At 38.9% G+C, this 288,358-nt stretch overlaps 4 protein-coding genes and 1 pseudogene across 4 annotated transcripts in view; 3 read left to right on the top strand and 2 right to left on the bottom strand.

The window, feature by feature from the left end:
* LOC139732567 (adhesion G protein-coupled receptor L3-like) overlaps positions 1 to 23,495 on the top strand; it is a gene marked incomplete at its 5' end in the record, with an annotated part of 23,631 nt that extends 136 nt beyond the window's left edge. Inside the window, 22 exons of the mRNA XM_071643420.1 lie at positions 1 to 36; positions 3,462 to 3,505; positions 4,047 to 4,250; positions 5,070 to 5,132; positions 6,808 to 6,907; positions 7,803 to 7,940; positions 8,493 to 8,550; positions 9,322 to 9,442; positions 10,211 to 10,284; positions 11,304 to 11,430; positions 12,341 to 12,444; positions 13,541 to 13,643; positions 14,313 to 14,469; positions 15,234 to 15,300; positions 16,096 to 16,162; positions 17,016 to 17,101; positions 17,744 to 17,870; positions 19,880 to 19,921; positions 20,500 to 20,598; positions 21,335 to 21,479; positions 22,521 to 22,636; positions 23,226 to 23,495. The exon at positions 1 to 36 is cut by the window's left edge and continues 136 nt beyond it. Of these exons, the coding sequence (XP_071499521.1) occupies positions 1 to 36; positions 3,462 to 3,505; positions 4,047 to 4,250; positions 5,070 to 5,132; positions 6,808 to 6,907; positions 7,803 to 7,940; positions 8,493 to 8,550; positions 9,322 to 9,442; positions 10,211 to 10,284; positions 11,304 to 11,430; positions 12,341 to 12,444; positions 13,541 to 13,643; positions 14,313 to 14,469; positions 15,234 to 15,300; positions 16,096 to 16,162; positions 17,016 to 17,101; positions 17,744 to 17,870; positions 19,880 to 19,921; positions 20,500 to 20,598; positions 21,335 to 21,479; positions 22,521 to 22,636; positions 23,226 to 23,294 (2,147 nt within the window). The remainder of the gene's footprint in view (positions 37 to 3,461; positions 3,506 to 4,046; positions 4,251 to 5,069; positions 5,133 to 6,807; positions 6,908 to 7,802; positions 7,941 to 8,492; positions 8,551 to 9,321; positions 9,443 to 10,210; positions 10,285 to 11,303; positions 11,431 to 12,340; positions 12,445 to 13,540; positions 13,644 to 14,312; positions 14,470 to 15,233; positions 15,301 to 16,095; positions 16,163 to 17,015; positions 17,102 to 17,743; positions 17,871 to 19,879; positions 19,922 to 20,499; positions 20,599 to 21,334; positions 21,480 to 22,520; positions 22,637 to 23,225) is intronic.
* Positions 23,496 to 43,135: 19,640 nt separating this feature from the next.
* LOC139732566 (putative nuclease HARBI1) lies at positions 43,136 to 47,277 on the top strand (annotated as a pseudogene).
* Positions 47,278 to 51,325: 4,048 nt separating this feature from the next.
* Positions 51,326 to 56,111, bottom strand: LOC139732562 (uncharacterized). The gene is made up of 4 exons (XM_071643416.1): positions 55,997 to 56,111; positions 54,891 to 55,038; positions 52,299 to 52,414; positions 51,326 to 51,880 (listed from the first exon to the last, which is right to left on the bottom strand). Exons 1-4 carry the CDS (start codon positions 56,066 to 56,068, stop codon positions 51,497 to 51,499), a joined length of 720 nt encoding a protein of 239 aa, XP_071499517.1. The 5' UTR covers positions 56,069 to 56,111; the 3' UTR covers positions 51,326 to 51,496.
* Positions 56,112 to 60,395: 4,284 nt separating this feature from the next.
* LOC139732565 (nucleolar protein 4-like) lies at positions 60,396 to 198,538 on the bottom strand. Its single transcript, XM_071643418.1, has 10 exons — positions 198,185 to 198,538; positions 158,195 to 158,335; positions 157,408 to 157,668; positions 84,681 to 84,857; positions 78,397 to 78,683; positions 69,899 to 70,157; positions 68,386 to 68,565; positions 64,951 to 65,183; positions 62,212 to 62,329; positions 60,396 to 60,674 (listed from the first exon to the last, which is right to left on the bottom strand). The coding sequence occupies exons 1-10, from the start codon at positions 198,536 to 198,538 to the stop codon at positions 60,396 to 60,398; spliced, it is 2,289 nt and encodes a 762-aa protein (XP_071499519.1).
* A 13,194-nt stretch (positions 198,539 to 211,732) lies between these two features.
* LOC139732564 (uncharacterized) lies at positions 211,733 to 226,248 on the top strand. The gene is made up of 9 exons (XM_071643417.1): positions 211,733 to 211,802; positions 218,482 to 218,697; positions 219,550 to 219,624; positions 220,055 to 220,209; positions 221,256 to 221,400; positions 221,821 to 222,021; positions 222,682 to 223,164; positions 225,358 to 225,475; positions 226,059 to 226,248. Exons 1-9 carry the CDS (start codon positions 211,733 to 211,735, stop codon positions 226,246 to 226,248), a joined length of 1,653 nt encoding a protein of 550 aa, XP_071499518.1.
* Positions 226,249 to 288,358: the final 62,110 nt, after the last annotated feature.

The following is a 288,358-nucleotide window of genomic DNA, read 5'->3' as shown; positions in this document are numbered from 1 at the left end:
ACACGTCTCCGCCAACGCAGGCGCCTTCTAGTAAAAGTACTTTTCTCTTCAATCACTTTCGCGGTCACACTCTTGCATGTGTCGGCAGCAGCACAAAAAGGCACACTTTTACTCAATCGACCACCAACATTTTCACGCACGCACCCTCTGCGCTTATTTTCATGCAGTTTTCTCACTTGATATTAATTTTTTTAATGAGTTCCTAATGTACGATTCCGTGTATATATACCAGCGTGTATTTACATTATTTTGTTTTGCATGGTTATTTATGAAGACATACATATACGTGGGGCAAATATAAATGTATGTATGTATGTATGTACATATATATATATTATATATAAATAAATATATATATATACATATATATATATAAGATTACATATTAATCATATATTCATAATTTATGTATATGAATATAATCTGATATATTTACACATTAATATACATATATGATTAATTTCACCATTAAGTGAGGAGGAAAAATAATACAATGTATATAAGAGTAACAAGATAAAAATGCGCCTATAAAGGTGCATTTATAAACCAAACACAGTCAGATTCATATTACACTGCACTTTCCAGTAGTTTCCATTTTTACTCTGTGAAAAAAAAAATCTATCGGCACTCGGCCACCGAAGCTCATTTTCTTAATCCATCGTCACTAATTGTTCATACTTCATCATCATCTTCCTCTGCTTCTTCTTCCACTGGAAATTCCACGATGAATAAGTCATCTCTATGTCAATGTTGGAGCGTCAAAAAAAAATAAAAATAAAAATAAAAGGATTTTTTTTCTTTTACAATCACGATTCCTTTCATTAACTCAACGAGCCCTGGTCATCACAAAACGACCCTATCATCATCATACCTGACGATTCATGAAGTTTGACGATCTCAAAATTCCCATGGATCTGCATGACAATTAACAACAACCAGCTGATAGAGCTCATTCATGAAAAAAAAAGACTCAAAATATATTCCCTCGTTTAAGAAGGAGAGTATAGTTTTGCTGAAGATGGGACTTCAGGTGTGCAATTTTTTTGTGTGAGATAATGACAAAATTCTTAAGAAATATGAAAGGGCATATAATTCTCAGGGGAATTCAAAGTTTATTCGATGAAAATATGGTTTTGAGATGGCTGAGGTATCCAAAGCAAAGTCACTCCTTTTATTCAGATCGCTGTGTTTTCCTTTGTATTTGGATGTTGTGGTAATTTCAAAACCTATTTTCATCAGCAAACAAAAAACAAAAAAAAAACACAAAAAAACAAACTTTGAATTCTTCTTAAATATAGGATGTTAAAAGCTGAATCCTCATCCAAACCGATACTACTCCATACCTTTAATGTATTTGGATTCTTTTACCATGCTGTTATTTTTGTCGTTGTCGTTGTTATATTTCATGGGTTTGATTGGAGAGTAACTTCCAGGAAAAGTTCGAATCTGATCCAGAGGCACCCAATATCATATCAGCATATAAGAATATTAAATAAAACAACTATAACAAAACTAATTTGCATTCTTCAAGAAGAAATTCGCAGGCGGAGGGCATTAAGGAAACGTCCACGTCGGAAGGCAACGTACGATTACCATGGTCGACCCCATGGCGATGTCGGCGGAGATACACATTCCCGAGAGACATGTGAGCAAGCCCACTCGACTATCGGTGTCACGACGAATTCCCGCGGGGTGTCGACAGCTGCTGGAACCACGCGGACATCGACTCCCGCCTCCCTGGCAGGACTAAATCTGGGTGGGACCACTGAGCCCACCACGGAGCGCATCACTTCGCGTGAGTGCCTGGTCACCATGGAGACGTTTGCTGAAGGCCTTTTACTTCCCGATGGTTTCATCAGGGCTCACCATGATGGACAGAATTCCATTTGCCACTGTCATTTTTTTTTCTTCGTCTACCACATTTTTATCAATTTTGGAGGGGATTATTTTTCTGTTATCATTAGTCGATCACGTCGACTGGTATAGTTTGGTTGGAAGCTGCGTGGTGGATTTGCGTGATTGCTGATATTGAGCGATCCTTTGTGGCAATCCGGATTCGGTGGATAACCATCCCATTTCTCCTGGATATGGCATTTCGTTTCAAAAAAGAATCACAAGATCATGTGCTCATTAATAGAAACAGTGACGCATCACGTTAGCCTATACATCTATACATACGCATACTCTCTAATTTCTATAATATCATTTTTTTCCTCTCTCTCTCTTTCTCTCTAATCAAACGTTGTTGTTCTGTTCTGCATGGAAAAATCGCTTGTGCATGTTCTAGATGTTCGCTTGTGTTTTGCTTGCATGTGTTTTTCATTCATTATTGTCGCATATTGATACAACGTTTTACGTCTCATCGCCCGATTGCGTTAAAAAGTACATTTATTTAGATTAGTATAGTTACGTCAGTGGAATCGATATCACTCTAAATACCCACAGAATACAGTCTTGTTTCAAAATCGCAGTCGCAAAAATTCACTCTTCCATAATATTATGTTGCACTCACCCGCAACTTTGCCCCGCCTGTCGACCATACAATCATATCCACCGCCACATCATCACATTGTGTAATACACTGCCCCACCTTTTTTGACACTTTCTTGATATCAATATTATCCCTCAACAATTATTTAGCCTATGTCATATTTCTTTTTATTTAGTATCTCTTGCAATCATATTACTCGATAAAAGAAAAAAATCAAGCATGACATTAACATTATATGATTTTGTTGTTGTTGCATTCATGTTTCGCCCTTTCGTTTTGGTGTGATTGACCGCATTCTTTTGCAATTATCACATGCGTGCATTTTGTCAATTCTACTCTCAGCATGCAACGATGTGGAATCGTGATAAATGCTGACTGTTATCTGTTATCTGTTATCCATTGTTTTCCATGTGCATTATGTCGCGACAGGAGCATTTGAATTATGAGCACGTTTTGATAGCCATACACTTCCATTAAGGTACAGTATTCTATCTATTAAAAAGCACCACACACACCAAAAAAGAAAAAAAAAGAAAAGGTAACTTTGTCATTGGAGCGTTATTTGGTTATTGAAAACATAATGCTCTGTGAAGAAATATTTTATTGACTACAATCAAACGGCTCTTTAATCGGGATTTATACTTCATAATCTAAGTCGTGCGTTTTTGAACGCTTTCTGTCTACAATGGAATATGTGTAATGTTAGATATATAATACCTGTATGTGGGCCTGTGTTATGTTATAATCATGTTATGTGTCTAAGATTTATTGAATATGAAATGATCCAAATTGTCCTTCTTGTAACCTCAATCAATCATGTATGATACAAACAAGGTGTAGTTGTATCACATTAATGCAAAGGTTTGTCTTTACATTCATTTGGTAACACGCAGTGATGTTCTACCCTAACCTCTAAAGACTTAGGGGGGCCTACCTCTAACTTTCCTTGTTTCACGTTTTGTTTGTACAGCTACCACCCCGTCTGGTTGCCTGGTTGATTGTCCTAAAAATGAGGTATGAATCGAAAAAAAGAATAGACTTCGTTGGGTTTTCGATATCATTTCTATTCATGTTTAATACACGCGCATTGAAGTTTTTGCTCCAGAAAATGAATTATATATGTAAATGTATATATGCATTTCTAGAAATTTTTAAAATTTTTGACGTAAAACTTAAATACTCTGCTTGATTTTCTTGGTTTCTATTTTTTTATTTGCTTTGAGAAGTTTGAGATTTCACTTTGAGGGAAAGAAATGGTGGCAAAAACCAATCGGCCAAGGAAATGCATGCTTTAAAAAAAATGTTTTATTGAAAGGAATCTGGATTCGCGATATGCTTTTTTGCATCATCCCGATAGTATTATAGAAAATTACGTCGAATGTTTTATATTTTTATCTCTTTTAGGAGATTTGGGACTTTCGTTCCTTTTGTGTTTGTGTTTGTGTGGTTTGGGGTTTTTTTTTATTGTTTGCTTGGTTGTTGGGTTTTTTTTTTTTTTTTGCATTCTTATCTATTTTTATGTACCTATCATTTTTTTTTTTTTTTTTTTTTGCAGACCACCACTCGTCTCTCACCGTCAGCGGCTGTTCCCGATCCCGATCCCGAACTTTCCGAGAACGTCACTCAAGTCCTGCAAGCCACCCAGAACAGCTCTCGTTTCGCCTCGCCGGACTTCGTGTCCAAGGTCGAGACCTGGTTGGTAGAGCACAACGAAATCCCCGACGACTTTGATGATGACGAGCGATTCGACTACGCAAAGGTATATATAGCCTTAAAGGCATTATCAATTTACCATTTGCAAATGGAACAAAAGATCCAGATTTAGTGCTTCAAATTAATTCTTAAATGTGAGTTAGGGATAGAAACAACCAGCGTAAAAAAGTTAATCGATATAATCATGTTAAGTAGGCCCTACAAAATGTGAACAGTAGTTATGATAAAATTGTTTCTAGACTAAACTGTCTACAGTCACGACAGTTATGGTTTAGTGGGAAAATAACGATATCTCCTTATATTTCAGGCTTTATTGCAAATCTTTTACATGGTAGGCTGTTTTGTGATACAATTGACCTATACATTATGCATCAAGCGTGATAACTCGAACATTCTTAAATCACTGCTCCCAATGGTAAACAGTACCTTTAAGTGATATTCTGAAAGATGAAAATACATCAACATAGGTTCCATGATGCTGTTGTGCACTGTCATCATTGTTGGTCAAATTTTTATTAAATTTTTATTAATATTAGAGGCGCTATCACGGATTGTTATTCCAAGAAATAGAAGAAGCTGTCAAACCTAACTTGTAACTTGCCATATTGGTCATATCAACTACACCTGTTCCAGGTGTATTTGCATTTCTTGTCCTATTAAAATTCCTTCTTTTTCATTTGTTCTGTCTTCTACATTACTTATTTTTGTATTTTTGTTTGTCTTTTCATGAAACATGACACATACAGCGGGATGTCAGATTATACTTACATTTTTATTCATGTCACTTCGGCATAAAAACTGTTGGAGAAAGATCAGTTTTATCAAAGTGAAAATTATTCTCCCTTTCACATTTTGACCCGCACAGGATTTCCTTGGAGTCTGCAGCAACGTATTTAACGTCGACCTGATAAGGCTGAATCGAACCGAAGTAAGTTTGAATCGTTAGTGTCAGAGCAATCTAAGCACCTTGGGAATGATAATTTCCACCATCATCGTCATGAGCAGTCAATATTTGTATATTGTGCATTGTACATACATATTGGTTTTGCTGACCCATTATCAAAATTGATTTTATAATCATTGCGGGGATGACTATATTTGTGAAGCAGTTACTGTGTATTATTTGTGTATAGCAGAATAATCAGAAATTGACGCAATGACAGTCCTAAGAATTACTTTGTAACATTTTGTAATATGTTTGAAATGTCACGCAGCTAGCAAGAATTGAATGTTCAATTGTAATCAAGGATGGATGATGGAATCGAAATAAAATACTGTTTGAAACAAAAATATTGCTTTTAGAACGTACAGCCACATCGTAGGTTCTAGGTTACAGGATAAAAAATAAAGAATTTCTTTATTTGAATATATAAATGCTCTGTAATTCTAAACAGTACTTGTGATTATTGCATATACTTTGTTTTGTGTTATGTTTGTTTTTCATTAACATTTCTATGTACATTCAACTGCATTGTATAATACGCAGCTCTTCCTTCAAAAGCAGAATTTCTCAAGTCTTGTAATTTCAATTCAATTCATATGAATTTATTGGAAATTTTCTGCATTGAAGATATATGAAAAAATAGAATACAGCTATTTCTTTTTATTTTCAAGACAGTAAAACATACAGTGTGTACATCCGAACAAAACTGAGATATAAATGTACAGATAAAAGAAAAGAATTATAGGAGAAGGGAACCACTCGGGATTAAGTGAATCAAATGATCTGATTGAATTATGGCGCATGTATTTGGAGTGTGAATGCAGAAGACTATCGTCGACTAAGTATTTGGCTTGAAAATACGAAAACCTTGAAAGAGAAGAAAATGGGCAAAACGTATATCATGTTTATTTATCGAAAACAAAAGAAAAGAAAAAAAGACAAAGTCATTCTGGCATCTCATTACGAAAACAAAAATTGTATAGACACAATAATTATGTACAGAGAATGAGGTGAGTGAGGTGAGTGCTGGTGCAAGTGAATCATGTTCTTGATTTTAGAATGTAAATTGGGCTAAACATAAAACGCCAAGACCTCCAATAGAACCCACTATCATTATTACTGCTATTGTCAATACTATTATTACTATTATTATTATCATCACCATCGTTGCTATTATCATAAATACTATCATTATCATCATTATTGGAATCTTCAATATTACTATCAGCATTATCATGATCAGTACAGTGATGGTAGTAGCAACAGTAGTTGGGGGGGGGGGGGGGTCATCCCACTAGACCGACACCACGAGTTCGACATTGAAAACATGCCCATGAGTCATACAACCCATGAGTTCGACACTAGGCAAATAAAGCCCATTCGTTCATTACTAGGCAAAAACAGCCCACGAGTTCGACAGATACAACACGGCGCTTAATGTGTCGGTCTCGTGGGCCTTCTAGCTTAGTGTGGAACTAATGGGCTGTGCGACTCGTGAGCTGTATAACTCATGGGCTGTATAACTCGTGAGCTGTATGACTCGTGGGCTGTATGACTCGTGGGTATCGGGCTCGTGACGTGCACCCAGTAGGGGTAGTATTAGTAAGTATATTGCCAAATAACACGGTTTCGTTACCTTGGCGTTGCCTCTTCAAACCAGGCTGCCTCGAAAGTCGCCGATTCCTGCAGTAGTGTGGCTGAGTCCTTGACCTCTGACCTCGACGCTGGAGAATCTCTCGACATATCCAGATCCAACATTGGTGAGAGAGAACATAGTAGCACTTTAATTGTAGAATTATCAACCCAATCAGCATTGACTCATCCCTTTAATTCATCATGCGTAAATTACAACAATTATCTCACCGGCGTGACAGAAATCAGTTTAATAGAAATATTGATCAAAGAATTCATAAAAAGGAAACTTGTGCATTCAGTCTCGGTACCTGGAAAAGTTCACAAATAAGGAGAAAATTAATAATAGAAATGATTGAAAATGTATGAATGATATAAAATATACAGTATATAAAGATATGTAATTATTTCAAATGCTCTCAGTCCTTAACGCTCATCATGTAGAGCCTCTCTGACGACGATAATAATAATAATAATAATAATAAAAATAATAATGATAATAACAATAACAATGATAATAATAATAATAATGATAATTATAATAAAAATGAATGATCATAATACATTTATTATAATGATAAATATGAATGAGATATATAAACGGTGATAAGTTATCATTATCTGGGCGCCTTCGAATGTTTCTCAGATAAATGGCGCTATATAAATGTTGTTTCATCATCAGCATCATATGCTTTAGATACGAATATGATTACAGTTGTATTACAATGTTATTTCATCATTATGTTTATTATATATCATCATCTTTATCATCATAATCAAAATAATTATCGTTATCATCATTGTGCTCGTTGTTGCTATTCTCATTGCCGTTCTTTAGACTACGATTGCCACCGACATGTATTATATGACTTTATAAAATGGTAGCTCAGTAGTGGCCTAGTTCTGATTTGAGGTCTTCGAAAACTGTCCAGGTGATTCCTGAGAACAGTATGAAATATATGTGCTAGAGATAATACACATCAGATAGTGCGTAGAAACATTTGGGGACATTTGCGTTCACAGACGTGCATGCAGAGGTGGAGACCACGCTCAACTTTACGGGCTTCTTGTACAGCTTCGAAGGCGAGGACGAGAACGATGCCGACGACGATCAGGTCGTCAGTATCTCCCAGAATATTGTGGACGATCTCGGTTTGACTGGTGCGTATGAAATTATTAATCAAACTTCATTTCAAGACTGTGTATGTTTGATCCAAGCAAAAGTTCAAACATACGGAAATATCTTCTTTGTTTTGTTTTTTTAATTAGGATCAAATGCATTCGCTTGTATACATTAGTGTTTGTCCATCTATAAGGATATGAAAATAAATGCAAAGAAATGGAAAAAGAAATGAGGAAATAGAATATCACCTTTTATAAACGAAGAACCCAAGATATGTCAGGGATTCAAATTCAAAAACCATGATGGTCTTTAAAGTGTTCAAAATTATTATCATACATAGTTATTTCATTACTGCCATGATCATCGCTATTTTTATCTAAGTTATTATAATATCTATATTTTCATTATTTTCATCATGTATAGTGTACTACTATAGTTTTATTATTACTACCATAAAGAATAATACTAATAGTGTATAGTATATGTACCACTCTAATCATCATAAAAAATCACAAATAAAATGATTATTGATAATTATGGTAACTTTTGTCGATTTTTTATTTTTTTTATTTTTTTTTATTATTATTCAGGAGACGATACGATTGGTATCACTGTAGTATTGTACAAGAATGGCCACTACATATCGGGGTAAGTTGACTCGGTTTAGTTTGTATGAAATGTATTTATCAGATCAATGAATGTTGACAGATGATCTGACCGAACTGTGAAGTTGCTACTCGTATTTTTACAAACTATACCCTCATTTTTTTTAATGTATATATTCAATTGAATATAGAGACGTTTATGGTCAGCAACCCGAGTGTTTCTATAATGTAGACGCACTCAGCATTATGTTATTGAAATCATAGAATTTACGAAAAGGTTTGAGTGTTTTCATTAGATTGTGGTTTTTTTTTTTCATTTTGGGAACGTTCGAATTGACTGTGTAACATAAAGTAGTTCCTATATGTGACCCTGCATCACAAAACCAACAAAAAGTCGCCAGACCCAGATTTTTTAATTAAGGGCAGATTATGAAAGAGCAGACTCTAAGCTTTAAAATGATGTATAGCTCAACACTGAAATTGACTCTTCTAACCTATCTAAATATTGGAAAGAAAACACACACTTTGGAAAAGTGTGAACCGAGAAAAGAGGCTCTGAAGTACAGGGTCTATTCAGCTATTAATCTTCACCAAACCGTGTTGGCTGTTGGATGAATAGGACAAAAAACAGATGACAAAGTTAATGATATCACCTTGATATTAAACTGTGTAAGTTCCGCACTTCGGGGGACACTCCGACCTATTTCTGGTCTATTTAGCGTAGGTAGTTACTTTAAATTACTTTTTAAGTATAAACGGATTCTAACTTGAGCTGTAGAAATCTCTTCACATGTACCAATTTGTCTCTATACAGTCATGACAACGATACTATCGAGACCAACGATCGTCCAGCCGGTCCCGTAGTCTCCATATCAGTTGCTGTCAACAAGAATCTCACATCCGTTCCTGTAGCGTTCAAACTACCGAACTATTTGGTGAGTAGATTTTTGTTATGATGATGATGATGATAATGATGATGATCTAAAAAAAAACCAACGCTATTCGGAAGCTATACATTGCTTTCAAGAGGGGATTGATACATTAGGGCCTATATTTCATTGCAAAGTTATTGCATTTCCCTTTAATAGGCCAGTATTCCTTCAGTGATGTGGAGGTCGTATGTCTTGTTTGTCAGGGAAAAATATCATAGCGGAAATGTTATAGACAGAAGAGGAAGGGTGGATCAGAGTCTACGGCCTCATAATGTGATGAGCCCCTGCATTTTGGTGTGTTTGTTTTTTTGTCAGTAAAAGTGGTGCCACTTAACGGGCTTTGTCTATCAAAAGAGAAACAGTATAACGGGCGAGAAATTTTGATAGCAATGCATAGATATGTTTCACCTTCGCTTCGTGCAATGGCTTATGCTTATACGAGACTTTGAAAGGCTGTTGTAAATTGTAGCGCACATGATCCCTAGTAGAATACATGTGACTAACAATTAGTACTCACTCGAAAAGTTGTCCTGAAGTATTAAACCTTTATTGATTCGGTGTACAACCTGCGAGTTGCTTAGTTCCGTGTTCAGATGTGTTTTTTAAGCCGAATACCAGAATACCGCTTACCATACGTTGTCATACACATGTTACTGTTGCACATGTAGTAATCAATTGAATTCTTCATAATATTATCAAAAGAATGAGCCAGGTTTGAAGTCCACTGGCTATATCACTTTTCTAATTTTTTTTTATTTTTTCTCCTTAAAGGCCCATCTTGATATCAAGAATGATGCCGAGCTAGGCGTTGACGACTTCAAGTGCGTGTTCTTTGATAAGAAAAGGTAAGCCAACATGATAATTGTGGTATTTATAAAATATTGGGGCGCTGTGACATAGTAGGTACGACTCCCAACTCCCGATTGGAGGACCCAAGTTTGATTCCCGCCCAGTGCTTACGTCCTTGGACAAGATTTTTTTACGCACCATGTCCCTCTCGACCCAGGTGTATAAATGGGTACCTGGCAACGCTAGGGTAATAACAATGGCAGTGCCCTCTGGTAGAACTGTGGCAACACTGAAGAGGCTACCCTGGTTTTAAAAGACCAGTATTTCTATTATATACTATCATAAATCATGGAAATAGAAAATTTTAAATTTGCAACAAATCTTTACCATAACAAAGGTATGATAGGTAAATGGTAAATCTGATTATTAACCTCAAGGCAATGATGGTGTAACTGCATCTTTATGTGCCAAAAATGGTCTTACTATAATGTTTGTTACCATACATAATTAAATCTGACAAATTAACCTTTTTGAGATAAACTTAAATTAAAAAAAAAAGTGGATTAGGGTAACCAAGCAGTACATGTCGCCTACAAATTATTAACAAGCACTTTCACAGCTCTTTCTGCGTGATGTTTGTGAGCTGAAGTGGAGAGGAATTGTCTCTCCTTGACTGCAGAACACTGATAGATTTGGGTTGTTGCCTTTTGTTTTTTACATCTATTATCGCTCCATCCATTTTGGGACTCGCTCTAGCCTGTCGAAAAGACAGGTGTTGATCTGCAATATCATTGTGTACAATACAAAGATCAATTCAGGCTACATTTCACTGTTAGGAAGATGTTATTTGATTGGACCGTTGTTCGCTTGATTGTTTTTTTAACGTTCATACGTACATGTTCGAAATCAAATTCAACGATGCTAATAACGCATGTAATCATTTTCAATGGCGCCAAACTCACACGTATTTTAATGAGCGTATTCAAGGAAGATGCGTCCAGATTTATACATGGATGGCAACAATATAATCATATAATCGACTATGAAATAAGCGACTTTTCTGATTGACCCTCAGTGACGGAAGGGGCGAGTGGAGTGATTTCGGTTGTCAAGTTCAGAACGCCAACAGGAATTTTACCGTCTGCTCCTGCAACCACACCACGCATTTCGGCGTGCTTCTGCAAGTGAACGAGGCCCCACCGGTAAACACACACACACAAAGTATCGCTTCGGATGTGACTCATTACAATACAATCCCGCTGTCTTTTAAAGATCTATTCATTGGACCGAATAATATCATTTTGGCGATAACAATGTGCTGGAAATGCGGCGGATGAAAAAAAAATCGAAATCAACATCAATAAGAAGTAATAGGTTATTATCATTATTGAATTTTTATATTGCATTGAATCAATCATAGGGAAATGTGGTGTATTTGTTATTGCTAAAATGTTTATATAATGTCTGTTGTTTGATGTAATTCATACGTTTTTCATGTGGTGCGTTATGTAATAGCCTTCGGGCTACTACTTTGCATGTTTGTTCCACTAAACCATTATCAATCAATCAATAGGTGGTAAAAATATGAGTTTAGTTCGTTTCTGACAAAGAGTTAGTTTGAAAATGGTTTTACGTCTTTTCTTAATTTGGTTTTGACTATTTTTGCCACATTCAATCCGTATTCAACAGTAGTGCTATCACCACCTATATCAACAGTCATGGCATTTTAATAATTATGATAATGATATTGGAAATAATTACGATATTGTATTGATCATAGTAACACATTCATAATTGTGATTATAATTATCCTCATAATGATACCAGTGATAACAATCAAAAAGAAAGTAGGCCTAAGTGTTATTTCCATCTTAGTGTATAAGTCCGCCGCACACCATGATACGACTTTTGGTCGCACGGCTAAGCGACTTTGGATCGGAAATAAACAAGCGTTTATTATTATACTGAGACTATTGTTATTCATTTCGGATCCAAAGTCGTATAGTGTGCGCTGGGCTTTACTGCTACCGATGCTACTATTGGTACCACTAGCATTGCGTACAGTCATCAGCATTATCGTCATCATTATCATCATCATTAACATGATTTCAGCTCCGACCTGCCGATGAGCTTGCCCTGAGCCTCATCACGTACATTGTGGGCGGAATCTCGCTGGCCTGTCTGCTTGTCACCATCTTCATCCTCAACTACCTCTCGTAAGTCCGATGGAGATTTTGAAAAAAAAATAATTTGATTTGATTGCTTTGTTTTGATTTGATTTGATTTGATTTGAATTTAATTGGTTTATTATACCTGACCGTCAAGCTATATATGATTATGATTATGATGTGATACATGATATGACGTGACGTGACGTGACGTGACGTGATGTAATGTGATGTGACGTGATGTGACGTGATGTGACGTGATGTGATGTGATGTGGTGTGATGTGATGTAACGTGATGTGATGTGATGTGACGTGATGTAACGTGATGTGACGTGATGTGACGTGATGTGACGTGATGTGATGTGATGTGGTGTGATGTGATGTGATGTGACGTGATGTGATGTGATGTGATGTGACGTGATGTAATGTGATGTGATGTGATGTGATGTGTTGTGCTGTGATGTGACGTGATGTAACGTGATGTGACGTGATGTGACGTGATGTGATGTGATGTGACGTGATGTAATGTGATGTGATGTGATGTGATGTGATGTGATGTGATGTGATGTGAAGTGATGTGATGTGATGTGATGTGATGTGATGTGATGTGATGTGATGTGATGTGATGTGATGTGATGTGACGTGATGCGATGCGATGTGACGTGACGTGACGTGACGTGATGTGATGTGATGTGACGTGACGTGACTGACGTGACGTGATGTGATGTGATGTGATGCGATGCCATGCGATGCGATGCCATGCGATGTGGTGTGATGCGATGCGATGTGGTGTGATGTGATGTGACGTGACGTGATGTGATGTGATGTGATGTGATGTGATGTGATGTGATGTGACGTGATGTGATGTGACGTGATGTGATATGATATGTTTGATATGAAATGATATGATATGATATGATATGATATGATATGATATGATAATACATGTGTGAATATAATCGGTTTAACTTAGTGACCGCTGAGGGCAGCAATTAAAGCTTGCAAGCGACGACTGGGAGATAAGGGAAAAAGCATGTCTTCCCAAGGGGCACGGCCTTTGAAGAGAAATCGAAAATTTGCAAAAATAAACATATGTTTGATTAGTTTTCCTTCATCTTCTTCGATATTTATTTTATTGGCACAGGTCACTCAACTCCGATCGGGTCAGGATCCACAAGAATTTGGTTAGCGCCCTCACCGTTGCCCAGGCCCTCTTCATGTGTGTGTCCCTCGCCGGCAGACACAACGTAAGATTCTCACTTGACTATTAAAGATGCATGATGTCATTCTACCTGTTAGCAACGTCCCGTGTAACGAACGACAATGCTGACGAACAGCAAATTCAAATGCTAAAATTGGAATTAATCCTTGGCATGATTTTAAGTGCTGACTGACACACACACACACACACACAAAAACGAATGGCATTGTAACACAGTGTCAGAAATCTCTGGCACATAGAGTGGGTTAAATTGCTATTTGAAGAGAGGTAAGCTTGGGTGTATTTACTGTCTTAGAAAAATAATCTGCATTTTGGTCTAATTTGTCATGACAATGGATATCACTGGATTGAATAAAAGAGACAAAACAGACATACTTTGTAGTCTAATTTGTATGTGAGAAAGGAAACAAATAGAATGTTTAAGTCTTTGCTATTTCTTTGGCAAATTCTATGAGGAACATATTTGGAACAACTAGACGAAAGGTGTGAATGGTGTATTGCTGGAAATGACTGTCATAAATTATCATATGACCATAATAATCCAAATACAAGGGCACAATATGGCACGCTGTGAAAATTAACAACCGACCATTTTATTAATGCATTCATTCATTCTATCATTCATCTTTTCATTCATTCATTCATTCATTCATTTGTTCGTTCATTCATTCATAAATTCGATGCTCTTCCACAGATAAGCTGTCGTCTCGTCACCCTGTTCTTGCATTACTTCTACCTGGCCGTTTTCTCCTGGAGTCTGCTAGAGGGCGTCAACCTATACGTGCAGATCGTCAAAGTTTTCTCGACGGGCAAGAGCGCCAAGTACTGGCACTATCTCCTATTCGGATGGGGTAAACGCACTTATCTGCTGCATTCGTTCATTTTTTTTTTCTTTCTGGGGTTGTCAGACGCTGTTTATGCCCCTTGGAAACACCAAAGCAGTTGTTTCAATCAAAGTGATAAAAACCGAGCTTATTTAGAATCATATTTCACGTCCTCTATTCCATGGTCATCTATAAAATAAAGTCCCATAAACATGATAAAGATATCTGACCAAAATTTTGCTGTTGTTGCTATTACTGCTGCTGCTGCTGTTGCTGCTGTATTTAGATTTCATTTATTGACGAAGAAAACTTTTGGGCAATAGTCATGTGCAATCTTTTCCACCATTAATTGCCCATTCCGTAAAGTCATAATAATTATGTTCTTGTCGATGTGTAATATGTATTGTAGCTATACTGCGTCAATCTCTCGGAAAATGAAGCATTGGTTATTCATCATTGTTTTGTAAACATTGATAGAACACAAAAGCCAGCTTTCTTAGCTAAAGTTTCTTCAGCTTTAAATTTATAGGCGTCAATTGAGACACCAAGAGAGACGAAACATGCTCGACAGGACGACCAAGAATGTCTCAGTTAAATGCAATAATTGATTCTTGACGCAAAAATTTGAAAAACAGATCAGAAATCAACAAGAAAGAAAGAGATTATTATGAAACATTAGCAGCGACAGTTTTCGTAACATTTGCGGTTCGATTTTTTTTTTCAACATAATATTATATTTATGAAAATAATTCTGATCGATATTGTTCTCTTTTTCTCTTTGTCATTTTTAGGAATTCCGCTGCCGATAGTTGTCACGTCTGCCGCAGTGAGGTGGAAAATTTACGGAGCAAATGGCATGTACGTTTAGCACCGTACAATTGTCTTCTTCACTAGGCAAATGAAGGGTTTGTTTGCAGAAACGGATAAGTCCATTTTTGAAGATTTTGAAGTACGATCTCTGTCATAAAGTACAAAATAAAACCTTTCCAATGATATATTGGTCACTACAAATAAAGGTATAATTCTTAAGTTATGGTCAAAAGAAGCACAAATTTTCTTATTATTCTCTTTATTTTTCTTTACCTTTAATCGCAAATATCTCCATTTAGCAAATATGGACTTATCGGTTTTTGCAAACAAACTCTTCAAATAGATTGTAGTGTCCACTATTTTATAACTGACCATGGTATTACTCCATCACATTTGTCCATGGTCTGTGCAGTGTATATGAGAGCACAATAACATGTACAAGATAAAAGTGATGTTTGCGCTGGATTGGGGGTCAATTTAGTGCTTCTTCACGAATTAAGAATACAGTGGTCAATGAGGAATCTATATATCTTACTGTTCATCTATCTGAAGAACTTTGCAACTGATCATCAATTTGAATATCTGAAGAATAGTCTCCAAATACGATACGCTCTGTCGTGGCATATGCTCTATACGCCCTTTCGTGACATATCACGCTCTCTACGCTCTTTCATTCGTGACAAAACAAAGAAACAAAAACAAAAACATAAGTTAACTTACAGCCTGATTACAAAATAATAATTATCGGATAGAAAAGAAGAGAGTTGATTTTTTTAAAACGAATTTATCATCACAGCTGCCGTTAGTGATGAATCATGTCTTCTCAATTCTAATATTCATCAGATGTTGGCCGACTTTTGAGAAGGGACTAAGTTGGTCTTTTGCTGGACCTGTTGCTGTCGTCATATTGGTGAGTTTCTGTGAGGTTTGCAATGTTTTAAATTTAAAAATAAAAGTAATGTGTCTCAAACCTTTCAACACAAACTCTTTATAAATGAAGTCACTTCATGGTGTCGGGTTTACTACTTTTTGGAGGATGTATCCTTCTTGATGTCCGTGATGGTTGAATAAGGAAAGTGGCAGGTCGTGGTTAATCTGTCAAAAATTTCGTTCGTTAACTTCCGCAAAACAATATGTTAGTTGCATGCGTTGGGGCGATCCACTTTTCATATTGTGAGCGTGCAACAAAATTAAAGGGATTGTACAGTTTTGGTTGAGACCTAATTTAAAGTTTCTAACATTTTTGGGTGAGATGATGTGAAACCTCTTATGAAATATGAAAGAGCATGTAATCCTGTGAGGAATTCAACGTTTATTTGATGAAAATTGGTTTTGAAATGGCTGAGATATCCAAAAAAGAGCAATTCCAATAAGTGTGGGACCCACACTTTATTACGATCGCTTTGTTTTACTTTGTTTTTGGATGTTTCATTCATTCCAAACCCGATTTTCATCAAATAAACTTTGAATTCCTCTTAAAATGGTATGCTCTGTACTATATCATAAGTGTTTTCTTGGTATCTCGAAAAAATTTAAGAGCCCAATTTTCATCTCCACCAATACTGTACTATCCCTTTAAGAGGTGATGCGCTGATTTTTTGAAAGTAATGAATTTGTTTCTACATTGACAACACTGCGTCGTGTAGTTAGCGTAACGCTTTCTCTTCGACTTATTTGGATTGCATACATACTGTTTTCTTCTTCTTCTTCTCCTTACCTCCTCCTCCTTCTTCTTCTTCTTTCACGTTCTTCTCCACTCGCAGATGAATTTCATTATCCTCTTCATGGTGGTTCGCATTATAGTGGCGTCAGCTGCAGCCGTGAAGACAGACAACTTTGAACACATCAAGTGAGTACAATTTTTGCATTTACTAGTAGTCCACGCCAGCCAGTATTAACTGACCCCCTTCATTTATTGTAGTTACGAAGTAATATTGTCTGAAGAAAACTAAATCAACGCAAATTGTACAATTGGCTGCGCTCGCCACCTCAAAAAAGTCTATAATTGTTCGGCGAAAGTGCAAAAAAATAATGACGGCCTTGGATAGTGTCAGACTATAGTATCCAACTGCAAAGATTTTTTTTTTCTTCAAAGTAGATACGTGACAATATAGACATATGTATTGATTAGGAGGGGTTGGACACCAGAATATATCGCCTGATCCAAGATCATCTGGCATAACTCCAAGCCGAAGGCACTAATGGGTTTCACGACGAACACCCTTGTACAAATTGTACAAAGTACATGTGAATCATAAAAGTGGTTGGTATGGCACGGCCCACGCATCAAATTTTCAAGTGGATAAAATCGGTGGTAAGCGGGCAATTATACGCGTTCCTTATTGAGATTGTATTTCCCCACATAGGCGCCTATTGTAGATCACAGTGAGAATGTTGATGAGTAACATTATTATGCATATACTGCATTTCTATGCTAGCGGGGATGAACGTAACGTTGTTGCTTTTCGTTTGACTCCTTACGTGAACGAAGAGCTGGAGTGAAGGGGGCTCTCCTCCTCGTGCCGATCCTCGGTCTCAGCTGGGTCTTCGGCTTCCTGTCGCTGGGCGGGACCAATATCGTCTTCACCTACGTCTTCGTCATCGCCGTCGGGCTACAGGTATTATAAACTTAAATGGACTGCATCATTGGCGCGGAGTCGACCCTGCCTCCTCCGCCATTGTCCCCGCCTCCCCCGCCATTGTCCCCGCCTCCCCCGCCATTGTCCCCGCCTCCTCCGCCATTGTCCCCGCCTCCCCCGCCATTGTCCCCGCCTCCTCCGCCATTGTCCCCGCCTCGCCCGCCATTGTCCCCGCCTCCCCCGCCATTGTCCCCGCCTCCTCCGCCATTGTCCCCGCCATTGTCCCCGCCTCCCCCGCCATTGTCCGCACACAATCTTCTTTGCCCACCCCTTGCTGCCTGCCGATATTTGAATTAGGACACCCCATAATACGAATTGATTCATCAAATCAACCAGAAATTATTTGCTGGCATTTAAAAGATATAAGAATTTCTCATTTTGGGGGTAAGTATTGACGTTATTTGGAATGCTTATGGTAACTTTAGAGAGCTTCTGATAATTACATCGATATCGTTTCTGTAGGTTTTTTTTTTTTTCAAAGTCTTTGCTATGAAAGCGTATACGACCAACTGTAATGCCATAATCTTAGGGGACAACCTGAACCATAAACCCGACAAAAAAAGGTCATTATTTCAATGAGGTAATTATTTTAATTTATTTTAAAAGATAATTATTATCAGTGACCGAGGTACTTCTCCATCCTAATCATTAGCATAAATACTCATGACATAATAATCTGGAGTATACCAGGCAGTGCATACAATTGAGTATATGAATATAAAAACGACCCAAGTCCAATTTTTTGCCAAATTCTGTTTGACATGGGAAATTGTAGCTTATGCATGGACTCATCTTGTGTATAAATGATAAATCCTAATTACCCCCGGAAGTGCCTGAAATAAATGAGTTAAATCTTATACGAATGTAAGAATGAAGGACTTGGGTCATTCTGACATTCATATTATTGCGCCCTCTCTCGTCCTTCTCTCATCTCTATAGCAGAATATCATGTATATGGATCAAAGAACGACCCAAGTCCATATGAATCAAAGAACGACCAAAGTCCATCACACAAAATGGCCTCTCCACAATTAATGCTAATGTTAATTGTCATAATAATATATGTTCTAATTTGTATATACAATGTTGCCTTCCCATCTCAGTTAAATAGAATATCATTGGACAAACAAAAAAGATATGAAGTTTTTTTTAGTTTACTCGAAATGGTCTTCCATGGACTTGGGTCGTTCTTATATTCATATACTCAATTGCGATATGACGACAATCTGCGAAATTTCGTGACAAAACCCATTCAAGTCTGTTATAGTTTGACCAGCTCTCTAAAGCACATCCTCAATCACCCCTGTTTCATTTCCCTTGTTCAACTTGTAGGCATTTTTTCCCTTTTTTTCCTTCCATTCTTTCCATCTATTTTGTCAAATCTTGTCATGTTGTTTTGTTTCGTCTTGTCGTGAATTGTTTTTTTTTTTTGTATTTCTGGATTTTATTGATCAGATCGAAAAACATCGTGCTTTTTCACAGGTCATATGACAAATACATTTTTGACATCACAAAACAAAAGTTTGATAGCATTCAATGATAGTAAAACTACCAGGCGTCTGATCATTTTTTGGACTATAGTCTCTAATACACGTTAACACCAATAATTCTAGAATCGTATACGTAAATTACGTAAATTGTTTTTGTGATAAGTATTTGTAAATGATATGTGATAAGTATTTGTAAATGAGTAATTCTTAAGTTTTTTTGAGAGGTTCAAAAGATACAATTGAGCTTGCTTTATAGTGGACCTCTCAATTCTTTTTTTCTCAACCGAAGCATAGCTTTGTATTTTTTGCCAGTATGCATTTTTATGTTTATCTGTATCGTTTATCTCTTCCAAATTCGAATGTTTATGTTTTTGATGTAATTATTGATTTATTCTGTGTTATGTTCTGTTGGAAAAAGAATGAAAATAATTGAATTGAATTGAATTGAATTGAATTGGTCTTTCAACCTTCGTCGTTTTACCTTCTCCTGTTTTGCAGGGCATCCTCATCTTCCTGCTTTACTGCGTGTTTAATTCAGAGGTAAGTCAAATTCAATGATGAATATCAGGACTTTATCGTTTCTATCTCATTATGTCTGTTTGTAAAGAAGGAACTTTTGCTTTGACTGATTTTGTTTTGAAAATGGCTCAAAAGGATTATGTTAAGACCTAGCAAGTAAAAGTAGTAGTGTGATGAAAGATAGTTCTCACTTTTGAACAACCATGCATGCAGACAAACATCACCAATCTTGTCTCTCTTGATTCAAATTTAATAAAGTGCATAAACTTGAAATATTGTGAATAAATGAATACATGATCATAAATAGTTAATTGATTATTTTAATCATCTATGCATATTTATCGAATAAACTCTTTGATAGAAAACACAGTATTATGATAACGCAAATGTTGTTGAAAGAGATGTGATTTTTCCAGCTTTGTACGGTGACAAGCAGCAGCAGCAGCAGCAGCAAATTCCACATTTGGCCAAAATCTATGTATGAATCAAAGTATCCAAGAAGTATTTATTGCGTCACCAAAGATTTGACCAATCACCAAGTAGATGAAAACAATCTCTTTTTCTCTCCCTTTCCAAACTCTGTGTGTGATAAAAATCAGGTGAGGGCTGCAATGAAGCGGAAGCGCGAGAAGCGAAAATTGAGACGGGGTGACGGGATAAGCACGGGGCCCACTCCTTCGACGACACGCTCCAAGGAGGTGAGAATAGAATGAAAGACATAGCTAAGCAATGACATGACAAGAAAGTTATACTTACAATATAAAATCTATTTTTGTTATTGTATATAACCATATTCAAATCTTTATTTTCTAGTTTACTTTCAGAAGATGAGGTGTTAAAACAAAGTAACGAAGGATGACACATGAGAGCAAGAGAAAGGTGGACATACAGATATTGACAAAGGAAGAAGACAGTAGACATACTTCCCAGTCTTTAATCTTAAGTCTTCTTTTGACTGTTGTCTTTGTGTTATATAAAAAAAAATCCTTCATAGATGATGAACGGATGATGAATAAGACATATCAAAAAGAGAAAGTAATTACAACATGATTTACACATTACCAATTACTTGTTGGTTTTTTGTTCTTTTTGAAGGTAAGCTGACAGCCATTTCTATACTATGATCGAGGCACACGCTTTATATATTTTTTCTTTTTAGTAGTATGGCATTTTGCAATTAAGAAAGTAGAGACGTTAAATTCAAAATAAAAAACAATCTTTCAACTCTTGTTAAAGATTTAACTGTATTAAGCGCTTTCATCCATCTGTGATCAAAATAATGCGGACCTGTAGTATGAATGATTTTAAGTGGCAAACATACATGACATAGCCAATGCATTGCCGAGGTTCTCGTTTGCGAACGAAACCGAAGACAAAGTGAAATTTTATCACCTTTCATTTTCCTCACCTTTCATTTTCCTCACCTTGGTGCAGACAAATGAGACGTCGAGCACGTTTACCAGTCGGTTGTTGGAGAGGATGAAGCGACGGAAGTCGTCGGTGACGGGCAGGCGTTCGACGTCGCCCGTGGACACCATCCATCTCGTGGATCGGAGCGCCTACGCACACAGTACGAAAGGTTATTATATACCGCATTTCAACCACATGTTCATGGCAAACTTCACTTTCAATAAGTTTATACTCATCATGTTCATTCTTTTAAACTTATAAATACATAGGGAGACAAATGAAAAAATACAGGGAGCTTATCTACCTTTATCATACGCACACATATAGATACTCAAATCCAGAGATTGATGACAAAAAGCGAGTTCGAATTTCATTTGCTTCTGACTCAACTAGTATCAAAGTCTTATCAACGTCTTTGAATCTTACATAATCATCGTAAAATTATGTGCATTCAAACTTTCTGAATTAATTGCTTTGATTGATTTGAATGTATTTCCACTTTGTGTTCACAGAAACAACAGACAAAGTAACTGAGTTACAATTATTACTATACTGTAACACTTTTTTTACTTTCAAAAATAATCGAAACAAATATTCTAATAACAGATCATTTGCAACAAATAGTAAATAAGTAAGTATATGAATAAATAAATGAATAAGTAATAGTCATAAGAATCCCCTCCATTTCCAACAATTTATTTTCAGTATACAGTCATAAAAGTCACAATGGTATATCTCCGTTCACATTATTTGAAGAGTTTGTTCGCAAAAAAAAAAAAAAAAAAAAAGGTAAGTCCATATTTGCCAAATGAAGATATTTGCGATTAAGGGTCAAGAAAAATAAAGAGAATAATAAAAAAATGTTTGCTTCTTTTGACCATAATTTCAAAAATGTACCTCTATATGTTTTTGCGAACAAACTCTTCGTTTCCTTTATCAGAAATTTTGTATCGATTCTTTATGATTATGTACATAGGCCTAAATGTAATTGTTGTTTTTTTGTTGGAAATGTGAAATGACATGAAAACATCTATATATATATATATATATATATATATATATATATATATATTCAATGTCTTGCTATATTGATTATCTATATAGGCCCTATATATAGGCCTACACAAAATATGTATTCTGCTTAAAACACTCCAATTAGGATAATCTATAGTATATGTAATATAACGTTTTCTTTACATCACCTGTCTAGACATTCAACTTCTACACAAGCCGCGAGGGAGTACAGACTCGGGATCCAGTCAGAATCCAATTCACACCCCGAGGACACTGCCCTCTGACAGTATGGCCTCCATTCGAACTGAATCGGTGAGTCGAAAAATCGCAAGAAAAAGTCTGGATATAAAGGTTATGGCTTATCATTTTTAACCGTGCCTTCAGCGAAAGAAAGTGATTTTGCCAAAAATATCGAATACGTAGACATCTAAATTTGATCATGTTCTCTAGTTTGTATTTATTTTGATGTATCACAATTTCTAACACACACATTTACGAGTCATCAGATAATGTTAATAGGTAGGCATCGTCATGTATTCATGTAGGCCTAACCAATACATCAGGGCATAGTCGTTTGTAAATTCCTCAAAGCCAAAACAAGATGGTACTTTCTATGCGCAACATCAGACTTACACTGACCCTCTCCGTAATTACCAATTATCTACACCAAGAATAAGTGGAGATTCGTATGTGATTACAGAAGTAGACATCTGACAGAATGACATAAAAAAACTTGTCGTCGTAGGAGACGCGAGAAGATATTAGATTGCGTAGGTAAACTGTAAAATTAAGGGAATTCGGAATACCATATCAACCATTATTATTAATCAGTGATGTCATCTAATATCTGTGTGATAAGAGTATAATAGGTCTGATCCTTTTTCTTGAATCCCTCCAACAGCTACTGGCCGATGAATACATACCTCCACATACACCTACGTATGAGAACGAGACCCACGGCGTTCCATAGCTCACCCCACGACTGACAATCTTTGCGACAATCGACCAGGGTTTTCACCACCGTCTCACTGATGGTGGCTTCGTTTGCCAATTATATTCCAAAGCCAACCAATGCCTTCGACAATCCGACCAATTTTGGAATAGAAGAAGAAGAAGAAAAAGAAGAAACACTTATGCCAACATTGTTCGCCTTTGTATCGGTATTTTGTAAGTGTTTGTATAAAGTTGTATTCTAATTTATATGTTCACGAGATATTGTCACTTGAATTAACGATGCAAACGCATTGTGGTAATATCTCGAGGTTGCTTTAATGAGGTATGGGTGACATAGTGATGAACGATGAATCGAGTAAAAACTGATTGGCCAAATCGTTGGATAATCTTGTAGTGTTCGACGTCACTATTGCACACCTCGTACCATGTGACTCGAGAGATAAATCATCTGTCATTGATTGACAGGGGGTATCCCCCTGTCAATCAATGACATCAATGACATTGATTGATGCAGACAAGATGACGCTTAAATTTGTATATTGTGATGATCTTATCACTTTGTTTAATTTGCATTAATTGTAATTGTTACCGATAATCAGTCTTGTAACTTTATGTCAAGTTAAAACTTCGGTGACTTTCATTGTCTAACTTCGATGTAACTTATCACTGGTGTAACTTATCGCTGTTCTGTTTGAGTGGCTTGTTTAAGTTTATGTGTGTGGGGTGTGTTTTTTTTTAATCCAACTCGAACGGAACGCGAGTCGCGTTGCCATTGTGTGTCTCACTCGTACAATGAAATTGTGCTTTCCAGAAGAGCACGTTAATAATCACGGCAAAGTATAAATGTTAATATTGTTAGTAGATGAAATATGTATGTAATATTCTCAAAATTTGACCGCCATTCTTTCGTCAACAAACACACACCTAAACGGAACAGTTGAAAGAAGAAAGCGGATAGTCTTGTAGGCGTGGACACCACAGCTCCTGCTGTGTATAAATCTTTTAGGCAGAGCCGATTTAAGATAATGGATCGATGGCAGGACCGATCATTATTTTGATTTGATATATATGTTATCTTTATTATATGCTGCGAGCTAACTAACCGTTAGTGGGACCGATGCAAAACAATCATTTTTATTACCCTCCTCACTGTGTAAAATATATTATGATAAATAATGCTGCAACTTGAATGGTGTAAGAATATTATTCGTTATGTCTTCTTATTATTTTACTCCGGTCTAATTGTTGCGGACATCTTGGAATATTGTCCACACTTTATCATCATTGCTGGGATGCTCTCGTCACAAATGTTTTTGTTTGTTGTTGTTCCTTTGTTGTTGTTTTGTTCCTTCATTCGTCATTTTCGTCATGCAGTATAGGCCTACACGGTTACCCTGCCCGGTCTATAGTTCAACACCTAATTCTGGCACTCGCCTGTAAATTGTGTCGCAGCATAATGTCGATTAAAGTTGCAGCACCACGTCACAGGTAGCCGTAGTCTACTTATTGTTTTCTTCAAGATGACGGGTATAATAAGAATGATACGGGAAGAAGTGTCTTTGTCAGGCTAAGTATCGCAACGTATCAGATTTTACAAACATGCTGCGTTTCCTGATTTTTTTTGAAAGAAGTTTGGTTGCTCTCCTTAACTTAATGATATACATGTATACAATATCAACAGAACTATAGGTGTGGTCTTACGGCACAGCATAGAGAAACAAGGCAGCAGGCCAGTAAGGCAATGCGAGCTTCATATAGAGTGCCCTTTCAATGAGACAATGGTATACTATTCACTGTTGGATAGCAGCATGCTATCTCATAGAATAAATGGCAGAAAGATGTCTGATCTTTTGAATATGGTTTTCCTTTTGTTAACTTTGGAAAATTCAGAGGATGAAGTATTACATTGTGCTCCCTTCAAGATTGCACACACACACACACACACACACACGCACGCACTCACATATAAACATAAAAGAAAGAAAAACCGTCCGAGGCGATTCTTGGGCACGTACAAAAAAAAAAAAAAAAAAATAGGCCAAATAAATGAAAGTAAGTAAAATCCACCGTATATAGGCACGATGATGGTGGTGGTACTGATGCTACTGTTGCCGTAGGCCCTATAGTTTTGGTTTGTGGTGGTGATGACTATGATGATCAACATTATTCCAAAGAAGATGATGACGAAAAAGATGAATACGAACAGAGAAGAAAGCCAAAGACCAAGAAGGAGATGGAGCTGAAAAAAAGATCAAAAATGTTATGATGAAGTATACAAACGTGAGTTTTGTCGGTGATGCTATTGAAAATTCATTTGGTGTTTAATGAGTCTTGACACTGATAGCATTGGTTGATAATGTAATCATTGATTAGTGACTTGAAATCATTACGACAAATGCTATTTATATTTCCATTTCCTGTCTGCCTATCGGATCGCTGTTTCGATCCTTGTACGCTGCATTCAACGTTGGGCTGAGCGTCATCGAGAATACTGTCTTACATGTATGATGATGATATTTTGTATGTCACCGAATATCGGGTATTATGCCTCTTAAACCATTGATTACGGGAATCGTCTGCTTATGTGCTGTGTATTATATTTGTATGTATATTGGTGTAAAGGGTGTAAGGATTAACGTCGAATCTCGTCCGAAAAGTCGACTTAAAAATTAATTAAGTATATAGCAGTCAGTTTCACGAAGCAGAATGAAGTAACAGTATGTATTATTCGTTAAACTCATTGTTTTAACCAATGCGATAAGAGGAAGATGTTATGTCGTCATGAATGCACTGTCGTCATAATTATCCAGAGTGTGATGAATACGGGAATAAGATTTCACATGAGGTATGTCCCTATATCACGTAATTGAATTAAAAAAAAACTAAAATATCTCAAAATATATCCACCCTACCCATTCACACACCAGCATGATAATTTTATGATGTTCAATAGTTTGAACATTCACATCGATTAAATCCTTTGTCGCGAAAACCAATATCATTTTCTAAATTCGCATATTGACAGCATAAGAATTAAAAAAAAAAATCATGCTCCTGATCTACGAGTAGATGTAGCAAAGATATCAAACGAAACTTTCTAAACCCCTTTTAATATCAATCCCAGATTTATTCAGTTTGTATACAACTATGAACTCCACAAACTCCACGAAGCACAATTACGATGCTTATCAGTCAAAAAGCTAAAAACACTTTTATTTTTTATACAGTTGAGAAAAGTCAACAAGCTCTCATACATTGTAGATTTCGTAGTAATTTTTTTCCCATTTTTTATTCAGTTTGAATGGACTTCATGGCCTCACCCTGCCAAACCAATGTCATTAATACTAAGTATTTTAAAGTCAGAAGGAAATACAGTGCTGTAGTGTCTCAATGTTGGAATTATCTTGTTTAACAAAGAAAGAAAGATACTGTTTGATGCTTGAGCTTCAATAACATTATAAAGAGCTGGGAATGAGATGTGCGCTTACTTGTGCCAAAGCAAGATATGTCTTATGTTGGTATACGGAAATTATGGATTGACTGCAAATTACAGAAGTAATTTCTTTAACCTCATCTTTCTGGATATGTGAGTACCCTTGTCCATGCATGTTTGTGTTCAAAATTGTAAAGTAATTTATTGAATGATTTCGTAGTTATTTATTGTGTGACGTTAAGACGGAAACAATAACCTGATCACAAAAATAAAGAAGTATTTGTTATTTGCAGACAGGTCGTGTATACTGTTTGTTTGTTTGTTTGTTTGTTTGTTTGTTTGTTTGTTTGTTTGTTTGTTTATTTAATCACGGGATAAAATGCCCTCGATCAGCCAGGCAAGGCTGTTTTTCAGAGAGGTTGTGAATGTAGTGTTACGCAATGTCACACTGTGTCATTATTCTTTTGTGTGTGGGGGCGGTATGTGAGAGTGAGTGTGTGCATGTGTGTGTATGTTTCATGGCATTAGCGCCGTCCTGTTGAGAGGTGTTTCAAAATCAAATTTTCAAAAATCAAAATTATGTTTGATTATGTGGTTGTTTATTTCAAGTGCAATATACAGCTCGCCATCCATCATTCTATATTGATGTTGTCATTTTCACCAAACTACCACGAGTTTGATTGCAAAACGAGTCAACTCTATTTTTGTTAATTTTAAATTGAATTATTGAATTTAATTACTGAGACTATACTGGTCTCATATACACTCGAGACACAGCGAACAGTTCCAGCACGTTTATTTTCATATTTCACTTCATATCTATACATAATACTAAGCAAAAAAATAAAAATAAATAAATCAAAAAATCAAAAAATACAAGCAAGCAAGATACAAACAATGCTAAAGTGGGTTATGACAAGAAAATGTGTCAGCATAAAAAAAAGAAAAAAAAATACCGATGTAAAATTCGTTTTGCAATGGAGATTATAGGACACTTAGTACTAATGACGAAACTATATGAAAGCTGAAATAGCGAGGTACAAAAGGTATATAAAGTACACTTTGAAACATTTGCGATCAAAGCTATAAAAAAGAAAGTGACAAGCAAATGATATGATAATTTCAGTTATTTGTCAATCAGTTGCAAAAAAAAAAATTCAGTTATAACTTCAAGAATACTTCTTGCTATTAAACAGGTGAGGTATCACTGGAAAGGTTATATTTTGTCCTGTCTGATAGTTGACTTACTTTAAAATGTTTAAAAATGGCGCTCAACGGATGGTAATTTGTAACTGGTGGCTTCAAGTATGCCTAACAAAAAATTATTGATACTGGCATTAGCAACGCACATTGCTCATTGAATTACTAATTGAAAGTGCTTTTGTTCTTGTTTGACCCCCCCCCCCCCCTCAACTTAATGGCCAGCATATAAGTTACAGTCAGTGTTCTGAGGTCGGATTCATCTTAAGATCATTGCCAAAATTTAATCATCTGTTCCTTGTATCATCATCGGCCTTTCGTGAAAATTTCACTGAAAGAACAACCCTTTCATAACTTTCTACGGTCATTTTACAAACAAATTGACACGCTGACAAACCAGCCAACGCTGGCAAAGACAACCACCTTGGGAGGGTAGTTAAAGGACAAGTTCACCTTCATAAACATAAGGATTGAGAGAATGTAGCAATATTAGTAGAACACATCATTGAAAGTTTGAGGAAAATCAGACAATCCGTTCAAAAGTTATGAATTTTTGAAGTTTTTTTGCAGTACCCGCTGGATGAGAAGACTACTGCAGTGTATGAATAACTTAGATGTCACATGCGTACAACAATATAAGGAAAATATAAAGAGAATTTCACAAAATTCAATCTTTTGAAAAAAGTACACATTCCCCTGACTCGTTACCGATAAATGTTATGGGTAATATTATTCCCCCTGCCTTTAGAAAGAGGCAAGTCAATTGCTCTTTTATTATGCGAAAAAACATGAAAATATGTTGAATTTTCTTTTATATTTTCTTTATACTGTTGTACGCATATGACTCACAAGCTGTAGTAGTCTCCTCATCCAGCGGTTCCAACACAAAAAATTAAAAAAATCATAACTTTTGCATCGATTGTCCAATTTTCCTCAAACTTTCACTGATGTGTTCTACTAATATTGTTGCATTTTCTCAATCCTTATGTTTATGAAGGTGAACTTGTCCTTTAAAGACCTACTACTGGTTATCGGGGGAAAACTATCATAGATATTATTTTCATGGAAACCAGCAGACGATGACGTCATTAATAATATCTAATGTGATTACTAAGAATGTAAGATGTCAGGACTGCAACTATATACAACCACCAAAATAGAAAACAAATAAATCAAATTGAAGACCTGAATATAACAACGATCCAAGTCCAATTTTTGACCAAATTCAGTTTAACATGGGAAATCGTATCTTATGCATGGACTCATCTTGTGTATGAAATGATAAATCCTAATTACACCCGGAAGTGCCTGAAATGAATGAGTGAAATCTTATATGAATGTAAGAATGACCCAAGTCCAGGACTTGAGTCATTTTTACATTCATATTATAGCGCCCTCTCTCATCGCTTCTCTCATCTCGTATTAGCAGCCTATCCTGTATTGTAATATTATGATTCAAAGAACGACCCAAGCCCATCACACAAAATGGCCTCTCCACAATTAATGTAAATGTTAATTGTCATGATAATATATGTTCTAATTTGTATATACAATGTTGCCTTTCCATCACAGTTATCTAGAATATTATTGGACAAATAAAAAAGATATGGAGTTTTTTTTAAGTTTACTCGAAATGGCCTTCCATGGACTTCGGTCGTTCTTATATTCAGATACTCAATTAGATCTAATCAAATCAAATCACGTCAAATCAAAGCTACTCTTTTTCTCTCCTTACGACCAATGCAGGGGCGGATCCAGAAATTCCGTAAAGGGGAGGGGGTGTAATTTAAAGCAGTTTAGGTCTATATTTCTGGTGCCACTTCATTTACTCAACTGACAAGTAAAAAAAAAACCCACAAACATACATTTCTTAAAGGACAAGTTCACCTTCATAAACATAAGGATTGAGAGAATGTAGCAATATTAGTAGAACACATCAGTGAAAGTTTGAAGAAATTCAGACAATCCGTTCAAAAGTTATGAATTTTTGAAGTTTTTGTGCAGTAACCGCTGGATGAGAAGACTACTGCAGTGTATGTATAACTTAGATGTCACATGCGTACAACAATATAAGGAAAATATAAAGAGAATTTCACAAAATTCCATCTTTTGAAAGAAGTACACATACCCCTGACTCGTTACCGACAAATGTTATGGGTAATGTTATTCCCCCCGCCTTTAGAAAGAGGCAAGTCAAGTGCCTTTTTATTATGCGAAAAAAGTGAAAATATGTTACATTTTCTTTTACATTTTCTTTATACTGTTGTACGCATATGACTCACAAGCTGTAGTAGTCTCCTCATCCAGCGGTTCCAACACAAAAATTTTAAAAATTCATAACTTTTGCATCGATTGTCCAATTTTCCTCAAACTTTCACTGATGTGTTCTACTATTATTGTTGCATTCTCTCAATCCTTATGTTTATGAAGGTGAACTTGTCCTTTAAGTTTTGTTTAAGAGAAAAAGAATACGAAATTAAAGGGGCGCGTACCCGACCACTCCCCCTCGATCGGCCACTATATGAGATCCAAGTTTCAATATATTCTCCATATATCAGTATAATAATGTTTGTGTCCCTCATTGAATAGTGAACCTTGAATGGGTAATCCCTGCAGTAGCTTGTAGAAAGCTAAACTGGGATGAACTGTGCGATGACGACATTGGCCGACGGTGCTTGAAAGTGCTCTACTATAGCTATTTACAATAAAAATGGAACGTGTGTGCAGATTAAAGAAAAAAAAAATCAGACTGTTGGGCTTACAGCATTTTGGACCCTTCAGGAGGCTGCAACCTTCTGGGCCCTGTTTCATAAAGCTGTTCGTAAAGTTACGAACAACTTACGAGCGACTGGTGATCAGTTCTGATGTGCTATACTTATCAGAATTTCCACTGAATTCAGCACAAGAACTGATCACCAGTCGCTCGTAAGTTGTTCGTAACTTTACGAACAGCTTTATGAAATACCCCCATGATGATTGGTAGCTAGGCAACCGTCTTCTGGAAGGTAACAGTGGCTGATCCAGGGGGAGCGCACCGGGCGCCCCCTTTATTATTATTATTTTCAACAAAAGAATAAAACTGGGGGTGCGTGAGCCCTCTTTTTAATTTTGTAAAGGCGCCCCTCTTTACGGAATTCCTCGATCCGCCCCTGATGCAACAGTAGGTGCAGTACAGTGAGCATTGCTTGGTATGGTAGGCACGGGTTCCAGATCCAGACATACAGTACGTGGATAGAAGGAATATTTTTGTATGGGTCAGTTGGTATTTGAGCTTAAAAAGTGGTCATTTCTGCCTATTAAGGGGCTGTCCAGAGATGGAGGGCGGAAGTGAGATGGATACCGTGACGTTCTCGAAAATACATGAATTTAGCAGAGTGATCAATTACAGTACGATATAGGCCTTCTGTAGGTTTGTTCACAATTTAACGGGGATTTTTTTTTCTTTAGCCCCAAACCCATTCCGAACATATACTCTCTCATTTATCATACCATGGGGCCTTCGTCTTTTGCTTTGATTCTTTCTTTCTTTCTTTCTCTAGATGCCAGAATCTAATTTTCATATTCCTTCTTACTTGTCAATCTGCTAATATTCGTCTTTTTTTTTTCATTCTTTCTTTCCTTCATTCTTTCTTTTCTCTCGTGCTTTCCTTCTTTATCTATCTGATCTTTATTTCGTGTTTTTGTGTTTGTTCGTTTGCAACCCCCCCCCCCCCCCCCCCCCCCGCAACATTTTGAATGAACTTGTATGTTATTTTTAAAATCTATACGGACACCACCATTTATACACGCCCTCAATTTGTTTACGTTTTTCTCGAGGGCTGTTATTTCGTGGTCCGGTCCATGAATCCAATCCGCGCCGCCGCCCGCGCCATGCACTATCAACGAGCGAGCGAGAAGGGACTTTTCCCACAGATTCCCTATCAATATTCCCGCAACGCAAATAATTGCGGAATTCGTTACATACAGCACACAGGGCAGGACGAGTGCGAGAAATTCGAGCAACTTTTCTTCTACGAAAAGCTGTGACTGCTTAACTACAGCTACCCTCTGTGTGGGACGATTCCGGTTTATTTCATCACAATCATTGTGAGTATACTGCTTTTAGATTCCATGACACTACGGTAGGATTCGAATTTGTAACCGTTAAACTGCCAGGAGGCGACATTGCTTTGTCATTGAAATTTTGCGTGTGAGTGCCCGATTGATTAATACGTAATCGACTTTATCGTAGTCCCACGTACTACTAACGGTGTTACTGCTCTCGTACCTGTGAGCATAAATGTAAAATCGCGAAATAGGTCCCCACTCCATTCACCGCCATTCATTTCGTCATAGCCGGGGACTTCTTTCAACCTCCAGAGACTTTGCACATAGTAGAGACGCACACGCAGAACGAGGAGAGGGATCGATGTCACGATTTGGCCCTTTTTCCACGTAAAATTCACGTGCCTGCATGCAGCTGCATGCTACTGCTAGATAAATTGATGTTATCTGGCTCTGATCTGCTCTGGGATACTCGCTCAAAAAGGCTCTCTCCCCGCAGTGCCAGTGCTCACGCTCATGAGGCCTCCTCTGCGCCCCTCAGAAAATGCGCATAGCTAATATAGTTTCAACCAGAGCTCAGGCCTGGCATATATTGTAGAACTTGGTTGGGTGTCCAATACATCGAATAGAAACTTAAAATATCTCATAATTTGCCTGCAATTTTACTCACATGCGCCATGTAAAGAAAATAGAATCTACAATTGTACTCTGAATTCACAAATGTGCATTAAAAATGCAATTTGTGGTACACGCTTGAAGATAGCTGCGTCAAACACACGGGGTGTTATTTTGACGCACTCAGCTGCGCTGCTTTTCTTTAAACTCAACACACACCCCTATTTACCCTAGAGCTATTGCCATGCCATACCAGTAATACATGTGAAGTGCACTAATATTAGTAATGCTTTTCCAACATGTATTTATGATCTATGGTATTGTTGTTTTGCTGTAGATCTTGTTTGTTATCAGATTTTTCAGTAATATTTGGACATTTTCAAATCCCCAGTGAAGAATAGAAAACCACTGCGCATAGTCTCAAGCGTGTATGCTCGTTCTTTATGCGCAATGTTATAATAGAGGGGTGTCGGTTTCAATGTACAGTGTCGATGTGTTGGACACCTACCATACTATAATGCCAAATACCGGCCGGAGTTACAGCTGGATGAGAATGTCAGTCTTGCAAAGCAGGCTTATACTTCTTTTACTAAAAGTTTTAGGGATTGACAGTCATTTTAATAGACATGAGAATGATGGTAGGGGATGTTGGTACTAATACTACTATTTCTACAGATCACTTTCCATTCATATTCTTGATTTAAAAATCAAATTTCAAATAGATAGCATATTTCCCTGAACACAATATTGGAAGATGCTGCACTGTATACACCAATTTCCATGTATTTAGCAAGTGTACTGAAATTTATGTAAAACCAGAAGCATACATTGCATGAAACTTTTGCAAATTTGAGCTGATAGATGGCCTTCTTCGTGGCATGAAACTTTTGCAAATTGCGAAGTAGCATTCAAGGCATTGTGTAAACAAAATGTATCGCATGCATTTTTACTTTTGTGAATCTTGCTTGGCTCCTCACGCAATTCGTGAAAGTTTCATGCATGTGAAAATTTGTGGTTTTATAGAGTGCCGATCAGGGCTTACCAGCCAATTTTGCAAAACGTTGCATTTTTTTAATCAATAATCCCAACAATATGAGTTGTAAATTGTCCTCTATATTGTCAGTTTTTAAGGGGAAATTCAGTAATTTTCCACTGTGGGGATAATGGTATGCATTCCATTTAGAACTGTTTTAAATTATATACTGTGAACCTGGTTTAGCAAGGTAATTTCACAGGTACCATTCCTTTTTCATCATTTTGTTTTTATCCCCATTATTAGGAGATACTCAATATAACGAGGTAATATCTGTATCCTGAGCAGCTCATTATAACAATGTTCCCCAGTATCACGCGATTATCAGAAGAGTACAAGGTAACTCTGGAGTAACAGTGAAAATGCTGATCCATACAATGTATACAGCATGCAGTCAAGTTAGAACCCCTTGTATCTCACAGCCAAACCTAACTTAGGTAAATTGAGCTGAGATTTGCTTCACTTGTGGAACTCATCGTGCATTCTCTCTATCTCATTTTCTTCTTTCAAATCTCTGTGCAGGTGCACTGCATCTGTAGTCTTCATCCCCCCTTCTCTCCCCTGCCATCATGGATGATGTTTCGTTCATGGACATCACATCAGATGACGATGATGACAGTTTCAGCATCCCGTTGTCCATAAGGGTGCAGAAGAGACTCGTGACCCCCGAGGATGGAGGCTCGTCTTCCCAGCGTGTCCCTTTCATCGCTGACAAGAGAGCAGTCTTCCCAGCATCCTCCGCAACCAGGAAACCGAGCAGCACTGCATGGAGTGGTCTGGCAGGCTTCAATGGTGGAGGGGCAGGCAGCACAGTTGTCAGGGAGCGCGGAGGGCCCTTGAAGGAAGTCACGAGCAACATTGCCGGACACCCCCTAGACATAACGTTCCAGTCCCCTGGCATGAAACTCAACTCATCTGTGGAAAGAAGGGAGCAAAGACACCAAAACAGCTTCAGCAAGAGACCCAAGGCTCATCATAGTGATACGGCCACTCATCAAGGCAGTAGTCTTTACAATGAACACTTACCATACTCACCTCATCGCGCTGATTTGCACCTGAAAAAATACAAATCAGCTAAAGCTGGAGGGTACTCTGAGAGTAGTTCTTGGTCAGGAGGTGGAAATTGCGATGAGCACGTTCACAGCAAAGTAGGAAGCCAAAGTGATATCGCCAGAGAAGCGGACACACACAGACAAGGATACGATGACCACAAGAGCGCATGCAAGCAATTAGAACCAGGCCTTGTATTTCAGGGGTCCCCAGCAGACTTTGCAAAATCTAGTGCTGATTTCTCACGCCCAGGACGAGAGGATGCAATGCTTGGCCAGAAAGCAAGCATCAGTGGGTATTCTCCGCATGGAACAGTGTCAAGCCCATTAGTTGGGGACATGCTGTCCCCTGTCTTTGGGCGGAAGTCTCCTCGTAAATCTTCATCTTTGTTAGATGTGTTGCTGTCGGATGACGCAGAGCTTCCACAAAGTGATAGACACCATGGCAACATGGGCAGCATCCAAGATGGGAATGTAACCAAAGATCAAAGTCCAGGAAAGAGAGGTGGTAACTCAAGGACTTTAACTTCACCTAGACATGTTAGTCCTAGACCTTCGAAAGAGCACAATAGGAGCACCATGCGATCAAAACTTTCACATGATTTGGAACAGAAAACTGTTGACAGAGGTCGTACCGACCCTGTGTGGGATTTTCTGGAAGAAGCCCCTGATTTCATGGGTGAAGCCAGTAGTGCAGTCACACAGAAGAGGTTCCATCAAAGTAACAACAGAAGAGATGAGCTCACACCGTCAAAGCACAACCAGTGGCCTTCCAGGCATGAGCAGTGGTCAGACTCTTGCAACATCAGTGGCACCAGCGTAAGTGACGAAGACTACCTCTCTCCGATCCAACTGGGACAAACGGGTCTACCACCAAACACTCCTGCCAAGGGGGAGGCACCTTCCGTTGCTCCGAGCGGGCGGCCGCGAATCACAACCACCCTGAAGTCTACCAACGGTTCATGGAAAGTTTTGGATGAGACTCCTTCCTCTTCCAGCGAGAGGCATTTGGGACGGGATGAAAGCATCGAGAGACAAGCTGCAAGTACAGCACAGCCAGCTGGAACCCGATGGGAGGGGGAGAGGGATGAGGATGATGAGGAAGACCTTCCCCTGATTAAGCTGAGCTCCAAGCAGCACGCCGAGAGGATGAGAAAGTTGTTTGGCTCATCAAGTGAGGAAGAAGATGATAGTGATATGCAAGACAGGTTCCAAAACATCATCAGTCGTCAAGGCAGTAGTGGGGAGGCTGCTTCGATGGAGTCAAGGAAGCCGATTGGCTCTGACATTGCTGATGAAGACAGACACAGCCATAGACATCGTACAAAAGCGAGACATTCCCGAAATGGGCATCTACGCTCACTCTCCAAAAGCAAGGATGGCAGCAAATATCCTCATAACTCAATAAACCACCTGAAGTCAGTAATCTTTCCGTCAAGTGAAGAAGGTGTTGGCACATCTGTGAGAGACTCAAGATACCAAACCTCCCAGGATGACAGCTGTGGAGAGTCTGCTCCAATTGACTTCCGGAAGCGGTTTTACAGTGACATTGCCAGCATGAGACACAATTCAAAGGCTAGACATTCCCAGAATGGGCATCTACACTCACTATCCCAAAGCAAGGATGGCAGCAAATATCATCATAACTCAGTAAAGCAGCTGAAGTCGATTATCTTTCCATCCAGTGAAGAAGAGATTGGTTCTTCAGCGAGAGACGCAAGAAACCAAACTTCCCAAAGTGGCAACTCGCAATACACTTCGGCCAGTTTCCAAAGGGCTCCGTCCTCACCCAAATTCAGTCCCAAAAAGGAACTAGCAGAACGCTATTACAAGAAGAAGAGGAAGAGTGACTCATTTGATTCCAAGTTTGAAAGAGACACGGATGGACATTACAAGAAGAGGAAAAAGCATGAAACCAACAGTCATGTGATACCAACTCAAGGTGACTACTCTGGAAAACCAAGGGCAAAAACTGCCCACCAAAGTCAGCCATCATCTTGTAGCTCTGTATCATCCTATCGAGCATCTAGTTGGCCATCAGACAGTGGAGTAAATTCTACCACACGGGCAGATGGCCATGAGGGACATGGTGTGGATAGGCATTATGACGGAAATAGATCTGGTTCCTCCGTCGCCGGAGAGTCATTGTTTCTGGACGTTGAGAGGAGACATGCACAAAGTCCCTTGAAGTTAAAAGGTAAGAGCAAAACAGATTGGTGGTCGTCTAGCGTGCCTAAACCTCAGGCGCATATATCGCCCATTTCAAGCTCCGTTGATGGAGAATCTCGGGTCAAACCAGCAACCTCCAGAGGAAGGGAGGATTCGCCTTCCCTACTCTCACCGAAGCCTGCCAGTGGGCACAGGCGATTACAATCAGTCGTGCAGGTACCACCAGTCAAGCAAGATGCCTCTGCAACCCCGTCCAGCTCTGCAGTGGACGAAGGCCCAGTGACTCTCGTCGAGGATGATCCTAATAATGATGATGACATTATAGTCCTTGATGACTTTTCCTATGCCGCTTCCCTGGTCAACAAGAACTCAAAAAAGAGGAGGAGTCACGTGCAAGGGGGTGCCAAAGGGGCATCCTCCAAGACCTCACCCGCGGGCGGGGCAACGGATCAGCCACCCGACAGAGATGCAGTTTCCCCGGCAACCCTGGAACGTTTCAAGCAGTTGGACGATGATGAGGCCATGGCGAGACAATTGCAGGTTAGCTTAAATTGCTTTGGTAGTTCGCTTTTCCCCGAGGGGGTGGATTCATGTGATGAAACAGTTTGAAAAGTCACAGTGCATAGGTGTGCTTACATACTCTATGACAAATTGTATGATACAGTGCACACCTGTTGAAACGAACACGGTTATAACAAAATTCTGGTTACAACAAAGTAAAAATTCAGGCCGCAATATTATCCATTCTATGTATTTTTATTGTTTTTTTGTTCGGTCGTAACGAAACTTTGATATAACAAAAAAAAACTGCCGGTCCCGAGGACTTCGTCATAACGAGAGCCCACTGTACCTCATTTTATACCCCCCTCCCCAATTGTGAGTTGTTTATTGATCCTCATGCCTCTGCACTGTTTGCAGTGCTAACATTCTTAAAATTGCATGTACAGAAGAATATGCTGGGAGAATGTAAATTTATTTCGAAAGTGTTTGAGTAGCGTGATAATATCCACAAGTGCATCTGCATGTCTTTCTGGAGCTGTGATCTTCATGGAGGGCTGAGAAGGCAGTTGTAAAATCGGGATTACATATTGAGAAGAACTGTGAGAATATCTGTATGTGTAGAATATGCACTTCTTTTAAATTATAGAAAGTAGCATTTCAAGAAAAAAAATCACTCAACTATCTTCAGAACACTGGTGTTGCCACACACAAAAAAAAACCAGGAATCACAGTCCATTTTACTGATTGATTGACTGATTTTGATAAGGAGATGGACCCGTTTCATAAAACTTGTCATCAGTGACAAGTTGTCATAGATGTGACAAGCTACTGAAATTCTTGCATCTGATTGGCTGAGAGCAAATTTGTCATAGAAATGTGGCAGTTGTCACTGATGACAAGTTTTATGAAACGGGTCCCAGAAAATGACATGTTATTTATTACCTAGCAGGACTTGGAAATGCCTTTATCAGGGGTACGTGTATAGTCCACTTGTGCTGACATGACGCATCAGTAGGAAATGGTGTTGCTGTCATTTTTATCAAGATTGATTCTGCATTCAATCTGTTTCTCTGTATGTGTATATATGAAATGGAAATATTTGCAGGAGCAATTTGATGCGGAGATGGCCCAGTCAGTCCACCAATCAGAAGAGAGAGCCGGACACCCACCTACCTGTCCCGTCCACTCAGGTAAGGTCACTGTCCCAATAGTCACAAACCCAAGCCAGGTTGAAGGCTTTTAGGATGTGATATGACTTTTATTTGATGAAGCAAAGGATTTAAAGGACAACTTCACCTGATATACCTGTGGATTTTGTTGTTGTTGTTTTTGTTATTCATGCATCACCTTTATTGATTCTTGCTTGCTTGATTAGTTTACTGCTCATTTAGCAATCTCTATGAATGTACACTCCATGTCTCTCTTCTCCTCAGTTGATGATAATGTGCTTCCAAAATGCAAACATAGAAATGACACCCATTATGTCTTTTTTTTCCCCCTGTTTGAGCTGTGAGTAGTTCGTTACTTTATTGTGCTGCTTTCTTGTCATTGCTCTGTGTAATATGAGATACCATTGTGGAAACTGAAATACTTCGTAACATCGTTATGCTACTGTTCATTTAAAAAAAAATGCTGCAGGGTTCAATGCTACGTACAGCAATCAGAGTATACACGCAGGGACCTTTCCCTCCGGCACTCCGTGCGGACAGAATTTGCCGCCTGGCCCCAACGTGCCTGGCCCCAATGTGCCTGGCCCCAATGCTCCCGGCTTCCAGGACAGGATCCCTGCCAGCTGGGACTTGAGCTTCCAGCCCGCATCATCGCTGGTAGACATGCATCGTCACCACGACGACGGGGGGAGACAGGGGAGAGGCGCGAGGACCCAGATAGGCGGTACTGGAGCAGCAGCAGCAGCAGGAGCAGGAGCAACAGCAGGAAGAGTAGGAGGAGGGGGAAGAAGTCAAGGAGGAGATGACTTTTGGCATCTAAGCTCTGTGCTAGCCTTTGGAGTGGATCCAAGTGGACAGGTATTAACTCATTCCATACTGAATTCTGAAACCCCCATAGACTTAATGCACAGGCCACCAGGATCCCATTCCCTAGGGGTTAAAGAGCCCTTTAACCCATTGAAGACGAGTCCCGAGTATACTTGAGCAGGTATCTATGGGAAATGAGTGTTGTAGCAAAATCAGCCCGTCCTCAACGGGTTAAAGCTAACACATAGTTCTCAGCAGGGCTCAAAATTCATCCTCCACCATTTTTAATTTGCTTGCAATACATCGAAAGGCTCTACCAAGAAGCTTGATAGGCTGATACAGTTTGCAGGGGTAAAGAGTTGTATCGTATTTGGAGATCAAAAGTGTGAATTAAGATCGGTCGGTGTACCCGACTTTTATTCCGGAAGTGCCTTCCCTATTCAGTAGTAGGTAGGTGGAAAGTTACTACAGTATTGTATAGTGTGATCATTGAATCGTGCCCTAGCAGTAGTATTGAATGGCAGGCAGCTAAGTAGCTGCATGCAATTCAATCTCGCGCAATGAAAACTACTGTGGTCTCAAATATTGTAATCAATGTAATCAAATAAATACAGTATTCATCGCATAATCGGGCATCTGATAATCGGGATCCTCGCTTAAATGATATACGCTTCCCAGAAACATTTCCAACGCACGTTATTTTCACTGGATAATCGGGCGGGGACCTCTGATAAACGGGACAATTTTTCTTCAAGCGATCTTTGATTTTGTTAATATTTTACACAAAAAATATACCAAAATACCACAACAATATTTCAAAGATTCCGTATCAGTTGTCGTTTACAACAAACTTACAAAGCAAGCTTCGGATTGGTGTGTTTTGACCTCCGTCCATCCAGTACATGTACATGCATAGCCACGAAAGCGCCGTGTATAAGTATCCATGCCATTGCAAAGCACATGCCTTCGCGAACATTCTTCTCCCCTACATAAGCAAAGCCATGTGCTCGCTTGCAATTCCTACTTGACTCACATCCAATAAAAAACATGCCTCGCTCATACAGCCCAGGCTGTGTGCGTTGTTTAATCTCACTGAGGGCAAAGTCCATTGTTATCGCGCGCCTTCGTATCTTGTTATCTACTGTCTTTGGTTTCAACTTTCAATACAGCTGTACACTGTGATCTGTGTGTACGTCACAATCTTCCTCAGTTGTGACTGGGCAAAAGTTACGTGATTGAAATGAGGGCTATAAACAGTTACGTATTCAGTGAAATGGGGGAGAGAGTGGGAGGGAGAGCGTGAAAGATGAGAAGGGTTCAATGTATGTGCGAATGCGTAACGTTTTATGAATCTAGACTATGAGCTGACATTGATTACGTGTACACGCGTGTTTGACAGAAGAATCGAACCCGGTTGCGATTACTCTACATCATTGCGAGAATGCAGGGAGAGCTGGAGGGTCGCGCCGAGGGGTAGCGTGTTGTGTATTCATGTACATGTACAGTACGTCAGTATGCATGTGTGTGTGTGTGTGTGTGTGTGTGCACTACATGTACATGTCGTATGCCGTTAGCGTATGGTGAGTACTCATCGCGAAATCGGGCACCTCGCTTAAAGGGGCCGTGTTTGCTACTCCCAACTTGTCCCGATTATGCGATGAATACTGTAACATCACATAGCAACAATGATCAAGGCCCTGTTTAATGAACAGTTAGAATTGATTATATAGTTGATTTCTGTGGTAAGTCTATGGCAACCTGTGTGTTTAGAAAATTTATAATTGATTATATTTTTTGATAGAACAGGGCCTAGATATGCTGTGAGACTGCAATTATATTTCCGGTGTACCATTTTGGTTAATATTTTGCATTTTCATCATTACCTTTGGGTAATATGATTATGGATTAAGATGATCTGGAATATTCTCAAGGAGATGCTGTTTTCCTTTGTCACGAAGGCACTGCTTGAAATAGGTCCTATTATGAAAATAGAACCGTGGAGAAATATTTCTTAAAATGTAATAATGTCACTCCATATTCAACTTAGTTTGTTAAAGGTGCCCCATCCTGAGTGACAGTTTAGAGGGCACTTCTCACACACACACTGCATGACTCTGGTGATACCACATGCTAAAGATTTGTCAAAAAACGCCATAGTTTCCTTCAAAACTCCAGCGTTTGCTCTTCCAGTCTTTTTGCTCAGCATGCAATGCCTGATGCATGACCAGTAATATGCAGACGAATGACAACACACACACACTAGAGTTATCTCTTTAATATGCAGGTTCATATGACTTTTTACATTTGTTTTTTTCTGTCAAAACAGTCAAACAGTCACTTGGCTGGAAATTTGATGTAGGAAACCATCGAGAGGATACAAAGCAGTCGGAAATAAGGCTCATCTTTCTTATACACCTTGAGTTTTCTTTTCTTCTCCCCCATCCTTGCAGCCCCCTGTCTACATGACACCACCGCGACCCCCACGCCGTCGCCGGGGACGACATAGAAGAGGGCACGTGGATCACAGCCAAGAAATTCCTTCTGGAGGGAATGACTATGAGGTACTACTTCTTCTTTCCCCTTTCGTATGACTTTTTGCTCAGATAGAGAGGAAAAATACAAACGAACAAAAAACAAAACAAAAACCAAAAACTAAAGATGCAAGTTGAGGTTGGCCAGCAAAGCAAGTGCATACCCAGTTGCAAGATAGGGAACATCTCGTGGTTCACCCTTCTATTCTGACTTAGGGGTTGTACGCCATCAGCTTCACTAGCACACAGGATCCGCCACTAGTGATTAAAAAGTTTACTAATGTCTCGTCTGTACTGTGACTCTTAGGAGCTGAAAACCACATGACCCCTGTGAGGGTCAACCCTTTTGTAAAATCAGGAAATCTATGAGAAATCTTCAAATAAATTTTGAAGGTATAACTGTATGCAAAAGGTGAGTACCTTAGTCGCCCTGCCAAGCAGTATGAAGTATCATGAGATGCAACATTTCAAATCAGGGGGTCTACGTAAATCTTCAAGTGCTTGGGGAAATTTTTCTGCAGACATCATCAAAATTGGCAACATCAAATTGGTGCCTCCAAGTTTCAATGCATAGTTATACATGTACATTAGTGAAAGGTTATAGGAAGTGGTTAAATTTATCAGGTCCACAAAGAGTCAAGAAAGAATTAAATGAAAGAGATTGCCAATTTGAAAAAAAGGACATTAGCACTAATATTCTGAAATGCATTGCCAATTTGAAGATCAGTGGTAGATTTGATGATTTAGAGGCTTTTTCTAATCCTGCAACTGAAATGAATCTTCAATATGAGACCAAAAAGAGCCGAGCCATAATGAAAGAGAAATTTTTATTATGCCTTATGAAATACTAGCAATGAATGATTATATTCATGATAAGAAGATAAATCATCAGACAGCATATTAGTGGTGTCTTGGAATTGATGGATTAATGAAACAAAATTGTAACGCATAGTATTCGTGCCTGTATTCAACTTCGTTCGCCAGTTGGTACATCCACTGGAGTGCATGCTTCACGAATTCGTATAGATGTCTGGACACTAATTGTCAATAAGTAAAGATTTTCTCATGTTTCTCTTGTGTCACCATGGCCTCCCTGTAAGATTGGAGTGTTGTAACACCTGCAGGCCCCGTTGCTAGAAACTTTGCGTTTAAACGCAACTCCAAAAATCAAACGCAAGTCCTGGAAATCCCACGCAACTTTGCGTTTAAACGCAAAGTTGCGTTTAAACGCAAGTCCCTTGCGATCAAACGCAACTTTGCGTTTGATGTAGATCAAATGCAAGCAATCAGTCACAGCACAATCAAAATGGCTGCCTATGTGGTAGAACTTGAGGAGGAGGAGGAGGCACTCCATCAAGCTCCTCGGCCTCATCGTACTTTCAAACAAAGGTTTTCTGCCTTGGACTCCCTCACTGACGAGGAACTCAGAAAGAAATATCGTTTCGGTAGGGATGGTATCATGCACATTGTCAACATGCTGGACAACCATCTACAGCGCGCTACAGCAAGGAGCCGTGCATGCCATCCCTACTGAACTTCAAGTTCTAATTGCCCTGAATTTCATGGCTACCGGCTCATTATTTGACTCTGTTGCGAGTATTCACGGTGTACACCGCAGCACAGTCTCCCGGTGCGTGCATGCTGTTGCCGAGGCCTTGTGCCAGCAGAAGAACAACGTTAGTACATTTATTTGCCTTTGTAAAATTTATTTTGTATTCTAGAACTAGATACCGACTTTCAATAAAGTCGCTATTGATATCACCACATTCATTTTAGCAATGTTCTGAACTAAACTTTATTATGAAGGCCACCGTGGCAGTCGCCACCATGAACAACCATGGCTGGGACTAAGAGTACCTGTACGAATGTTTACCGTAGTTACTACACAGTATAATAGTCATTACGCTGCAGCTGACACTCAGCTTGCTTGCCTTGCCTTGCCTTGACTACATTTTTCCCACGTTGTTTGAAGCGAACATTCAATTGTAACTCAGCAGTCCTAGCCTTGTCTAATGTCCAGTAGTGAACTAGTACACTTGCAGAATTTCCAGACAGTCAGTTTAGCTCAGTTCAGGAAGATGTAGAACACTAACTCAGTTTGATTATGATAATTTGTCAGCCTTCAAATCGAGCCTTTCTGAACTTCTGCTACAGTTCAGTGGTGGTGTACGCATCGAACAGTATCCGATCTCCTGTGATCATCGAATCGTCGTCTACGTTTACGTGGCCTGAGAGGGCAGCAATTAATCCAGCAACTTTTTATTATTATTATTATTATTACTGTATTTAGAATTTTAAAAAAAGTTTTTTCCCTGCAAACACTGTTTAGGGCAAAATGTTTGAATGTCATTATTAGCATCATATTCACACACTCATACACATCAGAATACAAGTGTAAACTTAAAGCACGCAGCTATACTTTTTTAATGTACAGTTAAAGCACACTTTTTAAAGTGCAATATGACATATCTTTTAAATGAAATATTTCAAAATCCTTAATAACTTTTTTAAATGAAAAATCTGCCTCCAATAACTCGCTAGAGACATCAATGTCTCTTAATAACTTTCATAATATGACCACGATCATTTACCTTATTACCCATTCTACAATGTATGTGAAATACCTCTAGACAATTGAAAACAATACCCTGTAATCTGTATTAATTATGAAGAGTTTGTTTGCAAAAACCGATAAGTCCATATTAGCCAAATTGAGATATTTACGATTAAAGGTCAAGAAAAATAAAGAGAATAATAAGGAAATGTTCGCTTCTTTTGACCATAAGTTCAAAAATGTACCTGTATGTGTAGTGACCAATATATCATTTAAAAAGGTATTATTTTGTACTTTATGACAGAGACAGTACTTCAAAATCTTCAAAAATGGACCTATTGGTTTTTGCGAACAAATTCGTCATATGTTCTACATGTATATATGTATGTATGTATATACACACATATATACATATAGAACACATAAGTCTACACACCAAACTGTAGCACCCGCCCCCATAAAGAAGAAATTAACAAAGCACCACACAAATACTTAACAGCACAACAAAACAAAAAACATTTCCACTCTCATACATTGATGTACAAGTCAATAACATGTGTCAAATGTGTACGCACTCCATTGAAAGCGTTACTACTTATAAGATGTGCAAAGTTAAAGCAGTGAATCATGATACACACACATATACTGAATGCACCACATACATCCCACACAAAGAAATGAAAAAATTCATTGCATGTACATACATAGAGAGAGATATAGATATAGATATAGATCTGTAAATATGTAACCACACAATTACACATAGTATACTGTACAAGAGAAAATGAAATAATATGAAGTTATTAGGTGTCAATGATGTGAAGAAATAATTTATTCAACATCATAATAACTTTTCATTTAACTTATCATTGTAATGAAAAAGAGAATATACACGGTATAGAAAAAAACTGACAACAATAATACAAACGTCACGTACGTAGATGTAAGTACCACATACTGTGAGTATTGTATTCTAGACCTTTTGCGATGTTATTTAAAATGTTCAATTACATGTAGAACAATTTGTCTTGTCAACAAATTTCAGGTCATCAAATTCCCCCATGCCCCAGAAGTTGTGGCCTCAACTGTGGAGCAGTTTCACAACATTGCGGGATTCCCAAGAGTCGTAAGCGTGATAGACTGCACGCATGTCAGTCTCCACGGATGCCACCTCGGGGAAGACGAATATGTTTACATAAATCGTAAGGGAAGGTGTACAGTAAATGTTCAGCTGGCATGCGATGCCAAGTTCAGGATAACCAACTGTGTTGCGCGATGGCCAGGCAGCACACATGATAGCCGCATATTTCAGGTAAGTTCTCTCGATAATGATAATACAATTTGAAAATGCACCATTTTTTTTTGCTTTAAATCTCACAAACTTGACCATATGTATCGAAAGAGTTGATACAGTTTCATGACAAATTACAATTTAAATGAGTTTGACACTAGCTGTTATGAAATAGCACCTTTCAGAATTTACATTGCTTTAAAAGTCTTGATGATGTTAAAACAAGAAATAGTACTGCAGCACAAGGCCATCAATGTATATTTCCTTAGGCAATGAGTCAATGATACTATGAAACAAAATAAGAAACTAAATGCAATAAAATTTGAAAAGTCAATGTGAGAAAATTGATATTACCTTCACTCAAAAAAAAAGAGAAAAACATGTCATAATTGAAGTCACACTTATATATAAAAATATAAATAATTGTTGGTTGACTGAATACAAAAAACCAAAAGCATTACTTTATATTCTTACAAGTTTGTATTGTATCACAAACTGTTATCACAGAACAGCAGACTCTTCCAGAAGTTTGAAAGTGGCCAACTTCAAGGCATACTGCTCGGAGATTCTGGGTATCCCTTGCTTCCATACCTCATGACCCCAATACTGAATCCTCAAACGAGAGCAGAACATGCATACAACCAGTAAGTAATCAAGTATGTCAAATTCTACAGTAAATATTATGGTACATGTTTTCAAAACATAACATGACATAGTGTTCATTGAATAACATCTTCCTTTTTTTTTAGAAAATGGTGAACACTGCAGTTATTTCACAGATATCTTATCTTTGTGTATTGCATTGCTATCATTTACTTTGTATTCTTTTACATCAACAAATGTATTCAATCTTTTCTTCTCTGAATGATTACACACTGTGGTACTACACCCTCAGACCAAACTAAAAATGAAGAAGGCTTACCGGTATATACAACCTTCACTGTACTGTAACTCTATCTAGGAAAAAAAAAAGATCTGTTCATTACAACACTAATATATATTGGTAGATATCTGTTTACAGTTGAATACAGTTACTCCAAAATTATTTATTTTGGCAAAATTCTGATAGACAGCTTCTTTCAAGCAATTCTGTGGCATTTGACACAATTACCTCTTATAACAGTGTTGTATAATACATCATTGTACAGGAGGTTATGCATATAAATGTAATGTACCCTTTCCCTGTGAAAATGCCTCACTTTATATTTTGATGTCTGGGCAAAAAATGTCTTCATTTTCAATTTGTAGGAGGGTAAGACAACATTAATGTTGACATTTTTTCTTTGTTTTTTTCTAATTTCATCTACAAATCTACAGTGCACATGTTCACACCAGGTCCATCATTGAGCAACTCAACGGCCAGATCAAAAACAAATTTCGTTGTTTAATCGGCCATGGACTGCAAATTTCCCCCCAGCGAGCCTGCAATATCATCACAGCAGCGTGTGTCCTGTTTAACATCTCAAAGGATCTGGGTGGACACGACATGGATGACGACTTCGCACCTGCCAACGAAGATGCTGCAATGGAGTTCGTCAACAGAAATGTGGACCCAGCAGCCGCAGCTGTGCGAGCAGAGATAGTCCGTGCATTTGATGCCTAGGTTTCCTTGGACCATAAGTACAGCATACATGTGCTTTTATGCCTCAGCCATGAAGTGTTACTTTTGGGGTTCGGGGGTTATCCGTATGTCAAGTTGTTCCAAAATCTATCTTGTGAAGAGTGTCAATTAGAAAAAAAAATAGTGAACAGAGCTGTGCCTATCAACTCCTGGTTGCACATGCTCAATAAGATTAAAGGTTAAAGTCAAATTCTTAAAAACATCACAATAACTCCTATATACATGCATTGCCTGGAAGTACTTCATTGCAACATATAGCGTACATACATGTACATGCATTTTCAGATAAATTCGCTGGGGAAAGTTTTGGGCCAAGATTTCAAAGGGCAATGGTCAAAGGGCCAGCTGAATTGCTAAAATGTCCACACTAGCAGCTATGCTCTCTTAATAACAAAATGAATAAGTAAAATCCATTGATCTTCAGTCCATTTCAGCTCGTTGGAACCATACCTCAGAATTTTTATTGGATAACTTCACCACCTCGAAAAAAATGGATTGAAATTAAACTTGTCAAATTGGACCAGGTATCTCTATGGGAGTGAAATTTTTCTTGAAATGAAAGTTGACACGACTGTCTTCTGAGAGTACTAGCTCACTATCCTTCGATGAATATGTACATGTATTAGCCGAGACCTGGGGCTATCCATTTTTCATCATATGTTGGGATCACATCAAAAAACTTATCTGAAAATGAATCTTTGCTTCGATGTATGGAGATATTTCTTCTTTCTGTGATTTTCTTAGCAATAGCAAATGAAGAAAATTCAATATCACCCCACTATTTTGCACTTGCTTAGTACATGTCATGTACATCACTTCATCATAAATGTTTAATACTGTGTATTCATGAATACATGTTGTATCTTTCCCATATTTTACAGACTTAAAGAGCATGATACAACAATCATTTCACAAAATAACAACTTCTTGCTTAGACCCAATCTTGTCCGTGCAAAGGAGGTTGAAGGTCAAATATACTTCATTCAGTAGCTTTGTGATTGTATGTGGTATCACCCCCGTACTTTGCACACATGGACCACGATACATTGATAAAATAACTCTTTGGTCATCTGCCATCATGGCTGTAATAACAAGTTCAAAAATTCTTTCTTCTGTATCTTGGTTATTATACAGTCCCTTACGGGGGCCAGATTGTGCACATACGTAGACCAAGTTATCATGATCATTTCATAGAATGTCGACTTTTTTAATCAGACGACATGTTGGCTGGAGCAAAGGAAGAGTCAAGACTAGAATTTGTACTGTACCTTTGTATACATGTCATATTACTCCCATATTGTGCACACATTTAGCCGAAGCCATATGGAAGGTTCATGAAATAACAACTTTCTAATTAGGAGCCATCTTGTCTATGTACATGTTAGGGACAAGGATCGAAAGCATCTTTTTCTTTATCGTAGCAGATACATAGCATATTGCCCCCATATTTTCCATAGACATGGCTGCGGAAATGAGGCATGAAGGTCAAAAGTTCTTTATATTGTATCTCGGTTAGAATAGGCCTTACAGAAGGGAGATTGTACACATATATCAAACAATGTTACCTGAATCATTTCATGAAATAATGACTTTATCCTCAGAAGCCATCGTGTCTGTGCAAGGGAGCGTCATAGGTCAAGAATACTTCCTCTTGTATATTGTATAATATGTGACGTAATGTCCACAAATTTGCAGATTTTCACCCAGATTTTAGTATGTTGTAGCTTATTAAATGCTCTCATCGATATTCTAGCAAAAATTTAATTGGAAGACGGCATCACCTCGTAAAAATGGATTGAAAGTAATCTTGTCAAATTTGACCAGTTTACGTGTTATCTCTACGGGAGTGCAGTTTCTCTGGAAATGAAAATTGACATGACTATCTTTATCGAGCACTAGCTCACTTATGCTTTGGTGAATTTCTCCCAGAATTTCATACGTTGTAGCTGTACCCTCCATTATTTCATACCACATCAAAAAACTTGGTTGAATTTAAAGCTTATCTTCGATGTATTGAGGTATTTCTTTCTTTCTGCAACTGTCCTTGCAATAACTCAAGAAAAACAGCCCCTATCAGCCCCATATTTTGCATATGTTTAGTTCATGTCACATACATATTTCATAAATGAGCAACTACTTGATCGGACACCATCTTGTGTAGGTAAATTAGGGTCAAAGGTCAGAAATGTTTCATCCTGTATCTTGGTGAATACATGTCCAAGCTTTCCCATATTTTGCACACGCAAAAGACCATGTTACAAGGATCATTTCACAAAATAACCACTTTTTGCTCAGATGCCATCTTGGCAGTGCAAAGTGGGGTCAAAGGTCAAATATACTTCATTCTGTATCTTAATTAGTGTATACGGAATTCGGTACCAAAGATGGCAAGTCTGACTCCCTTTTAAATGAGAATCCAAACATCACACGGCCAATGTCCCCTAAACACATATGAAACCTGTATGGTCATGCCTATTGGGATCAGGACTCAAATTATTGATTTCCAAATAGATCGGATCACCTAATTTGTCAGTGCTGACAAATTCCAACTCTAGTTTATATTTGTTTTTAATGCCCCATGAACTAATATGAAGATGCAGATTATGCATGTTGTGATGGATAAGCAGTTAACATTATTTGTAAAGAGATGGAATAGATTGAGGTGATTTGGGGTATGCAGATTGAAACTTTCTGTGAGATAATCACAAACCATTTGCAAAGATTGATAAAGATCATACTGCTTGAAGAGGTATTCATGACGCAAATCTCTCGTTTGAAGAGGCTACACCCCCGTAAATAATGTCAGTGTATATCTTGGCAATCAATGACTTAAAAACCAAAGATATAAAACACCTGTTTCTTGACCCTTGCCTAATCTAAGCATCAGTCATTGCCACAGCGCCACGGGGGGGGGGGGGCACCGCGATAGGAGGAGATTGTATTGGTTTTGGCATGGGCTATGTAGCTCCTTCTTATTCCTGTATTTTCGTTATTTACGGGTCAATTTTTTTCGTTCGAAATGTAAAATGGATGACCATAGAATTTCTCAATAGAATATAAAATTGAAAACTTTAGAAAGGATAGAGAAAATTGAGTTCACTTTGAATGGTCTGCCACAGGCAGATATCCTTATCATGCTCTTACGTAATACGACAGCTGCTGTAGTCATTAAACCCTGGCTTTATAATTGGCCTCCAGGTTTGTCACGCCTGAGCAGAAAGCTAATTTGCAATGGACAAATACTTCGACTACCAACAATCAAACGAAGAATCGTTAGGGGGGTATAGCACCCCATCAGCTTCGTTAAAGTGGGGTCTCGCCTCAAACGAGGGATTGACGGCATGTCAAAGTTAGAAATATAGAAGTCCAATTTTAAAGGACAAGTTCACCTTCATAAATGTGTGGATTGAGTGAATGCAGCAATATACAATAGAAGAATACATCAGCAAGAGTTTGATTGAAATCAGACAATCATTTTAAAAGTCATCAACTTTTGAAGTTTCTGCTTCTTCATTGTTAGTTGAGAAGACTAGTACAGCTTGTGATGCCATTTGTGTAGAACAATGTAAAGAAAATAAGAAGAAAAATCAAGATATTCACACTTTTCTCGCATAGTCAAAGAACACTTGACTTCCTTCTTTCAAAAGGGAAGGGGGAATAAAATTACCCTTAACTTATGACAATGATGAGTCGAGGAAATGTCAACTTTTTTTCAAAAAAAGTGAAATTCTTTTTATATTTTTTATATCGTTGTTTGCATGTGACATCACACACTGTAGTAGTCTTCTCATTCAGCAGTGATTGTGCAAAAACCTTAAAAATCTGTAAATTTTTAATGGATTGTCTGATTTTCCTAAAACTCTCACTGATATGATCTCCTTTTTATTCTTGCATTTACTAAATCCACATGTATGAATGAAAGTCAACTTGTCCAGTAAGTGGCACAGATATCCAAACAAATAATGAAGTAAATGGTCCTATTATGAGAATAAAACTGTCACTAGGATTTCTTTGTTTCTGGATATCTAAGCCTTTTCAAAACCAATTAACATCCAATAAAATGTAAATTCTTTTAAAATGTCATTTTTCGGTTGCATAATTCATAACAGGTTTGTCATCATCTCACAGAAAATATGGCAAACTGCAGTCCCATCTCAACACATGCAATTACATTCATGGTATAAAAAAGAACATTATAGAATTAACACAAGTTAGGTGTTGACATTGCAGCAGCAATAACATCAAGAGAGTTTGCTATTCTCTCAAGGTGGGAATTTTGCTGCCTCAAAATAATAAGACGCTCCCTTTCCAACGCAACGAGCTGCTGACTAGCAGGTGGATGGGTCGTGGGGGGATGTGGAGTAGGGAAAGGAATTTCAAAGGGGCATGTTGCAGAAGGAAGAGATGCTGTCGGGTGGGTTGCAGGGGAATCAGTTGCAGGGGGAAGGGAAGCTGGACGATCTGGAGTTATGGGAGTTGGTTGTTGAACTGGAGTGGAAATCGGGAGCACTGGGGAGGATGCCGTCCCTTCAAGCAGCTGCCTCAAAAGATTTGAGGCAGTGTCATTTTCGCTTTCGTTGGTGCTCTATTAAAGGGACAAACGGTAAACACAATCAAATTGGTAATAGCTAATGTTATGTATTGAAGATGACTATTCTTACACAATTATCAATTAAAAGATTATCTTTTGGGATTTACTTCATGCATCTTTCCTTATTAGCTATCAATTTTATGACATATAACTTGAAACAGAAATAAACCTTTGAACGAAATAGTGATGCATTAAAGTAATTCATTATTCAAGTCTTTTAATCAAAATGTAATTCCTTTTACAATGGTTTATTCCTACAATAAAAAAATGAACACAAAGGCCTACTTCTTGATTAGAAAATGACAGGAATTTGAATGTTTTGTTGGAAACTTCATTTTGGTGAAATTGAACAATAAACATTAAAAGGCCCATTAAAAAAACATGATAAATGGCCACAAAACACTTTACCAACCTGAGATGAACTGAACCCCGCTTCAGTCTCCTGTCCCTTTACACCTACAACAGCTTCCTTGGCCAACACTTCAAGCACCGCCTCCATCAAGGGTTTGATTTCAAGGCTTCCTCCACCTGCATGTAACATAACGTGTCAACAGTCGGTAACTTGTATGTTGATTTGTAACATTTGTAACATCAGTCAACATATTTGAACTGACATGCTATGCGTACATATCACACAGGGAACAATACACTTATAGTTGAGAGAGATAGACTTTAATAGATGACTATGTTTGGCCAGAACTTGGAATAAAATTCCAATACACTGTGACTGTCTGCTCATATACTGATACTACCTACAAAGGGAACACCTGCTTCTGTAACACATTGTGATCTCTGAGTGACGTGTGGTTGAACCCTCTGGTCGATAGAGCTTAGAGGCCATGTCTTGCCTCATTATGTAATATACTGCTTATTTCAGTTATCTGTAGCAATCACAATGGTAAAAGGATCCCTCCTTCCAATACATTTGCCAATTTGTGCATGTTTTCTGGTTGCCCTACATTCAATAGGAAAAGCAATTTGCTGTTTCCCTACAATCAATAATAAACTCAGTCAATGATCTGCATGTTAGAAGTTTTTTATAAGATGAGAGGTATCATATATGACACAAAACTAATTTGAATTATCAATCCATAAATGATCTAGTGAGGGATTTAAGTTTATCAAAATCACATACTATCAATGTGTTTGTTTCATTATAAATGCTGTTTGCTTCGATTCATCTGGGACTAATTGGTTGTTCATAGCAATCATTGTGATCACTGTTGACACTGGGTTAGGATATGACTGGAAAAAAATGCAGAGGCTGTACGTACAACTATCAATTGCACCAATACAATAATACAATATTATCTAAAAATCAAAGAGTTGTGTAAATTACAGCAGTTTGCTTCAATTCATCTGGGACTAATTGGTTGTTCATAGCAATCATTATGATCACTGTTGACACCGGGCTAGGATATGACTGGAAAAAATTGCAGAGGCTGTACATACAACTATCAATTGCACCAATACAACATCTGGAAATTGAAGAGTTGTGTAGATTACATGTATATGTATCTTTAGTGTGCTTGTTTTGGTGATTAATTCAACTCACCAAAGCTTAATTTTATTTAGAAAAAGCCATTACAATGACTAATGACACAGTACCAAGATATTAAAGAAATATGATTATTTTGACAGAGGCTGTTTGCCCAACTGTAATAAATGCAGTGATTCAACACTAAGCTGTGTGATTTTTTTTGTTACTTTTGTACGATGTTGATGTTTCGTGTCATTTGGGTTTAGATATTTGTTCACTGCAATCATTGTAACGAATTACACTGAAATCGGATACAGATTTGTACAAATATTATAAAAAACAGCAGAGGCTTCAAAAGAATAAATGGACTGAAGTTTGAGGCAAAACATAGTTATGGTGTGCCTGCAAATCTGTCAATTGAATTTTCGGTCCAAAATGTGCATGTATGCCTAAAAGAATGTAATGAATAATGCTTTAAGAACAAGATATTCGTTGGATAACGATGAAAAATGCAAAATATCAACAATAAATGTTTGCATATCTGAACTTATCTGATCGGGGTCAGGCTAACTCGGACTCAGGGACAACTCGGCCCACTTGGATGGCAGGGCTGAGTTGTCCCTCTGGACTGTAAAGCGTGTATGGGAGCGCATCATATTCTGGCTGGTCGCAGTTTTGGGCCGAGTTGATACAACACAAACATCAAAGAACCCCTTTGGCGAGTCTAAAAAATGAACATACGTGCCTATGTATGGCGATCACTAACTGCGTATAAATTGTCTGAAATAAAGTGGGCTGAGTTGTCCTTCATACCGAGTTAACCTATATCCTTTTGCACTAAAAGTTGGTATAAACCAACTTTTAGTCTTTATCTCAAAATAATATGAAACTCATCATCCCATCAAATTGTGTCATCGAAGTAAGTTTCTTGGTATGCTCTTTCAATATATTGCAAGCAAATACGAAATGGTGCCAGACAGGTTTATTTAACTTTTCACTTAAAATCAATGCAATATGTAGTCTGACGATAATTTCGGGTGCTGTTCGTTATTCCAAAGGTTCGCTATTCCGAAGGTTCGTTATTCCGAAGGGTCGTTAATACGCAAATTCCCTATTCCTAGAGGTTCGTTAATGCGAAAATGAAAAAGGGTTTGTTAATCTGAAAATTTGTGGCGTTATGCCGAAGGTTTGTTATTCCGAAGATTGGTTTATCCGAAAAGGAAATTCAAAACAATGAACCTTCGGAATAACGAGCTGTAACCAATAATTTCAGTGTAAATTGCAACATTGAATTCTTCAGCGTCAATAAAATATGATAAATGTCATATTGCTCTGTTAAGGCATGGATTGGTGTGTTTAGGTGTATGGGTGTTTACAGAATCATGACAATGCATTTCCCATTCAAATCATACTTCATTTCTTTTCAGTAATGTTTGCATGAAAAATGCTATAAATGCATGGTGAAACATTACAAGAATACGGCGACTGTGAACAGAAAAGACATGCATCGGTATGTAACGTTACCCGTTGCATTTCTTGCTGTCTTGTATTTCAGCGCCCTCTGCTTGAGGTCCTGCCACTTTCTTCTCACTTCCTCCTCCTCCCTGGAAAACCCCACTGCTTTCAAATGTATGGTTGCCTTCCTCCAATACCTCTTTTTCCGCTTTTCCACCTGAAAACATAAAAGAAAATGAAGAAAGTAATTATGACTACATACAATATGAGCAGAGACATGTATTATTGATTTATAATATTCTGGACTACACCTTCACATCTTTCACCACTATTTATCTCAATCATTTCCAGTTCTAGAGGAAATTTGTCAAGATTCCTTACAGGAATTGGGGGGGGGGGGGCACCCCTGCCCCCCCCCCCCCCCCCCCCCCCCCCCAGGTGGGGTATGTTGCCATTTTGATGTAATTGAGATTCTATTCCCCTAGGGATGCTTCCTGCCAAGTTTGGTGAAAATTAGTGATAGGGTTTTCAATAAAAAGATGAAAATTTACAATGTCCGTCCAAATTTAGCCCCCCTAGGCCCCCAGGTGGGGCATAGTGCCCATTTGATGGGAATGAGATTCTTTCCCCCTAGGGATGCTACCTGCCAACTTTGGTGAAAATTCTTAATGGCATTTTCAAGAAAAGATGAAAATGTACAATTTGGGCCCCATTAGGACCCCTCCCCACCCCCTCCCCTGGGTCCCAAGGGGGGGGGGGGGGCACCCCTGATTCTGCTATGAACAAACTTGAAAACTACAGTCATCAATGCACTAATTCATAGTATAAACTTAGGTCTATCACTACTGGTTCTACAGAAGAAGATTTTTTAAGATTCCTTAATTTTGGGGGATTTGGGGGTTTGGTGCCCACTTGAACAAATTGAGATCCTATCCCCCTTGGGATGCTACCTGCCAAGTTTGTTGAAAATCGGTCAAGGGGTCCTCAAGAAGAAGATGAAAATGTAAAAGTTTACGCACGACGTACGCCGGATGAAAAGCGATCGCAATAGCTCACTAAAATAGCTAAAAATACAGGCAGTATTGCACCAAAACAATCAGAATGAATAGTGAAGTTCTCATGAAGCAAGTGTTAATATAAGTTTGTGTAAAAGCTTTCAGTACAGGCTAACTTACCGGAACGCTGGCATGGCCTGCCTTGCCAAACAGGGCAGACTTATGTCTGCCCACAAATTGGCACAAAGCCATAGCCTCTCTGTCTGTCCAGTTTCTTCTTCTTCTTCTTGACAGATCTTCCTGAAATTTAAGAGGGAAAAATGCAGATTTCACTAAATGTATAGTTTAATGTCCATTTACATAATTTATTTTTCTTCAAGAAAACTATAAATTATGAATATATTGCTACCTCCAATAGCGATGTATGCTAACACTTTACTGAAAAACCTAATACAAAATGAAGTTTGGCAAAAACTGCTGATACTCTCATTTTCGGACATGGAAAATGCTTAGAAGTACAATTGCAACATCTTGAAGGATTTTATTATTTTTTTTTGGTGTGCAAGTGATACAAAAAAAGTAATGGAACTTGTCACTAACATAATTCTTAGGGTAATATCAGTCACCTTGCTTTCTGAAAAAGGTTAACTGAATGCTTTATTATTAATATGTAATGTGAAACATTCTAAATATTCTTCATAATTTCCTGATATTGATCAATACATCATATGGTGTACAGAGTTCCTATCCAGATATGATTCCACCAAAAAGTGAAAGATTTGCAACCTTTTATGACAAAGTTATGTCAAGCTTTAATGGATATGCATTAGTACTACTGCTGCTGTCACTCAGTCCACATTCATGTTGGGAATATAGTATCCTTTGTATTTTCATGCCCTGCTTATTTTGGATGGATATCTAAGAGTTGTTTGTTAGTTTGTGTTTGCTGTTGTTTTATTTTCTACAGAAAACATGAAATAACAGATCCAGCATTGGAAAATCAGTTATAATTTACTTTAAGTGAAGAATGCCAAATTACAGCCAGAATTGTTCATTCAAACTTCTCATTTGTATTGGCAACACAGACATGCAGAATATATTACACAATTATTAACTTCAATTTGGCAATGACAATAAAACACAGATTCTGAAAATGACTTACCATCTTGATGATATGAGCTAACAACCTGAAAAATAACAGAGAGAAAATGTGTGCTTAAGATAAATTTCAGAACCATTGCAACAGAAAAATTCAGTTAGTGATTAATTTCAAATCAGTTAACATCATTTAATAGTTAACATCAGTTAACATGACATTAGGACTATGACAGCTGACTTTGCAGACTTGTATAGTCACTATGAAAGCATCTGTATTGGTACTGAATTTTAGTCCACTTCATTGTGTGAGCAATCCATTATGAAATAATCTGGAAATAAAATACCATATCCACAGGTCAGTGCATAAATCACAGAATAACGTTACCCCACAAGATAACGGAGGTGTAACAATGTCATAAAAAAGTCCAGGCTGTTAATGGACAGTACAATCATCAACAAATTATTCTTCACTCATCAATTTGTCTATGTAACAATCAAACTAGGGGAGCAAAGGAGACTACCTGAAAGTATTCAAAGAAGGACTACTGAAATGATTCCAGGAATGAGACATTTGTCATACTCTTCTAGTCTGTGTCATCTATCCCTACCACCTCTCAGTAATATACAGGCAAAAAGAGGGGACAGGATAGATGTGTACAAATATTTGCATGGTCATTGTCACACTAAGTTTGACATGTTGAGTCCTAACAGTGTTGGAAGAACTCGTGGTCACTCAATGAAGCTTGGAAAATTGTATGTCATTAAATTGGATGTGAGCAAGTATTTTTTCTCTTCTTTTTTTTGCCAACATTGGTCCATATGTAGAATTCTCAGAAGATGTGGTCTCAGCATGCTCTGCTAATGCTTTTAATAAGCTGGACCAGCATAAGAAAAACTGTGCATTTGATTAGGAATAGGTTCTAAGTGCTATGTAGAGTAACATGCTCAAGTTTGGTACACTTCATGATTTTCATGCTATAGATGAAGTCCTGAGTGTATCTTTCGGAAGATTGTTTGTCAATATAATGACATTCTAAATGCATATTAGAGATATGAAAATTATATAAAAATTTTGCAAAAAACTAATGGAATTTATGATACCTTATCTTGTGCCATGCTAGGCACAAAGGTCCTTGATTCGTACACACACACACACACAAAAATGTCACAATTTCTATGCACTGTAATACAACTACATTAATTTGCACGCTTAAACATTATCACCAATAAAAATCATGTAGCTGTAACAATCATGGCACAGTGCTGTCTGGAGGCGAGGCTGACTAGCATTAAATGTAAATATCTCTGTGAGCTCACTAGTCATTTGTAATCTGGCTACTGTTTACCAAATATGACAACCAACTTCACTTGCACAAGACGACTATTCAATCACGATTCAGTGAGCAACAACTGGTGAACAGCGGTCCAAAACAAGAACCGCATCTAAACTCGCCTGCTAATTTCCAACTTGAAATCAAGTTTGGCAAGAGGTCATAAAGATCAAAAACTTTTTTGGGAAGCTTCAGGTCTTTGCTGCCCTGTTTACTATGAATTTTATGAGGTAGCAGCCTAGCAGGCTGTATCAAGATTTCAAACATGTAACAGTTATAGGTCTAACGTTACAAATGTAGATTTAGCTTGTAGCTACATGTACTAGTACTAGTAGTTCTATACAAGACTGCTTTGTGAATTATTTATTACTTGTATGATTTAAATCAGCTTCAGTGTTACAAAGAATGTCCTTTGAAACCTTGTCCGGTTGGTCCCAAATAAGGGGTGTTGGACAGTAAACAACCAGAAGAAAAAGAATATGTCTAGGCCTACACTACTACACCCTAGTAGGGCTAGGCTGTACCAATCATGGGCTTGTGTACGCTAAATGTCCTTGGTCTTAAGCAGTTCTCACCACTCCCTGCCATAAATGTCTGTCCCAAGGATTTTTTTTTTTTTAAACTCAGTAACATGTTTAATAAGATTGGCTCAGCCTCAGGCTATATTTCTCATCATAATAAAACAAGTTAAGACTATCATTAAACGTACGTTTAATACACATTAGTTCGCATTGCTAATGCTATACAAGTGCAACAACCAACCCAAAACTAAAGCAAATGAACAGGCAAACACTGAAACAAAACTAGCCCTGTAGGCTAGGGCTAACAGTTTTTCTAACGCTGTTAGGCCTGAAACAAGGGTTTCTGCAGTGTTGGCCCTATAATATTTTCTTCTAATAACATCTACCACAAACACAAGTAGCGTCAGACGATTTAGACCTTATGTGGAACGGAAATACAGCATACTTCACAGCGTTCAGCGGATATTCACGCATTCGAAACTACAGCCACTGAGCTGAGCCAGTTCTAATACTACACATCAGCATCTTCACCCGCACGACCGTACGATCGTGAGCACGTAACTACAGGAAACTATAGCCCGTGAAATGCTTATAGAACGAAAAGAACTTATCTATGCTTTCAATGTACGTTAATTAATTGAAGCTGTTAATAATTCACGCAAAATACCATCATTTTAACGGCCAAAACGTATTAGTCGACTTCATTTTTACCAATACTCACCGGTGGAGCAGCAACAGGCAGGGAGCAGACGACTGAGAGCTACGCTGACTAGACGCGCGTTCCGTTTTTTCGGGGAAATACCGGAAATTAGGCTCGTCCATGACAATTCGTTCCGATTGCGCGTTTATCAATCACACGCAAGTTGCAATCAAACGCAAGTCTTTTCTAGCAACGGCGCGCAAGTATCCTACGCAAGTTGCGTGAGATACTTGCGTAGGATGTGAGTTGCGTTTAAACGCAATTTGAGTTTCTTGCAACGGGGCCCGGAACACAGAAATATACACAAAACAAAGCATAAGCAGTACAAGGACAGTTACAATGAAGTATAAACACAGTAAAAACAGTAAGATGTGTGGGAATGACAAAAGGCCATTGGCCTGTCAAAGGTCAAACCCTTGATGGACTGCATCTTACAAGTTTGCATTTTAAAAATTGTGTTTAAATCACAGAACATAAACGGAGACAAAAAGAAAGACAGTAGAGAACATGGCAAGAATAAGATAGAGAGAAGCAATGACAAGATTTACATGTACTAAACTCAAAAGACAAATACAAACAAGCTAATGAGCTACAACAACAATCAATGACACTGATCGTTACTCGCTGTAGTCTCTTTCTGTAACAGAGGCATTGTGCCCAGCACGAGTTATATATCAAGACCGGAGAATTTGTATCTTTCGAGAACTTGACATCGTCTCATTTTCTCGACTAGGAGACGACTATGTACCACACAAGATATCAGAACAAATATATTTGAATCATAGGTATTCTGGAAAGCAAACTCGAATGTAATTTCTGTTAGGTCTCGTCTTAAACCAACGTTATTTAAATGATATTGCCACACAGACTAAATTGTCAAAACATTCTCGCTCTGTGCAGACACTCTGCCAAAGTTAAGACTTCGAGACTCAAGACGGGTACAGTACCACACGTGGTGGGCTGAGGGCCTTACCATTTGTGAGTTGAGCGTGCTGCTGCGTAGCCTGCAACACGTTGGCCGTGTGGTGCGGGGCGATGCTGGCGTAGTACGGATCGTGCGTGCCCACTCCGTTGGTGAAGTGGTAGTCGATGGTTCGCGGAGCGAGTTTCGCCGGCGGCTCCTCGTAACTCGTTCTCGGCGTGGGTGTGGGCGTGGTCTGAGGTTGGGTGGGCGTGTGCTGTTGAGTGTCCACGCGTACTGATTCGCTCTGTGGGAGTTCATTGGTTCACGCAAGAAATTCATGTTGAGGAGTGGCATCGTCATGACTCTTAAACCTAGTCTCGGTTTTCATGATCGATAATTTTATGAAAGATCTCGTGAAACCCTTATCCGAATAAAAGTTACTTAATGTTACACACTCCGTATACTGATTGATTCGTAGCCAAGTGACACGGCATGATTCATGAGGACAATGATGTTTAATGACTTTTGATATCAAACAGTTATCACTTTCTCTTTATTCTCACGAGATACAAAAGTAAAAACATTCATACATGAAGACGAAGGGACAGATACAGAGACGGTTTGAGGAATAGATTGTTACGTGAATAATTGATCGATGCAAAACCAGTAGGGGGCATTATGTTGTATAATATTGCATGCAGCAATGCAGCAAGGGGAGGCGGGGGGTGAACTGAGGAAGACGTTGCCAGATAAAAATGGGTCCGATTCAGACAAACACAAGCCATGCTAAACGCATACCAAAGGGTGACAAAGTGCATTTGCTGCGCGTTGTAGACGGGCGATTATTGAATCAATTGATCGAAGAATACATGAATTGATATCATTTACGAAAGTACACAGATGATGTAAAGACATGGGGAGGTATTCCTTGGCAAGGTGCCGCTATAAACGGCGGAAGCAAAGATTATCAAAATGCTAAATCGTTGGATCATGAATGGGAAATAAAGTTTCGATTGTGCAAGAGGTGCACGAATAGATGAATTTTTCATAAAGTGAATGGGCGGATATATGGATGGATGGATGGATGGATGGATGGATGGATGGATGGATGGATGGAAAGATGGATGGATGCAAGAACTAATAGATACTGCACAGGAAATCGTGTAGAAGACTTCTAACTTTAACGAATAGAATAATGATAAATCTTTGTAGTATCAACAAGACAGTGAGTTAGCGATTTAAGAAATGGACAGACTATCAAAGGAAGTAAAATCTATGGGAACTGACAGAAAAAATAATGTAAAAAGAAAAGGAGAAGGTGGATGGACGGTTGTTGGTTTGGATGAATGCACGTTAGATGTGGATGGGCAGTTAGACGGTAATATGAAAGCTAGAAGGATGCACTTTAGGCGTTGAAAAATGAGGCAAAATAAATACATTTCTCAGCGGGGGGAAATAAATAGACTCATGTGCTGATTCATAAATAGATGGGGAGCCAGAGGTCGGTAAAAAGTTGAATAGGCAAAAGAATGATTCACTAAAAGAGGGCACGAATTGACGCTCACATTTTTTTTCTCAGTATTTATATCTTCTCTCAATTTATTTTTATCATTTTTTTATGGGGGGGGGGTCGGGTGGGAGGGAGTCGGGACATAATAATATCCATTTCTATATCTTTGTACTCTGTCTGTCTGTCTGTCTGCCTGCCTGTTTGTCTGTCTGTCTGTCTGTCTGCCTGCCTGTCTGTCTGTCTGTCTGTCTTTCTGTCTGTCTGTCTGTCTGTCTGTCTGTCTGTCTGTCTGTCTGTCTGTCTGTCTGTCTTGCCCACTTACCGTAGTTACTGTATGGCCAGCCTGCATGAGTTCCATGCGTAATCTCTTGGCGTTCTCGCTCTCGCTCTCGCACGCCGCGGCGAGTATGTGCTCCGCCCGGGCAGACGTCAGGTGCGGCGGTGTCGGCCTCAGCGTCTGGGCGGGAGAGAAATACTATTATGAGAGCATTACTAGAACACAGTGCGGACGAATGGAAACAGAGCGATACTAACAGTTCTGATTATGCTACTCACGGTGTGCTAAACAGTGTTCCAGCAATTCTTTCTCTCTCTCACTAATCTCCCTACGATCATCCTTTCTTAAGTGAATATAATATTCATCCAACCCTCTTTCCATGAATATAGATATGTAGATATGTACATGTATAACTATGTATGTGTGTATATGCATGTGTGTATGTATGTTTATGTATGTATGTATGTATGTATTTATGTATTTATGCATGTATGTAGGTATGTATAAATTATGTATGTATGTATGTTTATGTATGTACGTATGTATTTATGTATGTACGTGTGTGTATGTACATCATACTAAATGGTGTAGGCCACCTATTGATGACAAGACTTGTGATTAGTCGATTAAGTACTAACAGGAAGGTGGGGAGGGAGTCCAATTCCCTGGTAACAAGTGGCGTCCATTGATTTCGTCATCGCGGTTGTGAACTATACTTTTTGATCCTTGCGCGGGGAATCCCGTGTTAAACAAATAACATTTTATAAAACATGTTACGAATACACTTTATTTCCTAATATTATAACATGCTCTATTTTTGATAGCCAATATCCAACACAAATATATATCGAGTCCTTGTGCAATTCTATTTTAGTTTCAATAAAAATACATTTTTTGCTTATTAATCATTCTTATATTATTTATGTAATATCTATAATTATAATCTTATATAGTGCATTCAAGATCATGTACTATTATGTCTGTTGTGTGAATTTCCTCAGAATGTAATGGGAATTTTTTTTTTTCAAAACCTTTCATATATGAGTTGGTGATTTAAAAAAAAAAGAACCATAATATGGCACTACTAGAAACATTCACGATGTACCACAGTATGAGTCAATGTTATTCCTGTGGAAGGTACGGCCACAAGAGTTCACATGATTGCGATATAAAAAGAAGGTAGACAGAGACATTAGCTTTGGCCGTGAGAAGAGCTCGCCTCATATCTATTTCCAGCTGCCAAGACAGTACACGAGTGCCAAAATGGAAAGCGAAAGGCATGCGAAACCCGGACTTTTATTTTTACTTGGCCTCGATCCTGCGGATTTTCGTCGCGCGTGACCGAGTGAGCCCTCAACGTTCACACAAGGAAACTGTCGACCCGTCATCAACAGACCACAGAACTCTTAGTTCTGTGCAACAGACTCGCAAAGGTGCCACCCCCCCCCCCCCCCATGATAATATTAGACAAAAAGGTCTTGCGGAGGTCAAAGAAGATCAACCGATTGATCAGACAACGATTATGTTCAAATTCCCTTAGAAAATGGTAATGACAATGATAAAGCTGGTCAATATTAGGAGTATCATTCATCGTGGATATGGCAAAGAGACAAAAGGGTAATAAAAATTGCAAAAGAAACCTCCACATAACAATACAGAACTATATGACAATGATACGGACGCAACATTTTGGACCCGTCTTAAGATATAGCCCACAAACTGATTCAGAGCCAACTGTTTTTGCTTGGGTTTGATAGAATGTGAATGCTATAGTGATGCCCTATCATTTACAACACTATCAACATTCACATTCTGCAAGAAACCTGAAGAAACATCCGGTTACATTTTGGCACTGGCAAGTTCAGAGAAGCTGCCAATGCAAAGTGCATACAATTACTTATCCCGAAACCCTTCTGTACCCCAACCACCAAACGCAATTTGTTTACAATTCGTTTTTATGCAACCTTGATAGATAGGTACTAGTTAGTTTCAACAAAACACAGAGAGAACGAGCGAGTAAATCATTTCATATAACTCCGGCCAGTGGTTGGCGGATTTCAGTCTTTTCCCCTACAAGGTCACAAACATGACAGCAGCTTATACGAGGTTAAGCAGTCGACGAGAAGAGTAGGCGTGCATTAAAGGCAAAAAGAACATTTTCCAACTCTTTGGCACTTCATAGACAACGGAACATGAGATAATGATAGTGGTTGAACAGATGTTCATCAATTTTACAGTATACACGCAAAATGTGATAGGATACAAAACAAACAAAGCCGAAATATCTGGCTACATTCTCAAAAAGAATACACGCGATCAGAAATCCCGTGAATAAAATCGAATAAAAACAAATACAGTCAAACCTGACTCGGTCGTATATAGGGGGACCGGGAGAAAATCATTCGACTTATGTGTCTTTCAACTTACGCGATGGCATTGATATAAGCTCCTATATGCACTTCGGGGTAGAATATCTCTTCGGTCTAGCCAAATTGTTGGCTTGTTCGAAGTCGACTATTAGTCGAAGTTGACTGTTAGCGAGATAAATTCTGGGGAAATATCAGTCGCTTTCACAGGACCACTGTCTACATAATGATTGCCAGTATACACTTTACACTTCGTACTAACACGAATTGTTCATCGTAGCTGAAATTAATGGTCTTTATGATAATATGACCCGATGGTATATCTGAACTTATGCCATATTGTGGGGTCTCATATGGTCTTATGATATATCTGGTCTTATAGCATAATCATGGTCTTATAATGGTCTCATGATATGATGGTCAAAACAGAGTTGAATGTTTAATCTGTGTATTTACCGAGTCGAGTCCATTTTGGTCCCTTTGGCGTTTCATTCGTCGGCAACTCTTGAGGTAGGTGCGAATTCTCTTTCGGGCGCGCTCGTGGAATTCCGGAAACTGTCGGTAGCAGGCCTCGATGATAGCCTGGATCTTCTCTTTGGGCTGCTTCGAGATCGGAACCATCCGGTCTAGGTTTTCGTCCACGAACAACCTGACGAACATCTATAGAAATGAAACGTTTTCTTTAGTAAAAACATAAAAGGGCGCCTGCAGAGTACAACTTATGATGCATGGGATAGATTTATTCCAATGCATTGTATAAAATGACAATCTCGCGTTCGCAATGCTTTGTAAGGTCCCTTACCTTACATACAGGATTGTTGAATGTTAGATAGTATGAATACATATCAGCCTGAAATATGAGTTTGATCGTTCTTTTGATTACGTTCTCTGCTGTGAATGACTTGAAAAAAAAAATGTTTTATCTGCTTTTTCTCATTATATTCCCAGTCTATTCCAATCAGGAACCCTAAGGGGGGGGGGGGGGGAAAACTTTCCTACACTGAATGTGTAGTAGGGGCCTACTTGCTATTACTTGCTGTGGTTAGAAAGTGTATCTTTCACAACACCTCTTCTTCCTTGAAAAAATTAAGTTTGCACGACCGCGGTAAGGGATAATATTTGCTATATAAATGTTTTCTTTCGTGCTTATGTAATACAAATATTCATCTCCCAAGCCCAACTTTACCAAAGAGTAATTCTTTATGATTTTGTTTTTACTGTCATCTAGATTTTATTCAGCAACAATAGCAACAAGTTCTTGGTTCACAGTTTATATATAAAATGGTTCCCTTTTCATTATCAAAATACATGCATGATTGAAAAATCAGTCTTTCCAGTTGTTTGAAGAAAATATAAGTTCTTTGTGAACTTTGTCTTTTTACTGTTATCTAAATTCAATTAGCAACAATAACAATGCTTTCCGGGCTTCACAATTCATATACAATATTTCTTTTGTAAATTACACACGATTAAAAAGTTAGCTTTACCAGTTTAAGTTGTTTGAAGTGATGATTATATAAGTTTTTTTGTGAATTTTATTTTACTGTCATCTAAATTCAATTAGCAACAAAAACAACATTTTCTTGGCTTCACAATCTATACACACCTGTAAAATATTCACTCTTTACCATCTATAGTATGGTTGAAAAGTCAGCTGTACCAGTTATGAAGAGATATATTGCACAATTAACTCCGCCCACCCCCACGGGAGATGTGTTTATGATATTCATCGAGTTCCCTCAACTTGATTCGTGCACTATTCAGCACTGCACACTTTTCTTGTCCTACCTACACAGACGAGCACACATTCAAAAACGCAGAAACACACACGAACACATACTCAAATACACAAACACAAGCACACATACATATTCATTACACACACAAACACACACATACAAATACATACACACACACACACACACACACACACACACACACACACACACATTCATAATATACACAAATGTAGAAGAGGTGCAGACATAGCACCCATACATTCTGCAGCCTACAGATAGACGATATCCTCCGCTTTCCTCTCATACTTCCTTGTTCATCGAAACACACGAGGAAGTATCTTGAAGAGGGGCTCAGACCTAGAGCTCATTTACCGGGAAAACCCTGTACTTCATCAAAGTTGTTTTCCCTCTCAGTCCCCCCCCCCCCCCCGTCCTTCCCCTTTCACTTCACTTTCTCTCCCTCTCTCCCCATCTTTCATAATCTCTTTCCCTCTATGTTTTTTCTCTCCCTTTTTTCTCTAGAGATTGGAAAAACGCAAAGTGCAAAAACGACATTATAACGTACCAGCCCTTGAAAGTACAGACACGCAATTATATACCCATGCTCTCCGACACCTCCTACCCCCCCCCCCCTCCCCGCTACTAATCATGTAACATCCAGAAATAATCGAGGAAGCAACACAAAAGTCCATCCTAGACTGCTCTTACAAAGTCATACAAGACTTGATGACATACGGCTCAAGTACGACTGTCCACAAAAGGAGATATTATGGACAGAAGTGGGGGGAAAGGATAAACGCGGTGAGAAGAAAATCAGGAAATGAGTACCTATATGCACTTAACAAAAGAGACACAGGTATAACAAGATAGGGTGGGAAAAGAAAGAGAGAGGGAGAGAACATGATTCTCTCTCGTATATAGTTATACAGAGTATGATCCTACTTATACGCGATGCTGTGGTGGAAAGAAAAAACCCATAGGGTGGGGGAAATTGAGACACTGGTTTCTAAGCGTGTCTGTTGCTGCACCCTTCGAACGATCCCCGGCGAGTCCGATTACGGGCATTCACTTCCTTGTTTCGCTTCGGAGGGGTCCTAAATTTATATTATCATACACCATGGCATACACACAGACACACACACACACACACCCATAGACACACATACACTGAACACACACACACACACACACACACAACCTCAAAGGGGAACATGCTCCGCACTCGTGTTCCTTTAAAGGGGGACATGACCATGTTATCTTTCTCTCCAGTGATTTGATTGACAACTCGGAGAAAAAAAGTTTTCTCCCAGCGATCAAAGGTGTACAAACGAACAATAATTATTTTGTACATGAAGTTGGTTGTCGAAATGACGCCACAGTGCATCTACGTTAGACGGATCTTATCTCAGAGAGTGATATTGTGCAAACTTCTATGTTGTACGAAAGTTGAGTTGACAAAATGCTGAACACTACAGTTCAGCTTCAGGGACTTGATTTGATGACGTGATGAAACCACTAAAATAAGACGCACTCAAAAAAGTCTTGTGTAATGTTTTTGCTCTTTTTTGACTGGCAAGCTCTGTGGAGCAAGCGTACACATCACACGTTGATCTTTACTTTCCCCCTCGTTGATAGAATGCCACTATATAAGTTAAAATATTAGTAACCGTCATATCTGAGACTGTGGTAACTCCCGCTTGGAGTTATCACATAGCACGTCGGCTTCTGGTAAAGAGGGGGTTTAATGGAATAGTTGATACGGTCATCGAATGCCATACCATGTCTGTACAATTGCAGGTAATCCATCGTCACAATACGCCTCATCGTTCACAGTCATCCGTAAAACATAATCATAATAAAGGACATTTATGCGGCGCAGCTACTATAATAATATACTCTACCGAGCATTTCATGTTATGGTTCTATTCACATTGCTGTCCTGCTTGTAAAATGCAACTCTTCTACCAGCTACTTACGTTTTTCAATAGCTGAATATGCCCCAAGTTTTCCAATAACCTGCAAGCAGGGGAACTATGGTGGTAAAAAATAAAAGAATAAAAAATGTATATGACGCGTAATCCTGCCCACTTACAAACACACGCTATCTCTACTTTGACACTCACGTTAAATGCTTTCAATCGCTCCGGATCGACTCCCGGCGCGTTGTCGGGCAGCTTGTCGCTGTCGTCGTCACCATCGTCATCGTCGTCCTCATCCTTGACCGTGAGATCTTCGGGCGTCTCCCGACTCGACTCGCCAGTGGCTGCGGCCAGGAGGCTGTACCCGTACCCGTTTGAAGACGCCTGCCGGGGAAAAAAAATGGATACGGATTAAATAAAGTGAAAGAACTGCACTTGTTGTTTTTGTTTGTTTGTTTGTTTGTTTGTTTACATGCTTGCTCGTTTGTTTTTAGCTCTAAGAGATGACATTCTATAGGCACGGAAGATTAGCAGATGGATATGGATTAAGTCGTGTCTACACATAGATGTTCTCATAATCATAATCATCACGTCGTCACAACAACGGATTGAAATAAAACGTGGTCTTGCAAGGAAGCACAATTGTAGGGCATTTGTCAGTTTCATTTGTAGGCAAACAACTCTGATACTTGGATACACAATGTTTTCTTCTCTTATTTATTATCTTTATTTTACCAAGATAGTGCATGGATAGTGGTATCCCCGTAGCTTCATTGCCATGCCTCCTAATTTGTTTTTCAAAAAAATATGCCAAAGGAGTGAAGGATTTCGTTGGAACACGGAAGCCAACGTGTTCGAGTTACAGCTGTCCAAGGGGGAAAATCTACGGGCCATCTGGTGAGAAGGCAGTGCAATAAACCTAAGGGTATGAGCACTGCCACAGATCATAAAAAGGGGTGGCGGAGTTGGAAATGATTCTACGTGTACCCGCCTACAAATCCGGTTCTTTGCTGTTGCAGTCAATATCATGTCATAACGTCATCAGCATTACGTTATGAACTACGGGGGATTTACCAAAATGTAGACAGAATTACCACTCCCGCGCTTGAAATTCGACTCCAGGAAAGGAAAAGCAAAATCCACCCCTTTCGATTCCGTGAAAAGCTCAAGAACAACAAAATAATGGCTTCGACAGAGGTGGATTTCAGTCGTTTTCACACATGAGATATTCTACTCTGAAAACCGTTGCACTGAACTACATACAACTACCACATCATTGACTACCATTGTACTACCACTTAAGCCACAAATTACTTCTTCTACTACTTCCACTACTTTTAATTCTTCTCCTTCTGCTACTATATACTAATACTACTTCTTCTTCTTCTTCTTCTTCTTCTTCTTCTTCTTCTTCTTCTTCTCCTTCCTCTTCTACCATTATCCCTTTGCCGATGCACTAAGCAAACCACGGATATTATTTTATTGTTAGTGCAGTGATGCAGAAGTTTGCCGACAACACACTCTGCCCCACATCCCCCTATACCAATTTCCAACTTATAATGGCAAGTAATTAATTATTTTTAGGACATTAACGAAGTCATTTTGCTCGACATTGATAGCAAGGCTCGCTGGAAATAATCACAATCAGTTGAGACCAAGAGGAAATTTCAATAAGATTCTAATAAAGAAAGAAGGGGGGAAAAGACTAAATGAATACCCCGAAAACTTGGCCGGGTGACGGCGCATCCGGGGGTGCCCGCATTATCGACGATTTGGGTGCGCCGTCGGTCTTGGCTTGTGTGTCTGGCTCCGCCGACGATCTCCCGTGCTCATCTGGTGTGTGTGTCCCCTGGTTACCGCTCTCTTTCATCGTTTCGCCTGGATACGCGCGGAAGAGGTCATATAAGAATAAGGGGTAGAATGGGAGAAAATCACGTGAGGTGCATGGGAAGAAAGTTTGCTGGAAATCAGGTTTCCTTGATCTCAATTGCATATATAAAATACCTAACTATGCCTACTCATATAGTCGTAACTTGTCCATAAAGATTACACTTTGCGTTGGGTTAACAGTAATACTGTCTTCAGTTGTTGTTTGTATTGTTTTGTTTTGTTTCAAATCTTTAGCGTCCTGATAATTTGTAATATTATCTTCAGGCTTCCCCCCGCCCCGAGCTAGAACCAGCCTGACCAGAGAGGTGGGATACAAACCAACATCAATAAGGAATGGGAAATATTTTAAATACACCATGCGTGTATTTAATGGCATAAAAACAAACAAACACGATCAGATGACACTTTGCTGAGGTGCTGAGGTATTTTGGGGCACTATATCACGTGATAATTAACGATGGCATTCAGCAGATACAGGGCTATTTGTTTTTGTGAAAAATGTGTATATCACCCTCTAGTAGCAAAGTAAGCGGCAATAACAAGTGAAGACGTATAGATAACGAATTGCATCGCCTGATATGCATGAACAATGTTGTCGTGAGATCTTATCATCTATTACTTACAGGATTGACAAGATTTGTAGAAGCACATTCTGCATAGCAGCGATAATTCTAACACAGTTATGCAGACAATACATGTACGTAGTAATTATATGCAGAAAATATTCAAAATATTCAAAATATTCAGGTATATTTATTGACATATTTTTTGGCATATGATTTAGATAATTGTCGAAAAAGACTCGGGAAGTTGTCACGTACGCATTAATACTCTCTCTCTCTGATTGTATCCAGCAATTACAGGACATTTCATAATTATATATAAATGACTATACGAGAAGTAGATAGTTTATTCATGAAGCTAATCTTGTAGCTGAACACACGGTCGCTTGCTGATGAATTACCCATCAAATCCTAAGGAAATTTGGTTGTTATTGTTCTTTTTTTCTGCAGGAACTGATAATCTTGTCGTCAGCAAATCTTAGTCTCATGCTGGAGAAAGATTAGGCTGACTGCAGTTACTAAATTTGCACGAGGTCAGAAAGGCGTTTGCAAAAAACAAAATCTTAATTTGAGGGAGAAAAAGAACTTTTATATTCTTTTAAAAGGTGTTGCCAATCTACGAATAAGTTAGGGATATTTTAACAAATAAAAACATTTAGGAAACGCTGGCAACAAAATAAAAAGCTACATACATTCAAAACTATAATGGTTAAAATGATATTTTACTTTGTCTATTTACATTATGACTTATTAGCAATGAATAGAAAAAAGAAAGAAAAACACGATAAAGTGACACACAACATAACCAAAGTTATGTAACTGATAGATTTTCGTTGTTCTTGTTTTTGGGGTGCACAAAAATAGAACTTGCAGTTCCTTCAAACAAGTGCAGTCCCGTCGCTAAGAAAGATACTGAGAAGCAGAATCAAACACATAAAAAAAGACATACAGATAACTAAGCAACTAACAAGAAGTATGATGTGTTTCCCTCTTTTTCGTTCTAAGCTTACTGTTCATTGATACATTATCAATATTTACATAATTATCGATATGATTTAAAAATATATATATTTTAAATCCGTTTGAAGGAACCAAGATCCGTGTTGGAGTAGGTGCATGTTTGAAGGTGTTCTAAAACACAGTGTCCTCATACTCATGAACGAGAATAAAAGTGTGAAAGGATGCGAAGAGGCGTGGCAAGTTTAGCAACGATAACGTTACAGTCACGTGACAATTATATCGGCTTTATACAGCTAGACCTTATGTGACGTCACACTATCGTCCACTGTGTTGTGTCTTCAGGATCTAATTAGTCACTACATCATTAGCATTGATACATTCATCTATGTGACCGTGCACCTCAAAACGAACATAAAGTCGCACACACTGATTTTGCGTGAGGACTGAAAATAATTGAAATGGGTCAACCTAGCCGAACTTGACTTTTTCATATTTTCTGAAAGAGCAGGTCTTCTTATACGTTATGCTGAAATTTGGTGTCATGAAACGGGCAGGAAAGTGTGTTTTTTTAGCAGTTTATCTCGAAATTTTTTGGTAGAATAGTGTGATTAGGTGTGTGTTTAAAATCCCTTTTTCATTTCTGAAAAACCTTGTCCACACTCTTCATTTTCAACTCTAATAACTTTTGAAAGAATAGTGCTACTGCTTTGAAAGTTGGCATTAACTATGGACAGAATGTGTTAATGAGGCATGCTTAATTTCAGTTTAATTTGATAATCCCTTCATTGTTGTTACTCTGGTGGTTTACTTCCTGTTTTTTGTCCCATTCATCGCACAGCCAGCACGGCTTGGTAAAGATTAAGCGCTTGAATAGACACTGTACTTCAGAGCCTCTTTTCTCAGTTCACACTTTTCCTGAGTTTGTGCTTTCTTTCCAATATTTAGATAGGTTAGAAGAGTCCATTTGATTTGAGTTATACATCATTTTAAAGCTTAAAGTCTGCTCTTTCAGAATATGGTCTTAACTAAAAATTCATGTCTGGCGACTTTTTGTTTGTTTTGAGGTGCAGGGTCACCTATGATCTTTATTTGCGGTTGTCTATTTATAATTTTGCATAGTTATGCAAATACAGTGATATGCACATACCGCATGGCTGTTACATTATTGTGTCGCGTTCTACTGTATAATTATGTCTGTCGTTATAGATTGTGGTGAAATGTGATGTGTGACAGTCTACACCTTTTCTGCATAATATGAGTATCCCTCTCCGTGATCTCTGTCAAACATTCACTCCTCTATCTCTTTAATCCCCTCCTCCTCCCTCTCCCTCTCTCCTTTTTTCTCTTTTTTTCTCTTTGTATGTACAAATGTATGCGTCCATCTATTTTGTTATATATTTATCGATCTGCCTATCTCTATATCTAAATATATCTATCTATATTATACACACTAAAAATAAAATGGTAGATCCACATTTCAAATGTTATCACACCTCCAATCTTTTGTAATATATTGAATTTCACAATCAAAATGTTAAATGTAGCATGCAATAATGTTGAAGTACCATTTTTAGATATGGTAAATTCAATATATTGAGTGTTATATCTAACATCGACGGAAAGTTCGGAAGAGTGAAAACATTTAAAATGTTGATTTACCATTTCACTTTTCAGAGTGTATCCATCCATCCATTATCTATCTATCCATCCATTATATCTATCTATCTATCTATCTATCTATCTATCTTTCTATCTATCTATCTATTTATCTATCTACATGTATGTATGTATGTATGTACGTATGTATGTATGTATGTATGTATGTATGTATGTATGTATCTATCTATCTATCTATCTATCTATCTATCTATCTATCTATCTATCTTTCTATCTATCTACGTGTATGATCTATCTATCTATCTACGTGTATGATCTATCTGACTTTTCCACTGACACGTGCATATGCATAGGGAACACTTCTTTAGGGCGGTTTCCTTTCTACGAAGGAGAAGACAGTGTTTAGGCGCCCTTTGCCCCCCGCACCGTTCGAGCTCGCCAATACGGTTGATGTAAGGCACGTGACATGTCGATGTCTGGACGACTTCCACCGGCAGATTCGCCGTTCCCCGTTGGAGTTGGGTTGTGGATTGTAGTATGACTATGAGACTAAATATATCCATGACGTCACCTGCAGCCAACATCAATGGTCTCTCTCCTTTTTATCATTTCTTCTTCCTTTTTTTTTTTTGTTTTGTTTTAATATCATCGAATTTCTTGGGCTGTCGATGGCCATCATGTGACGACCGCAAACACATTGATCTCAAGCCATTTCAGAGTTTAAAAAAAAAGAAAGAACTCTTTTGGAGGCCCACAACCTCCTCCCCAGCCCAATCACAGAAAAAAAAAATGGTTACATTAGTCTGATAAAATTTTACCCTTTCCCACTCAAACTACCTGGTAATTTCAACAGTTAAATCTTTCTTGTCTTACAGTCAATACAGATATAAGGCACTTCACCTCACCAAGGATCCCAATATAGGCAAAGGGTTAGGAGTGAAATCTATCCCTCGCACGTATTGACACATCTCTCTATCTTATACCAGGGAGGTGAGAGTCCCTGCTTATACGGCATATACCAGCTACCTTTAGCAAAGTTAGGACTAGTCTCCGTCACCAGGAATTTTCTGTCTTTTAACAGAGAACTGGAATACGTGGGTGTGGTATATGATACTTAAATAGCGCGATGGGTCTCCATTCAGGCTCTATAAGTAGCTGTAAATTAATTTTGTAATTAGTAGTAGAATTAATGTTACGGATTAAATTCTACAAACGAACTCATTTAGGGGTAGTAAGAAACAACAAAGAGCAACAACAGCACCAATTGTAAGAAAAGTTAAAGACGAGAAACAAACGAGAAACCATTTTTCATTCAAACCATCATCACAAAGGGGTGTAAATAGCCTCAAGATGGTTTCATGCGGAAATCAATTGGGTGACAGGAAAAGAACTCTTCCTAAGGTAACGGTCTTTTGAAGTGTCAGATGCTTGAAGAACCCTCCTCCCCCCCCCCCCCCCCCAAAAAAAAGGGAGATTGGGGGCTTCATAGAGAGCTATAGTGCAGGCAAAATGTCCTTATTTTTGATAGCCGTGACTCTAAAAGAGGAATAAAATGATGACAACGTCACTGGCCTGGACATCCCCGTTTCTTCTGGTTTCGTGATGTGATTGTGGGCTCGTCTCGGATTGAAATGGGGGCGTGATAATTTTGTGGTTGGGATAACAAGATACCACTCTTCCCTCTTACACAAGAATTTGCAGTGAACTACATCAATCAAGTCCATGACATCCCAACGGTATCGACAAATACGCGACATTGGCTCATCTCACCGAGACATTCATAGCTTATTCCAGTTCATCAAGCTATCACAAGGTATGCATTGACGAAAAACTTTCCATTGTGGTAAAAAAAAAAAAAAAAAAAAAACTGTAACTCGCTTGGAAGAAAATCAAATAAACATCCCAGTATTTCAACTGTATAGAGTCAAATTATAAAACTATGAAAGTGGGAGGGGTCGATCCGCCCTGAACATGCGGTACACCGTGTATACATGGATAATTCTGGCAGTTGGGATACAGTCATGTAATAACAGGAAACTCGTGAAATTATTTTCGATTTGCATTATTATGCCGTACGTTCACCTAGAGTCAGTGTAATCTGAATGATTCGTTTTTTCACCGATCAGCGCCAAAACTGATGCTCCGCTGATCACAGTATACGAGGAAATTTGGAGGAAGTACGGAGAATAGCAGTCATTTTTTACTGTCTACGTGCACTGCAGCAACAATCACCCATTTGTCTGAAGGGGGGGGGGGTAGGGACTCTTAACAGATTTAGCATATTTTAACATCAATATTTGACATGATGTTGATCTAACACAATAGAAAGCTGGAACATCGATAAACAGATCTGCAAAATCCGCAGAGGGAATCACAAGGTAAAGTACTTTGAATGTTATGCAATCACAGTTATTAATCTTTGTTCTAAAGATTTTGATTCTGATTTTGATCCAAATTTTGATCACTTGATCAAAACGTTCCCGACTTGACATTATGCTCTTTTGTTTGGTATACCAAAGACAAAAAAAAAAAATCTCACAAAGGAAATTGTATCAAATCAATGGTCGTTGTAATGAAAGATATTATGAAGAACAGGCTGAACTTCATGAATCTTGTTTAGATTAGTGTAGGAAAATTGTATGTTGTGTGAGGAAATGGAAAAACGGATTAATTTCATCCAAGAATTACAATAATAGCACATCAGTGACACTCTCATTACGAGTACTGGGTTGTTGCGGAAACTGTCATGGCTATGACCACACATTTCTGTAAGCATACAGAGCTGATAGCACTGGAACATGCGAGCTCAGCTGTTGTTCTTGTTTGTTTGTTTGTTTTTTCTAACACACTCACAAAATCGGTATCGCTTCCGGGACGCATTTCCCTTCAGAAATTTCGAAGAAGTACCTTGCGAAAACAGCGGCCTTTTTTCGCTATACTTTTCAGGAATTTATGAAAGAAAAGGAGGGAAGAAAGAAAAAAGGAGGAGGAGGAGGAGAAGAAGAAGAAGAAGAAGAAGAAGAAGAAGAAGAAGAAGAAGAAGAAGAAGAAAAGATAATGCGTCGATTGAAAACGCGAGAATAACATGCTTTATAAAAAAAAAAAAAAGTTCCGATCTAAAAGAGGGTTCTTTGATTCTTGGTATCTACATTTTGAACCAAATCGCCAGACTGCGTGGTTTTCCCAACTTTACTATTTGGGACTTATGACAGTATCATGGTGACGAGTGGCATATTTCTATCATTATGCTCTTATGACTGAAAATAAAAAGTGCCTCGGAACATGATACCAGTCAGTCTGTCTGAATTCACTGCACTTGTGAGAGTCAAATAATTGAACATGGCGAGGAATCGACGCTTAAAACACGTCATGCAGCTGAAGCCAAAACGTCTTCTACTCGATATATCCAATTAATGTTTTCCATTAACTCATTTTGAATAGATTTCTGCGAACACACTGACCTTTTATCACCATTGTAGAAGACGGAAATTTGGCGCGAAATTTGACACAGTCAATATTCCTTTATTGCCTGATTGACATCATTAATCCTTATCTCTCCCTGTGGCTACGTGATCGCCCCAGAAGGTGGCTATAGCCCACGTTTCCCTCCCTTATATTACTTCCGTGATATCGTTACTTCCTCGTTATTTCGTTGATACTGAGATTTTGAAATAAAGGAGCTTTCTGCTTTGTTTTTAATTACCCTGAAATACACAAAGAGAATCTTTGTGGTATTTATAACATCATGGTATGCACATGAGAATGTTGCCCGTATAGGTAATGTGAATAAATGGAACTGATTTCAAAGTAGAATAGCATTGTACAACTTTTGTTAGTCGATATAGGGGGAAATTTCATGATTATTATTCACAACATTCGATTGATTACACGTAAGCCTGAAGATATAAAAGAAATAATGGCAATGGTATATGTTCTTCCTCGTCGGAAATCTTGCGTTATCGGTGAAAGTTTTTGCTGATTTTGCTATAACCCATGTTTCCCACGCCTGCTCGAGTATACTCGGGACTAGTCTTCTACGGCTTAAAGGGAAAATCTGGAACAAATTAAAGTTAATGTAAAAAGGAAGAGTTCAATCTTACAAGCGCAACAATGTCAGTTTGATTAAAATCGGATGAAAATTAAGGAAATCCTGAAGTTTCGCTATTTTTCTGGCACAGTTGTTTAACAGACAATATTATGAATATACAAATAGTGAAATGATGACGTCATCCCCTCTAATGTGTTGTACAGTATGTACCATGGAATCATGAAATTTCCAGTTGTTTGATAAAACACAATTGTGCACAAGTCTCAAATTCTGATGTATCTGACTGATAATTATTTTGATGTTATTCAATGATAATAAGTTTAGTACTTTGACCCCAGAAAAATTGAATTTTCACCAGTTGTTGGTTACATCACGATCAATGGATGGTTGTGAGGTGATGACATCAGCTCACTCATTTACATATTCATATCAAATGTTCAAGAACTGTTGTGTAAAAATTAACGAATCTTTGAAATGTCCTATTTTTCTTGCTTTTGATCGAATTTTGATCAAATTTTCACAGTTGGGCTTGTCACATTTTCTCTTTATTGTTTTTGTTTTGCAGACCACTTTTAAGTGGTCTGGAATTTCCCTTTAAGTGCGGTGTGATCTCTGGACGTGACCGTTCATTGTGGTTTTAGCGTATAGTCGTTGAGGGAAACCAGGATGAAGCCAGTAATACACTAAAGTGTGCAGAATTTGTGATTCGTGTATAATCGCTTGAGCATGGATTAGCTCCGCGGGGCATGCCAATGACAATCACTTTGTTTAAAAACCCTCTTTCCACGCGACGTGAAATCAATTAAATTCAGAATTTGATAAGGGTATACTGCTTTAAGTGAAGAGGTGGCAGCAACTATCCGGAACGTATTGTCCTTATATCTGATTACAGCTTCCGGAATTATTTTGTTTCCTTGGCTAATAGTAAATCAAGAAATGAATAGATGAATTATGATAATATTAATGTGGGATCTGCGATATTCTACACTCCTGAAGACACTCTGAAATCTGTGAATTCAAAGCCTACATCCTTTGGTTCTCACTCATATTTTTTTGTTCTTCAATTGTGGAAGGCCATTCGTAATCTTCTCCGGCGACTTCATATACGCATTTGCACAACCCGTGGAAAGCAAGCACGTATTGCGGAGGTAGGGGCCTCCAATTCTGCCAATGAATGTTAAAGCAGATAAGCCTATAGCCACTACGGCTTCCCCCTTCTTTTCCACGCGCAGGGAGCCCTCCAATAAGGGTGGGGCCGACTCGGGGGTGGCGCAGAAGACATGTAGGGGCACATCTGGGTACACTGTGCCGGCTATGCCATTTTTTAACGTCGTCACGATCTGTGGGGTGGGCGAGTCGACAGGGGGAGAAGTGGATTCTTCCTCTATGCAAGGAGGTACCTCGTTGCTCTGTTTGTTCCATTCCTCATGAAGGGGCACCAAGGCCAGAAGAAAATAAAAACACTTTGAAAACAGAGAGGGAATATTCTGAACATAGTGGGGGTAAAATAAAAAAAAAGAAAAGCAAAAGAAGAATGAATATCTTGTGACGCAACGGACTGCAGAAGTTGGTGTGGACATTTTCTGCACTTCGATTCGATATTTGTTTCTGATGGTATAGGGAGATAACTGCACGGTTAAACTCGAGCAAAGAGAGGTAATAAACGCGTACATATAAATCAATTGGTATATGATTCACATCAAGGAGAGGGGAGATGGATGCATTGATAAATACATAAATAGCTCGAGAGAGGTCGAGTTGGGTAAGGAAATATACTAGCGGGGCACAGACAGATAAAGGATGAATACGGAGGGGAGATGGGTAGAGATAAGGAGAAGAAATATGGGGGCAATAGGGGCACATATAGTTTACCCCCCGTCATTCCTCGTTGACAACGTGTATAATATGTGTAATGCCAATGACATCTAGAGATGACGGGTGTGAGAGGGTTAAGAGAGGGAGAGAGGGATGCTGAACGGGGGAAGAGACGAAGAGTTAACGCGGGCATGCTGAACATTCTACCTGGGAGCCTCCACCACGATTGCTTCTACGGGAGGAAGCGACCGTCCGTCGGTGCCCCTATCGACTCGTCATTGTTAAGATGAAGGCCTCCGCATTAAAAGCAGGCTTAGGGAGTCCTCCGACAAGAATATCTAATGCGAAGGGGGTCACCAACGGTGGGAGCTCTAAGAGCACAGGATGAAGGGGCCGAGAGGGGAGAGAGACATTATCCGTGGAATCATTTCTGGTGTTGTCCAACCAACGCACGGATTCGAAACACACGCGGTCATCTCTGTGCGCCAAACCTGACGAGATTGGCATTTTTCTCTTGTTCTAATCATGGTTATCATCTTCATCATTGGCACAACCCGTCACTATTGACAACGGCATCATCATCATTAACGTACCTGTCCTCCTGGTCCTCATTTTTTTTTACCAGCATCCTTGTCGTTATACCAAATTCCGCTAAAGGCATTATTGATATCATCAACCGGCGTAGCCAGGATTTGATCTTAGGGGGGGCGGTTAGTGTGCGAGGGAGCGAAGCGACCGAGCCCGAGCGAGCGGAGCGAGCGAGGGGGGGAGGGTGTGGGAGGGGGGTTTCCCCCCTCCCACGGTAAGAACTTTTTGCATTTTGATGTTGTAAATGGTGCAATTTGATGCATGTTTTTGCGCGTTTTATCGACATGAAACAGTCCCACTTGTTTAAGCTTGCAGTATATTTTGATGTAGATTATCATTGAACAATTTGCCTATAATATGGTATAATTTAAATACACTTCTTGTATTACTTCTTTTCACTGAATATCATGAACGCGACTGAACCCGAGCGAGCGGAGCGAGCGAGGGGGGGGGGGGGGGGGGGGGGGGGAGGGGGAGGGTGTGGAAGGGGGGTGTCCCCCTCCCAAGGTAAGAACTTTTTGCATTTTGATGTTGTAAATGGTGCAATTTGATGCATGTTTTTGCGCGTTTTATCGACGTGAAACAGTCCCACTGAAAGCTTGCAGTATATTTTGATGTAGATTATCATTGAACAATTTGCCTATAATATGGTATAATTTAAATACACTTCTTGTATTACTTCTTTTCACTGAATATCATGAACGCGACTGAACCCGAGCGAGCGGAGCGAGCGAGGGGGGAGGGGGATTTGTCCCCCCTCCCACGGTAAGAACTTTTTGCATTTTGATGTTGTAAATGGTGCAATTTGATGCATGTTTTTGCGCGTTTTATCGACGTGAAACAGTCCCACTTGTTTAAGCTTGCAGTATATTTTGATGTAGATTATCATTGCACAATTTGCCTATAATAATATGGTATAATTTGAATACACTTCTTGTATTACTTCTTTTCACTGAATATCATGAACGCGACTGAACCCGAGCGAAGCGAGCGAGGGGTGGGGGGGGGGGGGGAGGGTGTGGGAGGGGGGTGTCCCCCCTCCCACGGTAAGAACTTTTTGCATTTTGATGTTGTAAATGGTGCAATTTGATGCATGTTTTTGCGCGTTTTATCGACGTGAAACAGTCCCACTTGTTTAAGCTTGCAGTTTATTTTGATGTAGATTATCATTGAACAATTTGCCTATAATATGGTATAATTTAAATACACTTCTTGTATTACTTCTTTTCACTGAATATCATGAACGCGACTGAACCCGAGCGAGCGGAGCGAGGGAGGGGGAAGGGGAGGGTGTGGGAGGGGGTGTCCCCCTCCCACGGTAAGAACTTTTTGCATTTTGATGTTGCAAATGGTGCAATTAGATGCATGTTTTTTTCACGTTTTATCGACGTGAAACAGTCCCACTTGTTTAAGGTAGCAGTATATTTTAGTGTAGATTATTATTGAACAATTTGCCTATGAAATGGTATAAGTTTGATACACTTCTTGTATAAATTCTTTTCACTGAATATCATGAACGCGGCTGAACCTGAGCGAGCGGAGCGAGTGAAGGGGGAGGGGAGGGTGTGGGAGGGGGTGTCCCCCCTCCCACGGTGAGAACTTTTTGCATTTTGATGTTGCAAATGGTGCAATTTGATGCATTTTTTGCGTGTTTTAACGAGTTGAAACAGTCCCACTTGTTTAAGGTAGCAGTATATTTTGATGTAGATTATCATTGAACAATTTGCCTATTTAATGGTATAATTTAAATACACTTCTTGTATTAATTCTTTTCACTGAATATCATGAACGCGACTGAACCCGAGCGAGCGGAGCGAGCGAGGGGGGAGGGGAGGGGGTGTCCCCCCTCCCACGATGAGAACTTTTTGCATTTTGATGTTGCAAATGGTGCAATTTGATGCATGTTTTTGCGCGTTTTATCGACGTGAAACAGTCCCACTTGGTTAAGGTAGCAGTATATTTTGATGTAGATTATCATTGAACAATTTGCCTATAAAATGCTATCATTTAAATACGCTTCTTGTATTAATCCTTTTCACTGAATATCATGAACGTGACTGAACCCGAGAGAGCGGAGAGAGCGAAGGGGGGAGGGGAGGGTGTGGGAGGGGGTGTCCCCCCTCCCACGGTGAGAACTTTTTGCATTTTGATGTTGCAAATGGTGCAATTTGATGCATGTTTTTGCGTGTTTTAACGAGTTGAAACAGTCCCACTTGTTTAAAGTTGCAGTATATTTTAGTGTAGATTATTATTGAACAATTTGCCTATAAAATGGTATCATTTAAATAATCTTCTTGTATTAATTCTTACACGGAAGATCATGAACACTGTCTGTTCAGCAGTCAAACAGAAAAAGCATGCACACGAGGGTGTAGATAGGGGAATATCCCCTCCCACACGAAGGTGATTTTGCATTTTCAGACCTGAAATTCAGCGATCTGTTGCAAATTTTTGGTGCAATACTTTTTCATCGAAGTGATAAAATCACGGAATTTAGCTCTTATTCTGAATGTGCACCATCTGTGTGTACACTGTATGTATAAAGTCTAGTGAGGTAGAGCTTAGGGGAAGGGGGATTCCTCCTCCCGCTCGCGGAGCTTTTGCGTTTTTAGAATTGAAATAAAGCGATCTGGGTATAGCCACAGTCTACTTCTATGCATGGCGGAAGGGTGGGGGAGGGGCGGGCGAGCAGGGAGAAGGCGTGGGCGAGTGTTATCCCCAACCTTCCCTTCCGATTGAGCTTTTGCCTTTTTAAGGTTGAAATTGAGATATCTCGTCTACGCACATTTGATGGAATCAACGTTTGGAAAATCACACACACACACACACACACACACAAAAAAAAAAAAAACTGATGGGGGAGGGGGGGGGGACTGAGGGAGGAAAGGGTCGATTAAAAGGGGAAATTCCCCTTATACATGAGGGAACCTTGAGTTTTCGGAATATAAGTGATAAGTCTTGTGCACTCAGAATTATTCATAATTTTTTGTAAATCTAAAAAGTGTACTAAGCTAGGGAAAGACGCACAGAGGGGGTTGGGTTGGGAGGGGGTATCCCCCTCCCAAGCACGAGAGATTTTGCATATTTTGATTTGAAATTCAACGATCTGGTGCACACTTTGAGTGAAATATTCAAAAGAATATCTTATTTGATGAAAGGTTGCAAAGGAGACCCGCTTCATGTGCATGCATACAGTATACACGCATTTTTTTTTTCCGCCTCCCAAATCTCCGGTCCAAATCTTAGGGGGGGCGATCGCCCCCATCGCCCCCCCCCCCTGGCTACGCCAGTGTCATCAACAGAGTAAACAGCCCAGACAAAATTGAGTCAACACCGATATCATCTTTCTCATGTAATCACAATACCATTATAATATCATCGTTATTGACATCATCAAAACCATCGTCATATATCCGTATTATCATACCTAACATGGTTAGGTTTATAGTTCAACTCAATATTATTTTGTTTTTTGGGTTATCGTCCTCGTCAAGGGCGAGGCAGGTGTCATTGTTTATCTGAAGTATAAATGGTCATTTCTTCCGACACTCCCATCCAAAGCTTCAATTACAATATCGCCATTTTCATCTTCTCCCTACCCTCGTCTCCCACTCTCTTTTTCCTTTCTCTCCCTCTCTTTCTCTCACCCCCCCCCTTGCCTCTATCTCCCCCTCCCACTCCACCCCCTCTCTACCTCCCGTCTCTCTTTCTATCTTTCCTCCTCTCCCCACATCCGTATTTCCTCCCTCCCTGCTTTTGACCCCCTCCTCCCCCCTGCCCTTTCTCTCCCATCTTCCCATCTCCGTGCTAATTATCTCTCGTTGTCTGTTGGTATATCGCGTCCCCTAGCGGCCCGGCAAGTCCGAGAGTGGCGCGTTAATGGTTTGGGTACCCTCTTCCCCCCTCTCCATCTCCATGTGATGCCTTCCTCTTTTTTTTTTTTACCCAATACGGGAGTCGGAGGCGATTATGATTTAGGGTGGTTCGTGATTAGCTGGCCCGCCTGCTCTCACGCACAAGGCCCCGATGCAGCTACATCGTGTTATTAGGTGCCATTTGGGTCCGAGGGCTCTAACTGGGCTGCTCTTTCTCAAGCCTATAACCTATTCAACTTCAGCGTTTTAGTGCAAGTAAGGAGGCATACCTCCTTAAATTGGTGCAAGGGGCTACAGGGGAAAGAGAGGTAGAATTGGATTCTACGTAGATGATACCCTTGCAATTTTAGAATATGGCAGCTATTTACTGGTGTTTACGATGAGGTCAGTGATAAGGATGATTTTCTCCAGGTATGTTTTATTCTTCATCAATGAAACAACATTTTTCAGATCAATGAACAATATTTTGATTATAGATTCTTACAATTTCATAAATCATTCCGCAGTGATGATAACATCGACAGGAAATAATGATTTTGATAGATGTCGTATAATACATGGAAAACAGAGAGTAATATCTTTATGAGCCTCTGTCTACTGTATGGTCATATTCCTGACATCTTGTACTAAATTATCACGGGAGAGGCACTGTCTCGTAAGGAAACAGATGTAGATTTATGACACGATTTAGATGGTCCCATTTAGATGTGCGTTGTCTCTATCTGGACGAAGAGTGACGCTCTATGACTAGTAAGTGATGAGAAAACCCAAGGAGTAGAGAGAGCAAAGTGCATTTCGGCATCCCCTTCTACATTTCGCTTTGAAATTTTCGGTACGTGTCATAGCGTTAGATTAAGGTACCGGCACAATGAATGATTTTAGGAGTGTGCGCATATGGGTGGTATAACCCATGCAGGGGGTACACAATGGGCGAACCTGTGCCCCGTTTCATAAAACTTGTTATCAATAACAAGTTACGATAGTTGTTATAAGCTGTTGAAATCCTTGCATCTCATCAAATTTGTCATAAAAAAGTTGCAGTTGTTACATACAACAAGTTGTTGTTTTTTTTAAACGGGACCCTGGTTCCTCCTAGATAACCATGTAGATCCATGATAAAGCTATACCAGCAGACTCCAGTACATCATGGGCGTGGTCCCCTGATGCCCTCTCACCTTTCTTGAGGTCCAGTGGTAGCGGGCTTAGCCTGTCTGGTTCCGCCGGCGTACTGACTCCTTCGACGGCCTGCGAGGCGCTGGTCTCCGAGAGAAGACTGGGGTCACTGATCTCTGTATCTGCGCTGGAAAGGGATGTTTCGTCCTGGAGAAGAGAGGGAGGGATAGAAAATAGATTTCGATCACTATAGTGCCCATATCAAATGCTGATTCTACTCTATACATAAACTGCAGGCAGAAAGATTCATTGTGAATTGTTGATACGAGAAATCGAGTCTCTCGTTTTGTTTTTCATCATCAGATTATTTTATATTCATGATTATAATGGTAATTGTAGCGATGAAGCTGATAATGATGATGATGATGATGATGATGATGATGATTATGATGATAATGGTAACGTCAGTAATAACAACATCGATAACAATGATTATCGCATCAATAACTATGATAATACTTTTATTAACGGTGGCTGTATAGGGTGAAAAAATACTTTTTAACTCTGTTTTGAAATGGGATTTTACTTTCCACCAGTGACAAGATGCCCCTTTTCTAAATTTCTCTACTGTTGAGAGATTAGGTGCAACAGCCTTGCTCGTGACTGCTTACGAGCAGACAGAAAAATATATATACATCGATCAAGAGTGGCACAGTTCTCACTTTACAACTGTATGATAGAAATGATTTGTTCACTTGAAAACATAACCCGACAAAATTCAGTCAACAAGGTGAGGAATCGTCTATATTCTACTTGTTGATAAAAACATGCCCGTTTGACAAAACCCAGCTATGTATGTATTATACTGCACAAACCAACTAACAGATAGACACACACATTCACACAATCAAACAATATCTATTAAAACTGAGAAAAAGATAGAGAAAAGTTCTCATGGATCTTTGTCACACAACAAGTTTGACAAAACTTTTGCAACTGCATATACCAGTTATATCTTCGTATATTCGTAGAATCCAGTGAAGAACATTGAACTTACTGGCTGTGTAAAACCTTCTTTAATCAAAGTATAGTTGTCAAACGTTGGATGTAGAGATTCAAATAGACAAACTCTGGTAAATGGTGCACCTGTGCCTCCTATAGTACTTTGCATACCTGCTTAATATCAATCGCATTCGAGCACAATGACGACCGCCTTTGACAAGAGACAGAGGAGTTATCAGTGAGCCTAAAGGGGGAAACAAACTGACTCTTTCTTCCTTACTTTCATTTTCGGCGTGGGTGAGGTAGTTCCTCCAGCCATGCCCTGGCCCCTTACCCCCTACCCCTTCAACCCCCATCACAGCCGCTAGCGACCTTATTTGGTAGCAAACGGCATGCGAGCAGCTGCCGCTCCGAGAGAGGCACGGGGGAGGCCCGAGCTAGGCGGAGGCCGCGGCCAACGAGCAAGGGAGGGCGACTCTGACGCACCGCTTAAAAGCCCTCCCTCTCGAAGAGAAGAGTTTTTAAAGGTTGAATCCACCTTTGGGGAGAACGTCTAACCTCCTTCGCCGTGGATATTTTGTAGACACATGAGGCATGGGAGATGTAATGTTTAAAAGTTAACGTTAAACCGCACCCGAGGTTGAAACGGATTTTAAGATGTTCCTTGGTTTTCCTCGTGCACCCTCTGAATCCTTATAGGGTATATTTTTACCCCGAAGCTATAAATCATATGATTTCCCCAGGCAAATTGTCATTGATTAGATAGCGATGGCTCTTATAGGCTGTGGCACATTAGTCTCATGAGTCACAAACTTAATTTAGCGTTTTTAAGTATGACAGATTGAATGCTATTCTAAACAATCAAGGTGCTCGCGATAGAAGAAGGTTGATACCTTTTACAACCTCTCCCCAAAATTAAAAGCTTCAAACTTGACTGCTGATACAGTATGTATCATCACGGTAACATAATTGTTCGGGCATCGAACAGTTTATCATTTGTGTTCCCGCGTCTCGTCCGTTATTTGCTAAGGCAAAAAATACTATTATCTCGCAATTTATTACACGCTCAGAAATACACCTTGCTTTGAGAAGAGGGTTGGGAGAGGGTATAATGACGACGACGATGGTGAAGATGATGGCATAATGATATTGATGACGGAGATGATTATGATGATAGAGATAGTGATGGTGATGATAATGATGATGATGGTGATGATGATGATGATGATGGAGATGGTGATGGTGATGGAGATGATGGTGGTGATGATGATGATGATGATGGTGATGAGGATGATGATGATGATGGTGATGGTGATGGAGATGATGATGGTGGTGATGATGGTGATGATGATGGTGACGATGATGATAATGATGATGATGATGATGTAGATGGTGATGGCGATGGAGATGATGGTGATGATAATGATGATGATAGAGATGGTATTGGTGATGATGATGAAGTAATAATGATAACAATCATTAGAACACCAATGGTTATGATAACAAAAATAATGATCATCATCATCATCACCAGAAAAGAGAAATAAAAGGAAAGTCATGGAAGAGTATTCGAGGTGAACCCCATTTTTAAAGATGTGAGAGGGCCCTCTCGTACCCACTGTGGAAGGACTCACGGTCATTCACCGATTCTGGCACCTGGGTCAGAAGGGGGGGCATACGGATGTTGAACCCAGGATTTCCTGTTTACGGCCCAGAGACTTGTTGTAAAGCTTTGAAGAGGTTGTTCGTACACAACATCCTTAAATAGTGTTCGATGTAATCATTCAGTGGTTTCGTGGAGAAGTATTTCTATCTTCAATCTACGTTATTTTCACACCTATGCATGATCAATGGACTCTTGTTGAGTGTCATGGCTGTTTCGCAAGTTAATCTTGCCTGAGGGTATGAACGCGTTAAGGTAAGTAGTTAAAGAGCTAATCTAAAGGGTAGCGTTGGGAAGGGGGGGGGGCAGGGGAGGGGTGAGTGTATCCGTGTGCGGATGTGTCCTCTCTTCGCGTGTTTAAACGTGAATATTGGACTTGGGAATGAAGCGGGAGAGGGTGGAATATATCAACCAATCGGTACGAACAAGAGGATGGCCGAGTTACACAGAGGGGCGACTCGCGAAGCACGCCAGTGGACCTTGAATCTTTCTGTATCGCAGCAGTGCGTTTAGCCTTCTGCCGTGAGGCCGCGTCGCGGGTGCACGCGATCTGATCGGAAAAGAAGATGTAGCGCGCGTGCAGATATTGATTGAGGCACTGCACGCTCCGCGTGAAACCGCGAGGACGCGCGCACGTCCACTTCTCGTCACCGAGTCAAACGGCACGGAACATATTGCTGAAAGACAATGGATAGGAGTCGAGCGCCGTAAAGACGGTGCATCTGATATCACCTCTTATTGCTGCATGTGGACGACTTGCCTCCTATAAAGAAGGGGAATCCACCATAGGCAAGATCTAATATCATTACGCATACAAAGGGTTTTACACCCTGAGCAAAGACGAAACGGAAGATGACAACGGAAAGTCACAATTGATGAGAAAGAGTAAAGAAGGAAAAGGTTCGAGATGAGATATTGACATGATAACGACAGAGTCTGAGAAAGGGAGTAACAGGAGAGTAATGAGACAAGACAGAGTGAGAGAGGAAGAGAGACCTAGAGAAGGAGAGGGGGTTGGGGAGACGACACTTCCGACATTGAGGATCTACTGTGGATGGGTGGCGGAGAAGGCATTAGGGGGATGTCAAAATGAATTCATAAGTGAGAAGGTAACTGAGCGAGAACAGCGCACTACAAAAGAAAAAGAAACAGTGTAACACTTGTGTATGTATGTATGCCTGTATTTATGTGTGTATGTATGTATGTATGTATGTATGTATGTAGATACGTATGTATGCATGTATGTACATACAGACATACATGGATATAATGCGTAGGCACATACAAGGTCCTACATACTTAATAATGTAGATCAATAGTTGAAGGATAGAGATCTAATATGACATGTGTGTGATTATTAAGCCGTGTATACAGCTATTCCACTGATTTGCCTTCATTGTCTAACAGCGCATAAATAACACCTACACATGACCAACGGAAGACTACAGAAAGAAATCAAGATTAATTGATTAATTTCATAATCAACCTAACACCACATACTATCATATTACATTATATTACTATTATATTATATTATATTATATTATATTATATTATATTATATTATATTATATTATATTATGTTATATTATATTATATTATATTATATTATATTATATTATATTACATCATATTATATTATATTACATCATATTATATTATATAAAATTATATTACATTATATGATATTGTATTATATTTCCACTTGAATGGTGACTCGATAATGATTCAACAACTGACTTCAAGAGCGTTCAGAATTTTATTCATCGGCTTGTGGGGAAAAATCAAGGGAAAAAGCTAGCTTTTATAGCAGAAGATAACGAAAAAAAAAAACAGTAGTAATCATGAAAGTCTTTGTACAAGATGTAGTCCCGTTTCCGCTGTCCAGCCGGCCTCCATTTCTGGAAAGCGCATCTAATTAGTATATGTTTGTCAGCTAGGCATCTCAGCCCTCCTCTTGTTGTTGTTGTTGTTGGGGGTTTTTTTTTTTCTTCTTCTTCGTTTTTTTTTTTTCATTCTCATCAGCAAGACTTTGTAAGGGAGGACAGAGACAAGCCATAGGGGAGTATTTGATGAGCACGGAGAGGGGGAGGCGAGTGGAGGATTAGTACCCAATTACGTAACTCTGCTAATGATGGAGGGACGATTTTTCTTTGTGCTCACTGGTAGTGAGATGGAGAGAGGGGTTCTTGTTTTGTGTATAGAGGAGAGTGTTCATTCATTTTCAAGCGGGGGTCAGGGAGCTGGTAATATCGAAGAATATTTTTCAGTGATATTCATGCTCATCTAATCTCTCTCTCTCTATCTCTCTCTCTCTCTCTCTCTCTCTCTCTCTCTCTCTCAAACTCCTCTGGATGGCCCTCCACTCCCCAGAAATAATTAGGAAAACTGAACTAAATCAAACACCGCTAAAATATTGCATTGGCTTCCCTATACACTTGATATTTGTTTTCTTTTATTAGTGGGGTGGATGCAATGGGGTACATGTTGTTGATGCTTGGTCATGATAATAAAAATGTTTGTGATATATACAGGCTAGTGCCAAAGTGCATGTGTATAAGGAGTAATGTGTCACGAAATTATGAAAGAGCACTTTCATTATAATAATATTATTTTTTTTTCATGAATAGTATTAGGCCTATGATCTATTTTCACGGATATTTAGATCATAATAATGTGTCACTGGAAACTAACAGAGAATATTAAAGTGAGTCTCAAAGCCTGCAAAAATAACGCCAGTTTATCCTTTATCAGACATTGTTAGAAACTATCGCAGAGAGCAAAACTCGTATTATTAAAAATTCTGCATTATGTTCACATATCGTACAGGATTATACACACACAAACTTTGCATGTAGTTACATAGGGTAATATCAATGTAAGTTTCGTATTTTTGTTCAAATGTATTTCGGTTCAAGGTATACAACAAGTTCATGCACCCCTACAAACACACATACAATGCACAGCAGCAAAAACAAAACAAACAAAAACAAAACAAAAACAAAACAAACGAATTCACAAATAATATTGTGTCCTATTTTATGATTACGAGGGAGTGGAAGATGGTGCACATTACAGTATGAGGCGGCAATGAACTCGGTGACGAGGAGGAATAAAGGGCGAGGTCGTAGAAGCCGCCGAAGACCTATACTATTCAAAACTCTATAATAAAGTTGTGGAGATCTTGTTTCCGTTGATTTTCCACCAATATCTGCAGGGTCTTTCTGCCGACGTGGTTAGGCGTTAAAGAACCGACCCAATTCGACGAGCTCATGATTGAGGTATATATGGCGAATGTTCTGACATATAGTCTGACTCTTTCGTGAGCGGTCACTCCAAATACACGTCGAATATATACTCAAATCTGATTCTATTCGAGCAATGGGTTTAGATAAAATTCAGACGATTAACCCTCATTGTGCGGGATTCTGGTGTGATGTGGTTTAAATCTGTGAAAAATACACACGTCTCGGAGGCAACCGCTTAATGCTATTAACATGAAGCTTCCACATCTCTACACATTTTCCTTTTCCGATCTCTCTATGGTTATCTTTTTGTTGTTGTTATTGTTGTTGTTGTTCTCCCAAATGTAGGTATACTTCCTAATCGACTTGTCAGTTGACTGCTGGATGAACGCGGCAATTATCCGAGGCATCTGGCTATCTTCTCCTCTAATGGGGATCACTTTCCTCTTGTTTCCGAATTTGGGGTCGCCCGTGCAGATATCGCTCGCAGATTAAGTTCATTATTTGCGGGAGATGTGCAGATAAATGGTATTAAAAGAAAAAAAAAAAAGCCTCAGAGAGGAGAATCAAGTATCGATACCAGTGGCTTTATTAGCTATGCGCCTTCAAGATCTATTCTTATATACGCATGCCGTCAGTCTATCTCGCGGTCAATAAATCTCTATCAATTTGGTTATTTTGGCATTGTTCGTGTACAAAGAATTTCTTGGGAACGATCATGCATCTCAACACTAATATCTATTTATGTATGTCAATCCTCTCTATTCATGTCTATATTCTATAACGATATATCATACAAAATTATATGCTTGCATGCATGTGTGCATATATCATTGCCATCGTCTTATCAGCTAATTGTTTCGGCAATGACTTTGCCTTGATATTAGCTGTTTTGTTCTTTTATTATTATGTTGATGTAAATGAGCACGGCGCGTTTATGCATATAACTGTTTGAAGAGTTCGTATGTCAAATTTATGTGATGGGAATAGCTATCTGAACCATGTCCACATTCTGAATATCACTGCATCTCTGTAAATATATAATACATGTTTGGGTTTTTTTTCTCTCTTCGTGTACACATAATGAAGGATCCAGCGCATAATAGTCCCGAAACGCGTAATAATCTTGTCTTTATACATCCCCATGAGTTGCCTGATTTTGCTCAGAATATAGGGGGGGGGGAACTTGTTCTACGCTCTCATAAGTTTTAATCATCCAGTTTTCTCTTCGAAGAGAATTCCCTTCAAATAGGCTCACGTTTTACAACTTCATGACGGGGTGTGTTGGAAGATTATCACTGTTTTCGCAGGGTTGCAAAAACAAAAAGAAGAAAAGAAAGGCTATCGAAACAGCTTCTCTCACTCAATTTTGAAGTGCTAAGTTCACACTCGAATCAGTCACTTTCGCGACGCTTTTCTGAGTGACCCTATAGCTAATCGTAAGAAGTCAGTGGAGATGACGATACGACACGGATTTTGTCGGTGGTGGGCAAATAGGATCCACAGAGGGAAACCCACACGTCACTCCACAGTTCTTTCGAACCGTATGTGGGGAGATTACCTGCGCGTGGCACTGGGGTTCAGCTCTGTTTGGACACAACGAGCTCGTTATTCCATTCCTTCCTTTCCTTTTTTTTTTTTGTGCAACTTTCATTTAAATTCGTATCGCATTCGATACTGTCCGGTAGCCCCCCAACCGACTCGCACCGTGCGATATCATCAAATATGCAAAGGTTCCCTTTTATGAAACGAATAGGCAGCGTAACGTCAACATCAGATGTGACTAAAGGCTTTCACTCCAGCCAAACAGCGGAAAGGAGACGTTGCGAACGAGGAGACAATTTGAGAGCTGGAGAGGGGAAAAGGGGGGAGAGAGCGCGCTAGCTGTGAGGGGCGCGGTGAAGTCCTTGGAGCGAAAAAAACACAGCACAAAAGGCGGGCGAGGGGGAGAGCGCCTAGTTCCAACGTCGGCTTAAAACGAGGACGCAGGTTGGGTGAAAAGGGAATTGATGTACATCGCTATTGATACAAGCGACCCTGGATGGTTGTTGGAAAGCCTCGCTGCCGTGGTGACGGGGGCGAGGGCATTGTGAAAAGGGAACTAATATAATATGAAAAGGGCATCTACTTTGCGCCGCTCCCATGCCCGCTTCCACGCACGCAGCCAACAGACGATCGGTGTCGACGGGCTGTTGCATGCATGCATAGGGGGGCACAGAAGTCACTGTCTGGGTTAGACTCGAACACAGGCGTTTCGACGATACCTAATCCGCATTGTCAGGAAAAACAGAACGAAATTCAAATATAATTGTTTAAACTATTAAAAAAAAAAGATATATCAGAACTTCAAGGTATTGATCTTAGATATTTATTGGTATCACCATGCTCTTATTAGCTGGGAATGTGTCCCTGTTATCGAATTTGCTCATTGTTTATCTTCAAGATTGATCAGTATCTGGCTAAGAGCGTATCATCTAATTCAATATCACCTGATGATCTCAAGTTAAAATCGTTCTCGTCAAAATTGATATGATCGTTATGTGTCAAAGTGAATTGTGGAAAAGAGTTCAACATCTACCGTAGATTAATGTGACACAAAATTTCGTACATAGAGTGATTAAACGATTCTCTCACGGATTAAGAGCTCACTTTTCCCCATCTTTTGATATATTTTGCCCAAGAAAATAAGACTGACCTAAAGCAGGTATAGTGAATATATAAAAGAAGAAGTGTTTATTCCGTAAAGAGGAGTTGTATCAAGACAGGCATTAGTCTATTTTCCTTCGCGCATTCTTTCTTGCTTTGTTTCGCGTTTTAAAAAGCCACACTTCTCAAGTAACCTGTAGCTCTTGTTCTCCCCATCCCCCCGAAAAAAGAGGTAATAAACGGGGTCCCCTCCCTTCCACCCCACCCCCCCCCCCCCCCACTAAAACACAGCTTCAAGGCGACGGGCGTAGAGGAGAGCCAAGATCACGAAGGAAACAATGGTTTGTTGATGACCTTACGCCCGCGACGGTCGGTGATCGTTCCTGCTTGCCAAGTGTATCGGGTTAACCCTTTGCGTGCGGCTGGAACCCGCAGGGTCACTGAGTCCAAAGATACATCAAACTCTATCTCACCCGACTTGTATATGCTTGACAAGCAATTTGTGCTACTCATTATTTCTTTCTCTCTCCTCCCTCCCCCTTCTCCCCCCCCCCCCCCCATCCCCTCCAGATATTCCTACGAAGCCACATGATCTTAACCGAAAGGACGAGAACCTAGCTTATGCGAAATGGCCGTAAATATTGATTACATACATAAAATATACAGCAGGCTGGTTCCCATTTGCGAGAGGTGACTCTTTACCTCTGAAGAGTGGGTGGTACTCTGCAATAACAAGTGCCCTTAGAATAAGAAAAGCAAAAACAAAAACAAAAACAAAATACAGAAGAGAAGAAGCTACTATAAACCACCGGCAAGGTATAATAGTCAGCATGGTGTGATAGTGCGAAAAGAATCCCTTGCATGCCTTTCGTCAGTCATATCAGTAGGATCTGACAAAATATTCATCCTCTGTCATCGCCGTGGTCAAGATAATTCCGATTCACGTATTGGTGCCACACTGAACATGCTGCATAAGCATCATCCCAACGAGTTCGTCAACGTTAGCGTTACCGATGGCAACTACATGAACGAAAGGTTCGCGGTTTCTCAGGCAGTGTCAGGCTATGGTACCGTATAGTCCAGCCGGAGATACAGCTATTACTATGTTACCAAAGTCGGCCATGTCATCGTGTCAAAGTTGTTTGAGTATGAAAACGCTTCAGCTATAATACGGCTAAGTGAATTAAGTAGGCCATGCAAGACACTTCTATTGATATTTGATAAAACGAAAGCATCCGTCATGCATGGCGCGGTCCAACGAAAATGGTGGTTTTTGAAGAGCGTCTGGGTTAGCGGGTAAGGGGAACGAAGGAGGTGGATGTAAGCCCTATTATACTCATCGGGGGTATTACACACTGTATACGGCATCGTTTGGAGTCGAGACTAGAAGCCTCTTTCTTTCCGCCACGAAGTGTTCATGAACACATCCCATAAGTAACGTCTCAAAAACAAAGTAATTTGAGAAGACAATACCTAATTACAAGTCTGAACATCCTAAGTGGAAAAGCCTCAGAAGGAGATCGCACAGACGGGGAGGCTGTGCTTTCAAGACTCAAAATTAAGCTAGGCTGTTTATCTGGGGGTGTTCTTCAAGCGTTTTCTCGGCACGCGCTGCTGGCGTATTGACGACGCAAAATTTAGGGTGAACGGCTATTAGACAAGAATTACCCGCAGTTCGCATTCAACTGACGTGAATATCATTACTAAGCAAATATTGCATTAACAGAATCAGTTTTTCATGCCTGATGATATATGCATCACCTCATAGATGATGACACTGTAGGCTATTGGCTTAAAGTCAGCAGACACACTCATTACCTTGGGCTATTCTAGAGCATCTTTTTTTAAGAAGTGGAAAAACATGACATTGAAATTTACCGATGTTGAAAAGTGTATCTAACCCCTTTGCGTGTACATTACTAAAGATTAAGTAGGGGGAGTCCCACCTTAGAATATTAATGATGACGATTAATATAGCACGAACATTTCTTTCGAACTACTATGCTGTTACGAATTTATGGAGTGAACTATTTCCTTGAATGTACCCTTCCTAAAAAAAAAAAATCTTAGGGCTATTATTACACGGGATTGTAGGGATTTGTTTCACAAGCCGGCTCCCTATCTACAAATACCTCTGAAAGACGCTGTCACAAACACGGCGCGTTCGTTGGCACGTTTACATTAATTTATTCCGATTCGTCCAATTCCATCACTTTTCCTATTTCACAGCTATCCTTCACTCACTTCAATCGAAGCACATATCCACACAAGGAAAGTAAGAAAACAAAAAAAAGGAAGCATTAAAAAAAGGAAATAATGGGAAGAAAGCCCAAATAATTTGCAAGCGAGTTCGTAGAACATTGCTCATTGCAGTTGAATAACGTCAATATGCTTGGGGTTATGGAGATAGATCGATCGATAGATAGATAGATAGATAGATAGATAGATAGATAGATAGATAGATAGATAGACAAATAGATAGATAGGATGATGGACGAAATGATCTAAAGAGACGACGAAAACTCTTGCACCATCTGCAAGGGGGAAAAATACAATGAGCTCCAAGAATGCAAACAGTTGATACCAGAAAATTTTTCCAGGTTGCAATCACAGCCGTATTACTTGCTAAACCTAGCCTGCAGGCGAAAACGTTGCGAAGTCTTTTCTCTGCTTCTTCGAGTATCATTTCGTCTTGCACATTTATCTTGCGAGAAGCATCAACCACCCCCTTATCCCCCCATCCCACTCCCTCCGCCCACAACGCACTTCTCCTGCGCGCCTCTCACGTGAACTACATTGGCACTGCACCATGCACGCACCGTGCAACGGTGGGGGTGTTCTGGAAGTCGTGAAATTGAAGGAGTGGTATACGTGAACCCACCCCTTCGTCATGGACCGCCATGCCCGCTGCAGGCTAATTAACGCAAACGCGGCTCTTCAGCATTCTGTGGGGCGCCTCAAATCATTCTTTGTAATTGCATGCATTGGTCGGGCGCTTCTGTAAGTACCCCCCCCCCCCCACAATATACCTGCATTTGTATAGCGCCCCACCACCTAATCTTCGCCACCATGAATATTGAAAGCAAGTGCTTAAGCTCGGAAACAACAATAAGAAACAAAAAACAAAACAAAACCCCTTTCGATACGTTTCAAGTCATCCGTTGACATGCACGAGAAAAACGCGTCATGAGGCTAAACGAAATGAGTCCCCTCTTCTATCCCCCTCCCTCTCTCTCTCTCTCTCCCTCTCTTTCTCTCTTCCACTTTTCCCCACTCTCGAGACTGATTGCGTGCAAAGCTCTCTATTTCTCTGTCTTAAAAATAGAAAAAAAAAAGAATTGATATTCTTGATATAAAAGTAAACATATTATTTACATCATTCGAATGTGTTTTCAGGTGTTCGTTGCAAAAAATTAGATTCGGCCATGTCGATTTTGAATGTGGCATTCTTTTAAATTTCTGCAAAGGATTTTCTGAATGAAACCGAAATCTAATAATGATGGTAGTTACAAGTTTGAAAAATCTTCGTAAATTCTTTAAAGAGAGAGAGAAAAAAATCCACTATCATGAGGTCAGCGATCTGTTCATTCGGCAACAGCTTGCTCGCAAGGTTGACAACGTATCGAAGAAATACGAAACAAAATCATAAGAAAACGCTGTCAGACTCTAACCAGACTTCTTTTAGAATGTTGGCACAGGTTCGACAGATTTAGAGTGACCATGAGTGGAACGTCACTTTTTAAGAGTTATCGAGAGCAAAACACTGGATTAATCACCGTACCGTAGATGCTGAAGAACGGGAATATTATGTCTTATCTTGCCAAAGATGCCCACAATCAATAGATTGATCAGTACGGCACTATCTATACATTGAAAGAAAATGATGTGTAACCGGCAAAAACGAAGAGTAATGCAATGACGCAATGTAGGTTCTGTTTACGTAGTCATGTTATAACGTCGTGTTTTAGCGAGACATATCTCACTAGTATACACCTTTTTTTTTTCTCTGAGGATTAAAAGTGATGTGCTGTTCGAATACTAGTAGTCTGGATTTCTGAGCGAACGTTGTATCTGCGTATTAAAAGTGATGTGCTGTTCGAATAGTCTGGATTTCTGAGCTAACGTCGTATCTGCGTATGACTGATTGGGTGATTCTCCCGATTACAATAATATATTGAGGAGAGAAGGAATAGGGTGGGAAATCGGGGGAGAGGGGGGCATTGAAGGAGAGGGAGAGAGGGAGAGCGATGTTGGTTGGTATATATTATATGGATATATGCATGGAGAAGAAAAGTGAAAGTAGGAGATGGAGAGAGAGGGGAAGAGATATAGCGATGGTATAGATTCATTATTATGTCACCCGATATTATACACTAGTGAATCCGCTCCTCTATCGTATGGGCATGACACCATACATCGAAACCAGATCACTCTTTGTTTGATCCCGCCCATTGTTATACTCCATGCGTGCTATTATCATACGGAGCTGTTGCATTCGCCGAAGACAAGAGCACCCTTTCACGGAAAAACAAAAACCTTCGATCTTGAAACAGGGCTAGTTTCTGAAGTCGGGTATTATACCACCACTAGTTCTGTGGGTATATATACCACACATGGTACACGACGCACGTGTTTCATTCAGGGTTTTTTTTTTTCTTTCAAGCACCTTTGTCTTACGAGTGTATACCCAACTCGGCCAGACTGAAAAATCACTCAATTACTGTTCTTAGCCCTATAGACAAAATGGGGGTACCGGAGACAAAGACAGGGGGCATATCTGCTCCCCTCCTCCTCCTGTAGCCCACGCCCTTCATGTCAGAGGGCGACCCAGCGGGGTGCGACCTAGTATTAGATGGGTAAAGGATCAGAAGTCCTAAAAATGTTATAGTTTCTCTGTTGTTATCTCCCCTTGACTCAAACACAACGAAATGACGAGGCATCAGCTGCGTCTCTGCCTCAGCTGTCCCATTATCGTCTGAAGATTCAGACTTATCCGCTGTGATCGATACAGGGCAACTTAATCGCTATCGACCTGACGAGCTCGACTGGTTTGCATCAACTCCCTGCCATTTCCATGGCAACCATAATGGAATGTGCCCGACAGTGCTACTTATACGTACTGTCCGGGCTTCTGGCTCAGTGATACGGCCCGAGGTTCATCGACATTCAGGACACAGCGTCAGTCAAGAGTGATGAAGTTTTCATTTCTTTATGTCACGTGGACAGCTTGGTACGAAAAATTCAACGACCGACACCGATCCTCAGGGGGTGAGACTGTTTTACCTGGGATGAGGGAAAGTCATATCATAATTTCAAATTTCACAATCTTACGTTCATTGATTTTTCTACATTTCGCATAAAATAATATGATACAGACTGAGCACGCGCGAATTTGGAACGTGACAATTTTTGTAATACAGATGTACATGGAATGGAGTATCCATCAAAAGGACAATTAATTTAGAAAGTTATGGTAGATTATCACGGCTGTCATAAAGCTAGAATAATGCATATAAGAATACAATAAATGAGTGTGTGATATGCTGTTCAATAAAAGTTATGAATATTCTTTTTCTTCATCTGTGGGAGAAACCTACTCAAAAGCTGCGATACCTTTAAGTTTCTTATACGTTCCTAATGAAATATAAAGTGAAGAGATAAACGACAAACATAGAACACAAAAGTACAGCATTTTTATCACTAAAATAATGCTTAGCTTAAGAACAGCATTCGACGCATGGCATCATCATAGAGTGACATTTCTATTTCCTGGTCTATTATAGCTTTTTCCTGTTGTTGTTGTTGTTGTTGTTGTTGTTGTTGTTAGTGGTGAAGGTGGTCTTTTTGACATTCCTCGAAGATGTTTTGATCGGGAAGGAGTGAAGTCGAGTTTGTCTTGCTGCCAAAGCTAGGTTTTCAATGACGATGAGAACCCAAACTTATTATCATCAATTAGTTGGTCGTCTGTGCCCTGGCTGCTAAGAGTGTGCTGCGCGTCATAGTGATTGATTCGAGCGCTTATGTTGATGCAGTATGTGACATGCATATTACGAATATTTGAACTTTATTTTGCACGGAAGAAAACCCAAAATATGTATAGCTGTTGACGAGGATTAGTGAACGCGTGAACCCTTGTGACTTAGATTCAGTTATGACCATAAGTATCATACATTTATTTACACTATCATGACATCTGCTGACGTCATACGTCAGTCGCTTATGTCTCTCTGTCTGTCTAGTTTGCAAAAGCAGCATCGATTCATGCATTCAAACGAGTATGGTGTGTCTTTTACTCCGGTGTGTTTTGTTTCCTTTTAGTCCCATCTCCGTCAGAGGGAACAGTTTGCGCATTTCGGATGCCTTTGATTATCTGGGCTTTTTTCGTCGAGGACCTCGTCTATATTCCTCCTTCATGCACATAATTTTGCCAGCATGTGCGATGTACTACAAACTGAAGAAAATCCCATAACAATCAAAACTGTTTGCGTAATTGGCTACGCAAGTGGGTGAGTTTGGGGAGGGGGGTGGGGACGTAACGCTCGCTGTTAGTTTTGACAAGGGCGTCAGGTCTATTATGTGACGTGCACGCTTTTGCCGTTTGAAAACCGCAAGTATATTTTCTTGTTCTTTTGTATTAAAGTTCACCATCGTTCGAAAACATTCTGCTCAGCATCAACAAGTTCCCTCCTTGGCTTCTGCGTTCGAAGATTCACGATGCCTTTTATTATGTGACAGTATTTCGGTACACTGCGGCGCAGATGTTTGTCGGATATGACGTAATAATCATCGAAAAAAAAATTTATACGTTCTATACACAGTCATGACGAAGAGAACAAAATATACTATCCATAGTCCTGTAACGATGACATCAGTACCCAGATGGGAAACGAACATACGCGCCTGGACAAAAAGACTAGTCCTGATGTTTTCAAAATTCGTTCGTCTTTCCCTTTCATTTGATAAACCTTTTCTGCGTCTTCTTCTTCTTCTTCTTTTTTTTCATCCTTTCCCAGGGCTGGAGTAGCTCTAACTTCGATGGTGTCTCCAAACGATCCCATATTCATAGAAATATTGCCCCCAGACAATGTGACGCACTGCCTTGCTCCAAAAGAGAGAGGGCGAAATTCACGATCAAGGCGACTCCACCCGATATTACGTGTTTATGGGCATAATAACAGCACGTCATCACTCGTTTAGTTGTATGTTTTGTCTGCTGTTCTTTAACCCCTGCACTGACTGGTCTTTTGTCGACCGCGTAGTGGAGGGTGCGCGTCAACACCACCGTACACGACTGTCCACGTGACTATAACTTTTCCTCGCATTGCTCCCCCATCTTTCTATCTCTCTCTCTCTCTATCTATCTATCTATTATGTGTATCTACCTATACATCCTTCTATCTATCTTTCCATCTATCCTACCAAGCCTTGCTTTCTATCTATCTATCTATCTATCTCTCCATCTCTCTCTATATATCTATCTATCTTTCTATCTATCTCTCTTGCCCGTTCTCTCTTCTTTTCATCGTTCATATCTTTCGAAATACTGCCCAGTGATTATACCATAATGGTGACAGTATGATTCGAGAGAAGTATATTATGCATATCCCCTTGTATGGTATATTCTGTTTTATTACTTGAGAAGCGGAAAAACTGTTTATTGACTAAAATAATGCCTACCGTTCATGATACATTTCGATACATTGCCTGGTGATTATAGCATCCAATATATGATACGAGATATATGCATATCCTCTTGTATTTTATATTCTGTTTTACTGCTTGAGAAAGCACAGGAACTTTTTGAAGGGCTAAAATAACGCCCACCGTTTTATTTTCGAAATCTGCGGATTGACGCTGGCTATTATTGTATTCTAATTCGTACAGAGATATCAATGCCGAGGTAGAAAAGAGCTCCTTCTAGGAAACATGAGATGCGCGGTGTTCCATGCCTTTAAAATGTATGAAAACACTTGTCCGTAATGACATTAAGGGTCACGTGAAAAAGATATCACGAGGTTTCCATGAACCCTCACTATTTCCCACTGGCCACATTCAAACAATCATAACTTATTCTATTCAACGTTTCATTCATTCATTGTTTAATCTATTGCTCTCCTTCAGATAAACCATGATAGATATAAGCAACTTTCCTATAGGAAAGAGAAAAAAAAACGAATCAAAATGACGGTATACCATCATACGCGATTTAGCTTGAAACCGCCTCATGCGTAAGTATTATACCAATGTGTAACTCCCCCTTTTTTTCCTAGTCAGGAGAGCTGAAAGGGAGATAGTGTCTGCCATATGCGGCTGCCAGCTATAACCTGCCAACTCCCTCTCTGTAAACCCCATTTATGATCAGAGGGACCTCGGTATTTTATTTCTGATAAATGAACTCGCTCCTGTTGGGGGGAAGAGAGAATGCATATAATCATATTCAGAGTTGGTGTACTATGCCCCGTCTGTATGTGGACCCCATATACCTGCATCTTCTCTTCTTCTTTCGCTCCCCCTCTATCCCTCTTCACTCTTTTTTTTTCTAACGTTCCCTCCGCGATACACACGATTCTGTGTCTTTACATCATGTGTGAGGTTATCGGTATTATATTCGATATTCAGGGTTGGGACTTTGTGCCCTCTTAAGTCTATATTGTTATCATCATTTTATTTTTCGCTTCGCTTTAAAGGGATAGTATAGTTTCGGTTGAGATGGGGCTTCAAGTTTTTGTTTTTTTTTTTAAAGATAATGAAGAGACCACTTACAAAATATGAAAGAGCATACCATTATAGAGAAATTCAAAGTTTATTCAATGAAAGTTGCTTTAGAAATGGCTGAGATATCCGAAATAAAAGTGGTCCTAATAAAAGGTGGGTTACAATCAGACATTTTCAAAACCGATTTTCATTGAACAAACTTTGAATTCCTCTATATACGCTCTTTCATATTTTACAAGTGGTTTATTTGATAAAAAATCGGTTTTGAAATGGCCGAGATATCCAAAAACAAAGTGGTTTTCATAAAAGTTGGGCCGCAGCTTTCGGCAGGACTACTTTGTTTTCGGATATCTCAGCCATTCAAACCGATTTTCATCAAATAGGCTTTGATTTCTTTGTAGAATTCGTATATGAAGAGCATGTTTCCAAAAACGCTAAATCCGTCATTTTTCAATGGATTCGGCGCCTTTTGGTTAAAAGCTCTTCATAATTATGCTCTCTCATATTTCATAAGTAGTTTCTCATTATCGCACAAAAAACAAAACAAACCTCTGAAGCCCCATCTCAACCAAAACTATACCATCCCTTTAGAGAAAAATCAGGACCAATGACACGATGTATTCCATCGGAGCAACATCTTCTCTCCCTCCATCTCCATTTCTTTTCCCCTCTCTTTCTCTATATATCTCGATTTCTCGAACTATTCTTCTCTCTCTTCTTTCTCCTCTGCTGCTACACCCGTCCTCTATATCTTTTTCTCCCTAGCTATCTCTCCTTGTCTACCTCCCTATCTATTTTCTGTTACTTTTTTTCTCCCTCATGTGAGTGTCTGCTTCTTATACCTCCCTTTCTTATATTCTTCCGCTATCTCTCTCCAATTCTCCCCCCCCCCTCTTTTTTTTTCCACAAAAGTCACCTTGGCACCATTTCATGCAGTCGAATTTCTATAGAATGTCAACTCAGAATCTTTCTTCCGCAACCATCCAACTCTTTTAATATCGCTTGAGTATAATACGTCGCCCCCCCCCCGCCCCCCCCAATAAAGACTTTATTCCATTCCACCCGCTTCCATGATGTCCACACTCACCAAGACACACAAATTGTGTCCTTTGGCATCTGGCTCGTGTCGTGTGTAAGTGTGTGTTTGTGTGTGTGTGTGGGGGGGGGGGGGGGGGGAGGGGGTTGTGCGTGTGCATCTATGTGGTCAAAGTTGAGTCAGCGCTCTAATTTACACACTTCACATCTAAATTAATCCTTCTTCCAACGACCCAGGCGAAGAAGCGAAAGCGAAAATCACGCGCCCGTTTTGTAGACTCATTGTGGAGTAGAAAAAAAAAAAATGTGTAGATGCTTCTATTCATATTACAGGATATCACTACGGATACCGCACCGTTCGCTTGCCCCGCATGGTTGGGGTTATAAGAGCTATACAGTTGAAACGTAAGTCTAAAAAAGGCAAAATCCCCTGCAGCCCATAACTGCAAACAAAACAACACGAATCAAATCGAGACAAAATGAGAATAAAATTACAATCCTGTGATCTTCACCAGCTCGTATTGTATCAAGTACAGCAAAAAGTTTCGAATCACTTCCCAACGCAAAAGTACCAGACAACCGTATATACACTAACGGGCAAGTAAAAAAAAAAATGATAAAAGGGCACCTGGTATACCATTGTCATTTAATTGAGTGGTATCGCATATAGTTTGAAACGCCACTCTTTCATGGTCTGGTGCTTTAATTCTAAAATTGAATGCATTTTATTTTATCCAAAAAATAAATAAAAGGACAAGTCAACATTCATATACATGTGGATTGAGTGAATGCAGCAGTAGAACACATCAGGGAAAGTTTGGGGGAAATGGGACAATCCGTTCAAAAGTTATGATTTTTTTTAAAGTATCTGCACAGTCACTGCTGGATGAGAAGACTACTACATGATGTCACATGCGTACAACGCTATAAAGAAAATATAAAGAGAATTTCAGAAAAAAAAAATACTTTTTTGAAAAAAGTGCACTTTTCCTCGACTCGTCACTGACGTATGTTAAGGGTAACATTATTCCCCTTGCCTTCTGAAAGAGAGAAGTCACGTGTTCTTTTATTATGCGAGAAAAATGAAAATATGTTGAAATTTCTTTATATTTTCTTTATATCGTTGTACACATGAGACATCACACGCTGTAGTACTCCTCACCCAGCATTGACTGAGCAGAAACTTCAAAAATTCATAACTTTTAAACGGACTGACCGATTTTCCTCAAGTTCGTGCTGATGTGTTCTATTAATATTGCTGCATTCATTCAATCCATCAAAAATTCATAACTCTTAAACGGACTGACCGATTTTCCTCAAATTCGTGCTGATGTGTTCTATTAATATTGCTGCATTCATTCAATCCACATGTCTATGAAGGTGAACTTGTCCTTTAAGCAATACAAGACAACCTTACTATTCCTGCTATTGAGGATATTAGCATTGCCAAACCTTTCAGAAAAGAACTTTCACTTAGCCCCCGCGTACATCCCCCCCCCCCCACACACACACACATACAAACGGCCTTAACAAAACAAAACACAAACAAACAACAAACAGAGAAAAGTCCACTCACGTCGTTGAGCATTCATTTGAGGAAGCAGGCAGGATTGCTAACTCTAAATATCTTACGAGACGAGGGAAAGCCACGCAAAAGTTGCACACATCTGAGCTACATTTGGAGCTTTATATAATAGTGGCCTTCCTATTTACGTCCGACTGACCGACATACAGTTGAAAAACATCCGCGTTTGTTACAGTACATTGACATTTATGAACATATCAAAATCAAAAGATATGAAATACACATATAATCATTTAGAGAGAAGGGGGCGTCCTTTTCAAAGACGGACATGGTAAGTATTTGCGGTACAATAATGTCCGTACTTTTAGGATGTCACATGTTTTTTGTTTTTGTTTTCTGACACTGTAGCCACTTACCCCATGCAAGTATTCACTAAATCGACTCAATTACAAGGTTAACTAGACTAGACAAACTAGACAAGACGAGGCAAACAGACTTAGTGTGAAAGTAAGGTAAAACTCTCACGACCCATGATTATATGTGATACTATATTATACCTATGATGGCTATGTGAGAGGCGCGCCTGGTCTATCCGATTTATTGGACAGCGCTATATGGCGGATAGAATATACTCGTATACCACACACTGCGCCACCGAAGGGCGTGTCACCAAACGGTCGCCTCTCGAGTGAAAACCGAAAGCACGCACTATTGCGACGAGTGGGACACGAAAAGCCCCCTCTGCAACACACGACTCCCAATACCTCGAACGAGGCGAGGATATAGTCTTCACTCAAGGCTTTTACAGTCTGTTCACGCGGTGAGCTCTCAGCCTTGAGAAAGTCAAGGAGAAAGTGTCTAGGGCTTACGTATACGCCGGTGAGAATAGTCAACGACTAAAGACACAACTGATTTAGTAACAGGTTAGTTCTTTGTACTTGACGACATTGCCATAGAGAAAAGACAAATCCAAAGGGTCTAGTGCAACACCAAAGCATTTTCGTGTTTATGAAACTTGAATACTGACAAAAATGCATTAGGTTCATTCGGATCTGCCATGTTAACACGCATTCGAATCTGTTGTACATGAAACTACACGCAGAGCCTAAACTTGACAAAATCAAAGGGTAAACTCAAAGATACAGAACAGGGGAAGATTGATCAAAATGAGAGATAGTAAAAGACAGTTAGCCAAGGTTAAAGTTTTCGACTTGACTCGATTTTTTGAGGACAAACTGGAACAACTCGTAAACTTTCCACTTGCACCGACTTTGCCGAACTCAGTGCGCGGAAAGGGAGCTCCGAGAATTAGCCACGTGAGTATAGGGAGGCACAAAGGCGGCTCAAAGGTGAACTAAATAGAGAACGGTGTGAAAGGCTACGCCGTATCAGTGGTTGATACAGGGTGATAGGCAAGATTGCGGAAGAAACAGTTGGGCGAAGCACTGTTGGACCAGAGAGACCCGCGTACACTTCCATGGTCTGGACACAACTAAATCGCTGTATGATGTACTGTATATAGCTCATATTTTTTCTTCACAACTGCTCATTTACCGTGTTTTGGAAAACCACAGAGTCCGGATAATCAGACAAAGCTATCGCGTTTAGGGATGATGTTTTACAGGGTGCAGAATTGCACGTATACACATACCCGCAGTACTTGAAGTTTTTCGTTCTTCTCTTTTTCGTTTCGTTGGGTAGCCTATAACTCAACAGAGCAATATGCCAGACTGCGAGGGTGTGACAGCACAAACAAGGCCTATAAGCTGGAATTACAGACGCTATCCGGTATTCAACGTCAGTATCATGATGTATAGATTTCGTATTTGTCTTTATACCCATCACGGTTACTATACGACACCGTTCGGGAATGGGGTTTGCAACCACGATGGAACTCTATGCATGACTATGTGACCAAATGGTGTAGCAAACAACTAGAGAGCTCTTCTGAGGCTTGCCCGACATGGCAACAACAAATCCATGTAAGCGCGATTCCAAGCTTTAATAGCTTTAGGGAATTTATTATCTTGGAGATAGAGGTGAACAGAACATCTCGATGCTGGGAACAAGGTAAAGGCAAAAAAGAAGAAGAAGAAGAAGAAGAAGGAGAAGAAGAAGAAGAAGGGAGAGGAGGAAAAGAAGAAGAAGAAGAAGAAGAAAATATGAAACAGACTATATACGAAGTTGAATACATAAGTCATCATATCATTCCTTTTTCTTTTCCTTCCTTTTGTCCCTTACTATACTCCTCCAGGACCTCCTCATCCTCTTCTTCTTCTTCTTCTTTCTTCTTCTTCTATCCTCCGTCCTCCTCCTCCCCCTCTTAAGAAACAAAAAAACAAACCAACAAACAAACGAACATAAAACTTTTGCGTTTTTGTCAGTGACGATCGTCAAATCTACCCCGGCAAAGACCCTGCGATATCACGACTCAGGTTCATGACAAAGACAAGTCCTTGCACATGGGTTTACCTTATGGTGTAATGCATGTTGAGAAGTTTTGGAGCTTCGTCCGTGTGCATTTATACTATTTAATATATACCTGCAACTTTTTCCCCTCGCATAACGTTTCTTAGTGCATTTCTTTCTCTCATTCATTCTCTCCTTCCAGTTCTTCCGTCCTTTCATCTGTTCGTGTGTATTATATTTCTCCTCATTTGTTTGTTTTTATTCCATCATTTTTCTGTTCCGTCCTTTTCCATCTTTCTTGTCGCACTGTCGTTCGCTTTGTTTCATCTCCTCTTGGGAACTACCTGTTTGTTACATAGCGATTTGATATCTGGAAGATTAAAAGCTATATTACAAGGCTTCGCAGAATTTCTATCGAAGCGCTGGCCACATAATATAAAATGCTCCCAAATAATAGAGGACCGGCACTGTTGGTATTATACATACTCCTCCATTTACAAGCACTGAGCGAGTCTCAAAATAGCACAGATGTGGATACAGGCACACATTAAGACAACGGAAAGTAACAATTATTAATATAATGAGTCGGAAGAGGGTATCGGAGTGTGCTCTCACTCATTGAAAAGTATCGAATCCTCACCATCTTATGCTGTATTTACTGGCCTATTTGATACCACGAGAGAGGAAAGAGTGGGAAGTTGTAGTTGAGTGTTCAGCCCCTCCGAGGTGGAGTAGGAATTTGTTTCGATGGGACAATACCACTCTGTACCACGATGTTCTGAAACCACTGATGCCCAAAATAGGTCATGACTATCCTCTCCCTTACATCCCCTTACAACAACCCTACTCCACCGTCCTCAGCCACGAGGCACACAGTTAGCGGACCTATATACGCCTCATTTCTGTTCGGCAAAATCTTTACCGTCATTTCGCACGTGCGGATAACATGAATGATTAATGTATTTGCTTCTTCTCACACTTTCTAGAAGTGGCGGCATCAAGTTAGGTTCTTAACACTAACATGTGTGTGTGTGTGTGTGTGTGTGTGCGTGTGTGTGTGTGTGTGTGTGTGTGTGTGTGTGTGTGTGCAAGCTTGTGTGTGTGTACGTGTGTTGAGTGAATGGAGAATGATGTATCTATAGTAACTGAACGCTTTATCGAAATTCAGGCTGAGGGCAAATCTAACAGATGTCGTCTCTTCATAACGTTTGTCGCTGTTGTTTGCTTATTTCTTATTTTTAAAATTCTACACACAAACACACACACACACACACTCACACACACACACTCTCTCTCTCTCTCTCTCTCTCTCTCTCTCTCTCCCTTTTAATTTCATGCCCACATCCGCAGGAGAAGCTCATCAAAACCCTCTTTACAATATCAAAGCGAGTTAAGAGGGAGAGAATTTTGCTGGTACGGACCTCTACATTTCATGTGTGTGTCCATTTTCCTCTTGATCTTCACCTATACGAACCTTGATTATAACAGAATCCCACATACTCGCACAATAAAAGAGCCCCGAGATAGAGAGATAGATAGATAGATAGACTAGATAGATAGATATTCAAATATTCTTTCTACATTTACGAATACATTAAATATCAATTAATAGGTAAACAGAAAATGCGGACTACCAGCGATCGGTATACCTCAGGTCATTTTGTTTTCTACCTCCTTGTGTTCATGCGGCAGCCTTCCGCGTTGGCTGATTGGGCATGATATCGGTATCGATCGGCCAGACAGCCGATCGATCAAAGGACTCGCGATCGAGTAAGGAAGGTGGCCAACGCGCACTTCGATATTTCTCATACGAGCGCCAAATTTTTAATGACTTTATTCATATCATCTAGGGCACAGAGACTCAAGTTCATGACGAAATCGTCCAACATCACTTTAAGATGTCATTTCCCGTGCTCCTAGAGGAAAGAAAGTAAAAGGATTAAAGATGAAAAATGAGGACTTTATGTACCTATTCGATGCCATGGTGATGAAAATACTTCAAGGCAAAGGATTCCATCCGGAAAAAAAGGGTTAAAACACCAAACGTCCAGTACCCAAGTAGACAAGGAAATGAGACAACATAATCTCATGAAATTATCAGACTGAGACAGCGTTAAGGTAAAATAAGGTTCTTCACAATGAGAGAGTGAAAAAAAAAAAGATTTGTCAGTACATCTTTATGGTATGTGAGAGAGCATACAATACAGTACAACATCTCTATACGACAGAGAGAGGGACGGAGTAAGTACACCATGATGGCAAATGATGTGGTATTACGGAGGGAGCGGCATGGCGTACAGAGGTACATTGTCTCCCCTGTGCTAGTATACCACGCCTGTAGCAGGTAGACCCTGGCCGACCGTCACTGGTTCACCTCACCGCCTTCGATGGGTGCAGCGGCTCGCTCCTCATTATGAGTGAAGAGGAGCGGGAGAGGGGGAGAGGAGAGGGAGTAGGGGATGATTGGAGGAGGAGGAGGGGGGCGAGGGGTGATGCGTGTTCTCTACCTTGACAAATGGGTGCTAGATGAAGAACCTGATAGAATCCGACCTCCAGCACACGGTTCTCCATATACTCACCATGACCACAATGATATCACTTCAGTATTTATGACGGTTTTCTACGACAACAAATGAAATGTTTTCTGAGGAAGCTTGACGCTCCAGGAGATAACGCATACCTATCTTCACCAGAATGTCATCTTGACTATGCGTTACCGTCTCAGTGCATGTAGGTCAAACACACACATACATAGTATACGTACACATAAACCACTTTTAAACAGGGTATAAAGTCTGTGGATTTGTGTCAACCGTTTCGATCAAAATTAACTCATCTTCTAAACATTATATTCGTAGAGGTAGGTGAGACTAGCCCATTAATGATATGGGGGGGGGGGTGTAATGCTCATTTGAAGTGTTGATCACCTTGATCAGTTTGCATCCTTTAGGTGACGGTAATTATTATGATGATGACACAGCTGATGTAAATGATAATAATGATAATGATGATGACGATGATGATGATGATGATGATGATAGTAAGACTGAAATAGTCATACGAGGTCACCTCGAAATGGTTATCTCGGAATCGCACGATATGTTGGTATGCAAGTCCATAGTTGTTGCATGGGAATCCATCGGTTGCCCTCCAAAAGGATATTTCCGTTTTCGTGGGAGGGGGGGGGGGGAGAGAGAAGGGGAGGGGTGTCGTATATTTCTCCGAAAAAAACAAAAAAACCGGAAATGTTGATACATGTATCATTATTACACATTATAGAACTGTTCTTATAATGCACAAGGGCAAATGCATGTGTATATCAACTTATGGTATAATGGTCGAGGGAAGGGGACAATGCAGATCTGCAGACCCGCCAGTGGTTTCGTCAGCTATATTAGGATGGTAATCATGAAGGCAAATTTCCAGATAAAATCGCCAAGCGATTTACATTCAGCGATAAAATGCACCGCCATCCTCGGGCCTTGCTCGACTTTATTATGCAATCACTTGCCCCCCGTGTGCATCCTGTAATCAGGGAGGTATGGCGGGTATACGTTCAACCTTCCTGATATGGTGGTGCTCGCGTGCGCTGGCTTGGATCATAAACAGTAAAGAGAGGAGGGAGGGAGGGAGGGGAGGAGAAATAACAGGGAGAGGCAGTACAAGATTTCCGGTAGTATGTTGCTGCGTTTGATTCCCGCAATCTCCTCCAAAGTCTTGTCGTTGCTGTTGTTGCTGCTACAACAGCAACCTCATCCCCCCCCCCCCGCACACACACACACAATTTTTTTAATCAAATCCTCTTTTCATCTTTAATAGTCCCTCCAAACCACCCCTCCTCGAATCTCGGGGCATAGTATCGATGACTGTCCATCCTACCAGTCCTCTTCCCATTGATTTTTTTTTTTTTGCTTTGTTTCGTATTGTTCTGATTTGCTGCTCGAGACAAGCTCGAAGGTAAGAAGCACATCTCATTGCATCCCTTGTCTGCCCTAAACACCCCTGTCCAAAACATACCAAGGAAATAAATGAATGAGGAAAACGACAAGCCAAAGTCCTGAATCAAAAACTCTTTTCACATCTTCTGAAGACGAAAATAATGATCCCTTCAGTTTGGGCCATCATTCTCAAGACATATGCTCATTTCATCTTCTTATGATGTTGTCGTTGTTAACATTACATTTTTGTCATCCTCTGGAGACTATAAATGCCTTCCTTTCTTGTGAAGACACACACTCACACATCTTCCTACACACAACGCACACAACGCGCGCACACACATGTACTTGTCAAGAGCACGCAAACCTCGTCACTCACCCCCTTTTTTTTCTTCCAATTTCTCCCTCGTTCTCTCTCTCTCCTTCTGTCTGTCGCTCGATCTCCTTCTCTCTATCTATCATCCATCCATCCATCTATCTACCTGTCAATCAATCAACTCATCTCCATATGTTCCCATCCATCTACTTTTCCACTCGCATTCGTCTATAAAAGATCTGACGTCTCAGACTCACACAGCACACGTTACGTCTGTATTCCGTCTGGAAGATACAGTGGCGCGCAGATGAGTGTGTCAAGACGCCAAAATTTTTGGCGCCATCAGACTAAGGCCGTGTCAGAAACCATCAAGGGGTGTGTATGTGGTGGTGTCTAAACCCCCACACACACCACTGTCAGGTTTCGGCTGAATGTCTGAAAGGAGCAGAGACATGCATCCCAAATTAAGATCGAATCATTCTTTGTTACACTGTAAAGTTATCTTTAATTATATGAGAAAGTATACATTGTATTCTTCACATAACATACTACATCTTGCTCTGAATTTTACTTGAAACGGCACGGCACGGAACATAAGATTGGAACTTTCTCCACCGCTTTTGGCTTAGGAGTCAAAGGTTTCATGGTCAATTTTGTATGTAAAGCATGTAGGAGGCTATGCTCCAATGTGAACGGAGAGAGGGGGATTGGTCATGTCTGCCATTTTCATCAAATAATGTGCCGTCACGATTTCAAAACAACTTGCGACTGAGGCACGCAACTCTGTGAAACAGGTAATCCTCAACGCACCCCCATCATGTCATATGTTTTCGAAAATCTCTCTTGAGCGTACGCACGCATTGTTTTGGTGATTACGATCATGTTTACATCCCCTAGCCAACCCGCCTGATGGCTGTACGCACATTATGATGTAAACACGTAAATGTGACTATTGCACCATGACAACTTATACGACCAAGGTGCAAAACCGTATGAAACGGACAATTATCTACGTACTCTCTCCAAACCTTATTGTTCTTTTTCTTCTGTCAGAAAGCCGAAAGTATCGTCTTTAAGTGATTGTGATTATGTTTCTGTTTTTCAATACCACTAACCCGCCGGGCTGTGTGTGCGCTATGATGTATATAACTCTACCAGAAACTCATTATAATATTCTCCTCTTTAGGGGTCTGAAGGTGCTCCCCACGAGCGATGGGTAGTGTACACACTGTCCCCTAGCTGCCTCTATGAAATAAAAAAGAGAGAGGCCGCCTCTTACCCGCATAAAATCCACCACCGCACACCCTGCCTTCATCTGTGGCCTCCGCGTAGTCTGCCTACCAGCCGTTTCTTACTATCGGTATCAGTTTGCCCACCAACAAACTTTTACTCCTTGCGGAATACATACTAGACATTGAGCAGGCATCGCTGTTCTTCGATTCGCTTAAAATTGAAAGACGTGCAACACGACTCTCATTGATAGTTTGTGGGTCAAACTTCATCACAGGCGATTCCTCAAATTGTCTGCTTGATAACCCGAGACTTTGGCTCCAGGTACCCTCATATAAAATAGTACATTGTGCCACTAAACCTGTCTAGTTTCTTTCTTGTTTTATGGGGGTTGAGTTGTCCTTTCTTTGCATTCTTTTTCTTCTCCTTATTTTTTTTTCTCTCTCCACACATCGACACAAGCTTACACACACACATAGGTGCATTGTATAGTTTATAAATGCATATTGTATGTAATATTACAAAAATGTAAAATAGTTTCAACAACTCTCATGAGCTCGGGCTTCATAGAGCTTCACCCGATTGGTAAAACGTGCTGTTTCATATAAAGCTTTACATGAAATCCCGTTTAGCGCACAAGTCAAAACGCTGATTGGGATTACGAAAGGTGCATGATTAAACAATCATAAATGTCTGATACTTTTGGAGTGTCTCGCGTAGACATGCTGGAATTGGGAAAACCAAGCGGTATAGACTCTGTCGACAATTTTGATGTATCATCCTAAACCCTGCATTGTACTAAAGAGATGCTATTTATTCTAAATCCAAGGTTTGTCATCGTGCTACAATTAAATCATCGCACTGAATCTACTGCAGCAGCCCTCTCAAAGAGGCCCGCCATGGTCTTTCCCTTCTAACGTTTTCCCAAAATGTAGCCATTTTGTGGAAGGGCCTGCTGGGATGGGGTGGGGTAGGGGGTGGGGGGGGGGGGGTTCGTGTGTATAACAATCATTGCCCAAAGGAGATTGTCATTGGGCATATTTTTGACAATATTATCATCATCAGGCAGCAATTTGCTAATTGCACGGCATATTCTCTGGATCTCTGTGTATAATATGTGCAAACAGTGATCGTCGCGTGAGTGTCGTGCGTTTGTTTATATATGGTGGTTATTACGGGGTTCTCCCGAAGATTAGGCACTAGATTTGACATTGTCATTATTATTACGCAACTGCTGTTACAATGAATAATTTGTAACACTCGCTGGGCACTGCAGGGATATAGTGCCATTTAAGCGCCTGAAACGGAGGTTATAGAGAGGCTATGAGGGGAGAAAGTGGCTGTTGATTTATACAATGTACTAAACAACATCGTTTTCGAGGAAATGAAGGCGCAAATGCACGACGAAATCAGATGACGACAGGGCCTAATAACTAATATATCATTCATTGGTATAGGACAAATCGGTAAACAAATTTAGGTCATCCACCCACTGACACATTTTTTTTTTCGTCGAAAAAAAACAAACATTTGCACTATTCCCATGATACTAACCTTGTCACATGTTTACGTTTACGTTTGTTTGTTAATTTGTTTGTTTATTTGTTTTCATCCGCCAGTTATTTATACATGCAAGTGTAAATTTGCATAATTGATGGCATGTGAGAAACTAAGAACTGCGGTTCAAATTTTCATTATTTTTTTTTTTTACAATGATTTCAGGCAATGCACTTTGATGGATTATTTCCTCTTCCCTATCTAAATAGATTATTTTCTGCACACGATGACACAACGTTAGTTAATGTGTATTTGTTGTTGCTGCTGCTGTTGCTGTTGTTGTTGTTGGTGGTGGTGGTGGTGGGGATGCTTTTGTTGGTACCATAAGATATCGCTGAGCTGATCTTCGGCGTAGAGTTATAGCATTGAAAGTAGAACCTGTCATTCGTCATACAACCCCCTTCAAATTCCAATATTTCATCTGTTGAATACAGTTTGCGTCAGAACTTTAAGGTGTCAAAGTGTCTGGATGGATAAACCTTTATCAACACATGCATTGGATGCAAACAGTAAGATATAAAAACAAATGTGGTAATATATCAACAAAGCGTAATATATGAGAAGACTACAGAATTAATGAGTACATGTTTCATCATCAAAATTGTGTACATTCGAGTGAGCATTATGTTGGCATTTTTTTTTTCATTTTTAATCAATATCTTGAGATTATCCCTCTGCTTTTATATTAAAGAACTTAATCATTGTAGTCGTTTTTGTTTTTGTTTTGTTTGTTTGTTTTTCTTGGGGGGGGGTCTGGAAAATTATCATGATTATGCATGACATGCTATATGAGATTCAATCGTGACGCTCATGCCCTCCCATTTCCGAAGTTTATAACGATCTGCATAGGGGGGGGGGGGGGATACTCTGATGATTGACTGTTATTGTCTTCATCAGGGCACTATTATTGTCACAATGCCCGAAGAATCACTGTGAAGGCTAAAAATGTATATGTCAAAGGTATAGGAGAGATCGTTGGGAATCTGCTCGGTGTGCTTTGCAAAGTGCAATATGTATATATATATATATATATATATATATATATATATATAATGGATTTTTTTATGATACAACTCCCAGTTTCACGCCACTCTACGTTATGAAGTTGACATTGAAGTAAAAAATTTCATTTTTAATCAATATCTTGAGATTATCCCTCTGCTTTTATATTAAAGAACTTAATCATTGTAGTCGTTTTTGTTTTTGTTTTCATTTGTTTGTTTTTCTTGGGGGGGTCTGGAAAATTATCATGATTATACATGACATGCTATATGAGATTCAATCGTGACGCTCATGCCCTCCCATTTCCGAAGTTTATAACGATCTGCATGAGAGGGGGGGGGGGGGGATACTCTGACGATTGACTGTTATTGTCTTCATCAGGGCACTATTATTGTCACAATGCCCGAAGAATCACTGTGAAGGCTAAAAATGTATATATCAAAGGTATAGGAGAGAACGTTGGGAATCTGCTCGGTGTGCTTTGCAAAGTGCAATATATATATATATATATATATATATATATATATATATATATATAATGGATTTTTTTTATGATACAACTCCCTGTTTCACGCCACTCTACGTTATGAAGTTGACATTGAAGTAAAAAATTTCATTTTTAATCAATATCTTGAGATTATCCCTCTGCTTTTATATTAAAGAACTTAATCATTGTAGTCGTTTTTGTTTTTGTTTTGTTTGTTTGTTATTCTTGGGGGGGGGGGGTCTGGAAAATTATCATGATTATGCATGACATGCTATATGAGATTCAATCGTGACGCTCATGCCCTCCCATTTCCGAAGTTTATAACGATCTGCATGAGAGGGGGGGGGGGGATACTCTGACGATTGACTGTTATTGTCTTCATCAGGGCACTATTATTGTCACAATGCCCGAAGAATCACTGTGAAGGCTAAAAATGTATATATCAAAGGTATAGGAGAGAACGTTGGGAATCTGCTCGGTGTGCTTTGCAAAGTGCAAAATATATATATATATATATATATATAATGGATTGTTTTATAATACAACTCCCTGTTTCACGCCACTCTACGTTATGAAGTTGACATTGAAGTAAAAAACAGAAAAAGGAAACAGGTAGGTTTGGTTGAAGTTTCATCAATATCCCACATGAAATGAGAAGGGAGCCTAACGTTTTCATGAAACTGTTGTATTTGTTGCAGTCAAAAGATCAATAAGCAAATAGGAACAGGTGGTGATTGACATCATCTAAGCCCTCTTATTGATATCTATGCAAAAAAAAAAAATATATATATACTTCTATATATTACAATTATGTTATTGGCTATGCTTTGGTAAGCGTTTGAATACGCATATTCCTCAGTAATACATCAAAAAGCTATTTGCACTCTCGAGAAGGTTAGATAACTGCATTCATTCAAAACAGCAATTTGGAGGGAATTTTCATTTCGAAATTGAGAACAGTCAAGAGACTGACTGTATTTTGATTTGCCAATGGGAAGTTCATGTACTCGTTTGAATTTTTTGTTTTCGCGGAAATGTGTAACATGAGAAACTTTTTTTATTACGCTTACGCGTATAAATGACGCTGTTGATTGAACACAGACAAGCACCATATTGCAACAGCATCGTATAACATGTATAACTTGCTGAATAACATTGGCGCTTAAGTTTTACACATGTTATATAGGCCTATATCACTATGAATATGAGTATTTTGCAAGTACGAAAATACGATTATTACTCTTTCTAAAAACAACACGTTATCTCTTTATTTTGCTCGTTTTCTGCTTGTTTTTTTTTTCTCTCTGTCCTACGGCAATTTCCTTGTCTAAACTCAGCTTGCACTTATATCACATGATCTCTTGTTTCATTGGCCTACAAGGAAACGAAATATTGCGGCATTTCCGGCCGGTCGTTTTCCAACGCTGTACTCAGAATTCAAGGCACCGATCATAATCATATATGTAAATCAACAACACTTTGAATATGACCTGCTGACAAAAAGAAACAAAAAAAGAAGGGCGAGTTTGATTTACTGCGGCAGCCAATCATCGATCTACTTTTCAAGTAGGCCTACGTATTCCTTACCCCTATACCCCACTCACCGTTACCATGCCCCCCCCCCCTTCATTTACCATCACATCCATACACCCCGGCCATACACACAGACACTCTGTATATAGCACATACATTGCCAAACAGACGCAAACGCATGCACAGACACACACCCCACACACACATACACACACATATATACTTTAAGAAAAAAAAAAAAACTGTCCCTCGCATCCCCTCTCAGTGATAATCATCAATCTTCCCTATAATGTAGCCTCAACTACACATCATACGGACGTATGTTATTTATGCATTATATACAAAGCCTATATTCAGAACTGCGCCTATATTACACGGCCTCATAAATCATTTCAACCCCAGACCCTCTACCTCTCCCCCACTCTCTCTCTCTCTCTCTCTCTCTTCCCCTCTCTCTTCTCTTCTCTTCTCTTCTCTTACTAACCACTGGCCCCCACACACATTTCAATTTATATCTTCCCCTTGAGTACCAGATGGTATCGGGAGCTGCGGCGAACCAAGCATATAAGCGGGTATAAGGTAGAAAAAGGGGGGGGGGGGGGAGAGGCGCACCCCTGCATTGCCTCTCTGGATTGCTGAGGCACCCTTTGCTTACAGGCAATCTCGAAAGTTCAATTTGGGGGTCTGTTTGACAGACTATTAACGGAGTTCTCATCACTGATCTCCCCCCCCCCCCCCCAATCTGAGCTAATGATAACTTGCATAATTTGCCATAAAACGCAATGCGTACGGTATTACTCGTATCTAACTCCTCCTTGCTCTCAATGATCATTTCTGAGAAAGAATCTGTATACGTGATTTCCGTAGCCATAGATGTCAACGTGACATTCGTGGGAATGATAGATTTTTCACAAATACGCAAATTCTGGTCTAAAAAGAATAATAATAATAATAATAATAATAATAATAATAATAATAATAATAAGTAACAATAACAATAATAATAACAATTATGATAATGATAATGATAATAGTAACAATACTAATAATAACAATAATAACAACAACAACAACAACAATAATAATAATAATAACAATAATAATAATAAGCTAGAAAAACATGAGGATATCACAAATTGGCCTCTAGGTAAAAAACAGACTCTCTTTACTCTGTGGTAATGATCGAGAAGGTCAGAATTTTCATCACTATATGATATGAATTTTTCATTTGACAGATGCCAACATCGAAATATTAATGTGAAAACAGATTGACAGTCTCGGGTAATAAGGTGCTAAGAAGAAGAATGAAAAAAAAAAACCTCTCTCTCTCTACATATATATTTTTCTTTTTCTTTTTTTCTTGTTTGGGTTGTTGTTGTTGTCGGGGTGTGAAGGGGAATGACGTTTTATGTTACACGTGATTCATTATTTCGTGCAAACTCATTGTTATGACCTCATAATGGTTTAGGATCTCGACTATACTAGCACTTGATCCCTTTATACGCCGTTGACCTTTGCATCTCGAATACTCTTTTTGAGTCCTTTTGCCTTTCCCCTCTCTATCATTCACTCTGTCTGCTCCTTTTTTGCTCTCATTTGCGTTATAATGAGTGTCTAATTTCACGCTCATGAATATTCATATCAGTTATCGCGAGAGTGATCCTGGTTGTATGTTGACCTCTTAGATGGCTTCGTAATGCCCACGCTTCCATGATATTCCATTTGGGCACATCATTTAAAAGATGAATTGCGTTTAAATGTGCAATGGAGATTTGGCGTTTCTCTGTCCGAATCGCACATTATACATAGGGGCGCAAGTAGTTGGCAGAGTGAGGGACTAAGAAGCGAATTATTCACTGGTCATTGCGCAATACTTGAGCTCGCGAGATTAAAAAAGAAAACACAGTCAAAAAACAACAAAGAAACCCGCACACAAGAATCTACCCCTGCTGTACTGACTGATTTTCGACTACCGGCAAGCTACTAGTACTAGAGTAGTCGGGCAAATGAGCGATGGTTATATGCAATAACTTTTGTCTTCCCACATCTATAAGCAAAGGAGACCGTCCCCACTCCCACCCCCCCCCCGCCCCCTTCCCATCACATTGTCATGCCAAAGCTACCAAAGTAAAGCGGGGAAAATTCATGAAATAGTTCTTGATTTCCTTTTTTATTCAACTTTGCGTGTCACTTTTTTTTTTTAGATGGTACATGTATGTCAAACGCGTGTCTTTCGGAGAACGTTAATCTGTGTGAAGCCGAAAAGGAACGTTTCATCAGTGTTGATCATTGGTGTGAGAGCGAAATAAATAAGGGGTGTAGAAAACAAAGCCTGTGATTGGACGTTTTTTTTTTTCAGTGTTCTAAAAGTGCATCACGAGACTGTATGATAACGAGACTGCGCAGTTTATACCACAAACCGAGGTCACGCACTGTACACTGGAGGGTTGATTCCCGCCTGTTTAGTGCTGATCATTAAAGTTTCAAACGCAAATGCTCACAAAATAAATGACTGCCGTTATGAAATGAAATCAATCGAGACACGCTTGTAACCCTCGCGGTACATACGTTGGTTCCCTTTCTTATTTTTTCTCATCCCTCTTCCGCCTTATCCGCTCGACTTTTTTTTAATAAAAGTGGAAGGGGTGCAGTGTCATTCCAAAGTGCAGACAAGCACGTAAGAATTGGACCTGGGGAGGAGAGCAGAGAAAAATCAGCCGGCGACGTGGTACCTCTTGCGTAAATATTTGATAAACAATTTCACATTTATACGGGGACTTAATCATTGTGTGACAGTCGTACATTACTTTATGACTTTCATTTTGGGTTTGGACACCGCACTGCGCAATAACACACCTCATTTGATTGCGGTCCATGGTTTTTGCACGCAATCTGAAAAATGACAGCCATTTTTGGCATATATAGTAATAATGGTAATAACTGCGATGTGCTCATGTTTTAAGCCTTGATATACAGCCAACAATCGGACCAAGTCCATTGTCTTGCCTCTCAGGTCTATGTGCCTATATCCGTAAAATTCGGTGTATATAGCAGTATATACACGTCCAATAATATAAAACCCCACAAACAATAAGAAAGACGACAGATAGATCGACAGGTGTAGGTAGCTTGAAGGAATAGATAACAAGAGAGATATACTATATACCATAATATGCATAACAAGCTAGTGCACACTACATACACACAAACATATACACACATACACACGCATAATACATGCATATACACACATAGTGCATATTCTAATACACATAACACCTTTCAAGCCATATGATAGATATTATGAACCGCGTCGTCCGTCTTGACTTATACATCAGTGACTTCCATGAAATCCAAACTCTGAGAAATTGATCTGCTGTGTACCTATAAGTTGATAGATCCCTGCCAAGCATCCGGATACACGAAAACCTCTCAAGTCCATGCACAGACAGGCCTATATATGAAAATGCCCAACCACTTTGAAAGAATCCAGCCTTGTCAAAAGACTTAACTCCCCTTACAAAGGACTTTAAAGCTCACGAAATGCCAACGATTTTAGAGGTGACAAGTGATGTAATGTATAGTTTTTATTGATTTTTCTCTTTCTTTTCTTTCGTACCACTTCGCTGCTTCTACATTTTGTAATGCCGTCCCATAAATGAACGTTGGGGAGAGAGAAAAAAAAAGGAATCATCTAAAATCTGTGATACACTCATAATTGAGACGTTGGCATCATTCGGAATAAACTTGTGACCAATCACAAGGGAGACCATCTAGGGTGTTTTTTAGTTGAACCTTATCAAGACCACACCCCACCTCAACACCCCCCTCCCCCGCCACACACACACACACACACACACACCCATTCCCGGGCGATTAACAAATAAGAACGCTCCTATTATACCTGCAATGAAGTGTGCTCGAATGATTTGTCATTCTAAACAATTTCAGGTCAAACCCTTTCCATGATATCACTAAGCAATGGAAGCTGTATATTCACTGATACTGAATCACTCAAAGCGACTTTTTGTATGCAGTCATCGCTTTGAGGATGCAATATTTGTTTGCGTATATTTGTATGTTTGTTTGTTTTCTAGTGATTTGTTGGTTTGTTTCGATTTATACCGTTGTGTCTACATACAGTTTAGTCATCCTAAAAGATGATATTTAACAACAACGACAAAAAAAGCCTCACTTTACACATAAACTACAAGTACGCAAAGTCAAGTAAATTCCTCCGGCGTTGTCTTGCATGCATGCGCCAGTCCAAACAGCCCTCCCATCGACAATTTCCAATCGTGTGGATTTCCCTCTAAAGTGAAAAGGAAGGCACCGTCAAAATACTATGGTTGAAGATGTAAATCATAAAATAAATGTAGTAATTCTCTACGTGATATGTTCTGTTCAGCCGACAGGCTGGGCGTGAGCCTCTTTCTATGTATACCACTGCAACACGGGACGTCGGAAAGATGGTGCGAAAGGGGGCCTAAATCGATAACAGTCTCATCTTATTAATAACTTCCGACAGGTAATTGGTTTATGAAGCAAATCATGTTAACTGCGTTACTTGGACCCTTGTATACATTGCACGGTGCGGTCTGTCATCTTTGGTTTCTCTCTGTGTGCCCCCCCCCCCCATCTCTCTCTCTCTCTCTCTCTCTCTCTCTCCCTCTTACACCTCTTTCCATAAATAATAACGAATGACTTAAATAAGGACCTGCCGTTTGACAAGGGAAAAAAGTGCAATGTTTCGTTGGCTTGATACGTATACAGCGCTCCCCTTGAGCGCTTGCTCGTATAGGCGAAACACAGTGCGACTCGTATCGAATCAAGTGTTGAACTTATGATACCAACGACTACATTAATCGTGATGCATTGTAAGTCGAATGGTGTCGGTGTTACTGTTTTCTTTAGTTGCTATCTTGTGTTCGCCTTTATGAATTATTGTCAATCCCAATCATATTCATGTGATATCAAAAAGGTAGTTCTATTGTATTCCCTAAACAGAATTATTTTGTATTATCATCAATCATATACTCGAGTGTAATATCAGTGTACCTTCAGCTTATCACGAAAACCTAGGAAGAGTCTCTATACATCATTGCTTGAAAAAAAAAAAGTATATATATATAATCTATACACAAAAGTTATCGTTCTAGCAATGGTCAATATTATGTTTCGAAAAGATTCTTCCATATTATTATAGGTAAGCACAAAAGAATGGTCTACACAAACACACAATAGAGTTTATCAAATCGCTGACTGCATCCGGTTATCCCATAGATTATGAATATAGAATACAGCGTTATGACTGTATGTTTGTGTTCTATGAAAAGTTTACAAGATATAATACATGTAATGTAACATTGATCTTTGTCATTTAATCTTTTCATCATGTGCCCACTGCTGAACATATAAGATGAATAGCATCAAGGTAAATCAAGTCATGATATTTTGCCAAAATAAGTGACTATGCATAATACACTCCGAATGAATCTTTGGTCAGACTGAATGACAAGAAAGATGAAATCATCATCGTCATCAGACAAAACGAGATTAGCTAAGTGGACTGAAGTTTATGACTGAAGAACCAACCACTCAAAATCTTAGCATTTTATCTCATTCGTATTGTTTCTCGCACTGGCAAACGTTTGTATGGGGCTAAATACAGTTGGCCAAGTGTACAAGGACATCAACTGAAAAAATAAAAAAAACCACAGTATTCGCTTAGAAGAAATATTGTGTTTTTCCATCTTACCAGCATCATCAGTATAATTAATAGATTTAAAGAATTGTAGTCGCGGATTTAACTCGCTTAACCCTTTGCATGCCATGCAGCTACTATTGGCAGTAAATTGCCTATACATTTTACATGTTTGTGTGCAAAATTTGTGCACATTTTGCCTCATCGACACAGAAGGGGTTCATTGCTTACTTCGTGGACACAAGAAGTCAACATGCTTTGGATGGATTGATGGCTTTGCTTCAATTTTGCACGGGAAAGCGCTGCATTTTTCTCTCATTCTAGTTTCCAACGATAACTGAAATTACAATATACGGAGCAAAATACTTGACAACCCAATAATTGAAGAAACAGCAACAGTCCTCCTGCCTTAAGTGACCATTGGTGTATTCTCAGTGTCAGCAAATACAGGATACAACTCTAAATCCATGCACCCCTCGTACAATGTTACCTTTGATCCATTCTTAACACGTCAGGCAGTTCGAGCGTTCTTCCTTTTAATGGCAATCCGCATGGACTTTTATGGATTTGCTTTGGATTTGCTCTGCTCTGCATTTCCGATTTGAAAGCACATAAAAATATCACGCAAGTTCATCCAGCGCGCGTCGATGATCGAACGTGATATTTTTGCTCAATTGTTCCTTTTTCGTTTTCTTTTTTTTTTTTTGGGGGGGGGGGGGGGGGGGGGGTGGGGTGGGGATAAGATAGTGGTGAATGCACGTGTGTATGAGTGTGTTTACATGCGCTTATACATTAGAGTGTTACTATGAGTTTTACTCGGTTTCTTTTTTCTTTTCTTTTTTGTAAATAGGCCTACTTTATACGTCCTTATCCGATAGCGGAGCCATTTCTCCAAGAAACGAAAATCATACAATTCTTCCCTACGTGCAAGATGAGGCAACTTGCTCTGCGTTTAGCCTCACGACAATGTTCACCAGTATAGTACCGACTTACCGATTTACATTCATACATACATTCATGCATGCATACATAAACGTCTCATTTCCCAATCTTTGCCAACAAAGGACCTCTCCTTCCGCCCATGGTCACCTGAGCTTACGGGCTCTGCAATTAGTGACTGTGCCTGCCAGCGAAAAGGGGGAAGAAGAGCGGAAGGGGAAAAAAAAAAGCAACACGACGTTGGAGAAATTGTATTTATCTACGAGATATTCCTACTCCGAAGGTCAGTTCGGGCGATGCGCGCAGAACAATAGGAGATACCCGCTTCGTGGCAAAAATAGTCTGCCGACACAGCCGTTTTCTTGCTGTGACAAGCCGTGAATGAACTGGCACTTGTTACACGCATTGTTCTACCCGTGTTTTGTGCATGACTCACAATACGAAGCGTTTGATATGATCTACAGTTTTGTCATTTTTGTACGTTTTCGATTTGATTTCATTTCATGAAGTATGTGAATAAACACGTTGCCTTTGCTTGTGGGGTCAATGACCTCGCTTGTAACAATTTGAAGTTCAAATCACAGAGTTAGAGACTGACAATTAATGTTCAAAAATATTATTGTTTAACAGACGCTTGACTTGTCCAATTGCTTATTTTCCATTTCAATCGGGAAGGATATTAAGATCATGAAAAGGAAAATAGAACAGATGCCTTATATATGGGAATATGCATTTTAGATTTATTTCGCACATTTTAGCTTATCATAAAGCTATCAAACAAGTGACGGAATACACGAGGGAGTCAGCGATGGTATCCTAGTCTATTAAAAGTTTGAGAAAATGTAACATTTTCTCGAAGTATTTTTAACTTTCGAAGGAAAAAAAATACATTGGCCTCTCTTCACATTTTGACAACACACCCCTGAGGTTTTTTTAGCTCGTGATCTTTTTTTTTAATTTCGCAATGACTGACAACCAACAACTTAAATAATATAAAGCTATACCTGAAACAAAACAACATCAATAACAGCGGTGATCTGTATGGTCTCACCACTGCATTGTTGTTGTCGTTATTGTTGTTTCCTTGAATATTTATTCCTCGTGACAATTTTCCTCTTGATTATGTCAGTAGACAAGCAAACAAACAGGCACATGTACATAAGCATAACACACGCATGCATAAACAAAACCAAACAAAACCAACAAGGCGTTGCAACGGGCTGCATTTTTAGACTAACGGGTGTCCTTCCATATTCCGAGAGCTGGCTCGCTGTCCAACGCACGGGGAAGAATGTAGGGAGTAGCACCGCTGGATGGGGCACTACTCGACCTGCACGCACGGAAGAAAATTGTCTGAAAAAAAAAAAAAAAAAAATGGCTCAATATACATACACTTCGCGTTCGATCAATATGCAGTGGGCCTATTCGCACCAGCCGGGCAATTTCGCTTTGTAGAACTAGATGCACACACCATGTACACTTTCGTGTGGCAGATAGAACGAGAGAGAGGGAGGGAGGGAGAGGGTAGACGAGGGTGAACTGGGAAAGAATTTTCGTCGCAACTGGCATATGGCAGCCGACTAATTCGTTCCCATTGCCGTGCACGTAGACCCCAGCCCTGCCTCATGGTACCTCTTGCTATTTTAGCAAGTTGTAGGCCACCGTACCCCCCATTTTGCCCCACACAGTCTATCGCAGACACGCCGAACATTGATGTGATCCAAAATGAGAAATCCACGAGAAGAACATTCCCGGATTTGAATGCAGATGCATGTACCGATAAACCGGGGAGCTGTTTAAATACGACTAAATCATGATAGGTGCACAGACCAGTGACTTCTAAGAGTTAAGAAACCCGTGCAGGTACCACTATACCACTCGGTTATCTGGCTGGGGAATGGAGTACTTACTATGTATGCAGACACAAATGTGATATTGAGCGAGCGATCGCATTGGTACAGTGTTGCGACTGTGCAGAAACGATCTAGATCTAGTGCGGGTTGAAAACACCTTATATTGATCCAAGACGTTATCTTGATAATACGCTAAAACGTGCTGTGCAGTTTCATGGTACGGTAAAACGGTTGAATATTGCATCGTGAGTCAAACATGAGCTTGCTGCAGCAACACAACAGTGAAAATACGAGGCGATCTTAATTTGAAAAGTGTGCAACTCGCGCAGACATCCCTGAAACGAAGTCGAGCAGGCATGCCATTACGTGACTGCGAGAGCTCCTAATGATTTGATAGACATCGAACGCATCTAAAATTCACTACGTCACAAAATTTATTCGAGAGTGAACACAGGGAAAGCCTACCTCGGTCCGGGGCGTCTTTCTTCGCAATCCCCGCTTCCACATCGTAGTCGAAGCCAGCTTGCTCCCGCAGTAGGCCCGCTCGTGAACCCGTGTCGGGGTGCTGTGCTTGTACCGCTCGCTGTCTTATGTGGTCGCCCGCTTTCTGTATTCCAGTGCACTCCACACACCCCCGAAACCCAAACCAGACGTTGGGTCTAGAAAAGGGCGTTAAGATGGGGGGCTTGTAGCAATCGAGAATTTGTCGGAGACCGTCCGACACCAAAACTATTTGGACTCAACTTTCTTCGATTCGGAGTTGAAGTTTGACTGCTTATTCTAACGTGATACTCGAAACTTTAAGCAGCCCCCCTTGAGTCGTTGCTAGTGTCCCCTTCTCAAACCGCTTGTGTGTATGTGTAGGTGTCGTCGTGGGTGCAGCGCTGTTCCCGATTCTGATTCCCATGCAAGCAGAATACTAATCAATAGTGGTGGGGGTTTCGTACACACAAGTCGCACCGCGTAGTTTGATATGGGGAGTGCATTCGCGTGCCTGTCGTGTGCCAGGCGTGAGCCGCACGGGTGCACACTGACGAATGGTATGGGTTCGCAGGGCCAAGCTTTCGGTGTCTGTGTATGTTACGTAGAGACAAAGCCTTTGTTTTTTTGGTTTAGTTTTTTTCTTTCTCTCTCTCTCTCACTAAGCTCGCGGAGTCGACTGAGCGGGGGGCTTCGGTGAGGCCCCTTCTAAAAGGCGCACGCGCAGTGGGCGGTACTTATTGGGGTTGGATTTTGCTTCCTCTTTGGAAAGAGGTACAATACTTTCTTTGCGCTTCAATCACATAGCGGTGTGTTGTTGTCTTTTTTGTGTTTTGTAGCAGGACATGTAGCAATCTTTGCTTCTTACTTTGGGCCTGCCGGTGGCTGATTATCTGGATGTTAAATGTTAAAGTCATGTCATTGAGACGCAACGGGAATTGATAGGAAACCATGCATATATCTTTAAAAGGAACATAATCGATCTTGGATCTGCAATCACGAAATCACGATTATGTACGAGAAACTGAGACCATTTTAAACAAAAAGCAAATTCCTTAATGCCTGCATTGAAATGAATATAGATTCTGTATTGCAGTTCTCATTGCAACAATCCTTCAAATGTAGAGCAGAATAAATCACTTGAAGAGCAGAAAATATCTGAAAGAATATGCTCAACCTTTTTTTATTTGACATGATTGTTTTTACTCAAGTTAATCGCAATTATGTCAGGAGATGATGATAGTAGGCTAATGGTAAGCAATAGCATTCGATTTCTCATCATGTTGAAGCTGGCTTTGATTTTAAAAAAGAAAGAAAAAGAGGGGGAGAGGATAAATAAATGAAGAAAACTAGATAGTGGCGGTTTCGTCATAGCCTGACCTTAAAAAAAAAGAAAAATGTTATGAAAGTGTTAATGATCCACATGTTTTAATGAAACAGTGATGTCAATAGTAACCACCTATGCAAACAAGATATAGGTGGTGACATCACTGCCGCAGAAGTCTCCAACAACAACAACAACAAAAAGTGCTACACACAAAATTGATCTTCACTTAAACACACAAACTTTGTTTGTTTGTTTGTTTTTGCAGAGACGGGGCATGATATAGAAATAATAGAATAGATTGAATAAAATGTATTCCTCGCAAAAAAATATATATATATACATATATATATATATATATATATATATATATATATATATATATATATATCCAGGATATCTTTATGATGCAATAACCAAGCAATAAAGACGTGATCATGGGGAGGATGGAATCACAAGGTTTCACGAGTTTCAAGGAATTACAGTAAAGAAACTTCTATCATGTCGTTACTTGTTTGATCTTTTTTTTAACTCACATTATATCTAAAGTTACTTATATGAAACGGATTTGAATATGCAGTCAAGGAACTAGCATCCTCGTTCAGGTCCCATGCACCCCATGCACGTGTCATTATTGTGCACTAGCAGCCGTGTGGTTAAAACATTTAGGACTGTGAAACCCTCTCTCATCACTTCCTTACCTAGAAATGCCCCTCCCCCTTAAAGTGTTGGTTATCTGATACTTTGGTTAGCAATAACATTATCTTTTAATCACCCTTTTAAATAACGAGGAAATGGGCCACCTATAAAAGCACAAGGCTTTTATAATTCACCTGATCAGTTGTTCATTAAGTCTACATTTCCATATTATTATGATGAATGTGGGGCGGAGTGCAATCTAGGAGTGATTGATGGTAATATTCAGAGTTGCTTAATAACATTGTGAAAATAGAACAAACGTGCATCTATTATGTAGGGATACATGAAATATTGTAAAGGGTCTTAACTATATATGTTATGATTATTTCGTGAAACAGCTAGATGAGTAACAACCACGTGAAATTAGTCATTCAGATTTGAGAAAGTAATGACCATTCAAGTCTTCTCTCACCCTGCACATAATCTTAATATACATGTGTTTTCTTTCTGATATGATATAATAAAGAAATAAAAACCGTCCTGCACATGGGTACTGTTTTCTTTTTTGTGTGTATATGACGAGACAAAACAATGCTAAAATATTCGATCAATATCTCAGTCACGTGGCCAAGAGAGTATTTTTTTTCTAAATAAAATGACTGCTTCGATGATTTAACGATGTTTAAATAATCATGGCAATTAATTACTGATCTCTATGGGATCTCTTTTTTTAACTCCTCAGGAAAAAATAAAACAATATCACTATAGATTTCAGCTTCACTACATTCTTGCAGCAGAAAATTGTCATTTTATTTCGTTGATGGCATCTGAAGCAATTACGAGTATTATGAGGGTGAATTTTAATAATGAACAGCTGATAACATTGACAACGATGGTTCTGACAACAAGACGAAAAAGGAAGAAGAAAATAAAAAAAAAGGAGAAGAAGAAGGACAAGAAGAAAAGAAGAAGAAGAAAAAGAAGAAGAAGAAGAAGAAGTGGAAAAGGAAGAGGAGAAGAAGAAAAAGAAATGAGGGGGAGGGGGAGGGGGAGGGGGAGGGGAGAAGTTCAGGAACCAGACTAGGGAAAGAAGAGGAAAAGAAAATAGAAAGACATGAAAGCCGGGATTTATAGAATGTGTATCAATTCACATATATTTTTATGATAAACATACGTAAATAGCAGCTATAGGCCTACGTAGAAAACATAAGCAAATAAAACATCGATGCTTGATAAATGGATTCATTCACAGGAAAAGCAAATTAATGAAATATTCATTTGAGGCAAAAGGACAAATCGTGTATCGTTTCCAGGCAGAAGGTCACCATAGTAAGTATCTACAATTGTACTGCCTTGCAGCCCATAGGCCTCCACTGCTCGTACCTTTGGCGATGCGATTACGGCAATGGATGGCAAAGGAGTGATAAAAAGAAACAGCAACAACAACACAACACACCTTCATTTACGTGGCCCCGCTGGTGAGGGGAGGTCTTTCTGCACACATTACGCCAAACACCGAGTGACTGTCGTACACCGTGTACTTCGACAGGTACAAGCTATCACCCCTGCACGCAAAATGGGTGCGCCTGGTCGCGTGGCTACCGTGGATTCTCTTCAGCGAGTCGCGGGCTGCCGCGTGCCCTTATTGTACACCCTCCATGGGGGGTCCTTGAGCGGGCGAGGCCATACAAAAAGCGGGTCGGAGAACGGGAGGTCCCGGAGGGGGTCAGGGCGAAGACTTTTTCTCGCACGCCCAGCCCTCATACTGAATTTTCCCATACGGACAACTGGGCAGCGTTAATCCTCGCCGGTGAGGGTTTCAGATAGACGAATCGCCCTACGGCCGCTAACAAGCGGAGACGACCGACCGATACAAAGACAAGAATACCATCCCTATAAGCGGAAAGAAAGTGACTGGTCTTCCTATAGCAAAGATATATCACGACAATACATGACGTGAATGACTTATAGCTCTCACGTATAATCCTGTGCATCATTATTTTACTCGCGGGGCACCCGCAGTACAATCAATGAGCCAAGACGGCATTTCGCAATTCACACAATGGGCGTGAATATTTCAAAAGTCTTATTAATATTGTTAAAGTTTATTCAACACACATGAGGAAGATAAAATCAAATCTATTTCGCACAAAAGAAGCGAAAGTGTAAAAGGAGAAGACACCCCACAATCAGCAGTGTTAATTCTCAGCGGGAAAAGCCAAAGACAACGCATTGTTGCATATACATTGTCACTGAAAGTAGAAACCGAAACTCAGAAAGTAAATAACGTGGAGTTCTATACCTTGGCTTGCAGTTGGTCTAGCCATAGTCGCTGGCAGGACTGCGTTGAGTGCGTGATGTTATGTAGCAAAATCCGGGAAAATAGAATGAAAGAAAAAAAAAATGTCGCCCAGGTCTTTTTGTGCCAAGTACTGTATACTCTATGGTGAAAAGATCCACGCATTAACATAACTTGATCAGCACCCTCCTTAAGACTTTTACGAGAAACTATTCCCTGTTGAATAAACTTCGTCGAACAATGTAATTTTTCAACTCTGCAGTTTAACTCCTGCCACCTGGCTTAAACACAATGTCTTCACCGGAGTGGAAGAGTTAATCCACGAAAGATGACACCACGCGTATAGAGAGAGACTAATAGCCAATTGCCGCGAGTAATCGCTTCGGTGCAAAGGTCATTTTTGCTTTGTTTTGTGTCCATTGAGGAAATCTGTACGATGACTTGAAGGACAAGTGCACCTTCATAGACACGTGGATTGAGTGAATGCAGCAATATTAGTAGAACGCATCAGTGAGAGCTTGAGGAAAATTAAAGAGTTATGGATTTTTGAAGTTTCAATGCTGCCATCGATGGATGAAAAGACTACTACAGTTTTTGATGTCACATTATTATGTTGAACGATATAAAGGAAATATAAAGAAAGTCGACATTATTTTTCACTTTTCTCGCATGATAGAAGAACATTTGACTTGCCTCTTTTAGAAGGCAGGGGAATAATATCACCCGATATACGTCAGTAACAAGCAGAAGAAATGTGCGATCAAAAAAAAAAGTGAAATTCTCTTTATTTCGTTATACCGTTCTATGATACGAACGTGACATCATACACTGTAGTAGTCTTCTCATCCAGTATAGTGACTGCGCAGATACTGTAAAAATTCATAACTTTTGAACGGATTGTCCCGTTTTCCCCAAAGTTTGGGGAGGGGTAACAAGAGCGACGTCACGGTTACTTCGGCATTCCTGAAATCTCATCCCTATCCTCCCACCCCCCCCCCCTTCCTATTCCGCGATCCTTTAAGAGGGTAACACATCCGAAAGAAGGGAAATTTGATTAATAATTTTAGCAAATTTTGACTGAGAGAAAGAGTCCATAATATATAATGACGAAACTTGATCTTTATTGTAAACAACGCCGGATCGATTCGTTGAACAACTTCACACGCCGGATCCACTATCATTCAATAAGTTTAATGCATCGAGAATAAGTATGCAGATCGAATACGACGTCATAATCTTCGACAGCGATATGTGGATCTGTGTAAATGTTGATTATTATGTCAATGTAACAACACACTGCATGATGAAATTTGCCTTGCATGAGATAGAAACAATTAGATTGATTACAAGAAATGGCTTGGTAACCACTTAAATTGTATAAACGGTCAGCTTGTTTACGTGCGTTTGCTGTTCGGGTCCTTTTACTCTCTAAAAAAAATCGAGTGAAAATTTTCACTCTAAAAAGAGTGAATACAAAAAAGAGTGAATTTCGAGTGAGATTGGAGTGAATTTTGAGTGAAAATGTTCATTTTCACTCATTTTGGAGTGACGTCAGGGATCACTCCAAAATCTTCGAGTGATCCCTGACGTCACTCCAAAATGAGTGAAAATGAGCATTTTCACTCAGAATTCACTCCAATTTCACTCGAAATTCACTCTTTTTTGTATTCACTCTTTTTAGAGTGAAAATTTTCACTCGATTTTTTTTAGAGAGTAGAGAATACTAGTATGTGCTAAAGTGTACATGAATTGATGAAGAAGTGCATAAAATAATGAACAGTGACAAATAGGTAAATCGGTATAGATAGATAGATAGATAGATAGATAGATAGATAGATAGATGAATAGAATGTTATGATTTCTAATAAAGAGGAAAAAATGAAAAAATAGATAAATGGGTGTGGAATTACCAAGAACTCGCTATATAGGTAGATAATATAAAAAAATATGATAATTTACTTACATAAATAAATTGCATAGATGCGTACATACACAAAAGATATATTGTTATTCAATCCTATAAGTACATAAAACTTTTGTTATGGTACAGACAGATTTGTAGTGCAACGTACAAATTGCATATACATGTAGGCCTACATGTATATATTCGACACTGCAAGCTTGTTTCTTTGTTTAATTATATGTTGAGGTTTTTGGAGGGGAGTTGCTGTTGTTTTATAATTTTCACTCATGATATCTTAGGGCTCACCTATGATTTGAAAAAGCAAATCTATGGCTTATAACGTTCCACAAAAATGTTGATGAGGGTATTATGTACTTTGGTGTTCGGTTTGTGGTGGACTGAGAAAGCGAGATTAATGAGGGATCAGTGTTGAGCATTGTGGGCCTAACCAGCTAATAATGTTATCAGAGATCTTCATAGCTGCGAGTTGAATGAATGAGCCGAATGTAAATGATGGGACCCACAATCCACAAGCTTCGCTTTTTAGTTGCCCCCCTCCCCCCCCCCCCCCATCTCTATCCTCCAATTATTTTTTATCACCAAAATGAGTATTTCTGCAATCACCATCAAAAGTATACTGCGCACCTCTTTTCATTGATTGCTTAATGTTGATATTTCTTTACTTTTACGTACATTGGGAGTATTATGTTATTGATTAGGTTGGAGTGGAGAAAACTAAACTGTACTTGAATTTGAACTTGATCATGATTTAACTGATGTGGTGGTTGAATAACGACAATAATATAATATTATATTGACCGAGATGAAGCAACATAGGACTAATGACTTCAATATCTGTCCGTCCTGGATAACACAGAAACCGATTACTGTTGGACAGGACTATAAGGATGAATCTCGAATGTCCCTATGTAAGATTGTCGATGTTGGTTTGCGGTTATCCACCTTGTTGATGGCCCGCGTGGTTACCCGCCTACAACATTACTGTCATCCGGTTATCCACGGAGTACAACGGATAAACCAGGATTGTTTGAATAAAAATGTATACTTATGATAATCTTTTCATAATTATCTTAAATAAATACTGTCTAACCTCGGGGCATCTAACAGTATCTGATTAGACTTTTTTTTTCTTCTTTTTTTGGCCGAGTTCAAATTGCTCCAAATATGTTTCCACACCAGGCTAACATCACGATTCGTTCATTTTGATCCGACCTTGTCAAAATGAATCAGCGTCTATAAGGTGCACAGCATCCATAACAAAAGATCATCAATAAGAGCTGAAAAAAAATGGACCTCAATAATATATATTGCTGAAGTCTGACACTTAGTATTCGTAATCCAGTTTTTGACTATTGCATCTTCCATTCACTGGGAAAAAGTAAATCGATTCTCAGCCTCGGAGAAACCGGAAGACAGATTATCCATGATATGCACTCTTTCATTGATCAGGGGAGGGGTGGTTTTCGGACCCTTCGTTTTCTGATTATTCAACACGAGGACGGTTTGAGCCTTAGTTCGATACTATGGGCACACAAACGAAAAATAACCAACGCTTGCAAGAAAAAAAAAGAAATGCTGTAAATGCCTCATGGTATTTTTATCAAGACTTAATAATGCATAATTATACAAGATCTTTATAGGTCTGTTCTAAAGGACATAAATCAGCATTCTATGACTTATTTGGCTCTCTCTCTCTCTCTCTCTCTCTCTCTCTCTCTGTGTCTTTAAGTAGTTTGGTTCTAATTAAGGGGGTGACTCGACATTTGCTCCTGCGACAATTGCTCCGGCCTTATTTTCTACAAGGACTTTTACAGGGTAAGGGTTAGGGATATGATAGGGTTTTACTGAGGTTTAGTTTGATGTGAGGATTAAGATTTACGGTTAGGGTTATGTTTGTGGGTAGAATAATATATGAAGAGTTTGTTCGCAAAAACCGATAAGTCCATATTTGCCAAATGAAGATATTTGCGATTAAAGGTCAAGAAAAATAAAAAGAATAATAAGAACATTTTTGCTTCTTTTGACCATAACTTCAAAAATGTATCTTTAGAGTGACCAATATATTATTTTAGATATATTATTTTGTACTTTATGACAGAGACCGTACTTCAAAATCTTCGAAAATGGACTTATCGGTTTTTGCGAACAAACTCTTCATATGTTCGGCTTATCGTGCAGATATTTCATTGGAGCAATTGCCTATAAGGAGCAAATGTCACGGAACCAATTAAAAGTGGCGCTGCTTCTGATACCAAATGTCATATATACCTGGCTGAAACAGGAAATTGTTTCAAAGACATTTTTCTTCCCTCAGAGCCAAACAAAGAAAACGCTAACATTCAATGTGTGAGGGTTTTTTTTTCAGACGGAAAGAAATTACAACACGTAATTACGCCGGTCATTTTTCTGTTGACCCTGGATGCACAGCATAATCGGACGTCACATTTCTTCAGTTAAATGTCAGCAGTGTAGAATCCTAGGGCATTTGGTTGTTGTTGTTGTTGTTGTGTTCATAAATGAGTCGTGGGAACGATGTGGATATTTTTCTCCCATATACCTCCGGATCATTTCGCCATTGTAATGGTGTGTGTTGCCATGGTAACATATAAATGGACAAGGACGAGCATATAATCGGCTTGTATTTTCCAGCTCATTCGGTACTAAGCCGTCTATTTTCGTTTGTCCACACCTTCGGACAACGTTTGTCGGAGGAAACCACTATATATATATACACACTTCCTCCCTCCATTTCCTCGCCAAATATAGCAAAATTCGACGTTTTCTTGCGTGGGTTTGAAAAAAAAACTGCGCCTATCATCCTCTATTCTTTTGATCTTCATCATGTTTTGCAGAATCTATTTATTTTTTCCTTTCCGTCAAAAGGGGAGGTTTAGGTATATCATTCAAGATTGTAATTTGTAACACCTGTATGATCTTTCGGGATGGCATGCATGTAGAGGGTATATTTATTATGTATAAGAATTCGGTCACAATAAAACGAATCAATATTACAATTTCAAACTCCGGTAAAGTGGAAACATCGCAAAGTTTTATAGGTCAAATTCTATAATGTCGCTCCCTCCCACACGCACATGTGCACATGAAAAATAATTACCGGATGTTTTTACTACTCATACAAAATTATATTCGGCAGCTTTCATTCGAAATAGAAACGGTATCACTGCGATGCACAGTTGATGCAACTTTCAATTCAATTCATGGTAATTAAATCCAAATATACAACGTATTTGAAAGTAGATATTTCTTTCTTTGGTGGACGGAAGACATCTGCATTCATCGAAAAAAGCAAACAAACAAACAAACACAGATATAGAATTAACCTACAAAACAAAACAAAACAAAATAAAAAAGAATGTGGGTGTGCTTGCCCGTGGGCAGACATTGAGATTCATACAATCAAATTCCATCATTTAAAAAATTTTTTGATTTTTTTTATAATGATAAATTTGTAGTAAAAAACTTTTAATTGTTGTCTCAGGACCTACAGAGGAATAAAACAGTGGTAAATGACAAGAATAAGCTGTAAGTTCACTACTAAAGTTTAAAAAAGAAATCAATATGACAAACATCATCAATGATGTCAACCAAATTTGTGTCACTGACGCAGACAAGAATGTATAAGTACAAGTGTACACCGATAAAGCTGGGTTTTATTAGTTAATAAATTTTCATTGAACCTCAAGTTTTTACCCATGTCTTCGCGACCTTTCGAAAAAACAAACAAACAAATTGTACACCACACGTTTTATGCTTCCTTTTGTTTCTTTCTTTTCTTTAGTTTGTCTTTCCTGCCTGTTCCGTCCTTGTTGTCGTTCTTGTCCTTGTTTATAGTCCTTTCTTATATCCGTTTCGTCTGACGTCATGATGTCAAGATTTTCATACATGGAGACCCTGACAGATCTTGAGATGCCCTTATCTTCTTAAGTAATTCACAAAATGTACAGGCTGTGCTTTTTTTTTTGTATGTGTGGATTCCTCTTTTCCATATTATACAATTAAGAATAAGATTATTATCTGAAATGAATTGAATAGACTTTTTCCAGAATTTCTCTACATCTCCGTACGACTTCCGTAACTGCAATTAGATAGGCCATGTTCTACTGACCATACTGTAAAACTTACAGAAATGTCATCCAAAAATTTCAATCATCATACCTTAAAGGCATAGATTACCATTTGCAGATGAAACAAAAATCCAGCATAAGTGCTTCAAAATAGTTCTAAAATGGGAGTTGGGGATAGAAACAATCAATGTAAAAATTTTAACCAGTTTAATTGATGTTAAGTATTGTTAATATACAAAATGTGAACAATAGTTATAATAAAAACCTTTCAGACTAAACCGTCTACAGATATGATTTAATGAGAAAGATAGCGATATCTCCTTATATTTTAGGCTTTATTGCAAAAATTTTATATGGCAGGATGTTTTGTGATACATTGACCTACACATATGCATCAAAAGTGATATCTTGAACATTTTTTAATCACTGCTCCCAAAGGAAAGCAGGACCTTTAATGTAAAGAAATCGGACTATACAATAAAAAAAAAATTGTAGTGAAGCTGAAAATGAATTACGGCATATCTTTAAAGGATTTCTTATATCTCTGTCACACAGACTAATTCTTAATTTCTGATTCTCGTCGTTCTCCTTACATCAAGAGAAAGCAAATTAGGACGAGGAAAAGAGGAGAAGGAGGAGGAGAATACGTACTTATCCGAGAAGAGGAAGAAAAAAAAAGAAGGTCAAAAAGAAGGTCAGTTACTATGTTCAATTGACTTTTGTTTTATTTACTCGTATGGAAAAAGGAATGCAAAAATCAAATCAAATCAATTCGGAGATAAAAAATGGCAGAGACACGCTATAAGGTACGTGTAAGTCAGGACTAATTTCTTTGGATAGCGCTGATACCAATATAATTGACCTCTGATATTGATATTTGCAAATTATTTTATCTGCCACTCAGCCCGTCTATCTGGCTGGAGGCTGGCAGGGGTGGGGGGGGGGGGGAGGGGTGAGGAGGAGACGCCACAGATAATGAAGACTATATATGACACTGTGGATATTATGGAGTGATTTTAGGACATTGATATGATTAACTTTTGTCATATAATAATCATATTCATTGTATGAATATAATATTCATCATTGAAAATTAACATTATTTACAGTTACATTTACGCAGTGTTTACTTAATTTTGTGCAATTCCATGAATTGAGTAGCAATGATAAGCTATGTGTGTGTATCATTATAATCCTTATTTTAGTTCATATTGAATTTCTTTCATCAATTTTTCTTTCATTTCATTTAATTTCAAAATGAATTAGATATAAATCATATAGCATCAGTAGTATTGTGTTTATCATTCATTTACAACTAAGATGTTTCATGTCAAATATGTTGAATTTTAATGGTGAATTAATATTAAATTTTTTCATAATATAAAAATACTATTGATTAACTGAAGGTGTTTATTTAAAGCGTTTGAAAATTATGTGATTTTTTAAAGATAAATTAACCAGATTTTTGTGCTATATTTATGTATAAATTATAAGTAATTACTGTATATCTTCTGTGTGCTTTAATCGACTTTTTATAACACAACGATTATCGCGTATCAAACGTCGTAAATTATTACAGTGTACAATTATCGCATTTCAGCTAATCAGCTGCGAAGATAATGGAATAAACAATGAATTGAATTGAATGCAAAACAAACACACACACACACACACACACACACACTACTAGAGAACGTGCATGTCACAAATTCAAATCAAGATAGGAAGGTGGCAACAGGTATTTGCGGCCAAGTTATCGGAGTTCAAACTCGCCAGATATGCAGGCCACTGGTTTTATGAAATGCTGGCGACCTTTAATAACATCCTGGACATGCTGGACATGTTGTTGTGTTTTCCACGTAAATTTCTGAAGACGGTCATTAGACACAACTTATATATTCGCAAACGTTATAAAGCTGATATCGTAGATAGTACCAAAATGTAGGTTAAGAATTCAAAGTCATCAACATGAAAGTAATGCTAAGTATTTTAGATCATACATAAATATGAACCGTACTTTTACTGAATTCACTACCTTATGAATAAATCGTAGCAACCAGTCAATTCTCTTTCATGTAGGTGTATTTTTCTCCCCGACTCACCGTTCATATTGATAAAAGTGGATACACATGTTTACAAATTCTCACCCTCCGGCTGCTTTAACCTTTGACCAATCGGCGAAATGCACACTTGTAATTGGAGCACTCCGTGAATAATAACGCGCATTCTCGAGAGCGGGACCGGGCAAATATTTATCTAAAAGCGGGCGCACGGAGTGCGGAAATCTTTTGTTCGTCTGGAAAAAGGGGCGCACGTCTCGGAAAAAGCGATCTCTATTCGATCGGTTTCACCTCACGACAGGGACTTGCAAATGTGCATGACTCCAGTTTTCGTTATATACCTTTCTTTCTTTCGTCGTGTTTGTGTTTGTTTTGGTTTGGTTTTGGTTCTTTTTTTTTTCACGCATGGAGTTGGTTGCATTTACGACTCGACCGAAAAGAAGAAGCTGGATATCCGAACATATTTAACCGGACGGGAATCACCAGCGGCCAATGGTGAAGCCATTATTCCTTTCCGAGAAGAAAGAAGGACATATTATATATACATATTTTCAACGTTGAAAAGGAAAACAAAACAAGGTCATTATGGAGAATTACACAAGTGAGAGAGAACCAACGTTATGTACTAGCAGCGAAATCGATATGAAGGACAATGGGACAGACAATGAGGTACAGGAGCAAGGGTATAGGATCGGAAGGAGAAGGAGGGGCATGGGATCGAGAAGAAAAAAAAAGAATAAGAACCACGAGAAGAACAAGAACGGCAAGAAGAAAAGAAGAAGAAGAAGACGATGAAAGAAAGAAAGGAAAACAAGAAGAGGATTAGAAAGAAGAAGTAAAAAGAAGAAAAAGAATATGAAGAAGGAAAAGTATTAAGAAGATGATGATGAAAAGAGAAGAAGAAAAACAACGAGATAACGAACGAGGTAGAGGTAGCTAAGGGATAGGAGGAGAAGACGATCACTGAAGGAGAAGAGGAAACAATAATGAGGAGGTGGAGGAGGATGAAGAGGAGAGGACGTCCTTCTCGAAGAAGAGGGAAAGAAAAAAGCAGGTTAAGTGGAAGAAGAAGAAGAAAAGGGAAATTACGAAGAACGAGCAGACAGAAGAAGAAAGTGAAGAAGACAAGGAAAAGAAAACGAAAACGAAGATAACAAAAGAGGAAGAGGTGGCTAAGGGATAGGAGGAGAAGACGAAGTAACAGAAGCAAAAGGAGAGAGTAGAGAAGGTAGAGGAGTAGAAGGAGGAATAAGCTGATTGAAGAAGGAGAAGAGGAAACGAATAAGGAGGAGGTTGGAGAGGACGTCCTTTTCCTAGAAGAGGAAAAAAGAAAGAAGAAGAAAAAGAAGATGGAGACGGAACAAGAAGTCTGAGTCCAAAGACCAAGAAAGGGGGAAAAAAAGAGGAAGAAGAAAAGAAAGGTAAGTTTCGTGAGTATAATCAGGGAAGGGACTATCTTTGGAAGCAGAAAACAAAATGAAAGCATATTTCTTATTAAAGACATGTATTGAGGGCGCTGAAAATCTCTGCGCTGTTATTGTTTGCTTGCGTTTCTCATTTTCTTTATGAGAGGTAGAAAAGAAAAGAAAAATAATCACGTGGTAGTTTATACACAACAAACAACGCAGCTCATCGAAATAAATGTTAATTTGACGGTTTCACAATATCAATTAGAAGCTTATTCAACGGTGACGAATATAGAAGTTTACAAAAACTCATGAGTACCAAATTGGGAAAATGTATCCCCCTCTCAAAAAAAAAGATAAATAAAAAAATAAAAAAAAATACGTGTAACAACAGTGTGCTTATGCGAGTGTTCTCATTAGGGGTGCTGTGGTATAGCGGATAAGACTCAGGACTCAGAGCACTCAGGACTCAGACCATAGGTTCGAAACCTGGCCGGCGAGGGCACCCCATACTGTCGTCCCCTCTCCTCCTTAATACAGGTGCGCATGTTAAGTACATGGTAATGTCTTATTATAATAATGAAGGGATCCAATGGGTGGAGGAGTGCTTTTTAGCTTATAAAGATGATTATACCTTAAATATAGCCGCTGGGACTATTAAATATATTACCTTAAGTACCTGGGACCATGTCCTTAGCTACTACGTGTACGTACACACCTTACATTAGAAAAATAACACCAACAAAACTCAGTGTGGTAGGAAAGTGGTATAAGGGGAGAAAACCTTTAATGGGCTGATTTTGATGTAGTAAAAACTGCGCAATCACATGGCTCTTGATCATGTAAAGGAACACGTTCTCCACCAGGCTAAACCCTTCCGGACAAGAGCTAGGGTCCTCTGTCAAAGTGGAGAAGGATAGGCTTAACTCTTAATTTCCATTACTTTTACTTCCAGTCAAAAACAGAGAATGCATACAACTAGGCACACCGATGTAAGTCAACGTATCTTCAACTTAAATTCATTAGATCGATAAATGAGCGAAAAGGGGGAAGAATGTGACAGAGTAATAATACTACGGTCTATACCAACATCGTCACTAGACACTGTGACCCGTCCTCTTACAGAGCCTCGGAGGGCCCCTGTCGACATTATTACCCCATGGCAGGTACCCATACCTACATCCGCGTCAAGGGGGACAAAGTGGGTAACGCGTATGGTTACATCTTGTCCTACAGGGTGAACGTTTGATCCGAAAGAGATTTTCAACATCCCGACTACACTGCGAGTATAATTTATACCAAACAAGGCTATAATGTTACTTTTTTGGAAGTACCTTGAGTTAAAAGTAAGTGCCTCACTCGCTCACGAGATGAAAGCTGTATGAGAGATGAAATGAGGCGATTACAATCATGTCCTTGCGAAGGAAGGTTCGACGTTTGAGGGTGAAAATTGTCTTTCCTTTTCATAATGATGGACCAGACAGGATTTTCTTTCTGTGCTCGGTGGGAGGGACATTAGTTGTATGATCGAGCTCTCTATAGTCTATTATCGCTATCAAACCTGACAACAATCAAACATGAAGGTAGTCATTAAGCGCATGGATACACATTAAACTTGATAGCTGAAACTGAAATGTTTTTAGCGTGGGGGTGGCAAGGTTTTTCTTTCTGACCTACCCTTACCTTTTCCGTGTGCGGTCGAGGACAATGCTTTTCTACCCCCACCCCCTCTCTTCTATACGTTCAATTTTTCATCCAAGAATATCCCCCGCAAACTAATTTCACATCGCTGTAACCCTCCTTTTTTTTATTACTTTCCTCAAACTTTCTTCATGTCCGTCCCTTCCCCAACAATTTTGTCTCTCTGTTCATATTTCTATCAATCAACCTATCTTTCTATCAATCACTCTATCTCTATCTATCAGACCACTATCTATCAACCTATCTTTCTATTAATCTATCTATCTCTATCTATCACACCACTATCTATCTATCTCTATCTATCACACCACTATCTATCTGTCTGTCTGTCTGTCTATCTATCTATCTATCTATCTATCTATCTATCTATCTATCTATCTATTTCTCTATCTCCGCCCAATCTTACTGCTGCTGTGTAAATATATCTACTGATATTACATTTTCCTGTCTCACTTTAGCTGACTACCTAACAGCAATTAAGCATTAACTCCTCCACATGTTGTATACACTGCATCAAAACAATGCTATCGAGAAGCTATTGCAAGCCCTTTCTTTGTTTCCACTATACCAACCAAAGCTCTGTATCTTAAAACGCTACACGGGGAGCAGGGATGGGGCCGGTAATCACACCCACATAGATCCATCGCTAATGTTGTGGTGCTGGTTATACCCATGTAATTTCGTTTTAAGCTGGTAGGGCACGCTTTCAAAGCCTGTGTATACGAACAAATTAATCTGCTTTTTCAGCCACTTCATCCCCGCCGCTGCAGCTAAAGAGAGAGAGAGGGGGGGGGGGGGGGGTGACAAAGAAAGTTTTTGAGCGCAAACGAAAAACACTTAACCCGTTGAGAACGGTCTGATTTTGCTACAACACACATTTCCCATATACGCTTGCCCAAGTATCCTCGGGACTCGTCCTCAACTGGTTAAAGGGATGATGGTATAGTATTGGTGGAGATGAGGATTGGGCTCTAAACTTTTTGCGAGATACCAAGAAAGCACTTATGAAATAGTACAATGCATACCATTCTAAGAGGAATTCAAAGTTTATTTGATGAAAATCGGTTTTGGAATGGATGAGACATCCAAAAACAAAGTAAAACAAAGCAATCGTAATAAAAGTTGGGTCTAACCTTTCATTAGGATTGCTCTGTTTTGGAAATCTCAGGCATTTTAATCCAATCTTCATCACTTAAATATTGAACTCCTCTTGGAATTACAGGCTCTTTCATATTCTATAACAGGTTTCTCATTTTCTCACCAAAAAAAAAAAAAAAAAAATGTTATGAACCTGAAGTTTGGTCTCAACCAAAACTATACGATCCCTTTAAGATAGGTCTAGTAAGAGATAGCTTCATGTAAGGACCATTTTCGCGAAAAGCTCGATTCCTATACAACATTTTAACATGTAAGAGAAAGAAGAGTTGAGGACGATGAACACATCAGATGAAATGGATCGACATTTTTATTTAGACATACCGTAAGTATTCAATTTTTAGTCATGATTCATCTAGCTCCGTGTCCAGTCACTGATATAACAATCGGTTGTCATATTTTGATAACGAAAATCTCACATACGAGTGATTTGTACCCATGGCTTCAACAAACTGTTATTATTCCGAGCGGGTAAAAGAAGACAACGGCTACCACAGTAGAAACAAGCGCCTTCAACGGCATCTCCGTCCAACTCTCGTCGAAGTTTAAATCGTGTCAGGGAAAGGGGGGGGGGGGGGGGGTACTCATCCAACCTGATTTAACTCTCTCAATACCTACACTTTGATTACAACATTAATAATTGATGCGGTTTAATTGCCATTGCGGATGCACGAGTCAAACAATCGATAAAAACAAAACAAAAATGTGAAAGCGTTTGCTGAATTATCTTTTGAAACTTATTATTGTGCAAATGGGCAAGTCCTATTGTTTGCATAGACGGATCTCCCGAACAATGAGTGTGATGTTATGTTATCCCCATTTTTCTTATATGATTCGTTTTGAAAGGGTACTTAAGTATAGTTATACGCTATAGTCAAGCCTGATAATTTTTTTCGTTAGACCCATCCCCGTACATTATCAATATGAACGAAACTTCTCAACTGGCCTTCACAAATAGCTGTCGCCATGTCAAACCAAAATAGGAATGCTGTGATAATAAAGAAGTGTTTGGGCGATGATTTCCAAGTCAGTTTTTGTCTCTTCTTTGTCGTAGTAGCATATTGCTTCCCCTTCTCCGCCCCCCCCCCCTCCTCCTCCCTCCCCCCCCCCCCCATGTGATGCCTCACTCTCTGAGTGCCAGCATGTTCCTTTGTCTCTGACAATGTCTGAATAATAATGATAATCACGATATACGCGGCATCTGTGTACCCCCTTTGGCAAGCGTGCCCGAAGCGGGCTCCCTACCGCGCCCCTTTCACCAAAGGGCCCCTCATCCCCAAGCGGAGCCCCTTTTCACCCGTGGCAAAGGGAAGTCAATATTAACTAAATTGACCCTGTAATTTACCCCTGTCATGTACCTCTTTCCCCCTCTTCCACTCACCCTCTCTCTCTGACTCTCTCTCTCTCTCTCTCCCTCATTTTTCTTTCCCCCTGTTTCTTTTAAGAGAGACAGCAAGATTATCGTACCCCCTATCTTCGGATATTGCACCCCTCTGCTACCCCTCTAATTACAAAGGGGCCCACTCCTCGAGGATCGCGTCCATTCTATGCCAAGAAAAGGATCAGGAGCAACTGCAGTGTACGGCATTCATACGTTGAACTACCCTGAGGTATAATATAAATAACTTAGAATATTTCCTCACAAGAGAGGTACTCAAGTTCTACTCCAACTTTCCTCAATGTGTAACAAATGAGGGTAAGGACTATAGAACTATTAACATCAATAATCATTGTTGTCATTTGGACATGCGCACAAGACATCGTGCTTTGTCGATATACAGACATTCAAGTGGCGTCACGTTTATTTCTTTCATGCGCTCATTCTATCGTTAGCTTAGTTGCTATATAGCATTGTTGCTGTCGTTTATTCAAGTCAGTGTTTAATTCTTTTGTTGTATACCAGTGAATTCTACCGAAAACCACAACTTTAGATGCATTCAAATCTCTCTTAGACTTAATATTGATTTAAGAAAAACAATGTTATTGAATTGGGAAAGTTAACTGTTGAAAGAGCAAAGACTTTGGCGTATGAAGCTATTAGGTTCATGAACAGTGCATGCGAGACATTTAATTTTTCATTTTTTTGTGCGTTATGTTCAGCACATAATAATATTGATATTCGCGTGTTGTGAAATGACCCCAAGTCCACAATTAGCTTTCAGGGGAGTCAACACACGATGGTACAGCAAAGTTCCACTTTCGACAAGGTAAGCGAGAAAGCGTGGGTAGATCCATTTGCTATTTGATCCATCAAGTTCTGGATTAATTTTCCCGCAGAAATTAACGACTTTGTCCTGAAATGTCTATAATATGCACATTTCATTACTTACTCTTGAGGTGTTGTCTACGATGTTTTGCTGTTTTATAACATTTTCACTGTATGTGAGGCTATAAGTAATAACTGGTTGAGATATATTGACCCAAAACAACTATAGTAAATTTCCAAAAGGTTATTCGTTTATTGTTGTTTTATTCAAAGCCAAGATTTGGCCGCGATTTGAGCAACACGATCACGCATGCATTGGACCTGAAAGTCGCGATCGTTATGAACACACACCCACGCTCTGGTGGCAAGGCCTCCATTGTTATACCACGCAACTTTTGAGTGCTATATTAAGTGTAGTTTTGTCCTCTTCAGTGGCTCATCAGTAAGGTATTGTATTCAAAGAAAGCGTATTTACATGGTGGTATGTGTGTGTGTTTTGAAAGGGGCTTCTATATAGCATTCTTTCATGCCCCATGTTTCTCAGTGCACTACTATCTCCACACACGTCCCTCCCACTCAAGCCCGCCCTCCGTTGTCTCTTTCACTTTCCCTACGATTATACCTGAACATGCAACTTTTTACCTGCGTCTGTGGGTGTCTGGATTGTGTGTGAAGGCCCTCGCGTGTAAATACAGAGATCGCTCTAAGTACATTGTACCAAGAAGGTATTTTAGCTCCTTTTGATTAATTGTATTCATGATACAATACACCTCTGCAATTAATGTAAATGCACTTAATCTACTATCAATGAAAAAGGTCGTGCAAATATGTGTCAATATCAAAATATTGCTAATGATATAACTTAAAGGGAAAATCCAGTCAAAATATAAGTTAGTCTGAAAAAATGGTAAAATCTAATGAGTTAAACGGTAAAAGTTATGACATTTTGATGTTTTGCTCATTTCTATAAAAAAAAACCCAAAACAAAACAGATATTGTATAGGGAATATGAATTTGCAAATGAGTGAGCTACCCATGTCATACCTTCACAATTTTCCACTGATCGTGTAAAACAAAAATGGCGAGACTATACTGTGTCTGCAGCTTAAAAACATCAGAAAAGAATGATGGATAGAATTAAATCTTTTACAGCTATGGTATGTTCATGACTAACGTTTATTCAGTGCGATCATGATGTAGCATGGCCACTAGGTAATTTGCACCAGCAGTGGAATGTGTAATAAAGGTGTCCTGTCGCCTCGAACACTGTATAATGTAGTTCAGCAAAGGAACTGAGCATAAGTCAACTTTCAACCAATCAGAATGGAGCAGTAGATCGACAATGTTGATATACATGCTTGCTTACTCAACCACACTTTTTTATGAAGAAAAAAATTGGCATGCTGATTGAGGACCAGTTTTCAGTTTGACTTCTTTCCAGAATTTCACGAACCCATCATTTCTAAAGCCGCAGAGAATTCTCCAATGTATGATAATTCAAGGAATATTTTCTTGTGGTTTTGCAGTCGCTGAATCTACGTGCATCCAAGCGCTGTGAATGAAGACACAAGCCAATTTCTCAACGGCCCTCATCTTCTTCACACGAAAATAAATTCTAGCAATGACGTCAAGCTGACCACCATGAGTAGTGGGAAGACTGGCAACTACACACAACTGTTGTTAGATAGGAATAGCGTCATCCCTATATGCAAATGAGAATGGAGTTCTTGTTATCACCTCAAAATATTTCATTGATTTCTGCTGATTTGCATTTCTATTCCCAGTTCAACTTTAATCTGAGTAGATACTGTCAAATCTTTAAAAAAAAGAGGAACAATTCGTAAAATTGGACACCGAGGAAGAAAGTTATTTACTTATTTATAATATTACTTACTGCCCGTTATGCCATAGGCACGTAGGGAAGCAACACAAGTCCAAGAGGAAGAAACACACTTGCGTGCTTTCATTAAGTAGTGAAACTAGTCGCGGTCAAATAATGATATATAGATTTAGACGAGGGGATGCTAAAATCGTCCTGTTTTCTCCTGCACACAAATCATCCTTTACCAACTGTCCTGTTTTGTCATGAACTAAAAAGAGCTGTTTTTTAGGAGGTTGACGTCATTCTTTTCAAGCGTCCGGAACCTTATCGTCACGGCCCAGTGCTCCAGAGAAGACCGTGCAAGTGATCTTGCCAGTATTATGGCGTTCCGGAGCGCGAGGATGTTGGCTATGCCTATATTATAGTACTATGAAGTCCATCACGTTTCAACTGCTATGACCGTATTTACATCATGTAAGATGCACCAACGAGAAAGAGCCAAGAATGTAATGTTCGATCCAAAACACGGCACGAAACACCGCCGTTGTTCTCGCCAAAGGGTGCAATAGGTTACAAAGTTTGCTGAACTTGGATGGCTGCATATGGGCTTTTTGTGAGCGTTTACTATGAAAGAATCTTTCATTCACACGAAAGTTTTGAAAATGAAATACTGTCACTTGTATATCAAGACCGTAACGTACAATAAGCAGCTATCACCGCGTTAGCAAACAGTTTCTGAAAGGCTTCATTCGATAATTCTTGTAATTAGGGTAAACTGAGAATGGCAAATCGAGTCACTCATAGAGTATCGTTCTTTTCAAGCATTCAAGTATCTGTTATTTTCAAAGATAATTCTTTTTCATAGTTTCGTTTTTACACATTTCCAGATGCATTTTGGTTGCTGTTCTAGCCTTTCAACGAGGCAACATTTTTGATCCCTAATTTTCAATGTAGTTTATACTTTTCCTTGTCTGTACAGAGCGGAGTCCACCTGGCCATTTCACACGGAGGTTATGTTCCATCAACGATGGGAATACTCGAGATGGCGAAATTTGATCATGCTCACCAGACGATGGATACGATTGGTTCCTAATGAACGAGGTGCAGGGAGCGGCAAACGCACCGTATTACTATAATATGTAACAACGACCTAGAATTTCATGATCGTTTGTCACCGAGATTCCTATTGTACACAAGTGTGCATCTCTTATCAGATGAAATTAGCTGGAAATCTGGATGTGGCAGTCACAAACTATGATTATGATATTAACCGGCTGCGGAAGAGTCTATTCGGGCCAGCTAAAATAGGAGGTACTGACATCTACAACATAGGGATCGCCAAAACAATGATGACATTGGCGGGATCACTGCAGCCGGTAAAGAGGTTTAAACTTTGTAGACATCTAATAGTTGTCGGATGCAAATTTCTGCTTTTCAAACAGATGCATTAGCCTTTAATCTGGCATGTTATTCAATACGATTTCGAATATCAAGTAGCACAAAATTTATTATACATAAACATAACTCTTCTTCGGACAAAAATGTCATCGTCACAGTGAGTGTGTGTGTGTGTGTGTGTGTGTGTGTGTGTGTGTGTGTGTGTGTGTGTGTGTGTGTGTATGTGTGTGTGTGTGTGTGAGTGTGTTTCAGTTTGGAGGTGACTGTGTAAAAATAGATGATGAAATGATTTAAAATACTGTACACATTTCAGTCACACAGTTCATGAATGTGTGATTTCAAGATCAATTCATATTAGCAGTCATCATCATGGACACATAACCGGAATTGGATATCAAAAATCCTTTATCTAAGTTGATTGCATAACAATGCTGGTCCACCATCTTCACGTTGCTGGTTTCCCAATTCTAGTCAATGCTTAATGCATCCTGTGCTCCAGCACTCGAAGAGCAATGCTGGCTTTCAGAGGATCAATTGTTTTTGAATTGACGAGTACATAGTGTATACAATAGCCGTTCCCTTGAAAACATTGCCTGGCAGAAGGTGGTGTCGCGTTTGGTTTCCACCCCCATATCCCTCCCCCTTTCCCTCTTTCCCTTTCTATTTCTCTTCTTTTCTCATAATAAGTGGCATCCACTTATAGTTATTGTCATAGTCTAGTAGCGGTAGAAAGAAATTACATTTCGAAAGTATTTCGTTCTTAATAGTTGTGTTGAGTTGGCCGAAACTATGAAAACCAGCTGAAGGCCATGTAAGTAACAATATATCATAATTTATGCATATGCGTGCGTGTGCGTGTATGTGTGCGTGCGTGTGTGTGTGTGTGTCTACTGTATGTATGTATGTATGTATGTATGCATACAGGTACAGTGTAGGTATGTGTGTGTGTGTGTGTGTGGGTGTATGTGCGTCTGTGCGTATGTATAACCGTGTACATGATCTTGAAGAAAGGATACTCATTTAGGCGGATAATAAGGGGAATTCCCTTCAGTTTTTCCTGGAAAAAGTTTCTGAGAGTTTATACTCTTATATAATATACATGTATACACATCCTTGGGTATCGATTCCTTATCTATACCAGGCTTGCAGTCTTCCTAGAAAGCCTTGAAATGCGGCCCGCACGTCAGGACTGACTGCGATGTGGCGCGAAGTGGCGCCAACTGGCACCAAGTTTGGGCGCCATTGCCTCTAGTTGCTGTCCCTATGGCGAAACCCTGTGGACATTGCATGTATACTTCGGGTTCACTGTGTCGGTGTCTACACTGATAGCCTTCAGACAAGGCCCTGCTAGACTGGGCTTGCTTCGTTCGCCCCCAATTCGCTCGCCACCATACAGCGAGATAGCCTTGGCAAAAGGCTACTGTCTAACCGGTCACTAATGGCAACGGTGTAAATATTCAGAACTGAATGATACGCGCCTTAAAGAATTATAATAACAACAACAACTATTGGCAACGTTCCTCACAAACTGTTTTAGCGAAGTAAGAGTTGGTAATAGCCAAAATGTTGTTGTTTTTTCCCTCTTTTGTCTTATATCTCTCAGAACCATCATATAATGAAGATATCATTTGCACTGCTTTTAAAGGTCTCTCCTTGGCCAGACCTCACCTTTGCATAAATTACAAGTAGTTTTGTAAAGATGTCCTCCTAATGCGGGTGAGGAAGGTCGGACGATTAAACCGTTCCCCGGGGATCCCCATTCTAAAGCTCTGTACAGTATACGCACAAGATTATCGTTGGCAACTGGTTTAACACACACACATACAGTTGTATATATATACACACACACACACACACATACATACACATATTTGTTTTCATGTATTTATACGTATTTATATACATTACAAATTCAACAGCTCTACTGCAGCTTTGAATTAATCATACAATGCTACAATGCCATGGTATTTGCCTGTATTACAAAACTGGAAAAGTGTTCCTCCTCTAATATAAGGATATACTTTGAAGGATAAAATAGCACATAGAAGTGTCATCACTTGGCTGCTAGCTTTAACATAAAAAAATCTTGGGAAACTCAAAGCAACCATTTTCCGATAGCCGACCCCGCGCGAACGTGACAGGCATGCAGTCACTTCGGACTGTACCTCTTCAGTCCAGACGGTGCTATGACGCAGTCGGGCTATTAAACGCTGAGATTTTACTGAACAATGCATTGAGTGGCATAATGGCACACGGGCTGAGTGAGATATGCGAGGCATGCGTTATGTGTTGTGGCGAAATGATGATGGGGGTGCGGAAGAGCTCCTTGATGGCACACAAAACGCCCCCGTGGAATCACCGCCGCGTATTGGCTGTATGGGACTTGCCCCCGCATAGCGTGTAATGGTGAGAAGAAGGAGCGCGCTACGGAGCCGACTCAAACCGCAAGTGGCACGCCATCTACTCGTTGCCATGGCGACCGGGCGCTGCCAGGTAACGTTGCTATGGCCACCAGGAGCTGCCGTGCATCTACTGCACCCGCAGCCCACAACCCCGGCCCGCTACTTCGAGAGGAAGAGAGGGAGTATGCACAACCATTTTGAGATGAGGGTGTGTGATGTTGCATAATCGTCGCAGATATTGAGGAGGGAAGGCTATTAGCAAATAGCCTGAGAAAAACCTCTTTTCACGTCGGTGTGTGGAAAGATGCTTACCATTTCCAAAATCAACACACACTATAGCGATAGTTCAGATGACTCTCGCGTCCATTATGATGGTATATCGCTGTCAAATTAGCAAGAAATGTCATGGATCGACAAATGTATGTGTAGCTGTATGATGCATTGCAATGATGCAAACATTATTGAATGTGTTTATCATGTTACTAGAATATAAGCCGTGGAACAAAATCAATACTGAGCATGCCATGAAATTGATTTCGGCGCAACGTACACACTCCAACCTTCTTGATAACCTCCTGCATTCAAGGCGTTACCTTTTGTTGCTGATGATGGTAATGATGATAGTTGTTATCACAATGAAATCAAGTTATTTTGACACGAGGGGCCACGTTACTTTGCAATAAAGCAGATGAACACTAAAACCTAAAGGCCATAGACGGTGAGCTTGATATCAGTCGTGAGACTCCAATTAAAGTTTAATCATATTGCTCTTGCTTAAGAAGGTGTTGAAATACCGTCGAAATAAGAAGAATAAATGATGACTTCAATGTTTAGATAGAAAAAAGGCAAGTACGGGAGTGGACAAAATAATCCAAAGTACTTCTGTTCATCATCAAGTACTTAATGATACTCTACAGGGGCGGATCCAGGAATTCTTTAAAGGGGGGGGGGGCGTAACTATCATTTTTGGTGCCACTTCCGGGTTTCATTTCATTTTTTCTTTTTATTTCTTTTGTTTTTAACGATAAATAAAGGGGGAGCGTGCGCCTCTATCGCCCCCCTCTGGATCCGCCACTGCTACATAATGTATTGAAAGGAATACGCAATTAATCGACGACACTTACACGAATGAAATGGGTATATACAGCAGAGGATAAATTGATAAAAGCACTAAAAACTTGGAAATTTCTTCGTTCATCTCCAGTCCAAGCGAGTTTTCCTTTTGAAAGCTCTGAAGCTAAACTTCAGAAAAATGAAATGCGTGTACTGGTGGCAGAATACCATACATTACGAAAATATCCCAGGAAGACTGGTGGTACATGCACTATCTAAGTAAAGACACGCTTCACTCATACATTTTGATTAACCCTCAAAGGAATAGTCAACGTCCGCTGGTGTCATATAAGGTGAGCAGAAAGTGGGAGGATGGAGAAAATAAATGAGGAGAAAGTGACTTGCAAAGAGAACCACAAGGACCCGAGAAGTGTAAGAAATTAACAGATTCATGACGGTCGACAGTGGTCAGTTAAGATTTTTTAAGGTAAGCATGTTGCTATTTCCAGTTGAGATGAATAGAAACCTTTGAAAGAGATGAAAAAAAAAAGAGAAGAAGATGGTGTAATGATAATTATGGTCTCCGTTATCCAGGGTAGCCTCTTCAATGTTGTCAAACCTCCACCAGAGAGCCGTGCTGTCATCATTACCCTAGCCATTGCTAGCGTAGCGTTGCCAGGAACTCAATTACACACCTGCGTCGAGATAGCCGTGGTGGGTAAAAATATCTTGTCCACTGACGTAGGCACTCTACAGGATTCGAACTCGGGACCGCCGACTGAAAGTCAAGAATCTTATTCACTATGTAACAGTGTCCCTCACTGACATACAATTGTAATAATTATCCATTAATATTTGTCCAAAGTGAATGAATTTCGATCGAATGAGATTTATTCACATTTCATTGGATCGAATTCTAAGCAATTCAGTTGTATCCATTACAAAACTGACCTGTATGAACACTTGCTTTCTTTAAGATGGTCTGAATTTACTATTCTAATTTTAAGAGCAAAAGAAAAAACAATATGTGCATGGTAGTTTTGTTTGTTTTCTTTATCTTGTTTTGTTTTGTATTGTACGTTATCATTCTAAGTATCGTTTTTGGTTGTTTTTTTTTTTAAGTATCGTATTTCCATAGTCACGATTTTGGAATTTCATTTCATTTCATTTCATTTATTTTATTCCTTCTTTCTTTTTCGTCGAACATAACACGAATGTACAGATTAAAAGTGTGTAAGGCTTGGCACTGTTGCATAAGAAGCATATTTTATCACAGTATACTTCAAATACGAATTAAGCACGAATAATTTATATGACTTATGTTGGTCTCCCGATAGTAGCAACATCGTAAGTCATTCCCTCTTCCAGCAAACCAATTTTATCATTCCAAATCCCAGCCTATCTGCCCCTGTGCACTCTTAGGCACGCGCACGCACATTCACCACCATCACACATCAGAGTTTATTTTCCCCTGCTCTTCGCAGCAGAATTTGTATTGTTTACCAATTTACCTACCTACCTTTTCCTCGGGCCGGCCATCTTTTCAAGCAATGCTTACAATGGCGGCCCTCTGCATTATCACTTCTTATTCGAAATATAATATTGTTATTGTAATCCCAGCTGCATAGACATGCATGCTGTAATATCATTAATTTCCTTTTATATCGTTGTTTATGCAAGTCAAACGACTCTGTTTCAAATATACTTTGTATGTTTCCCATGTTCACGATTATTTAATCTATGTATATATTGATTTGCAGAAAATAAAGTATCTACTAAAAAAGAAAGGGTTAATATGGATCGCTACGGTAAATGAATTGGTAAGCCTAAGATATTAGCCCACACCATGATTCTTTTTTAATGTTGCCCCCATTGAGTCAAGAGGGGTGTTCTTTTTCATACAGTTATAGAGGGAGCTTAGCGATCAAGAAGTACATGTTTTTATCAAAGATTAAAATTCTAGATATGAGAATATCAAAAGTATGAATAATTATCAGGGTTGAATGACATTCAAAAACAAAGATCAAATTTGGGCAGCTCGGATGTGGGGAGAGAGAGAGAGAGAGAGAGAGAGAGAGAGAGAGAGGGGGGGGGGGGTGACATAAGAATAGCTGCAGGTATACAAGACCTAAGGCATGAATTAATGAAATATTGTGTTCAAATGCGGCAAATAAAACACTGAAACATTTCCAGACGCCGGATTTGAATGAAATGCTCTAATACTGACGACAAAATTCTGCAAAAACGCATCATGCGATTGCAAAAGATCTCCGGAAGTTCTGCAGTCAGAAGCCATACGAAGTAAGGCCTAAAGTAGTATAGTCCTCGGAAATACTCTTTTCGTAATCATCTTCCTCATTAATTTCAAGCTAGACTTTCATACAAGACATACGCTTCAGTGGCGGATCCAGGAATTCTGTAAAAGGGGGTGGGGGTGGGGCGAAAATTATTTCTGCCACTTCCGGGTTTAATCAGTTGACAGGTGAAAATAAACGGCTCGTGCAATTTCTTTCGTTTCTTGCACACATGTACCACTTCCTGGTTTCATCTGCTGACAAGCAGAAAAACAAAAATGAACAAACAAACAAACAAAATTAAGTGGGGTGGCGCAAGCGCTCCTTCCATTTTTCTTTTTTTTTTTGTTCTTTTCATTTTTTTTATAGTCCAAAAAATAAAAACAAAGGGGGGTGCGCCCGGTGAGCCCCCCCCCCCCCCCCACACACACACACACACGATCCGCCACTGGGTTTGCACGCCAAAAGAGGACAGAGCTACTTCGTGTCCAAAAAGCAACAACAACAACAAACGCGCACGTAGAGAAAGTGTGCGGAAAAAGAATCACTGTGTTACACTTACGACGAGATTGAATTTTGATGAGGGAGGCACACAACGCGAGCCAGGGGCCCCGCCGGGGTAGGTCGGTGGGACTACGTACAGCTCTCTGTGCTATAATGATGGCCTAAAACAGTCGGTGCCTGATTTGGCCGACCGTTAACTCTTTCAGGATTAAAATTTTTCAGCTTCCCAATGCGATCGCACGTGACAGTGCTGCCTTTTGGGTAAGATGGGGTTAAAAATACATCACGGCGGTGAGTTAGCTCAGTCGGTAGCGTGTCTGCCTCACGATCCTAAGGACCCGGGTTCCAATCCGAGTCTGGACTGAGCAATGTTGTGTGTAATCATACCGTCCCCTCTAGCAGGAGGCAAAACACTCTGTCCCTCGGATAGGACATACAATGGAGGTCCCGTGTGTGAGAGAGTCACAACTCAAGCACGTAAAAGATCCCGCTTCATTCATTCATCACAAAGAGCAGGGTGTTTAACCCGGTGAAATGGTCAAGCCTCATATCCAACTGGACCTCATGGAGGAACAGCTTAGCGTGGCTGAATATAGGATATCCAGCCATCTTCTCAGATGGAAATGAACAAACAAAAAACAAACAAACACCCGGAAAACACGCATAGGTTTGAGGTCGGTGGCATTACGCTCTTGCGACAATTGCTCCGGTCTTATTTTCCCCCAACGACTTAGGGTTAGGGTCAGGGTTGTGATAGAGTTTTAGGTTTAGTGTGTTGAGAGGATTAGGATTAGGGATATAGGGTTATGTTTTTGGGTAGAATTAACTTGAATTATGTTTGGCTTAGATTGCAGATACTTCATGGGAGCAATATTGTCGCAGAAGCAAATGTCATGGAATTTTGAAGAACGATGGGAAATATCACCACTGGGATATGTATACATAGGCGGAGGAGATATAAAAGGGATGTTGTTTATATTCTTCCAGCCACAATCCTCCACCAAGCGGCAGAATGTGTCCCGTTCAAATGGGAACGAAGGAGAGAGATATCAATTCATGTCTTCATAATATAATTAGGTGATAGTGTCGAATCATTTCGATCTACCTCTTAATATTTCTTATCTTTTAGTATCTCTTAATGATGATGATGATGATGACGATGATGATGACGATGATAATAATAATGTTAGTAATAATAATGATAATAATAATAATGATAGTAATAATAATAATAATAATAATAATAATAATAATAATAATAATAATAATAATAATGATAATAAATACGAACTGAAAATAGAATGAATTGAATTGAATTGAATTGAAATGAAATATCTGGACGGCTATCTCGAGAATAAATATTTCTGAATTGCTGTGTCCAATCTCGACAACTTCTTAGGTAAAGTGTCCCAGGGCAATCATCACTGGAGATTGTATCCCCATCATGCGGGACATTCAACTGTTGGCTGAATGCAACGGAAACAGTTTTGATGAGATGTGATTTTATATATACATAACATTATGCCCCTCTATAATTTTATCCGAGGATAGATATGTAGTCGTTAGCGTCAGATATAAATCATTCATTACACCCCCCCCCCCATGATTTTAAAGGGATGGTATAGTTTTCGGTCCCACCTTTTATTAGGGCATCTCTGTTTTTTGGATATCTCCGCCATTTCAAAAAACAATTTTCATCAATAAACTTTTAATTTCCCTTGGAATTGTGTGTTGTTGTTGTTGTTGTTGTTTTTCATAATATTATAAGTGGATTCATTATTATCTCGTAAAAAAATTGAAGTCTGAATCCCCTACCTAAACCAAAACTATACCATCTCTTTAACATTTGGCTGCATTTTATGATCACTCCTTGATTGACTCACGGTATACACTGCTTCGCCAGAATCGTCAATGCACAACCCGACATAACCCCGCAGTAGCAATGCGTTGTTAAAGGGAAACTAAGCCCAAAGAGCAATGTGGATTGAGTGAAAGCAGCAACATTAGTAGAACACGTCAGTGAAAGTTTGAGGAAAATCGGACAATCGATGCAAAAGTTATAAATTTTTAAGGTTTTGGTGTTGGAACCGCTGAATGAGGAGACTACTAGAGGTTATTACGTATGTGTGGACAACAATAATGTAAAGAAAATATAAAGAAAATTCTACAAAAATTAACTTGTGTTATGCAATAGCATAATGAAACAACACTTGACTAACCGCTTTCAGAAAGCAGGGGGAAATAATTCTTGCTACCCTTAACATATGTCAGCATCAAGTTGATGGAATGTGTGATTTACATGAAAAATGAATTTTTGTGGAATTCCCTTTATATTTTCTTTATATTGTTGTCCGCACATGACGCCATAACCTCTAGTAGTCTCCTCATCCAGCGGTACCAACACCAAAATTCAAAAATTCATAACTTTTGCATCGATTGTCCGATTGTCCTCAAACTTTCACTGACGTGTTCTACTAATGTTGCTGCTTTCACTCAATCCACATTGCTCTTTGGGTTTGGGTTCCCTTTAACCAGAACAAGCTGGTGATGCTAATCATCACTATTCCTGATACCAAACGGTGTGATTGATCATTTCCAGATATTTGAGCCTATTAGCGTTACATGGAAAGTGCAGTACATTACGCGTGTCATACATAATGCAAGGAGTCACCGTTTCAGATTCTTTTCACCGCCAACCACTTAGACTGTGACAAATCCGACCACGTGATGGCGATATTTCACTAATCCAGTCTTTGATAAGGGTACGGGCACAAACAAAAGACATGATCTCACTCTTACCGGCATTCCAGATGAAAGAAGAGTGAGTATTCCAGCGCATGAACATTCCTAGCTCTATAGAAGTATCATAAAACTCACCTGTCAAAATTGATTTTTATCTCCTGCTATTGAACTTCGACACTGACCTTTCCTGGCGTAGGCCTACTCTTATTGTTCAGACGCTGTGTTATCGTTTTTTCTGTCCATGTCTGTGTCTGAGCATCCAATAGTGTATCGATCTTCCTTCTTTCTTTCTTTCTTTGGCATCTGTGTACTAATATTCCACATCACAATAACACCACGCGCAGATTCACATGTGCCCTTCTGGTTTTGAAACTAACAACGACGACAGCAACAGCAACGACAAGGGCAACTACACCAGCAGCTCAATCAACACCAGCAGCATGAAGAAGAGTGCCTGGACTTACCTCGCCATTTTCATTCTGTGTGATGCGCATGTTCCTGAGGTGATTGAGATACGTGGTTGTGATTGGTAGGTTGTAGTCGATGTCCTTCACCGCCTCGTCGCACGCTGTGTTCCCATTGGTCGAAGGTTTTGGGGCCCGCCCCGCCTGACCGCCCTCGGCGCACATGTCAAAGGTCAGATGCATGCGCTTCTGACACTCGCTGCAGCTCATGAGGAAACGGGTAACGGCCTCGCGCGGGAGAAAGGCGTAGCTCTCTGCAACCTGCGTGTTGCAAAAGTAGTGGGTACACAGAATTACTGTAAGTTCACAAACTTAACTGGAAGTACCCAGGGACATGAACAAATATGTTGTTATGGTGATTCCCCTCCATTCAAGACCAAAAGTTTGATTAAATCAATAAAAAATAACCAAAGAATTTTGGTTTAGGTATTTTTTTATAGAATTGTGAAATGAAGCTGATGAAGAAAATACATTTCCCTTAAAAGCCTTCGGTCAGTTTGGGCATAAGAAATTATTTCGAGGAAAAAATATGTCCAGATTGTTCCCTTTGATTCTTTCCTTTGATTTTTTTTTTTACCGTTCATTGTATCGAGGAAGGAAGTGGCCACTAAATTTTTATGTCGAACATTTCATTTCTTTTTTCTTGTAAGACGCACCCTCAGGCTGGACACTCAATGACACGATATGGAATTTCAAAGCCAAGTTACAAGTCGCCTACCCCCCCCCCCCCCCATTAGCAAATTTCCAGGAGGGGTATTGTTATACATTGTAGAGGGTCTTTACTCACCGCTCTGTAGGTCCGCTTCTGCCCCGCATGCTTGCCGTTCTTACTGTCCGTCCCGACGTGCACGCTGTGGATGATGGTGTAGAAGTCTTCGACCACGGCCACGCGCTTGTAGCCGCGGTCCACGATCGTCCCATCCGATTCCTGCAAGCCAACGACAGAAATCACAAATTATGCTGCTGATGATAATGATGATGATGACAATCGTTACAATGCTGAATAACATAATGGCAGATATAACGGTGTTATCGCCGTAATGATAACGATAATGATGATAATACAAAGACTATGATGGCGCAGACGGTTATGCGCCTGCCCATTGTTAAACAATTAAAGTCAGTCCATCATCAGACACAACAAAATGATATAACCTTTCCAGTGATGCCTCAAAACAAGGAATATTCCTACTGTTAGAAGCAAAAGTATCTCATTTTTATATCACTTCATTAGTTGTTGTTTTTTAAAGCAAACATCTCGAATTCACATAATGGAGTTATCTCCTTTTGTAAGCAAACTCTTCGTATCAATAACTATAACCATCATCATCATTATCATTATTATTATTATTATTATTATTATTATTATTATTATTATCATCATCATCATCATCGTCGTCGTCATCATCATGACAATCATGCTAAGAAGGAACAAACGAAGAAAGAAAAGAACATGAACAGCAATAGAGTGCAGTTAGAAACTGCTTCAGCGGCCACCTGTCTATTGCAGCCACCTGTCTATAACGTCCACTTGTTCATAACCGCCCCTTTTTCCGTCTCGATCCCTTGGGTGGCCGCTATAGACAGGTTTGACTGTAGTTGTTGCTCTCGCCTTAGAGGTAGATCTACTTGAAATGTAATACACTTATGACTACTTTAGCAGAGGAGAAAAGACACAATAAACATGACATAGGGAAAAATCAGTCCATAGACCTTTGTGTCGTAACTATATTGGTCCTGTGGTTGTCTATATCCTTCTCACTGTATAGAATGAGAGAGAGAAAGATATATTATAAAAAAGAACAGTTACATTCTTGGCACCGCATATTAGCGTTAGTCCCTTGAATATTCCTTTTCAGTCACGTTGTGTACGACACCCTGTGTAAAGTTTGCTCCCCCGAGTGAACAAAGCTCGCCAAAATAGATAAACAACCAGAAGAAATTAATACACTGAAGACAAGGCCGCCTCATGAATCGGTTTGTGTCAAAGACAAAACCGAGTTGTAACATGATGTGCGCCCTCAGTGGTGCAACAGCGCGACATCGATACCGCACTTCGTGATTCGGGTCGTCAGGCGTTCATGAACACGACCATATACAAAGAGTGGATTTTCACATGATCCTGTGGATTCGAACACAACTTTTTATAGAATCTTGTTTTTAAATCCAAATTGTAACCCTTCGGAGAACTCTTTTCTTACCAGACCCTCTTAAAAAAGGAAGGGGGGAAGGGGGGAGGTGGCATCGAAATTAAAAACTATGATTACTAATAGGTCCACCACCTTTTCTAAATCATTATTATCATTATCATGACCATCGATCACTAGTCGTCTCCATCTTAATCATTTTATTTTGAAGTGTTTGATCTCAAAACGAGTTAACTGCATTTTTGTTAATTTTGAGATATCTGCAATTAAAACTGCTTTGAAAAACAAAACAAAAAAAAAACACGACGCAAGCTACAGGGAAATGTGAGATATTTTAACCATAACTACAATAATATTTTGTTATGTAACAAGTGACTGAATGACGCATAATTGTAAAGGTTTTGATCGCTCTACCTGATGAGGGACTCACTTCAAAATTGTAAAAAAATGGCACTTGACTCTTTTTTGCGACCAAACTCTTCCTTTTTATCAACAAGCTTCCATTGCTGCTACAATTCCGCACCATAACCACATTCATTTACGAATAGATTATTCAAACAATAAAGACAATCTAATCTTAATGGTTTTCTCAATACACTATCAATATCATTATTGTTATCATCATTTTGTTATCATCATCCTGTAAATTGCTATTTATTTCGTGGTGACGATCATGACTATGCTGACAATTATGATGATGATTATCATCATCATCATCAATCCTGCTGCCATCATTATTGTTGTTGCTGTTGTTACTTTCATTACTATTTTCTGTCATTGTTATATTATGATACATGTATATTCTGTTGCATGAAATATTCAAAGATGTTCCCGCCGCTTGGGTATCATTGATCTTGAGGGATAATTCCCTTCTAGGATTCCTACGTTTCTCACAGCACTACCTACATAGTCATACTTGAGCTAAATTAGGCGCACCATAAAAAACAGCAACAACAAAACCCTACGAAACTCAGAACGAAAGAAGTATCCCCTTTTGCGCCTCGCTTATCTTTAGACTGTTCTCACCAGTTCACGTTTTCCCTTGTCTTCGTCTATCGGTATAGATCTTTCTCGAGTTAAACAAGTTTGCGGCATTGATATGGTGCCAGGCGATGAAATAAAGCGTAATAAATTGATTGAATAAATCAAACCTAGTCAACCATGCTCCGATACATTGCCCAAGGTACTCACGGATAAAGAGAACAAATGCATCGCAAGGCCTCCCTTTTTTATCTTTCTGTTCTTCTTAATGATTTTTTCTAATGTTTTCTAACCCATAAATTTGTGCATTATTTTTTTTTTATCTGAATTCAAATCGTTAGTGATCGCCGAGCGACGAGAGTCAGTATTACTACGAAAACTCCCTTTCCACTAGTCTCATTATTCAGCCTCCAGAGGAAAAATGACCTGTTCTATACCTTTAGAGTTGTATAAATCTTGTTTATGCATATGTTTGGGTATATGTGTGTATATGTATGTGTTTTTGTATATGTTTATGTATGGTATTATGTTTATGTTTATGTACATATGTATGTATGTATGCAAATATATTTACATATTCATGTTTATGTTTATTATATATATCGTAAAATCACAAATATATGAACGACATTCAATTCAAATATTTCACCTGTTTATCGATGTTTAGCCTGCATCATACTTCATATAGATTGTGACTTAAAAAAAGAAATAAGTGGTAGACTATTCGAACGCGGCTAAAAAAAAAAAAGACAAAAAAAGCTATTATCATTGCGAAGTTCACACGAGCATCGTTTTTCAGCAGCTAAGTGAAACAAACTAAAACAAAACAAAAAACACGAAACCCAATGGATGAGGATTCCGAATACTTGACATAATGAATCAAGCTTGCAGTTTTCACCGGTGACATCGCCATACTGAAATATTATCCAAGAACGTCGTGGCATATTCGCATATTATTCACATAATTATTGTCATAAATATTACCATGATTTCGAGTATATTGGGTTGTCACGTATCCCTATGTTGATTTTAATGGTAATAGTGTTAATAACTTTGAAAGTACTTTCAAAATAGTCTTAAATGCCAGACTCCTGAAACCTATTGGACAAGATTTGTCGTATATTCTGCCGTCAATGAACAAGAACCTTATTACTTTGTATGGCCTCCTTAAGAACTGCTTTCGGATGGTTAAAAGCAATAATACGGCCTTGTAGCAGAGACTAGCAGCCTCTCGGTTGTCCTGTAGCGAAACCAGATTTGCATAGGCGCTGAGATTGTAACAATGCCGGTCGGTTCCATCGCGTGCGAGATGGCGGGATACCAATAGAGGAGGGGGAAAAAGTAGTTCGTTGCCCTGACAACCGCTATATTCCCATCGATGCCGATTTTTTTTTTCTTGTTTTAATTTCCTTCTTACTCTTTTTTTTTCTCTCTCTCTCCCAAGAATAGGCTGGACTGGGCGTCTCATGCTAAGTGAAGCTTGGAAAATTATTCCGACTACAAAATATGTGAGAAATATACGGCGTAGCCACTGATTGGGCCCTGTTGAATCATTTCTTCTAATTGGTACACAATTAAAGTCAAGGCGGGGTATTCTCCAACATCACGAAATTCTTCCATTGTTCGCTATAGTGAAAAGTGGGGACTTTAATACAGAAATGGGTGCTGAAGTGCAGAGAGGAGAAGAAAGTGACGCAGAGAGCACGCAAAATTCACCGATGAAAAGGGGACGAACGCGATGAAAGAATTTGACATGGAGGGATTTTGTTTTCTCTCTTCTATTCTGTTCTTTTTGTGTGTGTGTGTGTTTTTTTGTTTGTTTCTTGAAGGTTGGTAAAGATTGGTGAAGACTGGTTGCTGGGTTGGCAGGTCGCGCTTCTCTTTTTTTCAGCCAATGAGGAAAATCTAAAGCTAGTGTGAGAAATTTAACCCTTTCGTCATGAGTACACGGAACACCTTGCACGCAACACCTAAAAAAAAAAAAAAAAAAAAAAAAAAAAAAAATGGGGATTACAATGGTGAGGAGCGAGTTAACAGCTGCCCTTAAATGGGAATTCCAGTCTAATTTAAAGATTTCAGCCTGAAAAGAAATAGTAAAATTTTCAAGGCACAGCAATGAAATTTTGATCAGAAGTGAATGAAAATGAAAGAAGTTAAGAAATTGTTGAATTTCGCTAATTTTCACGAAACTGTCGTGAACAGTCAATATGAATATGCAAATAGTGAATTGAAGATATTACCAACCCCTCACAATTTGTTGTTAAGGTTGTCATAAAATCGTAAAATTTGCAGTTTTTTGTTCGAACGCAATGATGCCTCAGTCTCAAATCCTGATAAATCTGACTGATCATTAGTTTCAAATCATTCAACCAGGAATGACATTGTGCTTTACACTTTAATAGCAGCAAAATTGAATTTCCATCATTATTGGTACATGGTCAATGGAAAATGTGAAGTGATGACATCATCAGCTCACTCATTTACATATTCAGATCAACTGCTCAAGAAATGTTCTCCTAAAAAATTGCAAATCTTCACATTTTTGTAACTTCCTTCCTTTAAATCAGCTTTTGGCCGAATTTTCACCTTTGTGCTTCTCATACTTTACTCTTTCCTTTCAAATTTACTTGTAATTCCCCTCTAATGATGATTTGATTGCTTTTCAAGGGTGCCATAGAGGCTGGATGGCATATGTTTAACTACCTACGTGTGTGTGTGTGTGTGTAAAACAGGGCGACTACTTGTCAACATGAATAGTATCTTTGGACCAAATATTCAATGAAGAAAAACAGTTTACGGGAGAGAAAAAACCCGTCCGCGCATTGTTAGCATATAAAAACATGAAGGAAATTGGACAGTGCAAAGGAAATACGAAAATTGATATACATTCTCTTCAGAATAAATTGACAAGCAAATTATTATGTAAAAAGAAATGCATGAATTAATCACTTACAATAAGAAATATAGATAGATAATAGATAAATGAATGAATATATGAATAAACACAAAGGAACGTCATCATCGTGTCTGATAAAACAGCGCACGTCCGGAGATTCGCTCGCATTTTTTTTTGAGAATCTCAACAGTAAAAAATGTTATGGTTCAGAAATTCTTACATGTAAGCGCAGGAACAAGTACAACATTAATAGCTTTATCATAGTTATTCGTTATCCTTCTCATAGAGTAGATCGGATGTTCAGTACTAAGGCGACAATTCTCAATTGTCAAAGTGTAGTCTTACGTAATAGCTGTAATTATGTTACACGAGATGAAATGATTGTGCAAAGGGGATGATAAGTTTTGTCGCGTCGCGTCGTCCTCAGGAATGGCTAAGCATACAATACTTAATTCACTGGCGAGAGATATTCGCCCACAAACACACACTATAGTTAACGCAAGCACACTCAGGCACAGAAATCCAACAAACCAGAGAGGGAAATAAACGCTTGACGATTTTATGAGATGATCACAAAAATGACGGGGAGGGAGATGTTGGGGGGGGGGGGGGACCGGGGGTAGGGAGAGAGAGGAGGAGAAACCCAAATCGGAGACAATGAATTAGGATTAAGACAAAAAGCCGCGCAGGAAGCTGCTTTCGTCTGTACGAGGGGCCGACGCCGTCACGGACCGGACGGCTAAACGTACGTCGTGTCTGCACGTAGACACTGAATCAAAATGTTGCAGTATTAAAATATAGCATGGGTCATGATAATCATGGCTTCAGCATGGCTGCCGTCACAACTGACGTAATATTGGATTCTTCAAAATATAAATTGCAAATTAATTAACTTGTTGTGGAGGTAAGGGTTTTGTTTTGTTTTGTTTTGTTTTGTTTTGTTTTGTTTTGTTTTGTTTTGTTTCGTTTTGTTTTGTTTTGTTTTGTTTCGTTTTGTTTTGTTTTGTTTTGCTCTGTTTTGAGGAGAGGTAGTACAGTACCATGTCAGCTGTGTGTTTCCAAGTATAACTATCCCAGCTGGAAAGAATACAGTGTCCCACAGTGTGTTCACAGAGTATTCTCATAGTCTGCTATGTGAAAACGCTCGAATTTAATACAGTGTCGTGTAAAGATGATTTCACGCTGCTTTGTGCGTGTTTTTTTTTACAGTGTTCACTTAGTAATGTTCTGTTTCACACTGTAAATTGATGATTCACACTGTTTAAAATGCCTGAATTTAACAATGTGAAGAGATTTCACACTGTGTTCGCACTGTGTTTGACAGTGCGTTCTCACACTGTGAGACAATCTGTTCTTTTCATTTTTTTTTTCAATTCAATTCATTTATTTTCATTGTTCTTTTTTTTCCCTTTCAGCAAAAACATAACACAAGATAAATCAGGTATTACATCATAAACAAAAAAAAAACATTTGCCTTTGCAATAAATAAATGATATCGATAAACATAAGAGCGCATACTGGCAAAAAAGGCAGGGATAGCCCTATCATTTTGTACCTTCAGTTCCTGAAGCCTCATAAGATTACCCACAGGATGTGGGAAATCATTTTTACCTTCCTCAGCGTGGTACATTGATATCTTATGGAGCTTCGCAGGCACAGCTCGCAAGGCAATTTTAGGATGGAGTCATCACGTATTTGCTACACTTTGATCGCATTCACCATTTGTCACCATTCGCCTCCCAACATCAACTTAAGAAAATGTCACTGTAAAGTATAAACTGCGGTCAAATTATTACTTCTTATCACCACAACCTTTGTAGCGGTACAGATTACGAGAACTTGCTTTCGTATTCGGACTTTCAGGGTGGCTGCAATAATAGCCCAGTCTTACCCTATTGATATTACGGCACTGGACACTGCAAAATGCGTTGTATATTGCTTTAATACTTACTGACTTTAATGCCTATTGTAATATCATAACACCCACAACTTCCGCAGTCAGTTAACCCGTTCCATACGGGAACCTGGTGGCCTGTATATTAAGTCTATGGGGATTTCAGAATCTAGTATGGAACGGCCGGGTTAGATACAATTCATCCATATCAAAACTGTTCAGTTTATGCAACAACGGAGACAAATCAATTTTATTGATCGATACAAACAAGATACTTATTGACTGACCAATTAAATTCCATTTCTTTCGGTCGGTGCATACGTGGGACGTCTCGAATGAAATATACACACTGTAAAAACATCGGTGTTAGATTTAACACCACGGGTGTTAAATCTAACACCGGTCAAACTTCAATAAAGGACCACACCCACAGGTGTTGAAAATGCACTGTGATGGTGTTGAAAAGTGTTCACCTGACACTTCGTGGTGTTAATTTGACACTGTACCTGGTGTTATTTTGACACTGTACTGGTGTTAATTAAAAAATGACACCACATGGTGTTGATTTGATATTTGTTGGTGTTAATATCAATGGTTTAACACCCGTCCAGCTTCAATAAGAGACCACACCAGCTGATGTTACTGTGGTGTAAATTTATTTTCACATTTTTTCAAAAATCTAGTATTTTAATGTAAAATTCTTGATCGTTTTGTTTAAATTAAAAATCAACAAGAAGTGCAGTTACTAAGAAACTCTTCAAAAAACAGTTTAAAATTTGGAAATGACACCAGGAGGTGTTAATTTAACACCATAAATGAGCACCGAAAATTTAACACCAGCTCGGTGTTCACTATTTAACACCGGACTTTTTGCAGTGCAGTACTGGCTTATTTAGGTTTTCTGTATGACATTGTCTAAAACTAGTACGGCAGTACCGTTTATGTGTTCCATCCCACCGTTTACCTGTCTACAATCATGCGGTGACACCGGTTATATTTCTTCATGCGTAAGGTGCTCGCGAAGGACACAATCACCAACCATGTGCAGTTTAAGTGGTTTGAGGGTGTGGAGAGGGTAACAATATGTCGCAGCCTGAAGATTTTTTCTTCTTCTACCAAATGGACCGATAGAAGAGCTCCGGAACATGACGTCATGTGACTGATTGAAGTAAAGAGAAATTTGAATCCTTTATGGGGAGGAGATTCTGCTTGCAAAAAAGAAAAGAATAATAACAAATCTCCTCGTGTCTTTCTTGCCCTAAAACTGCAACAGTTTATATTTATGCTTGTGTCGTATCTAAAATGATTTCCGTTTCGTTTCCGTTTCTGTTCAAGATGATTTAACAGAAATCGACATTTTTGTGCCTTTGCGCATATCCTGCGTTTTTCATGATTAAATTCTGCTTTTGTATTTCTCTGCACTCATTATTGGTAGTCTTCCTTTGTAATCTTTAATGACGTCACAGCGAAAAATTACGACATGTTGCACCAAGTTTTGTAGATGCTTCCTGGAAAGAAATGGTCTGAATGAAATTGAAAGATTTTTACAGGAGTCACAATTACCTCCAAATGTTTCGATGGAAATACTTTCTAATGATCTTCTTCACCAGAGATACTCACATTCTACAACTACAAGCACTGTCTTTTCACTGGATCTCTCCATTTTCGCGTATTTGCATATTTGCATTTTACTTCATTTTTATCACTTCAGTATTTTATTATACAGCACAATCACTACGATAAGGTTCCGATACTGCTGCATGCTCTTTTCATTATTTTCGGATAGTCTTGTTTACCTCATTTTCTGTTGGGGAAAAGTTACACGCATTTTTGACGAAAATGAATACTTTGAATTGGACTAGGACTTTTGATAACTGTCGCGATTTAGCGATGAGATCTAGACGCCATTTATATCTTGAATTATGTTATGATTTTTTTTTTCATGTCACCTCGCTTTGGACGGCCGATTGACCAACGGCTCAGGCAAGGGTGCGATTATGTAACCACGGAGATTCACGCCTCCCGTTGCCATGGTTACATGCCAACAAGATCGCCGCGAGCTGCGAGGGGCCGTGGCTCCGCGGAGGCAAGGGAGACAAGACGAATTGTATTCCCGTGTCTCATTGTCCCGCATTATATCACACCATTAATCTTCACTGCGGGCCTGTTGAGTCTACCTCTTAATTTCTTCTCCTTCTCCTTCTCCTTTCCTTGGGCGCGTTTGTAAAATCGGGATGATAATTTGAGTCATTTCTTTCACGGGCTGGACTCTAGGTGGGTTTGAGTGGGTGGGTGTGGGAGGATTTATAATTGGAGAACGGTACTTTTCATCTGTGTCTTGTTTTTGTTTTTCTCCTTACGCTTAATATCTCATACTCTCCCGGTCAAACTGGAAGGTATAGGAGATTACTAATGACTGAATTGGCATATTCTTCGAAATGACTGGTAACGTGAATGCAGCTTGCATAACACATATTGAAGAAAAGGACATGCGAGAGATACACTTCTTCCGTGCTTTTCACGATAACAAAAGGTGTTTGTGTCCGGTCATGATAATGAAGACTTCGCCTGTGTGAGTGGGAGGGGAAATAATAAACTATTATTAGATTTCATAAATCGATAGAAGACCAATCCCTACTTCGATTTCTCTTGAAAGATCTTCCATGTTGGGGGAGGAGGGTGGGTTAAGGAAAAGCTCCCAAGATCTCACGAATGATTAAACACCAAACGTTGAAAAGCATGTAGGCACAATTTCTCATGGCTGCTACCAACAAACATCCCATTGATTGCAATAAGGTTTCATTGTTCTGTCCACGATGAGGGCGCCCTTCCATTAGATTTGTCCCGACCGCAGTAACCTGAGCACTTTGCATCGCACAGGAAACGCCAAAACACTTCCACACGGCTGCCATCCCCGCAGTAGAGGAACTCCAGATACATGTATAACTTGGAGTCTGGACGAAAAGGAAAAATATCCATATAACATCTGCAACACAGCCAAACTGGTATCGGTTGGTGCCGCTACAGTATATGAATTGTGATGGAGAGTGTGTAATTCCAAAATGCACGATCAAAATATTATGATAACAAGTGTAAGTTAAAGATGCGTTTTTGAATTTCGGCATCCTGTCACCAACAAGAGTCTTCATTCTTCTTCTTTCTTTTTTTAACGGGAAGGGCAGTATCCTGGAAAGCAGCAAGAATCTGTGCAGTTACTGCTTGAGGTAGTGAGACAGGTCCAGATACGGATGGCTCAAGAATAAGATGGCTGCGGCCGTCGTAAGCTTGAGGCTGTGGTCGTTTCTGCTGATGTATGAAGCTGGTGTTATGAAAGCTGGGAAGGAGACTTTTACAATCGTTGTTGGTGCATCTTGAAGAACATTGTGGATTGTGCAAGTAGGCGACGTGTATGCAAAGGGTCCCAGATGACAAAAACAATGATTGGATGGATTCGCTCTGTCTGAAAGGAAAGCCTTGTTCTGACAAACTATTTACCAACGGAAAAGAAGTGTTCACCCAATTATTAGGCCTAAAATACTACTAGGAAATGAGACGAGAAAAGGGTACCTCTATGTAATCGAATCCTCACGAATAATCACGATAGAAGAACAACCAAATTTGCCATCCAGTCATAAAGGTTATTCTTCTCTTACTCGAGGAAACTTGACCGTGTGAAGATGATCGACGAAATGACTGAGAACCCGCGAGTTGGGTGAGAAGTATCGGATATGAGTTGCTGGCTGCCAGCGTTTCCGGTCAATCAGTTCGTGCTGGTCTGAAACGAACTAAGCCATCGGACACCTAGTCGTTAACTAGTCATGGTGAATGACTCGTGGTCATGCAGCATATAATTATGTCAAAACGTTTCCCTCCCCCAGTCTCTCTCTCTCTCTCTCTCCCTCTCTCTCTCCGTCTCTATCTCTCTCCATATCTACCAAAATATCTATCCATTTTACCTTTTATCTACGTATCTATCTACAATGTGTATCTGTCTGTCTATATCTATCTATCTATCTACCTGTTTATCTTTCTAACTATCTATCTATCTACCTACCTACCTATTTATCTTTTTTTCTATCGATCTCTCTATCTACCTATTTATCTACCTATCTATCTATTTATCTATCTACCTACCTACCTATCTATCTATCTATCTATCTATCTATCTCTCTACCTATTTATCGTTCTAACTATCTATCTATCTACCTACCTACCTATTTATCTTTCTATCGATCTATCTATCTAGCTACCTATTTATCTACCTATCTATCTATCTATCTATCTATCTATCTATCTATCTATCTATCTGTCTATCTATCTATTCATCCCTCTTTTTCTACATATTCATCTATCTTTGTCGCTGTCTTTCCTCCCTCTTCTCTCCCTCTCCGATAGGAGTGGCGGGAAAAAAAAAGAAGAAGAGTGAGCTCATCGTACGGTAGAGGTATAAACCAGAGTGGCGCCTACTTTCGAAAGACAAACAGAGGCCTATGATCATCCAAAACCATGATTGCCATTTTCTGTTAAAAGTGATAAGGCTTTGAAAATGCACAATGTCATTCACAGCAGTACATATTTATGATCGCAAAAGTCGTACAATCCAACATCAGAAGATGAAAAAAATAAAAAAGAAGAAGAAATAAATTAAGAAACGAAAGCAGGAAAGCCCAGTAAAACATAGCTGGCCAAACTCTTTGTAAGAATATTCCTCGTCTGGGAAGGACGGGGAGATGATTTTTTTTTTCTCTCTTTTCTTTCGGCGACCCTGTACACTGAAGCGGTAAGACTGAGGCGTGTTTGAAAAATACCGAAGGCATTCATAATGGGCGATTTTCTCGCTGGAGTCACGTACTTGGGCCTCCACGCCGGACAAAAATTCTGATGGTATTACACGCGAAGCTCGGCAATGGTAGCAATAAAAAGCGAAAAGGAAAAGAAAGGGGGAAAAAAGAAGAACACAAGGCGAGATATTGTTCCGCACTTGAGCGATAATGGTTCTTTCGATTTAACCCGCTGACGACCATGAATGTATTGCCCAACTGCCTTTGGGAGTGGTCGCTAAGGAGGAACCATTTTGACTGACCGAGCTTATGTGGGTCCTTGAATATATGCGAGTCAAACTAACGCAAGCTCTCAGATGGGGAAAGCCTCGCTCGTTTGGGTCTGTGCACGCAGCATGTAGCCTGGGATTAACATATCCGAATTCACAAAGACGAGAGATAATGCTACAGATCTCTAATTTATTCACGTAGATCTCCCCCGTTGCCGAGAGCCCTTACGAATCCTTGTACGATATTGTTGTTGTTTTTAGGTGACCCGTCCCATGGTTACATTCCGAGGACAAAAGAAAAAAATCACACACACATGATGACCTGCGTATAATGGTACTCATTATCGTACATCTATTAGCAGATTTTTTTTTCTTATCATCCCAAGCGTTATCATTACGTCCAGGTAGAAATATTGCTATGTTTAATCATGAATATACACAGCAGTCATAGAGCTCAATACTGAGCGATTTTGTGCGAGGAAAAAAACCCCCAACAAAACACATGTTAGACGCCGGGACATAAGCTTTTATTACACTAAGGTGGGTTGGAGGTGTCACTGACTCTAATACACATGGAACAAGCACGAAACGCTAAAATACAAAACATTTGAATCACAGATGCTATGTTTTTTTATAGCAATGGCTAAAGTGATAAAACATAACGATGACGATGTTGATTATGATGATGACGACGACGATGATGATGATGACAACGATGACAACGATGCTTAGTATGATGATTATGATGATGACAGTGATGATAATGATAATGATGATGAATATGATGATGATGATGATAATGATGACAATGACAATGATGGCGATGATGATGCAAACGATGACGACGATGATAACAATGATGATGGTGTCAATGGTGATGATGATAATGACGACGACGATGATGATGATGTTGATGACAATGATGACAACTATGCTAATGATGATGATGAAGATGACAACAGTGACGCTCATGATGATGATTGATAATGGCAATGCTGATGACGATGATCCGATGATGATGATGACGATGATGGTAATGATGGTGATGCCATGATGATGATGATGACAATGGTGTTGATGATGATGATGATGATGACGATGATGCCGATTGCTTTGGTGATAACAGCATTCTTTATTGGGATAATGATGGTGATAGAGGAAGGGATAATATTATGATGATTATGATAGTGATTGACCCTAATAAGCAGATGTCGATGGTGATGATTTTAGTGATAACAAAATCGATAACATAGATGAGTTTACTGATGACTTCCAGAGGACAGAATAATAACGATAACAGCTGATGATAGTGATGATGAGGAGGATGGCAAGGATGGTGATGATGATGGTGGTGGTGGTGGTGGTGATGATGAAGACGGTGACGGTGATGATGATGGTGATGATGTTAATTATGATAATGATGATGATGATGATGATGGTGATGATGACAATGACTAGGAGTTATTGATAATGTCGATGATGATAAAGGTGATGATGGTGATGATGATGATGATGATGGTGATGATGACGTTGGTGGTGAAGATGATAATGATGGTGGTGGTGATGATGATGATGATTGTGGAGTTGACGATGATGATGGGGAAGGCATCGATATCTTTTTATTCCTTTCTCTTTCAGGCGTGTTTCTTTGACAATTCCATATTGACTCTGAAGCAACGTAATCCTTGGTACACATTATACGTATTCTTAGTAGTTTTACACATTCATAAAAAGTAAATACCTACTGAGGACTGAGTTCTTATGTACAACATACGCTTTTATCACGCATTTTATTTAACGTGTTATTTTGCGATACAATTATCATCATAATATGTCAAATCCCAATAAGCTGACATTTTGCTGTTTGACATAACATCTACAAAAAGAAAGGACAAGGAATGAAATTATGATGAAAAGAAGGAGGATGTTACCATGGTTACTGATGCTGTGAATTGTGAGAACATGAAACTGGTCGTAGAATAGGAGCTCTACTCTGTTTGTTTCATTTTCCCACCTGAGAAGATGGCTGGATAGCCTATATTCAGCTACACTAGCTTGTCTTCCATGGGGTCCAGTTGGATGTGAGACCGGACCACTTCACCAGGTTATGTACCATGCTTTTTGCGAAGAATGAATGAAGTTTGATCTTTACGTGCATGAGTTGCGACTTACTCGAACACGGGACCTCAATCTTATGTCCTATCTGAGGGACAGGTTTTGCCTCCTATATAAGAGGGAATGGTATGCTTACTTACAACATCTTTCAGTTCGACTTGGGAATTGAACGCGGGTCCTTCTGGATCGGGAGTCAGACAAGCTTCCAGCTGAGCCAAATCACGGTTCTGTCAAACTTTGGCTGAAGAAAGTGAGCGCCAACGTATTAAGAGTAATATGATCATTTTCTATGATATGGACAAAATACATTTCAAGTACACTGAAATCACCGGAATGTTCAAAACGTCTTGACGCAGCTATATCTCGGAAGGATGCGCATTTCTATTCAGAGCTTGGTATCCAAATCCAATCCAGAACATCCCCTTGCTTTTGGATATGTCATCTTGATTTTGAGACAACGTAATGCTAAACAATCAACTAAACGAACTTCCCACGCCCCACTGAACTTTGGCAGAGTAGAAGACGTGCCTCTTACTATCATTACACAAACAATCCATTCTATCCTTTTTTAAGCTTAGTGTTAAACACTTGACCAATCATACGCTAAGGACTATGCTTATGGAAGGAAAACGTCTACCAAATCGTTGTGGGATGAGAATGGTTAATCTGGGAAGAATAGGAAGAAATAGAAGAAGGCAAACATAATGATTAAGGAAAAGAAGAAAACAAGGAGCAGGAAGAGGATGCGATGATGACAAGATGAAGAAGAGAGAGTGGGGGAGGGGGAGGAAGAGGCGAAGAAACCAAAAATAAAAGAACATGAAAACGAGGACGGAGCCGTAGAAGAACAAATGATGATAAAGGACAAAGGGGAAGGAGAATAGGAGAAGGAGGAGGAGGAGGAGGAGGAGGAGGAGGAGGAGAAAAGGAGGAGGGAGAGGAGGAGGAGAACGGTGAAAGCAAGGACGTTAAGAGGAATTGGTACCCCAAGCCCACCTTAAAGTAAATGAGACCCAGGCATAAGCTAGTATGCATATCCACACAGCCAAACAACAACCAAGATATGCATCTCGGACGTGCATGACACCAACCGTATGCTTCGGGACACGACGGGAATATATTTTTCGATCCACTCATCGAGATAACCAAAAAAGAAAAAAAAAACTGAAATAAGGAACAAAAAAAAAAATCAACCCAGAGTAAGACGAGAGAGGAGAGAGTTCGAGTACGCAAGCGTCCATTATTCCCAATATGTAATTAATTATGAACAAATCCGTGACTGATTAGACAAGATAGCAGCCCGCTGTAGGCGGGATATCACGTCTGGAAGAGGCGGCCCCGTCAAACCCGTCCCATCAAAATGATCAAAGTGAATGAGTAGGCTGCAAGAATGGAATATAATGGGCCTCTCGTATCACATGTTCTCTCTCCCTCTTCTCTCACCCCCCCCCCCCTTTCCTCACTCTCCATCCCTCCCTCTGTCTCTCCTTCTCCCTCAGTTTCTGTGTCTGTTATATATTTTATAATATCATAAAGGCAGGGCTCCTTTTTATGGTTCCAACACTTGTGGAGCCCTGATATGCCATATGGCATGAAAACACACCATGATGATGGCGGGTGTCTTCTTGGTAGGAGATTCTTTAAAAGAAAATAGGAAAAAAATGCCCGGCTTAAAAGGGATGGGGGAGGAGGGGGTGATACACAAGCCCTCCATGAGATGATCTCGTAATTTTTCAAGAGGAGTCAAAATGATCCAACGATCTTACGCAGAAGTAATGAGCTGTGTTTGCCTGAATAAGGAGCTATAATGCAAAGAAGTAGAGGGGGCTGCATGGTTTTTGTGTTTTTATCGAATATTTCATCTCCCTCTTTCACGAGGCCAGCCAGAGTGATACTAAAGTTTGGACAGAACATGACGGTCTCATAGGTGAAAATTACGAGTTCATCGATATATTATTTGCCATTTTCTGATGAAACAAAAACCCAGCTTGAGTGCTTCAAAATAGTTCTAAAATGTGAGGTAGAGATAGAAATAATCAATGTTAAAATACTAATCATTATAGTCAATATTAGCTATTGTTAAATGTACAAAATGTAAACAAACATTGTTTGTAGACTTAACCGTTTACAGTTATGGTTTAGCGAAAAAATAGTGATATCTCCCTATATTTTAGCCTTAATTGCGTTTTATTTTTTGTACGGTAGGATGTTTTGTTACACAACTGACCTACACATATGCATCACATGTGATAACTCGAACATTTTTCAAATCACTGCTCCCAATGGCAAACAATACCTTTAAGTTTTGAACACTGGTCACTATGTTGGGAAAACCATGAATACTTTTAAATGGGATTTCCTTTCTCTTTCCCTTATTGATTAATATATCTTCCGTCGCAAGAGTATTTTTAAAAACTGTGCTCGTGCGCTGAACCGCATGGTAATACATCGATGAGTTTTCATTCCATTTATTTTGTACATAAATAGATGTATCTATATATAGATATACATATACTATGTCCTGTTGATAGGTACGAGAATCAATAACATCATCTAAATGCTCACCTTGGATTTGTTTGCTCATGCTCGGATTTATAAAGAAAGTATATGGTCCGGTATTTTTTTTTTCTAACAGTCGGCTAGGTGTCATTCCAGTGTGAGTAATATTTTGACAGACTAGTAATTAACGTAACGTTTCCTATTTCACATTCTTATAAGCGGATAAAACTTTGATGATATCAACAACGCGGAAGAAGTGTGGGCTGAATTCCATTTGGGGAAAATGTATTTTTCGAAAAAGGTAAGCGGTGGAAAAGGATTTGATTTTCCTTTTGCTCATTACTTGCTTCAAGTAGGATTAACAATGTATATTATGTATTTCACTTTCATATATATATTTTTTCAGTACCTTATCAATACTTGATTGGAGGGAAATGCATAATAAGCCCTGCTTTTCAGCTTCTGCATCTTTGCTTTAAAACCTGTTATATTGTGATAATACTACATTTCGATATATTTAGGATATGTTTACTGTTATTTCCAACATGAAATGTTTTGTAAATTTTTGTACTTTGTTGGAAGTAAAAAAAAAATGAATAAATGCAATGAACACAATTGAGCTTTGAACAAATGCCATTTCCAATGTCTGTTTTTGTTCAGTACTGCACGCTATTGAAGAACTAATCAAACAAGTATTCTTCCTATAACTGATATGAAGCGTTCTTTTCTAGTTCCTGGCCGTGTTGATACAGTTCGGCAATAAAAGTCAAGATCAATTTTCAATCAATTTTCTCAGAGGAAGTGTGTCGAAAAATTCAAAACAAACTAAACAACAACAGCTCAGTTGTCAGTGTTTGAAGCTCAAACCATATTAAAGCAGATATCTATTGAGAGAATTCCCCTATACTACGAAGAGATTATCCCCATCCTCCAAATCTGGGAGGGGGAGAAGATTTTGTCCTCTTGAAAGACGACAGACGCGACTGATCGATGATAAAAATATTGGGAATCTGCCCAACGTGCTTTGCCGACTAGACGGGTATCAAATTAGGGCGGGGCACAAAAACACGAACGAATAATCACCGAAGCGTGATATTCGCAAGCAATGATGATATTGACTATCGATTAGGATGTTTCTATGTATGTACGTGTATGTATGTGTGTTTCTGTGTGTGTATGTGTTGGTGTGTGAGCATGTGTGTGTATTTATGTGCTTGTGCATAGTGGTATGTATGTGTCTGAGCGTATGAGATGTTGATACAATATGTGCGTCCTTAATTCTAGGTCGCGAAAGCTTCATCAGTTGATCGTTGCGAATTGACGTTTGAGAAATCTAGCCGTAAGATCTGAACGTAAAAAAAAAAAAAAAAAAAAAAAAAAATCACACATAATACTTAAAAACCCGCGCGCATGTCACATACACACACTTAAACTTTGCAGCTATTCGTAGCTCCATGCTGTACCTGATAATAGACTACATACACATCGATGATGGTCCAAGTGATGGATTGGGTTGTCGGAGATAAACTGAAGGTTGATGGTCAATAGTATTAGGACATACACGACATGCATGTAAATACCTCTAATGATAACACTTATAACTTTATACTAATAACATCATACTGATGCGTCAACGATCCTAAAAATAGATAGATAGATAGATAGATAGATAGATAGATAGAAAGATAGATAGATAGATAGATAGATAGAAAGATGAATAAATAAATAAATAAATAAATAAATAAATAAATGAATAAATAAATAAATAAATAAATAAATAAATAAACAAATAAATAAATAAATAAATAAACATGTCTTTCATCGAAATCTGAACACATAATATTTTTGGTCAAAATTATGAAATAAAGTCATAAACACAATATATAACTTCAAGAGTCTTGTCCACTTTTCCAGAGTATCTCAGCAAAGATAAAGCTTCACGTAAATCACGTAGATTAGTAATACGATCAGGGTTTACGCTGCATGGATGCAGCTACCATCTCCCCCTTAAATTGTATGATAACAATGATGATAGGCTAATATTCTTCATGATTTCCATCGCGTATACAAGGATGATGTCGATGATTCATTTAAACCTCTTCTCTGAGCTAGCTGTGAGATCGGATAGAGAGGGCAGAAGGAGGAAGAGTGAGCATCCACGCGCAAGGCGGATGAGTGGTCGGTCTCGGGGTTTAAAGACGCAGGACGATGCCTCGCAGGCCCTTCCACCCCGGTGGGGCAGGTAGCCGCGCCATCCCTTGGAGGCATCGGAGGTGGCGAGTCTCCCCCGTCTTTTCCCTCAAGAGCACGCTGCGATAATCACACGACTTATGCCTAATCACCCCCTTATACCATACTCTATTCTATCATCGCGCTCCTTCGAGTTCAATACGCATTCCACATCCCGAACGAGGGATTTGTCTTTATCATTTCTCCTTCTCTTGGTGTGTGTATGTTTTTTTTTTTCAATTAGCAAGATGAGATGTTACATAATGACCTGTCCCAGTCAAGACTCGGCTGATAGAAATAGCGAGGAATCATTTCGGAATATCTTTGTCTCTTCTTGATTTGGCCTGATGCTTCTTCATTTTTGTTTAACCCGTTCACTGTTATTGAGTTGAATGTGCACAAATTTCGCAGACACATAATAGTCAGTAGACAGGAAATTATTGCATGGCACACAGGGGTTTAACGGGATTGTATAGTTTTGGTTGAGACCTAATTTCAGGTTTCTAACATTTCTGGTGAGATAATGAGAAACCCCTTATAAAACATGAAAGAGCATGTAATTCTATGAGGAATTCAACGTTTATTTGATGAAAATTGGTTTTGAAATGACTAAGATATCCAAAAAAGAGCGATTCTAATAAAGTGTGGGACCCACACTTTATTACGACCGCTTTGTTTTACCTTGTTTTTGGATGTTTCAGTCATTCCAAACCCGATTTTCATCAAATAAACTTTGAATTCCTCTTAAAATGGTATGTTCTGTACTATATCATATAAGTGTTTTCTTGGTATCTCGCAAAAAGTTAAAAGCCCAATTTTCATCTCCACCAACACTGTACCATCCCTTTAACGTGTGTCAATTCTACTTTGATATGTCTAGGTGGGCTATATGTGCTTTCAGAGAAAGCTATACAGAATCCTGATGACTATGATAGAAGATTATGCATGTTGATGGGAGTATTCTATCCACTTTCAAAAAACGTAGAACTTCTGCGTTTGTGCGTGTGTCTGTCTCTCTATCTCTTTCTCTCTTCTTTCTGTCTCTCTTTTCCTTGTGTTCCTTTTTCTCATCTGTCTTTTCCAGAACGCAGTGAAATTTTCAGTTTCAATATAACTATGTTTGCGTTTTAACAAGGGGAACAAATCGTAACAGAAAAACAGGTAATATAGAAGTGGATGGGGTGCGTTTGGGTCGGGGATTTGGCTGGGTTAGGGAATACGGATAGGATTAGATTGATATAAGATAGTGAAAAGGGAGGTTAAGGGAGGAGAAAAGAAAAGAAGGAGGGGGGCTAGCAAAGGGCATACCAAAGAACTTATAGTTCTAAAGGAAAAGCTTTTAAATGTGTCATTTACAAAATGGGGAAGTTTGGTTATTTTTTTCATAAAAGATTTCTTTTAAATTAATTTATGTACTATACAGGATATAATATATTTTGTATAAAATATTTGAAAATTGGTACATTTGTACATTTGAACATTCAAGTGGAATGTTCAAGCGTAGCTCCCAGATAGGAGATTATTATTTTTTGTATTTATTTTGTTGATTTGAACATTCAGCCGAAACGTAAGGTAATGAATGAGAGCTAAATAAAATCAGATATTTGAAGAAAAAAAATCTTATGACTATTTCATACACGTGAAAAGAAAGAAAGAAAGAAGCGCGTGACCCGAGTTCCCATATTATTGTAAAAGCAGATCTCTACCTTTCACTGAATGGTACGGGCTTGGTGTGGCTACCTCCGTCCTTATACCATCCCATGTCCATACAATCGAAGCCATCTCCGTCTAGCTATATTTCCCTTTGTAGGGTGGTATTTTTTTTTTTTTTTGCCACAAAATGAAATGCATTCAAACCATCTCCCTTGTGATATTCTGGGCTTCGCCATTCTATTTGATTTCAACCGTCAGTATGTCCCTTTCCCGTTTTACTGCCTGATATTCATCATTAAGCAAGTTTTTCCCTTCTTTATATATTCTTCTCTTTCTCTCTCTTGCTCTCTCTTTCTCGATCTCTCCTTCTTTTTAAGGCTCTATACTCGCTGTCTCCCTCTTCTCTTCGCCATCTTGTCATATCCCAGCTATTAGCGCGCTCTCACAATTTTGTTTCACTTTGAATAACCACGGTCTGCGATGCACTGACGGAAATCACCAGTTGCTATGGAAACCCCTCTTGATTTGCTCCGGCTCTTTACTGAAGCCGGGACGGCGTGGATAATTCTATCAATGCCCTAACAAAGAGTCGGAGAGAGGGAAAGAGACGTTAGAAACGACCAAGAAAAAAAAATATAGAAAGAAAAGAAAGCGATACAGCAAAAAAGGGCCATGTAGCAGTACTGGTTCGGGATATACCGTGTTGTGGTAACACCGTCATGCAACAAGAAAGTGGGATGGACTGAAAATTTCCCCATTGCAACCCTACACAGCTATAGTCATTCATTTATCCTGCTATAGATATTGGTTTACCAAGTGATACCTGCAAGCATATGTGTATACGAAAAGTAGTGGTCCCATACATCTCTCTATATTAATATATGGATGTACAAATACAAAGACATATATATAGATATGTAAATGTATAAACTTGTAAGTAAACGTGTATGACTATATACATGTATGCATGATATTGTACTTGCATCCCGAATTTCCAGCAGCGTCTTAGTATGTGTAGTTCTATTGCCGTAGATGCTCATGTAGTATTTGAATGAGAAAAAAAGTACCATTGATAGTTTGTTTGTTTTATTAACTCCATTAACTTCCTCCTCTGTATTATTTTGTGCTTGGAATTTTCGTTCCTGTTTTCTTCTACTATTTTATCTCTATCTAATTCTCTCTCTTTCTCTCCAGGTATCCATCCATCAATCTATCCATTTATCAATCTGCTTTCTCTATCTATCTATCTATCTATCTATCTATCTACCTTTCTATCTATTTATCTATCTATTTATACATTTATCTATCTATCTATATATCTATTTATCTACCTACCTATCTATCTATCTATCTATCTATCTATCTATCTATCTTTATTTATCTATCATATCCATATCTCTCTTCTCACTCTACTTAACTCTTTATTTCTATCTATCCCTCCATCTATCCATCCATCCATCCATCTAGTCATTTTCTGCATCTCTTTCCATCTCCATCCGATACACTGTCAGACTCCAACATGGGTTCCTCCGGATTATCCCACACCCCTTCCGCTCCCCCATCTCCCATCTGCCCGATAAACCGAAAACGGGATGAGGGAAAAGAGGGGGGGGGGGGGGGTGTGAACCGACAAGGATGGAGACATGTGGTTCTGTCGCGACAACCACAAGGAGCAGAAAAAAACAAGATGAGGAACAGGAGGAGGAGGAGGAGGAAGAAGAAGAGGACAGAAACAACGAGACAGGTGCATGGGCGTCAAATGGTCCGTTTTTTTCACGACGAGAAACCGCATTCAACTCTTTGCAGTGGGATGGGGCCTATATAATAGCAGTAGCAGTAGTAGTAACAGCGGCAGCAGCAGCAGCAGCAGCAGTAGTAGAGGTAGTATTAGTGGTAGTAGTGATAGTACAAGTTGTAGCAGTAGTAGTGGTAGTAGTAGTAGTAGCTGCAGCAGCTAAATTGGAAACAAGCAGTAGCCGCATCATCAGACAACGTGTCAGATGTATTAAGACTGGTCGTGGTAGTAGATGTAGAAGTAGCTGCAGTAGTGGCAGGACGGGTGGTGACTTATATTTTGTTACCCTAGAATTACGTTACAGAATAGATACACAGTATGTCCGTATTATGTATAATATGGTTTACCTACATGACTTATCTTTCTTTCTTATCATTTGAAGAGTTTGTTCGCAAAAACCGATAAGTCCATTTTTGAAGATTTTGAAGTACGGTTTCTGTGATAAAGTACAAAATAATACCTTTTAAATGATATATTGGTCACTACATATAAAGATAAATTTTTAAAGTTATGGTCAAAAGAAGCAAATTTTTTCTTATTATTCTCTCTATTTTTCTTGACCTGTAATCGCAAATATCTCCATTTGGCAAATATGCACTTATCGGTTTTTGCGAACAAACTCTTCATTTATTGACATTAATTGATATTGCATATTGGTTAGTGATCCACGTCTACATGCTCAGTTTTTTTTTTTTTTTTTGGTGGATTGCTCTTTTTCATCCTTTTATCTACTTCTTAATTTCATTTCTGCTAATTATACATTGTTTGTCTTAGATTATTATGCATTCATTCGTTCATACATTTTGCACTATACTTTATAGCTTGTAGGCCTACTTCTTTATACGTCATTGTATCATATATCGCCTTTAGTTAGATGGAAATGAAGTAATCAAATTGAATAAGATTCATAAGTACTATATGAAGCATTAGTCGGTGAGATATGATGAGATGCTAAATATAATTTTTTTTTTCGTACAGTATACACAAATCAACTCTGCGAGAAAGGACGGGGCCATGGAAGGAAGCTTTCCTTGACCACGTTACAGTTGTCGTCAAGGATACTGGAGTCGGAAGGGGGGGGGGGGGACTGGAATTTTCTCAGACAATGGCGCGTTTGGTGGAGGAACTGTTTCGGGAAACGACGACAGCGGGTCCCCGACCCAGTGTCGACCGTTTTGCATTAGAATATTGTCTCGCAAATTATTCATCTACACCGAGGTCCCATTAAGAATTAACGCGTGTCAAAGGCCGCAGCGCCGTGCACGCCCACAAAACGCCAACGCGGAGAGCGTCGAATCGCACGAACCACCTCACTAACCTTCTCTGCAGGCTCAATGAATTTTCCCCTTGTCCTACGTTTACTGTGCTATCATCATACATTTGCGACTGTTAAATGCAACAGAAAAGACGGCAGTATTGAAAAGAGACAAACAGATTTTGAGCCGTTTTAGTAGCGCAAAAGGAAACCACCACAAGGCAGTCAGAATATCATTGGTCGCATCATTATTCCTACACTCGTGCACATATCCTGTTATGGCTTCACCCGGGCTCCGTGTATTCCCAAACTGGGGTTATCAAGCCGAAAGCTACCCCATATACGACTTCAAGACTAAACACGCGCGAAACGCTTGTTGCTTCTTGGCGCCAGTATACAACAGACAGTCGAGAGCAGCTACGCCCCGTGCTTAAGAGATGTGCTACACATCTAATGTTAAAGTGTTTGAACAGTTTCAGTTGACGTATTGTCAGATAGTATGAATGTGCGCTCCCATCCGACCAAACACCTCCATCCCCCCCCCCCCACACACACACACATTTTATTTTGTACCATCGCTCAAGACGAACATCTTATTGGTAGTCCTTCCTAATGATAATTGAGTGTGTCGAATGTTGAGACCAGTGTAATAGATAGATAGATAGATAGATAGATAGATAGATAGATAGATAGATAGATAGATAGATTGACAGATAGATAGATAGATGGGTACACTGATCGGTAGGTAGATTGATTGATAATTATGATTACACAGTTTCAGATGACATACAATTGTATTGTCAGATATTGTGGACATGCACTCCCATCCGACCCCCTCGATCTTCTAACACACATCGTCGGTGTTTTCACGAACCGACGCTATTTCGATTTTGGTCAAAATTTTCAAAATCGAGATATTGGTACCAAATGAAAGTGCTTTCAAAACTCTACCAAATCCCAAAATTTTAGATCACAAAATTAATTATTCTTAATTTTATCAAAGAAAGAAAAAAACGACGGTACTCGAAATATCGAGAAATTGAGAAAAAGGAGTTTCACGAACCGACGCAGGAAAGGTACGCCGGTTCGTGAAACCCGAATTGCTAGGGTGAAGAGCAATGCGGGTTTTACGAACCGTCGCAGTTGCATTATTTTGAGCTTTGTTCAACTTACTGGCCTAGAATTAGGTTTTGGCCCTAATCCAGATCTCAGAGTGAGAACCAAACCTTCTGAAAGATGAATGACGACCTAAGCCAGCCCACTGTCCACGAGTGAAGTGAATGGTAAGCTATAATCCTATTAAAATCATGCTCAAAATAACAGCTTCAGTTGGACTACCATAACCATTAATTGCGGTAGAGTGTAGTCCCATGTATTCAATCGCGTGATGCTTATGAAGCCTAGTCTGTAAACGCCATCCAATTTCAAATTAGATCCCAAATCATATTATTTTTAGTTTCTTTTCAACTTATGTCGTTACTTCTGAGACTACTGAGTACTGTAGTAGTAACGTCTGTGTGCAAGACATGCAGGATGTCAAAGTCTCGAAGACACTCATGGCTATGCCTTGACTTGAGTTGAAAATGAAATCATGAGATTGACAAAGTAGGCCTACTAAACTAAAAAAAGAAGTAAAAAGTCTAAAAGTAAAACTCAAAGGAAGAGTAAAGAATAAAGTTAGACATGTTAGACTTTAACTTTCAAGTTTAACTATAAAGTCTAAGTTAAGACTTTACTTGTAATGCCAGTTACTAAAACTAAGATCAGCTGAAGTCTAAGACCAAGTCAAATTAACACAGAGTCTATAGTGTAGCTCTAGATCTACATCTAGACTAGTGGTAATAGTAGGTAGAGTCCACCCATTTTTTCCCCCAATTTTTACTGGTCCATTCCTGAAAAAGTTACTGGTCAGTGTCCAACAGTGATTTTTCCTGGTCAGGGACCGTCGGACCAGTGCCAGTGTGCAGCGTTGGTGTAGATGTCATCTATGACAGTATGTGGTCTAGTGATACTACCTAAACACTACGAGTAGTACTCTACAGGTTAGGTGGCTTTCCTGTACAGTGCAGTGTCAATATAGTATACTTGTGAATTCAGCCCTAGTACCGTACTGTGTGTAGATACGTGACATTATGTCTAACGTTAGTTCGAGTAGAGTACCTTTGAAGCACAGCGGTGGGGCTTTTTTTCCCTAAAACTTGTGAATGCGGCCCAACCAAATGGCGTTTAGGCCTACATATTTACGCGTGATTGATAGTGATACAGTAGCGCTGTCGATTTCCACAGCAGCCATACATAATCTTTTGTCCTTTCTTCTTTCCTTTTTTTCCCTTTGTTCTTTCACCCTTTTTATTCTTGGAATCGAAGGACTTCTAAGAAATGTCCCTCGACTGATTTAACCAGGACTCTTGAGTCCTGGTAAACCTAACCTAACCGAGTAACCTTTAACATTTGTTAGGCCTAACATAACAGTAACACTGACTTAGCCCTGTATTGACTTTGTCTTTGGCCGACTTACTGAGATGGCGAGTCTAACTCTTTAACGTTAGTCTAAACGTAGTCGTTAGATCTGTCAGTGTCCGTGTCACCGGTTATTGTATATGGTGCCATCTCTAACGTACGTTAACGAGTTGATGTTAGTTATCTATGTCAACTTACTGATTCAGTAATAGTGGTACTGTCATCCTGTTGGATATCGCCGCAATATCATCCGTGACGTGTTAATTTCGTGTCACAAAGACAAAAGTTGCCAAGATCTAATAGTATTAGATGTCTAGATCTAGGTCTAGATCTAGATGTAGTCTAGATCTATACAATGTAATATAAATTTTGTGAACCACTGGTAACTTAAAAGTGAAAGGTCTAGACTTCACTTAGTCTATAATTAGACCAGACATTCATGAGGCAAAGGCCTATTTAGTAGATCTATTCTTATTCTATTTTAACGTCAATTCCTACTAACTCGCCACGTGTTATTCCTAAGGCCAAGGACTTCCGGGTTAGTGTTTTTTTTTCATAAATACCAAACAGCAGACGTGTTTCATTTGCATTCTTGTGCAGACTTCATGAAAATATGTGCAGTATCAAAGAAATATGATGCACATGACAATGCCAGTGTTTTATAGGTGAATGGTTAATACCTTTAAAAGCTGAATGATAATGTAGAGTCTAGGTCTAATTAAGATGTTACAGTCTCTGATAAGAAACAGGTTTGATTGTCATAGACTGTTTCCCAAATGCAGGTACATGTAGTAATATTCAGCTATTTCAATGCAATGCCTTGTTTACAAATACATGTAGATTTACATTGTATATTCATGTGAATGATAATTCAATTTCTACATGAGACATACTAAGTGCTAAACATAATATCTTGCATCAGTAAAATGTGTAAATGACGAGACAATTTGAATATGCATCAAATACGAACAGCAGCATTTTTTGACATTCTTTGATCCTGCATAGGCCTACCATTTCGTTTTATGTTTAATATAAATAGAGCAAAATAATTTCAACTTCAGTTTTGTTGGCTGATTTTTTTTTCTTCTCAAAATTAAAGTTGTATCTTGTGCCATGATGTTTGATTTTAATCAAAAGTTCTTAATTTCTTTCTTTTCTTTCAGATGACTGGTGCCATGTAGTAGCGAAGAACTGGACTGTCTCAGAAAAGAAAAGGAAAAGTACAGGGTCGTGTACATCACCAACGGATGTGAATACAATGGTAATGTAGAGTCTAGGTCTAATTAAGATGTTAAAGTCTCTGATAATAAACAAGTTTGATTGTCGTAGACTGTTTCCCAAATGCAATTAGTAATATTCAGCTTTTTCAAAGCAATGCCTTGTTTACAAGGACATGCAGATTTATTCATGTGAATAATAATTTAAATTCTACATGAGACTTACTAAGTGCTAGACATAAGATCTTGCATCATTAAAATATGTAAAAGGCGAGACAATTTGAATATGCATCAAAGACGAACAGCAGTATTTTTTTGACATTCTTTGATCCTGTATACCGTTTTGTTTTATGTTTAATATAAATAGAGCAAAATAATTTCAACTACAGTTTAGCTGGCTGATTTCTTTTTCTCAAAATGAAAGTTGTATCTTGTATCATGATGTTTGATTTTAATCGAAAGTTCTTAATTTCTGTCTTTTCTTTCAGATGACTGATGCCATGCAGTAGAGAAGAGCTGGACTGTTTCAGAGAAGAAGAAAAAAGTACAGCATCGTGCTGATCATCAAGGAATGTGAATACAATGGCTTAGGAAAGAAGACAATCTACAGATAGGATAGAAGGGAGAAATTGGGATGAAGGGCGACAACATAAGGACGGTATATCTACAGTGAAATGTGATTGTAAAGTGGAAACATGAAAGGAGATCCTAAGATTGAAGGTGAAAACAATGCATTCCATTCTGTGATGTCGTAATTACAATTTTGCTACACTTTAATAACACTACAGAGAGACATTTATATCAAGGAAAGCTTCATGTGGATATGGAATGTTAGATTTTTTTTTTAAGTGTTCATTGGTATGTATTTCATGATAATAAATCTTGAAGGTTTTGTGTGGTAATCATAACCTTGTGATAAATCTTGATAGATTTCTAAGTGTACATTGGCAATATTTAGATGATGCTGTAATCAGATTAAGTTCTATTCTCCTTTATTCTTTTATTTATTATTTTGTTGTCTTCAACCCACCTTGAATGTGTCACGTATGATTCTTATAAACATGGGAACATGCACTCCATGTAACTGATAGGACTTAAAACAAATTGACATAATTATTCAACCATCACTAGACAGTTCTGTTATAAGATGTTCTTTATCTAACTAAAATTGTAAATTATGATACGTGTATGTTCCCATGCAAACTCACAACAAAATACAGAAATTTGATTTCTTTTAATAATAATTCATTATGTCTCTAAATTTACAATTAAAGAAAGTGATTGCAATAAGGATGTCAAACATTGTATATTGAAATAATAGATTATTCATTTGTCTCCATCCGTAGTAACGCACGCAACTGCAGTGTGCAGTTTGTAGGCTGCTGGGAAAAAAAAAAAAAAAAAAATCACAGGCAGCCCAAGCAGGATTCGAACCCACGACCTCTGGATTACTAGACCAGCGTCATAACCACTAGACCACCGGAGTGCCCTGGCGCTACCTTTACACATGAATAATTAAGTATAGAAGGGCTTGGGGGCGCTTCGAACTTTACTGCTCTTATTAAATATGTACATGTCATTTGCAACTCAACTAAAGATGATTAAACACACTGAAATTCTTACTTTAAATGATATTCATAATCTGTTTTTTTTTTCTTTAATAGCTTGGGATGTACACTTTATACACTGTATCGGTCTACATTTCGCCTACAATATGGAATTCTTTACTTCGAGACGTTTGTTTTTAACAAACAAAAAATTAAGAGTCCTTTAAAGGTGCTGTAAAACAGTGGTGTTTGTTTGTTTGTTTGTTTTTTTTGGTGGGGGGGGGGGGGGAGGGGAGTCAAATTAGCCTTGGCCCCTCTCCGCCGTCTTTTTTTTTTTCCTTTAGCTGCATTTTTTTAGTCATCACATGAAAATTCGTCTGCATCCACCCCGTAGTTTTGCTGATGACCTTTCTTTTTAATTATTTTAGCCACACACAATTTTGGCTGAATTTCCCCACCCCTCTTGTGAATTTGCTAGTACATGTACTAAAACACATTCTCAGAATGTGTTTATAGTACTGGTGGATTAAGGATTCACAGGGAGGGGGGGGGGGTCGGCCAAAATTTCTCTTTTCTCATATGTAACAAGCCTACGGGGCGAAAGGCTGATATTATGGGCTTTCTACACACATTTTTAGATGCTAATTATTGGTTAACATGAGCATGATCATTTATGTTGTGATTAATTTGTTTCCTTATATATGTATGACTTCTATTAGAGACTTAATTGGCTTGGCACTCCTTACATCGACCTATTTTAGACACCCATTTCCCTCTCTCTCTCGTGCTTTTTCTCTACTGTCCTGTGAATAGTGTAACTACATGTACATGCAGTACCTCTTCTCTTATGTATGATATACATCAAGTTTTTATCTGAGCATATGGGTGTTGCAGCACTCTCAAGCTTCATGCATATGCAGCAACATCTTTGTGTGTTCATATACATAGTTATGCTTGATATATTAATTTGAGAATGTTATTCTTTCTCTTGTATATGTTCCGTCCGCACTCTATAGCTGTAAATGTACGATGTAAGATTTGGTGTGCATGTTCGAACTGTGTTCCTCTTTTTGTGAACACACAAGAACTGATATAATAATGAACTTGAATTACACATATTCTTGAATCTTGATTCAATCTCCATTTGCCATTAGATATGTATTGATTTATGGAGCTCTTCCACAATTGTTATCCTTCCCATTGTCATTACTCATCTCTGAATAATTCAAATTTGATATTTTATTGAGGACCTATGTTTCTTCGATTACATAATGTACCTCTTCAATATATTGCTGCAAAAGGCATAATAAAACATGACCATTATTATATATTTAAAATGAAGCTTGAAATTCTGATAGTGTTGATATTTATGTATTTTTAGGAGTTTATCAGTTTCGAAGAGTGCATGCAGGATGAGTTTTATGTTTTTATATGATCAGGTGCAGCTATCATAGAATCTGTTGAGCAGGAAAGAGAAAGATGGAAAATGAGGAATTATGAGTGAATTCGCATGCGAGCCAAATGACAATAATGACACTGATAAAAATTGTGACAAAGTAAATGTCACAAATATGTGGAATAATAAGAAATAAAGAAATTAATATATTATTTCAGAGAAAGAAATAACAGAGTGCATGCATGAGTATGAAAGATGAGTAAATACAAGTAATTATTACTGACTGGCACGTCTTTTTCCCAAGATTTAGCGGTATCCCTCATCTTAGAACAAACATTCATAATTACAATGTATTATGAAAGAAGTGAACTGAATTTGAATTAAAAATAATGTGAAAAAATGAAAAAGTAAGTTAATTAAGTTTAAAAAAACAGTAAAAAGTAAAAAATATGAAACACAGTATACAGAGTACATGTATTACCAAATGATAGATGTCCAAATGCAAAAGTGTTAAATAATAATATATCCACAAAAAAAGGGGGGGGCAAAGAAATCTTTGGAACGATCAACCACAGCTATAATAACAATACATGCGTGTACTAAATGAAGATGAAAACAATGACAACACTCTTTTTAGAACAATTAAGAGAAACTGGCTTGTATTTATCATCTTAATTATCACTAAATGTATTGTAATCATCACAACAATCATTACATGACAATTAATTTCAATTAATAAGGTTATTGTTGATAAGCAGGTATAGCCCTAATAGTATTTGTATGTAAACACATACGAAAATGAAATAGCGACGGTTCGTAAATACACGCATATTGCACGTTACCTATTGTACAGGCCCTACAGCGCGGGTCTCACGAACCGGCGTAATACAACCTACGTCGGTTCGTGAGACCCGCGCTTAAGTACATAACCTATGGTGCGCGCAAGAAACGATGGATTTACGAACCGACGCAGTGAGTTTGAAGACTGAAATATCGTAAATTTTTTGAATTCACACTAAAATTACACTATGGATAGGAAGAACAACTTCCACTCTCATCACCCTGTCAAAATGTTCACACACAAGACAGGAAAAGTCATTGAAAACGTTGTCTAAAACTTGTGAGATCTTTAAACGCGATTTTCTCAGAATTGCATTTTCGCTCAAAAACGAAATAGCGTCGGTTCGTGAAAACGCCGACGACATATTCTATTTTGTACAATCGCTCAAGAAGAACATCGAATCAGCTAGTCCTTCCCAATGATAATCGAGTGTGTCTAAAGTTGGGACCAGTGTAATAGATAAATAGATCGGTGGATAGATAGATAGATAGATAGGTGGATAGATGACGTTGATTGTAGTGGCAGGAGATGGGATGCCGTTTCGGACATCACACCATGGAATTTCAAAAAGCAATTGGACACACCATGTAATGGTGCTACTATGAAGCTCCAGCAACACATCGAGCATTACTGACCCCGCCCACTCTCCCCGGGCCACCTCTAGCGTGACTGGCGTGACTGGCGTGACTGGTGTCAACCGCAGTGACTGTTAACCCTGTCACTGCCTGCTGAACCCTTTTAGGACCATCAACACCACTGCAGGACAGTGGAGATCATACTATGCGCGGTAAGGACAGGGTTAAACTTTCGACACCGCTAGCTCTCCTCGTCCATCTGATACAGTTGGACGTACAGGTGAAGGCCAACGGAAGAGCTACAGAAATTGAATGAAAAGGTGACTCCCATCCCTTGCAACGTCGCAGGCTGAAAGATATTGGATATGATGGTTTTCATGGTATTCGCCTTTTTCTTCGTCTTTTTCCCCTTCCTCTTCTTCATCATCATCTTCTTCTTCCTCTTTTTCCTTCCTCTTCCTATTCCTCAAATTCTTCTTACTCCTCTTCGCTCTCCAGTCCTTTTTAAATCTGTTTGAATTCCTTTTCTCCGTCTTCTTTCTCCCCCTTTCCTCCTCCTCCTCTTCCTCCTCCTCCTTCTTCTTCTTCTTCTTCTTCTTCTTCTTCTTCTTCTTCTTTTCTACCACTTCTTCTTTTTTCCAGTCTGTCCCAATCATGATTGCTGGGGTAGCAAAGTGCTTCACTTCTTCCTTTAGGATTGCCAATTCTCCTTCCCAAGTTGTTAAGTCACATGTTTTCGTCTTTCTTCGGTGCCCCTCTTATCCATTTCTCCGCAACCTCCGTTCACTATCTGCCTGCTTACATTCTATTCACCTCACCTTACGACGAGCCAAAAGAAACCACCCTGGTCATTTTATACCACTCTCAACAGCACTCATCCTCTTCCCATCCCCTAGAGTAACCTCTCTACATTCCAATTCTCCACCTTGGTCATCCCTCCTCAGGGTCCCAACATCCATCTTCACATCTTTATGCCCGCCACACCCTCCTTTGTTGCCATGCCAAAGGGGTGGCATATACAAATTAAGATGATGGTGATGATGATGATGGTGATGATGATAGCGAAGGTATGTATGTTTGTGGAAACAACAGTAGATTACATGTGTTTGTTTGTTTGTTTGTTTATCTGTTCATAGGTACCCTATGACAGGAACATTATTACTTTCTGCTGATTGTATCATCATTGATCAGATTTATAATTATTCTACTGTGTTCGGCTGCGAGGAAAAAAAAACAAAGAAAAGCTGAATTGACTTGATTTCAATTAAACTGAATTGAATTAAAGTGACAGTTCGGTGCAAATGTGGGGCGAGCGTAGTGACTCATAACGTGTATTTTTGAATAGTGAGGTGACGCGGCGTTTTGTTTGATGGAGCTCGAGGAATGGTCACGCGTGCGCGTTGACACTGTTATCCATCCCAGCAACAGTATTTCGTTCAGACCTCTGGAAACAGGGGTGAAAAGTCACTCTTACATGTTTCTCCCTCCCAGTACAACAGCCACATCGACAATACACAAATCAAGCGAACAATTGCAGTTGGTAATCTGGCCGCTCTGCTTTTCAGAAGCCTCCTGCTGCATATTAACGGACATGAATAGGGGGAAGCCTGGGTAAAGCTATAGGAGAAGAGGTTGCATTTTTCCTCTTCCTCTTGGACGGGCTGAACGCCCGAGTTCCGGCGGGGGAAAAAACGACTCGGCCGCCCGGCCGCTCGACCGACGGCGGGGCGAGGATACCTGATACGCCGTGCAAGTTTCACCGCGATGTATCGCTTACCCAAATGTTTGTAAGCTTCGTTTGTAATGGCACAACCCGAGACCCGTCTCAATTTCAGACGAGGGGTGACGGGAGCCGAGCCGCACGGGGCTCAGTGGGTAAACACTGCCCCGGTCTATTTGGAGCCTGCACGAGCAAGCAGCCAGCTCTAGCCACGCCGGGACCCACCCTGCCCTGCAAAGGACCGAGACAAAGGCGGGGGAAAAAACAGAGGGAGGTCCCATTTCAACTGTGGCGCCTCCACGGGCGAAAATACCCTTGCACGACTCGTTGCAAGTATCTATCGCCATCTTTGTGCGAAGGAAAATCAATCATAGGGTGGAAAAAAAACTAGGGTTTGGCAATAAAGACTTAGGCCACGAGTGATAATGCACACATTGTCCCATCGCAGGAATGGACGCAAACACATTTCTTTTTTCCCCCTCTACTTAGACCCGCAGTGAAATAACTTGCATGGATTCCTTATTTATTTTGACTCACCAATACGAACAGTTGTGTAGAGAAGACTGAATGGGCAGGAAAGCATATTCGTATGATTTTTTTTATCCAAACGGTAGTGTTTAGTATCTACTACCATAAAAAAAACAAAAAAATAGATTGCCACACGCACAGTTTGTCAGTGTTTCTGTCTTTCCAATGGAGACCATAGGATATTTGTTCGCGTTGCAAGCAATACACGTCACCAATTTGTTTCGTGTTTGTCGTAGAATCAGTGCCTCGTATACCTATCGTGCCAATGTCAATTCTAGTGCAGAGTTTTCACACGCTGACAAAACCGGCAGTCCTCCATTCCTCCAATGACTTCAATTTCCAAATGCCTCATCCCTCCATACCCTTTTAAAATATTGTCCAACATGTCCAAAGTTGGTAGTGTCTATTGTATGTGCTGTAGTTTGACTTTAAATGCAATCAGATTATATCAACGAGACCAGGCTGGAACAGTATAAGATTCCTCGAACTATTCCACTTATTTTTTCTCACAGCTTCAAAAGATAAAGCGATGAATATCGGAAATTTATCTCATGATTTAAAACAGACAAATATCGATACAGTGAAGAGTTGGAACTGAAATATGTCTTCACAAAAATTGTGCTAAGAGTGGGGGTATAGACATAATTATGGTTGGTCTCACCATAGCTTTATTGACTATTGATTACTGAAAAAGCTGTGATTCTAGTATGAAAAGCATAATTTATTTTTTGAAAATAATTTATGTGCAAATTCGTTGTATACGAACACCTGTAGATTCTGATAAGCAGCAATACATTTACACACTTTTGTTGTGGATATGACCTTAGGTAAAGCCTCTTCACAGTGGTGACTGCTTAAAGATGTTTAAATTAAGACATTAAAAAAGAACATGAAAACATGAACACACACTCGAACACACACACACAAAACCGATGAGTTCTTGCTGGTCGTTGTGTGTATTGTTTCTATTGTTTCAGAGTGGTTTGACAATTTTAAGAACTGGGTCAAATGCACTTGAATTGTGTTGAGGGAATTCTCGAGAAAGCACGGGTCACATCTTTACTTTAAATAAAACTAGTTGCTTTAGAACCATAAGTTCATGTATCCATTTAACAAACAGATCACTTGGTCTAAGACACCCCAGAAATGATTATTATACGCTGGTGAATGTGAATTTCATTCACTAAAACGCAATCACAATGGTGCATCCCGCATACTGATTAAACTACTTTGTGTGGCTGGAAAGTATGGTTTAAATAAATGTTATGGTCTTCCATATTCCTAAATATTTTATTATCCCCCTTCTCTCTTTCTCCCTCCCCCCCCCCCTCTCTCTCTCTCTCTATATATATATATATATATATATATATATGCACAAAAAACAAAACAAAGAAAATCAGTGGCGGTATGGAGATAAGAACTCTTAACACACTTGTGAATTATTTGGATCAGTGCTTTTCCCTATAAGAAACTGCAGAATATGATAAACGGTGTATTGGGGGAAAACGCTGATCCTAACAATGCACTTGTAAGTGTGTTTACACCTGTTAATCGCAATGTATATCATACACGTCTGACATTTGCAAAACGCCGTACAGCGTATATCAAAGGCAGTGAACCTTACTCAAAATGTATGTAGGCAACAACAAAATATCAGGAGAGAGAAAAAAATAAATAAAACACATTTTCACTCTTATATAGAGAGCGCTTCAGTGTGGTGTAACAATATATTATGACATCAATCAGAGGATACTGAAAATAGATGTGAATGTTCATTGTGTTCTTCAAAAAATATTGGGATACCTAGGATTAGGAATACGTTCTGTAGGACGCAAACGGAGCGTACCTGTAGGTACACACAAACACGCAATTAAACCAATAGCGTGTACCTACCTACAGGTCTTCTTGGGCGTAGTGATTGTACACAGCGACACTGCGCCACCTGAACAGAATATCTCGTGACTGTCACCCTCAAGGAATTCAATTCCACCCAGTTAAACTTTGTGCCTATATAGGCCCACACATTGCTATTCGTGTCGGCAGTGGCTCGACACCAACTTGCAGGGAAGCGAAAGTAGAAGTAGGGCATGTTTAAATTTCTTCTTCTCTTCTTCTGCCTCCGCCCTTCTTCTTCCCTTTGTTGTTAGTATTATTTTCTTTGTTCTGTCTTTCAAGTGCGGTGGTCTTCAAAAAGTTATTATACTGCGATTTGACTCCTTTGCACGACCGTACTCGTACGCATTAAAGAAAGAAAACGATCCATATTTTTTATGACCGAAAGTGCGCAACAACTGGAAAAAGAAATCCCTTTCCAAACAGCTCTTTACAAGGGCAATTGTCCTTGTTAATATCATAATATCTCGACCAGAAATTGCTGCTGCATTGCTACACTTCTTTTTCATCTTCTCTTCTTTCTCCTTCTTCTTCTTATTGTCTAAATTATATATTGTCATTATTACATTTTGCTGATATCATTAGAAATTCTTTGACAATCTGCAAGTCTGCCAGGGCAGCGAAAAGTCCACTTTGTGACAAAGGCCGTCAATTGCCTATGCAGGTCTCATGCCACGCTGTGAAATACTCACGTGGTACGGCAAGGACTTGCTTTGTTTAGGGCTTTTCCCAGGTATTCCTATTAGCAACGGGGTTAAAGTCTTGCAACCTTCTCTTGAAAATAAGTCAGTTTTCCTTGTTTTCTGTAACTACCACAGTGGTTTATAAAGCTGAGTGCCTTGAAGGAGCAGGTCTTGAATTCGAATTCTGCCCAGCTCAGAAATCCTTGAACTAGACTGTTTCACCAGCCATGTCAGTCTTGTCAATAAAAATGCGTACTTGGCAATGATTGACCAATCATGTCGTCTGGTTCGAACTCATGCTTTGAAATGATTTTAAGCTTTCCTTGTCCATTTTAAAACCACCTCTTAATAATATTTCCATGTTACTTTAACCGAACCGATCTAGTTTAAAGACACAATTTGCCATTGGTGGATGAAACAAAACACCATCATTAGTGCTTTAAAATAGTTCCAAAATGTGAGTTAGGAATAGACACAACCACTATAAAAATTTGAATTCGTATAATCGATGTTGAATATTGTTAAATAAACAAAATGTGAACAATGGTTATAATAAAAAATGTTTCCAGACTAAACCATCTACAGTTGTGGTTTATTAAGAAAAATAGTGATGTATCCTCATATTTAAGGCTTTCTTGCGATAATTTCATATGGTAGGATGTTTTGTGATACAACAAATCTACACATAAGCATCAAATGTGATATTTTGCAAATTTTTAAAATCACTGCTCCCAAAGGTAAACTGGACCTTTAATGTTAGTTTAGATATTTGTATTTGTTGTAGTTTTCTTTTCTTCTGTAACTTGGGTTATGTCACTAAATTACTATTATTATTGTAAGCTTGCTTTTCTTTTATATTCTTCACGGATTTCCATAAGAACAGCTTGGTTGACCCAAATTGCTGTGACTGAAAAAAAAAAATAAACTGAAAGTGAAAGTGAAATGGAGTATCGAGGTCTCCTTGGGTAAAGAAACCTACACAAATGTTATGATGTGTAGTATTATAGTAATATTGATCAGTAAACTGATATTACTACTACTACTAGTAGTTAGTAGTAGTAGTAGTAGTAGTAGTAGTAGTAGTAGTACTAGTAGTAGAAATAATAATAATAATAGTAATAATAATGATAAGAAGAAGAAGAATAGCGAAATATGATGCTGCTGCTTCTGATGATGATGATGATAATGAAAGTAATAACAATAATTACAATGATTTTGATAATAATGACACAACAAAGAATGATTTCAAATACAACTGGTATTATCATTGTTTTGTCTTCCTCGTCATCACCCTTGTTACTACTATACCAATCATTCGAAAAGTGCAACTGTCTCTATGTATTTACGTCCATGACATCATAATTCTATAAGTTGTTTTTTTTATTTACATGTTTTATTGATTTCAACTAATGGCATACAAACATCGATCATTTCTAATTATGGTATACTAATTCCACAGGCAAGAAAAATAAATTTTGCGAGAAAAGAAAAAAAAACTGAAAGTTAGTAGCAGGACGCCCTTCAGGTCAGATCATCTCGACTGAACCTTGCCCTTTGACATTCATTTAAGTAATTTCATATCCATCTTGCTTTGCTTCCATAAATAATAAAATGACAGGTTTTTTGGAGCAACGCTTACTATACATGTACAGAGCTTTATTTTCCTTAAACGTACAGCAGGTATGTATCTCATTACCCCATAGAAAAATGAAGACAACCAAAAATGCGATGCGTGCAAAATTAATCGTTTTCATGCGCGTTTTATTTCGGTTGCTTTTAAAAGTTCGTTTGTGTGTGTGTGTGCTTTTGTGTGTGTGTGTGAGTGTGTGTGTGTTAGCGGAGTTTTTTTTTTTCTCTTGAACGCATTACAACAGACTGTAAATTTGTCGATCACCTGTTGCGCGCAAGTCTTAGCTGCATTGTGTTTGATGATACTGTTGTTTTTTTTCTGATTAGGGTGTGAACAGGGGTCCTGAAAGGATGACCTAGTGCTGCCACACCCGCATTCTTAGCTTTACGTGAGACAAAGACCATACATTTCAAATGTCACACAATGGAACTACACTGTTACAGTAGCTCTATGATCACATCATAATCACAAAGAATGCTTGATGCCTCCTGAGATTCTTTGAATAGGATATTTTTTTCTTTTTGTTTCGGGAGTTATTGGAATCCCCAATCAAGTGAAACTACAAGTGTCCGTGCTTGTCGTGTATCGGGAACTCGGGAATTGCTCTTATAGCATCGATCAATACTGGAAGAGTGATAACTTTAACCAACACTGGATCATCAGAACTGAATATCGACAATGGTGGGATGAATATTGTCAGTGACCTACCTGGTCAAACTCACCAATATTGGGCAAGAGCAATGACCAACTATAATCAACCCATTGCACTCAGAAACGAAATGGGCTATGTGCAAAGTTTGGTGTGATTTTTATTGTCGCGTATTATAGGAAAAGAGCTAAAACAAAGATAATTATCAATGACTGTGCCATCACGTCGTACATGATAATTTCATCTTAACCCATTGAGGTCGGACTGAACTTGCTATAACGCACATTTCCCATAGATACCCGTCTGAGTTTTCTCGGGACTGTCCTCCACGCCCATATTCTGTGATGCAGATTTTCGATTAAACCTCAGGTTGAGCCACGATTACAATTAAAATTCTGCGTGCGAGTAAAAATGAGGTGCTCTGAACAACTGCTAAAGAAACGCGTATTGAATGGGGATGGACAAGACCTACTCTACATTCTTTTCTTTTTCTTCAAGCTCTCAAAATTTCACGCGGATAGGCAGACAACGCAATGAAGGTAACATGACAGTGTAGATAGCATTCTGCAGGAGAATAGCCAACGCCATTTCTGTTTAGGACACACCGCCTTAAAGTTTAGAAGTAACCGACGAGGACCCTCCAGTTTTGATTGAATAATCTCCTCTTTGTTTTAGGGGTTTTGTTGTCGTTTTTCTTGATGACTCGTTTAAAAGCAATGATGTGTGCTGCCCTATTGTGCCGTATTCATGGTGATTATGAATTATCATAATAATCATGATGCTGAAGTACATTCAGGACGCGAATCGTGATTGCGGACAATAATCACGAGCACATTATGTCTATACGGGACCCGAGCGATTCCTCTAATAAATGACTGCCATTGCCTTGTAGATAGATAACGAAGACATACAATGTAAAGATGATGCTCCCTACAGTTGGCATAAGCAATACTGTCTGGTGGACACAGAACTTGACTAACGGGTATCAATTAAAGGCCTTCTTGCCACGAGGGAAAGATATGAGCTGTGGTGAGAATGGTATAGTCAGTAGCTGGACATGAACGATAGCACTTTGCTATCTGAGCTGAGATTACGTTTCACCATTTTCAACACACTGAACTTACCGTTGACTTGACCGGAACGTAGAGCACCTCCTTTTCGAAGTCTGGCTGCCCCCTCTCAGCCGGAGCAAGTTTGAAATTCTTCCCTTTAATCCAAAACCGAAATCGGCCGTTTTCCGCCGACGGAAGTTCCTCGCCCTTTAACACAGCCACGATGCGATTGTACTTCTTCCGGGTCACAGTTTTGGTTTTCCCGCTGTCGCCGTAGGTTTTCTCCACCCACCTGCAGTACTGGGCAGGCGGGATGGTCCCTTCGATCTCCCCCTCGCCCTCGAGTCTCTCTCCGGAGCTCTGCTTCTCCCCGATGATCTGAGGGTTCTGTTCGCCATTATTGCTGGTGTCAGAGGCCGTATTCATGATCGTAAGCTTCACCCTCTTTCTCGCGCAACTCTCCATAATTCTGCCGGACCGAAGGCTCGAGCAGGGGGAGGAGGAGGAGGAAGAAGAAGCAGGAGAGAGGAGGAGGCAGGCAAGGCAAATGAAGTGAACTTGGAATCTCTCGCGGTTGAGGAGTAATCGCGCTATTAAACTGGGTCCCGTTTAGAGTCAGCGGCACCTCGTTGCTATGGCAACGAGCAGCGTCACTCACGTTCGGCTCAAAAAATGGGCTCGTGCACAGCGTGGTACACCTGATTATAGAGCCGCGCTGGTGATTGTGTCCCGCCTGATGTCTCGCTACTCATCGAGCTCGCCTAGCTGTCTTTCCATACAATTACGCTCGTGGAGAGAGAGAGAGAAAAAAAAGCATTGCTCTGGGTGAGGCTGAGAAATTTCCACACACAATTACAGAGGCACATGATAATTATGAAGGCTAGATTTGGATTTTCACAAGGCACTGCTGACACGCAAGTAGTGTTGAAGTATTTCATTAGCGGTCGCTCAGGGTGCAACTGCGTACGGATACGTCTGGCAGCGAACATGCAAACACCTTTAGCAAATGGGATAGGCGCTTTCCTGCGTCCCGGCACGGGCCGTCAATATGAATTCGATAATGCCGCGATAAAGCAAACGATACACCTCTCCTGGCCAAACGGCAGCTTCCCCAGTTTTTCTCCCCCCGTCGGTCCTGATGAAATTACTGAACAAATTTCAGGGAGACATATCGAGCACTTAGGGAGCAGAAATCTTTCGGCCGACCACTTTGCGCGCTCAATGCAAGCAAAATTGTACGCGGGTCCCTCGTGCTCACGACGATATTCCAACTGGCATGGTTAGTGCGGTATAAGTAATCCGCTCAATTTTGACACCGTTCATAAGCAATATCTCTCAGAGAGCGGAGAACCTGTCACAGGTGAGATGACAGCTTAGAAAGGCACGGGAGAATAATAAAAAAGTGAATGTCAGTACGTTGCAGCATATTCTTTTTCCCGCTCGCTCGCTTAACAACATGTCCCAGTGCCGTTAGCCTGGTGCGCACCAACGGTTAGAGCTTAGTCATGCTTGCCTTTGAATTGGAGTATGAATGAGGTGGTTTGACGTGGTTCCATCTACGATCCAGCTTACGTCAAGATATCGGGATGTCGTCTGCGAATATGACATCTTTCATCATTCATATTCTTTTTTACATCACATGTTGTCGCACATTCAAATACCAATAGCTCATGCGGTAGCCACCGTCCCCTAATCGTCTTTAATTGATGGATATGTGACCAAAATGCGTCGTATTTCAGATTTATGCTGCAGTCATAATAAAGGCAGCGTAGGTAAACGATGTTGGTTTGTTTCTTTGTTTGTATCTCTCATTATTTGTTCTCCTACCTGTCATCTGTCGTAGTATGCCGTAAAAGGCGGGGCGGATACTGGCTGGTGCTCCCGGAGCAAATTTCCGAGAGGAAAAAGAGTTCGTCGCTGACGTCATGAGATTTGTGCTATCCCAATCAGCCAAAGATCAGCTGGATGATTGTAAACACTTTCTATGCCAATGAATAAAACGTGCGCCGATTTCACACACAAACCCATGAGCAGGTGATGCAGAGTGGCACCCAGAGGGTTTATGAATGGATCTCAATCGTCAATGACGGATACCAGCACTGCGCGGTATTAGGGCGCCCTGATTAAGACAAGGAGGTGTACGTGCGATACCTCCTTGATTGGGCCGAGCGCTCCTTCGAGCGATCGGTGACGATCCGCTCTGGTGACTGACTTCAGTCTTGCTTTCAGGCGGGAAAAGGGTTGATGGGGGGCAAAGAGTTGTCGTCGGCCATACGTCAGGCTCTCTACCATTTTAGGGGAGAGAAAAAAACTGAGATGGTATACACGAGAATGTAGTCCCAACTTGAGAGAAATCTGCCGATTTGTGTGCTATCCTTCGATTCCATATCAAATTGTCCCAGTATTACACTTAACGTGCGTTATCGCTCCCCCTTTCTTCCATCTGTTTTCCTGTTATAATATCTCTATTTCGTCTTTTCGTCAAATCTTTCTTTTTTAGTGAAGTTTCAACCACCTCCAAATCTCGTCTCTATTGTGAGAATTGATCTGTCATTTTTGATACACAAAATTCTTATATTATTCATACACACGCGCGCGCACACAAACAAACACACAGACACACACTGATTTCTTATGCACTAATTCACACTGATCTCAATCTCTCCTTTCTTCTCTCTCGCTTTGCATCAACCATGGTCCCTACATCAACTCTCCATCTCGCTGTCCTGGTTCTGAAAAAAAAAGAAAGAAGAGTTATCCCATTTTTCAATCCCCACCTTTTTCTTATACTACATAATATTTTGCCCGTCTCACATCGCGCATTATTTCGCCATTCATACTTCATGCACGATAACAATCTTTTTCTCCCTAGCCAGCTTCCCCCCTCTCTCTCCCTCACTCTCTCTCTCTCTCCCTCTCTTTCTCTTCCTCTCTGAAATATGCACACACCCTGAAATGACACACACACACACACACACACACACACACACACACACACACACACACACAATACATGAATATAACAATTCAAACAATTTCTCCTTTCTTCACTCCTCTATAGCTCTGTCTGTTTTTCCACCTCTCGTTCTCTATCATACTTCTTCGCTAGTCCTTCCTCTGGTTTTGCTCCATTTCTCATTAGGAAGATGGCGGTGAAACAATAATGCTATTGTTTCCCTTCCGAATACACCATTTGAAGCATTTTTGTATTATCGTTATTATTTTTTATAATCCGAGGCAGTGGGTTTATCGGGGCAGACTCCCACGGACGCACACTGGCTGCAGCAGTCACGACACTTTTCCGACAACTCGCTCACATGGTCGGGTACTGTTCTCATCTTCTAGCCGAGGAAATTATTCTCAGCTCAAGTCACTCTCCTATCGTGCTGCCAACAATGTCACTATAAAATGGCATGAATATGACATAGGACATCTTGACAAAAAACTGGATAAAATGGCTTTCAAGATTGGAAAAGAAGACGTCTTTAAGCAAAAGACTACAGACTCTGAATGACATATCTTATAACATCCTCTAAATTACATCGTCAGTCCTTCTGCAGTTTCACCTACATCAACTGTGAGTGAATGTTCCTATAGACTCACAATAGTTTTAGTTGGTTCTGTGCCTCATACCATTGTACATAAACTCACGCGTATGAATGGCTGATATTGTGCCTTTATAGAGCAACGAAAACGAAGCAACATGTGCATGTAATAGTCAACACTTACGCATACAGATGTAGGTCTACTAATTTGAGACATGCAATTTGGTTTTCAAAACATGGGGCATACAAATGTTTTATATTATTTTGTTTAGCCAAAGAATGCAAATTCTCTCATATATTGTGCGCATTTCATTTCAGTTATAGTTCGTCAACCATATGATAGGTGACTAGTTTGTTAGATATGGTTATTTTGCATATTCGGGCGGGGGAGGGGAGGAGCTATCCTCGAATGGAGACAACAACATTACATGGACAAAGAGGAGTCAAACAGTTGATGAGTGAAAATTAAAGATAAATGGAACATAAGAAACTCAAACTCGTTTACATACCTTGCCATGCCCAATGTCTTCAACGGAGAGATAACCTTAACTGGTTGTATTTATTGCTTCGAATTATTTCATCCGTTTATTCTTTTTACCCAAATTTTCAACAACAACAACAAAAATCTTTGGGTATTTTTCTTCTGGGTCTTTCTTCTACTTTAATACAAATCAGCTTGATGCTCTTACTGAGATTTTATGTATGTCAATATATGATATGAATGTTCTTGTGCTTTTGATGGTCTATTTGTGTCCATTTTAAAATTCACTGTCCTTGTCCTCTCTTTTTTTAAGTCGCGCCAGTATATACGGTCAACAGTCATACCAATGTTGATCTCTTTAACTTTGAGAGATGGTTGTCGTTTTCCGTTGAAATTCAAATGAAATATTATTTAAAACACACACGCACACACTCACACACCAAGTTTTGAACAAATCGTCAGAACCTAAGACGACTGAAAATAGACTATACCGTCCCTTGCTCGGTGTATCAACTAGAGGGTTGGGCGCGCGGACCCCGCCATCGCTCTTCGATATCTTCGTGAGATCGCAGCTGTAAGGCAGGCCCGCACGAAGAGTCCCACCAGAAGAGAACCGTGCACGCTCGCTGAATATTAATTAGATAATGTTGATAAGGAAATCTACGGTGGCGAGAATAATTAGGGACTAAGTATGAGCGGTGGAGAGGAGAAGGGGGAGGTAGAGAAATGGATTGAGCGCGAGAATGGAAGAAAGAGAGAGAGGGGAGAGGGAGAGTGGGGGAGTGAGAGAAGGGGAGAGATTGTGACGGTACAGGGGAAATGCTGAGCGCATTCATTGGCGGGTAACAATGGAGCTATTGATGCAAATTACAGGGGATCTGAAACGGCATAGAAACAAGACCAACAGCAACAGGAGAGAGCAACAAACTGACGAGAGGGGAGAGTGGGTCAAAATAATAATCTCAATCGACAACAAAAACACATAAGAGAGAAAGAGAAAGAAAAAGAAAGGAGGGCAAACTGGCAGACATAGAGACAGAAAGTCATAAAACAAAGAGACAGGCAGTACTTATTACAAATTGATAGGTACAGGGTCTTTTGTTTGTTTGTTTGTTTGTTTGTTATGCTTCGCTCTCAATTTCTCCCTCTTTCGCAGCTGTGAAGGTATATGCTTAAATCTGCAGGCCTTAATTAAAATCTTATTGTAAAGTGCTTAGATATTCCGGAAGGATAATAGCAAGGGTAAAAGCAAGGGTATATAAACTAAGATACAATTGCAAAAGAACGAGATTTACTAAGTCCGGGTCGATGCGTGAAGCGTGATTCAAAGTTTGTTGTTGTTGTTTTTTGTTAATCATTTCAAATTGAAAGCGTTTATCCTTCTGTTAATTTGTTCAACTATTTATCATTTTTCGTATTGTTTTATTTCATTTCCAACACATATGATTACAACATTTATAATATTGTACCCAACAAGACAAGAGAAACTCATTCCACTTTTCCCTAGTAAGATCTGCATTTGCACTTAAGACAATAGTACACACTGGTCCGACATTCTGGAATAGCCTTGACTTTAACATCACTGAATCGTTGTCACTAGATTTGTTTCAAACGCAAACTAAACGATTTCCTCGTGCAGGCTTATGTTTATTCACTTATAACATGCAACTTCATTCCAACTTCCTTTTCTTTATCAGATGCGTTGTTTACTACTGTAGGTATTCCGAGTTTGCGTTTCGTTCATCTTACAAACTCAGAGTCCTTCATGTCAAGGCTATTCCTGAATTCATGAATTATCATGTATCATGTGCATCTTGCACGTTGTTACAGTTACGTAACTATGTTGCTCGGGTGACGAGGAATCTTGTAAGTGTATTACAGGTGGCCATCTCGCTATTTTGTAATGTATTTGTGTTGTTTGTTTCTCTTGCTCTTTTTGCTCTCTTTCCTTTACGTCCCACTCCTTCCTTTAATAGTTTTTGCTATTATATTGTTTGTTTAGTAAGACTAAAACATTTTCATCTCGCGACCTATACAATACAAGCTTTGCTTTTTAGAAGGTCCCCCACATTTCATGTTTTTAAGATTGTCTTCTCTTTTAATTATAATCATACGACATTATGTCGCATCAGATCAGCTTCTTCCATATATTCATATAAGAGATTGTTTAAGCAAAGTTGTTATTTGTAAGTAACACACGAAATTTATTCTGGGCTAGCTTATCATACCTGTATAATACCGTTTTAATTGTTATTTCGGCATTCTGGTGAACTCTTGCTGTGGCATGTACTTTTTTATGTTACTTTGCAATGTACAGTATGCTGGTATGTATCTACACTGTATATGTCATCTTCATGTATATACGTTTTGCTATTTAATGTACATTATGTTCATCAATATCATTCAGGGCTCCATGGAAGACCACTCTTTATTGGTGAATGGGCTACCCTGACAAAAGATTAGAAATAGATAGATAGATAGATAGATGTCTAGTCTTATGTTCTATCGATAGTATCATGGTATTTTGTGACTGAGATGTGGAACAATAAAATCAAATCAAATGAATACGAACACAACAATGAATAACAAGCTATGAACAGGTGTACAATTTGTGAATTTCAAGACAAATATTGAAGAAAAAACAATTGTTATCTAGTTAATTATGGGAGGTATTTCTGATATACTCCATGACTGTGAGTATTGTGGCATTGCAGATAAGGTGGGTAATCTTTGAATGTGAATTTGGGAAGCAGTCTCTCTGCATTTATCGAGCCTCTTTCACGAGGGAACGCACAGACAAACAAACACACAAATAAATCATTTGACTTATTGTTGATCATTTTGGTATGTCGTCTCTTTTTTGCTACCATTTTTGTCAATTATCTATCGCAAGCTACTGTTTGTTTTTTTTTTTAATTTGGGTCTCATCAACACCCGTCCACAAATACTCACCCTACCCCCACCCCACCCCCACACCCACCAACCCACCAACACACACACACACACACACGCTCCTTCTGTGTCTCTGTCAATGTTGGCAGTCAGTAGAGGCCACCTGGACAAAACTGGAATGCGTGTCAGCGTTTTCTGTAGTTGTTGATGTTGTTTGTTTGTTTGCTTGTTTGTTTGTTAGTTTGCTTTGTTTTGCTTTGTTATGTTTTTTTTTTTTCATTGGCTTCGTGCTCCGGAAGTGAATGCCCCAGAAAAGCAGACATTTCCGGCAGAGTCGATTATGTATTGTTATCCAAACCATCAAACTGGATGGTTGCTATCTTTTATCTTTAGACCACGTGGAACATTTCATATCTTGTAGACTGGCTATGGAGCTAGACCAGATCAGGAAACCTGGTGGACTTTAATGTCTTGGATTAAGACTGCTTATAGCGCTTCAGTCTTGCGGCATTGGTGAATACGGACCTACATTGTCATTATAGTAATGCCGTATACTTTGTTGGTCTCAGCTCATGGATTTGCATATATCACATCTCCAGCGTGCGCCACTTCCACTTGCAGAACAGCGACAACGATGAACGGTGGTTATTCTGACTCTGCGTGGTTAAAGCGATAACCAAAAACGAACAACAGAGTGCGCTATTTAGTGTAGGAGCGTGACTGCGGACCCCAGCCTATCCATGTGGTCCTTCGGGTGTCACACCTGCATAATAAAGTGAATTTGCTCAAGCCCCGTCACTTTGTCGTATCATTGATACTAAAATAGAAAATGCTTCGCCAGTAAGGCGTCCCGGAACAGGGACGCCAATGGAGACATTTTCGATGACAGTTTAATGTCCCAAAATTTACTGATAAGCAAGTACCACTTCCGGGGTTAATTCCGGAGTTAATTTCGGTGACAAGGCAAAAAAACAACAACAAACAAACAAACAAACAAACAAACAAACAAAGAAACAAACAAAAAACCAAACAAGAAAAAAAGCTTAACATAAGACGCTACATTTTTCTGCTGCTACTTCCGAGGTTAACTGTCTGACAAGCAAGGAAAAAAAAAAGAGGCTTACCATACATTTTTCCTCTTGCGGGGTTAGCGGGCCGGCTGACAAGCAAACCAACAAACAAAAAACAAAACAAAACAAAAAGTCTTCGAACTTTTGGATGCCACTTCACTACCAAAATCGGCTGACAAACTTCATAGTTTTGTATGCCGCTCCTCTAGCAACGACGGCTACCAAAAGTCAAACCCTTATGTTTTCTGCAAAAATTGTGGGGGCCCAAGTGGTAAGACGCTATGTATTCCTATGTATTAAGCGATAAAGCGCCCCCCCCCCCCCCCTCTCCCGCCGGTTGCGCCACCACAGGCCTGTGGAGATTAATCAGATGTAGTTGTTGAGGGTAAATGCTGCTACAAACAATCATGACAAAATAAACCTTATATATTGAGTCTCCCCAAGTTTTTATTTTAAATCGAGGTACTACATTATTTTGTTCCAACGTAGATTCAGAAAGCCGGTGAAATCTATCTTTAAAGACCTCTAAGCTAAGTTTGATTAAACCCTTAACCCTTCATGCTCTTACACATTTTAGGACTGAAATGAACTAAGTTTGTTGAAGTCTTTCGTGTATTTCACGCAATGGTTTAGATATTCTATCTTAACATGTGTGTCTACGGTGAATTGTTTACAGATGTGAATCCTTCCGCGTGTCAATAAGTTGCGACTTTACCTTTTATGTTCAGTCGCAACAGAATTTTTTTTTTCTTCAAGAGATAGGGAGTGCAGTTTGAAACTACATGACAATGTATTGACATCAAGACAATGAAGGCGTCATAATGAATACATTCATTCGCTAATGCGTCACACCTTTTGTCTGTTCGTTTTTGTTTTTGTTTTTGTCATACACTTTAAAACAAAAAGGTAGCCTCTACGTCTTTATCTTCTTCGTCTTTCTTCTTCCTTGTCCTTCTTCTTCTTCTTCTTCTTCTTCTTCTTCTCCTCCTCCTCCTCCTCCTTCTCCATTCTCCTCCTAGATTAAGTCTTCTCATTATCAGTTTGAAAACATCTAAAAAATGTAGTTTGGGGGGTCATCGAAATTCAGTCTTTATTTGCGGTCCCTCACATGCCCCACTCTTTTTTAGTTCAACGTCATTTTAACATTCGGCAGGACACAAAATGAATACGAGTTTCATTGAAAAAAAAAATCATGCTGGTACCACAACAATGCAGGACTCTTGGGTAGAAATCATAATTAAAGGACAAGTTCACCTTCATAAACATAAGGATTGAGAGAATGTAGCAATATTAGTAGAACACATCATTGAAAGTTTGAAGAAAGTCAGACAATCCGTTCAAAAGTTATGAATTTTTGAAGTTTTTGTGCAGTACCCGCTGGATGAGAAGACTACTGCAGTGTATGAATAACTTAGATGTCACATGCGTACAACAATATAAGGAAAACATAAAGAGAATTTCACAAAATTCCATCTTTTGAAAAAAGTACACATTCCCCTGACTTGTTACCGACAAATGTTATGGGTAATATTATTCCCCCTGCCTTTAGAAAGAGGCAAGTCAAGTGCTCTTTTATTATGCGAAAAAAGTGAAAATATGTTGAATTTTCTTTTACATTTTCTTTATACTGTTGTACGCATATGACTCACAAGCTGTAGTAGTCTCCTTATCCAGCGGTTCCAACACAAACATTTAAAAAATTCATAACTTCTGCATCGATTGTCCAATTTTCCTCAAACTTTCACTGATGTGTTCTACTAAAGTTGTTACATTTTCTCAATCCTTATGTTTATGAAGGTGAACTTGTCCTTTAAAATCTTACCATAATCATGATTGTCTTGAATTATTCAATGGCTGACTCAATGTCTTTGGAGACAAGGCAATAGAAAAAAAAGATAGTAAGAAAGAAAGAAAGAGAGAGAAAGAAAGAAAGAAAGAAAGAAAGAAAGAAAGAAAGAAAGAACGAAAGAAAGAAAGAAAGAAAGAAAGTGCACCGACACACAAGAACACAAATACTTTCGAGGCCATTTTGTCTATATTATTGAGTACAAGTACAATGTGTTTTACACCGACGAAGGTGTAACCTTAGAAAAAGGCCAAGAAGATACGAAACTAAGTATATATTGCACAGAATGTACACTATATAAAATTAGATTCTCATGTTTTCGATCTTCAAATCTGACTCAGCCATAATAAATAGAAACGCAAAGATAAGAAGGACTGTATCAGCACGTGTGGTTTCCAGGGAAAACATTTTAAATTCTTTCATTCATGTTCTGCCCTTTCTTTTTTTTTTTCTTTTTCGTTTCCTGTCACTGAGTCAAAGTAGTCGATCAACAGATTGTTTTTCCACATTCTTTCTGTTATAGATTTTTGTCGTTGCTTTTTTTCCAATGTCATCAAGCCACATTTCCATTCTGGCAAACGTTCATAAACTTTCTCCGTTAGGCGGGAATGCTTCTAATGTCTGTTGATCAAGTCAGATCAAAACTCCAGCGATGACGTACAAAAAATGAAATTGAGTCACAACCGAAAATACGTTGAAAGTGAATTGCTGTATTACAAAACACCCGGGGCCCGTTTCATAAAACTTGTCATCAGTGAAAAGTTGTCATAGATGTGACAAGCTACTGAAATCCTTGCATCTGATTGGCTGAGAGATAATTTGTCATAGAAATGTGGCAGTTGTCACTGATAACAAGTTTTATGGGTCTAGACTTCTCCACTTTTAGGGTTGTTCGACTATTTATCTATCATTTGCGAAATATGCTCTTCCTTCCCCCCCCCTCTCTCCCTCTCTCTCTCTCTCTCTCACTCTCAGTCTCTCTCCACTCTGTGCGTTTATGTATTCATTTGTGTGTGTATATACATATTTTTTATATATATATACATATATATATATATAATATGTATACACACTCACACACATATATATATATTATATATATATATATATATATATATATATATATATATATATATAAGACCAGAGTATGTATGTTTGTATGTATGTGTGTATGTGTGCATGTATGCATGTATGTATTTATGTATGTGCTTATGTGCCTGCATGATTGTATGTATCCATGCATTTATCTGTCAATCTGAAACCGTTATCTCGTATTTTAACTTTGCATATAATTTTGTTTATCTTTATATCTTTTACTCGCATTAGAGAATTGTAATATAGACCCGATCTCTTCCCACAGGTTAATGAAAGTAAAGGTACGATAGAAACAAATAGTACATTGTAGTGCAGTTTTGACATAAAGTAATCATATCTTATGATTGGTAAGTGAAGGTCAGAGTAGCGGGATCCTGTAACTTGTATATTCAGGTAAATCTTAACTTCAAAATTCCAAAACAGCAGCTGTGACCGGATGATATTGCCATTGCGTTAGATGGTTGTAATCAATTCGACGAAACTTGGCTACTGGCCAGTTTCGAATAATCATTTTCTTTTCTGCAGTTGTTATTATTGTTATTGATGATATTATGGAGATGGTCCATTTGCTAAGTGCTTATTCTATCCTGTATGTCTGTGTATTATTCCTAAAAAGTAGCAGAATTTTGACACGAGCTCTTTTTTTTTCGAAAAAGTCATCGTTTTAACTACTGATAATTACCTACATTAAAAAAAAATATATATATATATATATATATATATGCGAATACAATAGATACGAAAAAGTGATGCCATGCTGCGTATAAGTGAATTTCAATGAATGGAGCAATGTTGAACGATCAGGAAAATAGAGGTTTCATTGAAATTTGATATAGGCAGATAGGTCTACAAGTCTATCATGTCTATAGAATGCTATGGCAGACGCGGAAATGTGTAGAATTTTCAATTTATCTCGTTAGTTCTCAAAACAGAAAAATCGCATGATCTAAATCACTGGGACGACAGATCTTCCATTTCTTTCGAAAACCTAAAATTGGGGGATATTTTGTTTGAAAGGTGATTTCGACCGAAACCAGTGAGTGGTAAAAACATGCGGAAACTTCAAATGCGTTGACTTCCTGCATACCATTACTCAAATTTAAATGAAATTTCTAGGACTCTCTTTGTTTGCTTGAACTTTCTATGTAAACAAGTCACCTTGAAAACCAGGTGATGATTCAGTCATACATTTATTTAACAACAATAAAGCAAACAGTAGCAGTTGTGGAAAAAGTGAAAAGGTTAACCTGACGGAAGGTGAGCTATGGTGAAGGTTAAATTGTTGCCTCCATTTATTCTCTGACTTGCAATTTGCAGCTGTGTGTGCATGAGTATGATACTGTGTATTTTAGCATGTGTGTGTGTGCGGAGTGTGTTGTAAAATTGTGCATTTTGTTTGTCTATGTGTGCGTGTGCGCGTGTGTGATTATCATGCACGATAAGGTAACCTGGAATTTCTTTTGTCACCATAGGAAAGTATGCATTGTTTCTTTTCATTCGTTCATATATTTTGTATTAAACTTATGATTTGTATTTTTTACAAATTGTTCACAATATGCTTTATTGAATGCACACTTTTTGCATGTCTTTGTAGTATCATTAATTGGATGGAAATAAAGCACAAATGAATTGAATTGACTTCAGTTGAATGGACTCGAATTGGATTGAATTGAATTGAATTGAAAGAATTAAATCAAATATAAGGTGATAGCTTGAGACAATATTATTACTCACATTATTCATATGGGTTTTATTTTTCGCAGTTCGTGTATTTGAATTATGAATAATATATATATATTTTTTTCAGAATTATTTCAGGATTATTGCCAATGTAAGCAGGAGATGGTTCTTAATTCAAAAGACTATACCACTAAGGCTTTCCCGGTAGAGGCAATATTCTTCGAGAAGACAGGCAGAAGAGTGTGGTCATCGCTTTGGCAATGAAATGGACAAATAGATAGAAGTCAACACTTTGATGCTGTTCGCATCCCAAATGATGTTCACAAGCTGGCTTGGTGGATGTGGTAACAATAATCTGCGCGAACAGCAAGCTATCGTAGAACCAGCTTCCCACGCCGGAAATCTGGCCCAACAATGACACATAACAGTACTATTGGCATGACAGACTGCGGGTGAGACAGGGGCGGAACCGGTTCCAAGGGGTGCAGGTGTATATCGCATATGCAGAATATGAAAATAGTTGACACGAGCGGTATGATCTATTCTTAACTGCAAAACCATCTGTTCTATGACGGGAAGATACAAATGTGCACTTTCTAGCGAACCTTACCTCCAATGAAATATTCGCGACAAAATATTCAACGCAGATTACTGAACTCATGGGAGGACCTTCCAACCCCCTGTCATCCCAGTTTGCAAGTTTTCACCGTTGACTCAGTGATGGTAATCATTACATCGGGTTTGAAAAACTATTCTGTCAGTAACAACTCAAACACCACACAACCACTTCGGCCGGAATACTTGAACGAGAAGAGTTGAATGTTAAACCGTGGTGGTATAATCGTCCAAGGCTGCACTGTTCTCAGACAAGACCCTAGAGTGCCATCGACTATAAGACGTCCTAAGGGAGGAATCACACTAGATGCTTGGGATCTTGGAATAAAACAACCTATCCATTATCATTTACGGTGTTGTTTTTCTTTTCATATTTGCTGGAATTACCAACGAAAGATGCGGTGGTACATCATCTTGCATGTTTTGGTCCTGCACCTCTGGAGCTGCAGCAGTGAGAACGTTGGAGGTAAAGAAGTGAAATTCATTCCCACAATCAGGACTCCTTTAGGTATTAAAGGTCCTGTTTACCTTTGGGAACAGTGATTTATACAATTTTCAAGATATGACATTAATGCATATGTGTAGGTCTGTTGTACCACAAAACATCCTATCATATAAAATTTTCGCGATAAAACCTAAAATATAAGGAGATATCTGTATTTTTCTCAATGGACCGTAACTGTAGACGGTTTAGTCTGGAAACATTTTTATTATAACTATTGTTCACATTTTATATTTTTAACAATACTTAACATCGATTTTACCTATTCAAATTTTTACAGGGGTTGTTTCTATCGCTAAGTCACATTTTAGAACTAATTTAAAGCAATAATGCTTGGTTTTTGTTTCATGTGCAAATGGTAAATTATGCCTTTAAGGTCTAGGGCCTAATGCCTATAAAGTTAGAGTACTGGATTCACTTCTCTCTCCGCTCACTCAAAATAATTCTGCAGGGAAATTTTGAGTCTTCGTTGATTCATTGTTTTTTGCCGCATAATTAAGAAAAAAAAAGGAGATTATCGCTGTAACCGTTGGTAACAAAAACAGATATGAATACGTTTTATGTAATGGGTCAAGGCACGTAAGCCTTTCAGGACCAGCGAAATCCTATTTGCGCATGTGCAAGCACAAGACCTGGACGTAGAGCATTGTTGTCAATTCCAAACAGATTATCTATTGTCTATAGTTACGTAAGAAAAAAATATCAATTCCGACCGAAACAAAAGGTCATAAGATTAGATGAAATAGTAAATACCACTGCCAGAAAGGACTAACACTTGGAGTTGTATCTCTTAAAATCACCCATCATGTTCAATGTAGATTGTCTGAATGTTGTCAGTAGTTTGTGATGTTGATGAGCCCACAGCTGTCTACTCGGAAACGAAAGAGGTCCTGTATACACGGGTACAAATCAAACAATGGTGTCGGAACTTTCAAAATCTCGTGTAAACAAATTAGAATATGAAGTAGACGCAAAGCAAATAGAAAGCAAAACCTCTTCAGCTGGTTTTTATGACAGAGTAACAACCATTGATACGTAGATGGATGGCCGGTAGATGGCCCTCCATGGATCAACTACAGGGATTTTTTTTTTAATCTTCTCATCGTACACATTAACTCAATTCGGTTAGAATGAAATGTTATTTCTAATAGCACACTTGTCGATACAAATTAAAAAAAAAAAAAAAGAAAAAAAAAACGTTTTGATACCGTTTTCCAGGTCTCTAAACTCTGCTCAGCAAAGATGATTCAATATTTTTTTTCGAGACAGTTTATGAATACCAGTTTTAGTAGAACCATTAAAACGATGATAAAAACTATAATACCCTAGTATTTTCAGTCTGTAGATGCCTTGATCCTATGAAAAGAAAAGAGAGAGAGGGATTGTAAATTTGTTTTCATAGAATATTAGAATCAAGGAACCTTTTCGAGGGGCTAAACCCTTTCCTACCTTTAACGATAAAAAATAATGATAATTACAACGTGAATTTGATTACCCATGGTAAATATATTACCTTGAGCTGACACTAAACTAAAAACCATGCCACCCATCCCCGCCCCCTTGAAATTGTCAGGATTTGAAGTAAAATTTCATTATCTTTTTCCACTTTGACACTACCTTCTCAAAATCGACGGATTTTTAAAATTGACAGGTTTTTTTTTATATGATCGCTTTGATTGTATTGTACGACGACAATCATAATGCATAACTTTTAAAATTTTAATTATAGCAGCCTGCGCACTCCAAAATAATAAACAAGCAATGCTTCATCAGATTAGAACATAGAACAAGAAAAGCCGCATAATCGTCAAGAAAACAGGTGTATTTTCATAATATTCCTATTTTCAAAAATCGTGTATCGTGTAAAAGTATACACATTGTCAGCTGATTGTGTGGGACCATTTTGTTTACCGAGTAATAATAATGTTCTCACCTTGCTTCTGATAAACTGTTCTGCTTTCCAGGTTCCAGCATTTACACGTTTATCACTGTAATTCTGGATAAAACTGGATAACAAAACCAATCGAGAAACAGGTATCTACCGACAGAGCATGCCACGGAACAGATATGCTTTTGTGTAGTGTGGGAAAACAAGGGGAAACAAGTGACAATTTAATCATTCAAATCTGATCAATTATATTTTTGGATTGTAGATTAGACATTTAGATTTAGGCCTAGATTAAATACTTGGATGTAGATAGGATTTCAGAAGTGTATCAGATTTTGAAATGTATATGAAACTTTTAGATGTGCATTGTATGTTTGATTCTTAGATGTAGATACATGTACCATGCACCTTTAGATGTTCAACTGGTTTTAAAAAAAGGATGAAAATAAAACTCTCGTCCTGCTTGCAGCTAATCCGATGTGTATCATGACATCACATCATAGCACTAATTCCAATATTGATAACAAGTTCACCTTGTTCATTTGTGAGAAAATATACCGCGTATGTCATTTGCTTCCTTCCGCCATAGAAGGTTAGAGATCATAAAGAAAGACAAATATTTAAAACAAAAAGCTGATTATCGTGGCCGATTAACCCTAGAATGACATCATAAACACAATCAATGTGTCATCTTTCTGAAACCAGAATCGGCCTAACTCACCGAGAACGAGAGGAAGGGAGCAGAGAGAAAAAAAAATGAGAGAGAGAGAGAAGAGACGGAGGGAAAGACAGAAGGCCCAGAATCACTGTGATATACTACTATAGCATATACCAACTCGGCCACTGGTGCCTTGGTGTACATCAAAAGAGAGAAGAACGGTTTTTACTTTCGAATCGAATCAGCCAACACGGATCACAACCTAGAACGTGGAGGACAAGGTCCAACCGGAAGACCGCAATACGTCATCCCTGCTTAGGACGGGATGATTATTATGTGCTCTCTTTTTTCTTTCCCTTTCTTAGTGCGGGCAAAGTATGATTATTTTGATATGATGACTCACTTTTTGAGCGATTCATGCTGAAACAACAGTGGAGTAGGTCAATAATCGTAGTGGTAGTAATAATGATGATAATAATATTGATGCTAATGCTAAAGGTATAGTGATCACTGGTGATAAAAATGATAATCATTATCATCAGCATGTTAATCAAATAGTGGTTGTACTTATATTTTGTCTGATATTATAACATTAGAGACAGGAAACTGGGTACTCATCCCGGTCGAAGAAAATGAAAGCGTCTCTTCGTCGCCTCTTATGTGTGTTCATAGCTCATTCGTTCACAGCTCAATCTGTCTATGAGTATGTGATACTGCTCAGACCGAATGGTCCCAGTAGAAGTGGCCACTTCAATCTTTCGAATCTAGTTCGTGGATCATACAAAATTCGATTGCGAAAATGGGCGTGACACATTATGCTATACCGTTATTTCATTCATTAGTTCATTCATTTTCCATTTTCAACAGAAACATAGAAATATTCTACAGAAATTGAATACATAGATTTCATCATGATACAAAATAAAGGATAAGTTTACAATATATTGGAAGTATACTAACCAGAAACAAACACCCTGAACAAATCCCTACACCAAGTCGCTGTCATCATTGGTCATGGCTGCGACTTAGTGTAGGGATACTCACTGAATGCCATCGATGATTTCGCAGACATCGATGGCATGCAGTTATGAACGCACGCAAACACTCTCTTGTGCAATGTACGCCCATTTGCATGTTTTTTTTTATTAGTCCATGGATAAAAGTCATACCGTGACGTTGACTTAAACTATCTATGTGCGTGTGGACCCAATGTAAAGCATTTTTCTTTAGCTTGTTGTGCATATCGTAAATTGTGTATCAACGTTCGTGTGACCATTTTGCAACCCCCAAAATTAGATTCATTTCATAAACTGGTAACATAATGAATTGTAGAGGTAAGTAATTCAGACCTTTCCTCAGAATAGTAGAACTGGGAACTTCTTTGTGATGGAGGTCGAAACAATACTTAAAGGGTGTGTACAGTTCTGGTTGAGGTGAGGAGTTAGATTTTAACATTTTGTGATATATTCAGAAACCACTCTACGAGACGTCAAGGAACATGCAATTCTGAGGGATATCAAAAGTTTATTCTCTGAAAATCGGTTTTGAAATGGCTGAGATATCTAAAAACAAGGTGAAATAAAGAGATTCTAATAAAAGGCGTGGCCTGTCACCTTTTATTATTATCACTTTTTTGATATCTCAGCCATATGAAAACCAATTTTCATCAAATAAACTTTGAATCCTTCTTATGATTACGGGGTCATCCCACTAGACCGACACCCATCACGAGTCATACAGCCCACGAGTTCGACATTGAAAACAGGTTCATGAGTCATACAACTCACGAGAAGTCATACAGCCCATGAGTTCGACACTGTATAGGCAAATAAAGCCCATGAGTTCGACACTAGGTAAAAACAGCCCACGAGTTCGACAGATACAACACGGCCTTGTTGGCTTAGTGTCGAACTCATGGGCTGTATGACTTGTAAGCTGTATGACTCGTGGGTGTCGGTCTCGTGACGTGCACCCAAAATTACATGCTCTTTCATATTTCATACGAGGTTTCTCATTATCTCACTTAGCAATGTTCAAAACATGAGTCCCCACCTCAACCAGTAGGGCCTACTGCACAGTCTCCTTAAGATTTTCAATGACTTTATTCGGACCCCGAAAAAACTCCAATAGTCATGACCATAATTTTCGCTGCAAAAGGAGCATTCTTTTTTTTATTCTCCAGTGACAGGGAGTTAGATTTCCAAAAAAAAAAGTCTGGCAGTGTCTGAGGTGTATTGTTATAAGATTTTATACACGATGTTGCGACTAGCATTCTTCAACCATGTAAAATTTCGTGACGTTTGCAGGAAGGATTATGCCCTTTAAAGTCCCGGTGTTGTTATTGTTGTTTTTTTCTATTAAAAAATAATGAAACCAGACAGACTCCAGGAGTACCTAAAAAAAATAAGGAGTTGACCTACACGTTTCAAAAAGCGAAGTGTCTCTTTAGCTCGTAATGGACACTTTATATAATGTATTGACTTTAGTGGCTCTTTTTTAAATCCGAATACGAAGTCACTCACAGGTCTTAATTTGCAAGTTAAAAAAAAAGAGTATGACAAGGAAGACTGTATGCAGAACTCCATCAGGATATGACACATAGTGGTCCAAGTACTTCCGGTGAGACTCAATCGGAAGAAGTTCTATGAAAGACAGAAGAAGGACATGAATTGCCCAAACCTCTCATTGCAACCGCTGTACGAAATTAGGACAGAGTTGTAATTTGCAATCCTTGGAAGGTAATTTCGTCAGTATGATTTTGCGAGGGCGTTCGAGTCAAGTTTTCTGTTTTATCAAATTAATCTCTTCTGCTCTCCCGTCTTTCATGAGTAAAGTAAGGACGAGACTAAACAACCAATGTCTCGTCAGCTGGTCGTTGTACCGTAATGATCGCTAAATCTAAACGCCGACGCTTGCGTTCAGCATTGTCTTTCCGAATGTTGGGCGATGAATGTAATTCGTATGGGAATTTATTAACTGTCACATGTACAGTTGTATGTATTTCCCCGTAGTTTGCAGTACATGTAGGTAGAACGTTGATATCGTTGTTATTTCTTTTATACCATGATTGTCTTCTTAATTCATGACTAAATACGGTCACATATTGCGATTCCCTTTTTATATTTTTACGCATGGCCCTGTCCTGGATGGTCTCGATGACGCTGTAAGACGCACCAAAGAATCCATAGAAGGGGACATTCTTTGGTTTCTTAAGTTCGTGTATTGAGGTTCAGCTCCCTGTGCACTCAAATACCCTGATTCCTCCTGACGGTCATGTAGTGCGTACATTACTCAATTTTGACTCTTGCGGAGCTCAAGATTCCACACGTGCACTGATATACGTCTATTTTCTCCACGCGGCCGGTACTAAGGACACTTATCATTCTATTTCCATCATGTCCATAGCAAAGAAAACATAGATGTCTGAATGGCTTCCCCATGTTGGTCATTTCATCACTCAAGCTACATGCATTTCTATGTGATTGTGTCGACAATGTTGTGTACGCCCCTGAAGAGAAATAGGCATATTTATTTTATCCTTTTTCAAAATTTGTTATCGTCATTAGATATCAAGCATTATTTCACTCATCATTTTCGTCAAGATTGTACATTGTACTACTACTAGGCTTAATGCTAGTACTACCAAAGTTGACTACTACTTCTACTACTACTACGACTAGTTAATACCGCTACTACTGCTACTACCACCACTACCATTACCACTGACACTACTACTGCTATTATTTTTACTACTTCTTTTTCCACTTCTACAACTTAAAGTAATGAAATGATAATGTTAGTTTAAAGTGATAACAGAAGCGGTAGTTTTACAAGAGCGATGAAATGCGATAATTATACCTTCTGTGAAGGGAGGGGGGATCTTCTGTTCGGCCTACGATTTCCTTTTGTCTCTATTTCATCCCACTGCTTTTGACTCCAAAAAGTCTATGACGTCAATAATGAATTAAATAACAAAAGGCCAGACTAAAATTGTGCAAGAATTTACAACAACAACATAAATAAATAAATAAAAATCATAAATTTCTGGCATAGCAGTATTCAAATCTTACCTTGCTGTCTTTCCTCTTCTCCCACAGACATACGGCTGCTGAATGGCGACCACATCTACGAAGGCCGCGTGGAGGTATTCCTGGGCTCCCGCGGGTGGTACGGGACGTGCGACGAGGCTTGGAGCATGGACGAGGCTACCGTGGTGTGCCGCCAATTGGGCTATCCCGGCGCCATCATGGGCGTCCAGAACGCCGGCCGCACCCGGGGTATCCCCCTGGCAAGGACGTGGCACTGTACAGGGGGTAAGCTTCCAGTCATAGTTTTTATCACTGGCAATAGACAAATTTTGTGAGGCTTTGAAAGTTCCTGGGTTTTTCCGTTACAAATCTTACCAATGGCAATCTCGAAAGTGTTTTTTTTTTTTCAAAGCCTTGCCCAACCCAAAGTAAAACTAATGTTTTTATCTGTTTCATTTCCATCTGAGAAGATGGCTGGATAGCCAATATTATTGCAAAAGCTGGTCTTACATGGAGTCCAGTTGGAACTACTTCACAGGGTTAAATACCCTGCTCTTGCAACATGCATTACAGTATATTTAAACAAAGGATTCTTCTTGCAACTGTATGTAAAGTAACACGCACCAGTAAAAAAGTAGTTATTCACTGTTGTTAGCTTATGTGCCATGCACGACGAAACATGGGTGCATTTCCATGCGTTGTCAAACTATTAAGACCGCCTCCTAGAAAAGACCACCTCCTCAGAAAGACCGGCTCTTAGTACCACCGACATTATAAACAATTTCCTTTCTGGTCCTACGTTTCAATGTTTGGATCTGATGGCTTTTGTTTATCTGGTTTTTGTATCAGTCTTTTCTATGTCGGACAAATCTCGGGCAAGATCATGTTTGAAAAGAAAGACTTGTGTTTCAAAAGTATGAATGAACATAATTGAATTAACTGAATGCTTACTGATTGTTAAAAAAAAAGAGAATAATTCATTTTATCTCAACGAGCGTTTACATACATGACATTGCCACAATCATAACTAGCAGGTGTTGTTCTACAACTAATAATACTGTTGTTGCTTCTGTAGGTTTTACTGTTGTTATTGTTGTTACCTTTACCCTTCTCTTGATCATTGAACTGTATTCTTAGACGAGGAGACACTGCTGGGATGTCCATTTGTGCCCACGTACATCTGTCTACAGGCTGCTGGGGTTATTTGTCACGGTAAGAACCAGTGATTAATCAAAGTGAAAACGGCTGAAATGAGAATATTAGATGTCTCATTGCGTGCATGCAATACAGGTGTTATAATCTGATTCATAAAAAAAGAAATACACACACGCTGTAAATATGCATTAAAGATATAACATCGTCTCATGAGTTGACATGAGTTCAGTTCGATTCAATTCAATTTAAATTTATTATCCCTTTTCGACAAAAAAACAACAACACCTGTTTGTCAGCTGTTTGTAGAATATAAGGTAAATGCATGGAATATAGTTTGAAAAAAAAAGAATAAAACAGAGTATACAAAAAAAACAGCGAAGAGGTTTCCATAACTGCTTTATTCTGTTTGAACGTTTACTTTGTACCGTACCGCCCGATATTCTAAACGCATGCATATCGAATGGATATGAATTCTTCATGGCTTTAGGACCAGGATATCTGGGCTGCTACCATGACGAATTCGGTCCCCTGACGTCGACGCTGTCGGAGAACTACGTCATCGAACCCGATATGACCGTGGAGCGATGCCGGTCATTCTGCATGAGTCGACATCTCCGTATCGTCGGGTTGAAAAACGGAAATGTGGGTTTCCCAGTCTCACTTATCATCAGATCTTAATGATGTAAATCTTTATTGTGTTATTTTTTTCTGTCTGCACAATCCATAAGCATAATTATATCATAGTCATCTCACTTTTTTTTAAATCAAAGCGTATAATTATCATGATATAGTAAAAAGCACAGTCATCTAGCTCTCTTTCAAAAACAAAATGCTTCTTTCAAAAACATAATTAGCTTTCTTTCAAAAACATAGTTATCATGGTATAGTAAAAAGCAATCAATGTATCCGGAGATCTGCATGTATATTAAAATCACAGTATATCTGTATCTTGATCTGTATCTGCAGTATGTGTATATAAATACACAAGGCTTGACACAAACTTTTTTTATTCTCTCTCTCTCGTGGCTGGTCTGTTCAGACCGCTAAAATCTTTGAACTTGAAATTTTTGGTGGTCCGAAATAAAAGGAAATATCAACATTTATTTTGCATTCATCAAGCAGCCCGATCGGGCCATCGCGCCACCGTTAATGTTGAGCCCTAAAATCTTTATTGTCTGCATCTCCGTGTCTACTTCGATTTGTTATAATTCATGTCTATCCAGCCTTCTGTCTTTCTAGTTGTCAAGATAATATTGTTATGTATTTTGTAAAATTATGATTCTCAGATTCAATATGTTCAGGTGTGAATGTGTGTATTCATATATCTCTGTGTGAAATATTGGAAGATTCAGTTGTAGTAAATTCGTGAAGGGAACCAAAGAAATCGAATCGTATTATCATCAATCTATCTATTTACTTATTTGAATGTACATACATACATACATACATGCATACACACATACGTGCACACATGCATACATACATAGATACATACGTACGTGCATACATACATACATACGTACATACATGAATATATATATATATATATATTATATATATATATATATATATATATATATATATATATATATATGTACATACATACATACATACATACGTACATACATGCATACATACATACATACAAGGACATTCGTTTATATGGATACTGATATATTCGTATACAGGAATGTTACTGCGGTCTGTCAGAATCTGAGCTGGCAAACCACGCCCGGCTGTCGGACGCCGAGTGTCAGGCCGTGTGCCCGGGCAACAACAAGGAGGTGTGCGGCGGGGTCCGCAACGGAACGGACAAGCTCTCCGTTTTTGATGGTGAGACTTGAAACAATGAAAATATTCCAAACGGCCACCAAAGTGGCAACCAAACATCTTGAATTTCTCAAAAACCCTCAGGGATGTAAGAGCTGCATCATCCAGATTTTAAATTCAGCACGTTCGAAATAGGGTAAAACCATCACAAATCATTGGCCGGACGGTGAAATGAGGTTCGGTTCAAAATTCGACTTTGGCATCCCCACTGTGAGTTTGATGTCATGTCGTGTGTGGTGTATGTCGGAATCACACCATTCATCTTGTAGTTTAACATACAAATAATGCACAGGTACTGAGACTGAGTTGATGGGGATCGATGCAGACCATTGCAGAGTATAATAATGGAGCAACGTGCACGGGAAGCAGCCATATTTCATGAGACCCCCCCCCCCCCCCCCCCACTTCCTTTTCTTTCACCAGTGAACCTCGGCGAATGCGTGAACCCGGGCGTGCCCGAACACGGCAGACAGCTAGAGAGTAGCTACAAGTTCGGCGACATCGTGCTCTTCGAATGCCACCCCGGCTACGAACTCGTGGGCGTGCCCGCCATCCAGTGCGTACTCGCTTCCGGCGGAGACGGTCAAGAGGTCATGTGGAGCACTTCTATCCCATCATGCTCTAGTGAGTTTCAAACAATTTTTGAATTGTATATGCCACGTTCACATGTCCAACTCAGTCGACGGCGTGCCAACTTCGCATATTCTGCTCATATCCTCAAAGTCTGCTCAAAGCCGCCCAAACCGATCGATAAATCGCCAAATGCCGCATTGCAATAAAAACTTTTCTCGAGCTTCCATTCGTCTGACGTATAACTTGCATATGATGTGGTTAATGACTATCAAGCGGTGTTCCCTAATTGATTTGCATGTAGATTCTAAGTTTCTGTCTCTGTTATGTGTGCAAGAGTCATTCCTTTACAGTAATTTCCAACAGTAGGTTGTAGATCATTTTTTATGTTAATTACAGATGAGTAGGCCTTACCTTCCAAACTACAAACACTGCATTGCGCACACGCTCACTTTACTACAGTCATGTAGTATCAAATACTTCAAATGACAAATCATTTTGCTCCATTTAGCATTTGCAAAATATCTCTTGATATTCTATGAGATTAAACTATGAGATTAAACTAAAATGTGAAAAGTTTATGTGACAGTTCCTTTTTCATAAAACGTGGAACTATTACGATTTCTTTTAATAAATCAAATGTTTTAATCCAAAGATGGAGATTGAATGTGAACAAGTCAAAATTGTTCGTAATCACCTACTATGAATTTGCAGAGCTTCCATCAACTTCAGCACGACCGATGACTACGCAGAGCACAACTTTGCCTGTGGAGACGACGACGCCAAGTACAACCTCGAAATCGACGACGGAGAGGATGACGACGACGAGACAAACAACTGAAGCCACCACGACCAGGAAACCCACTACAGAAAAAATGACAACGACCATAGAGACAACAACCGAAGAGATGACGACGACGGAGACGACAACGACTATGCCCAAGGCGACAACCAAGGAAGACCTGTCGTCCACGCCCTCGACCAATGAAACGATGTCCTCCGCTCAGATGCAGGAGACGACTGCCGTCATGATGACCACCAGTGATAGGGAGGCTTCCACCACTGAGACGCAAGAAAATAATACGGCGGAAAAATCTTCCACGCCGACACGGAAGACTACGACGATCACATTGGAGACGATGACGATGGCAAGGGAAAGGGACACTGATTTTTTTACAGATAACATGATAGACGAAGGTAAATGTAAGTGTGAAGTTTGATATGAATTTGACAACCCATAACGCGTTGCCTCAAACTTAACCACAACGTTCATTCAGGGATAAACGCTAAATGCTTGTAACCAAGTAAATTAAAGGACAAGTTCACCTTCATAGACATGTGGGTTGAGTGAATGCAGCAATATCAGTAGAACACATCAGTGAGAGTTTGAGGAAAATCGGACAATCCGTTCAAAAGTTGTGAATTTTTGAAGTTTCTGCTCAGTCACGGCTGGATGAAAAGACTAAGTAAGCTTGTGATGTCACATGAGTACAACCATATAAAGAAAGAATAAAGAAAATTCAACATATTTCCATTTTTCTCGGATAACAAAATAACACTCGACTTCTCTCTTTCAGAAGGCAGGGGGAATAATATTACCCTTAACATATGTCAGTAGCAAGTCGAAGAAATGTGCACTTTATTCAAAAAGTAAAGTTTTGTGAAATTCTCTTTTTATTTTCCTTGTTATAGTTGTACGCATGTGACATCATACACTGTAGTAGTCTTCTCATCCAGCAGTGACTGCGCAGATACTTAAAATATTCATAACTTTTGAACTGATTGTCCGATTTTCCTCAAACTTTCACTGATGTGTTCTACTAATATTGCTGCATTCTCTCAATCCTAATGTATATGAAGGTGGACTTGTCCTTTAACCTTACCCCCGAAAGAAAATCAAAACAACGAATGAAACAAAAACTCTAACAAACAGGTAAGAGAAAAAATACATCTTCAAAATGATCATGACTTTAAGAAGAAAATAGATATTGGACGGCAAAATGTCTAGATTTATTTATTATGATATGGAAGATGTTCATCATCGTGTCATTGTTGAAGGACTAAGAATTTATCGGTTGTCACACATAGCGATGTAAATACAAAATGTCGCAAATCCTTTTAGTATTTATCTCGCTTTATGTGACAAGTGATAGATTTTAGATTTAAAAATTCTTCACAAAGTCAGTCAAAAAAGTACGCAAACAAAGTAAAAGCCAAATCCGAAAGTGATTCTTCATATATTGCCAATTTGAAAATCAGTTACAAATAGGAAGGAAATACACTTTTTATACTTCTGCAATGTTAACAAGTTTAGTGATTATATCCGAATAATAAAGACTCAACTGAATGAGATGTTTTACTATTCATTTATTATAACACTGCCACTGACAAATGAAGTCTGCTGTGTTAATGTTTAAGGATAAAGCACCAAGACTCAGGTATGTGGTTTCATGGGTTTGAAATCTAAGAAAAATGATAATGATAATTAAAAAAAAAATTAAAATGTTCTCTGGTCTCGATTTGTTGATTTGAAGGTCCTAACACTATATATATAGGGTTAGATTTTTTTTTTTTCCTGTGAGTACGTTAGTGAATAATTCGCGAATAAATCTTGCAAATCCTCACGCACTAACAAAAATTCTTCCGCTGATTGATCTTTCTTTCCAATAGTCACAGAAGAGCCTGGAAACAAGACTAGTATCAACGAAGCGCAGACAGGTGAATTTAGTAAGTGCTGTTTGACTTTCTCTACTGTGGGCTTCCAGATTTTTTTCTTTTTTTGTTCTTCAACTTATTTCTTTATCGTTATTCTTTTCCAGACGAGCACCCATCCTACAAGCATTGTTTGTTTTTTCACTGTGTCCCTCAAAAAAAATATCTCATCTTTTCTTTTCTGTGGCAATTTTAAGCTTCCACGCATTAGACTTTGAATAAAGAAAGATACTTTTTGAAAATAGTTTTCATCATCGGTGAAAGATTTGTATAGATATCGCTTATCTCAGTTCAGTGTACCTGGTGACTGGTTCGATTTAGATGATTTTTTTTTTTTTTTTTTTAGAATAGATAACATCTCAGATTCCTGTGGGAAAGAGAAATATTGAGGATGCGAGCAAGCAGTCACATAACACTTTTTAGACTGTGTTCTGCTTTGCAACGATTCGTCGAGGACCATTTATCTAGATTCATCCAGTCAGGACTTGTTCCACGTGGACATTAATCCACCTTATGGCTACAACCTTACCACTTGGTAGGCCCTATATATGAGGTAATGATCTTAATCAGAACAAAACAAATTAAGCAAATGAATAAGAATCATTGTGTCGTCACTGTATTGAAAAACGAAATGATGCTGATGACTTTTTTGTATTTTTCCACGTACATCACTGACAGGCTTTTTCGATATGATCTCGGAGAATCTGATCCTCATATCTATTGGAGGAACATTCCTGATCATTCTGGTACCCGTCATCTTTATCGTCATCTTCAAAAAGGCTTGTAAGAGGAGAAGGTAATGATCTGATTCCTCTATTCAGCTTTTCTTTGGTATTGTTTTCATGATTAAGTCGCCGTAGGACAGAAAGGAAGAACCACTGTTTGTTTGTTTGTTTGTTTGTTTGTTTGTTTGTTGTTTTGTATGTACCCTGAACATTAGATGCCGACCTCAATAAACCAACAATTTGTTTGCATTTACAGGTAATAACTATAGCAATACGAGAGTCACAATATATTTCCTTAATCACCTTACCAACCACGTAACTCTACTGTTTTCATTTATTTCTAGCCTACCTATGATAAAAAGGAGAAATATCATAAGAACATGAAATATTATCTCATTAGGACACATTCTATGTTATAAGTGAAGTAAATTGCTGAAGGGGGTAGAAGATATCGATTACGCCTTCTTACCGAATTAGACAGAAAGGAATCGGATGTGAGATAATGACAATTGACGACAATATGGGAATGTCTTTCTATTTTCATTGTATTTTCTTTACTACTAACACCAAAAAAAAAAAGCGAAATTATGAATTGCAACATGTATCATTCACACTTTTCATTTCAATGTTGTTGCTCTTGGTACGCAACTGCAGGAGACCCAATAGGAAAGTGCAGATCGAGCGATCGATCGATTATCAACTCGGAAGTGAGGTGACGGGTTTCACGTACGAGCCCCTAGCCACGCCGCGACCTCGTTACCAGTCGTTCAGGAAAGGGTTCAAGCGATTCTCCAAGCGACCGTGGTCGGACCGCGAAGAGGAGAGCAGTGACGAGGAGCTGTGATGACGTCATTGATATCGTTGTGTTTCCATGTTTACAAGCACAAAGTGTTTGAACTCATTACTCATAATTATAAGACTGTGTTGATGATTAGTTTAGTGGGAGTTTTTCCTTTGTCTGCAATGTAACTGACCTACAATGATAAACCCATCAGGGGCGATTACATGCAGGGTACTCTCTTAATTTCTAGGACTTAAATTTTAAATCTTTCTTACGACTTAAAATATTTTAAGTCTTTAAGACTTATTTTAGGTGGCTTCGATTAAAAGTTGAGTGTCGAAGCTGTTCGCAATCTAAATCTAACAAGGACTTAAACTTTCAGCCAATCAGATGACTTGTAAATGACGTCATCTTGAACCGCCTAAAACCGGAATTGGCGCTGGCCGTCACTTTGCTTCATGCGCGATGCTAGATAGCGTAGTCATACACACACACATTCACATGTACCGTACTATAGTACAGTACACCATTTCAGTTACAGTACTTGTACCAGTCCTATCCCTAGTTATACATCGACCGGCCATTTGCAAACATTGGGTGATTTCAAGTTCGGTGCTAGTGCTAGTGCTAGTGCTAGCCCCCGAATAACAGCGTTAAATCGAGCTCCAACACCGACGGTCAGATTAACGAGGCGATACCGATCAAAATTATCGATCACCAGCACTAGGTGTTGGAATCGCAGCACCGCGAGCTCCGCGGGAATTGCGCGACGAAAAAAGTGATGGCGTGTCTTTACAGTTAAATACTTAAAAATGTAGCTAAAATTACTTAGTTTTAGACATATGATGAGGAAGATGGATTAAAGTGCCACAAATTTCATCACTTCTTCAAAACACAATTATCCTTATTTTGCTCATAGGCTCAGATTTATAAAGCCATGTCGATGGTGTTCGTTTACGTTACGTGGGCGACCACTGCATTAGCATAGACTTTGCACGTAAAACGTGCAACTACTTATGGACGTAAATATGAGTCTCGCACGGCAACGCTAACACCAGCACCGAACTTGAAATGACGAAAATGATAATCCCTAGGGGCTAGTGTTAGTCAATGGAGAAAAAGCACGTAAATCGCTAACACAAACGGCGGAGCTCGGTTCAGCAGACGACATTCAACACCTAGCCCAGCACCAGCAACCGGATATACGTCATAATTTTGAGGTCAACTCCCAACACCGACGTGATTTCAAGTTCGGTTTTATCGCCGGTGCTAGTGCTATCTCAGCACTAGCACTAGCACTAGCACCGAACTTGAAATCACCCATTATTGACTTGAACAGTTGGTCCTGAAGGCAGAAGTCATGCAGGCCGGAGTTTTTCGAGGGCATGATCTGACAGTTCAGCTTGACCAAGTTGCTTAAAGGTGAGCATATTATTGTATGAATGCTTAAGAATGTGGTTGATAACTCTGGGACTCAGTAACCAAAGATAAAAGATGTTAAGATGTGCACTACATTTTTGGCGAGTTTGAGCCTTACCGCTGTATACAGCGCTGTCCATCCCTGAAGCGCCAGTGCTAACGTTAGCTAGCTGTTCATGGCTTTATGTGTCTATCTAAACATTGTAACAAGTTACATGTAGGCTATAAACGTTATACTAGTATTGTTGGGGGGGGGGGGGCTCTATCTCGGTGAAACTGCAAGTAATAATACAGGGACTCTTATAAAGCGCTCATTCTACCTAATGATTTACGATGTTGGTGTCTTGACTGAAAGGTAAAGCTACATGTATGGAGTAGCGTTAGGTACACAACCTATGGGCAAAACAGGCTACTGACACTGTAGCATAGCCGTAGGCCTAACTGTCGTCTAGCTCTAGTGTCGGTTCACCCCTTCCTACACTCTTGTAAGGTTTAATTTATAAACTTCTACGTAGAAAGACACAGTTCTATAGGCCTTATCATGCCCTATGCTGTGATAAAATGTAGGGCATATGCTGTTAGATGGGTTTTATTTTTAACATTGTGTTTATAGGCCACCAATAGTACGTAGACCCTACGGGCGCTAAAATAGAACAGCAACCAGCCCGAACACGAAGCCCCCTGTGTGATGAGCGCCCCAGGGTTTAGGGCGCCAATGTTGCAATGCCAGTGCAGTGGCGTCAAGCTCTGAACTTTAAAAACTTCTAGCGCATGGGCCATGGCTGACATCACCAATTTCCATTGACTCCCATATTAAAATAGTACATGTTATAAACAGTTTCTGTTCCATTGCATGACTAGATCTAGGTCTACTGAGTCTGTTGTCACAATAAACAATTACCTTTGGCGTGTGCACTCAACACTCTTGTCTTAGTATATAAGCGCGCATCCTGTCACTCATTTTACTGGAGTAAACAACTTCATTCAATGCTACTTGCACTCGGCTGCGTACATGTGTACGCAATGTGAATGTGCTACTGATTTGCATTCCATGAAAATACTACCACTCAGTAGTAGGCCTGGGCCCCGTTGCAAGAAAGTTGCAATCAATTGCAAATAATTGCTAATTTTGAAACAACCATTCTGATTGGCTCAGGGTCTGCCCTATTAAGAAGACATGCATGCAACAATGATTTTGATTGGCCAGTGACAATCAGTTGCAAGTTGCGTTTAAACGCAAAGTTTCTAGCAACGGGGCCCTGGACTCCTAGGCCTTATGGTTGCCATTTCTGCACTGAATTCAAATTCAAGACTCTTTCTTGAACTAGTACGTCTGTTAGTGTTATCGTTGAAGGCGTTGTATGAAACAAATAATGTATGGGATTACTAGTAGTAGTAACTCATGCAATGGAACAAGACTTCGCACCTGGATAAAGATATTCTACTCCAGTCTTTCTCTTTGTAGCATAATCAATGTGGTGATCTGCGTTTGAGTAGAAGGATCTAGACTTAAAAATTCTACAGATCTACACTTCTGGCTGAGATGTATGCATTAAGCATCACATACACCAGTGAGAGAATGTTGTGAAGCTTTACAATATATGAGGCCTTTTTTTTTTTTTTTACTTTTGATATTTTTTAAGATAAAGGGAATGCAAATTACCTGTTATTTGTATTAATTTGTACTCCAAGGAGTACTCTGTCAGGACTATCCCTTTTTGGTGTTTATGCAAGACATCCCTGGTATTTCTAAAAATTGATTTTAACGATAACATCTGAAACAAAAATCAGATATCGGTCTCATTTTTTCCTCCAGCATGAAATACAACCCTCGAGACCAATAAGAAATAATTAATTACATAAAAATCTAGAAATGTGGCTATGGCGACCGTTTATACCCCCGAAGCATATTTGTTTTCTTCCTTTTTTTTTGTCAAGCGTTTCTGTTTTTCATTTTCCACTTCCTTATCAGTGATATTTCACAGTTTTCGTGTTTATTTTCAGATCAATGCGGACTTTGCCCAGTTGTACCGAGAAAAGTGCAGGAGATGGTGAACAGATGGGGGCCATTTTACGTCAATAGAATCTTGCACTTGCCAAGCGAAACTACCCTTAGTTGCAAGACATCGTTTAAGAAGATATGAAGACATGGATGGAGACAGTAAGTCCTTCCGGCAAACCTCATAGATCTTGTGGCATTGATTATAATTACTGGAACAATTTCTGTCCAAAGTGTAAGAGTAAAACTTTCTCATTTGTTTATGCTTCATTGCTATTACACCTTTCAGGAAAGTGAATGTGTACAAGTTTGCTCTCCATAGACTAATATTGATAATAAGTCAAAAACTGAATGTTAGGGATTGTCATAGCTGATACAATACGTCATATCTAATATGTTAAAGAGAATGTGTGAAATACTTAAAAAAAATATTTTGTATTGTGTTCCATTCTATAGGAATTGTGTGGAATGTCGCTACTTGCAGCGATGCTTCACAGATCCAACATCCCCATGTAGAAGAAAGGGAGAGGACCTCTCATGCTCCCGAGGGATGCCCAGCAGTACCTGGTGCAGAATGACTATGTGCCTGTAAGTACAGTATATATGCTTAATGTTTATAGACTTGAAATCAGTTTATGATCAAATCATTGAGCTTCCAATTTTGAGAATTATCAATATGCATGTTTCATTGGGCTTTTAAGTACCAGCTCATGTTTAGAGAAGAATATTTGAGCTTCATATCTTACAAAGCAAGACTCGTGTAGAATCTGCATGTACTCAGTAACAGGTGGAATTTAAAAATCTTAATTTCTCATGCTGTCTTGAGAAATGCAAAGTTTTCTTCTCTGATATATCAGTGTTTTTGAAACAAACTTTAGAACATTCAGCAATGAGTATTGTGTAGGGGTATCTACAGTGTTTTGACAGTTTTCTTTTAAATTCATTAAATTAAGGATTAAAAATGCATGCTCACTTCTATTGATTTGTAATAATATGTACATCAAATATCTTATGAGTCTGGAACATGTAAATATCAAGTAGGCCCCACCCCGATGATGGCAAAAAGTAATCTAATTTCTGGGAATTTTTTTCAAGGCTTGAGGCTTACCAGATAAGACAAAATGTTTTAAAATAATATATTCCAAAATATATCAGAAATATTGCTGTACTTGTACATCACAAACTAAAAGGTATGTGATGTATATGTTATTAGTACATTGTATTTAAGATCAATACGTAAAATTATATTTTAATATTTTTTCCATCCAGAGTGACCTTTCACTGAGAACTTAACTTCCCTCTACCGGTATGTGATGCAAAGTTTATTTGATAATAATTGTAGCCTTTGTCATTTGCTCAAACGATTCAAGTGAAATTTAGTTCAAAATATCAGTAGTGCTATACATGTTTAATCTCTTTTCAGGTAGGAACCAATGTTCATGGCATTGCTGATGCAGAGACTCCAACCCCAGCCAAGCATCTTCTGATCTGGAGATTCTCCCGCCTGAAAGCCCTAGCAAACGGGAAACGCCAAGTTGATCCGCGCGAAACGTATACATCACGAGCGAGAAGCGCGAAGTTCAGTGATGCTAAAGATGCCACCTTCAGCCAGCCCTGCTTAGTCAGATAAGGGAGTGACTAGACGTACATCCAGTATTTTCTCATCCTGGACAACACCATACTAAGTCCAGGCTGGAGATGACCGGAAGCAAGAATTTGACAGACTCTTTAAAGCCCACTGTGTCTTCATCGTCAAATATGCTTGGGTGCTTGAAGCATTCTTTGATTTTGTGGCGGCATATTCATGTACTGCTACAATCCCAAGTGAGGGCTTCGGTCTGGACATTAGCCACGAACTTCAAGAACACGTCAGTGTATGATGCTAGTAAGATTTTCCGACATTGTGCCACAAACCCATGCACACAAGAAGCATATCTGACTTGCCCTGATGTGCAGCAAAGTTTTCTTAATTTTCAGTGAATTCTTGAATCGCAGTAAGTAACACAGGTAAAATGCTGCAATGTTTCCTTTGAAGATACTATCATGCATAATGTTTGACTCATGGATATTGAGTTATGTTATGTGTGCCTCACTTTTCTATTTATATTGAGCTACAAATCCATGCACACAAGAAGCATATCTGTCATGCCCTGGTTGAAGTAAAGCTTCCTTTTAATTTTTTTTTGGTGCATTTTTAAATAAAAATAACACAATTAACACAATAAGGAAAGTTAATGCTGCAATGTTTCCTTTAGAGGTGCTATCATGTATGTGTGTGCCTCACTTTTGCATTTGCATTGCTACGTGAACATTTAAACAATATTTCAAGTTTTTATACATGTCCAGTTTCAATTTGTTTATTGTTCATCTTTGGCTTGTTTTCTGTATATTATGTCTGGTTGATGATGAAAAAAAAAGTAATGCCAGATAGTTGGCATATAGATATGATTTAAATTGAAAGAAGAAAGTTTAAATTCCCCTGAACACTTTTGTAATTATTCAACGATTACCGGTACCTAATTTTCATCACTCCCACAGTGTTGTTGAGCCATTGACCATCACATTTATTGAGCGCTGATTTGTTGCTATTTTCATTATGACGTTGTGGCTAAACACTTTATGAAACTCTCTATTTATAAAGAAATAAACTTTGGTTTTCCAGCCAAAGTATGTGCTTGAACCCACGAGGAAGGATAGATTCAGCGCAGATGGGCACCTTAAACAAATTTAGAGCATTTGACTTGAAATTTGGCACACATGACCACTATGGTATATAGTATATATATGGTGTAAAATCTTCCGTCAGTGGTGAGCAATGCGTTGCCATGGTAACAGCTTTTTTTTTTAAAGCAAAAAACATACAAAAATATTGTGGATTCAGCTAACTTCCTTTAGTCTTTGAGCATTTAGCTAGAAATTTGGCACAAAAGACCACTGTGGTATGTAGATGTGTAAACGTAATCTTTCGTAAATGTCGATCAATGTGTTGCCATGGTAAAGGCATATTTTGAATGAAAATCATACAAAAATATTGTGGATTCAGTTAACTCCCTCATTCTTTGAGTAATTGGCTTGACATTTGGCACATGCAACCACTTTAGCATATAGATGTGCAAACTTTATCTTTCATCAATGGTGAACAATGCGTTGCCATGGTAACAGCATCTTTTCACTAAAATGCATACAAAAATATTGTGGATTCATGTAACAACCTCAGTCTTTGAGCATTTAGCTTGAACTTTGGCACAACTGACCACTATGGTACGTAGATGTGCAAACTTAACCTTTCGTCATTGTTGATCATTGTGTTGCCATGGTAACAACATAGTTTGAATGAAAATCATACAAAAATATTTTAGATTCAGGTAACTCCCTCAGTCTTTGAGCATTTGGCTTGAAATTTGGCACATGCAACCATTGTAGTTCAGAAATATGCAAACTTCATATCTTATCATTGTTAAACAATGTGTTGCCATGGTAACGATGCATTTTCAATGAAAATCATACAAACATTTCGACTCTCCTGTCTCTGTTTAGAGAATTTTGGCTTCAAATTTGGCACATGTTACCTCTACATTACCTAGATGAGCAAAAAATCTTTTGTCAGTGTTTGAAATGTGTTGCCATGGTAACAGTATATTTTGCATGAAAATGATACACTAATGTGAATTCAACTAAACCCCTCACCCTTTTAGCATTTGGCTTGAAATTTGGCACATATGACGGCTATGATATAGGGCCTATAGTTGTGCAAACTTCATTTTTTTCTTAATGTCCAACATTGTGTTGCCATGGTTACACAATTTTTAATAAAAACTATAGAAATCGTCAGTTTATTTATCTTGCTCACTCAGTTTTTGAGCACTTGATTTGAGAGGTGGAACAGTGCATTGCCATGGTAATTTTTTTCTTTATTAAAAAGTAAGAAAAAATAATCCTGGTTGAGCTAATTCCCTCAGTTGTGGTTGGGGGTATATTAATCACAAAGAGTGATAGTTCTAGTTAAAAATTCAGATTGCATCACTTCGACATAGTGCTTTGTTACGAAATATGACATCAAAGTAATTAAGAAACTAGTGGTCCATCTCACTTGAACAGTCTCTTGAGATGGTTCCCTGTCATCAGTTGAGATGGATTCTTAAATATCAATAGATTAAGCAGGAATTTGTATATTCTTTGTCAAACATTTTGTCTACCAAAATGCAGTATGGAAATGTACTTATGTAAATCCATTTCAGACAATCGATATTCAAGGAATTTTAGAAATAAGTTTAGAATGATAGTTGCTATTTGAGCTTCTTAATGTTTTAAGGTGAATTTACTTCAGAGTTCACATAGTTCTTGATCCCTACTGTTGTATGTAATACAGTTTGGATCTAATTGTAAATTTTCCCTACGAAATAGTGGAAAAATTAGGAAAGTCTGGTAAGAAATAAGGAAATGTAACACGTGTTCAGAAAACATTTCTTGACTAGTCCGTATGAATATGCAAATACATGCAAGTGAAAAGTGTAAAAATATTTTGAAGGAATGACATACGGTAATCAATTCCCTCATTTGGACGTTCATAAAGACTGGACAAGATCTGTTTTCTGGATATGTGTGAAATTGAAAAGAGGCATATCTTCCTTATTTCGTAGCTGATTTTCATAGTCTTTGCACCATTCTGTGTAGGGAAATTTCTTCTCTTTTCTAATTTGATTACACTAATTTTGGCCTTTACTTCCCTCTTGATTAATTTATGCATCATTCCAAAAAAAAAAAAAAATCAAATAATTCTTTAAATTGCATGCATGGGACAAAGCGTGTAAATCTAAACGTCAAGTTAATGCAGGCTGTATTGTTTATTACACAGCATCATTTCTAAAATTTATGTTATTAGAATTCATATGTAATCTTATTTGTTCATAGTTTCCATCTTACGACTTAACGATGCTCACCAGGGAAAGAAATACATAAATTGAAAGTCTGAATCGAGTCGTATGGAGTCATCTTGCAAGATAAAAAAAGTGAAAAAAGTAATCTATTTGGCAATGAAGGTTCCAGTCATCTAGTAACTTGTTTACAGAACACAGTGAAAGAAGCATCAGTAACATGAATGTGAAGATGTGACCATCTGAGACTATTGCAAAATATGCTCTGTTTTCATCATGTCGTATTTCATTTTTTCTGGAGCCTACATGTGTATGACAATCATCTCTATATTTTGTAACTTATCGATGTTTGTGAAAAATGCATCAGTTTGATTTTGATAAAATAAATAGACCTTTACATGTGAAGAAAGTGCATCAATTGGCTGTCATTTTCAGTAGTTTGAGTTTAAATCCATGATGGATTTATTTGAAATAAATCCAAGGAAGGCTTAATATAAGTCTTTCGTCGTTTAAATCCAAGCTGGATTTATTCTAAAAACAAGTCTAAGAAAGATTTAAATGTAATCTAACAAGACTTAAAAAATAAATCCTATAGACTTGAAATTTAAGTCGAACATAGACTTAAATTTTTAAGTCCTAGCTAAGACTTACTTTTAAGTCCTAAGGTTTTGTCTGTATTTACAGTCCGCTAGGACTTAAAGAAATAAATCCTTAGGACTTAAAAATAAATCCTAGAAATTAAGAGAGTACCACGAACTCGAAGTTCTCCGCGAACTGTATTAATCTATCAAAACAGACAAAGTTACACTTGTTAATGATTATGTTTTCTCATGAGTGTGTTATGTTTTTTCAATAAAGCAAACTATGCGTCCATGCAAACATTCTGTGTACGCATTGGCAGGAAAGAATATATGGATATACTGGTATAAGTTATCATGACTGCTATTATGAGAAGAAATAGACGTTTGCTATAGCGAAACAGTTAAATTATTCTTTTCTTTTTCTAGTCGTTCTGGGAAAAACGTGCAAAAAAATGTTATGTAAGATCTTTCACTGTAAATAGAGTTAGTTTTCCCATTTTTTCTCGCGCTCGTCGTTTGAAGAAAAAAAAATCAATGCTATTATCTGTGTATTAATCATACTTCCAAGAACAATAACCTAGATCAACGTGCATTTACAAGTATGTAGTTGTTTGCATTCGAAGAGAAAAATCGGCACTGACTGAAGTTTTTGAGAGAAACAAGATTATTTGTCAGCTCTCATTTTGTTTTGAATCCGCGAAGCTACAAATTGGACTTAAATTGACGGTTTTCGGTTTATTGTAGGTGTTGTCTTCTTGATTCTGTTTGATCCAATACAAGGAAATCATTTTTTTTTTCTTAAAGACTGACGCTTTTCAAATGTTCTTCGCAGAAACAACAATGAAATCGAGCAAACAAAGGGGGGGGGGGAGAGAAAATTACGGTAACCTGTGTATCGTGGCGATCGCATAAGAGTCTCTGTTATGTAGATGTGTTTACAGTGGGCAATGGCGGATATGTATTCCGTGTAAAATGCAAGCATGTGGTCTAGTCATAATTATTGAATTACTGAAGAACTCATTTGCATTTAGCACATGAATACTCTGCATTGGTCATGGTCTATTATACCTGAATTGATTTAATGTAGAGAGTATTCCATGTTTTACGGTACGTGTATAGGATTGTTACTTTTTCAAAACTATCCCCTTCTTAATATACTCTCATGTATGTGTGTGTTTGTTTGTGTTTCTGCGTGGGTCTGTGTGTGTGTTTCATGATAATGGCAAAGGTTTGGATAAAGGTATTATAATAATGATCAATAGTCAATACCAATGTGAACTGCCGTTTCTGGTATCATTTGACTGAACGCGAATATAATATATTCGCGTTCAGTCAAATTATTATATTATAATAATTACATGAAAAAAATAAGAGATAATGGGGAAAGTTAACCTAAGATATTAACCTTTGGCATGATATATCTTATGATTGTTTGTTTGCTTTGTTTGTTTGTCTGTTTGTTTGTTTGTAGAACGATGTTACCCAATCCGGTTAAGTCCTACGTAAGGAGTATTCAGCGCAGGGTATACAAAATGACTCGTACTATACTTGGTGAAATGTTTCCATTATCAAGCGAGAAATTTAGAAATCGTACTAACGATGTACGTATGGTAGAATATATGAACATTTAAACGGATTTTGCAGTCAGGATGGTTGGTGTAAATAATAATATTATGTAATACTATCTTTCAAAATATATGAAAGATGATTTGAAATAAATGCTTACGAACATATTATGCAGGTAACATTCACCCGTTTATGTTAATCTCTGTCTGAAATCATTTGAGTTATAACCAGATGTGGTTCATCATGTGCAAAATGTATTACTGAACTGATGCTCCCAGATACAGATAGATAGATAGATACGTTGTAGATAGAGATAGAATGTTTATCTGTTAAGATAATCCTTAATATTTTCTTCTAAATCAAGAAAATATCGAATATCCAAATAGAAAACTGATTGATATGCAATCACAGTGAATAGCAATTATTAACCACGCCTAATGTGTTTGTTTGTGGGAATACAAATACATGTATTATGTGAATGTTTTAGTAAAAAAAAATATGTACTGTCTGTGTATGTGTGCGTTTGTGTACGTGTGTGTGCAAAGAAGAGACAGACACAACACCTCACTTCAGACGCTCGTTATACATGCTATATCAGTGCAACATATCATTCTCATCTGAAGTGAAAGGAAGGTTAGCAACAGCATTCTGTTGCACAGGAATATTTGAAAAAGATGATTTAAAAAAGAAAAGTCACTGACACGTAAAATTGTGATACCTGACAAAAGAATACAGATCATCCGTACATTATTTGATTTTATCAATCTTGAATGTGATACTTTTCTGTCCCTTTAATCATCCGAAATGCTGCTCCGAAATAATGCTTGACACTTTAAAAGAAACCTTAAAATAAGAGTACACAAAAGTAGAAATGAAACTATTTCTAACCTAATGGATTTGGCATGGGACCCGGGTGCCAAGTGTATTGCATTTGAGAAAGGGGGAACATGTGAGAGGGGGGAAAACTACGGATTTGTGACCATGCAGGGAACGACATTCGGACCTATCTTGACCACACGTTTATGTAAAGCTATCAGTTTTTATATCTAACCACACTAAATTAAAGTGAATTGCCGGTTTACTTTGACCCCTGTATCTGGTTGTATCTATGAATTTGTGAAAGTGATTTAACAATTTATACGAGGTTATTCAGTAAATGACAGTGTAGGAATGAGTGAACGTACGGATTAAAGAATTAGAATGAAAACTTCATAGAACCAACATGAGCAGCAGTAACAGTAACATTATTTGAACTTTCGAGAAGTAGTGATAGCACTGAAACATCGGCATGCCCATTTACAGTCTAGCATGATTTTGCCGTAATGATTTTGTGGCCAATGGTGAATAAAGAATTATGAAACTATTTCACCATTTTATAGAAACATATATGCATAATAGCTCTCTCCCCTCTCCCCCTCTCTTTCACTCTCTTACTCTCTCTCTCCCTCTCTCCCTCTCTCTCTCTCTCTCTTTCCTGCTCTCTCTCTCTCTCTCGTACATTCATAAACCATCACACCCAATAGAAAATACAACTTTCAAAATCACCCTTGTTTTCCGCTTGTATGAGTCAGAATGCAGCCACTTTACTCAAAGTTACCGTATTTCAATTCTTGTTTTACAGTATCCTTATTTCAAGGGGTGATGTTGATGGTTGAATGATATTAGCTTTAGCAATATAGAGGGAAAATCGTTACTGTAAGTCAATGTCACATGTCCTTGATGGAAAAATCCGTAACCATACAGGTAAGCCTATGCGTACGTACAGATAGGCCTACACACTAAAAAATAAAGGTTCAAATTTGCACTCTATTTGTGCCTGTAGCAGCACCCTGGGGTGCACAATTGCATCTTCTATTATGCAAGTAGAAAATTAAATCTCTTAATATTTATAGTCGTAACTACAAAGATGCAGACATATCCATCAGAGCGTAAGTTTCATTTTACGAGTAAAACCTTGATATTCGTCGTCCAAATTTTCAATTCACAATATTAATGCTTATGGCGCATATTTGCACCCTTGATTTACACCCAAAAAAATGAGGGTGCAAATTTGCATCCCCGCAGGTTCAAAATTCAACGTGTTGCACCTCTAAGGGTGCAAATTGCTTATTCGGTTGAAAAGTTGCACCCCATAGGGTGGTTGTATAGCAACATTTTGGGAGTTCAAATTTGAAACCGTATTTCTTAGTGTGATATACACTATACATAATCATTATAAAACATGAAACAGCTATGTCGTAAATGAATATAGTTCTAAAGCACTAATTGACTGCTGTCATCAAAACTGGTCAGCGTCGTCAAAGACTAAGTCGGGATTGTCCTGTCCCGAACCGCCCGCATGCAGGTCCGTCCGACGCACGGGGTTGAAGGTCAAGAGTCCCTTTTCGGCCAGCCTCTCCTCGAATGTGGACGGGAAACGCATCACCTGGAGCCGCCGTCGGTCCTTGTTAACACTGGCGTAGAGAGACTCGCGTTCGTCGGCGTCCGCTATCAGTGTCGCCGAATCAGTGGCGACGCCCCATTCTTCCTGGCTGCTGTTACCTGGGTCGGACGCGTTGAAGGTCGTTCCCGCGCTGTGGACGGAGACCTGCGGCATGAGAGACTTGTACTCGAGGATTGCCGTACGCAATTCGTCGTCGGCGAAGATGGACTCGGACCGAGTGTGGGGAACTTTGGAGGGACCGACGCCTCCGGCCCCGCCCTCGAATATCACGTAGTCGTTTGCGTTCATATCGTCCGGCGATTTCGGGATGGAGGCGAAATCCGTCATCGGCAGTGTCTCGCTCCTGATCGAGGAGGAGGAATATTGAGACGAATTATTGGAATTAAGAGGTTGAGTTTGAGTTTGAGCTTATTCTATTTCGACACGGTCACTCACTTCAGCTTAAGGCTGTTCTTTAGTGAGTACGTGAAGCGGTATAAACAAAACAAAGTAACATAATACGACATTTTATACAATGGTATATATAGCATAAGAAAAACAAACACATATAATAATCCTAATTGTATAAGAGCATATACGAGAGATGGAGATACAGAGCAAGAAGGATTGAGGAAACACGACGCAAATGTTGGAAGAGATAGAATGATGATAATTTGAGAGAAAAAAAAAAGGAGCAAGAAAGAGTGTAAAATATGGGAAGTAGCGAAGTAACCAATATAATAAAAGAGAATCGGAGACATGCGTAAAATCGAGAGAAAAAAATAGACACAAGATGACTTACTTTTTATTGCTGGTAGAGAAGCAGAGAGCACAAATGAGAAGAATGATGATGATGATGAGGATTATCCCGAGGGCAGCTGAAAGAGACGCTAAAATGTTGGAGGAAACCATAGTTGAGTTTTTATTAACTGTCCTTCAGTCTTTGGACTATTAAGATCATCAAACTGATCATCTTCCAATTTAAATTGCCCCCTAATAATTTTACTGCATATTTTATATCAGATTAGATGGACCTGCCCCCCCCCCCCCACACACACTAATACCCCAAAAGAGGGAGAAACATGAATGGTCTTGTATTTCCAATGTATTTCCAATTAAGGAATCAGTTCTACATTCAGCAATAGTCAGCTGATAGTAAAATAATGTTGAAAATTTGCAAGCAAAGCAACTTATGGATTGACAGCGTGGAGATAGATTGGAATGAAACAAAAATAGGAGGCTTCAAATAAGGAAGTTATTGCACTTTAGAGCATTACATGGTTTTATCTAAATAAGAAGATTGGATAAAAGTTAGGTGAAATGATGATGTTATCACCTCGCAACACTCCCATTTGGTTTGTGGTAATGATATTACAGAAATCATGCATTTTATGTCGATATTTTATCATCTACTAATCATCCCCTCCTAAATGCCATCATGGCCAGCCTCGTGCAACTCAACAAACTAACCATAATGGGAGTGTGTGTAGGTTAGTTGGATACTTGGGAGGCCGTGACATCACCACCTCATCTTGTTTACGTAATGATTAATGTGATCAAGAGACAACTTTAACATTTTTGTCTCCCATGTCTGATTGCGATGACACTTCTTCTGTCTTCTGTTGGGTTGATATTACTGTATTTTTACAGGATCTTACACATGAGGACTCTTAAGAGATTAATGGTAAGACGGCTTACCAATGAGTATGATAGGAAACGGGTCTTCTGCGCTGTTAGCCGTGGTGGTCTGTATAATCTTCGCAGTCGACTCGAACGTCGATAAATCGCCATCGGTGTGGTCAGGGAGTCCGCTGGTTGCATCGACTGTTGACGAGAGACTAGGAGTTGTCGCAGCTGACTCCGTTGTCGACGCACTTGTGGTACCTGACGTCGACATCGCTGACGAGACGGTGTTGCTGCTTGACGTGAAAGTTGTCATCCGAGATGATTCTGAGTTGGACGTTGCTGTCCCTATTGGGGTATGACCTGTCGTGTACGAAACGCTGTTTGTGATGTCACCGACAGTTGATGTCCTTGAGCTACCCGAAGTTCGGACAGTCGTTTGTGTCTCCTTGGAATGGGCAAAAGTTGTAGGACTATTAGTCGCCGTGTGGTATGTAGTAGTCGCACCTGACGTCGACATCGCTGCCGAGATGGTGTTGTTGCTTGACGTTGTCGTGAAAGTTGTCATCCGGGACGTTTCTGGGTTAGACGTTGCTGTCCCTGTTTGGGCATGACCTGTCGTGTACGAAACGCTGTTTGTGATGTCACCCATAGTTGATGTCCTTGAGCTACCCGAACTTCCGACAGTCGTTCGTGTCTGCTTGGAATAGTCAGTACTTGTAGGACTATCAGTCGCCTCGCGGTTTGTTGTGGTTAATGAATTATTGAATGTCGCCGTTGTTAGTGAGGTAGATCCCGCGGAGACAGTGCCAGTGGCCGTTGTATCCTCCCGTGAGGTTGTTGTGGCAACATCGTCGAACCATGTGGTCATTGCACTCGTCTCAGCGACAACAGCTGTCGATTGTACACTGGGAGTGCTTCCCTGGAAGGTGGTAGAATAATCTTGCGGGGTTGCAGAAGTAAATTGAGAAACACGTGGTAGGCTCGATGTGGTGGAGGATGCAGCGCTTGATTCAGAAGTTACCAATAAAGTGGATGTTGCGCCAGCAGTACTGCCTCTTACGGTAGTCTCTTGCCGGGTCGTGGCATCGGTCGCTGAGGACACCTTGGTAGAGCTTGCTAAATCAATTGTAGGTGCAGCGGTTTGAAGGTCTGGTAGTGTGTAATCGGTAGTCTTTGGCTCCCTGGATGTGACGGGGAGAGCGCTGCTCAGGGTTCCATCTTGATAAGAAGTTGTAGGGCCACTCCCACTGGAGGTCACGTCCGTTGTCTGAGCTGGAAAATCTGTAGCAACGGTCGAACCTTCAGAGGAACTGATCAGTGTTGAGATGTCGGTCGTTACCTCTGCCTCAGTAGACTGGTGGATTGTCACATCTTGTGATGTCGAAGGGAGGAAAGTGCTCGGGAGTAATGGGTAAGATGTTGAAGCAGTCGTCGGTAGGGGATCGATTGTAGGTGTAGTGCTCTCCAGCTGCGTCTCAGTGGCATATACCAGAGTTGTTCCCTCCAACCCTTCCGTACTAGCAAAGATGGTGACAACGTCCGGTTCTGTCAAAAAGTTTCACAACAATCAGTAATTTGATTGTTACTTATCCCTTTTTTTTCATCTATACAGAGCATAAATGTCAGACATAATGAATCTGAAAAGGTAGAAAATGAATTAGATAAAGCACATTGCACATAAAACCTTTAAAAAATAACGAGGGTGTACATGTTACATATTCTTTGAGGAAGCATACACAGCTAGAAGAAAACGCAATTAAAGTGGTTACCTCCTAGATATAAGGGTACATAACAAGTGCATACCACAAACAATAATGATCCTCTCTCGCATTGCTACACAGAAACAAGAATAATTATATGTAATGAAGGAATCTCGTACAAATGTTTACACCATAAGCTGCTTTTGTTAAGATAGCTGGAAATATCTCGGCAACTCTCTAATTTCCCAGTTAATTTCTTTTAATTCGTTTGAAAGGATTTTGATGAACTGCGTTCTTTAATCGCAACGTCTAATTTCTAAAATAATGTGCTGCACTATCGCTACTGAAATTTTAATGAGGAGGAGCATAGTTTTGTTTGAGTAAAAGAGAAAACAACGGATACCTATGCATACGAAGTCAGGCGACGTCCAATTACCGTCCGCTTGACAACGAACCGTCGGATGGCCTTCGAGAATGAAGCCGTTGACGCACTCGTAAACGGCGACACCACGATATGACGTCGATGACGCGAATACGGCGGTGGCATTGCCTGCAGCCGGCACGATTCCACAGTCGACGGCTGGAGGAGAAGATACAATGTGCTCGTAATACTCAGAATTCTCCCGATCCAGTTCGAAATCTGAATTGTTTATTCCTCTCACGACGAATAATTATGTCAAACTCGTATACACGTCATATAACAACCCATGTCATGTTTAAATGCTTATACATGCATTAATAGAGAGATAGATAGATAAAGATATACATGTAGTTATAATACCTCGTTTGATGAATCCTCGATTCTGATTGGTTGAAATCGCGGGCGTAAATTCAGCCATTGCCCGCTCTGCGTGCAGCTTTATAGCATCCAAACTGCTCTTCAGCACCCAAACGGCCCCATTTTGATTGTTACGTAGGTGGTTATTTAAAAGGGGACGTGTCTGCAATGCCCTCCTTTTAATTGTTAGGTAGGCGGTAGGTAGGCGCACCATGTAAACGCTTGCCTTTGCGTATAAATCGCTGGTCTTGTGTGCAATCTCTAGATCCATCGCAGACAGACAACTTAATCTGTAAAACATTATAGGTTCTATAGTATAGTTGTAGTACCGTATCGCTTGTTTCAAGTCACTTTTACTGTATATAGCTCACCTTTACTGTTTATAGCTCAAAATTCAATAAGACATCATGGTCCAGATGTATGGAATTCATTGAATGATGACCTTAAACGCAGCTCTTCTTTACAATGTTTTAAATCATATTATAAAAACGTTCTTCTCGCAATGTACCACTCAAATTAGAAATTACGCTTTTGCTTTATAGTCCCCAACTCCTGAAAACTGTATCTCATTGCTTTTCTTCTCTTCTCTCTTTCCTCTACTCTTCCTATTCGGGTACCTTATTCTCGGGTTTTGTTTTGTTTTGTTTTGTTGTGTTCTTCTTTCGTCTTTATACATTCCACCTTGCGTTGTCCTTTTTGGTCAAATGACATCTAAAATACTTTAAAGATTTACATTATTTGTTCTACGTGTGTATAATTGCTCCGTTCCTTCCTTTAGCTAAATAAAAAAAAAATTACAAGGCATATTATGTTCAGAGGCCGTTGTCCAAGTCAAGCGTTTTGCTTATTGATAACGGTCTCCTCCACCTGTACACTTAAAGATCTGTAATGACATTTATGTATTATTTCACATGACTATACATTTGTAATGCGACATTCTGTTTATATTTTCATGACTTCTGAATAATATGTTCGATATTGTTATACTTATTTTCTGTTATGCACAAGTGGAGAAATAAAACTTACAGAAACTGAAACTGAAATTGCTCAAGTAGATCTTAATGCAACATGCAATGTAGAATTACTCACCATCACAACTAGGTGTAGGGTCACTCCATGTTCCATCCTGTAGACATTGAGTAGAAGATTCCCCGATGAGGGCGTATCCGGAGTCGCAAGTGAAATTTACCACAGCGGTTGGGCTGAACGGGGCCAATTCGTTCCCGCGAGAGCCGTGGTAGGGTGAGCCCGGATCCCCGCAGAGAGCGGAAGTATTCAATGACCCTTAAAGTTAATATGAATAAGTAATGCTGACTGCGAGTTTAGGTTCATTTGATGGAGTCTCTGCCGTTTGAGGACAATGTGATGACTTGATGATGCCACACATTTTTCTCTTTTCCTTTTTTGTTTTTATCTAAGGGGTCTAACATTACGGGAGATTGTTTTTGAATCGCCATCAAGCAGTCACGCATTTATTTACTAGATCCTGGGATAGTAATTTTGTTGCGAGTACATTGCGTCTATCGTTAAATGTTATTACCAGAGCGGACCAGTTTTTCCAACAATGCAAATTGTTATTTAACTTTCATTACTTTAGTCCCATTACAATGTATCGTTACTGTAAGATTTCAACTGTTGTTGTTTAGTTTTGTTTCCATTATTTCTGTCACTAAAGAAAGTTAGGTATATATTATGTTATTGTCGAAAAACGGAAATGAATTTGAATTGAATTGAACAGTCTGTGAATTGAATCATTATCATTATTTTCATTATTATTCCAAGTAGTGGAGGTATTATAGGGGGTTGGTGCAATATAGTGCTAACCCACACAATAGTCATATTGAGATAATCGCTGTTGAATGTTTGGAAATTCCGTACATTGTACATTAATAAAACATGAATGCATGCATTTTTTACCATCTTATTAGTTGAATTCAAATATGATATTTTCACGGAGGTTAGCGTGAAGGATATAAATCATGAGAATGCATGTAACTCAATTTTGACAAAAGTGTGGGTTAGCACTATATTGCACCGACCCCCTCAATTTTATTTTTAATAGTAGCATTATTACCATTCAACTGTTGTTGTTTACTCTGTTCAAACCACATTGTCAAGATGAACAAACAAACTAGAAACACATGTACATGTATATCGTCGTCATCCTAATCCTATTTTTGCAATGATTACTAAACTAACAGCGCATTCTATTGATGCTAGGCCTACCATCTCCATTACCATGACCCTACTTCTGTACCTTCTGCCCACGCGGTTATTTTGTAATAGCGAGTTGATTAGCTTCGGGTATATATTGGCCCGACGAGAAGTGGCGTATCTAGGGGGCGGGGTTGGCAAGGGGGGCACGTGCCCCGGACGCCACTCCTTGGGGGCGCCAAAAACGAAAAAACGGGGAAAAAAACGAAGAAGAAGAAGAAAAAAGAAAAAAAAAAGGAAGAAAAGGAAGAAGAAGAAGAAGAAGGAGAAGAAGAGAAAACCCTTGCCCGGACCAGGGGGGGGGGGGGGGGGGGAGGGGGAGGGGGCAGAAAACCAAATCAAACAAGATAAAAACAAAACATGATGATGATGCGGACAAAATGACAATGTATATTGTGTTCACACATGTCATTTTATATTTAGCAGGCAAAATGTTACACGGAGCAGCGGCTGCAATTTCTTTCGTTCTGAAGCGATCGCCGATGGGATCAAAGGAGGACGCCAACGGTTTCGAACATGGGGGGGGGGGCGCAAAAAATCAAACAAGAAAAGAACAAAACGTAAGGATGACGCGCAAATATACAAATTTCGGCTCACTCGCTCGTACTAATTTAGAGTATTTTTTCAAGTCCTCTGTTTGTTGGAATAAATCGTATCTATAAGGCCGTCACTACATCATGATTAGAATTGTAAGATCTAATAAGCAAAAAAAAAAATGACAAGAATTGCATGTTTTGTGTGCTAAATGCAAAATTTTCGGCCCGCTTGCTGCGCTCGCTCACCAAAATTTATCCAAAAAAAAGAAAGAAAGAAAGATATCAAAATGTGATGATGACGCCGAAATATACAAATTTCGGCTCATTCGCGCGTACTAAGATGGAGTATTTTTTCAAGTCCTCAGTTTGTTCGTATAAATCGTATCTATAAGGCCGTCACTATATCTTGATTAGAATTGTAAGATTTAATAAACCAAAAATGACAAGAATTGCATGTTTTGTAAGCTGAAATACAAAAATTTTCGAGCTGTGCTCGCTCGCCAAAATTTATCACATTTTATTACATTTAAATCACTCTCAAAAGACCCCTTTAAGTGCTTGAAAAAGCATATATTATGAAAAAGCATAAAGTCCCTACCGGGATGGGGTTGGGTTTGAACACTTTTTCAGAAATTAGGGGCGTAGATTTCCGCGCTTGCCCCGGGCGCCGTTTTCCCTAGATACGCCACTGCCGACGAGTTATACAATCGGCAAAGATTACTCACCAAATTGGCAAATGTAGGGAATCTCGCTTCCGCAACTCTCGTCATTCATGAGAAAATTATTTCTACTCTTGAATTCAAAGAGGTCAACGCAGCCCTCGTCGCCGGACACGTCGTTTGGTTCACCGGGACCCCACCAGGAGGTTTCAACATATGTACCTGAAATTGTAAAGATGCATATAAAAAATAGTGAACCAGTATCGTTATCGCTACCACCACCACCACCACAACAACAACAACAACAACAACAACAACACACCCTCGGATTTGGGGAAAGCTGCGAGAGGGATAAGGTACATTCCAATACATCTGACACGTGGTGCTGAACCCGTCCTCTAGCTAAATTTCAACTTGCATCATCAATGCTCCAATGGTATAAGTACAATCTATAGATCTTGGTTTAGCTGTCACGACAAAAGATATCATCAAATCTAATGCTCCAAATGCTCTAATGCTGTCGCCTTATCTTCCATGCTCATTATGGATAACATATTATAGTCAATACGATAAACTCCGAGGGATCATGTGTTCGTTGTTGCTTTAGCCTAGGCCGAATATTCACGGACGTTATCAAAGAAAGCCTATGTTATTATCACCTTTTCTTCGTGGTTGATTGCGACTCTTCTTCATCCACATTATCCCAAAATATCATTGATAAGCAGTTGGCTATTCATTTATGGTTTGCGAATATCAAACAGACATCTGAAATATACTAATGCGTATAATCAAAGCTTGACAAACCACGTGTTTTACCATCAACCCACAGCCAAGTACGATCCAGGTCATTGGTCTCATCTCTCTCAGCCCCAATCCAATAATTCCTGTTGTTAATGGAGCTATGGTAGCTTCGAAGTCTCCCAGAGATTGTCGTCTGCGTTTGCTGGTCACGAATCTCAGCGAGGAAGCCGCCCTTTTGAGAACACCGCGAGTAACTTTCGTCCCATTTGAACTGGCTGGATGTTTCGACGTAGTAGCAGAAGTCCACGATTTCATCTATGATAAATCCGTTGCCATCGTTACCGATTCCAGCCCCTGTACAACTCGAGTCTGTATACCGTTTGTATAAGAATAGATCATTTTCGATGTAAAAACCCTTGTATATCTCATGATTGTATACTCCTGCCTTTGCTTTTTTTATGCGTTATTCCATAGACGTTTGCTGGTTCCCGCCAGTAAGCAGGGGAAAGCTTGATTGATTTGTTGTTGTTGCTGTTGTTGTTACTGTTGTTGTTGTTCTTGCTGATTTACGTGATGATGTTGTTGTTGTTGTAGGGGAAGAATGATGCATCTTTTGACTTTCTAATTCAGGAAGCGAAAATCATTGCCAACAAGATCAATATTCTCGATAGCGCCTTAGCGCCCCTATTTAATATACGTGCACACGTTTCCTGTTAAAAAGTAATAGAAATTTATCAAATTTCTGGAAAAACCTGCAAATTCAGATCTATGGTGACTTCGATAATCACGATTACATTTCCTACCATGTTATGGGGTTACATTAGAGATGACTTGCAGAATAATATAAAATGTGACCCATCATGATACAAGAGTGATAAGGTCAATGAACAGCCATTTTCTCACAGTGGAACCATTGTAGCTTCCAGCATGTCCAGACTTTCGGCTCGAATATAATTTGATTTTCCCAACTTTTGTCAAAACCCTTCCTCAGAATCGATAAGTAAGCAAGTCGCAAGACCGGCGATGTTTTGAGAAAATCAGCGTTGCAGATCAAATGCAGGTAGGTATAATAGTGGATCAGACTTTTAAAGAAACAAGTTAAATCACGACTTTGTGTAAACCTTTAGTGAAAGCACACTGACCTCTTCTTTCCCTTTTCCTTTCTTCTATCCTATCTCTACGCAAGTCATATATCCCTCCCTCCTATTTTTTTTTCCTGATGTGTATCATGTACGAGGGCTGCGCGCAAATCAAGCTACGCTTTCGTTGTAAGAGCCCTTCCGTATTATTCATTGAATTGTTGATAACGTTTTGCTCTATATTGTATGAAGACAATGAAGAAGAAAATATTTTGCTAACAACTTATGTTTATGTATATGTATGGCACCAACACGGTATGTGCATGTACAATGATAATACAGGAACAAATAAATAAAATTAAAAGGAATCAAAAAGACACCTTTAAAAATTGACAAATGGCCAAGAAGCGAAGGAGAACTAGAGGTTTACAAGTCAGGAGGATACTTGTTTGATGTGACACATGAGGGCAGTATCGGGTACAGTCAGTCCGCAGCGTGAGCGAAAACGCACGTATTTATTCAAGTCGTATGCACGGCTGAGCGGTGCTTGCATACGTACTGAGCAGATACATGGTCATGAACAAATCCGTGTAGAACGAGTATTTCTCGTCAGTTTTCGACACTTTTAGTATCGACTGAAAGAGAAAACATAAGCAAATATGCTCATGATCAAAATAAACGGAAAAGAAGAATTAAGAATATCAAAATCCCTCTCGAAGTTCGGTATTGTATTCAAAAATATTCCTTCACGTTTGACGCCAAAAAATTAACCTGAAATCTTTCATGCCCCTCTAAAATATGGTGAAGACTATGTCCGCTAAGGTATATAGTATCACAATAAGGGCACGTTTTCCCATCTTCATTTCAATACGGGTCAGGAACTAGCAAAATTCAGAGACATGTCTAGCGTCGAGTTTAAAAAGATTATCCTCGCATTCGCACCGGAATTCCGGGTCTGTGATTGGTCGAAATCTGTCGCAAGACGCGGCGTGTCGCATTGCGTAGTATCCATTGGCTGCTGACTCAATGATGTGAGTTTTAAATGTTAGGTTCCAGATTGTGATCGAATTTTCACTCTCTGTACAAAACTTGAACTTTACACAGGAACCAATGATGTGTATGTGAGTGTGCACTTACAATGACCCTGAACAATGGACCTGGCTGCCACCTGTCCCGAGCTCTGCTGCCAGGCACATGAATGCTTAATCAATTATTCATGTGGATTGCCCCGAGCACTGCTAGTCTGAATTCTTGACACAGGGTGAAATGCATGCACATGAAAGAAGTAAGCACATGTTTCCATGTGCTTGCACACACCACATTTCAGAATGAACAAAGACTAGCTGCGATAGTGGAATTCCTCATGAAACATTCCAATCCTGGCTATTGTCCACGACCATTGTCTGGGTATCAACAACACATTCCACGCGTGTTCATTCACTACCCCACTTCCAGTAAGAAAACATAATTTGCCTTGTTTTCAACAGGAAAATTCACAACCTTAAAAATGGTGCCCCTCTTCGTTTTTTAATTGATCATACTCGCTCAAGTTTCACGATTGTGAAATCGAAGAAATTACGGAGATCTATTTTCAATACCAGTCAGGAACTAGCAAAACATCAAACTATGATCTAAAAGCTTCTTGAACATTGGCAAAATAATCGTTTACTTTGATGCTAAAATTGACTACTATATTGACATCAAAAATAGGGAAATTAGGTATCAAATTAATGAGCATAATCAGCTCTATAACATACCTAACCATCCTGGGTAAAACAATGCACTGCGAAAGCTATGAAAGCTGTTGTTGCGACCTCTGCAAAAACTCTCGCAAAGTATCGCGAAATCTCGTCAGTCTCAAGGGCACAAACTGCGTAAACGTGATTCTGAATAAAATAGTCGTTCGTGCCTCATTATCGCACACGCTGCGGACTGACTGGGGTAATACAGATCAGAACACGAACGAGAAGAATGTTCAAGACAAACAAAATGGCACTGGTAAATTTCATCGCCACAGTACGCTACATAATAATGTATGTTATGTTTCTCACTCGTTACGACTGAACGTAACTGAAAGATTATGCAGGAGTGACGGGATAACACATCAAAATACAACAACTCTTCGGCAATTGTTCGGGTAGGTATCACTTGTAGTACGTCACACTGCACGAAAATAATTATGATGTCTGTAAAATTCAGCAGTATCAAAGTTAGTGCTCGTTTACAAAATCAGTTTTATCAGCTTTTATCGCGGTTTATTTTTTCGGGTTTATCGGCTTGTTTTAGTAGAGGAATGTGAAGATATCAACGTATATATTATGCATCTTCTATTGAAGTTATAATCCACACACCTTTTTTTAACACCAAACTCTAACGTCATGATCCATCTTGGCACAAACCTGGGCACGTATACATGCACGCACACACAAAAATGTAAAATTACACTAGTTTAAACTCGAGAAGGTTTACTGCTGTATACAGAATTATGACAAAGATACAAAGGACTTACTAAACTGGCAGATGTAGCCGACCCTATATCCATCAAGGTCATTGCGATCTTTTTCGAAGTCTGCCCATTTAAAATCATGACCTTTATTCGTCATCCCGCTTAGAACGATGCGAGTTTCTGCGGCGCCATTCGTCGGCTCGTCGGACTCCCAGGAGAAAAATGTGACGTCATCTCCACCTGCAATTTTGGGGAGATCATTTGCGGGGCTCTACTGAAAGTCATGAATATTCATTACTGCATTGCCGGCAGAACATACTCATATGCTTCAATTTGTCTTTGTAGTCTAACATATCATTTGATTCTCAGTAATCTTCTTTGATTTCATTCAATGCTTAATAGTTGGATAAATCATAAATATTCATTTGAGTGTCTATAAAACAAGCAAGTTAGAAATGTCAATATAATCATCATTGATTTAAAGATAAATGTACATTAATCATGATAAAAGGATCCTTTCTAAAGAATGAAATCTGAAATCAAAATAAAACCTGTTCTTATCCTTCAAACCCCTTTTCACCAGCGTCTCCTATCCCTATTTACGCATATCTGTTTTAAGTAATCCATATTTGATTTCACGTAATGCATATTTACTAAACAAATCTTAGGCATCCACCTGAATTGATGTACGAAACAGGTAAAAAAAAAAGCTATAGCGCAATCATCAAATATCAGAGATCATAATGATATTTTTTGTCCTTCTCCGCTTAAAAAGGAGGAAAACACACATCACCATACACACACACAAGCGCACACACGCACATACTCGCACACAAACACACATAGGCCTATACATACATATTTACATGCTTCTTTCTTCTTTATTATTATCATTCCATTTCTTCTGTTGTTTCTCTTCCATCATCCTTATCATCCTCATTGCCACTTTTTTGTTGTTGTTGTCTTTACGTTTGTACCCTAAAAACGTACATCAAGGCACAAGAAGAAAAGAAAATTATTTCATGACATTCACCGGTATTCCATTTCCAGGAATATTCCGTCTCTTCTTCGTACGCCCCGATCCAAAAACCTTCAGTAGCGTTCAGATCTCTGATGCCGTCTTGGAGAAACCCCAGTGTGTTGTTGCTCGTGATGACGGCGAGGGAACCCTTCGACGAAACGCAGGTCGAATTCGCCGTCGACCACGTGGCTGATCCGGTTACGAAGTCAAAACACACCTCGTCGGAATAAAATCTCTGATTTGCCGAGCCCTCCACCCCAGGGCAGGTCACTGTTATAAAGACCAAGCAAACTTTGTTATACTTATCAGCAGCTCTGAAATGTTGTCATAACCATCATCTTCATCTTTAGCTTGAAGATGTATTTTGAGTGACCAAACACATCATTTGATTTGATATGACTCGAGTTATTCACAAACTGCATATACAAACATTATACGCAAATATGCAGATAGTTTGTACATGGAATATGTCATATACATTTGTGTGGATCGTCATAAGATACTGAGAGCTTGACTGGGACGTCCAGTAGATATGACTTACACATGATTATGTGCAGAAACATTATTTAAAAAATGTACTATGTACGTTCAGCAGATTTCATAGGTTAATAGCGATATGACAGAAGGAGAGAGGATCATTGAAACTATATTCTAATATAACCTATATAGTATCATTAATACTATATTGCGATATAACCAATAATTTCAAATTATTTTTATAAAAATGCGTGAGTGTGTTTTTGTGTGTGTATGTTCCCTTTGAGGACGGACTGATTTTGCTACAACACGCATTTCCCATAGACACTTGCCTGAGTGTACTCGGGACTCGTCCTCAACGGGTTAAGACTGACCATAGGACATTTGAAGTACATAAAACATTGTAATATGACCGGGAAGTATCACGTTATAATGAGATGATAGTGCACATTAAAGAAATTCAGGAATACTACGTCAAACATCGCGGAACAAAAGTTGCTTTTAACCAGTCTTAGGTACATACTGAAAGTGGAAAAAAAAGGCACTCGATAATAATGACTGATGTTTACACTCGCCTCTGCAGTTGGGTGAGGACGAGCTCCACGAGCCATCAGCCGTGCAAGTCGCCGAAGCTTCCCCTCTGAGTTCGTAGCCATCCTGGCAGGAGAAGTTCCCCGTTTCCCCGTACTCGCGAGCATCGCTAAACTCACCATGGGCTGGAGTCGGCGGTGATGGGCAGGATATGGCTGGTGGGGAGGGGGAGGAACAAGTTGAATTGCAAGAAAGTCAGACAAAGGAAGTAAAGACTCCTTTCAAATTTATTGGGGTTTTTTTTCTGCCTAGAAACAATGCCTCGTACATCACTTCCATGGTATCCTCATTTCATGTAATCATAACAGACTAAAGGTAGGACTTGTGACATGTTTGAATTGAATTGATATCTATTTCCATCATTCCAACAAAAAATAAACAAAATTCAAAGCACACTGTTCACAACTATATTGTAATAATTTTGCAAGAATACATCATAGTGATAAAGATCATAAAGCATTATCACGAACTCCATAAAATCATGCAATTAGGTAAAATAGCCAAGAATAGCAGTGTATACTTTGGAAGATTGACACGCGCACACACACACACACACACACACACACACACACACACACACACAAAAGTAGATATGACATACGAGCTTTAAACATGATTTCTGAATAGTATTCTCAGCATTGACCCTACATTATCATCTTGCCTTACACAGGTCTGAGATGTAAAATAATAGGCCTATATGGATTATACTTTGTTTACATAGCTAAAATGTGTAGGCCTACTTTTCATTGAATTTTTTGTCGCTTTGCAGTTGGAGACCTTCCGGATGAAAGAGTTCTAGATGCCAAATAATCGATCAACAAAATAACATTTCCGGTATTTTTGTGCACGAACAATGGGAGAGTCATAATTTGTTGACGTCAACATCTCAGCCTGTTTGCGTGTTAAGTGCGACTATAATTGCCCCGATTTCTTACACAAAATGTAAACAAAGCCTCTGTTGTGATGTCATATCACAACAGTTCTGTAACGCTTTCGCATTTTAGGTCCACTTTTGAAGAAACCTCCAGCATTCTATTCGTCTAGCAGGCGTACACCATTAATCAAAAACAGCTTTCGGAAGATGTGGAGATGCACTTTGAATGACGCTCTGACGAAGCAAAAGTCATCAGCGAAGATATCTTTCTCTCCAAAATTAATCAAACAATCCACGAAAGTATTTTCAATCCCCTCAACTCATTCACAATCTTTGTGCCAAATTCAAAAGGCAGAGGTCAAAGTACTGGAGTTGCTGTGATGTTAGGGGAAAGAAACTTACTTACCGACACAAATGGGGGTAGTCGCCAACTCCCATTCACCCGTCGATGAGTTACAGGTAGCTACCAAAATCTCCTCGTCCCCGTCCAGGGCGTAGCCGTCTTCGCAGGAATACACGGTGTAGCCGGGAAGGACCGTATCGTTCACGATGGTGTTGTCGTATGACGGAGTATCATCACACGTTGAAGTGCCAATGAAAACATCTGGTTGTGACACATACAGTATATGTATGTATATAGATGATTTGTGTTTATAGATTTGGCATAAAATATGTGCCCCATAAAATAGGTGCAGATTTGTCTTTAGGGTAATATATGGTGAGCAGCTCTGTGAGAACAACGACTTGGGGAAAAAGTTTTACGTACATAGAAATATACTAACATTAAAAATCAATATGTTTATATTTTCACACACAGAAAGATATGATTATATATATATATATATATATAGATAGATATATATACATATATATATAGGTAGATAGATACCATATATGACTTTGAAAGATGTAACTACAAGCATAAAGTGCTCATCTCTCTTTCTCTTTCTCTCTCTCTCTCTCTCTCTCTCTGCCTAAATAAGGGAAGCATTGCATCGTTTAGCTGTAGGGCCTATGTCCACAAATGTTGCTTGGCGTATCGTATGGATGAGTAACGCTAGAATTGTTTAGCCATAACGAAATTTATTTAAAAAAAAAAAATGGAGAGGAGGAATTTTCCAGGTGATATAAATATGACCCTATACAGCACGATATGTAAATGTCTGTTCCCAAGTACGTCATTTTAAATTACTTACCATGCTTCAATGTGAATCCTTCACACGTTTCTGGATTCATACTAGTCACGTAGAAACAAAATAACGCGACCCATCGCCAGATCGCCATCTCGAATACTTAGCACTCCTTGGCTTTTCCAGTATATAAACGCGCCGAATACCTGTCTAGACCTTTCCAGGATCATATATTACCAATACGGTCGGTTGACAATCGCAATGAGCTCTGGATCGAGCAGGCAAAACGACGTGAATAAAGCAACGGTTTAGCTAATGATCGCCCCGAATCTCTGCGTGTGACAGATCACCGTCTGTCGATCGATGTGACTTCAGCTGAATAGTGGTGCAAGTCAAAACCATGGACTTCTGAAGTTGCGTCTTTTACGTAAGAAAACTTTCCCCAGTCACTTCATCACCACATGCAGGAACAGCACCAAACACAATAAACACGACCAACGAGGAACTGGAAATCAGAACGACCCATCTGGGTGTGCCGAAGCATTCTCCTATCTGTTCATGACCTGAAGAAAACAAACATAAGAACAAACAGACAAGTAAAAACATTCAAAGTGATATAACAACGTCCACATGAAGCTATTTTGCTCCAATTTTTGCATGTGAGAGCGGAAGATGGAGTTGGTGTCTTCAAAATACGATTTATAAGGGGGGTCTGTACCCTTAATGCATCATATGAAATAACCATTATGTAACTTATCTCTAGCCGTCCCCACCCCCCCCCCCCCTCCTTCTTCTCCCTCTCTTCATTGTTTGTATCTATCTATTAACAAGTGACCCAAGATATCTAGCCACAAACGAACAATGCTATCTTGACTTACATTTCTTCAGGATAGATTTCGTGTTTGTAGTCTACATTATTCAGACCTTCGGCCACCCAAAGTTGCAAGAGATGAAGACAGAAAGACAAGACCCTTATCCTCTATGCTTCTCTATGTTATTTTCTACTCTTTCGGTTTTGTGAAAGGACCGTCTGTTCTGAAAAAAAAAATGATATCAAGTATACCTTCTAACATCATTGATAGAACAGCGTACTCTGTTTGCGTTATACGGTGGAGTGGTCTCTAGTTACCTAAGGTTCTACAGCAGAAGGTCTGTTTCTCGGAGGAGGCCCTGATCGTAAAGTTTCCCCAGCTTTTAAAGGGCATCCGTTTGTATACCAGGAGTGAACATAGGGGTGGTGGTGGTGGTGATGATGATGATGATGATGTTTGATGATGATGATGATGATGCCAAAACACATGATGTTCGATGATGAAGTTCCCGGATGGGGTACCTTCGAGCCCTCTATCTCGCGCTTGAAGTCCCAAAGCCTTATCTTCTCTTATAAAACATCGTCCCCATAATTATGCCCTCACTGACTGGTGTTAAGCTTTTACATTCCCGACAGCAGGTATCTGAAGCAAAGACTATAGGAAAGGGGTGTAAACTTCGTTAATTGCCGATACAAGCGATACCTACCCACTGCTTGACGTTGTTCCTCTAACAAACCGAGAGAGAATTACCAGTGTCATCTCAAAAGATTATCAAGAAGATTTTGTATGTGGCTGCTTCGGTTTTTACTCCTTTTTTATCGTTGTTGTTGCTATTCCATTCAGCGAGTACTTGATACAGTTTAGTCACCTATTATTAATTTGTATCAAGGCTTTAGAGATTAAGGATACTTCCATGTCTTTCTTTCATTCTTTTTGTTCAAATTAATGATTATTTATGTATCGAGTTGTTTTTTATTGCAACTGATTAATCTCTTTTTGTTTTGGCGTTGTACATATGTGACATCACAAGCTATAGTAGTCTTCTAATCCAGCCGTGACTGAGCAGAAAGTTCAAAATTCAAAGTTCATAATTTTTGAACGGATTGTCCGATTTGCCTCAAACTCTCACTGATGTGTTCTACTAATATTGCCGCATTCAATCAACCCACATGTCTATGAAAGTTAGCTTGTCCTTTAAGAACAACGTTGACACGGCACATGGCACGTGGTGAAATATTAGTGGTATTTTCGGTCATTTTAGTGTGCATGACAGCATAATCCGCTCTTGCATTCAGAATTATAAGAATGAACACCAATTCGACTTTGAGAAATGAGAGATACGTCTCCTATCTCTCATGCATCTGTCTACAGATATCCAAGCGAGATGATAATTCGAACTCAGAAGCCTGGACTGGTGAAAGAGAAATAATAAGTATCACAATATTAATCGGCATGTAAAAAGCAAGAGGCAAAACATTATTTCAGTATAAAATTTCTGACAAAATGGCAAAGGGTCGTGTGACAACGCGTTGTTATATTGAACAAGATCCCAGAAAAAGTAAACAGTCAGCCATAATTTTGAATGTCTTTACTTACTGCAGTCACCTTAAGGGACAGAACACCACCCCTATCTGATGAGGTGTATACCCAAGTCAAGCAGCTTTTATCGCACTTTACGATAATCATTCTGTGTTTCAGATGGGACAATTAGCTCATTAGCGTCTGCTTGCAGATTGTCGTAAGTCAATATGGGGACTAGGTGATATACGAGATTTCCTGACCCCAAACGAAGGTCTAAAATGACCAATTTGTTTTCTTTAGTAGGAAAATGAATGATATCACAAAGAACAGATATCATGTTGTCTAACAGTGGACGGCTTTAGATGGGGAACTAAATGTATTTTCCTTTAAAGGTGGCAGAACATTGTCATTATTTTTCCTGAGGGGACTGCAATGTACCAGCTAAGCTTTTAGCGGCCCCTCAATTTTTAACAGCCTATCTAATAACCCATTTCTTAATACAGAGTGTAAAACGTAAATTTAATTCATATGCCTCCTTTTTGTAACTTTGATACCTTTATCATATGTGCGTCAAATGTAAGCAATTGGAAATGTTTGTATTAAGATGATGATGTTGCGTTTACAATTGTTTAGAGTCATTTTTTTTTGGGGGGGGGGGTGAAAGGAAAATGAAATGAAATAATGATATAAAATGAATGAACTAAATGAAATAAAATGGAATGAAATCAATGAAATCAATATATTAAAACTCCCATCTCTGTAGGAAATATAACCGAGGACAAAAACTCGACAACTCCTGTAACGAGAGGTGTAGATTAAACATGTTAAACACGCAAACAAGTGGGCGTAACCGTTTACGTCTGTGCAGTCGCAAAGTAGGATTATTCCTAAGCTGTTTTAGGTACGCAAAACATCCAATTAGAAACAATTCTTATTAGCCTCGACTCCATGGGGTTGCTTATAAGATCTTACAACTCTTTTTCTTCAGTAATCCCTGGCGCAAACATATTCCCGAAACTGAGGTTGTTTTTGGTACCCTATCCAAATAATGTTACACTGATACGTCCTATTTGACCTTTACGCAGCGTCTGCACATACATTAGATACACATATTATTCCTCATCATTTCTTGTGTTCAAATACAAGTATTCATTACATGACTTCATTTTTTATTCCGACTTCTATTATGTTGAAATGGTTGTTATAGAAAAATACATGTATATTGTTGTAGTTTATTTTTTTTCAATAGTGCTTTCATTAATTTCTGCAATTGTTTATTGTTAATACTAATGTTGTGATATCAAGTGAAGACAAAATGTGTTAATGTAATTGGTATGTTGAATGTTGTATGTTGAAATTACGTCTGTTGGTTAACCTATTTTGTTCTTCAATCTCTCCCCTTTTTACTCTATCTTTTGTTAAGATTTATTTTCTTTCGCCATTCATCCCCCTCTCTCTAAATAGCTCTCCGATATATTGATGTTGTTGTATTTCAACAGCCACGAATGATACTGTATGCACTTATGCAAATTTTACTCAATGACTCGCTCTCACTCTTTCTTGATAATAATGATAATAGCGGCCTCTTATAATGCGCTGAAATCCATCAAGAATGATGCTCATGGCGCTCTTACATAACCAGCATGAACAGTACATAATACCACCATACAATATTCAAATAAGAGCTTATCAGACCAAATGAAATACAAACAAAAACCAAATTCTTTACTATACATAGCAAAATTAATCTCAGAACATAAGAAATCCCCATCATATACGAAATATGCAGTAATGTATACAAAACAACTCAAATTAAAGCAATCACACTTCATTCCCAATTGAGAATTAAACAGATATGTTTTAAGGAGTTGCTTAAAGGAATTGGTTGAGGAAGCCTGACGGAGAAAAAGGGGAAGATTGTTCCAGAGAGGAGGACCGGCGTGGGAAAAGCTGTGGTCTCCCCAAGAGTGAGAGGATCGAGGAACCTGGAGAAATAAAATACATGTACCAGCTGAACGGAGTCCTCTCTCCCTGACGGATTTTTCTCTCGCTTAATTCTCCCGCCCTCAAACTATGATTACATAGTTTTTTTTTTCTTAGAAATTATATCAACATTGGCAATAGTGTGAACGTTTTCGCACCTATTATGAAAAGACGAAAAAAAAATATTACGAAAATGCATAATGATTTTGATCTTCATTTTTATACGTATGAAATTATTCCTATGGATTTTCATATTGATATCTTGTACCAGATATGCTATAAAATAGCACTACCACATTTTGCATATTGATATTTTATTTTCTCTTTTTACTTAGTGCATTGTTTATTGATAAATCATGATAACCTTGAGTTATAGGAGTTAATGTATTTTAGTGTTATAACCAGAAATCGAGATTTGTCATTAAGTTTGTGTTTGTTTTTATTTTCAATCGTAGTTTTTTTTTCCATTTTTCATCCCTCTCTCTCTCTGTCTTCTCGCGCTTTCATTCACCACTCCTTCTTAATCTGTCAATCATTTTTCTATTCTTTTTCTCTTTCTCACTTCTCTCTCCTCTCTATTCCTCTCACACTTCCATTTTCTATTCTTTTATTCTGCATCCATCGTTCTCATGTTATTTGATATTTCCTTGTTGTTACACAACTAATTCAGAATAGGAAGTATCAGAATTAAGTAAATAAGACTTTTTGGTCCATACATATTATAATCAGAATGAATATATGGGTGAAAACGTTGAACGATGTACAATTGGGCAAATCAGGGGTCAAAATTAAAAAACATGACTCACTGATATAAATATATCTCAGTCAAATGTCATTGATATCAGCTTTCTTCCAAACCCGATTATACTGGGATATCTCCAAGGGTGTTGTTTTTATTCAAGGCTAGATAGAACTGTGACATATTGGCAAACGTCTCTGACTAAAATAAACATTGTTTCAGTGAAAATTAAAATGAAGGGTAGAAAAACATTCAAATGAATATATTTTCATCTTGTTCGTGCTTTTGAAGACTGTGTTAATTTGTTCTTAAAATATTGTTTACCTCCTGTGAAGTTTACAAAAGCTAATACACACGGAAGTTAAAGTAAAAGTGGAGTTTTTGTCATTTAAGCAGAGATTTTTATATTCTTATCTTCACTTTCATCTCATTTGAACAAAACATAAAGCAGGGGTCTCATTTGTTTAAATGTTAATGTTCAGTAGATACTAATAATGAATTTAGTGCATTTCGTTTGGTCAAATCCCCATAAAAGCCCTTTACAGATGCTGAAAGTAAACCATGTTTTGATCAGAGACGTTCAGGTTTCACTCATAGACGTTCCTCAGACATAGACAATAAAAACGATGTCCTTTGATCCATAGTTACGAGGTTTGTGAACAAACAACATTATTCTTTTATTAAACAGATGTTTATCTTTTGTCAACAATTCAGAATGGTAATTTCAACTATATAACCGATTGTAACTACAAGCCTCCAAATTGTAAGAGGAATTTCGATTTCTACACCAAAAATCAACAACAAACCTGTCCTTGTTATATTATTCATATCTTACAACACTTTTGAATGACAGACAATTAAAAATTACATGAAATACTTGCAATTTTGACTACCTTAGCTAAATTATTTGTTTATATCAGAGACATTGCTTTTCCATCAGGGACGTTTCGGCTGTAAGTTATCACTAGAATTAAACACCAAACTCCGTATTTTAAAAGATGCTCATAACTCAACATTCCACATTCATTGAGAAATCATTTACCTAGGCATATATGTCAAGAATTGTTTTTGTTTATGATGACCACTACTTTGTGTTTTACCTTCCGGTGTATACGAAGGTGTGCCCACATGTTATCAATATTGTATATGTTTTTTTTCAAATGTAGTCCAAATCTATAACAAAGGTAATTTACTAAATACTATTTAAATTTGACCACTATACCTCAAATATGATTGTATGTGTATGCCAGACCAGTTCGGATTTTTATTAGGGACCGTACCTGGGCCACTGTTATGTCGTCTCAGAAAGCTGTAATTAACCTATACTCATCCTAGAAGCATCAAATTCCGCTGTGCTTTTTTGTATACTATGGCAGATATAAATTGTAAACGCCAAACTCAAACGAATATCAACGGTGTGGTACAGCAAACGTTTGACCAAAAATGAACTGAAAACCTCTTTCAAGAGGTTGACAATGATAACATTACAATATCACATTTTACCTGTCACATCGGTAGGGGATTATCAATCCTTCTTTCTACTCGAAGGCGATACATAGCCTAAGTAGTGTTGTAGAGGAAACTAAGTAAAGGGACATTTTTAATAGACATTTTCTTGTTTCATCACAGATGTTAGTACCTGTATTTATTCTTTTCTCATGTATTTGGCTTACAAACCTCAAAAATGATACCACTAGAATATCTCACCTTACTTCTAAGAGAAAAAGATTCATTACAGGGGAAATTCAGCCCAAATATGAGCTAGCCGCTGATAAGAAAGAGTAAAATCTTACGGGCTCAAGAAGAATAAAGAAGTTAAAACGTTTTGAAGTTTCTAATTTTTCAGGAAACAGTTTTTGAACGGTCATTATGAATATGCAAATGGCAAATTGAGCTTGTCATTCCCTCACACCATAATGTTTGCACATAAACATTTTGAAATATTCAGTTTTTCATTCAAACATAATTATGCCCGAGGCTTTGATCAGTTAGATATACCCGGATTTAAATCCGGGTATATCTAACTGATCACTATTCTGAAGGTAATCAACCAGGAATAGCATCATGTTTCAGATTTCAAAGACAGAAAAATTTAATTTTCATAATTTTTTTTTTTACAAGATTCAATGGAAAATTGTGAGGTTATGACGTGGTTAGCTCACTCATTTGCATATTCTTATCAACTGTACGAGAACGTGTTTGCAGAAATTAGCAAATCTTCAAAAAGGCAGTTAATTAAGGGTGCAATTAACACAATTAAGGGTGCAAGTATCTATGCACCGCAGGTGTGCTGCTATTGTTACAAATTAGGTGCAAATTTGAACATTTATTTCTTAGCGTGTAAGCCTCAGATTTTACAGGCTCAAAAGCAAACGTAGTGATGTGCATTAAAAACAGAGTCCGTATTATAACATTGAATTGTATTTTCCCTGCACTTGGTATTCCATGTCCTCAATCAGTGCATGGTACCGACTGCGTCGCTTGCTACCTGAAACAGGGGTTGGGATAGTCATTATTTTGTAAACAGATGGCACCTCCAAGATGTCCGTCCAGTCTTGCCAGTACCACGGCCATTGTCTGGAACTTGTAGGCTCCATGAACATGACTGAGCCTAAAGATCCTGAGCAGGACGGAATTCTAATATTCAGAGCATTTGAAATCCATCCGTTCTTCCCATTTTGCTCTAAGAAAAAAAAGAAGATAGAGTTAAAATGATAACAAAATAAATTTATCATGCACTGTAAGAACAATGTGTGCACAAATGAACGTCTCTGATCAAAATTATAAAATCAACATTGTTTTTAGATTGCCTAAATTACCTAGAACGATGTATGTATACGAGGGCCACATACTGTGGAATAATGAAAGATCTACTCCTTATTGTAGTAGTTGAAAATGTGTAAAACGTTCAGTGTAACGTCTCTGACGTAAACATCTTTGCTTATCAGTACTTTATGGGTTTGATTTGTACAAGATATTGACATTATATTTGGATTGAGGAACCTATGTGCTACAAACATAGGCACCAATTCGCCATGATGGGTCATTGATATTGGTTTGAGAGCAGATCCTATTTGTTCAGAGAACGTCTCTGACCTAAACCTGTTTTTCTTACATTTCTGCCTCTCTCACAAAAAATACGTAAACTAAAGTGACTACTACATAATAATCATAGAATATTGACCTATTACTAGTCATAAAACATGGTTTCTGTCCTGGCAATGTGTTTACACTTGCTCAATCAACAGAAAATCTTAAATTTGAAACTCTTTTACGTATTTTCAACATCTTTTAGGAAGCTTCATTTTTCTTAATATTATAACATGCCCGTGTTAACTTGGTTCTACTTGTTCCTTTTATACTAACTGAGCCCATCCAGACATAAATTTACTTTAATGTTCTCATAATTTGTATAGTGGGTGTCGTTATTTCATGAAATAGTAATTTTCAGAGACGTTTTTCATTTTGCTCAGAAACGTGCGGTCTTTGATCTTCATGCAGATTCTTACATATTTACTGTCTATCCTTTTTTAATTTACCTCTAATCCAAAGATTAAAATACATAGTTTCACAAATGATACTGATTGGCAAATCTACGGAATAATAATTCTAATAAATCGGCACAAACACTAGGAAAGTTTTTGTTATTACTCACATTTTCAAGATTTGTGGGCATATCTGTCGTTGAACTGTGCTGACTCGATTCCAGGATGGTTCATCAGTGCGTAAAATAAGCACGCAAATAAAGTATCATGCAGTGCGAAAGTGTCAGATGAGGGAATATCCCTTTAGAGACTTTCAATCAGGGACATTCGTTTTGATCAGAGACATTCGTCAATTCGGGTTTTCAACCAGAACTCATTTTTGTGGACAGTATGCTACTAAAGATGCCGATTATCATAGTCGCCTGGCTCACACTGACATACTGATAGCCACTTTTTATCTCAAGCATAATCCACTTTCATTAATGACACCATTAAACAACTGAACATCTCTGATGGTTATTCAGTATAATTTTCTTTAATGAGCCACCACATGATTATTTCACACGACTCACTCACAAATTTTGATGGAATGGTAGTATGGATAAGACGCTAAATAAATATGGCCTTACATGTTTTCATAGTCATCCTGAATTTTTGGCGTCAAGGAAAAGATAATTCATTCAGAGACGTTCTTTTTCAGACATAAGTGAATTCAACGTTTCCTGATAAGATAAATAATACACACGTTCAAGCTGTAGAATTGCATTAGAACAAAAATTAAGACGTGTGATTCTGGGATTTTTTCCCAAAATATGCATTTTTGTCAATTTTTTCAGCTTCAAGGCATTATTTTTTAAAGAAAATATAGTAAGAGCACTACAAAGTATATATTTTCTGAAAGGTACAACCCTCCCCTACCAAATGATACCTAAAACCACGAAAAACACTCCCAGGTTACAATTTTACAAGGGTTTGAATATCGAAAAGCCCGAAAATGGCCAATTGTACATCGTTCAATGTTTTCACCCATATATATATATATATATATATATATATATGTATTCATATATTTATTTATTTTTTTTTTTATTTGGGAGATGTTGTTATACATCAATAGAAGATTAGAAACCACATCCATGTCCATGAACATCCATGCTCTGGTTTTATATCTTAATATTTTTACATACTAATTAAATTCCTAGTTTGTGCATACGGTTAAGTCCATAATCAATTGTTTTATATTTGTATCTCAGAGTTTTCAGTGTGTAATTCAATGTAATTTTGAATCATGATAAAGTATAAACAGCAATTCAGCCTATTGGCTGCTACCTTTTACTGTATAATGTGTTTTTTCAATAAACCACTTCAATTCCATTCAATTCAATTCAATTTTGATTGTGTAAAGCATTAATCTCGTGGTACACCGTTTCTCTTGACGTAACAGCAACACTATACAACTAAAATAGTGATATCAAAATACTCTCCCGACAACATTACAAATCAATTACATTATTGGAAACAAAAGAAAAATTGATCGATCTCTTCCGTATCCAAGCTCAATATGATACTATGTACAGCCCTTTTTTTTTTCTCTCTCTCTCTTCCCCAATCTAAATCTCTTTTTCTCTGTCTTTGATTCTCTCTCTCTTTCTCTCTTTCTTTCTGTCTCTGTTCCTACTCACCCTCGACAGAGTCCATCCACCCCACTCCCATCTCATCCAACTGGCTTACCTGCTAGCAATCAAGGTAATGAAATAAAAGATAAGATAATAAAGGGAGTCAATACTTTCAGATGAAGTTTCTCTCAATCAAATGCTTGACATACTTGATTTATTCATTGCAAATTTTGAGCTAAATCGAACAAGGAATAACGAAACTACGGCTCTTTGAATAAATGAACCGTAAAGGGCGATAAATTATAACTCGAGTGGAACTTAGGGACAACTCTTAATTCATTTTCTACACAAAATTTCAGTATTTAAATGTGTTCTCTTGGTTCACATTATGTTAGCATGGTTCAACTTCAAAATATACCCTTGCAAAATGCATTCCTTCGTGCCATATTTAGATTTCAGAGGAGTTGCGCTCATTGTTGAGGAAAGCTGAAAATGTGAATTTTATGAGTACATGTAAATTTTGGAGACATGTCCGTTCACAAATGCGTCACAAGCAATCTGCTGCCCTCTACCTCTTGTTAAACTTTGCAAAGCTGGGATTTCCTAAATATTCCTTGGCAAATTTGGCTCAAACTTGCAGTGATTAAATCGAATATATCAAGCAGTTTGAATAAGAATGACTTCACATGAAGGTATTGGTTCCCTTTAAGAGAATATCTCCCAAATACCAATTTTTTTTTGTAACATTGATTTAAAACACGACCTGTATTACACACCTAGGACTACAGAAAGCTGACAGACAGTAGAATTCAACTTATTTTGACAGAAAGGCCACGTATTGTTTCTGACAAAAGTCAAGATTTATTACAAATTACAAATTACAAATTACACTATGAACAAACATAAAAAAGGAATTCTTCATGTTTTCCTATATGCGAAGTACCTCTCGGTCTTAAAAATATTTGTTTTACTTCTTCCTACCCGAACAAAACGAATTATGGTCATTTTACCTGAAACTAGTTATTGGGACAGGGCATTAAGAATTTCAAGAGGCACAAGCAAACTAATACAAACGACACATGGCCGAGCCATGAAATCAACGCATGCTAATCATCGCACATCATGAGTGTTTGTGGGAAAGCACGTGGTCCGGTACACGTCAGGAGTCCGACACTCGCGAGTCGTACATTCCACGATTCATACAGCTCACGAGTGACAGCCCACGAGTCACACGGTTCATGAGTTATACAGCCCATGAGCATATACTATATAGGCAAATACGGCCCACGAGTGCGACACTCGTCACATACGGGGCTTAATGTATGCAGTGTCGGTCTTCATGTGACTTTTTTGCCTCATGGGCCAATTTTTGCCAAGTGTAGGACTCGTGGGCCTTGTTTGCCTATTGTCAGGCTTACGGGCCGTATTTGCCTAGTGTCGAGTTCATGAGCTGTATGACTCGTGGGCTGTTTGACTCATGGACTTTGTTTCCAATGCCGAGCTCGTGGGTCGTATCTGACTCGTGGGTGTCTATCTCCCGGGATGACCCAATGTGGTGGTAGTCTCCTAATACAGAACATCAATCTCATTTAATTATCAACAGGCCAATCAAACGAAATTTACAAAAAAGCTGTTAACAACATCTCTCAACATCGCATGGTGACTTGTGATCACCAGTCCTTCCTTTTGTGTGGCTCAGCGAAGCTTGCTCTTTGAATTTAATGAATTGAATTGAATTAAATTGAATTGAATTGAATTGAATTGAATTGAATTGAACTGAATTGAATTGAATTGAATTGAATTGAATTGAATTAAATTAAATTGAATTGAACTGAATTGAGTTGAATTGAACTGAATTGAATTGAACTGAATTGAATTGAATGAAATTGAATTGTATGGCATTTAATTTCCATATTTCTTTGTTGTATGTACTGAACACCTCCAGAAATGGCATACCAAGAGTTTAATATCTTCTTAATAATAATAACCAATATTTATATAGCGCCTTTTCTATATAGACTCAGAGCGCTTCAACAATTACAACAGAATACTTAGAAATCAACAATATTTACCGAACAAAGTAAAGGAGAGAAAGAGCAAAACAAAACAAACAAACAATTACTTTAAAATTGTTGGATCATTGACAAGACATACAGTTGTAGAATTATTAAAGTTAGAACTATAAAGAAGTGTCATTTCTGAACAGCTGGGTTGTCAAAAATTCTTTAATTGATCTGTGTTAACTGCGGACTGGATTTTTTTTTTTTTTTGGGTGGGGGGGTGGGGGGGTGGGGTACTGCTCTAGATTTGTGATGTTGCAACAGTGAAGGCGAGACTTCCGGCTGCTGTTTGGGCTCTAGGAATGGTTAGTACAGTGCGTGTGGAAAACCGAAGGTTATACGTTGAGTGGCGGATGTGGAGGACCTCAGACAGGTACGTTCTTCTTTTCTTCTCCTCCTCCTCCTTCTTCTTCTTCTTCTTCTTCTTCTCCTTCTCTTTCTTCTTCTTCTTCCTCTGCTTCTCCTCCTCCTTCGTAATTATTCGTAGTCCGTTTGTTTTGGAAGTCTGATTTTCTTGTCTGCATTTATCTTTTTTCCCTCTGCTAACAGTTTTCCAACGGCTGTGCATGGCAGACAGACTGTTGGAAAAAAAAACAAAAAACAACTCGATAATAATATCCCAACAAACATTCGATGATTAAAATTGTCAACCGGACGAATTCAGATTGATGAATTTTTCTATGATATTTATCGGACAAGTACGTACAAACAGTTAGAGTGCTAAGTTTACTCCTTTCTTGTAATGATCAATTGAGCATATCATAATGTGGCTGCGTAATAGAAATGAATATCATTACTCTAAGCTGCGATTCCTTATAAAAACAAAACGCTTTGTGATGTAGAAGACAATTATCGTAGTGACGAGTTTTCACTTCATAATTCGTCTCTTACACCTAGGAAAAGAGTAGTATGGTTGTTGCAGCTGTTGCTGCTGTTGATTTCTTTTTTCTTGTTCTTCATCGTCCACTCATAGGAACCTCATATCCTTCGTCGTCAGTGTTGACAGTCACCGCTTGAGGGCGTGCTTCTTTAACAGGTAGAACTCCGACGGCACCATTGACGTACGTCCCATTCGGTTGGCTTTCCTTGCGACTTTCAATGATCGGCCGCAAGTCTTCGTACGGAGACGGATCGGCTCTCATGGTTGTGTTGGCCGGTTCCAGCTCCATGTAGGGGTCAGTCTCTCTCCCATCTCCATGCTCGGACTTCGAAGTGGCCTTCCCCTCTCGCCTATTGACGAGCGAGATAGAATGAGTCATCCACTTACTCATGAGGGTCTTCAAGTACAACTGTACCTCTGATCTGAATACATTAAGTTAATATTATTAATAAGGTTATGATCATTAATATAGTAATAATAATAATGATAATAATAATAATTGCAATTATACTTATATTCTAAGGGTCATAAGTTGAAATGCCAAAGATCAAAACATTAAGATTTTAATATTCAATACTGAAATTGCACTTTTTCTCTAAATGTTAGATATTACCGAATTCTTAAACTTATAAAAGGGTCAAAAGTCAAACTCCAAAAAATACCTGCTTTCACAGACAATTGTTATAGCCATTCATACAATTAAACCTAGTCTAAGGAAAGCGGAAATCAGCACATTTGTGACAAACATATAATTTTAATATTTTGCCAATAATGTATAACTGTTGTCACACATTGTCAAGATGTACTATAGACCTATTATGAGAGCCATGCATTATGGTGGAGGCATAGCAGTCACCATAGCGACATTTCTAGTTTTTTTAATTTTTGTACGAAGCACGAATACATTACACAAGATATGATAAAATCTATGGGTAAAATTCGAAATACAAATGAGCAATCGTAATTAATGGGCGATGTCAATTGTATTTTCTATTACGGAGCGTCTGGTTGGGTTGCGAGGGTTGACACAAAATGTAAATTTTGAAAGTTTAACTCGTTAAGATCAAGCAGACATATTTCCGTGTGAAGGGAATGAAAGAATCCGTTTAGGAAGATTTATTCAAATCCTTACCTCGTGAAGACCAGGATAAGAGTGACCGTAACGGCGTAGCATGTCATCAAACCCAGCACTGCCGCTAACAATATAACAATACCTGAAAAGAAAGATCAGAATATGCGAACCGGATACTACTTGGTACGCCCCATCAAGGTTTGGGGCGTACATTGCAAAATTGTATTTGATTAGAAAATCTTGCCTACTTGTTAATCTATCATTTAACAGTTCCAAAGTTTGTCGATGACTTTTTTTCCCTCTCATTGACATTTCAAATTCAGTGTCAGTGATCTCAAACCTACAACGACGGGGAGTGTTCATCGCCTGTAATTTCATAATGGGAACTGACCAGCTTTAAAAACTGTAGAGCAAACATTAATCTGCTATTGACACAGGCACGTGAGATATAATTGTACATGATGAATATTGTACTTAGTACACTGCAATGATTTCATATACTTTAAAACCAGAAATATTCGCAGCATTATTGTTATAAGCATTATCATTATCATTATATTATTATCATTATTATTATTATCATCATTATCATCATCATCATCATCCTCATCATTATCATAATTATTATTAGTAGTAGTAGTAGAGGTAGCAGTATAAGTAGTATCATTATTATTCAGTGACAATTTATGTTGCTAGAATGTCACAGAAGTTTGTCTGTATACAGTGTAGATTATGTAAACATGATAATTATGCATGCACTTGGACCAATGCATCTCGTCCCAAAGTAAGAATTCCTCTAGTTTGAGTGACTATGCGAAATTTTACCCCGGAAAGTCGTTAATGAACAGCAACATTTGTGAGAAACATAATTATATGAACCTTCTAAGCCATCTGAGGGCGAGGAACACGGAGTGGCTGGGATTTCACTGGGGACCTGTGCCGCCGCAGACCGCGGTGTGATGGAAGCCGGGCTCCGAGGTGTCCAGGAGTACGAAGTCGTCGAGAGAAGTGGAGGATCAGATGTTAACCACGGTGGTGAGACGACATCAGATATGCTTCCCTTCGTCGTCATGGTGATACGTTCCGATGTAGCGCCCTCTTTTGACTGAGTTGTAGCCAAGGTAACGGGGACACCTTGTTTCGTGAAAACAAGGGAATGTATCCAATAAAAGCTTATTTTGATATGAGTCTTCATCATTTTTGTTTAATTGGTGCCTTACTACTTACAGCTTCGGGGGAAAAAATCAGCACGATTTTCTGCTAAGGTAATATTTGTCTTCATCAGTTGTTTGTTTGTTTGTTTTATTGGTGCCTTTACTACTTACAGCTTAATAGGAGAAAATCAGTCACAATTTTCTGCTAAGATAATATTTCTAGTTTGCTAACATTTACATTAGACGGCATCTGACCAAATGTGCACATCTATTCACGTAAATGTGCGTGCGTGTGTGTATGTTTGCGACGATGTGTGTTGCTGTGTAACCCCATACTTGCACTGAAGTGCATACTACAGATATAGCCTTGAATACGTGACTGGTGTGAGTATGTGGACACTACTTTTATCAATCTATGATTATCTCCAGCATTAATTTGTATTTTCCACAGGGGAAGTGAAGGAAGGATTATGATGTAACATGGCATTCGCTGGGACATATAGTTGCTACTGCCTGTCGTGGTTGGTGTGAACCTCGTTGTCATTTACATGACCTGAGCCGGGTTCACACGTACACCAATTAGCGGGATACAAATCTCGAGATTTGCATCGCGATCGTCATCCCGAGTTTTTTGCACGTGTGGACAGAAAAAACCCGAAAATTAGCGGGATAAGCATCGCGATGCTAATCCCAAGAAATCTTGCGCTGGTTCGTCAATTAGCGGGATAATTGGCCGCGCGCTGGTACGTGTGAACGGTCGGGATTACAATCTCGAGTTTTTACATCCCATCATGCAACGCGCACATTACAACAGCGAGGCCTCTGCGAAGAGGTCCTTCACCTCTTTGGAGCACAACAACAGCGCGCGAACCACACCACTGACGCGTAAAAGACAATGGACAAAGGTAAGTGCGCGCAGGCAGTGATAGAGAAGGGCGCTGTGTGACCCAGTTTGCCGGCTTTGCTGTTATCTCTATCGGCAATTAGCGGGATAATTCGGTACGTGTGGACGCTCGCCAAATTAGCGGGATACCGATCGCGATCGCTATCTCGCTAATTTGGTACGTGTGGACGCTCGCCAAAAAACTCGGGATGAGCATCGCGATCGTCATCCCGCTAATTTGTACGTGTGAACCCGGCTATTATATTTCATGCAAAAATATGTGATGCGCGCACGACGCTTGTGAACTTTTTCTCTGGGTTCTAAGAAACTATAGCCGGGTTCACACGTACAAATTAGCGGGATGACGATCGCGATGCTCATCCCGAGTTTTTTTGCGAGCGTCCACACGTACTAAATTAGCGGGATAGCGATCGCGATCGGTATCCCGCTAATTTGGCGAGCGTCCACACGTACCGAATTATCCCGCTAATAGCCGATAGAGATAACAGCAAAGCCTGCAAACTGGGTCACACAGCGCCCTTCTCTATCACTGCCTGCGCGCACTTACCTTTGTCCATTGTCTTTTACGCGTCAGTGGTGTGGTTCGCGCGCTGTTGTTGTTGTGCTCCAAAGAGGTGAAGGACCTCTTCGCAGAGGCCTCGCTGTTGTGATGTGCGTATTGCATGATGGGATGTAAAAACTCGAGATTCTAATCCCGACCGTTCACACGTACCAGCGCGGGGCCAATTATCCCGCTAATTGACGAACCAGCGCAAGATTTCTTGGGATTAGCATCGCGATGCTTATCCCGCTAATTTTCGGGTTTTTTCTGTCCACACGTGCAAAAAACTCGGGATGACGATCGCGATGCAAATCTCGAGATTTGTATCCCGCTAATTGGTGTACGTGTGAACCCGGCTTATGAAAGCAGCATCGGGATTACAATCTCGAGTTTTTACATCCCATCATGCAATGCGCACATGACAACAGCCAGTGCCGTATATTAAAAGAAACCTGTACTGACATTTTCTACTTGTCTGATAATTCTAATCTACATTTTTTTGATGCCTACAACTGGAAAGAGAGGATTCTAAAACCCAGGATAAGCCTGTAATGGATTTTTGAAAAAAATGAAAACGAGCATTCCCAGGAACGATCCACACAATTTGGCATACGTCACAGGTGCCAACTGTGCTTTCCGCAAGAAATACTACACAAGTCAATTTACTGAAGTAAACATTCATGCACTGATGATGCAGTATCAAAATAAAATTGTCATACGTATATGCATTTTATGAGTTTACAATAATTACGGAAACTATTCATATTGATATGTGAAGCATATCATATCAAATATTAATTACTTTGATCTGAAAACAATCAATTTTCTGAAAATATGTAAAACTAAATTGGCATGGTTAGCCGTACGTGCTCTCGTAGAGCATGCAGTAAGAGGAATCAACGCTGGCAGCATCGAGCGGCTCAACACAGGCGAACAGCTGTTCACTGTGATGTACCGAACTCGCGAGGTGTACGTGTGGCTAGCTCCAGAAATTTTACTTTTTATGGCGACTAGACGAGATACAAATGGCCCTTCCTTATGATTTTCAGCCAACCCGACGGCAAATCTGGCACAGGAAGAACGACCGCGATAAGGATATCCGTGACTTTCCCTGTAACCAGGCCGTTGCTGGTCCCGACCTGTTCGTTCGCAACTCAAAAGCTCCACCGTCCCGTTTAACGCAGGCTGTGGATGTGTGGTGCAGTTGCTCGCACTGCTTTGCAATGCCGAGTGAGAGAGAAAATATCTGTTGTAAAGAAGTACATTTTGCAAACATTACGGACTTCTCCTCAGTTAAATGCATAACACGACATAGAGACTTCGAGAAGGTTTGCCTCAGTACTGCTGTGCTGGAAGTCGCCAACGTGATGCGACGGCATGTTCAGGGAATAAGTGGAGCCGGTGCTATGTCGAACAAGTAAAATTTAACTCCCAGCCAAGACTTGCGCTTAAGATCCTATTTAACAAAGTTGATTTCTCAAATTCCGTATTACCAATTTTCATCAAAATCAAACGAAATACTTAACATCTTGTATCCCATCGATCATGAAAATTTGATATGCATCCGATTTCGGGAACTGTTGATATACCTGCGACTATTTGGATATTATCGCTCAAAAAAAGTCGCTTTGAAGCAAGGCATACAAGCGCGTATTCCGAAACTGAAGTTAGCGATCTCCTTGTAAGCGAATTTGCCAGCTTTTGCTTGTGGGCGTGTTCTTCGCATGTGCTATCATTTTTTATTAGGTAGCTAACTTTAGCTACACGTGTGCCGATACACGTCATGATCCGATCCCATACTAGTATCGCACTAACGATATATCGAGCTTCCTGGATGCTGGCGCGGCCCGGCACGTCAGTCTTGCGTGTATGTACTGTATGTATGTTGATGCAATGTTCTTTGGTTAATAAACGTTACATTGTACTAATGTTATATTCACACGTGTACACTACATTTGACCATGCTATGCGGAAGTAGGCCTATGCCATTCATTCCTAAGTAAAGGGCTATATTGAGTACTAACGTTTATCTTGCTATTTAATGTTTCCTTATGTCTGATTTTGATTAACATTTACAAAAGTAACGTTAGGCCTAACAGTTACTTGAAATTATTTAATCTAACGTTTAATACAGGGGCTGTAGCGTATTGTTACAGTACTGGTGAATAGGTGGGGATTCATTTTTTTTTTTTTTTTTTTTTTTTTTTTACATTCCAAAGTGAGATATCAAATGAGAAACTAGCTTACTTAAAATATGAAGAAAAACCATAAAATAGCCTGGCCCTGGGTTTATAATTTTAAGAAGGATTCAACTGTGTGTTTTTTTTAATGAAAACTGATTTTCAAATGGCAGAGATAGCCCCCCCTCCCAAAAAAAAAAAAATAATATTAATAAAAGACTAGGTAGGGTCTAATAATATTACCTAGAGACTAGATCTAGACTCTAACGTTATATGTAGAAATATCTAGGAAGTTCTACCCCAACTTTATTGGGAAATCTTTGTTTCACCTCGTTTCAATTTTGGATATCTCGGCCACTTCAAAACCGAATTTCATCAAATAAACTTTTGACAGCCCTTTTAGATTGCATGCTCTTTGAGTTTGACATCTTATAGATCCTACTACGTCATAGAATTGGTTAGAGTGGTTTCTGAAGTGAATATCACGCAAAATATTAAAAGCTAGAAATCTAAATGATAATCCTCACGTCGACCAGAACTGTAACACTGTTACTGTCTGTAAAGTAGGCCTACCCTACACTCCTTTTTTTTTCAACTATTAGCATCTAGGTCTAACAGTTAAACCTATTAGATCTAGAGTCTAGAATCTAATATGGTATTTTACTACTGACTAGGTCCTAGTCCTAAAAATTGCTAGGCCTAGTGTTAGGGCCTAACGTTCGTCGTTTGATACTAGACCAGTCTAATTGATGTTGTGCTGTGCGTCATCCAAGCAGGAACAAGGTCAAGGAACCCCCGGGCGCGAGTCCGAGTTCCTTAAAATCATAAATGGCAGGTTGTCCTAATAATATATTAGGCCTAAAGCTAGCCTAGAGCCCTAACACTAGATCTAACTCGTAACTGTTAACTCTAGTCGGAGTCTAGAGTCTAACGTTGGATTCTAGATCTACTAGACTGGTTCTAGGTCTCCTAACAGTAACAGTTGAACATAGATTGTATGTCAAAACGTTAGATTGCCGAAAAAAAGAACACAATAGCCAAGCCTTCCGTGGTACTTAACGCTCTTAACACTATAACAGCAATGTTCAGACAGGAGCACGATGTAGGCTAGAGACAGTAGAGTAGACTGACTCTGTCTCTACTCTAGAGCTCTAGGTCGATGCCGATGGCATGGATGGTCGATATAAATCCCTCGAAGTCGAACATAATGTACTACTAGTATTAGTATTAACGGTTACTAATAAATACTAACCTTGGGGTACCGGGGGTAGTGGTGTGTCAGTGGAGTGCCTGCTAGGCCTACTAATTATCCGAGGTTCGGAATGTCCAACGAAGTGTAACGGTACTCGGTGTGGACGGTAGGGCATATAGTCCAATATATTATAATCCAACATGAAGATCAGTGGATAACTGCAGAACATGTGGTCTCCACAAGTAGGTACACAAAACTCGTCGATAGGCCTAGTATAGGCTATACACTTCGTAGACGGGGTAGATCCTACAGTAGACTCTAGCGTTACTCTGTAATCAGTAGAAACTGAGAGATAGAATCTCAAGAGTCAAACATCACTGACAATCCAAGTGTGAGTAAAGAGCCTGATAATCAAGCACTCGTCAGGTCTGAGCTAAATTGAGACAGATCAAGCAAGGTGTTCACTCCATGGCATGAAAGTTACACGAGCTGTTACAGCTAGCATGCATGCAGGATTCACTAAATTTGGGGCCGCGCATGTCGTTTATAGCGTTGCAAACTAGACTGTCTACCTCTGTACTAGTATGTAGGTCTATACTACAAACGTTATCGTAGTGGAGAAAGCTACTAGTAGCTAGCCAGCGCGCGCGGGAAGCTAGCTAGTTCTCATCAATGGCCACAAAGGCAAAAACTATTTTGATTGGTTGTAAAATACTGCATACATTAAGTAACTCTGAAATGATTGGCTGTCATACAGTAATTATTCGTAACTGCCTCATTTGCATGCAAACCAGACGTCACACGACTTTGCAAACAGGAAGTTCCAGTGTTTGTCTAACTTGCAATGTTTACACACGCAAAAGCAGCCATCTACAGTAGATGTTGAATAACTACAACTGTGTAATGTATACGGTGATAGTTTAAAAACCTTCAGCATGTACATACACACACACACACACACAAACATACACACACATATATCCATGCATAATGCATGTAAAGACAAATGTTGATCTACTACAACTCTAAAGACAAATGTTGATCTACTACAACTGTGAAGTTACCCATGTCTTGTGATTTGATGCAATTAATTTGGTATCGTGGAATTTGAGATAAATGTATGATCTATTAACATTAGGCCTACAAGGTTCTTCATTCTGTGATATAAATTGTAAACAGCAAAAGCTAGTAAACACAAAGGCCTCCTTCCTAGCGTTAGCTAAAAGCCTATAACCATACCTGAAGTGAATACGTTAGATCTGACAGAGTTTCTAGTACATGTAATTACTAGTAGTGGATCTACCTTCTCGAGTAGACATCTAGCTGATGTACTTAAATAACCTGATTAAGAATACTAAATTGCAAATTAGATCTTAAGACACTGGTCACACCAATTAGAGGGCCTATGGTTGGGTTTCCAACACATCGACACCATTGCTTTCAATAGAAATTGGAAAAATTCTAACAATTTTGTAGTAATTTACTCACATGTCAAGACATTATTTTGAATTCAGTACGGACAGCAAAACTTACACTTTCGCTAAATGCTCCAAGATAACATTGCCACCATTAATTCAAGAAAATTTTCAACTTGTTTTTTTTTTTTTTTTTTTTTTTTTTGGAAGCAATATTACCCCAAAAAAAGATTGAATGGGGATTGGAACTCCCTACCATAGCCACTCCCCACATACACACACACACACACACACACACACACACATACACTCTTGTTATCTTCACTTTTTATGTTTCTAACGAAACTGTCATTTGGACAGTACCGGTATTTACATAAGTGAATTGAACTGCATATGCATGTTTGCAATCAAATTCATTGTGCCTAGGAAGAGTAGGCATTTTTGAAAGGACAGAAATGGAGAAAACTTTGTATTCCATTAATATATGCATATATATATATATATATATACTAATATTGTATACATATATACATTAATGTCATAGTCTCCTCAACACTTTATTTAAAGGAATGTTTGCAAAGTTAATATCAGTGTATTGTAAATGGTGTCATATACTCGATTGTGTCTCATATTAATGTCGCAAATATGATTGTGACATAGTACCTGTAGCTCACCAAAGTTTTTCCATGTTTGCTTCTTGTTCTTGTTTTAATTACAGGAGGTACAGATTTACATCATACCAGGCCTTCACTGCATGGACGCATGGATACCTGGGAAAGGGAAAGCGAAGAGTGATCCCGGCTTGTGCGGTTTCTAAAATACGGGCAGTCTTTCCCGCAGAGGACAACATCTACACTGGCTTTCAAGGATCTTCCGAGATCGATGAGGCATTAAATATATAGTTTGATAATGAGGCCTACTGTGTTCACTAAACATATACTAGTACACTGTAGTGAGATGTAAAAAGACTGTTATGAAGTTAAATCTTGCTATTTATTTTCATGCTACATACAAGACTAATATCTTCTGGAACTGCTGTTGTGATAGAGTGCACTCACGTTATATCGAACACTGTTGTTGTATAACAAAATTTCAGCTGCAATGAGTTAAAATATCCGGCCACAACCTTGCCTGGTTTGTATTTTTTATTGCTTATTTGTTAGGATGTGAACAAATTTTGATACAAAGAAAGAAATCTGCAGGCCCGATAAATTTGTTATAACAACAGTCCACTGTTATTCTTTTTTATGTCAATCTGTTCATTCGTGTTCACTACTTTTTAGAATTCATTCATTCATTAAAAATGTCATCACATCACAGTGGCAAAATCCAAAACATTTTAACCATTTTTTGGCGGAATTTTCTGTAGTCTTTTCCAAATTCTACATCATAAATTATGCTATATATACTTGCAACAGTTAGTCTGTAATGTTAGCAAAAATCTTCTGCAATAAAAGCCTTCTCTTCAGTTTGGCATGACATAGCGATGAGGGCACAGACTGCACTAACGTACAGTCTAGCTTGCTAAGTCATCGGATCAGAAAGTGAAAGCGCTTCTCTCATTGTGTATACTTAAACATGTCATCCAATCACAGTGGCATCATCGACAACATGCTAACCTACAAGTATTTATTGACAGACTTTTCCAAAGTATTTTCCAAAGTCTGCCTGCATATAAATTGTGCTATGCCTGCATTAGTGAGTCTGGAATCTTGCGAATATTCTACAATAAATGCTTTCTCGTTTGTTTGGCATGACATAGCGAAAAGGGCACGGATTGCACTAAAGTATAGTCTAGCTTGCTAAGTCATTTGATAATTGGAATTTATTTTCGAGTCCTTTTCTCTTTGTATTGACTTTAAAACTTCACGAGTCAAATTTCGTCTTATGCTAAGCTGTTACCATCTTCATTTCAAATAGATTTAACTTCCTAGAATATGTTAACTGTGTTGACATATTTTAACTGGCATTACCACTAAAACTTGACTTGAGCAAGTGTAGGGTACTCCCGTTGAAATGAGCTGAAGACACCACAAAAAAAAAAAGCAGGTTACATGTTAATTGAAGTTTAATTTGACGTGGTTGCATTGCACTACATATCCTATTGTCAGTAACTTCACATGTTTAGCATAGTAACGGTTGTAGCTTAATTTATCGTATCATGTACATACTAGTAACCAGTTGCTTACGTACACATTAACAATGTACAATTCATGGCAAGTCTAATGCATGCTATGGGAATGAGTCTGTATCAAGTTAAATGGTAACTATATGTTCTGTGTTGATGTACTATCATAAGTTCGGTCACAACATTACATTCAATAAATGTCCCTTCTGCAGATATATCATAATAAAAAATGTCTTCAAATAGTGTGTAGTAACACAATTTTGGGATGTTTTGATGCATTACGGTTGCATGTCGAGTACATACATTTTGCATCACTGTACACGAAAATGTACTTGCACATACTGTAGATGCACAAGCACTCATAGAGCACTTCATGCAATTGTTATTTAATAAGATTGTTTTTGCATCTGTGTGTGTATTTTGGGTGAAATTTTCATGTATTATATGATATGTGAGACTCTTTGTAGATGAGAGTCATCTAATACATCTCGGTGAGATGAGAGTCATCTAATCATATCGGGTGTTATCAGTGCAAAAATTGGTTGGGGGGGGGGGGCATGCTGAAGTGGTGAGTTTTGCCAATGATATGGGTTACAACATTAATTGATACGTGCAAATTATGCAACAACAAAAAAACAAAACAGGTAATCTGTATATTAAAATAACATCTGAAATCAGGCATTCATTTCCAAATGCTTCAAATTTGAGGTTTATTTTTTTTTTTCGATACCTCCATATATAATGGATGTTACTGCACTCTGGAACTGCAAGCAATGCATGTCACAATTGAGATGAGAATCATTTGTGGATACAGAGTCATACATTTCACCACTGCTCTGACCATATATCCTTGCCATTTATTGAAAAAAAAAAGGATCTCAAATAAATACATGTAATTTCATACTTTCATCCCTGGGAAAGGTGCATGGAGGTACCGCTTTTTGTAGTTAAAATCAATACATATGTGTTTAATTACCTGAAGTGAACGAGAATTATCACTAAAGGTCCAGCAGCTGTGATTCCCCTATGAAAAAGAATTGAACCAAGGTCTGTCAGGTCTAAAAACAAAAGGCATTTTGCGCAAATACACCTCTAGATTTTAATACAATTGTGGTATTCATTCATTAAGATATTCAAGAAAGTATATGCAGTTACCATGGCCATGCCCTGTTTGGTACAAGCGGAAACAGTGTCTCAACGTAACGACATCTAAGATTAAACATCATGTATCATACAACAGTACATACCAAATTTGAAATAAAGTGTTTAAATACTAATACTGTGGAAGTAATTTCCTACGACAAGGTTTTGGTAAAACTGTGGTTGATCATGGTAATGTTTTTTCTGGCAAACACAAGATAAGTATCTATCACATCTATACCTCACTGTCATGCTCTCCATCAAGTTTGATTTCAAATGATTCAAAAATTTGGAATTCAATCCATAACATTTTAAAGGAAATATGCAGGTATCATGTCAATACCTTGTCCTTTATACTGTATATACACTTATCCTGGACAAATTTTCACCAAGAATTCATTGTGCTACAGCTTGTTGAATTGCCTTTGGTATGTATGCAACCTCAAATTTTAAACTGGATGACATTAATACCTTGTAAAAATGAACTGTAAATAGCATTAAAGATTCAATCTTTGTACATATTATCTCTATGACAATCCATTTGTTTCTTTAAATGCAAATTGACACAACAGTCTCCGTCGAACACTAGGTCACTCAACATTATTATGTGAATTTCTCCAAGGATTCAATTCGTTGCAGCCGATACTTTGCATTATCAGAGGTGTGCCCTCCATTTTTCTCATTAGATGCCAGGATGACATCAACATACTGGGTTAAAATTGAAACATAACTTCGACGTCAGGATATTTTTTTTTCTTTCTACAACTTTGTCTGTATTACCTTGATATATAAAGACCTTACTATATCTCTTATAATTTTCACAAGTTCAATCCATGTCACATATATTACTTCATAGTAAGATAATTAGGCCAACTTCACTAGACATCATATTGGCTGTGCAAATTACTCCCAAAGTCATGTTTCATCATGAATCTTGGAAAGCACATGTCCTATCTTCCCTATATTTTGGACCCTTAAAGTCTGTATGTGTTGCAAGCTTCACTTCACAAAGTAATAATTTTCTCCTTATTCACCACCTTGCATTTGCAAATGATGATCGAAATTACAAATTTTTTATTTTGCATCTTTGTTAGTATATACCCGATCAAATGATACATTTTATAGGTTTTTTACTCGTTTTGCTTTTTGTTTTTCATGAGAATCTGAAAAAATCACATGTATGTTTGTCCGCATTCAACGATATAACGGATAGGGTTATCTGAATTGGGGTAATGGCTTAAAACATGTCTGGTTAAATGTACCAAATCACCTTGTTTGTTGGCATTGACATATTTTCAAGTCTATAGTGACAATATGTGTCAATCTCACATTGAATTAAGATAAAATTCAGTGATGGCAGCACAATTCCACTATTTCCTTACACTAATTCACTGAAAGCTATTACTATTTGTGATCGATCTGGCATCACAACATAACCTACAAGTCACCACACATGTCCCCGTCGAAATTATAGTTCTGGTGTAAAGTTACCAAGTAAAATTGCCAAGCAAGAACTATAAGCATAGTTTAGTTGCCTCGATTCCACCATCAACTTTCTAACGCTGACCAAAACACATTTACAGGCATAAGGACAGACAGAAAACCTGAAAATGTAAGCCTCTGGTGATATTTAGGCCGGTACATATGCAATAATATGCAAAGCTGAAGCCACATCTAGAATATAAACATACAATTCGTAATAACTCCCTCTGGAATAAAATGTCATGTTAGTGTATTATATGTCACAATGTGAGCAAAAGCCACTGCAGCTGGTAGCATGCTGATATAAAAGCTCAACTCTACTGCAATTTTTTGACCATGTCAACATGACAAGAATACGGTTTGTTGTCAATGAATTCACACTTACTATCCACCAACATGCAAACTAGCAGGTTGCAAAGTGATAAGTTTCAATGACATTAGTCTTATCAAAAACTGTGGAATTGAATCCAGCTGGATTCATGACAACAAGTCCTCTTCAATGACAATTGACTGCTGGCAGAGAAATGCAAAACAACCTCTACATGTTGAATCACAAGAGGAGTCTAAGTCCGCAACTTCCCAACATACTTATCTTACATCTTGGACCCCTTAAATGTGATACCTTACTGAATTCTTAAGAACCCAGTATTTGTGATTTATTCAACGCTTCCACAAGTAATCTTTCACTTTGCTTTGAATTCTACTGGTCTGAAAAGATGCAACAAATAAATTCCGGTGACTAGGAAATATTCACTTGTCGCAAATGATCTCCTCCGCGATGAGGTTAAACACACAAGCCTTCAGCGATATCACAGCAAATATAACCGTTTTGATGATAAAATCACCTCTGAGAAAGGCTGAATGCTGAGTTTTTCATCCAAGGACTCAACTGATGTCATTTTATACTGCTATTATATCACAAATTATGCTCCAAACGACATTTTCATAAAGTACATCACAACTTGACCTTTACGTCATGCTTGTGCAACACGATATCATACTTTGACCTTCATTTCATACTTCCACACATGCGATTGTCTTTATGCTGCCATTATAGCACAAACTCACCACCACAACGTATTGTTGTAGGATGCATTTATCTTTATGCTGGAATTGTAGTTGAAGTAACAGCATCACACAATATCTCCCTCCTGCGACCATTGATTTCCACTTGACAATCACAAATGCTTCAACACATATGACACCTTTAAAAAAATGCTGTGTATCAGCTTTCATAAAATTTCACTGCTCCATTAATTCACTGATGCCATATGAGCTCCATGAAGTCATCTCCTTCCAAGATTTCACAAAAGATAATGCTGTTCATTGTCTTCCTTTCAGCGATATTGATGTAATGTCTGTCATCAGGCATTATAGTCTGTTTGTTATTTCCCGAGCAACCATGAACTATGCGGTATGTTAATTCCCATCATTGATTAGAACTAGGTCACCAAAATAAAGTTAGTATCACGATGACAAACACTTCTATCCTTCCTGTAGTTGCGTCACGTACTCTCTTATGTCCAGTGCCTCCAGAAGATATCAGCATTAAAAGCTTCATGAGCAGGGAATCTCGACTCAGGCCATTCAACTTAACCTCTCCATTTCTGGGCAAAGTATTCATGGGTACGTATATCTTTCCTGCTGTTTTGAGGGCAAAATCTCAGCAAGAGGCCATGATAATAATCCAGTCCTTTTGTGTGCAATGACATATTAATCTGACGAATGTCATTGAGCAGCAAGTAAAGACAACAGCATTCAAAGTTTCATGAGAAGGGGTTCTCGACCCAAGCCGTTCAACTTAACCTCTCCATTCTTAGGTAAAGTCTTCATGGGTATATCTTTCCTGCCGTTCAGGGCAAAATCTCAGCATGAGGCCATGATGATGATCCAGTTCTCTTGTGTGCAAAGACATAGTAATCTGACGACTATTGAGCAGCGAGTCTTGTTAAAGACAACAGCATTCAAAGCTTCATGAGCAGGCGGTCTCGATTCAAAGCTTCATGACCAGGGGATCTTGACTCGTACCATTCTGAATTGAACCTCGCCATTCTTGGGTAGCGTCATCATGGGTTTATCTTTCATGTTGTTATGAGGGAAAAATCTGAGTATGAGGCCATAATACTCCAGTCCTCTTTTATGCAATGACATAGTGATCTGACAAATGATCTTGAGCAGCGAGTCTTGTTAAGGACTGCAGCATTCAAAACTTCATGAGCAGGGGATCTCAACCCAAGCCATTCAACTGGACCTCTCCATTCTTGGGTAGTGTCATCATGGGTATAACTGTCATGATAAAATGAGGGCAAAGGGGAGAGCACGAGGCCATAATAATACTCAAGTCCTCTTGCGTGCAATGACACAGTGATCTGACGAATATCCTTGAGCAGAGTCTTGTTAAAGACAACAGCATTCAATGCTTCATGAACAGGTGATGTCGACTAAAGCAACTCAAGAGTTTATGTTTACTTCACTTCAATTAACAATTACAGTTCTTGAAAGCGAGTCCTACGTGTTGCAATCATTTCCTCCATTGGTGGGCAGGGAACTGGTGCTATGTTGTGTGGAAGATTGGGGATTTCTGGATCACCCAGCTCAATGTTGCCAAATTTCAGACCAAAGACATTTGTCATCATTCCTCTTAGATAGGAAAAGTCCTTCTTGGCATACCTTGCCCTCAGTACCCATCTTTTTGTCGCTTTTTGGTACACTGCTGAGTACTTCTTTCTCCCCTCACTGTCCCTCAGATGTTTCCTGTCACTGTTGTAATTATGGTCGATGACTGCCATTTGTGTTCTACCCAGCATGCAAGGGTAGTCAAATGCCTGGCGTTTGGGGCAATATCTGAGCATAAGGCCATGGTATTGCTCTAGCCCCCCCGTGTTCAATGCCATGGTGATTTGGCGGATGTCCTTCAAAATGGTGCGATTGAAAATCACGTCATTTAGAGCTTCATGAGCAGGAGATCCTGACTCGAGCCACTCCACTGAAGCTCTCTCTTCTGGGGTAAGTTGTTCGTGGGCACATTTCCTGAAGTGATCACCATGGCACCACTCATGGGAATCTGTGACGTGGTGTGTAATCGATGTCCACATTTCCACTAGTCTGTCAGGGTTTTGTTGACAATTGCATGCACACCACCACAAATGATTTGATATTGCTTGTATCCAACCACTCAGTGCTTCACATCCTCTGTGTCTGCTCTTTTCAAAGAGCTTCTTCCTAACACTCTTAGACAAGTGCCATACATCAAACTGATGTGTTACATCTGGAAAGTCCTTCCTGATAACAGCGCGTATGCCCATGTGTCTATCTGTAGTCATGATGTTAACATTGACGCTTTTACTGGCAAGTTCTTTCATGCACCTCAAGAACCCCTCCTTTTCCATAGCATTGGAACTAGATGCTTGTGTAACTTGCACCAGAGATGTGGCTATAATCTGATGAGTTGACGAGTTCATCATCGAATACGTACAGAATTTAGCGTTGTGACCTGGTGAGTCACACCTGCCATCTCCACAAACAACAAGTTTAGATCCATCACCGACACCTTTCTGGCTATTCTCTACAGCAGCCTTTATTGAAGCTTCATATTCTGCATTAATTACAGGCAAGAGCAAAGTTCGTTGATACTTGTAGAAGCTTGACTCACTGATGTATTCAATGCCTGCACAACTCATGAAGTCTTCCACTCTTTTGTGCGTCAGCCCAGTGAACAATGTGGCTGCAGCTAAGAGAAGATTACCCACAGCAGTTCTTTGTATTTGTGGTTGTGAATCCCAACTCACAACATAGTGTCCATTTGTGCAGAATGCCTGGACTCTCAGCATTGATCCTTGCGGAATCTGTTTGACTTCTCCCACAGCTCCCTTGCAAGTAGGGCATGATAACTTAAACACCAATGACAACAGATTTTCCTCAAACACCAGATATTTCTTGGAAGAAACATATTGTTCTTCTCCTGTTGTTTCTTCACTGTCAGGTGATACAGAATCAGTGCCCGGCTCATATGGGGGATCTTCGTGAAGGTCTGCCTCTGAATCTGCACTTGGAGGATCCTGTAGACAATGATTAAGAAAATAATAAGAAGAAAAACAATGATTAAGATGGAGAGAATTAGCAGTATAAAAACAAAGATTTGCACTAGAACAAAGAAACAGCATCTAACAAAGTTAACCCCCCCAAAAAAAAAAAAAAAAATTCGAGTTCTCTTGCTCACCTGAAGATCACAGGTTCATCTTCACACATTTTTCTAGACTACGTAGTACTACCTGAATAAATTGCATTTTTTTTTTAAGATTCCAATCTCCTTAAAGATTGCAATCTTCACTATACTTACAAATTGACTTAAGAGTACCAAAAAAAGGAAATAATGTAAATCACCCCCCCCCCCCCAATCTTGGTTCAACTTCTGAATCTAATGTAATGAACACTGAAAATGCATTTGGTAACCTTATATCAAGACTTTTTACAGTTCCAAAAATACATTCTGGGGTCATTGTAATTTTAAAGTACTGTCAATCTTGTGATAATGCAAGTGTTATGGTGTCAAAATTGACCATGTGCTTTCAATAAGGCACTTGGGGAAAAAAAAATAGATGGTTCACCAACTGCCATTTTGAACTCTCCTCACAACCCACAATGGATCTGCTAATGTGAACAAATTAGGATTTTCAGTTAGCGATTTGATTTTTTTACTCATATGATAAATTGAAAGTTACAAATTGACTTGCATTGGTATGAAGACACACACAAGACAAAAATTTATGGAGTGACAGATGAAAAAAAAAAATTGAAATGCTGCAAGGATTATACACACAACAGACCATGGATGATGACTGTTTGTATTATTTGTGAGACTTTCAAATTACCCAAAACTAAAAATATTTATGGAAAATACTTTTGGTATTGCTGTTTGCGATTCCTTGACTACAATATCATTTCAGTGAATATATATATCAATAGTCAACTTTATAAAATCCTACCAGTTGGTTAACGGAGTCATCTTGATTACTAAGCGGTGGTGCAGGCAAATGTGTCAGCAGCGGAGTATCTACCGGGGTAACAAGCACTGAAGTCTGGACTTCATCATTGGAACACTGTAGAGATTTGGGTTGGCTGCACGATTGAAGGCTTTGTGACTGTGTGCACTCCTTGCTTGGATTGCTGTATTGATGATCCTGAATGACCAATGCTCCTGGTGACAGTTCCGCAACTGGCATCTGTGTCCCATATTCGAAGACAGTAGTTGTTGTTTGTGAACTGGATTCAGCTGTGCCCACGATGGAAGATACATCTGTTTGAATACCTACATCCGCTACGGCTCCTGCTGTACAGCACCTTTTCTGCATGTTATGTAAATGAAGAAAATATTTTCTATTATATTTTGGATCAAAAATTTGTCTTTCATTGATTGGTTAAAAGAGCTTCACGTGATTAGAGGTATTTTGAACTATTTTAGAGTGTTGGTGTGTTTGACACTCCATGAAGTACTATTTGCAAAATGACGTCACTTTTATGACGACATTTTGCAAATAGTATACTATTTGCAAAATGATGTCACAATCACCCTTCTTTACAATCAAGCGTACCCGTCCGCGTCCTGTCCCGTGTATGCTAGTGTTCAGGTTTGCAGCGGCCATACGAGCGCTTGGATACATGCGACGGGCAACTCTGGCGGTGCCACGGCTACTACGTTTTTCAATTTCCGATCTCTCGCACTGTTGCGTATTGCAGGCGCTGCGCTGCCGCCACAGTGCGGATAAGCCTATAGACGGTCTATAATGATTTTTATACAAATGATGCACAGGATAGAGTGTGTTAGTGAAGGTGCGGCGCGCTCGAGAGTATTGACAATGGTGCGACATGAGAGTGAGCCGCACCTTCACTAACGCCACGAAATAATCCTGTGCATCACTTGTTTTACAAAATGGGTCGAAAACTAACAGCATTATTCACGTACCTTTGTGGGTCAATACCAGCCAGCTACATGTAGCACTCGCTCAAAAGTCAAGATGTCCGAAGATGTTCGTCCCAAACATTTACGCACGTCGCACTCTGAAATCCCACACATAAGTACTGTACGTACGTATAAGAGTATACGTACGCCACGTGTTATGCACAAGAAAGGCCGCCGGCTGTTGTGGCAGCCCGAACTAGAAGTAGTTTACGGGATTGACAGCGCGTATAGTAGCGCGTGACGCACTTGTAACAACTGATTGAGTGCGCACTGCTAGTGTAAACATTGTGACGTACGTCAGGCCCCGGCCGTGCATTTACTAAGAAATTAATGCACGCACACGTGACTTATTTCAGCGCTTCCAATTGGCTACATTCTTGAACCCATTTTATAACACTTTTTATTCAAATTTTTGATCCAAAATATAAAACAAATATACTTTGCCTAGTTTCCAGTTTCTTGTTAAAACTATGGGCATCGGTGACTCCAAACTAGTACTATTCACTTCGGGCTGCGCCCCTCAGTGAATAGTATTAGTTTGGAGTCACCTCTGCCCATAGTTTTAACAATAAAATCTCAAGGCCAAGTATATTTGTATATTACATCAAAAAGCTCTTCTTTTTTATGTTCTGCAACAACAGAAATCATGATTCAATTCATGCCAGTACTTCAAAATGTTAAAATCAATTTATATAGCGCAAGTTGTCATTTAGGAATTGTTTTTGTTTATGTTCATATAATGTAATACAAATTGGTAACAGAGAACTATCTATTGTGGTACATATATAAACCCAATAGCAATTACATTTTTACTTTGCTGCTGTATAATATCAACAGTTTGACCTCGATTATCCGGCCTCCTTCTATCCGGAAATATCTATTACCCAGGCGTGTTAATGCATTGAACGATTTTTTTTTTCCTTATCCAAAATTGAGAAAAAGCAGTCACTTTAAAATTTTTCCATGGATCCATTTCACTGACTTCATAAGATGTGCATGATGAAACATAATGATTTTCACGTAAAGATAAATTTCATTTTTGTGAAGAAGGTACGACAATTTTGTGCAGGCTAGCATAGATTACACCACTGTTGCGGGGTACTCTACCTGCCTAGCTACCAGTTCACATGAACGGCAGCTATACATTAACATTGTGTCTCCTATAACCGGCCAATTC

Source organism: Diadema antillarum, unplaced genomic scaffold (assembly GCF_040938485.1).
Source record: "Diadema antillarum isolate AM-2024a unplaced genomic scaffold, OU_Dant_1.0 seq00000435_RagTag, whole genome shotgun sequence".
Taxonomy (NCBI): domain Eukaryota; kingdom Metazoa; phylum Echinodermata; class Echinoidea; order Diadematoida; family Diadematidae; genus Diadema; species Diadema antillarum.
This window is presented reverse-complemented; position numbering and strand designations above follow the sequence as displayed.

Bases quoted from the DNA above. Each gene is read 5' to 3' on its own strand.
- LOC139732562 (XM_071643416.1), bottom strand. From the start codon at position 56,068: ATGGCTTTGTGCCAATTTGTGGGCAGACATAAGTCTGCCCTGTTTGGC. The intron at 55,039-55,996 runs GTAAGTTAGCCT...TTATGTTTTCAG, and splicing joins CAGGCCATGCCAGCGTTCCG to GTGGAAAAGCGGAAAAAGAG. The intron at 52,415-54,890 runs GTAACGTTACAT...TGTTACATGCAG, and splicing joins GACAGCAAGAAATGCAACGG to GTGGAGGAAGCCTTGAAATC.
- LOC139732565 (XM_071643418.1), bottom strand. From the start codon at position 198,538: ATGAATACGGCCTCTGACACCAGCAATAATGGCGAACAGAACCCTCAG. The intron at 68,566-69,898 runs GTATTCATTTAG...TTTCCCCGGCAG, and splicing joins CACCCGGCCAAGTTTTCGGG to GCGTCTTCAAACGGGTACGG. The intron at 65,184-68,385 runs GTGAGTGTCAAA...TCATTTCTATAG, and splicing joins AGCGATTGAAAGCATTTAAC to ATGTTCGTCAGGTTGTTCGT.
- LOC139732564 (XM_071643417.1), top strand. From the start codon at position 211,733: ATGCGGTGGTACATCATCTTGCATGTTTTGGTCCTGCACCTCTGGAGC. The intron at 220,210-221,255 runs GTGGGTTTCCCA...ATTCGTATACAG, and splicing joins TCGGGTTGAAAAACGGAAAT to GAATGTTACTGCGGTCTGTC. The intron at 223,165-225,357 runs GTAAATGTAAGT...CATCACTGACAG, and splicing joins AGATAACATGATAGACGAAG to GCTTTTTCGATATGATCTCG.